This window comes from Thunnus maccoyii, chromosome 16 (assembly GCF_910596095.1).
Source record: "Thunnus maccoyii chromosome 16, fThuMac1.1, whole genome shotgun sequence".
In the NCBI taxonomy this organism is placed as follows: Eukaryota; Metazoa; Chordata; class Actinopteri; order Scombriformes; family Scombridae; genus Thunnus; species Thunnus maccoyii.
The window spans coordinates 13,969,895-14,224,382 of NC_056548.1; the positions used below are offsets into that span (position 1 = coordinate 13,969,895).

General features: G+C 39.2%; 13 protein-coding genes across 26 annotated transcripts; 7 read left to right on the plus strand and 6 right to left on the minus strand.

Moving 5' to 3' along the window:
* Nucleotides 1–15,103: 15,103 nt before the first annotated feature.
* nipal3 (NIPA like domain containing 3) lies at nucleotides 15,104–21,522 on the plus strand. The gene is made up of 11 exons (XM_042387968.1): nucleotides 15,104–15,325; nucleotides 15,681–15,749; nucleotides 16,239–16,410; nucleotides 16,624–16,683; nucleotides 17,194–17,339; nucleotides 18,191–18,287; nucleotides 18,478–18,613; nucleotides 19,061–19,149; nucleotides 19,369–19,432; nucleotides 19,545–19,639; nucleotides 19,922–21,522. The coding sequence occupies exons 1-11, from the start codon at nucleotides 15,290–15,292 to the stop codon at nucleotides 20,107–20,109; spliced, it is 1,152 nt and encodes a 383-aa protein (XP_042243902.1). The 5' UTR covers nucleotides 15,104–15,289; the 3' UTR covers nucleotides 20,110–21,522.
* Nucleotides 21,523–22,847: 1,325 nt separating this feature from the next.
* rcan3 (regulator of calcineurin 3) lies at nucleotides 22,848–65,606 on the plus strand. Of its 2 annotated transcripts, XM_042387969.1 has the most exons (5): nucleotides 22,848–22,982; nucleotides 26,559–26,829; nucleotides 55,787–55,960; nucleotides 57,407–57,578; nucleotides 61,955–65,606. In XM_042387969.1, the coding sequence occupies exons 2-5, from the start codon at nucleotides 26,623–26,625 to the stop codon at nucleotides 62,107–62,109; spliced, it is 708 nt and encodes a 235-aa protein (XP_042243903.1). In that variant the 5' UTR covers nucleotides 22,848–22,982; nucleotides 26,559–26,622; the 3' UTR covers nucleotides 62,110–65,606. The 2 variants fall into 2 exon arrangements, with proteins under 2 accessions (XP_042243903.1, XP_042243904.1); XM_042387970.1 differs by lacking the exons at nucleotides 22,848–22,982; nucleotides 26,559–26,829 and adding an exon at nucleotides 40,564–40,832.
* A 4,275-nt stretch (nucleotides 65,607–69,881) lies between these two features.
* LOC121881529 (non-compact myelin associated protein) lies at nucleotides 69,882–84,350 on the plus strand. Its single transcript, XM_042389368.1, has 4 exons — nucleotides 69,882–70,161; nucleotides 79,886–79,992; nucleotides 80,720–80,804; nucleotides 82,382–84,350. Exons 2-4 carry the CDS (start codon nucleotides 79,899–79,901, stop codon nucleotides 82,653–82,655), a joined length of 453 nt encoding a protein of 150 aa, XP_042245302.1. The 5' UTR covers nucleotides 69,882–70,161; nucleotides 79,886–79,898; the 3' UTR covers nucleotides 82,656–84,350.
* A 477-nt stretch (nucleotides 84,351–84,827) lies between these two features.
* tmem234 (transmembrane protein 234) lies at nucleotides 84,828–87,841 on the plus strand. Of its 2 annotated transcripts, none has more exons than XM_042389369.1 (5): nucleotides 84,828–85,030; nucleotides 85,450–85,601; nucleotides 85,722–85,788; nucleotides 86,434–86,526; nucleotides 86,819–87,841. In XM_042389369.1, the coding sequence occupies exons 1-5, from the start codon at nucleotides 85,018–85,020 to the stop codon at nucleotides 86,920–86,922; spliced, it is 429 nt and encodes a 142-aa protein (XP_042245303.1). In that variant the 5' UTR covers nucleotides 84,828–85,017; the 3' UTR covers nucleotides 86,923–87,841. The 2 variants fall into 2 exon arrangements, with proteins under 2 accessions (XP_042245303.1, XP_042245304.1); XM_042389370.1 differs by lacking the exon at nucleotides 84,828–85,030 and adding an exon at nucleotides 85,052–85,363.
* An 85-nt stretch (nucleotides 87,842–87,926) lies between these two features.
* Nucleotides 87,927–93,301, minus strand: dcdc2b (doublecortin domain containing 2B). Its single transcript, XM_042389367.1, has 14 exons — nucleotides 93,212–93,301; nucleotides 92,687–92,981; nucleotides 92,503–92,554; nucleotides 90,917–90,987; nucleotides 90,699–90,830; nucleotides 90,464–90,598; nucleotides 90,298–90,337; nucleotides 90,046–90,111; nucleotides 89,765–89,936; nucleotides 89,550–89,659; nucleotides 89,338–89,406; nucleotides 88,608–88,712; nucleotides 88,400–88,498; nucleotides 87,927–88,309 (listed from the first exon to the last, which is right to left on the minus strand). Exons 2-14 carry the CDS (start codon nucleotides 92,968–92,970, stop codon nucleotides 88,202–88,204), a joined length of 1,443 nt encoding a protein of 480 aa, XP_042245301.1. The 5' UTR covers nucleotides 92,971–92,981; nucleotides 93,212–93,301; the 3' UTR covers nucleotides 87,927–88,201.
* Nucleotides 93,302–94,056: 755 nt separating this feature from the next.
* Nucleotides 94,057–97,482, minus strand: iqcc (IQ motif containing C). The gene is made up of 5 exons (XM_042389185.1): nucleotides 97,374–97,482; nucleotides 96,989–97,132; nucleotides 96,576–96,906; nucleotides 95,641–95,762; nucleotides 94,057–94,318 (listed from the first exon to the last, which is right to left on the minus strand). Exons 1-5 carry the CDS (start codon nucleotides 97,413–97,415, stop codon nucleotides 94,283–94,285), a joined length of 675 nt encoding a protein of 224 aa, XP_042245119.1. The 5' UTR covers nucleotides 97,416–97,482; the 3' UTR covers nucleotides 94,057–94,282.
* A 38-nt stretch (nucleotides 97,483–97,520) lies between these two features.
* On the plus strand, nucleotides 97,521–140,331 carry fancm (FA complementation group M). Its single transcript, XM_042389182.1, has 24 exons — nucleotides 97,521–98,467; nucleotides 98,556–98,728; nucleotides 99,602–99,679; nucleotides 99,776–99,934; nucleotides 121,817–121,948; nucleotides 122,256–122,388; nucleotides 122,605–122,697; nucleotides 122,844–122,948; nucleotides 123,445–123,623; nucleotides 124,483–124,689; nucleotides 124,858–125,098; nucleotides 125,236–125,384; nucleotides 126,129–126,293; nucleotides 134,097–135,999; nucleotides 136,138–136,226; nucleotides 136,585–136,653; nucleotides 136,834–136,953; nucleotides 137,188–137,350; nucleotides 137,504–137,610; nucleotides 137,778–138,277; nucleotides 138,363–138,456; nucleotides 138,658–139,012; nucleotides 139,192–139,486; nucleotides 139,649–140,331. Exons 1-24 carry the CDS (start codon nucleotides 97,759–97,761, stop codon nucleotides 139,773–139,775), a joined length of 6,345 nt encoding a protein of 2,114 aa, XP_042245116.1. The 5' UTR covers nucleotides 97,521–97,758; the 3' UTR covers nucleotides 139,776–140,331.
* Nucleotides 102,841–115,022, minus strand: soul3 (heme-binding protein soul3). The gene is made up of 5 exons (XM_042389184.1): nucleotides 114,339–115,022; nucleotides 107,374–107,468; nucleotides 104,808–104,949; nucleotides 104,492–104,675; nucleotides 102,841–104,365 (listed from the first exon to the last, which is right to left on the minus strand). Exons 1-5 carry the CDS (start codon nucleotides 114,592–114,594, stop codon nucleotides 104,194–104,196), a joined length of 849 nt encoding a protein of 282 aa, XP_042245118.1. The 5' UTR covers nucleotides 114,595–115,022; the 3' UTR covers nucleotides 102,841–104,193.
* A 348-nt stretch (nucleotides 140,332–140,679) lies between the features above and the next one.
* Nucleotides 140,680–149,260, minus strand: LOC121881415 (mitochondrial basic amino acids transporter). The gene is made up of 4 exons (XM_042389183.1): nucleotides 148,741–149,260; nucleotides 146,668–146,711; nucleotides 145,213–145,296; nucleotides 140,680–143,876 (listed from the first exon to the last, which is right to left on the minus strand). Exons 1-4 carry the CDS (start codon nucleotides 148,772–148,774, stop codon nucleotides 143,106–143,108), a joined length of 933 nt encoding a protein of 310 aa, XP_042245117.1. The 5' UTR covers nucleotides 148,775–149,260; the 3' UTR covers nucleotides 140,680–143,105.
* A 7,736-nt stretch (nucleotides 149,261–156,996) lies between these two features.
* Nucleotides 156,997–163,988, plus strand: slc25a47b (solute carrier family 25 member 47b). 9 transcript variants are annotated; one of them, XM_042387939.1, is made up of 9 exons: nucleotides 157,053–157,262; nucleotides 157,482–157,540; nucleotides 158,687–158,731; nucleotides 158,845–158,887; nucleotides 161,989–162,032; nucleotides 162,139–162,210; nucleotides 162,364–162,546; nucleotides 162,946–163,213; nucleotides 163,351–163,988. In XM_042387939.1, exons 6-9 carry the CDS (start codon nucleotides 162,160–162,162, stop codon nucleotides 163,626–163,628), a joined length of 780 nt encoding a protein of 259 aa, XP_042243873.1. In that variant the 5' UTR covers nucleotides 157,053–157,262; nucleotides 157,482–157,540; nucleotides 158,687–158,731; nucleotides 158,845–158,887; nucleotides 161,989–162,032; nucleotides 162,139–162,159; the 3' UTR covers nucleotides 163,629–163,988. The 9 variants fall into 9 exon arrangements, 8 of the variants coding, with proteins under 8 accessions (XP_042243869.1, XP_042243873.1, XP_042243870.1 ...); XM_042387936.1 differs by having other exon boundaries at nucleotides 158,687–158,887; XM_042387938.1 differs by lacking the exon at nucleotides 158,845–158,887 and having other exon boundaries at nucleotides 158,687–158,781.
* A 105-nt stretch (nucleotides 163,989–164,093) lies between these two features.
* Nucleotides 164,094–170,679, minus strand: LOC121880601 (tryptophan--tRNA ligase, cytoplasmic). Its single transcript, XM_042387933.1, has 11 exons — nucleotides 170,589–170,679; nucleotides 170,123–170,222; nucleotides 168,883–169,099; nucleotides 168,695–168,803; nucleotides 168,311–168,430; nucleotides 167,573–167,755; nucleotides 167,293–167,393; nucleotides 166,894–167,006; nucleotides 166,631–166,804; nucleotides 166,326–166,466; nucleotides 164,094–166,110 (listed from the first exon to the last, which is right to left on the minus strand). The coding sequence occupies exons 2-11, from the start codon at nucleotides 170,213–170,215 to the stop codon at nucleotides 165,952–165,954; spliced, it is 1,410 nt and encodes a 469-aa protein (XP_042243867.1). The 5' UTR covers nucleotides 170,216–170,222; nucleotides 170,589–170,679; the 3' UTR covers nucleotides 164,094–165,951.
* A 110-nt stretch (nucleotides 170,680–170,789) lies between these two features.
* On the plus strand, nucleotides 170,790–192,204 carry wdr25 (WD repeat domain 25). 4 transcript variants are annotated; one of them, XM_042387929.1, is made up of 7 exons: nucleotides 170,790–170,996; nucleotides 172,218–172,969; nucleotides 178,198–178,345; nucleotides 186,735–186,865; nucleotides 188,395–188,565; nucleotides 189,233–189,373; nucleotides 191,877–192,204. In XM_042387929.1, the coding sequence occupies exons 2-7, from the start codon at nucleotides 172,232–172,234 to the stop codon at nucleotides 192,096–192,098; spliced, it is 1,551 nt and encodes a 516-aa protein (XP_042243863.1). In that variant the 5' UTR covers nucleotides 170,790–170,996; nucleotides 172,218–172,231; the 3' UTR covers nucleotides 192,099–192,204. The 4 variants fall into 4 exon arrangements, with proteins under 4 accessions (XP_042243863.1, XP_042243866.1, XP_042243865.1 ...); XM_042387931.1 differs by lacking the exon at nucleotides 170,790–170,996 and adding an exon at nucleotides 174,367–174,514 and having other exon boundaries at nucleotides 172,882–172,969; XM_042387930.1 differs by lacking the exons at nucleotides 170,790–170,996; nucleotides 172,218–172,969 and adding an exon at nucleotides 176,572–176,692.
* Nucleotides 192,205–196,219: 4,015 nt separating this feature from the next.
* On the minus strand, nucleotides 196,220–221,670 carry LOC121880986 (brain-enriched guanylate kinase-associated protein). The gene is made up of 6 exons (XM_042388641.1): nucleotides 221,600–221,670; nucleotides 219,659–219,820; nucleotides 216,774–216,840; nucleotides 204,414–204,521; nucleotides 202,083–202,166; nucleotides 196,220–198,643 (listed from the first exon to the last, which is right to left on the minus strand). The coding sequence occupies exons 1-6, from the start codon at nucleotides 221,668–221,670 to the stop codon at nucleotides 197,096–197,098; spliced, it is 2,040 nt and encodes a 679-aa protein (XP_042244575.1). The 3' UTR covers nucleotides 196,220–197,095.
* Nucleotides 221,671–254,488: the final 32,818 nt, after the last annotated feature.

A 254,488-nucleotide genomic window follows, 5' to 3' on the forward strand; every position in this document is an offset into this window, starting at 1 on the left:
GAGGATATGCTTGTCACCAAGCAAGCATATGGAGAAGCAATGGGGGGAACGGCAGAGTTTCGGAGCTCTGCAGCCACTTCAAAGTTTAAGCACTTTGACATTTACATGTTGGCTATTGCAGGTTAGGACACTACATGCCTGAGGCAGGGGAAAGCTGCAGAGGAGAAAATGGTGGTGTCATTGCTCAATGCGAATGCATTTCTCTGAGCTCTGCTTGGGGGCAAATGTGTTGACAACGTGGCTAAAAGGGGATTTTATAGTCAAAATAAAGGGCCTGGTTTCCTGCAACTTGATGCAATGAGGACAAAGTTGTAAAACACAAATAGTGCTCTGTGCATGAAATGTTAAAAAAATGCTTTCCCTCCATAAGAGGATTACATGAAAGAAAAATGGCCACAAACTGTTTATGTTGGTTAAGGTTAAAGATGACATTGTGATATATGCCTGACAATTCAGGTACAATGAAGTCAATGAAGTTTTCATTTTAAAGGGTCTATATATAAGAATCAGAATTACTTCTCATTAGTGACACCGGTGGCTGTTAAATGCGCTGCAGTCAGCATCCCGTTGCTTGTGCTCCTGCATGTGCTCACACTCTGCCAGCGTGAGTTAGCAGCAATGCAAGACTATTGCAGGTGATGTCTTTTTCTTCACTTATACTTCTCATGATAACATAAAAGATCTCTAATGTTGTGTTTTGCACCATGCTTCAGCAAAACGTCTCTCACTTCCAGTCAGTCAGCTAGTGCTAATGGGAGAGAGGACTTCCTGTGATTTCTCGTAAAATAAAAGCTGTTTTATTTCTGATGAATGAAAAGCTTTAAAATGCTGAATTACAACTATAACGTACTTTTTGCATCATGTCCTGCCTCCTGCACCCCTTGCCTAAACCAAGCAGAGTATTTCCAGTAGGTGTGAACACATCTGACATGGACAATCTCTTGCTGTGTGTTACATGTGTGAAAGGGCAACTCTGGAAAACATCCGGACCTGATTCTCTAGAGATTGTTGGGAGCTCTTTTGTGAAAACAGCTACATCGAGGATCCTGCTGCGCTGTGACCACTGGCTAGTTGTGATGCACGCTTCAGGATTTTTTAATACCCACACCCACCCAACCAACCCATTATGAGAGCCAATCTGCATCACCCAACCCGCAAAAATATGCGTTAATCAACCGCCCGAACCCGACCCGCAAACTGCCAACTTTGTTTACCAACTGTGTTTCCTAGTAGGGTGGCGGGCCTGTGGCCGGGGAGAAACACGCTGCGGTTTTGTTGTGAAATGTGTGGTGGTCGATGGAGGCAGCGAGCTGTCTCAATCCCCCCAAAAAACAAAGGTACTTTAGCCAGAAACGGTGATAGCTGGAATGGTTAGGCGGCTAGCCACCAGCCAACCTAACAGAGCTGGAGAGCTAATATCTGTAGGGTGTTTCTAGTCAGATAAGTTAGCACAGTTTTTTGTTTTGATGGCTGCCGGTCATTTGTTGACATTAGCGGGAGAGAGGTAGGGCACTCAGCATCACTCAGCACACAAACATCACATCTGTTGGATTTTCACAGAAAAAATTGCCCAAGTCCTTCACATAGAAATCAGTCCACAGGTTGATATACGCAACTGAGAAAGTCGGGGAAGGTTTCATTTTTTAAGTTACGTAACAACCCGTTCACTCATTGGCAATAAAAACAATTAATACATGTAAATTGCTTCACAATTCTTACATATATTACCTTTAAGGTAAAAGTTTTCTGATTTAGCTTTGGCCAAAGTCTTTTCCAAGAACTTTTATTTTCCTAACCGTGAGCAATATATGAATTACCTAAATCTAAATCTAAATCAAATTTTAACCAAAGTACTTTGTCTGACTTAAGTAAACTAACTTATACATATGTGCACATATGTGAAAATGTATTGTCAGTTTGCACAAAGTTTTAGGAAAAAACCCTTTGTCCTGGAAGAATTTATGATGCTTTTGATCTTCTGTCTGAAAGACATTTTAGCTTCTGAGATATTATTTGAATCCTCAACAAGGATACTGTGAAGTTCAACAGAGTGACTCAGGTAGAATCTTGGTCTTTTTTCTTAAAATCAGCACTCAGAGGGTATTTCGCAAGCTGTTTATTTTCATTAATTCTTCATTACTTCTGCATAAGTATCTGCTGTCCTTTCAAAGTGTGGTATTCTTTTTTTCCACAGTAAGACAGGCATGTAGGCCTATTCCGAGCATACTGTTTGCTTAAGATAGTGGAAAGTCTGTTGGTATTTGTAGTCTGTGTCATGTCTGTTTAGAGCCATTCCTCACTCATTTCTGTCTCACACTACGCTCTTGTTTTTGGGGCATGAATACATTTGAAAGAGTCAGTAAGATAACAGCAACTGCGGAATGACAAGTGCATGCTATACCGTTGGCACACACACACTCGCACACACAAATCTACAAATAAGCACACATCCGTACTTTCTCTCTCTCTCTCTTACTTATAAACATGCTGTCTCCAAGCACACACACACACACACACACACACACAAAGGTTAGAGATATAGACAGGTGATAATGTTGTCTGTCACACCAGCCACATTTCTGCTTCATCTCTCATTTCTCTATACTCTGCCATATCAGAAAACAGATAAATTAATGATGTAATGCCACTTGGGGAACGTCTGCCAAAAAACTCAGGGAGTGTTGAGATTTAAAGAAACACTATCTCTGATAGAATATTGATACAGCGACTAAATCTGGCACCATTGGCTATTTGAGAAAAGATCACACATAAATGGAAATTGTAGAGCAATGTGGGTGTGTTTTTTTTTAATGAAGAATGCAGCAGGTCCAGCACCATGATTTGGAGCTAAAACGTTTAATGCCAGACGTAAGATGATATAAACACACACACACTGCACACTTTTGAACCAAACTAGGAAGGGAGGCATACTGTGGTGAAAATCTGGTTTTGGTAAAGTCACACAATCAAGATAAAAAGGTCAAATAAAAATGCATTTGATAGGTTGTCACACATACACAGCCACTTTATAGTGTTAAGAGCACTAATTGCAGTTCCACCCAAACAGAGAGCAGGTATTGGGCTCATCTCCATATTAGGTTTCATTCTGGATCCCTGAGGCCAGAGGTAGATACAACCTTACTTCATAGTTTGTTGGGAGACACTCTTATCTGCAGCAACTAACGACCGCTTAGAAATGTGCATAATTGCACTCTGACTGGGGTTGATGCAACATTCCCAGGTGTGTGCAAGTAATAGCGTGCTTCACATAAGCCACATTCATAATCTTAAATTTATAACTTGACAAAGTAAAACATCTGCTGTATAAAGCAACTGTGTACAAAATTTAGAGCAACCCACTGGGCTTTTAATTAAAGGTTTAAAAGGCTATAGCAGGGGTTTTGCAAGTTTTAGTGCTTGACAGTTTGACATTTTTGGAAATAAGCTTATTGGCTTTCCTGTCGAGATGAGAAATTGAGAATGAGAAATACCACTGTCTCGTTTGTATGATAAATATGAAGCTACAGCCAGCTTAGCTTAGCTTAGCACAAAGAATGGAAATAGGGGGAAACTGCTAGCCTGGCTCTGTCCAAGGGTGACATATCTCATTTGTTTAATTCCTACAAAAACAAGAGTAAAAAACAACAAAAGTTGGGTTTTAGAGGAATTAGTCCGGCACACGACACTTTTTAATCGCACTAAAATAAATAGATATTATGTTCTAAAGTGAGCTTTAGAGGTGTTGATATGGCATATGCTAGATTTTGTTACCTTTGGACAGAGCTAGGCTAGCTGTTTCCCCCTGTTTCCAGTCTTTTCTGCTAAGCTAAGCTAACTTAGCTGCTGGCTGCAGCTTCATATTTACTGTACAGACAAACAAGCAGTATTGACCTTCTCACTTAACACGAATAAGTCTTACATAAATTCCCCCAAATTACGGCACTTTTTCTAGCCAATGTAGGCTACAAGATTGTCGCTATAGGCACTGACTGGATATTTTTCTTGTTTTAAACAACATATGGAAGTTTGTTGTTATAAGTTACCAACTTTTCATGTTATAATGAGAAAAGTTTGTTTTAATGAGATACATTCAATAAAGGTATGTTATTATTGGACATAATATCATATATATATATATATATATATATATATATACACACACACACACATATAGATAGATATAAGAAAAGTTTCTTGGTAAAATGGAATAATTTAGTATCTTGTAATAACAAGAAAAGTATGTCATTATAACATGAAACTATCTTGTTATAACGTTAAAAGGATCTCATAATAACATGAAAAGGATTGTGTAAAAAAGGAGAAAATGTTTCTCATTATAACAGGAAACTGAGCACATTCTTTTTGTAGTGGTGGCAGTAAAATGCTGTCATACCAAAGCATACCATAGTTTGAACATTGATGGATTACCTATCTCAAGCAAGTTTTAATTTTCCACAAGTTGAACATTTCAGAAAACATCTTCTTTGCCCAAGTATTCTTAACCATCACATGTCATATCAGTGGTAATTTTAATGTAAAATGAATATCTGTCAGGTAATTTGATCTGTCCCCTGGAGAAGAGTAGAGCCTCATATTTTGGTTAAAATTTACTGCATGCAGTAATACTACATGTACGTGGTGTGGGCTCACAGCAGATACAGTGCAGCTCATATTCTTCATGACAAGACATGATATCGTCGGCTGTCGCAACAATCTGCTCTTTATCTGCAAGAGAATGGGACATTGTTGCAATTACAAGACAAAATGTTACTTAATTCTTTGCATGACTTAAATGCGGGAGCATGATTTTTTGGGTGTGTGTCTGTATATGTGTTTTTCTGCATAGGGTATCAGGGTATATACAGGCATGGATGTTCACCTGAGTCTGAGGGTGCAGGTCAAAGTCAAGTGGAAACTGAAGAAGATGAGGGCAGTAGTGAGAATATGTTTCTGGGAAACGACACTCAACCAGGCATGTGTGCAGGTTTGATCAATTATCACTCTTCAATGAGGCAGGAACTGTTTCTTTACACATCCTTTACTTCCCCTCATGACGATAAACATCTCTCTCCCTCTTCCACCTTCCCATCACTCCTTTCCTTTCCTTCCCTCCCTCCTCCGCCTTTTCCTCATCCACCCCATCCCTCTCTGTCCCTCTTCCTCTATGGATGAGTGGTGATATTCCCGTGGGATAGTGGAGGAGGAGAGCTTTCCAGGGCCTGTTGCTTCATCATCTCAAATAAAACAGGGAACATGTCCAGACCACCTCACTGTGTCACTGTTGAAACCCTCAGACAGAAACCGATTTCTACAGGCATGCCCTTCTTGTGCACACATTCCCTCCTTCTATAGTGCTCCTACACTTGTTCACTGTCTTTCCTCTTGCATCATTCGCTTTAATCTTCTTTTTATGACACTTTTATAGGTTTATTTTTGTGTTTGTCTGCTTATTCTCAAGTCTGGTAATATTTGCGTTACAGAATCAACTTTTTAAACTTTTTCATCATTTTTTATTATCTTAAAACACAAACAGTATCAAAAAAATGTAATATCAGAATAAAGTTTATATTGACTTTCACCTAGCAAAGTCCTACCTGGATTAGAAGGAAGAAAAAAAATTTTCCATATTCACCTGTGATACTTCCCCGTAATCTATTTCTCTTTCTCTCCCTCCCTTTTCCTTTCTTCGTCTCGCGCCCAGTTTCAGTCTACATGTCTCAGCTCGTCGGAGAATTAGAGGAACCACACACTCCTTTTCTCCTCAAGGCTCCGGAACAATCACAGTATGCCCTGCTCAAGGGCTGCAGCAGGGTGCGTCCCATCGCAAGTCGAAGAACAAGGAAGATTGATGTGCAATCCTTTTGAGGTTTGATCCTCAGCCAGAGTCAATTACCATAGAAATGAGTTGATTAGTTTTTCTCTGTAATAAACTGCTTGCCCGTCTGTTATTTAACCTGTTGCCTCCTTCTTCAGTCAAAAGTTCACATCACTTATGTCTATAATAGCATTTTTCTACTTTTCAAAAATTATTATATTTAAAGTATTCTTAATTTCTAAATGTTACTGAATAGTTAAGATAAAACTAGAAAGTTGAAACACTGACTAATACCGTTGATTGGCTTGTATTAAAGCAGAAATATATAATGTACTTAACTTTCTAATTTTGTAATTTATTTAATTTAAACATATATGTATATTAGTATCAAACTCAAGATTAATTCTTTGTAAAACTGCTTTCCTTCTGCTTGACATCTCATTAAAAAACTGGGCAAGTCGAAATAATATGATGAAACTTCATCTGATTTAAAGCAGCATTGATTGATGGAACATTTTATTTATTCCCTCAGACTGCAGGGCAATTATTACTGCAGAATTACCTCTCCTAAATTCTCAAGAAGTCTCAAGTTTTCAAAGAGGGAAATGACCGTTGTTATTGTTGTGGGCAAAGCATTGAATAGTGAGAGAGGTCTGTTTGCCAAGAATAAGAAGAGTGAATAAGGGTGAAACACCCATTGAAACTGTTTCACGTTCTGGTGATTTTGTGCAAGACTTTAAGCCACAAGAAAAAATAATTTGCAGGAGCAGCAGCCACCAGCAGGCAGCATCATCTTCTGACTACCTGGATTGAAAGTTTTTGATTTGGTCACAATTAAGATGATATTTAAATATGATAAGCCATGTAAACAACATTTCCTGATTACCTTAAATCAAGTCAAAGAGGAAAAATACGGCTTGAGGTAGAATATATAGAGAAAAATTACGCAATGTAAACTTCAGGTGCAGAAATGTAGATATGAGCACATCCCATCTTACATTTAGGCCAGTGACAGTTCAAAAGTGACAGTTCAGAATCTAAACATTAGATTAAAACTCCCAAGACTTTATCAGACTGAAAAAGAAAATGTTTCCACCTTAACAGGTCTTTATCTGGCAAACGTTGCCCTTTTCAGTCTAACACAGTTGAAAACTTTAATCCAGTGATCAGATAATCTGTGTTTTTTTTCCATAATGTAAAGTTCAGTCATCAATGCTGTAAATGGGAAAACTGTATGCAGGGAATATTTCCATTAAATATTGTTTTAATTAGATTGATGGTTGGGTTGCATCCATCCATATACTGTAAACATAATCTTTGAAAGTCATATCCGGCAGACATGCACCTGTTCCACCTATTGTATGACTTAAGTCGCTCTTGAAAGAGAATTCACCTGCCAGTTCAACAAGGGGGGGCGGAGGGGTGAGGGAAGGACAGAATGAATAGACATAGTTGGGAGAGACACTCATGCCTTCAAGACAAATCCTGCTTGTCACCCGTTTAAAGGAAAACGCAAATCAAGGCAGAAGTGTGAACGGAAGACTGGAGGAGATGTGAGGAGGAGGAGATGAGGAGGGTGGAGGAGACAGAAAGGGGGGAGAGCAAGGAGGAGGAGGAGGAGGAGAGGGAGGGAGTTGACGTCTCCTGCAACAAGTTTAACCTGAATCCAAAGCTAACAAGATGCCATGATTGCAGGGTGCTGAAAATATGAAGGAACAACCAAAGACAACAGGAAAAAAAAAGAAAATTAAACACAGCCTTTTGTTCACTCTGGTCCCCTCTCTCTACTCAGGTTTCAGAGAGACGAGAGCGATCTCTGTCTCTTACTCTTTTTCTCTGTCACTGTCTCTGACACAAACACTCACACACACACACACAGACACACACAAACAGAAAAGCCATCACTCCCCCCAAAAAATGTTTTTAGCCCGGAAAGAGATGTGGTAGACAGGATAAAGTTGTGTGCAGTCAACTGTGACTCAGGTCATGCTGCACTGCCAGACAGCCAGAAAACATGCAGGTAGCATCAATATCAGTGAGCAACCCCACACACACACACAAACCCTACACACACACACACACACAATAAAATCATGCACATGCAGTGCTTGCTTAAAGTCAAACACACAGCCAAATTCACACATTACTCACTCATGAGTAAATACAGTACACACACCTCAACCAAACACAGGTGGAGAAACATGTCATACGCGGTGCACCACGAGGGCTTCCTGGTGGGAAAGGTGAAAGATGTATTTATTTGTGTAGATGTAGCAAAGTCACTGTGTAAAAATACTGAAAAAAATACTCCATTACAAGTAAAAATCCAAAAGTAAAAGTAAGCACAATGACCCATTTAAGAGTGTTATAATATCATATTATTGGATTATTATTAATGATGCATTAATGTAGCATTATAGTGCAGTGATATAATGTTGTTTCTCTGGCAAATATCTGCAGTAATAATGCCAAACATGCCAGAAAAAAAACCTAAAACAAAGAGTACACTCTGACACAGGATGCTTAATCACATATACCGAGAGTACAAAGTGTCCTATTGAGAAATCGTCACCTCACCTTGTATACATGGACACTCGGGATATGTCACCGTGACACTCACAGGGGTGTAACTTATACAGCACGTCGGGGTCAATAGTTGAGACAAAGTGTTATCTTACTCTTGTCTTAACTGCGGGTGAGAGAAAAGGAAAAGCCGCAAACCATGTGCTGTGTTGAATATGGGTTCTCACAATATTGTCTTCATGTTATTCTGTGATTCAGCGTTTGTGTCAAATTAATCAGTCACCCTGTTTGACTCTCCAACACAATTGCAGTAACCAAAAGTTACTGTAAGATGAAGCAGAAATTCAGCAAAATGGTGGTGGAATTTTACCTTTTTGATTGTAAATGTTTCATGAATTATGAAGAAACAATGACTACAAAATACAGACTGTGAGGTGAAATGGCACTTAAATGTTACTCAGTATTATCTTATCTCAGTGCACGGACATCAGAACTGCATTGTAATAATGCATCATGATGACACTCTGTCACTACTGAAGCCCTGAGTCACAATAATGTTTCATGACACAAGTATGCTGTGAATTATCTGGAATTCTGACTTGATTAATAATAATAATGATTAGTATAATTATTTTGGGTGGGTCTCTACAATCTATTTGAGCAATATTGCAGCTCATTTTTCGACAAATATCTATTGAAGCTATTATTAGCAGCTGGCAAGAAAGCTGTAACATGAAAACGGTTATAGACCGATCCTCCAACAAAGACTTACTAGATAGATATTGTGACTAATGTTCAAAGTATGGAGAGAATGACCTTCTCGCTGAATCTACAGGTAAAGAAATTCTTGCAATACTGGGAAAATGTATTGTGTTTGTGACCTCATGAAATGATTACTGAGCCATTACTGTATGAACTGACATGTATTTCTATCTTTATAATGCTTGCATGAATGCATAGGTGACCAACTGTACATTCCACTATGTTTTGTTTTATTTCTATTCTGTGTTCTACGCTTATTTACAAAAATGTATAAAAAGTATAAAAGTAATAATAATAATATCCTAGCAGGAATACTTACATAAGTTATTTATGAACTAACTGAAAAATGAAAAGCGCAAATGATTTTAAACAACTTTGTCATGCCAGATGCTTTGTAATTTATTACATTTCAAGATGTAATTGTTAATATAATTTTTTTTATCTGTTATCTCGAGATCACAAGTTTATTATAACATTATCCTGGAATAACAGTCGATGAATTATGTGTCACAAATGAGAAATCAATTTCCAAAATGCTGAAATTAACTGTGGGGGATTATTGCTGATTTTTTTCTGAAAATAATATTATCTTAAATTTTAAATGGAAGCATGACACAATAAATAAAATGTTAATCAATACTTACATTTACTATTCCTCAAACAATTTTAGTTTTGGCTCATATTGGAATGAGTCTTTTTTTTTTTTTTTAAATACCTTGTAACAGCTTTATAATCACACTGGTCATATAATACTTCAATTATAATTCAAAGAAGCATATATGATCTGTATTGATGTCATAATTATTCCTGAATTACACTCTGAAACGCTCCCTGATTTAAGTCTTCAAATGGAGTCATGGCAGAAACTGAAAAAATTATTTAAAGCCTCTGTAACCTCTCTGTCTGTGTTCACGCAAAAGAAATCCCTAATAACAGAGATTAGTGCTCTGTAATTGTCCTCTCACACGTAATAGCCAGGTATGACACACAGAACAATAAAGCGCCAGCTGAGCTCAGGGATGCATAAGACCACTAGGAGAAAAGATGGACACAGTTTTGTTGCCAATTTATCTTAATTTGATGTTATGGCGCTTGCTTCCTGCAGAAATAAGTCTGTACATTCAAGAGAGGGTTTAGGTTTAGGGTAATTCAGTTGACCTAAAGGGGCAATTGCTGTGAAGTTTCACAAAGCTGGAAATGGATTTAATAGGCTGAGGGTTAGTATGAAAGAGGATTAGTTATAAGAATCTTTTAAACATCCAGAATTAAATTACAGTGCACTCTGGCTCTAAATGTGACATCAGGAACTGTATTTGAGAGATGCGCCATCAATTAATTCCCTTTTTTACTGGTAAGAACAATCTGAGTCATAAAAAATGTGATTCCTCTAGTGAAATTTTAAAACAATTCAATCAGTTTCTAGGCCTTCAGCCCAATAGAGGATCCAGATACTGTTGTAGGAATACCTTTTCTGTCTCATTATTAGATATATATCTTCACTTCATTCTCAGTCGATATCTCGGTCTATCTTATTATTCTTTTGTCTCTCATATTTCCTCATCCTGATTGGCTGATTGATGAAAACACGCACAATTTCACCGAAACCAGTGTTCTGGATGGATGCCCAAAAATCACAATAGTAAGTTGATTTGTTAACATAATCATGATTACACTCACAGTCACTCGCATGTATAATCAGAATTAAATATCCAATCCAGCATTCTTTATAGTGTTGTCATTGTCACTTAGGACTCATTGCTAGACGTGATCCCGACAAGCCTGGACACGCAGAGGATTTAGGAAAAGCCTGCTCTTCCACCACCACTTCATAACGTGTTAACATTCCTTCACAAGTTGGAGTATCACCTCGTGAAGAAATGACTTCCTGTTGCATGGTGCCATATAGCAGTGAATACATCCCCTTCATTCCCTGTTCCTATCTAACGTACACGCATTCTTCAGTCATTACAAATGGATGCTGGTCTGTTTGGTTTTTAAAACAGGCCTGACAGTTATTAAATACACATCGCCATGCTTGTCGCTAACGTTCGCACATTCCTCTAGAGATGGTAGACGGCGCCCACGCATCACAAGAAACTGGCACGAGAGAAAGCCACCAAGAATATTTTGTTGATAGTGAACATAAAGTAATTATAAAATACACTGTCTTTTAGGGTGTGGGGAGTAATATTCCTTTTCTGGGTAAACAAAAATAGTTAAAGCTGAGAAATTTAAATTATAGGATGTATTAGCAACTGTAAAACACTCCTTGTCTTTTGTAAATTACAAGACACAAACACCAAAACACAAATTTCAAATTCTTGCCAGAGTTGTTAAAGTTTGACAAACTCAAAAGATGTCAGTTGAACTTTGTGTTGACTTCTTTGTAACCTGAAACAAACAAAAAAAAAAAGCCTATGACTCAGTTTTTCCTCTGACCTCCATCCTGCAAGAGATGCAGAGGGAAGGGACTGGATAATCAACTGAAATGATTAGGTGACTTAATGATTAGTCGATCAAAAAACAGAAAATTAGTCAGCTGCAATTTTGATGGCTGAGTAATCAAGAATGGCAAAATTCACTGATCCTCTGATCCATCCTCTCAAGTGTGAATATTTTCTGGGAGGGGGTTACAGTCTCCTATGATAGTAAACTGAATATCTTTGGGAGGATTGGGCATTTTCCTCTGTTTTCCAAATGATTTATCTTGAACATAATAAACAGATGATCTGATACTGAAAATAATTGTTAAGTATTGCCTCATGGATGCTATTTTTTTTTAAAATTAAATTCTGCTTTAAGAATACACACACAGCAAGGTGCAGACCCGTGTGAGCTTCAATGCAAGTCCATCAAGATGGAAACACGTCTTCATCCAGGCGAGATAGCTGAAAACATTATGTGAATAAAGCATGGTATACGGGAGAAGAATGTGAGACATGTTTTAATTTTGACAGCTCTTGTCATTGTTGTCGTTGTTGGATTCGCTTCTTCCACTTATCAGCATGTTAACCCATTCATTCTTCGTCTGGGCCTTCGAAGCTGTTTCACAGGGACACACATGGACACACACACAAACACACACAAGTGGCAGTGAACAGGTCCGTCCACTATGCAGGATGATCCAATGACCCGAGGAAAGGACACACCTTTGTCTTGCAAAAAAACCTGTAAACATCTTACTTTTAGTATTGTGCAGCATGAATCAAGTGCTTTGTTGGAACATTGATGATAACTGCTGCAACAGGTGCTTTGTTGAAAATTTGCATATTTAAAGACATGAAAGCACATTAAATGTAATTTCTTGATGTTGGTGATGATGGTTATCTGTCAATTGTATGAAGAAAACTGGGTTTGTTATTTAAAGTAATTAACAATTGCATTGCATTACATCCTCACCAAGTTTTATTGATAATTATGGTTGCATCAGTTAACTGGGAAATGCTTTTCTAATATATTTTTTTTAATTATTATCTATTTCTTTATGCTGCAAGTGTGTTGCTGTTTTCATTATACTGTATTAAGAGATTTTTAAATTTAATTTGTTCATTTGCTTATCAACATTTTGAGATTTTTTTTTTTTTAAAGATCATCATAGTTTATCTATTACATTTTATCACATTTGTCATTTTTCAAATTTACTGATCAGTGTTTTTGGTAATCACATCACAAGTAAAACGAAACCAAACTAAATTAAAATGAATCAACTAAATTAACCAAATTAAAGCTAAACTACACACAAAAAAAATCTAAGCAAAAAACTTTATTACAAAACATTTCTAAATGTCTGTGTTAAATATGTATCTTTATGCAAGATCTTAATGCTATAATTTGTCTGCTTTCGATTATCATATTCTTGACACTTTGACTGTGAGGTTAATCGAAAGGTGTATTCACCCTGAATAACATGATTCTCACCTCATATGAGGTAATGCGGTGGAAAAAGTTATTTACCTGAATACCTCCACACACCTGTTAACACCCTAGGGAAGAAGCACCTGTTCACTGGCTGTGTTTATTCCCGCTCCCCTCAGTCTGTGAGTTGTAATCAGTGTCTGTGTGATGAATATCTACAGCCCATAACGCCCATCTCATTCCAGCAAGTCATGAAGGACATTATGTTGTAACAGGCGTGGCAGGCAAGAGAGGCTTTGTAGTTTGGAGGAAGATGATGATTTAATCTGCAAAAGTAATTTGACTATTATAAAATTGCACCAGTCTCTATTTTAGCCTCATGAATTACAGATATGTTCACCATATCATGCAAGACCTAGCTACAATCCACCTGAAGAACATGCACAAGTTGTGTTGATAACTCTTTTTAGGCTAAAAGGTGAAAGGAAACAACAGTGCAACTGAGCTGTCACTGGATGTCATGATTATCTCGCAGGTTTTGTTGGATACTGAGGAAGAAGAACACATCCATGACCAATCAAACAGTATTAAGTTGTATCGTTTGATAAAAATCTACAGCAGAAAGTGTCAGCTCACACCTCAGAGCAAATAATTGCCTCTCACTGCATGCAAGTCAGAAAAAAAGGGGGACAGTTTGCCGATAATACATACTTAATGTCCTGTATTACTTTCACATGAAGCATGCATTCACTTATTCATGTAGTCAGATTATTGCAGGCACAGAGCAAAATTAAATGCCGATCGAAATGACTACAGATCATTTGCATAGGAATGTCTTGGCTTTGATTTGAGCACAACATGACAGGCTGATGGCATTCTTCCAGCTGTGGTGTTTCACTCCCTCTGCTGGTTAGCAAATGAGATGTAAGGAGGGAATGTTATTGCAGATTTCATGTTAAATGTTAAAGAGGTAATTTTGTTGCCTGATATCAAGCTCAAAGTGTCAAGTTAGGTTTGGACCAGAGTAATACATATAAAATAGTATACTATTTTTGTTAGTTTGCAATTTCAACTTAGTTTAAGTCACATCTTCCACATTAAAAATCCGAGATACATGGAAAACTTTCTGAAACCAATGTCCACAAGTATTACCACAGCGACTGCACTTTGCCATATTTCTTGCCAGTATCGCGTGTGGAAGCACTGACTCATCAGTTGTTCACATGATTTACATCTGCTTTTGAAACTTGAAAAAAAAAACACTTATGCTTTCTTTTAAAAGAGTAGCTCACACCCTTCTTTGACCTTCCTTTGTTTTTTTCCACTACTCCTATTATAGAAACACTGTTGCTGACGTACTGCTCTAATGACACAAATAGAAAAGAGAACATATCATCAGTGTTAGTCAATATTACAATATGATGATGAGATTGTCATTATCACTCTTTTTTTTAGGGAGGGGACAGGAGGGGCTGCCTTCATTCAGTCATTTTTTTAAAAAGATTTGTTTATGTAAATGAACAGTGTTGCCTAATTCACACACATGCAGTCTGGTTGTAATGAATGTGTAGAAAGCTTAGAAAATAATTAGGATTGGATATTAGCGGAGTGTCTGAAGGATGATGAACCACTGCCCTTTAAGTGCGATACAAGAATTTAGCATTTGAGTATCAATTAAATTGATCAATATCAGTTGTATATGCTTTTGAGGCAATTCTGGCTCAATGGCACAGCCTACTGTCCTCAAGTGGTACTGCAGCGCTGCAGGCTAAACAGACTGTACACAGCTGCAAATAAGAAACACAAAACGTACTTGTATTTATGTATGTATCTATTTGTATTTATTGTCAATTTAGCCTTGCTGATTTGAATCTACTTCGTAATCAATATTCATACAAGAAACAGTACGTATATTGTATTTTTCTGAGTAAAGCTTTTTAAAAAATAGTAATAAAAATAATATTGAATGATAGGAAAACATATAAATTGAGGAATAAGCTCGGACATCAATGTGCAGATTCCATCGTATCAGATAAACAATCCTCTTTTGTCGTCTGTGATATTAAATTTGTAAATAAAACCTCGCAGTTGTCCAGAGTCACGTGACTCAAGCGTAACTGTCGTACGTCATGCTGTATACTAAAACAAGTGAATTCAATCCGGAAGTAAGATGCTGCTCGTCTCGGAGATGTTGTCTACCGCATCGTAACGTCAGACAAACCCAACAAAAATTAACGGTAGATAGTTTATATCGAACCAGAGGCAAGGCGACAACATGAAATATCTTGTATGTGAATGTTTGGCTGCTGCGGATAATTAGTGAAGGACAACAGGATGCTAAACAACCGAGCTGACGGAGGCTCCTACACGGTGAGACACAGCAGTTAGCTCACTTTGTAGTCGTCCTTTCAGTGTATTCTGTCGTTACAACTGTAAAAACATTTTTAAGGACGTTTTTGTTATCCGTATTTTATGTCTCTCCACGTCGAAAAAGTGTATTTTATATCAAAATATATTAGTATACTTCAGACTCCTACTTGAATGTCAGTAAGGAAACATAACTTCATGATAACTTCACATCTTTGAGTTGCCACAGAGTAATGCCAATGAAAACACTCAACTGAAATCATGTTTTTGTTAAGTGTACTACAGTTAAGTTATGCAAGTTATATGAATGAGTTTATTCAATGTAACTGAATCGACTGAATATTTCTTTCCTCTTTAGGACAATCTCATTGGGACTTTGCTTGCTATTTTTGGAAATGTACTTGTCAGCATCGCCTTAAGTATTCAGGTACAGAGCTTCTTCTTCTATTGAAGAAACCTCGATGTTTACTTACTCTAGTGTCTGTTATTGTATCTGTACTGCACATACTGTATTGTATGCATAATAAGGTAGTTAAAATTGCAAGTACAGTCATCATGTCTCCTATATGGTATCGTTTTGCCTTTTTATTACTGTGCGTCTTATGTCACTACTCTGTCAGTATACATCATCTTCAATAGGGCTACACTTTAATTACTATATACTTTATTAGCTTTCATAGAAGTTTTTATGTATTAAATATTCTATCACATTATCATGATACATTCATTTTCCCCCTATTGCCCATCCCTGCTATACTGTTTATTTATAATTTCCCAACAGTAAAACCATTTTGCCTTGTTTGGTTTAAGACAACTTTATGTGTTTGCTTTCCTTAGGCTATGCATAGCATGCAGTTAGTTTTCTGTTTACCTTCTGTCAATCAATGTGTTTTACCAGCATGCCTCTCACTTACAGAAATACAGCCATGTGACGTTAGCAGGGACAAAAGACCCGCGTGCCTTCTACCGCACAAAGACCTGGTGGTGCGGTTTTTTACTGACCTGTCTTGGGGAATCAGCCAACTTTGTCTCTTATGCCTTCGCACCCCTCGCTCTTGTAGCACCTCTTAATGCTGTGTCTGTCCTGAGTGAGTGTTTGTTTCACATTCCCTGATATATTGTCAGTGATGTATGGGCATAAATATTCAGTATAATCTCTCATAAATCGTTTACAAAAAGAAGCAGGTTCACTCTGAAATGGCCTTGAAAATATGTATTAACAGTATCAAACTTGTACATCAAATAAATGAAAAGGAAAGTTTGTATTAACATTTTGCATTATGCTTTTCTTTGTTTTTCAGCGAGCTCAATTTTGGGCCTTATTTTTCTGCGTGAGAAATCTAAGACAAAGGACTTAGCAAGTAAGTTCAACATTAGTAAAAACTAAGTAAAAGCTGAATCGGGTGCAACTCAAATCAGGGACAGCGAATTTCAGAAAGAAAAAACTGTTGCTAGTGCAAACTGTTCACACTATTGAAGGCCTTAAATCAATCAGTAAGTTTTGCATATGTGTTTGCCTGAAGATGTGGTTGCAGTGGCACTGTCACTGACACTCACAAGGAAATGATATTGAATTGGTGCCATTGTATGCAAATTCCTAATCAGCCTCATGGCACTTGGCAGACTGCATTCTGCCTCTTTAGCTGTTATACAGTGACCTGAATTATAGTCAAAAGGTTTACCCATGCGCACACCTTATTTTGTTGGAAGCTAATGCTATAAGATTTTACAAAGGTACAATTTCTTGTGTAATAAAAAAAAAATACTGTTTGCCAAGTTTCACTGATGACTGTAAGTCCTTCTACTTCATCATGTTTTATTTCCTTCTTCACAGAAACTGAATACATGTCATTTGTTGTGTGTTATTTCAGAGCACTATGGGCTGTCCTTCCTGGGTTGTATCCTCACCGTAGGAGGAACATACCTCTTTGTAGCGTTTGGACCAAACTCTCATGAAAAACTAAAAGCAGAAAACATTGTGTCGCATATTGTAGGATGGCCTGTTCTCTTGTATCTGGTAAGATATATTCATTTAATTAATACGCTTAGAAACTCAAGGCTCTAGACACATTCAAATCTACTGTGCTTCCACTCCACACTGAGATATAAAACTTCTGGATTTAGGTGTAGCAGCCAAACGTATGACATTGCTAAATAGTATATTAGAAAGTTACAGCATTTTTAGAAACTGTATTTTACGTATGTGGGCCTGTAAAATGCAGTTTCTACTCGCCTATTGCACCCATCATTCATGTTATGCCAATACAACATCTTTAAAAACCTTGCAGTACTGGTTTGGCAGTTCTCATGTTCTGTTTTTGTTGAGACTGTCAAAGGTGTTAAATCATTGCTCATTTTTGAGGCTTTAGTTTGTAGTGTTGAAAAGAAAATATGCTGTGTCTTTGAGTCAGAGTTGGATTTGGTCTATTTGCGAGTGTTGCTCGGCATAATGTGTCTGTTCAACTTGCAGAATTGCAGTTTGTACACACCAGAAATTCAGGCAGTGGCTCCCGTGATTTACAATTACAGTGACATCTGCACTAGTGAGTCATACAGTATTATTGTTAAATACCAATTACTAGTGTCATGTGTTATCTTTAAACATTGTCTGACAGTCGCTTTTTTTTAATGAATTTTTAAGGCACGTACAGTTATAAGAGGCCATATTGTCACTCCCTGAATTTCTGGTGTATCAGTCACAAATCATCATTTAATGTGGCAAGGATTAAATATCTCAATAATCATGAAAACATACAAACACTGGACAACTGCAAGATTAATCTGGCTTTTATTGAATCTGCTGTGTTTCCCGTTTTGTGTGTTTGATACTAATTTGGTGTTTATTGTTGTTGTTATCCTTATCAACAGCTCCTGGAGATTATCATGTTCTGCCTGCTTTTATACTTCTACAAGCAGCATAGTGCTAACTACCTCGCTATTATTCTGCTGCTGGTTGCTCTACTGGGTGAGTCTCCAGCATTAAAAGCCAATCAATTTCATACCATCTATAAAGTCACCATAATTAATTTGACCACATGATTCAATATAGTTATTTCGATGTTTTGAACGTTCAGGAGGCACCAAAGCTGGTGTGAAACCATTTTTATTTCACTGTTTGTTCTTTGTTTAACTGTACTTTTGTGTTTTGTGCGCAGGCTCTGTCACAGTCATTACAGTGAAGGCGGTGTCCGGCATGTTGGTTCTCACCATCGAGGGCACCATGCAGCTCAACTACCCGATCTTCAGTGTCATGTTTGTGTGCATGGTGGCTTCAGTCGTCTTCCAAGCCAGGTGAGTGACAGGAACGCCAAAGACAAAGTATTTATTGCAGTTGGCGGCAAAAAGTCATGATGACAACAGCTAAAGATACATACACCTTCTTGAAAGAGCTTTTGTATATGAACTACTGTAACACTGGCTTGTTTTTAATCATGAGTCTATGGTGCAAGCTACAGATGGACAAAATGAGTCATGGTCCAAGCCAGGTGAGTGACAGGAACACCAAAGACAAAGTATTTATTGCAGTTGGCGGCAAAAAGTCATGATGACAACAGCTAAAGATACATACACCTTCTTGAAAGAGCTTTTGTATATGAACTACTGTAACACTGGCTTGTTTTTAATCATGAGTCTATGGTGCAAGCTACAGATGGACAAAATGAGTCACCAACAATGAGTGGTATTTCAGTTTTCTTGAGAAGCATTTGTTCACCATTTTGTGTGTTACTGTCTTCTTAGATTTCTCTCCCAAGCTTGTAAGCTGTTCGACTCCTCTCTGATCGCCAGTGTCAACTACGGCTTCTCCACCATCTTTGCTGTGACTGCTGGTGAGTTATTGGGATTCTTTGCTGCATTCTCTTATGTGTGTTTTGACAGGTAGTTTTCAATCTGACCTGAGTTAACAGGTGTGTTCAATTCATTGCCCAACACAAAAGAAAAGCAGCAGTGTTACGGAGCCTGAGGAGCAGCACTCTTGCACTGATTTTACACACCTTTACAGTCACAACATGGAAGTCATCCAAGGTTTCTTTTCTTCTGGTTTTCAGGAGCTGTGTTTTACTTAGAGTTTAAAAATGAAGACATTCTTCACATCAGCATGTTTCTGCTGGGGTGAGTGATCATTAACCAGTCCAGTATTTATAACACTATAGCCCAACTCTAAGCTACACAGAAAACAGACATCTGATGAAGGCTGTAACTGATTACTTTGTGCCGTGTACAGAGCTGCAGTCTGTTTCCTGGGGGTTTTCCTCATCACCAAAAACAGGAAGAGGACCAAGACGTTTGAGCCTTATGTCACTATGAACATGACTGATGGTTGGTATTAACTGTACATGAATAGAAAATACTTTTATTTAGATTTAAAGCTACACTGGGCACATTTCTTTTTCCGTAGAAATACTGTACACATGTCTTTTAACTCATTACTCTTCACACTTTTGAGCGTTTTACCAAACCTGCCAAGTGTACCTTTTAAACACTAAATACAGAAAACTGAACATTGAGATTTTAACTGAGACTTTAACTCTGCAGTTGCTTATTTGAAGTCATGCAGTAAGTGCGTATAGAAGTTAAACTACCTGTCTTTTCTGTGATCAGGTCTCCCAACTATTCATGACAAGGGCATGGTAGTTCAGCCAGACTTCGCCGGTTCTTTCTCGTACGGCACTCTGGTCAACAACGATGGAGTGGCTCCTGCTAATCTACCCGTCAACCTGGGACAACCGGCAGTCAGCTCCCGATCCATTGATGCATCTCACGGGCCACCTGACCTGAAGAAAGATTAGAACCAACCATTTATATTCTTTATATTTTTTTCCCCTCACTCCATTTCACTATAAACACAATTCAAGGACCTTAAAAGGCAAATATGGGTATCTTCAGTTTTCTTTTCACATGAACACCAGTATATGAAGATTTCCTGACCTTCCACAACCCTCCAGCCTAGTTGGAGGTGTCCATTGGGTGCTTTAATGTTCTTTTTACTCTTGCACTCCTCTACATGCTTTCTTTTTTACATTTCTAAACCAAAATGTGACCTTTTTAGAAGCTTTCCTATTTTCAGAAGATGTCAGCTGTATTCATTCCAAAAAAAATCAACAGAACTAACGTGAAGCTGCTGGATGTGATGTCAGTACAGGACATGTGGATTCACAAACATGGCTGCAGAAATATGACTGCAGATACAGTGTTGTGCCTTGAAGCTTACTACCCCGTGTTAGCTTTGAGGTGTGAGGACTGACCTCTGTGTGACTGTTAAGCAATTTTGTTCCCATTTAGCCATAAATGGGAACATACAGTGATGCGTTCTTCCATTTTTTAAAGAGGATAGTGAAGTTACTCCTCAATTTCAGGTCATTACCAACATTATTATATGAATATATATAATGTAGCTGCAGACTTCTTCAGAAGACTTGCCAATGAACATTTTAACTTTGCAGCTGTTTTAAACATCTGTCTCTAACTGTCTTCTGTGAGCAGTTTTCACTCCACTGTACTCTGCCTCGCTGGTGGGATTGTATTAATACTTTTTTTCCGATGTGACCAAACAATGGCTGTAGTTTTAATTTATTGTAATTTATTTATTAATTTTTAAGTTTGCTTTTAATGTGCCTTGAAAAGTAGCTTTACACTGGATAAATTACCGTAAATGCTGTACATAAACCAGGTAGGCGAGGGAAGCATCACTGCAGCAGTTCAGTTATCAAAAGGCAACTGATCTGTCAGTGCATCTCTGAATCAAAACAAAACTCTGAAATGCTTTGAAAAGAAAGGTAGTAACGGTTTTGACTACTCAAAAGACATTTGCATTTTGAAATTACTGATATACTGTACAACTTGTTAAAAGTATAAGTGGAAAAAGTCTACAAGTCTAAATTTGCCTTAAAGAACTTAAAAATAGTTAATTCTGGTTTTCCTTTAACTTAATGCCTTGGAGTTTCTGATGACAATATATCGAGAAATAAAACTGAAGATATTAAGTTGATGTTGATAAATTACCATGAATTATTTGTAATGTAACCTTTTCATTTTTAGAAGCTGAAAGATAATACAGCAGTAAGTGAAATGTCTTTTAAGTGTTCTATGATAAATACTCCATAATGAATAAAAGGCTGTATAAATCGGATACACTCCACCTCTACATACAGTATGTGGCAATGCATTTTTACAGTGTTAATAAAGCAGAGAGCCTCAGCACAGTATGTAGTACGTGGTTATTTTGGTGGTATGGCCTAAGGTTGTTGACTGAAGTGTGTTATGTGAAGAAGCTCAACATTTGCATCCCTATGTGAACTAACTGAAAGACAGCCTGAAAGCCTTTGAAACACTGTTTAAGCTTTAAACTTTTCTCCTTGTAAATTATATGTTGATAATTACTTCTCTTAAGTCATTTTTAAAGAAAAGATATCCTAATTTTCCAGGTTCCAGCTTCTTAAATCTGAGTATTTTCTGGTTTCTTCAGTCTTCTAACGTAGTAAACGTTAGGCTTTGTGAAACAGTGATCAACCTTTTTCACTATTTTCTGACTTTTTTAGACCAAACAACTAATTGATGAATCAATAATAAATATGATTGCAGCACTAGCTTCATGTGTTTAAATGGTTAGATTATGTTCATACCTGGAACTTGTGATAAGCATTTGTTGATCACAAAATTTTCTCAGCTTCACTGGTTTTTAAAAACTTGACATACATCTAATACTATAGTCACTGAATAAAATGAGGCAAAAACTGATGATGAAACCACATTTTGTCCTAAATTCACACTGATGTTACTCACCATGCTTTTCGTTAGAAATGCAAATGATAAATGTGCCAACATATAGGCTACCACAGTGCAGTCATGAACTGTGTTGTTGGATCATTCTGCAAAAACGAAACCTACTTCACAAACTGCACACCACAGCTCTCCATACAAGTTCAGTGATGGTAATGATGAGGATGATTTTAGATATAATCCAAAATAACAACTATTAAACAACAATTTCATTTATTTAGCTGTGTGTGTGGAGTCCTATAATCCAGTGTGCACTCTGGTGTGTAAAAAAATACTACTAAAACCAACAACCTGCCTCTTTTTGAAACCCTTTAGCCTCATGTTTGCAACAAGTCATGGTGATGCTCAAGTTGAGGAACTAAATTTAACTTTAAACATTCAAAATTCAAGTATTTTGTCCTGTAAATGTGTGAGCAACAGGTGGATCCAGAAGGATGAACTGTAATCTATCTGCAAACATTAAAAGGTCGGTAGAGATGTAACTACCTCATAACGTTTACACAACAGATGAGGTTATTGATTGATCCACCGGCGGAGTGACACGGCTCAAACAAACTGAAGCGCAGTTCGCAGCAGGGCGCGCGCAGTGTACCACTTCGCCGTTTGATCGCCACCAATCTTGACGTGCAGCATCCTCCCCTTTGCTGCAACCTGATTGGTCGCTGTGAGGCTACGCCGGCCCCTCATTGGTCTCACCTGCGGCTCCCTGACGCTGGAGTAGGCTGCATCAGATAATATTTAGTAATCCAGCAACAACAAACACCGACGCGTCTGACAGCAGCCCCTGAAATATCACAGCAGCTGCTACAAAGTCGGCTGAAAATTTTGCTTTTAGTCCTCTTGAAAATGAGTTGTCTCTGCCGCTTTCACTGACGGTAGTGAGGTGAGTTATACAGACACTGAACAGCATTTGAAACCGAGTAGAGAAATTACAACATGAACTTAATTTCTAGGGTTTTCTAGTCGTGTGAACGCTACCATGACTATGTGGGAACTTTCGTATGGATTTTCTTTCATTATAGGCTGAAAATAGTATTTGGTTTGGCAGACAAAAAAGTGCCTTCACGAAAGAGAATCTATTACTGTTATTATATACGCTTGTGCCGCATTTTTGCACGAGCCCTCTGCGTAACATACCGGGGTTTCCTTTGGGATTACACGCAACATACATGCTTTGATGTCACGACCCTCTCCGGCCATTTATACTGAGGGCGTGTGACGTAATTGGTGCCACTGCCCTCGTGTGCTCCAGTGCCACGTCATTTTACGGGTATAAAATTACTGCAGGTTATAGTTTTTGATCTATAATCAACATCCACTCTGTATTTATTCTGAGTATTTGAGACCTGGTTGATTTTCAGACGTTATTGTGATAAAAAATAGAGATGATAAGCTTCATTTGGTTATATGTGCCGCTAGATGTCACTCTATCCTCAGTACAGTGTTGGAGAGGTTGGTGTTACAGAAAAAATGACAATGAAAGTTTTATGTATTTGTGTCATAATTGGCTTCATCATAACATTTTCTTCAAATTATTTAAGTAACTCAAGTTATTTTTGTTTTCCGCTGTGTTGCTTTTAAAATTGTATTCTTATGACTAAACTTAGTGATTTGTTTCACAAATAATTTTGAAGGTGAAAGTTCATCAGGAGACTATTAAGTCAGTATAGATATTAAATAGGCCTATCTCATGGCACTAGGGCTGCAAATAACTAATAATTTTCATTATTGATTAATCTGCCAATTACCCTTTAGATTAATTGATTTAAAAAAAAAGCCAAAGTGATGTCTTCAAATGTTTGTCTATGTTTATTTTGAACATGTAACAAATAAGTAAAAGAAAGAAAAGAACAAATCAAAAATAAGAAATAAAATGAACAGTAAATATATAGGGGAGAGCAGGGTAACATGAGCCACTTTTTACATTTGATGATTTTACTGCAATATGAAAGTGTATTTGTTTCAAATAATAGTAACTATATATACCTCCGGTTGTTGTGTACCCATGGAAGTTAAGACAAGTTATCTAATAAGATAAGTCCTATGGCACAACTTACCCCAAGGTGGCGGTAAAATGAGCATGGGGATGGGGTAAATTGAGCGCTCTATGGGTAAGTAGTGTTACCATTAAATACTGATATAAAAAATACACAAAATCAAACTAATTTGAGATAATTTTGAACTTTATTAATGCCATCAATTTAACAAAGGCAAAAACTCATACTTTTCAGTAAAATTATATATTTGTGTCCTGTTGTTCAACATGTTACCTAAACACTTTCAGTAAAGATTAAACTGTGATCTTTGTGTGTTACTGTAGCTACAGAAAGAATGTGTGTGTAAATGTGCTTTTGTGTATACAGACAGGTGACAAATTAAAGGAAAAACTGGTCCAGGTCTGAATGCTTGACCCCTACAGTGAGGGGATCTGGTGGCTCTGTTATGCTTTGGGGGGCATTTTCTGGCATGGTTTGGGTCCACTTGTCCCCTTAAAGGGAAGGGTCGCTGTGAATCAATACAAAGTTGTTCTGAGTGATCACCTTTATCCTATGATCAAAGATTTCTACCTTGATGGGAGTTGTTTCCTCCAGGATGACTGTAGTGGAAATTTAAGATGAATTCACAGAGAGTAAGTTGTCTTTCAGAGTTTTATTGCAATATCCAGAATCCATATTTGCAAATCCAGATCTCCCAGTTTGCTAGGCTGAAGAGATACTGAATGAAGTTCAGTGTTGGTACTTGCATATACATACATACACATGCATCACAATCATCCCATATCCATCACCCTAACAGTTATTTTTAATTAATTCACCATATCTCTTGGGAGTTTCTTTCGGTCTCTGCTGAGAATGAAGAGTTGAAGGCCAAATCATTATCTGCTTTTCCTCCCTGGACATTCCCTCTAAAGTTACAATGACCGAGTCCCACACTTCACCTTTGATAGTATCTGTTAGGAACATGTAACATGTGTATTGATGCTGTTCTGGTGGCCCAACACCTTACTAAGACACTTTATGTTGGCTTTTCCTTTAATTTACCACCCATCTGTATGTACAGCATGTTTGTGTGTGGCTTAAACTTAACATCAGTCAACAATTAGGTATTTATTCATCAACATTGTAATTCTTGTGACAGTGATCAAACATTAATATGAACAGGGTCTCTAGTCTCTAGAATATCAGAAAATAATTTATGGGGGTAAATTGAGCCATTGACTCAACTTGCCCCAATGTCACTGGCACGTTTTACCCCACTACATTCATTTTGACAAAACTGTTTCACACAGTGGCTCAGATTCACAGTTATGCTAAGTTTATGACCTTGTTTTGTAGCTTACACTGACTTAAATCAACATGTAATAATGTCCAAAACTTATCTTTTTTAATTAAGATACAAGACTGATAACTTTAGTGACATGATGAATTCACTTGGCATGACAAAAATCTTTTTTTTTTGCTCTGTTTTGCTGACCACTCTCTCCATGTGCTTGAGTCCAAGATGGATTGAGTAATGTGATTATACTTTCTTAATTTGTGTTCACATGATTCATTTTGGTTATGGTTATCTAGATAAAGGGGGTGGCTCATTATACCCACTGGCTCTATTTACCCCGTTCTCCCCTACTGCAAACTCTCAATAAACAAATTCTCAGAAACAACATAAATAAATATTACATGTCTGAAAGGGAGTAGGAAGAAGTATACACTGATCTATACAACTCACAACTAACTACCCCAATGCTATTATGCACAACCCAAATATTCACCCAGTGTCAGTCAGATATAAAAACCCAAGCCAAAAGATATTCAGTTTACTCTTTGTCATATATAATAATAAACATTTGAGATGCTGGAATCTGAGAACGTAACCTTTTTTCACAATTTTTGCTTGAAAAACGCCTGAAACGATTAATCAGTTATCAGTTATTTTTCTGTTTATCAACTAATTGTTTCAGCTGCGAGGCATCCGTGCAAGATTGCAAGATGGTTCTCTAGAGACTCTGTACTGGGAGCAGCTGGTATATTTTCTCTTCATCACCAACGAATGCTTAGATATAATTGAAGCATTAACAGACAGACTGAAATTGTGATATTTCAAGCAAGAAAACTGACCTAAAAGAAGGATCTAAACATGGAACTTTTGGCTTTTTTCCTCTCTGTTTTATAATTTTTTTGTTGTTGTTTGTTACCACATCTTTGCTCCTATTGACATTTGTTCATTATCGTGTGCTTTTACTGTCACTCTCTCCTTCATCTTCATTCTTTCCTCTCTCCCTGTCTCTCTTTTATCTCTCCTGCACCTTGCGTAGTATCATCCCTTGATGAACACTTTACTGCGACCCTGAAATCTTCACGCACCGGTGTCTCACTATCACCTCATTTTCTCCACAAACATCCAGCGAGTATATTCACCTTATCTCCCAATGTCCAATCTCTTCACCTTCCCTTCTCCCCAGTCGGATCTTTCCCAGCCTCTGTGGTCCCACACCCACCTGTCTGCGGCCTCCTAAAAGGCTCAAGATGCTGCGAGAGAGCTCCAAGGCTTGGAGCAACGGCTCAGAGGCCTACAGCAGCGATCCCGAGGAGGACGAGGAGGAGGAGGACATGGTTTTTGGGGAGAACGATCAGGACGGCATGGCGGAGGAGATGATGGATCTGAGCGACCTCCCCACGGCGCTCTTCGCGTGCAGCGTCCATGAAGCCGTGTTCGAAGAGGACGCGCACAGGGTGAGATTGAGCAAACTCACTTTCTGGGTCGTATTTTGGTTGTATGTGTGTGTGCGTGAGTCTGTGTATGTTTGAGTCATCTTTGCTGAATGTGTCAGCGCATCCGAGACTTAAAGCCCAGCAACATGTGCATGATGTCATCCACAGCTTTTGCTCCTGCCTGTCAAAGTCCAGTCACCATCTCAAGCTGTGCTGCTGATTGCTCAACCGCAAAGGCACACACTCTCTCTCTCTCTCTCTCTCTCTCTCACACACACACACACACACACACACACACACACACACACACACACCTGATGCCAGCTTTTTATTTGCCAGGGAACATCAATGCAGAGCAGAGGATTACAATATGGCTTGCACAGAATCGTTAGCCTTAATCCATGTGCCTGTGCATGTCATTCAATCATCACCCCATGCAGTGTCTCATACATGCCCACTTGTGCTTCTAGATGTGTCCACAGGCCTCCATACTAAAGCATCAAACACAATCACACTCGTGCACACACATTTATATGCCAGCGAGGCCTCTCTAGGACGCGTCGAGTCTGTCCGTCGCAGCTTTATCAGGCTCCTCGGAGAGAATACTTGGATCACTGGATCCTGTTTGCTTGAGAAGGATACAAAGATAATACTTTAAATTTTCAACAATCCAAAAAATGCTGTCCCTCTATTCCTAGTAGTTGCAGCTGGCATGCTTCACATCTCCTCTACTGTCTTTGTGTCTTGTTTAATCTGTCAAGTCTATGCATCTCTCTCTTCTGTATCTTAAAGCTATCCATCTCATCTTCCTTTAACAGTTTTCTGTCCTCTTTCTGATCACCACATACACACTCGCATGTTAACTTTCTTCTCCTTTCTCGATTCTTTTAGTATTCCCCTTCTGTCTCTCTCTCCTAAGTGTTCTTTATTTATCCTCTCTGTGTATATAAATGCAAAGCAGAGAGGCTAAATCTGGCGCATACACAAAATCCCTTTAAATGAATCACTCTTGCTTTGTGAGTTTGCTGTTTGTACACCCATAGCTCCTAGCAGTGGAGTCCTCCCCCTTCCCTTCCCTTCCTTTCCCTTCCCTTCCCTCCCTTTTCATTTTGCCTCCTCACTTCATTACAATTCACACTCTGGCTTTTAAGTGGAAATGCCACCCACGCACCCTTCAGTCAGAGCATGTCAATAGATTGTTCTCCATATGGTTCAATTAAATGAGCCATGCTAAAAATAGAACTTTTGACATTTATTTAAACTTTCAAAATGAGGACAGGAAAGGGATGAGGTATGAAATAAAAAAAAAAAAAAACAGGTTGCTTGTGATATTTTCAAAGCACGAACAGGAACTTTATTAGGTTGTTTTTGGCTTGTAGCAGTGCTGTTTGATTCTGCACACACCCGTACACACACAGAGTCTTGAGCTTTTTCTAAAATTGCAAAATTTCAGCTGATAAAAACTTGACATCTCTAAACTCTACATCATCAGTGAAGAACAGGGACATGGCAACCTACATTTTTGTGTCTTTGGGCTCTTGGCTCTCTCCCAACACCGACATTACCTTCTGTTTCTGTTCTCAAAGGCTCGCATGCAGGAGGATGTGCTGTTTCAGTAATCACGCTGTGCTCCGAGAGAGAGAGAGAGAGAGAGAGAGAGAGAGAGAGAGAGAGAGAGACCCCATATATATAAGACACTCTTAGCAGGCTGTAAAAGCCTTTTCCTTTCTTCTGCATTAGTGAAAAGAAAGTAGAACCTAGTGGCACACTTTCTCTTTTATGTGCAGTATTTTGTTCTCCTGACCAGCTTTTAGGAAAAATGGAGAGACGCCTTAGAACTGCTTACTGTTTCGTTAGGAAGTTCAGCTCAGGCGTTGCCAGATCAGCCCACCACTTCGCTGAAACAGTTGGGTTAATTATTCATTTTATTAATTAAAAATAAATTCTTGTGATTATAACAGTGCTGCACCCTTACACTTAATGGTTTTAATGATCTGTCGGATCAGTTGTTCAAACAGGCATTATTTTTGATGTTGTTCTCCATGTTTCCATTTAAATTAAATCTAGTAGCCCATTTTGTATTTTATGCTAAATGTCTCAAAAAGGTCAAAAGTTTGGATGCATTTTGAGCATCTTGAAGACTATTTTGTTGACTATTTTTCAAAGTATATTGAAAGATTTTAGATGAATTAATGTGTGTTTTCCTACCTTCTGGACCACCTTTGTTAAATATGAAAATCAGAACATGAAACTTGCTTGAGAAAGATAAATATTCACAATAGAAAGCACGTCAGCAAGTCTTTCCTGTTACTTTCTTTGGAAAAACGTCACACCAAATACATCCTTCGTTTTATTCTTCCCGAAAAAAATGTATTGTTTGTACATATGATTAAATTTTCCTAGTTTTTCAGTCGAACACCTTTCTCCAGCTTGATAAAGGTTAATGGACTGTGTAAACACCAGGGACAATGATTGGAAGTACAGGACTTTATCGGTCTATAATACAATGTTGTCTCTAAACCAAAATAAACCAAAAGAACCTTCACCCACCCCACAATTGTTACCCAAATTCAATTGTACTGAGTCTGCACTGAGTCATATCAGATTTGACTTGTAAAGTGCTGAGTCGCATACAGCCCTGATTAGCTTCCTTAGACTGATTTTCATTGTGGTCTGAGGAATGTTCATCTCATTCTGTTGTGAATACGATTAACAGTGTTGCATAGACCGAACACAGCTGCAGCCAGTGTGGTTTCTAATTTCAACATGATTCATTATCTGTAGCACCCTCGGAAAACAAGTGTGCACAAAGAGTGAGGGAGGTAGAGACAGAGGTGTGTGTGTGGGCAAAGTAACGAGGCAAAGTGGTTTCTGTGCTTGTCAAGAGAAAGGTCAGAGAAGCCATTATAAGTGGTCCCTCATAGGGCCCAGTGTATATCAGGCCTAATCAGCACTGAGCAAAGCTTTCATCACTGCTCCTGCTGCTGTCAGACTGAGCCCTCCTCAATCCATAACCAGCGCAATCAAGCAAGCGCCAGCTGCAAGCTTAACTCAACACCAAACAAAATGTTTTTATCTGACACGTAATGAAAACTAAACAAGATGTTTTTAAGTTAGTGGTCTGCATTGCTGCAGGGTAATACTAAATGATTAATTTCAGCTAAACCTGCACTAGTCAATATTTTTATAAATGGACAATGGGTCACATTGTCAAGTTCAATGTTAAAGATGAAGAATTATTACCTGACTCTGCAGTCTTTTTAAGCTATATTGGGCATCTTTGAAGGTCATTGTTTTGGTTTTACAGCCTCCAACGGTACTGTTTGGGCTCACATCACTTTCATTTCAATAAGGAGAGATCAACGACGATGTGAAGCATCTTCATAAAGTGTTATGAAGATAGCAGATAGCACAAGGCCCCCCTGGAGTCTAGACGCTGGTGGTGTTGGAGTGGAGCCAGCAGGTGGTTGATGGAAACCCTTACACCTGTCTTCCTGGATATCATGGAGGTCATGGGGGTGATGCAGAGGAGTTGGGTTGAGTAATAGTAGGTCTGAAAGACGGAATTGCAGAGTTGGCAGAGCAGCCCACTGTTTTTGCTACATGCCCAGCACCAAACGACAGAGAGACAAACATAGCAGCTAACAGGTGAACATAGTGGAGCATTTAGAAGCTCAAGAGCCAGATATTTGCTTCAGGAGTTGGTGGAGAGCTGAAGGAAACATCACTCAGAGTGAATGCTAATGTCGCCCCGTGTCTTCTGGATGTATAAATAGGCAACTGTTTGCTAACATTTTTGCCATATCAAGTATAATATTTGTATAAGGTGATAATATGTCAATAATGTGTTCACAGCTTGTTCTGCTGCCAAGTGGCCAAAAAAAGTATTAAGAAAGGAAAAGGCTATTACAGCCTGCTAAGACTGGCTTACCCAAATTACAAAAAACATATTCTCACTTAGCTCTAGTGGTATGTGTGCAGATAGTTTTGGTTTAACGTCACCCGTTTCTGAGATTTCTGCCTCTACATCAATAGAGGTGAATGTCATTTGTTTGTGCTCACAGCATTGAAAACTGACATTTATAAAAATTCACCAGTAGGGCTGTGTATCTTGACATTTCTCTGATAGTGGTGACAATACAATATCTGAGTTTTGAGAGATAACTAAGCACAAAAAGCATAACTATTGTATCTGCGTGGCTAGGTACTACTAGAAGTAAGAGGGAAAATATGTTCCTCTATAATTTGGGCGAACCGACCATTTAATGATGTGCACATTGCTTTCCCAGTCCCAAAAATACCAGCAGCAATGGATAACTTTCTCTATCTTTACTACAGAAGTGCTACAAGGATTTTTCAAACAGTTCCACTTAGTGATGCATTAGCAGTGTAGCAGCGATAGAGTACTGTAAGTACGTGAAAAGTTGAGCTGCTCAGATGGACCCACTTCAGTCTAATGTGTTTGATAGTGTGACTCATATATACATATATATGTGTATACGTATATATGTATATATGAACAATGAGCAATGAAACACATCAGGGACTAAAGATAGCGTGATAGAGGATGTGAAAAGTGAGATGTAAAGTGAGTGCCAGTGTGTGTGTGTCTGTTATCTGCACACGCAATGCATGTACATAGTGTGCATGCAAGCGCGTGGTAGTGATATGTTTGCATTTGTCAGACTACAGTCTATTTTTGGGCGTCGGTCTCGGGGGTGGGGGGGGGGTGAACGTGAGGGAGAGGGTGCTTGGCAGGCTGAAGGTCAGACATGATGCAGTGCAGAGTGAGTGAGTGCCGCTGGCCCCTGCTCCTGCTGCGGCCTGAATATTATTCTAGTACACTGACTGGGGTTGTCTCACCGACCTGGTGTGCTTGTTTTGCATCTATTTATCAAACAGAAGCAAGCAGAAAGCAATTCCATTGCTGAGCAGACAACAATGGAAAGCACAATTTGGCCAAATTGAGCTGTTGTGGCACTCAAAGTATTTTGCACATTTGACAAGACAGTGTTTTCTTATCCAATAACAATTTTCCACTTTTCTCTGTTAAACTGCATCACTCCTTGCATTTTGATGAGTATCTCAAGCTGAAGACAACTATTAAAGTTTTCAGTAAAATCTGAGCCTCTACTGAGGCCACAGATATAATCAGGCAAGCTAATGCTGGATTGTAATTAACACTGTATGTGCAACAAAATCTACTTTTCACACAGTCATTTCTACATAACATTACTGATCTTTTATGGACATTAAATCATTTTCTGCAGAAGTTGAACACATAAAGGTCTTTTTGCCTGGGTAGAACTTAAAACAGGGAAGGGATAAAGTGACAGAACATATTAAAGGCCCTGTTAGCCCATGGTAAACCCACACAAGTGATTTTAATAATTTTGGTCGATTACATAGGGCGGGATAGATTGGTGTGATCAGACTGGATTTTACTTGGCGAAATGTACTCGTGTGGTGTGTCGAAAAGCAAACAGGACAGGAAATGGCATGAGTGTGGTCGTAAGCATAAACTGCAGGAGTTAGCATGGCTAGCTGGCTGATACGTTAACAGCTGTTATTAACCTCTGTCACTGTCCTTTCACTCACTTGTACTCACTTTTTTTCCATTTTATATCATTGCTGGAATGCTAGTGACAAAACAAGCAACTTTAAGACATCACATTGGGCAAGGAACTTGTGATGGGCATTTTTAACTATTTTCTGCCATTTTGTTAGCTTTAATAACATTTAACTTTAACAATTAACTTTTTTTATTCACACCGTCTTTGCTCTTTTTTATATTCTGCAAAGTGACTGATCCCTGAGTCGGGTTGCACTTTTGAGTCCAGAAATCATATCTTTACTCTGATATTAGATTAGAAAATACCTCTTGAACACACGAATGTGTTTCAATTTAATGGCAATTTGGGAAAAATGCCTCCCACAGCTTAGTTTATTATGTCATGTTGTACTTTCTAAACCCCTAATCTATAAACCTCTATCCACAAACATCTATTTAAAGACATCATAATATCTCCACCATGATGAAAATCATTTCACAGCAGCAGTTTTTTTTTTATTAACTTCACACAGTACCACTCCCACACCTTCAGATGAAGAGCTTCAGGGAAACACTTTTTTTTTTTTTTGGCTCTTTGATGAGTGATTATGATTTGGTTTCGTGCATGGTTGCCTCGATAAAAGCAACAGCTCATCTTGTCCACCACAACCACCACTCGCCTACTACACGGGCTGAATATGAAACTATAAGATTTAGGATGCTCCGTAAGCCGCTGTGTCATTTGTTCTTAGTGGTGCTTCTGCGATTCTATTTAAATCAAGATTATTTTCTGGTTCAATCAGTCTAAAAAAAGAAACACTCTGTGGGCGCATTCAAGAATAGCAGTTCAGAATACAACAACAGAGTATGATTTCTTATTTAACTGATGCCAAGTATAAACAGACTCCTATGAATTGAGGCATAACTGCAATAATACAGTCCATAAAAATAAGGAGCTAAAATAAACCCGCAGGCAACAAGAAGTTTAGTTAAGCTGTGAGAATTTATGAGAACCAGTCAGTTTTTGGATCTTTCTTTCTGTCTATATTCTAGTTGTATTTTAAAAATGGAAATTTCTTCTTCACGGAAAGTCTGCTGGACTGTGTTGTACATCTTAAACTTTTTAATAGAGACGTTGTACTTCACTATCCTACTACCAGTTTGGCTCATACTGCCCTTATTTCCTTTTCTTTTACCTTTCTGTTTACTTGCAGAACTTTGTTGATGTCTAAATGTTGTGTGGCACCCGAGTCTGCAAAGCTGGCTCCCCTGTGATGCTGCTTCTTGGAGTTATTTATTAGGAGGAAGGTGGGGAGACCAGCATTCAAATCAATTTCTGCCGGCTGTCATTTACAGAAAAGGACTATTGACAGTCTCCCGGCAGTCGTTTTTTTTGTTACTTTGCTGGAAAAACAATCATGAATGTAACTCTCCCCAATTCAATTTGCTTTATATTGGTTCGTGTTTATTTCTGTTTTTCTTTAGATCTTTCATTTGTTAATTTCTCCCTAGAGTGCTTTTCTGCCCTCTTTAAGTTAAAGGTGCAGTGTGTAGAATTTAGCGGCATCTAGCAGAACAGACTTGGCAGAAATGGAATATAATATTTATAAGTATGTTTTAATTAATGTAATCACCTGAAAATAAGCATTGTTGTATTTTTGTTACCTTAGAATAAGCTCTTTATATCTACATAAGGAGCGGGTCCTCTTCCATGGAGGCTGCCAGGTTTCTACAGAAGCCCAGAGTGGAAAAACCAAACCCGGCTCTAGAGAGAGCATTTTTCATGAGTTTCACAGCCACCATTGGTTCTCTCCCACATGCTTGGAAGGGGAGGGTGAGGTTGCAGTTTGTTGCAATCTGCAACCTCACCACTAGATGCCACTAAATCCTGTACACTGCCACACTGCACCTTTAAAGTCTGTCTCTGTTTGCATCTCACTCTCTCTCCCTCTCACTGTCTCCATCATGTTGCTTATTGACAGTCCATATCCACAATAGCGACGTCTAGGGGGCCCTCGTGGTTGTCTGTGCCTGTGATTTTTACAGTTTGAGCATCTTTTGCTTTAGTGGCTGCTCGGTTGTCTGAAACAGATCTGGAAGCTATATCAATACCCTTCTTCTCTTTTTCATTTTAGTTTACTTATAGGCCAGCCTCACCCTTTAATGTTTGCAATCTCATCACACCAGTTTGCCACTTGTGCTCATCTTTAGTTGCCATGTTGATCCCATGGCTTTAAATTAGATCTGTTTGAAGTGAAAGAATATAGAGCTCTTCCTATCCTCTGGTGAAAAGTCTATCATTTCTTTCTCCCTCTTTGTTTGCCTGCCTTAGAAAATGGCACCCACTTCTCAGAGCGCTGTGTTGTCTTCAAAGCTTTGTGTTAGATCTGAAACCGCCTTGGGTCCTTTCCTTCCCTGACCGTTTTTTTTTTTTTTTTTCTTTCTTTCTTTCTTTTTTGTTGTGTCTGGTATTCCAGCAGCAGTGATGCCTGCATGCGGGTTAAAGAGTCTGCCTAACCCATCCAAATGTTTGACCTGATTTCAAAGCAAAGCAATCAGTAGAGCCATCGGCACGTGTCGCTCTGTGCTTCCTCCTCCGTCCCCCTCCTATCCCCTCTGTCTCTGTCCCGCTCACACAGCTATGGCAGCTCAATCTCTCCTGCTCCTAAGCTGCTGGACGGGGTTAAAACACTGAACAGCTGCTGGTGGCCCACCAGATGTGGGCTGTGAACCAGAAACATACTATACTTTCAGCCTACATGTTCGGACAGTATCTGTGACACCGTTTCCTAAAGCCTTTCATACTGTACATAAAGCAGCGTTTTTGTTTTATCGCAGGTATTTGTATTTATTTGTTTACTATTTTACATATTCACATTATTGAAAGGTGTTCTCAAAGCAGTTTCTGTTAAGGTAAAGTTTCCTACACAGGATAGGATGCAACTAAGTTACTTTCATTATTGATTAATTTGACACTTTTATGATTGATCAAATAATCGCCTAGTCTATAAACTCGACTATCAACTTGACGTCCCTAAATAACAAAGAAATAAAACAGATAAAAGTACAAAATTCTCACATTTGAGAAGCTGTAACCAGAAAATGTTTTTCCTTAAAAAATGAATTGAACAATTGATTGATTATCAATTCAATCAATTATCATAATTGTTTATAATTTTTCTGTTTTCTTGGTGTCAGTACAGACCTTATTAAACAGATTATTGATAAGATGTGACTTATCTACATACTGTTTCTCAGTGACTGTCAACAACAAACTTTTACAAACATTGTAGACTAATTTGCATATAAACTACTATGGTACATTATCCCATTTATATTAGCCAATACGTTTAGTTTAGTTATCAAAATTAATAACTGAAGAGAAAATATTTGGATCAGTGCATCCCTGTTCCAAAACTGATAAATTTCCATTTTAAAAAATGAATGAAAAAGCACTGAATTGCTCTTTTTGCACAAATGATTGTACACGTTTCCCGTGAGAACATCGTTTTTGTTAATTAGGAGAAAAGAGTTGGAGTCAGAGTTGGCCCGTGGGAGTTCTCTATCACTAATAATTAAAGCTGGATTGCCAGAAGCCATGTAAATCCATATCTATCAACATTTTTAACATCCAAATGACTAAATACTGCAGCAGCCACATTCCCTCCCGTACATTTCATCCAGTCAGAATTCAAACCACCAGATAAAACAAGTTTGGAGCTTTGAAGGAGTTTCAATCGAGGCTACTCGTGTTTGTCATTTACAGCCGATGATGGTGTCCGCTCGTCCTCAGGTATTCACGCTGTCGTTTGCACCTAATGACCTCTCTGCATCTCTTTCTGTGCCGCTTTTTCTATTCTCATTCACCCTCTCACTACTTTTATTCCCTCTGTGCCATCATGCCTCTCTGTGCTTCTCTGTTCTCCCCTGCTCTGTCTCACCTACACTCTTTAGATCTGTCTCTTTGCCCTGTAGACACTCTTTTATCCTCCCATCCCTCTGTCTCCCCCTGGCTCTCTGCGCCTGTACTTGGCTGCTTGCTTTATAAATAGCTTGGCCTAGATTACAGCAGCTGCATTGGCGCTGGCACCAGAGGTTGGTTTGGCAGAGCCAAGTGAGGTAGCCTGGTGTAACAAGGGGTTGGCAATGAAGGGATTGAGAGTGTATGTGTATGTGTATGTGTATATGTGTGTGTGTGTGTGCAGGTGTATGTGTGTGCAGGTGTGTGAAGATCATGAGGATTGTGCAGCCGCAGCCTGTCTGCATGCCTGCTATGGCCGTTCTCCAGAGTCATTCCTTTCATTCTTCTGCTTTCACATAACACAGACACACACACACACACACACACACACACATATAGACAAAGCTCATATCACTTGTGTGTCTGTGAGAACTCTTGTCATATTTGTCATATTTGATGCGTTTCTTTTTTTGGTGAGTTATTGTAGTGAGTAAATGTTTAGGAATATCTCCTGTCTGTTAGTGTGTGTGTGTGTGTGTGTGTGTGTGTTTCTTTTCAAATCCACAGAAGTTATAGCACAAATACAATATATATTTGCATGCAGATTTCCTTGTTTGTGTTTACTGATGCGTTGTTTACTTGTGTGTGTATGTGTATGCGTGTCTGCATTCACATACATCTGTGTATGATGAGCATGCGTATATCATCCCACCCTGATGATCCACTGCCCTGATTTCCTCCCTCCTGCTCCTCTGCAGAGCTCCACTTCAGAATACAAATTCATGCTCGTCAGTGAGTCTGAGACATGGCGTCTCACCCTTTTGAGCCTCTCTGCCTGCTTCTCTTCTCATCTCTTACAAAATGCATCACGCACTTCAAGACTCGTACTGTTGTAACCAGATTTCTACACTTCAATTAACCGTGCGGCTTACCTGTGAATTTATGCTTCATGCATAATCATTTATTGTTACATGCACATGAAGAAACGGGAAAATAAAACACTAGTTGAGCAAAGATTTCCTAAATCTAACCACCTGTTTGTATTTTATACAAACAGTTATTATAACCATATTTTTATTTGCATGTTGTCATACATATTTACATGTTTTGGACGGACAAAAACAGAGTTTTGGAGGTGTTGTTAGGTGGATGTTGTGACCTTTAGACTGAGCTTCAAAAATGTAATTACCATAGAGATATGAGAGTAGCATCGATCTTCTCATCTTACTCTTGGCAACAAAGTGAATGTATTTTCCAAAATGTCAAAATATTCCTTTAAGAACAGATACACTTTACTGTGTACAAATCTGCTCCTGATATTAGACATTTGTAAAAAAAAAAAAAAAAAAAAAAAAAAAGATCCTCCGTTTTGAAATAATTGTCGACATTAAAGTAAAACACCTACTAATACTGTTATAAGGCAGCGACATTTGAAAGGTTATAATCATGTGTCTTCTCAGTCACAAATGCATTTTTTTTCAAATGGACAAAGCATGTGTTTATACTTTCCAACATGGAGTCTTGTTTAAGCTGTGCTGACTGTGAGATCTAACAGAGGGAATTGTGAATGAGGAGTAGAGAATTGAGAATGAGGAGGAGGAGGAGAACTGCAGAATGAGGCCAGAGAGGAAGAAAAGTGCTTCATCATCCACAGCGATCCATCCTACTTATCAGCAGTGACAAAGGGATCAGAGTGGCACATCGACGCAGTGCTTTGATAACCGAAAAAAACATTAATCCAATGGGCTGTATGTTTATGGCTTATACTATACAGCAGAGACACATGACACGAGACTAGATCGTGTTAGACTAGATCAGATTAAACTGCATGTGAGGTTTAGTTCAGTGAGGATGGTTTTGAGGACCCTGGTGCACCAACAAGCATCTCCTCTACTGAAGTTTCTTTGAGCAAGACGTTGAATCTCCACCAGCTTTTGTTGACCCTCCACTTTTGTAAACAGGGGCGAGTGAAAAGAGAATTTTCCATGACTGCATAAATAAATGATCACAACTCTTGGCGAGCTAAGACTACATTAGATCCCAGAAAACAGTGTGGATTCAAAAGAAAAGGTGACGCAGGCACGCTGCTTTATCACTTCTGATCTCGTGATTAATAAACTGCGGGGGTGATTTTCGAAACCATATCTAAACCTGTCAAGTAGCATCTTCTGTGCTGCCCGCTGTTACCACCGTGACTTGAAAGAATAAAACAGATTCACTCCCAGCAGATGAACCAGCTGACGATGCCGTCCGGGCTTATGGGCCAACACGCTACAGTGTCTGGTGTTTTAGAGGCAGATTTTTCCAGACTTGTGCGGGTGACTGACTGATGCTGTCTGGTGGAGGAATGTCACAGTCATCCTCACGTATCTCACTCATGTTCTCCGTCTGCTCAGCGTGGACAATGCCTGACACACACAGACATAAATAGCCCTCACCGCCTAGAGCCTTAATATTAATGGCTTATAGGGGACTTAGCTGTCTCAGTTGGCTTGGCAATTGTTATTATGAAACGGAGGGAGGGAGAGAGAGAGATGACCTGAGTGATGGAAAGAAGATATGGTTTGTTAGGATATTATGCAATGATATAATGTCTGTGGGGTCTTTTTTAATAATTGGTCTTGAGCTGGAGTGGAAACTCTCACTGTATCATCATAATTAAGAAAAAAAAAGGAGCTGTAGCAGCAGCAGGGCAGTCATCAGCTGCTTTTATTGTGAGTGATAGAGAGTCACGGTACAGTTAATCTCCAATCAACAAGTCAGCACTAAAAGTACGGTACAGCTCACTGAGAAGTTATTTTAAAGTTTTCATATGTTGGGTCTTAAACAGGATCAACAAAGTATCCGCAAGGCCGTTTTATAACCTCTAATGTCCAAATTAGGTGCCTATTTATTTTATATCAGTTGTACCATATCTATTAGGAGCATGTAGGGAGACAATATACACATCAGCTTGAGCACCACATACTGTAGCCATATAGTCTGTCTGTTATTATTAAGCCATTGAAGCCACAGATCATGTCAACTGAAGGCAGCTCTAACTCCAGAGCATGCTGCTGCCAGGCTCGCTTATGCAATTTTGCATTGACGGGGGGGGAAAAAAACGTGCAGTGGACGCCCACAGAAGGCAGCGTATGTTTGACGCACAGTAATTTGAGCCAATCTTCTGTATGCAAAACAATATTTTATGATCGGCTGTTCAAATATTGCTCTTATGTGACTATAATTTGAAGGATATTATCAGTGATCTAAAGCACCGAATCTTATTGTGTGCTGCTTGTTATGGTGCTGGTGCACAGGTCATATGGACACAATAACAGGAACCTGTTCGGTCAAGTGGTTCCCAGCCTTTTTTGCTTGTGACCCCTTAATACAAAGCGTAATATACGTGCTTCCCTCCTTCATTAAGTGTTAAGAGAGATTTTTCATTTGACTACGTTTTTTGAAGCCCGAAGAGATAAAACAATACAGTATTTCACAAGAAAAGCCTGAAAAATACACATAAAATTATGTAAAAGAATTTTAATTTTCTTGTTCCCTATCCCAGAAATCATCTCACAACATTTTAGATTCATCTCTTGAGGCCATGTCGGGGTCCAGACCTTCAGTTGGGAACCTCTAGTCTACTGTAATCCAATCGCTACGACCTTATAATATTCAGTTTTTGATGTGACTGTGTCAGAGAGGTGTTGGTTTAACTTAATGGTGATTTTTTGAATATTATTTCTGCAACATCGTCCAACTGTCACTACAAACTTTGCCTTGAAAATTGCCTCAACACCTCTTCAACACAAGCTGAAAAACAGTATCAGCACAGTTATTGAAAGGCTGTTACATAAGACCTCATTTGTTTCATACAGTATAAATGTTCCTGTTATTATGTCCACTCCCTGTGGTATTGTGTTCATTGTTAGCATATAAGAAAGGCATAAACAACAGGCTCTCTGCTGGAATGCAGGGGGTTAATCCGGGACAGTGATGCTGATATTACATGATGTGCCATGTATAGTTTAGCAGATTCACTGAATTTCTCGGTGAACATAAAAAACACACCAAAATATAAGAAAAAAGCGGAATAAACCGGACCGTGAGTTCTGCAGTGGCCGTGCACGGTTCGTCGAGCACTGTAGTGGCGTAAAACACGACGAACGTGAGGATGGTAATGACGTCAATGAGCCAGAGGGGAGGGGAGGACAGGAGAGAGTTTGTGCGGCTGCTGCAGCATCACTGTCAGCAGCGCGCCAGTGCAGTGAGGAGTCCAGCAGCAACTCTCTCAGCTCATACAAGCAACCACAACAGTCCGCTGGACTTTAACGTTGAGTTTGTGGAGGAAGAACTGATTGACTCTTTCTCTGCGACCACATAAGAGAGGAAGAGAAAGACTTCAACTCCATTTTGGTTTTTATTTCCCAACCACGAAAGGGAATGCCATCGATAAATATGAAACTGGAGATGGTGACCATCATCGCCTGCGAAGTAGACACCGAGGTGTTTACGTCAGACAAAATGCAGGTACGATTTTTTTTTTTTTTTTTTTAGCACGAAACGCACGTTGCAACTAATCAGTATGGTTTTGCCCTTGCGGTGTGGTTGTGCAGCAGTTTGCTCGGGACCGACTGCATACTGCCCTGTAGAAGTGCATGCATGTCTTGGTGACGTTGAATGCAGCCCTGTCTCAGACGAGGATTTTTGTCAATGGGAGCCGCATCTCGCCAAGACGCACGTCCCGCGCAGCGCGCACGGCGCAGTGATTGACGCTGGATGAATTGCAGAAATGGGGTAGACAAGGCAAGAATGGGACACACAGAAAACGGTCTCTTCATGCACCAATTGTTCTATCGTTTTGTTTCAAGTTTTTGTTTTTTTGTTTTTTGTTTTTTTACAGCGCGAGTTGTTGGGAGATGATGCGCAAGTTGAATGGGAGGGTGTGATGAATTTTGATTGTCCATGCAAGGCACACGCAGGGGAAGAAGTGAGGCAGTTTTAGACGCAGTGGCGGACAGACCCCTCTTACTCCCCCTCTGTATCTCTGCTCTCTCCTCATCCCATCAGCATTGCAGGTGCACTAGGTTAGATGAGATTCCCTTACAAAAAGGTGCTACAGCATATCGAGGAAGCATTTTGGAGAAATATTATAAAAACATCACATTATGCTAAAATACTGTATTATAAATAATCCTATCATAAGTCTGTATGGGTGGTATTGATGACACAGGAACTACAAATACAGTTAGTGTACGTAATGTGAGTTTATTTCTGTAGTTTTAAATTAAAAAATGACTCGATGTACATGTAGGTCATAAGCTTAGTACTGACCTAAACACACCCTATATAGGAATACAGATTTGTCTCAAGGGCAGGCACAGGAAGCCTATTTGATATGCTGCATGTCAGTCACAGAGCAGTAAAGCAGTTGCACTTAAATGTGTTCAAAGTGAGCCTCCGAACCCCAACTTTGGCACTGCAACATGCCAGTTTTGGTGCTTAAAAGGCCACACAGATGGTCTGCCAAAGCTCGGCTCACCCAATAAACCCCTTAGAAATTCCATGTCAGGATATATTCCTTCACCTGCTGGCTGCTCGTCTGCTCGTCTGATTGGACTCATCACCAAAGAAACGCGAAGAGACGCAGGAAGAGAGAGAGAGAGAGAGAGAATAAAACCGAGGTACAGTGTCGCTCAGCAGTCTGACACAAGTTAGAGCACCTCACCTTTGACCAGGATCAGCGTGTTTACAGACATCACATATACGCATAGTTCATCATGAGCAGCCAGTGTAGGTTCGGGAATATTTTTTTCTGGTGAGGAAACACAAAGAAACAATCATATATCTTCCTCTGTGCCAGTTACTCTTCCACACCAATGTGCTCTGGTGCAGTGAAGGCTGTATTCAGCTGTTTCTTGCAACTAACAGCAGCATTTGCAGGTTTTAAGCACTCAGTAACCCCATATTCATCCCCCACAGCACCTTGATCAGCTATATTTTATATTTTTATGTCCATCATGAACCTTACACTAGTCACCCCAAGAGATATTTATGTATATGTATGAAACATAAACTGTTTCTGTGAAGGCATGTTTTGCACGTAAGAACGGCATGTGCTTGTAATCTGATGTCACCGAAAAAATGCACACACAAACAATGCATGTCGAGCCACCCTGTGGTCAGTGTTTCCCCAGTGAGCCGGGCAGCTGCTGTGCTATGTTTGCTTCCAACTCTCATTACACTTTCTAACCACTGCAAGGTGAAAGATACCAGTGTGTCACTCTGCAGTAGTGCTGTTACTATGGTGTTGTGGTTACATCTTTAAGATTTCCAAGGGACTCTGGGGTGAAAGAAAAATACACTGTGAAACCTCAGAGGTTTTGATTGTGCAGTGTTTCTGCTGAATACAACTCTTAATACTCCTGATCATGACATAAAGGGAATGTCTCTTCATTTACAACCCGGTAGTTGCGTGTTGCAATAGGAGACTTGGATCACACGTCATTTATTTCATTGTTTTGTTAGTTCTGTTAATGAAACCTGCTTAGCGCTCTTTGATCAACCATCCTCCTCAGACAGGCTTGACACAGCCACAGACAGGACAGTCTGATCAGAGCGCAGTCTTCACTAAAGCCTCCTGTCAAGCAGCTCTTATCAGCCAACCTTTCCCATAACTCGCCTAAAGAAAAGGGGGTCTGCCGCACAATTAAAAGAGCAGACAGAGGGCTGACTTTCGAATGGCACAAAGAACACCGCTAATCCCGGTTTCTGGCACACAGAGAATGATGGAGAGCGCTGGGGGAGAGGGCAGATTAAAGCTAGGGCACGTGGGGAACAGCCTCTGATTGAGCTCACCTCCCTGTCAGCCTGCTCTTGTTTTTGTTATCAGTCGACAAGATCTGAGCCTGTCTAAGGCCCCTGTTTTTATTAATATCCCTGAATCTTCTCTGAAGATGAGAAGCAATAATCAGACTCCTGTTTTTGTTGCAAAGCACTTTGGGTGAACTAATATGTGGATTGCTGCTATTTATAGACACTTCAGGGAGAGATTAGGCAATGGCAGTGGTGTTTGAATGGGCGGCGTGAAGAAAATAAGTGAATGGTAGGCTTTTAATTAAAGGAGAAGGTTTGTGAATGGGCGGTGGTGTTTTGGGTGCCATTGTTTTGACACAGTTGAAATGGCTTGAAACTGGAAAGCCCACGCCTTGGCTCAAACCCTGCTGGCTACATCATTAATGAGCCAAACAGAGAGACTGTAGACAGGATGGTTTATTATAATAATAATAATAATAATAATAACGGCAGAGCTGGTAGTGCTGTACAGTAGGCTCTCACTCCAAAGTGCTGTGTATGGATTTTGGGAAAGAAACAAAAGGACTATTGTCGGGAGGTTTAGCGAGGCCAGAGCTGTGGGTCGACAGCAGACGCTGTAGTATGTGCATGTTCGTCACAACACTATCATTACCTGGAAAATCTACCGGCATCAGCAGATGATAGCACAGGACACATGGTGAAGGTCATAGCATGTTGGCAGGCAGGCTGTGAATGTATTACTGAACACAGAGTGTGACGTAAGCTTTTACAGTTACCTCGCATGCATGATCTGATGCTGGCATTTACATGTAATTATTTATTTCGTCGCTTGTTAGTTCGATGGTTGCCCATTTATTTGCTCTTTTATATACGTATAAATAATTAATCAGCCTGTCAACCTGCTCTTTCTCTTCATAAGTGCCTCTCTGGCTTCAGCCCGTCACAGAATGAAATGTGCTTATTTTAATTAGGACAGATTTAACACATCAAGGCTTTTTTTTGGGAGGAAACAGCGTTTGGACATTATGGCCTGTTCTCACGTTATCATAGAGAGACTTATTAAAATTAAAATGAGCACTACAGAGACAGCATCGCAAGGCACAAAGGACAGCTATTTTCAACTTAAGCCTGCTCTCCCACACACAGAAGACTGTAGTAACACTGACACAGTCACACACTCCAACCACAACAGTGAGTCAGCGGACTCACAGACCTACAGACAAACACCTCTGTCAGCAAATACACACACACACACACACACACACACACACACACAGAACTCCTCGCCGAGGACGCCTGGAGAAGTTTCCATCAGCCTGGGTCACTTTCCGTCTGTCCTCCTGTTCGTTTGTCATTTGTGTCATGTCTGTTCTCGGGCTTTATCGTCACAGAAATTATGCTGTTTAGGAGGAAGGAGGAGAGATTTGATGACTAATCTGCTATTTGTAGTTCAGCAAAACTAGAGTGAATTTTCTGACGTCCGTGATGTTTTCATTCTCTCCCACTGTCTTTTTTGACACACTGACTATCTTATATAACATGATGTCATTCCTTTTGATTTGTGATGTTTATTTTGAGCATCTTAGCAACAAAGCAAGGTGCAAAACTACATGTAATTGCATTATTTTATGTGATTTGTTATCAGATGTGGAACATCTCACTCTTTTCTGGGCCCACTTAATCACTGGCAGTGTAGGATGATTTAGTGTGACGGTTGTTTTTTTGTTTTTTTTTAGGGTTGCAACTAACAATTATTTTTATTGATTAATACTCAGATTGTTTTCTCGGTTCATTGATTGGTCAATAAGATGTCAGAAAATAGTGAAAACCGGCCTTCACATGTTCCCAGAGCCCAAGTTGAAATCACTTGTCACTAGTCAGGTAGCTAACATAGAAAACTAAGAAAGCCAGCAAATATTCCCACATGAGAAGTTGCAACTAGTGATTTTCTATCTAATCTATCACCAAAATTATTGCTGATTGATTTTCTGATTATCAACTATTCAATTAATCAACTAATCATTTAGCTCTTATTTTCTGCTTACAGTAAATATCAAGTCTGCGTATCATCCTAGGCAAGTTCTCGGTTAATTCATCACCAATGTCAATTGTCATTGATTGTAATTAACAAACAGTTGCTATTCAATTCGAGCATTCTTTGCCCCCTTTTCTGAATTGCTATTATTCAGAGAAAGGACACTGCCAGACTTCTCAGACCATGCTCATCAATCTGAATGTTAATATGATCTAGGAGCAGCATTTAAAACACTGCTGATGCACTCTGACCAGCCGTTGAGGTGAAGTAAAGAGGCAGAGGAGCAAGAGCAGGATGGATGTAGACGGTTACAGTATCATGTTCTGAGCTGGTAGGAAACCAGACCTGCATCTTGGCAGGGTTGAGCGATCCTGGGCCAGAGCAGTGGGCTCAGGTGTGCCTGCCTCCCCCAGTCTGGGCACTAGGCAGGTGGAGATGGGCAGCTCACATTGGCCTGAAACCCAAGAGAAGCACAAGGGCTCAGGTGTCAGCTAAAGGTTAGCGCCGCGTCCGTTAGGGTGACGTAGAACAAAGGACAGTCTCCTGGATGGGGTGTCTGGTTACCATGTGGCCAAGACGACATGGCTATAAGTGATAAGATTAGAAGCAAAGAAAAAGGTCTCGCAATGGAATGTAGAGGCCCACTATTTAGTCGCCAAGGAAGACAACACGATGATTGACCTTTTGTTATTAAAATTACCAAATGAGTGTTGTTTTTGTGTCAGAATTTCCAATCGAATTTCCAGTCTGACACAAACGCTTCTAGAAAGACTTCCAAAAATAGTAACACCAAAACCCATTACCGTAAGAGAATAGGGCTTCAGAGCATTGTAGTCTATATATATACAGCACACAGCAAGCTAAAGATGAACTCCAGCGGTGTTTACTTTTCTGAGGACATATAATAGTGTTGAAACTATACGTGGATTGACAAAAGTTTGATCGACTACAATTTTGTTAATTGTCAAAGTCATTTATAAGGCAGAAATGTCAAACATTTGCTGGCTCCACACTCTTGAATGTGAGGGTTTGCAGATTTTTCTCAGTTTTATCTTTCTTTGCTCCTGTAATGCTTAATCATCACTAGGGCCGTGAGCTGCATCACCACCAAAGTGATGCACTGATGCCACCAGAGAGATGGGGAAAGAGGGAGAAATAGAAAATGCAAGAGAGAGCGGTAGGAAGAGCTCATCTGTCCATATGCTGTGGTGGCGTAAGGTAGGAGCTGTTGGTGCAGCATCTCTTAGTCGCCTTATGTAATGTTGTGTTTCTCTTTGGATTACCGTCGCCTCTAAAGTGTGTGGGTCTGCAAAGGAGACTGTGTGGACACACTTGCATGATAAAAGTGTGTGATGTAAGAAAACTGTGTGCATGTGTATGTGTGTGTTCAAGCGAGGCTAAGTGCCGCTGACGAGGAAAAGCTCCTGCCTCAATAAAAACCATAACGACCAGATTGGTGGTAATAGGATTAATGTGTCCCCGCATGCCGTAAACTGATTTCAATCTCCCTGCAATGGACAGACTGTCCCCAAGGGAACGACAGTGTAGCGCCGCAGCGTCGGCCCCTGTCGATACCGCTCCCTGCTCGAGGTATTGATCCCGCTGTAATAACACTTGCCCCATTCACATGCTTCCCCAGTGCTTCTGCAGCCATCACAATGCAGACAAAGCTATTATTCATGAGTTGTTTTTGTTGTTTTGTAATGCGGAGGATGTGCTGTTATGCTAATATTAATGGCTGCTTTGACAGGAGCCGTGTTTTCCTGTGTGTCGTGAATATTGGGTCAGTGCACACACACACACACAACCCCTGGTTTATCCCCTGATATCAAGTCTGTGTTTTTCCTGTGACCACATATTACATCATTACATGTAGTCAGCAAGCTAACTGACGATTACAGTCTTCCCTAGGGCCAAACCATTGACCACTAACTAACACACTAAGTGTACAGCCAACAGTGCAGTTGACATCCCTGGGAAGACTATGTATGTATGTCAAAGGCATCTTTGAAAAAGATAAAGTAAGGTAAAGGATGATATTTAAAGGACAATCCTCTGTAATGATCTTATTGTTAACAAATTCCTTGAAAAGACCAAAAACAACAATGGATTGGTCTGTGAAGAGCTCCAGTGTTATCCAAAAACTGTTGAAAACACATCAATGAGCCACACTGGGTGACATGTTCCTTCATTATAATGAAGACAGGCACTTGTTTATTTTCAGTCAGTCCCACACACACCATCTTGCTGCAGTAAATTCTCACCAGAGCACCAAATGTTTATTAATCCGCAGCTGAAGATAGTCCCCCCAAAAATGTAGTATTTACTCCTGTTTGACTAACATTTGCTAACAATCACAGAGCCCAGGTTTTAGGAAAGTACTGAGTTGTTGTGTTTTTTTAATGGAACTACATATTTGTAGCTTGTTTTTAAAGATTTATATTTTTATTAAGAGTGGCACAGACAGGGTAGGACAGTTGGACAGTACTGTAGTAAGAGACGGACTAACATGTTGTTAGTTTTGGTCTTTTAATGCAATTTGCTGACAAAGGAAGTCAAACACTCGTGTTTTCCCAAATCCTTTCAAGATGAAGGTGTTTTAAAGCAATACACAATTAGGCACTCAGTAACAATAACTCAGTTGGATGTGGGTCTGTGCTGTAGAACAAGGCTGAAAACATGACAAACGTAATGGAAACATCTTCATATTTTGAGTGTTTTTTCGCTTTAGACAGTGTCCGTAGTGGAGTTTGGCTCTGCCCTGTTTTAAACATCATATTTTCATCTCACAAACGATAGTTGTAGCTGCACACAGATATAACTGCAATGGAAAGTTGGCTCTGTTTTATGGAACAGTCATGGAAAAAAATGTGGAATGTGATAAGCAAAAATGTGCTGGAACAGACAGGCATGCAGGTATGAGATTTTTCATCCAGCTCCGTCTGTTATCTTTACAATCTGCCTCTCCCGTTCGACCTCATTAGACTGGTTCCAGTTTGGCCCCTTCAGGGAGGACGGTAATTAAAAATGATGGTTCACACACTTAAGATATGAATTTTCTTAATTATTCCAACGTGATCTATCTATTTTTAGTAGTTAGCACTGTCCTTGACTCATCCCGAGGCTCCGTGGCCTAGTTTGTTGGTTTTCACCCAAATCCCATTCAAGCACAGGGGTCTGGATTAGACTGTGCTAAACCCACGCACGTGTCGCAGAGAAAGATGAGTGATTTGCCAAAGGGGAAAAAAAAAAAACACTGAATAACCCTTCTTTACGTCCCAATTAGGTTCTTGTAATCTTTTCATTTTGATCCGAAATGCAAAATGGTGTAATTCAACATAAAATTGAACTAGTTTATGGATTACAGTAGTGGACTTTGGTATGGGAGAGCCAGTCTTATTTAAATACTGTACCAGCTTAAATGAAAAACCAGATGAAAATAGGACACTCTGACTCAGTGAATTTAAATGCTATAACTGCAGATTTCTACAAAGGAAATACATGGTTGTAAGGACTTAATCAGGGCTGCAATCATTTTCAATATTGATTAATCTGCTGATTTCCTGATAAATTGATTAGTCATTTTGTCCATAAAATGTCAGAAAGAGCACATGTTGACTTCTTTAAATTGAAAGGAAATGTGGAAATTGTGGCTTACAAAATGACTAATATCATGAATCACTTATCAAAATAGTTGCAGATTAATTTGCCGTTGATGTATTAATGGACATATTTTTTTCAGTTCAGCATTTCTCACTTCCTATTATGCAGTAATCTATATTAGATCTCTACATGCTGCTCTATCTCTGTTAAACTGAATCCCAGCAGTGTAATGGTAAGCATTTTTAAATGAAAATTGGGGCGATTTTTGTACTTATCTCTGTGTGTTTAGTGCATGTTTTAGGAAAATGGCCATCCAAAGGGATGATGGGAAGGGGTGATGTGTCGCAGCCAGTGTGACTCCTCGCCAATGTGACTTCTCACCAATGACAGAGAACAAACAGCTGAATATGTGAACCTTATTTAACTTCTTCAAGCGCACGACGAGCTGACAGTGACAACAATGAAAGTCGACAGCATGCAGGAGCTTTTTTTTTTTGAACATCACAGTTTGCTGAGGATACGTTCATAATCTAGTATTTGCGCAGACGTTTCGCTGCCATCGTAGTCGGAGTCTGTTTCTGTGCGTGCAAATGGATGTTTATCCATCTTCGTGTTTACCGTGCTAACAGAACAGGATGGACCTGCAGCTCTGTTAATTTTCAGTGATCCCTACACATTGAAGAAACATAATCCTGCCTTTACATAAGGAAAACACTTAAGTCACACTTGTCTGTCACAGGGTTACACCTAATTCCGCCACTTGACCTATTCATTACCTGGAGGGTATGATACATGGACATATATTTTCATTGCTCAGCTTTATTACCCCTCCTGTCCCCAGGTGCCTCTGCACTCTCCTGTCAATCACCGCTGTTTATTGTTGTGCCACCAGACTTCGCCCCAGACGAAACCTCGTTGACATCACCCAATAAACCCGCGCCTCATCCCTAAGCTGACTGATCTTTTGTTCAGATGATTGTGTGTTAGGACCACTAGCTGGCTCTGCGCTGTGCTGCTGAATGTGAGTCATGCCCACAGTCATGTCCTGTTGCCACCGTGATGACAGCCTTTCCATTACCGTCAGGAACATAACTGCCTCATTACCCAAGAGGCAATCTGCTGAAGGATGGCCCCGCAGACACCAGTGGAGTGGCTGCGGTTCACTAGCAAACGTTACATCGCTCCACATTGGATTTTTTTTTTTTTATTGTGCTTTCAGTCTCTTTGTTGGGCCTCTTGTATGTATCTTGTTTTCTTTGTCCACCTGTCCTTCCTGTTTCCCCCCTGGACATACGGGCTTTGCTACGACAGTAACCTGAAGGAATGTTAGCACTCGAAATCTGATTTATTTCACTTCCTTCTATATATATATGTATATAAACATTATAGAAAGGATTCATACTACATAATAAAAAAACTGGGCGAAAATTTGACATTGAAAATACAATTTGAAGTGCAAAACTGTAAAAGAAACTATCAAGAGGACTTTGTTTACTGTAAACTGGGGATCAGTTTTTGTTTTATCACATTTGTTCCTTAAAAAGAAACAGAAGAAAATCTGTAAAGTCTGAAAATGTTAACCTAAATTGTAGCATATTTCCATACAACATGACCTTATTTCCTTCTGTATTACTTTTTAAACTTTTCCTTCATGCTTTTACCATCTTCCTGGATTTCTTGGTCAGTTGTGCTACAGCAGAGCTGAAGGTAAAGAGACATTCTGTGACAGGAAAGGAAGGGAATTCAACCTGTTGAAGTACACCCTGTCTGTTACGTAAAGGTGACATGGAGAAACATGTGGTCAACAATGACAGCACTTGCTGTTTCAATCAAGGCATGTCATTGGCTATTTGAGAACTGTGACTTAACACCTCCTCCTTCACACAAACACACATCATCTAGATTTCTAGATTAACAAAACCTGTGAGTAAAACACAGACTTTTACTTCATGTGAGAGGGAAACATGACAGCGATGTTAGGAGAAACACATTAGCTTTCCAAATTTTTGTTATTTCCTTATTTGTTCTTCGAGGAAATATGGGTTTTCTCTAGTTCTCTGTAACCTAGCCAGTAAGATAACTCTTCGCTTCTTCAATAGATGTTGTCATCTGCCTCATTGAGAATGAAAAACAAGAACACGCTGTTCTCACCCTGCGCTCACCTGTTGTCTTACAGCTCTCACTCACTGCAAATACAGTAGCAGGTGCTGCATCAAGCTGCGTACACGTGTGTTTTGTGCGGTTAAAACCAGCCCATCTGTGCCGGCAGACGAACAGTCGTCTTTTAGTTGTGCTTAGATACTAATGGTACCACTTGTCACATTATTTTACCATGCCAACATGCCCTCTTTGCGTGCATATGTGTGTGTGTACTGTATGCGTGTTGGGTACCTACAGAAATAACAGCTAACTAATTGTGGAAACACAGCGAAGAATCCTGAACACATTGTCTACATCACACACATGCTTACTCACTTGCTAAGTCTCTCTTTCTCTCACACACACACACACACACACACACACAGGCGCATATAGAGAACAAAGGGAATGGGTCACTGCAGGGAACATTGCGATGGCAGATGAGTAGGCCACTTTTCAGCCGTGCGTAACTCAACACCCCTCTCCTCTTCCTCGTTCCCCCTCCTCTTCCTCCTCTCATTCCCTCAGGATGTCCGCTCATAGAGACCACATAAATTAGTGATCAGCACGCTCACTTATTATACACCAATCCGCCGTGGGTGTATCATAGTCCGCGTGCAGGGTTAAAAACAAACAGCGCATGCTATTATGGAACATGATCTTGGAGCTTTCCCACATTTCTCTTCATGCCAAAACATCAATTTAGGTTAAGGAAGTACCCGCTGTGTATGTGTGTGTATGTTTGTGTATGTTTGTGTGTGTGTGTTTATGTGAAAGACTACCTTATCAGTTATCACACATGGAGTTTCATGACATGTGAGTCATAGTGGCTGGCTAAGGCTCATGGAAAATTCACGGTTTGAATAAGGGCTTAAGTGGGCTGTGCAGACAGGGCAAACAAGTGCCTTGTTGTTGTTCTCAAGCTAATTACAATCAAACCCAAATCAAGAGAGTTTGCAAACAAACAATAGCTGATTACTGTAAAATGCGGTCAAATTAAATGTAGTAGTTTGACAGTAATGGTGTTACATAACCCTCTGATGTCTGCTAGAACACATCATTTTATTTCAGAAATTATTAAGAAATATACACAGACAGTTTTGGCAGTTTCATATTATGCTTCCACACAGAAGCTGCATTTCTTAGCTTTCCAAAATTTCTTAAAAGGCAGCTGTTTCCCGTGAAAAAGTACTGATGTATGCAGCTCTACTATAGGCTACCTGCCGGCACCAAACGGCAGACATCAGTTGCCAACTAGCCAGTGAACGTAGTGAGTATTAAGCAGCTTCCCAGCCAGAAATTTCTCTCAGGGCTAAAAGCAGAGTGAGTATTGGACTAGCATTCATCGGGTGGGATCTGTTGGATGTGTACAAACTGTTTGCTAACATGTTCACCATATCGACTTTATAAGGTGATAAGATGTTGATGCCGTGCTTACAGCTTGTTGTGATGCCTCCCAGTTGCCAAAAAATCCACATTTAAACAACAACACTGTTTTAGAAAGAACAAAAATAAGAAAATATGCCTTGTTGGGTCACATAAAAACTAGCTTTGCCCATGTGAAAGCCATTTATAAACAATTTTGCTGCAGGATGTGTCCTGGTTTCATGGGCATGAAACACTAGGAAACCTGATAAAAACAAACCCATAAAAAAAAGGACTGTAATTAAAGGGCTCCTCCGTGATTTTCTATTTTATTTCCATTAATTTTGGAACTTACAAGAGACAGATGTTAAAAAGAATGATCAAAAACTATGTTAATACCTATGAGGCTGAGATATTCAGATTTTTATTCCCTATAAGGAGGAGTGAACCCTTGATTCACTATTTTGATACATTGCTTCTTCTGCTGTTTATACACAATTAAAGGAAGGAAGGTATTTGGTTATCTACTATTATGCAGTTGGTTCTGTAGTCTGTGGCTTGAGAGAATCAATTTTAAATGAGCACACTTAACACTTGGCTGCCCTCATCGTGGTGACTCACCCTCTTCCCTCTCCTCTGGCTTTTTTGGGACTGTTGCGTTCTAATTGCTAAGTTAGTTGGTAATTCTCCCCAAACGCAGAAAGATATTCACACATTCCTGAGTCGACCTCTTTTTCCTTGCCTCTCCTTTTAGAATGCACCTTGTATGGCGAACTAGAAACCTGACTAAAAATGGTATCACTGAGCCTGGATGTGAAGTCAGCTCTCAAGTTTAGCCAGCAACCCCCGAGGCGTTTAGCGAGAGAAGACCAGATGCACGCACACGGGGGAGAAGAAGGGGAAGTAAAACAAGAAGGGAATGGGAGGATTATGAGTAAAACTGTTAATCTGCTTATTTTAAAAAATGCAAATTATCCTAGCACAGTGTACACCACACTGCAGCATAACTGTGGTTCACAGCTTGCTGAATCATTAACAGCTCTGCATGTGTCAGACGGAGTGATGGTGTGATTTCTCCGCAGAGATGCAGAGAACAAGCTGTATTTTAGAGCATATTCACTGTCTCATAATAACAACTGGGGGATTCATCAAGGCCTGCAGAATAGTGATAGTTAGATTCATTATTATAAAATGTCGAGTGTTATCTGTGTGGATTTTATTTCTTTGTCAATTGTGAAATAATTTGTAATTTTTAGGTGTTAAAAAGTGCAGATGATGCTCAGTATAATAATATACATCTAGATTCTAACATATTGACTTTTTATACATTTAGTGCTCGCTGCGCAGTAGTACTTATCTTTTCATGTCCTGAAATTACATAAAGGGAAGCAGAATGAAATGATTAGTCATTTAATCTAGGAATTTGTCCAGAAAAATCAAACTATTTTGATTATCTATTCATCTTTAAAGTCATACTCTAAGCAAAAACACCACAAATAGGTGATTATTCCTGCTACTCCAATGTGATGATTTTCTGCTTTTTATTGTCATTATAGTAAATTGGATATTTTTTGGGGGGGAGGGGCTTTGGGAGGTGACTGTTGGTATTTTGTGGATCAAACTATTAATGCTTAATGGAGAATAACTGGCAGATTATTGAGAGATAATGACAATAATTGTTTATTTCAGCCAGCAGCTTCCTTCCACATTCACCTTCACATTACGATAAGATATTCACCTTAGTCCATGTGAGAAGCACACCCAAAGCTTTGCAGTGTATTGCTTTGTGATGTACGGTATTCAATTCTGTCACAGATGTCAAATGATAAAGATATTTTGAATCTCAACATGTCAAAAAGATAAGACTATGAAGTATATGTGCTACAGTTTGCAGGGATTCACCAGGACGCAGGACTAACAGGACACACACTGTAGGCAGAACTACGGTATTCATCTCTGTGTGCTGAGTTTACAGATAGCTGGTGTCTCCCATCAGTAAGCTGTCACTAATGTGCAGAGGCAGATCTCACAGCCAACATGCAGCCTGTGTTCCTTCAGGTAACAGGCACCCCTTCCATCCTGGTGAGAGGTGCTGTGTCAGCTCAACAAGGGAAGCGCTGTGGGAGTATTTCAGTCTTCTGTCTCCCACTGCCTGGAAGTGAAAAGAATATATTTAGACAACTGCCATGCAGTCATACAACCACAGGCTGATGCCATAGTCATACTGATATCGATGCCGCCGCCTGCACACATATGGACTCTCGTAATTGGACGTCGCACATTTGGCCTCAAACGTTTTCTTTTGGTTCAGTGAAGTTCTTAAAAGGGCATGTTGACAGTTCAATCATTGTGCGTCACCTTGTCAATGAGCCCTGCACCCTTGGGAAGGGCCTGCAAAACTCAAAGCAGTCTGAATCAAGTCGTCCCATTCATGACAATCTCCTCTCATCAGAATGGCACATTCAGTCCGCCATCCATCTTGATTCTTGGAAAGAAGACTCTTGTTTCATCGTCACGGATGATGGTCGGCTAGGTGACAAAGAATAGTGCTACTGATTACTCAGAAACCAACTCTCCCAGCGGCCTTTTTCCTTTTTCCTTTAGCCCTCCTACTGAGCTGCTTGATTGAGTTCACAGCTGAGGAGGCCAATTTGGTGCCCATGGAGAGGACTGAGTAAAAAACATAGGGGGTGCAGGAACATATTATATGAGTAAAGACAAAGTGCGGTGAACGAGGAGGAGGGGGAAGTAATCAGAGAAAGGAGAGAATTATATATATAAAAAATAATAACAGGGACATGGAGCGAGAACAGAAGAGTGAGAGACAGGCAGCATCAGAGAAGATTGCAGGATAATGACAGGAAGGTGGAAATCTAATTTCCCAATTAACTCAATAGCAAATGAAATGGGGGCAGCGCAGTTAGAGTCACGTCTGCTCCTCAGACAGAGGTGTTGCTGAATAACTCAAACCCTGGAAATGTCTCTTCTCTTCAATAAATAGTGGAAAATAATGCTTAGATGGCATAGTTTGTGTCGGACGTTTACACAAATTATTCTTTGAGAACAATTAATACAATTTCACAATTACTGTACATGATAAATAAACAAATAGAAGATGGCGTTGACTGAGCTGCTCCAGGGGACGTTTTATTGGAAGGTAACCAGTCCTCTGTGTAGCCACTGCTGAAACAATTAGTTGGTTAAATGATTAGATGATAAACAGACAATTAATCAATAACAATGAATAGTTTAGATAATTTATCAAGGAAAAAAAGCCAATTTTGCTGGTTCCAGCTTCTTAAATGTGGGGATTTGCTGCTTTTTTCTATTTTATATCATTGTGAATAAACATCTTGGGGGTGAGACATTTGAAGATGTCACCTTTGTGCTTTGTAGATATATATCTAGAATGTCAACGCACACGTCAAGAAAGTGCTGAACAACAACTTGAAATGCACCTCATCACATTTGCACACATTGTATTTATATATGTATATACTGTATATGTTTTTTTTTTCCTCTACAGGAGAGGTTTGAGGCATTGTTTAGGATCTACGATGAACAGACGACTTTCCAGATGTTCAAAAGCTTCCGGAGAATCCGGATCAACTTCAGCACCCCAGAAGCTGCTGCCCGCGCTCGCATCGAGCTGCATGAGTCCGAGTTCAACGGAAAGAAGCTCAAGCTCTACTTTGCCCAAGTAAGTGTCAGTTAAGGTTCTTTGATATGGACTATGTAAGGAGGAACATTGTTTATTTACATGGAAAGTTATGCCATAGTGCGCCATTCAGTCTAACGTACACTCACACACAAATACACTTGCAGAACAGTGACAGAAAACTCTTTTATAGTGATGCTGTCTACGCCACACCTGACCGCCTCCTCAACCCACCAACCCTCCTGTCAAAACCCATCAGTCATGTGATTGAACTCATGAAAACAGTAGCTGTGTGTTTATGTGCGTGTGTACGTTGCCTGCGGGGAAGAAAGGAACAGAAAAAGTAAAGTCTTTCCAGTGCAAACGCTGATAAATAAGAAGAGTTTATATCTTCAGCACCGTGATGCATTTATTATGAAAATATGTACAGTACCAGTCAAAAGTTTGGACACACTTTCCCATTCTCTTGAATGAAAAACTGTGTCCTAACTTTGACTGGTACTGTATATTATTTCACTTCCACAAGAATAAGAGAGTGAGTGTGGATTTTGTCGTTTGGGGATGAAAAGGAGTCCAGTAATTTCAATTAAAAGTTTGATTGAAGTTTGACTTCCAGTTGTTTACATATTAAAAATGTGTAGGAGGTCCTAACTACCCACTGAAATGTAGTCATCAAAATGATGTCATAACAAATGGTATATATAACCGAGATTAAAGAAAAATATAGCCATTTTTATATTAGCCTAAATGTCATTTGGCCTGCAAATCATAAAATTCAGCTCCTTGGGAGATCATGAGTCAAATTCTAATTGATGCTTTTATCACAAATATAACACCAGTCATGACCCCTGCTGTACCTCTCAGTACTTTGATATAAGAGGATTAAGGATTTTACAGCTCAGACAGATGCCACATGTAGGTATTGTAATTGTGGCAATTGGCAGCTATCAAAATGCCAAAATCCCCTCATGGGACAGAGCATGCAATTTGAGACTAAAAGACTGAAGCTGTGACTGCAAAACTAATGTGCTTAAGAATCCGAATCACATGTAATAAAGTGAAAGAGAAACTTTGGCAAGTATATCAGCATGAATAATTCTCTGAGAGGAATCTAACAGTCTCACCCTCTTTCTATCTCTTTCATCTCTTCTTTAAAGTGCTACAATAATAATAATACATTTTATTTATAGAGCACTTTTCAGGGTACTCAAAGACACTTTTACAGTTAAAATAATCATAGAAAAACGACATACTAAAAGCATATATCATACACTAAAAACATATAGTATAGAAAACACACTAAAAATTTAACACACATCACTAATAACAAAATTAAAAGCAGATCTGAAAAGGTGAGTTTTGATTGGCGATTTAAACATAGACAGATCAGTGTAAGGGAGGGGGGCAGCTATGATGCCCCAAGGTCCGGTGCTTGGTCCTGAGTGATGGAGACAGGAGGTTATCATTTTGTCATCTTCCCTCCGACAGGTCCAGAACGGCGACGAGAACATCGACAAGTCATACCTGGCCCCTCCTCAGCCCGTCAAACAGTTTCTGATTTCACCGCCTGCCTCACCACCTGTGGGCTGGAGCCAGAGCGAAGATGCTACACCTGTCATCAACTACGACTTGCTGTGTGCAGTAGCCAAGCTTGGACCTGGTCAGTACTCAATTACAGGTTCAACAAGCTTGTACATTACACTCATACATGCACACAATGAGCACACTGTGGAAACAGTGTATAATGAAGATATAAAAAAATCTAATTATAAAGTCTCTATTTGAGCCGTTCGTCCTCATACAAACAGGAAGTCATTTCACGCTCCTCAGTGGGATGTTATTGAAAAGGTTATGTGTCTAGGAAGCAATTAGGACAAAGGAATTGGGGTGGACATTGTTGAATCACCACTGTTTTATTCTTGACTTTTCCTGCAGGCTTTTGTCTGTGAGGCAGGAACAGATCTAATTTGCTTGATCACAGATGCATTGTTATATAAGACTGCTATGATGTACCTTTTTATAATGTCATTATGAATTGACTGACATTTTAAAATCTTTCTGTGTGAAATGGTTGCCTACATTGAATTTCCTGCTGCAGTGACACTGTGCCCGTGGGCATGGTCAGGCAGCAAAAAAAAAAAGAAGAAGAAGAAAAATCATCCTAAAATCCATAAATCAAATACACATTGCTGGCCACTATCTGTCAATATCAAGGGTGCTTAACTATCCACACACATTTGAAAATAATATTGCTATAATTTTAGCTCCATATATAACCTCTACTTGCTGCATTCCGACATCTCTAAGGAAATACGCATCAATGCCAATATGTGTCTCGGGTTTTTTGTGTTTTTTTTATGAATTCGCAAAATGTAAATTGACTGTTTGCTAAACCCCTCCCTGAAAGGCAATTGTACAATCGTATCTAAGCAACTGTAACTAGGCACGGCAAGCCTGTCAATCTTTTGATTTCTGAAAATGCTGAAGCTTATGTCAATGTGGTCGGAGCAATCCTCCAAATTTAGAGAGTTTGGAGTCTTTTTGTTTTGGCCTTTCCAAAACCAAAAACCACAAAAGAAAAGGTGTAAGGAATGGATTAAACTGTGTGCTTGTGTTACATGTCATGGACACAGATTTTAACCTCAGTCTTCAAGCCTAGCACAACGTCATGTACGTAGCCATCAAAGGGAATATTTAATACCCCTTTTACAAGATTGTCATTTTAAAATATGTCTGAAATGTGAAAAAGTCAGCTGGAGATGCATTTTCAACCAACCCATGGAGCTAATGTTAGCATAATTAGAGCTAGCTATTCTATAAAGCTGTATAGCTGATGAAATCTGCCAGTGACAGTTGTCATTTTAGCTGATAAAATTGCCAGTCGTGGGCTAGAAATGAGAAGTCTGCTTTTGTCTACCTCTGTCTGAAATCAAGGAACTGTTAGGAACTTACTTAGAATTTCGCAGAGTAATCAACAGTAACGAAGGATCCTAGTGATAACTTTTATATGTATTCATAATTGTATTACTAATTCACCTCCTGATCTCATCTAATTGCAACTGTAATAATGTATGGTTTATCCTACTTATTTGTTCATCACGTGGAAATTAAGTAAAACCAGCAGCTTGGCTAAGCTGTACTTAGGCTACTTACATGGCATTTGCATTAATCCAGCCTGTCCCAGTGAACGCTGATAAACCTCCATACGTTCGCTGTCTTAACAAGCATTTAGCAACTGTTGGCAGTTACTAAACATCAGTTACGTGACATCACACAAGAAGGCACTTGACTACTTGCAAATACTGCACGTGTGGGTATTGGGACAGACTCTCAATTCCTATGAAGAAGGCAATGAAATAGTAAATTCAAATAAACACAACACCATAAACTGATATAATCATTAATATAGTTCAATCAGAGGAGATAAGTGAATGAAGTAAAGATAATTGTCTATTGTGCAGATGATATTGATAATCAGTCTTGTCAAAAGTCTTTGGCGCTTAGACTCTACGGGGAGATTTATGTAATCGAGGGACATCAGTCCTGAGCAGCAGCAAGATAAATCCCCCCATGGAGTCCAAACACTGGTGGTAGTGATGGCTGATGACTTCCGCTGAGACTGATAAAGGCTGATGAGGTTGATGAACTGATGAATCTGCGAAAGACTGGAGGTGACGGGGAATGTGGTGGGCTGCGTATAACGGCTGCATGAAAGCACTACGGCAGAGAGAGGGAGACAAACCTATTTAAAAAGACAGCCACACCATGATAAGCCGACAACGGATGTGTGTCGCCGTGCTATTGGATAGATGTGACCAGCTGATGTGAACAGGTGATAGCTCAGTCGACAGCAAAGGAAATTATGAGTGTGTGAGAGATGCAACGATGCATGAGGGTATGAGAAATAAAACTACAGGCTTACACATGCAAAGAGAGTCTTCCTGACTGAACTTTTAGCCATAGCTCCATTTCAGTTTCACTATACCAAAAATAGTCCTTTTTGCAGTTCCCATCCTATCACAATTTCAGCAAGTACATGAAACGTGTAGGCAGCTCAGCACAGCACAGTTAGATTCGGAGGGGTTTTAAAATCTTTCTCAGCAGCCTCCTTCCTCCCCTGGCAGCTTTTCAGCTCAGAAATAATGTCGCCACTGTCTGCCTTGTCGACAAGATTTCAGATTGCAGCAACCTTTTTATAAAATGTCATCTAACACACACATGAAAAGGTGCGCCGTGTCCACAACGTCTTTCCATGTTTGTGTACTGTATGTGCATGTGAATGTGGGTATGCTCATGCTGATGAAGTGGAAAACATAACTTCTGTATTTATTTGTACTGTTTTTATCTTTTTTTAGAATCAACAAAAACATGATTACACTTTCCACATACTCACAAATACACACACACACACACACACACACGTTGTCCAGCCCTAAGGACCACTTTTGACACATTCTACTGTTACCATAGCAACACGAGGCATCAGGAAACGGCTCTGTCCTTTGACTCACATCCTGGCATCTAAAATCAGATTAGCGCTCGGCTGCAGCACGGCGCGCTGACTCCCTCTGTCAACTCCCTGCGGTAACAGCAGGACTCTTATTCTCTGTCCATCTTTCTGTTTGGCACCACAGTGAAAAGCTACCAGACCAATTTCGTCCTGTCTGCCAGCTGTCTGATCTCATCTCCATGGAAACTGTGATACAATCTAGCGAGTTTACGTATGTTTTCAATCTGAGTCAGCTGAGTTTGGCATCTGGACAAATGGCAGGACTATTCCAAGGAAAGTCTTTTGTTTTCGCTTTGTCCTTCCTTCCACCTCAGTGCTGAACTGATCTCAAACAAGTCAACAGTAGATTGTTTTGTGCTGTAAAAATACCCTTAACATATAATACATTGCAATAGTAAATAATAAATCGTGTAGTCATATTATTTGACGTTCAGATCCTTTACTTCTGTAAAACTAGCAATACCACAGTGTAAAAATACTCCACTACTAGAAATGTCCTGCCTTGAAATTTTGTACTTAAACTACAGAAGTATTACCAGAAAATGATCACATTATTTATTTAAATTACATTATTATTATGTATATTATTCAGAATGATTATTATTACTAAAGCCTTATCTTGTAAGCAGCATTTAAATGTTGGAACTGGTTGAGGTGGAGCTAATTTTAACTATTTTATATGTTGGATGTATAATAAATCATATTTTATGAGCATATCATAGGTTTTGTATGTAAAATCTTTATCTGCACAGTATGTAGTGAGTGTAACTGTCAAATATGGAGTAAAAATACATTTGTTATCGTCAAAAAATCTCATGTTAAATTCAAAACTAACAGTGTGTTGTACTGTAATACTTTTCCAACTTCCCTACCCTGTGTGATGCATTTAGCCCTGAGCCCATTTGCACCTGTTGAGGAGATAAAGATTTTTAAAACGGGTCGTATACACATAGTTAAAAAATGTTTTCATAGGCAAAGTAAGATCCTTGAAACAGCTGGGCACTGTAGAGTTTAGTAGACGTCACTCAAACAGCAGTCAATTTTGCATTTGCTGGGGGCAGTTTCTCAGCTGCTAGTGAGTATTTAATATCATTTAATTAAGAATCAAGACAGTGTATGTGGGATCAACTGAAAATAAACTAGTGCCAGTGGAATTTTTTTTTCATTTATCTATCTATCTATATCAAGATTTTCTACATTAGGGATACTTAGTTTGATTTGACTCACAGTCATTTTCACAGCAGATGTTTTGACAAGTCTTCCTTTGTCTTTCGTAACACCTGTACTTTTCCTGTTATGACTTGTCAAAATGTCTGCTGTCAAACAGGCCTATTGTCGTTTTTCATTGTTTTATGAAGGTTTTGTTGGCAATAATGAAAAATATAGATTGTCCCCAGTGTTAAGCTTGAAGTACATTACTTGGATACATTAAATATGTTAAATAATTTCTTTCAAATAGGGATATTAAGTGTGGAAAATGTCTTTTAATAATGTGACTCCTTTTTTTTCCTCCCCTTTCCCCCCAGGTGAAAAGTACGAGCTCCACGCAGGCACAGAGTCCACCCCCAGCGTGGTCGTCCACGTGTGTGAGAGCGAGACAGAAGAGGACGAGGCGGCGCGGCCAAAGCAGCAGATCGTCCAGACCAGACGTCCCGACGGACCCCCCAAAGTCTTCAACTAGAGAGGCCTCCCACCCCCACACCCCTACCCCCCGACACCGGCGCGGCCCCTGACCGCCCTTTAACCCGCAACACACCTGCCCTCTCTCTCTTGTCTCTGCACTCACAGAGAGCGTCGATGCCCCTCATTTCAGTTCAACTACAAGCAAAAACAAACCAACAAACATTGCTCGAGACGGTGTTTGTGGGGAGCGTGGCGATGGAATGAGGCGGCCTGAAGGGGATGGATGAGAATCACACACACACTCATCACATTCTGCGGACAGCGTAGGGAGCGGCGGGCAACGCTTGCCTCCACCCCACCAACCCCACTTGTTTTTCCAGCAAGAGGGGTCAAAATACCTGTCCCAACGCAGGCACCTGTCACTTATCACACACACACTCAGCTCTCATTGCTAGTCCTGCTCAGTAGCTTGCTAGTCAGTTAGCTTGTTAGCCATACCTCTCCCTCTGTCAATCATGTGTACACTAATCTTTGGTTGAGGACATGCGATACCTCAAAATAGACATTTTCTTCTTTTTTTTCTTTTTTTTTTACAATGAATTATGTTTTCAGGTTATATATATATAAATATATATATAAATATGTTTTTTTTTCATCCATTTTCATATCTGCTGGTTTGTCGCTTCAGCTTGCATCAAGATTGAGTGTGTGATGTTCCCGCTCTTGTCTGCATGTATATACTGTATTACAAAAAATACGTACAGAAACACAAATACTAACAAGATATATCAAGAAAAAGGAACCTATTTAACATCACACACAGCACGAAGCGCCATATGTGACTAACAAAGTTGTGGTGGTTGACTTTCTTTCTTCTTTTTTTTTTTTGTCTTTTGCTCGTTTTCGCTTTCTGTCTTTTTTTATTTGGAGAGGTGTTGTTTTTTGCTAAACTACTAGATGTGTATTCTTAATATGTATTTGATACCCCAACACTTTTTGCATGCTTAGTTACTTCTGTAGATGAGGAGCTGAGGTGTTTTTTTTTTTTTTGGTTTTTTTTTATTGTTGTTTGTGACGACAGGGAAATGGTGTGACGCTTTTGACGCAAGTGCATATCCCCACGCAGAGTTTAAAGTGACGTCTTAGGGAGAGAGAGAAAAAAAAGCGGAATGGTTCGGTCTTCAATTTGATGGCAAATTTGACGCTTTTGTCGGGATTTGATGGATCAGAGACAGTTCATCCCCCCTCATTTTCTTCAAGGGGTTTGGGATGGGTTTTTTTTTTTTTCTGATTCTAATTGTTGTAATTAACATCTCTAATGTCTTGGTTATGTTGTTTAATCAAACTCACTTTCTATGTGTCAGGTTTTCCTCTGAAACCTACTACTTGCTTGTTTTGCACTGAGTATCTCTTGATATCTCCAAGCAATTTCGGGGCTCTCGACCGTCTCCTGCGCACCAGAGTACTGCGCTGCTTCTCGCTGTACATAGCTGAGCGGTAGATTTGTGGAAATAGTCCTTTTAGATTTTGTAGTTTACCTGAAAGCATTTTGCTGAGAAAAGGGAAAATTAGGTAGTCTCATGAGATATCAACCAAAGCATTCAGTCACCTCATATTATCAACATAAAATGGTTTTTCTTACTCAAAGATGGTATATTGTCAAACTGAGCAGAAAGAAATCATATTTTCCCAACACAACTGCAGTTCTTTATATTGTTTTTTTTTTGATTTTGTACTAACAGACATAGTTTTTTGCAGTATCTTGTTCAGTATAAACCCGAACAAATATACATAAGTAATCATAAGCTCCTTACATTTATGGTTATTTCTCCCCACGGTCCTTTATCAGATCAGTACGTTTCACCTTCCCATTTATTTAATACTTCAGTGCTTTTGAAGCAACATGAACAAATGTTCCTAACAGGGCTTTAGTCAACGGTGAGTCTAAACCTTATTTGTTATTAGGCAGCATGAAATCTAAAAAGACTTTTTTTGCTATATAACAATGTTAGTAAGCAGAAGACAAGTCCGTCTGCATGTGAGCACTTTATCGTCAGTGTTTTGTTTCCTTCACATAAAATAGTCTTTCTCAAGACAAAGTAGGAAGCACATTGCATTTCTTCTGTTTCTTTCTTGTGTTTTTTTTTTTCTTCTTCTTCTTCTTTTATCTGAAGCTGAACACCTGGTTAGCCTTTTCACCAGCATATTGCAGTGAGTGAAACACTCCACTTCCTTTTTGCTAGTGTGAACCTTGGGAAATTTTCAGGCCTTTTTGGATCTGTGGGAGTGTGCTACTGTAAAAGGTGTAGACATGCAGTACAGGTTTAAAATGGGGAAGGATGACACAGCAGAACAAAATCTATGTCTTTGTTTTCGTGTTTGTCCACAAGAAACATTCATCTTATCTCCCAGACAAGTTAAAACAGGTCTTTGAAATGCGCCATGTTGGCAGATGTTGCAGTTGGCAGTTTTATTGGCACTACAGTAGGGCTGTCACAGTTATCTAAGCAGACAGCAGATTGGTGGAACTACTGAGGTGATTTATGATAAAGAGGAAGCAGGAGGAAGACACTCGTGAAGACTTTTTTACTCTCTGTGGTCATGGTGTTTAAAACTGAGTGCATTTTGGTCACAGTTGAAATGAAAATGTATATTTATGTACATATGCCAAGTGTTTTTTTTTTTTGTTTGTTTTTTTTTTGTTGTTGTTGCTGAGGCCAGTCCCAGTGTGCGGTTTGTTATGGCTTCTCTTGGCAATGTTGTAATTGAGAAAAAAAAAAAAAAAAACAACAAAAATGTGTAACAATAAGTTCTGAAGATGCTCGATCAAAACCAACTGTCATTGTGTTGTGTTCAACATGGACTCTGTTTGAATGTTTTATTTCTGGGGAACGTCTACTAAAAAGGTCAATAATACCGTTTGTCACTGTTGTACTGTTTTTGTTGAAATATGAATATTGTGTCTTGTATTGTAGGAATCCAGAAAACAAAGTAGCAAAACAAGCAATAATTTACAGTTCTATAATACCGGTTTGTGTATTTTCATGTTCTGTACTTATTTCTCAGAGATGGTCTCTGTCTCTTACAGTATCCGCTTCTCTTTGTGTAGTATAATAGTCATTTGTTTCACATAGAGAAATACATAAAGACTTATTCTTAAAGCCATGTTTAGTGTTGTTTATTTTAAGGGTTACTTTCACTTTTAAAATGAACACACTTGGGATGCAAATACAAATACCTGCGCATTTGAGTTAATGAAAGTTTCATTAATTAAGGTAGGCTATATAACTATCTACTAGATTTATAACAACATAATGGTCAGATATATTCACAACTCACTTTTAGCCCCAGCTCAAGTTTGAGCCACCTTCACATCACAGATCTAAGCATCTGTTTTTCCTGAAAGACAAATTCCCGACAGTCTTCAGAAACACAAAATGTTGTTCAACAACACCCGAATGTATTTCCCGAATCATCAAAGACTCTTTTGTCCAAATGGATTAAATAGTATTCCATCAGCTGCATAATAAAAAAAAAAGATTTTTAAGCTCTTTAGCAAGTTGTGGCTTTATTTCCTAATCTAAACAGTGACTGAAGTGATATATTTCTTTCCTTGCTTGCTCAGTTTTTACCATGTAAACCAATAAATTTATTTTTATTTATTTTATTTATTTTAATTAAGATATGAATCTCATTGTCCTCAATTTTATACTGTATTTTCATTCAAAACAAAATTTCCAATATATTTCTTGTGTTGTACAAATTGAGCAAGGAGATGTGGCCGCCTACAATCTTTTTTGAATTCCGAAATAAAGTCGCAACTTAAAAAATGCAAGAAAATACTTTTTTATTTTGCAGTGGACAGAATATGTTTTTAACCATATGAACAGAAGAGTTATGGATGAAAATAACGAAGACTGTGGTAAGTGTTATCAATTTTCTTTTAATCCTTTCATAGCTATGCTAGCGGTGTGAGTGTCTAGTCTAGTCAGTCGGTCCACCACTTTGGTCCAGATGGAAATATCTCAACAACTATTGGATTAGATTGTTATAATATTTGGTACACATATTCATGAAATGTAATCATTTTTCATCAGGTGACCAAATACCTGCAAAACTAAAGACATTCCCATCAGCCTCAGCTGTACTTTGTGTTTAGTGCTAATTAGCAAATGTTGCAATGCTAACATGTTAAACCAAGATGGTGAACATGACAAACATACCTGCTAAACAGCATGTTATCATTTTGAGCATTTTATCATGCTGTGGTTAGCATTTAGCTCAAAGAACTACCTGCGAGTACAGCTTTATAGAAAGATTGCCAATGAGATTTATTTTTCAGAAATAGATATTTAGCTCTCATGTAACATGTAATGATAATACATCAGAGACTTAAAATGGAGCCTACTATCATTCACACACACCAACACAATGTACAGTATTCCAACATCTTGATCATAAACTCATCCCTCCTAAATTCTCCACTTCTTTGCTGTCTTTATTTCAAAAGAGTTCAGCCTAGCTTCGTGCTAGTAACTCAGTAGGTTTCAATTCCCGTTGGACTGGTATTGATTTGTGTTTCACACAAGGCCATACAGTGAAAAGCCTTTATCGCCACAGTGACATGTATTTAAATCTTGCTCTATAGAATACAGCAGTGGTGCTGTCACTTTCACTTTGCACCTCATATTTTCCCCCAGGGACCCGGTCAGAGTTTCAATGGTAAATACATGACAGCAAGGTCAAGTTAATGATTGTTTTAGTGAGCAACACTAGATGTGAAATTTATAACATGAAAGGCAGGTGAATGTGTGGCAATACAGCCATGACCTACAGTTCAGACAGCACCTTATTGAATTTCACAGCTGCAGTTTCTTCCTGTCAGCCACAAAGAAAAGACCGATGACTGCTTGTGAATTCAGTAACAATAGATTTCTCTCGTCCATTTCTTCATGACAAACTGCACTTCATTATTGTGTTAAACAACAAAGCCAATACAGTGGCACGCTGTCATCCCTGATTTGACAAAAAGATGTTTCGCAAGCACATAGTTTGCTCACAAAGGAGGAATATGTCTATCTACATGAAAAAAGATATCTTTGGTTATATAAACCTAAAATATCTTATTGGTTTGTTCGTCCTAACCTCTCCATGTTTCACATTAAGAAGCAGGTGATCCAGGATTGTAAAGGTTGCCTGTGTCATTGCTGATGTACCTAATGGTTAGAGATAAAAACAGTGGACAGTGGAGAGATTTAGCAACAGCTGTGAGTTGAGGCATACTGTGTCTTCCTCTCCATGACACAAAAAGCCCTCTCTTCACGGCACGGGGAACGGGGAATTCCTCCTCACAATGACCCTTACTGTTGAACGTGACGATGCTTGTGCACCTAAGGAGAACAGATCAGGTTAACTCGTGCCTCAGGTGGGTGTTAATGGAGCCAGTACCTCCAGATTCCTTCAAAGGGACTCTCCAGAATTACACAGCACAGCGTGTTGCACAAGTGATGCATTAGTCATGAGCCGACAAGGATACTGTATATAGTTTTTTGTAAAGTGGCTCCTTAAAAGTTAAGTAAAACATAGTGGTGTAAATGTAATCAACAGATACTGGATAATGGGTTTGCTTTGACTTATATTTAAACATTTTTACCTTTTACATTAATGTCCCCTGATGCAATAAAGTACGGTGAATGTAAAGGTCAGCTGCTGTAAGACCAGCAGTTTTTCATCTCAAGAATATGCTTTATACTGTCAGGAAATGTCCAAATACACCTGTTTAGATCATATAATCAGGTTGTAATTGAGAGAAATGTGATTCTTGGCAAGGTATGTGTATTGTGTATCTAAGAAATTATGACAAGATAAGAATATTAATTTATGGTAGTCATGCTAGATATTTTTGGTTTTAAGTGAAATGTCTCGCCAACTAGCTAGTCTGTAGGTTTTAGTAAAATGTCTCACCTCTGTCTTTTCATCTAGCACCATCATCATCAAAAATATTTTTTTTTAACCTAATACCTGCTACAACATTCCCACCATGCCCAACTTGTGTTTAGTTCAAATTAGCAAATGTTAGCATGCTAAGATGTTAAACTGAACGTGGGAAACATTATACCTAATTATGTTAAAGTGGCTATAATTGATATTTTTTATATTAACAGAGGTGTTGCTCTGAGTGATGAACCTACAGAGAATTATCACACGGAACTCTGCAGTTCCTCTTGACTTTACAGAGCTTTACAGCAAGTTTCAACGCATTGTTTAGCTGTCCACTGCAACTTTACTGTTTTGGTTCAGTCTCACTGCTCTCATAGTGTTGTTTTCAGAGAAAAAAACTCTACTAACAGACACAGTTAGTTACTAGCTGGTGAACATAACAGGGCATTTGCCTCAGGAGTTGATATTGGAATTACATTCAGCAGGTGGTAAGGAAGATGACTCCAAATGAATGATAATGTTGCTCCGTAACTGCTGGATGTGTAAAGAAACAACTGTTTGCTGAGAGTTCAACATATCAACTTATAAAGGTGATGATGTCTGTCAGTGTTGTGTTTCACAACTTGTTTCTGCTGCCCCCAAGTGGCCAAAAAAATCAGTTAATGCAGCTTTAACATTATTATTGTGAGTATTTAGTATAAAGGACCATGTTACTAGCTAAGTACAGCTACACACGCACAGAGTGTTTACACCATCTGTACTGATCTGAAACCAACACAATGACGGGATGCCATTTCGAAAGATGTTTTTCCTCTCAGTGAAATCTGACCTCCAGCTTTTATCCGTGTTCTTATGTAATGGTCTTCCACAGCTGAACATAGGGACATGTGGACACTAGCGCTGTGCACGTAAGCAGGCCATAAACAGCGCTCTCAGCCCATTGGGTGAAGCAGAACAATGTGTGTCTGCCCAAATGAAGTTTAGTTACACTTTCTCACAAAAGCACAACACTGACTGGCTTCATAGTTGTGGGCACCACCTAGCCCCTGAGGGTAACATGAGGCTCGATCCTGACGACTTGTTGGCACTGTTTGGGGAAAGAATATTGATGCGGATGTGTTACCGGAGCTTGCATGCTACAATACGACCAGGACAAATAGAACAATTAAGAATATGACTTGCAAACTGATGCCTGTAAAAACATGTTTCCTATTCAGTAGACGACTTTCACACAAATGTTTCCAAATGTTTAAATGTTGCCAAATGTTCAAATACCTCCTCCAGGTGATGGAAGTCACAAACACAAAAGAAAAGAAAGGTTATTACACACTGTATTTTGTTTCTGCAAACACTCCCAGTACCCTTTGGACAAGTTTTGTAATTCACATAGTTAATTTTCAACTACATACATAAGATGTGTTCATGCAATGTTGAATGGATTTGCGATAACATTGAAACCACATTCTATGTCTACACACTCTCACACAACAGGCACACAATAGATTTTTTTTTTCATTGAACACGATACAACTAGATGCACACTGGTGTTATTTTAAAATCGTGACTTATTTTAATCTTTTCTGACAATACGCACTGAGCCAAACTCTATGTAGTTCATACGAGACATCCCACAGATGCAGCCGGTGTGATTTTGATAGGTAGTCATGATGGAAGCAGAGCAGAGCAGGCAAACTATGGAGAGGAGCCTCGCTTTTTGATCTGTGGCCGCGTCACGCCTAGGGGCCAAGCGGAAGGACCTGAAAAACCAGCTGCCTGAGATTATTACTCTCAGAGAGGAGCACCAAGTGAGCAAGCGTGGAGCCTCCTCCTCCTCCTCCACACTCTCCTCCTCCTCCTCTTGACATAAACACTCTGGTTCCCACACACAGACGCATCTCTGCGCGTTTTGTGTTCTTTGTTTGTGTCTGTCCCGTCTGTTTGCGCCTGTGGGACTGGCACTTTTAGCAGCAGCTGTGACGTATTCGTCTCTTGGAGTAGCACACTCTTCCACTCCCTCCTGCCTCCTTCCCCAGACCTGGTGTGACTGTCACCCCCTCCACCGGTGGACTATGCCCACCTCAGTCAGCTGAGGGAGGGGGCTCTGCTCAGGTTGCTGCTCAGGCTCCCATCTGGAGAAAGCTTGGGCTGAAATCAAAGTGGAGGCGGATAGGTAAGTCCCAAGGCTAATCACTGCTTTTGGCTCCTTTTTCTTGATAGCTTTTGTTTCCATCTAAACTTTGTCTCTTGTTTTTAAGAGCTATGTCTCAGTGAGTTGGTCAGTCTATTCTGTGTGCACTGTGATTGTAATTGTGCTGTGTGTGTGTGTGTGTGTGTGTGTGTGTGTGTGTGTGTGTGTGTGTGTGTGTGTGTGTGCCAGGTATTCCTCATGTTGTAGAGACATAAATCTGTTTACACGGTCATGTTGTGGGGACTTGCCCCCTCCCTTATGAGGACAAAAAGAAAGTCCCTTTAACGTAAATCATTAATTTTGGGGTGAACACTTGGTTTAAAGTTAAGGTTAGTTTAGGGTTATGTTAAGGTTAGGGTAAGGTTAGGGTTAGGTATGTGGTGGTTATAGTTAAGGTTAGGATAAGTCTCCAGGAAATGAATGTAAGTCAATGTTATGTCACCCTGAAGTGATGGAAACACAACTGTGTGTGTGTATGTGTGTGTGTGTGTGTGTGTGTGTGTGTGTGTGTGTGTGTGTGTCGTGAGAACGGGGGTTCTCCCAGACGACATGGCGAGACACAGCAGGTGAGTGTCAGGTGAAAGGGAATAGCTCACATTCCAAAGAGCTCTCAGATTTAGAAAATCTACCGTTGCCGCTGAACCAATAGAATGACACAGATTTGCGTCCGAGTTGGGAAGATTAAATGTCATTTCCAAATACTATCTGGCCATGTATCTCTTATTGATAAGTGACTGTTTGATGGAACGGCTGTACTTATCCTTCCATCAGTTGCCACTACGTTGTAGGAAAATATGACTGCTGTTTGTATGGCACTGCAGCTCTAATTCAGAGCTCACCAGAGACATGTAGTGTATGATGATAATGTATCCACTCATGAGGAAATTGTTGCTTTGTTTGGGCTGATATTAAACAAATATGCTCTAGTTTAAGGCATTTGTAGTTTCTTGACCAAGGGAGTAGTCTTTATAGTTCTAAAAATAGAAAAGTTATTTGTTCGTAGTGTCTTTCCCTCATTAAATCAGGCGACATTCACTCCTGTAAAGGTTAATGACTATGTTTGCATACCAACTACACCTACTGTAACTGGCTTGAGTGAACATTTGAGTTGAGGCTGTTGCTTTGGCTTAGTTCAAAAGTGTGCAAAGGACCAGCTCATACATGTTGTATATTAAGTCAAGTTTTTATAGTTATAATTTAAGTGGGTAAGATGTGAAATATAGAATATTATCTTATGGCTGGCACTAAAGATTATAAGTGCATCGCTATTATATTTCTGTTGTTATCATATTTACTCTGGTGCTATTTGAAAATCTGCTTTATTATTCAGCCTTTGAATATGCTCTTAATTTGCACCTCTTACTTGAAATTACGCAGTATTTCAGGATGCATAAAGTGTAAGGCAATAAGAGGGGGGAACTCCAGAAAAAAGGACACAGTTTTTAGAATTAGTCTTATTATTTGATTATAATGTTCAAGAGAAACCAGAATATTCTGACTGGTCTAATTGAAACTTCAATGTAGATCATTTGAGCAGGTTTCTTTCATGATAACAAATAAATTTAGAGAATAATCAGCTTCCATCAGGACTATAAAACCTTGCATGCATCTCTCTGCTTCAGCATTGTGCCCTCATGCCAAAGGCAGACAATAGTTATCAGTAGCTGACTCACATAGATGCACTTGACAGATTTTTAACTATAGATTTAACTTTATCACTTCTGATCACAGTAAGTGAACCCAGAAAACCTGTAACGGAACGTCAGAGATCGAAACGCTTTAAACATGATAAACAAAGCAAGTGAACACTAGACACTGTTTGTTTTTCAGTATGAAGTCTCAGACAAGAGTAACTTTTTATGTATGTCCAACTATCTCGGCTCAAGTTCAAGTATTCAAGTCTTAAGAATCATAAACTGATTTAATACATAAGGCACAAATAGTAATCAGTTTATTTCAGTCTTTTGTACTAGAGCAGACACTCATGAGTGTGTTCCAAACTCAGCCACAGTGGTGGTTTAGACAATGAATGGCTCAATTAAAGCCTTTTTTTAAAAAGCCAAGACTAGAAAAATGGCTCGTTTGTGCCATCACATCACAGCTCTTTTATTTTTGTTGCCTTTCTATAAATATCAATTTGTCAGGCTTTTCATAACTCTGCAAAAAATACATTGACAGCTAAGAAGATGCTGTGCAAATCTCCCCTCAGTGACAAAGTGGTTTTCTTCTTCTGTCTTAAACCTTTTGAAATCATACTTTTTCTTACCCAGTTTGCTATTTGGATGACAGTTGCCCATCCTGATTTGTAGATATTTCAGGGTCAATGCAGCCATGAAGATGTCACAAACTCTCACACTCCGAGCTGAAACACAATCTTGATATATCGCCTCTTTACGACATATATCTTTTTAAATTTATATGTTTTTAAATCTCTGATGTCATCTCATCATTTACATCAGTTACAGGTCGCTGTACGCCGAGCCAAAGATCTGTCTGTGTTGTTACACATGCCTTGGTGACTTATTGAGGTTCATATAAGTCATAGTTAAATCCCTCTTCGGTGTGACATCTGGAAAACAAATGGTATGGTAAAATTTATATCTGACTGGATGCAGATGACCTCTCTGCTGTGACTTCAGACTGCATGGCTGCTCTTCCAGGGAAAGCTGAAGCAATAACTCCACCTGTGTCTTATTAACCTGGGAACTGCTTCAAATTGACTGCTCAAATATTGACTCCGACCATCATTTGATGAAGATTATACTTTGAATGTGTTTGTGAACGTAGGTGCAGGATATGTGTGTCTGCGTGTGGATGAATATGCGTGGAGGAGAAAAGGTCGTGCCAGTCAACAGCCTCGTCTGGTTTTTCCTCATATAAAAAAAGAGGAAACTAAATTGTTCCTGTTCTGCATTGAGGGAACACTCTCTGAACAGGCAAATAAATTATTTGTTTACTTAGGGTGGAAGAAAGGATATTGAATCTGCAGTTGGAGCTGCAATTTGTGGAACAACAAACAAACTATTATTATAGAAAGGAGAAACTGGCCAATGAGGAAGCAGATACAGATGTCAGAATGAAGTGATCCGATTAGTTTTAGTTCCAAATTCCTTTGTCTTCAAAATACGAATCTAAATTAAAAAAAGATGTATATAAATGGTTTCCCATTACTTTAAACTGAGTGAAATGATTTGTGCTTTGTGCGTCAGCGGACATTTCGAACTGAAATGATAGTGACTAACTGTTTATGAAATCTGATTACTGTGAATCATTCATAACTGCACATGGCTGTCCTGTAGGGAAAACAAATTTTACTTTAAGGTATTTTACAGTTAACCTTGTGAATGAGATAATCTATCATGCTGACATGCTGTCTTGCATGTATCATACACAAAATGAATGATTTCATGCACCAATTGCTTTTCCAAGATGTGGCACTAGGGAGTAAATGTGCTGATTGATAGAAATCCTTGAAACTTAACAGATAAAAAGTGTAAAATATCCCTCAAGTCTGCATATTGACGATTGTGTAACAAACTTGGTCGAGTTTCATGCTAAAGTTGGCTTTTACCAGTATTTTTCTCACATATGCGAGATGTATTTTCTGTCCTCCATCAAGAAACTGGCCGACACACTGGCAGTCACATTTGAATTTGCCTGCCAGATTTCCCTCCTCTCACTGGGACGATAAAAAATGTGACCATATAATTTAAAAAAGGCATTTCAAATCTGCATCTCAGTCCATTGTTGACTAACTAAAGATTGATTTTGCTACTGTATTTGGTTAGTATGTGAGCTTTAGCTATTGACTCTAACGCTATGCTGTTAGGCTGAAGAAATCACAAAGCATCTGCTTCTTTATCATAGATAACCCACACAGCCTGTCTTTCTTTAAAATAATATATGTGATTTGATGCTATGATATAACACTTGACACATGTGACACGTCCAGTTTCTCCATGTTGTATTATCTCAGAGGTTAATGCATCCAAACAAGAGTTTCTTTTGGCTGGTCGTTCGAACTTGAACTTCAGACTGAATGATAAGCGTGAAAATGATTGGCATCCTGAAGCAATTCTGTTTATCAGTTTCATCTTTCACATGGTTTCCGCTGACGTTAATGTGGAGAGATGTGTTTAGCTCTCTGCCTCTGTAGCACCAGATGAATGGATACCCACCTTTTGCATGCTTAAAAGGAACACGTTTTAGCCTAGGTTCATGTGTAATAGTTTTGGCAATGGGCACTACTTACGGCAATTACAGTATGTGGTATTTAGACAGCCCCAAGTGCAAATTGTTTGTGTTCCTGAGAGTCCAATTGAAGTAATGAACTAGCTGTAAGATGGTGATCAGTACAAGGGTTAGTTGCATATTAAAGAGTATGACGTGTGTTGAATGTAGGTGTTCCCTCAGTTGAAGGTTCTCCACATCCTTTCCCACACCAAAGCTACACGTAAAACTAACCTGCAATCAATCTGATGTATTACCCACTTCTGTCGACACACCCTATTCTGTGAAAGTCAACACACCTATCCAATACTGATGAAACACCAGGCATGTGCCAGGTCAGTCAGCAACATTGGAAAATTCCTGTACATACCAATGAGAAGGATATGATTTGCCAACTGGAGTGACTTAGTGAACAAATTCCTTCAATATTTTGATTGGCAATTCTTCTTAGTTACACCTATTTTGTGCTACCACTACAGTTTGATGTTGACAGGCACAGTTTTTTTTATTAATAATCTAGTTTTTCTTACTCCAACCATGACCTCACCTATTCTTGACAAAAGGTGAAATGCGTAATCCGTGTCAGAATCACGTTGCGCCAGCCAAGACACTTTTTGTTGAGAGATAGCAGTGATGCCATCTGTAGAGGCACCGCCATCGCTATAACTACAAGGCCACACAAAAGGAAACCATTCAGTGAATTGTTACACTCAAACTAAAGATCAAATCAGTTGGATTGATCCACTTAAAACCACGTTATCATCCTTTGATGTACAAAGTTGGAAGATAAATCGTCTCAGTTTCCAGACAGCACAATTTGTTGAAGTGAATTTTCTCTATGAAAGTGTCATTTTGATTAACCAAAGTGACACCAAGATGCTTTTTTTATTGTTTTTTTCCTTTTGCAAACCTTCTGCCATGTAGTGAAGAAAACTTTCTCATAGAGACAGGACATTTTTCTTGTAATCACACACAGTATACCTTCTAGTTAGAAGAAGAAAGCATCTCGGCAAAAAATTAACTACACCTCTCTTCATGAGACGTGACCCTGTCAATGTGTCAAGATGATCAAGTTTTAAACTGATTTTCATTGTTTTTGCAGCTGCTAAGAGTATAAAATCCTGTTTAAAATATCTTTAAAATGATTTACAATAAGGAAAACTTCTGAAATGAATTTCTTCTTATTACACCATATTGACAGTCTGACAATAGACAGTAAATAAATTTGTGTAATGAACTTTTTTCCATTTAAAAAAAAGAGTCAAATGTAAGGAGAAAATTTGTGAGTTTTCATCTAATATGTGAATTCAATGTCAAATGACACCAGCTTGAAACAAATCATGGTATGGCAGAGCAAAAATTAGTGAACATAGTGTATCTTATGCACTTAAATGTAATCCCATCAGTACAAAATCCATCTTAACAATTAAATAAGGTGATATTTATATCTATTTGTTTCTTCTTTTTCAGTCATATGCGTAGATAAGCGTCACTCTTGACGGCATACTGTTGGTCACAGAACTTTGCCAACATCAACAGCATGCTGTATTCTCCACCGTGTTACCAAAGCAATGGTGTTACTAACCTTATGCAGCATATGATCAGTTAGTCACTTATCAGAAGCTGTCACCTTTGCAAACAGCAAACATGATATATGTCATTACTAATCTCTATGGGTAATGGTATGTCAACAATGGGAGAGTTGGTTGTGCAATATTTGCCGTTGAGCAGGAAGCTGGATAAGACGTACAGTACACAGTATCGAATACCAGCTTCGAGTCTCTTTTGTCAGCCTATAGTTGAAATTCTGATCCGGTTTTTCATCACATGTGAGAAAAGTCAAAATCCTTGTTTGTAGAAGGTTTTCTATAAATCATGAGCACAATATAGGAAATGCAGTGCTGCACTCTTTCCAGGATATGCTCCGCTTGTCAATGAAATGTAAACTTTTACCCTCCATTAGTGGTTAAAGATATGTACACTATCCATATTGCTCAGACACAATATCCAGATATCATTCAAAAAGGGGCATAGAAGAGAAATCTAATCTCATAACCTCTGTGAAATTTTATGAATGTAAACTTTGGAAAACTTTGGAGTCTTTTTATAACTAGTTAAGATAAAACCTTAATTAAGAAACAAAGTGCAGTAGTGGCAGCTGCTGTATCTGCGGCAGAAAATAATTAGGTGTGTGTCTGACAGAGAGAAGAGAAAGTGTTTCAGTGTATCTTTCAGCACCCAGGTCTGTTTTCATCTATTATAAGAGGCTCATTGTAGTTGATGCACATACCTGAAATTTATCACGGATATTACATTTAATTGTGAACTCACCCAGTAAGGACCAAACCGAGCTACTCTATAATTTATTTTCTCTTCATACAAGGGGTTTCCTGCTATCTTCAGTTAGGGTGACAGCAGTCTGATGTCTGTCAACAGCCTCTCATTAATTTAATCTGTAGTTTATATAATTATTCATGCTCAGCGGTACCTTCACAGGCAGTGATGCTATGGAATCAAAGGTTTTGCATATTTTCTTGTGAATTTGAATACAATCAATAGTGCCATCAATCTAACCTAGAGAAGAAAGACAGCGAGGGATGGACCAGCACAGGGGTTGCTCTTCCGTGTGCTGCAGTTTTTGAGCTTTTTATAGCTGATGCAAATTTTGTCCCCTTGAAGCACCTGCTCTGATTTTGCTACTGTGCTTTCACTCCCAGCAGACTCAGAGTTAGTCACTGAGGCTGTGAAACAAAGCGAAGTGAGAATTGAGAAGTGACAAAAAGTACAAAAAGCAGAAGTCAGTAAGATTTACAAAACTGCCTACAAAAAGAAAGAGACTTTGTATTAAGGTGACAAGTCAAGTGATATGATTTAAGATCTGATGGCACATTATACTTTTCTAATTAACGATTGCATGCCTGAGTCACAATTGAATGAGACAGTGACCTCATTATTTACTCATTGTTTTACATTGCACTATGTGAAAAGAGGATAAGGAACTCCCATGATGACGCGCGTCCAGTTCCAGAGAGATTGAATTTATAAAACAAAGACCCTGTGAACACTTCTGCAGTAAATCTCCATGTAATCATAATGTATTGTTTTCTTTATGGAACTTTAAAACAAAGCGATGACAAAATGAAGTTTTCTATCTCTGAGCATGCGAAGGCGTATTATCGTGACACTGGGGAAGTATTAGTTACAGGGACAGCCCTGACCTACAGCTGTGTGTGGATTGTTTCCTGAACAGTATCAGGGATCCTCCTAAATGACAGATGATCTCCGCATGACACATAACAATTACAACACAGTAGATTAGATCAATATCAAGATTAAGATTTGCCAATATCAATAAAAAACATATTAAAGCTGCCCTGATGGTCTGCCTGAGGCAAAATAACAGCTGAGAACATACATTGTTGATGATGTGTGATTGCATGAATCGTGAGAGAGAAGACAAATCTTATCAATACATCTATTTATCACAGCAAGTTCAGGGTGATAAAGTTCCATTATAGGCATAAACAAAGCAGAAAAACTGAATTTAAGATACATTTAAAGGAGGATGTTCTTACTAATTTCACCTGCAATTTTTGTCTGGAGACCAAAATATAGCACAGAAGGACTGTTGTGAAATACAGAGAAAATGTTTCTGATGGAGTTACAAGTGACTTTAGAGGAGGAAATCTTTCAAAAGTGAGCTTACCATCAACAAACCCCATAAAAAAGACCAAAACCAAAAACACATTACTGTGTCTCTCAGTACTCTCCACCTTCCCTATCCTGTCTGTAGGATTCAACCTCAATTCAGTCCATTCATTCCCACTGAAGACATGAATCTTTAAAAAACAGTCAAAAATACACAGTTTCATTTTAAAAAGAGGTTAAAATGTTTTCTAAAATAGCTGGGCACTGTAGTTTTTAGCAGACAGTACTCAAACAGGAGTAAATAGTGCATTTGTCGGGGACTATTTTCAGATGTGGAATAATACACTTTTGACATGCTAGTGGGTATTTACAGCAGATGGACAGTGTACGAGACTGATATAAAATAAACTACAGTGCCCATGTTAATCGTAATGAAGAAACACGTCATCCAGTGCAACAGAGAAGCCAAGTCACATGTTCATTATAGTTTTTGAGCAACAATGGAGGTCTATGGCACAGAGGAATAAGCTATATTAGACTTTGGATGCACAAACAATACTTGTTGGTAGGATCAATTCATTGTTGGTTTTGGTCTTTTCATGGGATTTGTTGACAACAAGATTAATATAGAAAATTACCAGACTTTTCTTTTAACCTACACCATCTCCAAGGACACAATTTCTCCCTTTCAACAACCCAAAAACAGTCAAAAACAGTCTTATTGTTTAAATCCTGTTGGACATTTAAAATATGGAACATAATTTCCTCAAACTTCCAACAAACCTTGAAAAATAAGGATTTGATAGGTTGCATATATGTGTACACATATGCGTAGGAAGTGTGGTGAATTATCCGATGTTGAAGAACGGCCATTTAATCTACGCTCTGCAGCTCTGTACTGTAAATGCACTTATTGTAAGTCATTTTGGGGAAAAGGATCTGATCAAGGGTTTAATGAATGTAATGTAACTGTCAAACCTGTTTGAACACTGTTTCCACTCCTGTTATGGTTGGCATCATTCTGTCAAATAGTAACACCTCTGAAACCACAAATGTTTTCATAAAGCTGCAGCAGACATGACAATGATGTTGTGTCATCCTAAAACCAGAGAGCAAACACAAAGCTGTTCAATCACGTCTTTGCAATACATTACAGGTCATAAATGTGTAGGAGAGATGGTTTTTCATTGCACGGCAGTGAGTGATGTTTCTGCTTTGATAAGAAAAAGAAAGTGTTCAGTGTGAGCCATAAAATATCTTAATAACAGCTGTAGTCTGGATTACTGGCACGTCAGTCCTCTGGTTGTGAAGTTTACATTGTTCAGTACTTAATATGTAATGCTCTAGTGAAGATCTTCATTCCTGTGGTTTATATAAAACATGAATTCATTTCCACTTCTATTACTGCTATTCCACCTACTGTTTATACAAGTACTGTATATCACACAGATATTTTAATCATCAAATCTGTTTTCCCATATTTTTTGTCTCCTCAGTTATTTGTTGTATGACTGTGGCAGAAACTGTTTGTTGTTTTTTTGTTATTTATTTATTTATTACTATTTTAAAATATTTCTTTACATAAATGATGTTTTTTTGGTTAATTTTGGTTTCAGAGAGTAAAAGAAAAGACGTTAATTCTGCCGTTGGAGTTTTGTATGCTGTTCAAAATATATATACACAAATGTATCTGTATAGATTCAGTCATTGTCAACATTCATTATTCATACAGTGCTTTGGCAATACTATATTTTGTTATGGTCATGCCAGTAAAGCTATTTGAATTGAATTGAATTGAGTAAAACAATTGCCTTCTTTGTCTGTGCAGGTTATTGCTGAAGATGCAAGCTTCAACTGTCTCACCTGTGAGCAACACTACAACACCTTCAAACACAACCACTGTCACCAAGTCCAAAGAACAAATACTCATCCAGAGTAAGGACATCACAAGTCACCTCTATGTGTGTGTGTGTATGTGTGTTTGTGTGTGTGGTAGGACTTAAGTCACTTTCAGGGACACACACCAGACTTAAGTTGATTGGGGATGTCTTGTGCAATTGGATACAAAAGCCTTGTCCCCAATTGGTAAAACGCAGATTTTTGGGTCAGTGGTTAAGGGTTAGGGTTAGACAAGCAGGGGTTATGGTTAGGGTTAGGGTAAGTCTCCAGAAAATGAATATAAGTCCAAGTAAATACCCCTGTAGTGACTTAAGTAAACCTGTGTGTGTGTGGGAATGTGCATGTGTGAACGTCCACATTGTTTTCATGTCTGTGTTTTGTCAATTAAACACACCCTTGTGAATGAGTTGTTTGTTGTAGACACTATCAGATCTCAGTGCCACCCATGGTGGAGATTCAGAAACAATATTATATGATAAGCCAAACTGCATAAATAACAATCTATTGCATCATGGAGTAGAATCTGGATGGTTTGTGCGGGAGTGGCACCCGTGCATTTAATAGAAAATCTTTGACATGTTCTGTTTGCCTGTGTTGCTAAACTACTAGACGGGAGCTTCTCACTGGAGGATACACAAAATAAGTGGCACCACGTGGAGCAGGGGGAATGTGTAAAATGTAAAATGCAAATTTTAAAAGGGACACAAGACTGAAAACAACCTTTCAACATGTTAATCATTCCCTCTTTCTGTGTCTCTCTCAGGTTCTGGGGCGATGATCGCTGTCATCGTCATAGGTATTATCATCATTCTCGCCATTCTACTGATTATCCTGAAGACATACAACAGGTAAGGCCACATTCCTCTTAGACAGAACAATACCTGCATATTGAATGTCAGGAGTCATGAAAGAAACAATGATGCTATTTTTATCAACTTCAAGACAAGGCAATTTTATCTGGTGTACATTTCATTACAGGTAAACTCAGTGTGCTTTACATTGAAGTGCCTTAAGTGAGAAGTACAAGAAATACAAGAACAAACAACACTGACAACCATCCCACAGACAGGCAGACACACACACACACACACACACACACACACACACACAATCATACGCCTCAAAAACAGACAGACAACAAACAGAAAACAGAAACATTTTCAGTTTACTTTTGAATCTGGACACAGTTCTGACAGATTTCAGGCTATTATATCCAGAGAACAGGACCAAAGTAGCTAAAAGCACCTTCACCAGATCTGGATTGTATTCAAGGTACAGTTAGGAAACCATCACTTGATGGCCTGAGAGGTCTGACTGGATTGTAGTCAGTGAGCAGGTCAGAGATATACTGGGGAGCCAAACCATTAAGTGCTTTAAGGGGGACCAGACATGTGCTGCTGCTCTTCATCTTTTTATTATTGCATCTGTGTAATAATGTAGACTAAGCAAACATTCATCCACATCTTCATATTTTATGTTACTCTTTGACAGTGAATCCCTTTTTTGGCTTGTGATCCTTTAAAGTGACACAGTGTCTACTGGGAACCCCTTGTCACAGGTCACATGTATCTATGAGTTGCAAGCAGTTCAACCAAAGACTGATAATCCTTTCTCAGATTGTTTAATTTGAATACTTTTCAGAGGCATTAGGAGGTAAAATGTTACACAATTTAAAAGAAAAAAACAAATGTTTCTTTTTTATGTTATATGGCCCTTATGACTCAGTCTGCAGTGGTGGAAGAAGTATTTAGATGTTTTACTTCAGTAAAAGTAGCAATATCTCCATGTAAAAATAATCTTCTGCAAGTAAAATTCCTGGATTTAAACGTCTTTATACAGTAAATAAAATTAAATACCTATTATTAGCAAAACACTTAAAGTATTAAAAGTAAAAGTACACTTTAGGCAGCAGAATAACATCTGTCTGTGTGTCATTATATAATGGGATTATCATTATGGATGCATAACTATGTAAGCAGCATATTAATTTAGTAGCTGTCCTGGTGTGAGCTAATTGTAACTATTTTCTAAGCTGTACTCATGACTTCATTTCAGTGGGACATACAGCAAGACAAAAACCTCTGACTTAGTATATTAGCAAAGTGTAGGCCATAATATTAACAGTTTTGACAGAAAATCCCAGTCTTATCTTTTGGATTTTTTTATATTTCACATATGAGTGATGTATCTGATGTTTGTTACCTTTAATTCGGTAATTAAATCATTATCTTTGTCATTTACAAACAAAGTAATACTACAAGTGATGACAAGGCAATATCTATCATAGTTGTACACAAGTGACTTTTCAATTGCTGAATAACATTATTCAGCATTAACATTGAATGCCAAACATGTCCAACACAATACAACATTGTAAGTGACTGATGTGAGAGTTGTCTTAACATCATTGTCTCTTTGTGGTCAGGCGGACACATGTATCCCGAGTCCTGGGAGCCAACGGGGGCTCCAAACCTCGCCCGAAGATGTCACAATCCACAGTTCAGAGCAGCATGCCACTGAGCAACATGGGAGTCAACTCTGTGACGGGCAGCATCACCAACTCAAACCCAGAGAACGGCTTCCAGCCTCCCGGAGTGGAACTGAACAGCATGGAGGGAAACCAAATAGAGCAGTTCAGCACCACCAGTGGATCCACTGTGGTCACCATGCATGACCCTCCATCATTAGGAAACACATAGCAACAAGACTGCGGTTTAGTCTCACAACAGGCATTGACTGATATGTTGTCTTCATCCGTGACCACATGCTGCGCGCTGACTGAATCCTGTGGAAACTCAATCCGTGACGTTAGTGTTGTCACCGTCAATCTCCACCCACTGAGCCACTGCCACTGACGACATGGATAACAAGACAAAAATATACATTATGAACAAAACTGGACCATAAACAGACACAATGGACTGCATGAAGGATGGGACTAAAACTGAAGCTTTCTTGTGAAGAATTGTTTTTGGCTACAGTCAGTGTTCAGAGTATAGATGCCATAAGTTCCTGTACTCCTGCAGATGTTCCATCATGACTATTACAATGAAGAAAATGTGTAGTAAAGACTGTAAAGGCTTGACATTGTTGGTCTTACGTGTGTACATTTCTGTATTAAAGAGGACCATATAGGTTCATGAGTAGAATTAGTATAAACGTTAGAAGAGACAAAGACAGTATGAAGTATGATAGTGGTTACCAGTATGATTTATTTGTTAATATTGCTTTAATCTAGTTTACCTTGCATCATACTATCTTTGTCTTCTGCACATACATCCGCTCAGATTATTTTTTGATTAAAAAATATCTATAAAATGTCTTATTTTTACCCTGTAGAGTTAAGAGACCACAGAGATATTTGGTGAAATATCTTGTTGTCAGCCTAATGCGCTGATCCTTTTTTAGTTTGACACCAAAAGATTTTGCACTTTATTTTCGTTGCTTTCTGTATTTGTATTGTTTGTGGTTCTTTAAATGAAATGAGATTAAAATAAAAATTTAAAGTTTCTAAATGTTCCTGGCCTGATTGTTAGAATTTAGTGTTATTTACACAGAGAAAAAAGCATGGTATGAAAATTGGGAAGGAAATTTGAAATAATGACAAAAAGAAAGAAGAAGAAAAGAAAAGAAGAAAAGTTGTGAGGTGTAGGGGGACACCTAAGCTCAAATGTGTCTATCTGTTCTAACAAATGCTAATTCATAGGACTGCTGTCAAATTAAACCTGGAGTGTCATGTAATTGAAATCACACAACTCCACACATGTGATGCCATAGACTAGGGTGGGGAAATTTTCCAACAGGAAGTACTTGCTGTGAAGTCCAGTCAAAGGTCAGTGACAAAGGATTTAGAGTAATTTAATGACAAGTATATAAATCTGACATAAATGAGGCAATGTTGCCAATTGTCATCAGATTGTGTTCATGATACATTCATGCCTCAAAATATGGTATTTTTCAAATTTCAGTCAATATTTCATTGTCCCACTTCAGAAAATGTGGTCTGAAATATGGGACAGCGTGGTTTTACTAATGTGGGACAGTCATATAAGCTCTGTAATTGGTGAAATATGCATTTAGGCACATTAAATGTGCAATACTAATAGTTATGCAGGGGTCTTAGTCTTGTAATGCTTATTTTTAGTTATTTTAGGCAGATTACAAATTATATTATTACTAATATTCATATATAATACATAATACTATTTGTAACAGCAAATATATTGTAATTAATTAATTGATGAAACATGGGTATGCACTTTGGCCATGAGTATTATTGATCAGCCTCCCAGTGAGTGTCCCAGATTTCAGCCTGAACTGTCCCACATTAGGAAAGCCACATAATCTGGGACAATTTGGAACAAAGAAAACTTTCATATTTATATTTACCATTTCTTCTCTCTTTTCTGATACGATTAGAAAACACCGTGGGGATTTCAGAATGGTATTGGGTGCGGATATAATGTAACTAGCTTAATATCAGAATCAGTTTTATTAGCTAAGTATGCAAGCAAACAAAGAATGAGTGTTGGCGTTTGCTCTCACAAACGCAACATAGAATAATAAAAACAGAACAAAAGTAAGGTGGTAATAATAATAATGATGATGAGATAAACAAAGTAATATTATAATTAAATAAAATGTCGAAATATATTGCTGAAGTGTCAGTTGCAAAAATTGCCCCACTTTACTCTAATCATAGACTGTATATAAAGACTGTCTTTATATACTGTCTCTGACTAATTCACCCTATGTTGTATAATCCTAAATTGCAGGCAGGTTATTGCGCCCCCAGCTGCCACCTTCTGGCTTTACAACGTTGAAATATCTCAAAGCTGCATTCACGACAAGAAACGTTGCAAAACGCTCACGAATGAGATTGTCGACATAAAATCGGTGCCTGTCTGGATTTCCATTTATCACTTTGTAGTCCTTAAATAACTGGAGATATATAGACAAATCCGAAGCCTTTCATAAATCAGTACGTGTATATTTAAGTTCACCGACAGCTGAAGAACAGTCTTGAATGCGACTTTACAGCGAATTGTTTACATTATTACGATGGTGACCGTTGGTGAGTGGCTAACAAGCTAATTTATCCTCTGGAATCGTGTATTTGCTCCAAAAAAGAAAGATTGCATTAGTAGTTTGAGTTTCAATAAATATTTATAAGAATCCACTTTCTCTATAGCATTAATAAAACAAAACTAACCCAGATCTAGCTGTCATCTTAGAGCCCATGCTAAGGAAGTAAGCTAAACATTCACACCGTTCCAGCTAGCACAGGTGCTATCTAAGCTACACCTTGGCTTGACTATCACTAATCAATAGTAGTTGATGGAAGTCGATATGTGACTTTCTGACACCTATTTTATACTGCCAATATGGCCAGGTCTTCCTTGTAAAAGTACGTCAAAAATGTATCTCAAGAGATTTCTGGTTAAATAAATTAATAATAATAAGGTGGTATAAGGTGAGTGTCCTTTGTCGCAGTGGAGCTGTTGAGTCTGCTGCTGGTGGCAGTGCTGTGGGGCTGCACCAACCCTTTCCTGAAGAAAGGCACAGAGGGGATAGAAAATGTGTCACAGACCAGCAGGGTCTCGCAGCTACTGGCTGAGGTCAAGTTTCTTTTCCTCAATCTCAAGGTAAACTCAGAGATCAGGGTTTTGATTTTGGTTTTTTGCCATTGTGCAAGTTTGTAATGATTACTTTATCAAAATAAATTGGTGTAATAACACCTTTTTCCTTTTTATCTTGGTGCCCAGTACCTCATCCCGTTTCTGCTGAACCAGAGTGGCTCTCTGGTCTACTATTACACCCTTTCCACCACAGGTGAGCTGCCTCAAGTTTAACATCATCACTGTCTGACTGCAGCCTCTGTTATAATGAAAAATGTAGGGAAGAATGGGTTCATTTTTGACTCTGGTCAATATACCTTTTTCACAGAAGACATTTTCAAAAGCCCAGGTGAGGCTAATGATATCAATTATGGCTCAGTTTCACCAAGTGTCCCTAAATCATCCTAGTACGCCAGCATGCAGCATGGGCCCTAGAGCCCTAAATATCACCTAAATATCCTGCACCTGTTTATTTATTATATTTAAATGGTATTTTTAAAGAAAAAGAAACCAGGAAGTGTTTTTTAGAATCTCATAGAAACTAATAAACATGCTTATGAATAAGAGATCCAAACTTAAGGACCACACCGTATTTATGCATTCATGTTTTTTAATTTGTCATAGTAGGTAAAGGCATCACAGGTGTTACTAATAACATTAACAATGGCTCTGTTTTGATTAAATGTCCCAGTAAGCCGTCGCAGTCAGCCAGCACATACAATACAAGGACCCTGAAACTGAAGCAGCTAAATGCAACGCATTATTTATGCGTCTTCTACTTTGACATGTCAATCTAATAATTAGAGCATTTGATAAGAAAATATTATACCCAGATCTTCCTCCTTTTCTTCTTATCCAGAGTTATCTCTTGCTGTTCCTGTGGCCAACTCTCTCACCTTCCTTTGCACTCTGCTCACTGGCAAGTTACTGGGCGAAGAGTTTGGAGGCAAACGTAAGTGACTCATGTTATGTCGGTGATATGGATACTACTATATTGGCAAGCTTTTCAGCTCGAGTCCAGTCACACAGCTGCTTACGTTGATTCACACAGGGACACATCTAGGAAACTAAGATGCTCCAACACTTAGGAGCAAACACTAGACTACTGGAACACATTCAGACATGTTTGAACAAGAATTGCTCAATATTACTTCTCTACGCCTCTGTGCTCTGTCTTTTAAGATATGCCTCTTTAAAAACTTTAATTTCCCTTCATATCCTCCCTCACATCTTTCTTTTTTCAGAGGCTCTTGCAGGGATGTTCCTCACCATGGTTGGCATCACTTTGTGTGTGATAAGCTCCATTGAGGACTCTGGGAAGCAGGATATGACTCAGTCCGTGCACTAATGGTGACCTGTCTCGATCAGAAGATCAAGGATATACCTTCCTGTGAGCAGATAACACAGAAGTACAGAGTGGCAAAGCAGAGCTGGCGCCGGACTTGAGGGGGCAATTTGGATTCAGGCAGCAACTACTTAGAGCAACGGTTTCTGGTGGGAGAATTGTGCCTAAATGAACTCAGCGTGAGCTTTAAAAGACCTGCCTAGAAACTCTCACACCAAGTTGAAGGGGAAGTGGGTTCAAGTAGGGTTCACCCCAGAGCGAGACCAGATTTATGGAGTTTGCATAGAAGTCGGTGGTTGTTAACTTCTACTTTTTAGCACTCTGCTGCCCCACCATGTGACTAGCATCTGCATAAACACTATAGAGACCACATACAAATAAGGCTGGCGTTTGAAACGAACCAATTAGGTGTCACCTCCTGGTTTAACAGGGGCATTTTACTGCGACTGCCTTTTGTCAGCTTCGATGTGTGGGAAAGAGCAGGACACAGGAGAGGACATATTTCTATTTAGCTTGAGGGTAAAGTTGTTTTTCATTCACTTATTTTTCTTCTCCTCTTTATTCTTCCCCTGCTGCATCATATACATGATGTATTACTGAGGTAGATGCAACGTAGTTCCTTTTTTTTTTTTTTTACGAAGATTAATAAGGACTTAGTTGCTTTAACAGCCAGTGACCTTGCTGTATGTTCTGTAAATATGTCTGGACAAGTTGTAGAGTAATCAGAAATACATCCCATACATAGTAATATATATTTTTATTATCACAGTATTTAATTGACACAAGACTTTGCATTGTCGTGATCTCTTATTGTGATTTCACATCACAAATGTCTGCAAACCGAGATACATCGGAAATGTCCCAAAATATTGTTTCTTGTGTACATCTTGTATGTGGAATAAATTGCATCATTGAACATCTACACATTATCTGCATCAGAATTATCCTTGCATCAAACACTACCTTAGGTTCATCATTGTCTTTGTTCAGACTGTGTTGATTTAACTGTGTGATCATTTTCAAAGTGAATTGTAATACATAGAAATAGAGCACGTGATATCGTGTGGATCTTCTGTTGTGTTCTTATTTGAGCGTGGTCACATTTTTGACTCTAACAATTGCTAAAAAAAAAAAACAACAACAACATAAATTCAATGTTGTTACTTGGCTCATAACCACAGTTAAAATACAATCAATCTAACATTCATTTAGCCGCATAGGTCACATCAAAACAGTAAGTTATCTGCTGTGCTTGTGGCTGTAGTTCAGCTGTTGGTGGTTATTATGATGTGAGCTCTTTGAAGCTTCTGTGCTCATCAATCACTGCTCCTTCCTGATGATGATGATGGTTCTGTTCTAGTTTTATTGATGGGGAGTCCCGAGGGCTCTCCTGCAAAAATATTAAAAGTGTAAAAGCAGAAATAATCAAGCACACATTTTCTTGGACCTACTTATGGTGCTGCCAAACGAGACAACTTGCCTTTTCTCTTTGAAATTCCTTGTTCCTTCCTCGAATTCCTCGGTGAGAGTTGGACGACAGAGGCCTCGACTTTGATGACGTCTGCTTCAGCTCAGGCTCCTTTTGAGTCAAGTGACACATCGATCACTGATTATGTTTTTCGTGTCCGTGTACTCATTCTAAGCTGTTACACATTGCAAGCAGTTGCTAAGTGAGTGGGTGTGTGTACCGATATTTCAGCAGCAGACTCCTCAGCTCTCGCAGTATTTTCTGTCATATCCTGAGCATCCGTTAACGTCGTCTGTTCCACATCGTCATGTTCAGATGATGACGCCTTTTAAAAGGACAAAAAAAAAAGAAGTTATTTTCTGAACCCATTTAATGCAGAAAAAGTTGACTGAACACTTTTTATAGGATTGGATGATTAAATGCAACCACCCACTCACACTTACTCTACCTGCTTTCCGTTGTGTTTGTGTGGGTGTTCTCGTGCTTTATAATTTGTGCATGTCTCTTGAGAAAAACAGATAGGGTTTTATGTGGGTTTTTTTTTCCACACACTCGTGCTTGTGACAGTGAATAAATAACTGTACTTTGCACACAAATGAAAGAATAACGTGGATATTAGTGTGTCAGACAGGAATTTATACAATAGATTGTTTTTTCTGGACTGGTTGCTGTTTTTGCTTTTCCATTTTCAGACAAAAATATGTCACATAATCTGGCAAGGGCACCATAATCCATAAACATAATCATATAAACATATTTCTTATCCAGACCATTATGGATCCATTTTCCTGAATCGATCATTTTCTAAATTATACCTTCAATGTCTGTCCCTTATGCTTGTACCTGTTAGGGAAGCTGATAGCAAATAAATGTGAAAGATAGCAATTTTTCCCGATTTCTTCATTTACATAATAAGCAATATATTAACATAGAGTTTGTGTTCGGCCTACCTGCTGTGTGCTGTGCAGAAGATCATTTGTGTTGATTTGTTCCTCATCCTCCACTATTTCTGCCACTCTCTTTAGATGGAAAGTGAGAGACAGATTTAGATTCGCCCATGTATTAAGCATATCTTCTAAGTAATGAAAAAATGCCTCCTTCTGTGATATTTTATCATGTATTTATAAGCCTGAAAGGACATTGAGATGACTGTAAAGCTAACCTGGTCGACAGGAAGCTCTGTAGCTGTGTTCTCATCTTCCTGCACCTCCTCGGCTCCTCTGACCTCCTCTCTCCTCTTCCGTGCTCCCCCTTTAAACACGCTGCGCTGGACTGTAATACAAACGTTCATTGTGAATGTGAAAAATGTCAATTTAAAACTCAATATATTAAGTTAGATTCTGAAAAAAACAAAACAGAATGATGGGAGATCTTAACCAGATCCGTTGCTGAGTGGTGGTCTCGGCTGCCCTCGGTTTTTGCGGATCTTGACCGGCCTGGCGAAGAACATGGATGTCTCATCGGCTCCTTCTCTCCGGCTCCTCTGCTGTGTGGCTTGTGGAGCCGCAGCTTCGTCTCCTGTCGACTTCACCCTCCGCCCGTCTGACATCTGACATTCATAGGATACAACTGAATTAAAGTCACTTCATGTATGGTGAATTACATAAAGATAAAACTGCTTTCTGCACTTTTTGTCTCACTGTTTTCGTTTTTTTTACCTCTGGGGACTCGAGGAGAGCTGAGTCACTGTACTGGTCTTCTGGACCGCTTTCTGCTTTCCTGTTCTGAGAGAAAAACAGAAGATGTCCATTACCTGTTTTTGTTTTTTAAGTTAGTTATCTTTTTACAGCTGACATTTTGCAAATGAACTGCAGGCTGCAGAGTAACAATGCTGAGAAAGTATTTTTATGGCATGAAGGCAAGGTGAGTAAATTGCATTATAAACTGAATTTAGCAAATGGATTAGTTACCTGAGCCCTCCTCAACATCCTTCTCTTTCCTGGGTAATACCTACAAAATCAAGAAAACAATCATTAATTCAATCATTATTTTATTTTAGAATGCTGAAAGGTCAGCCCAGATGCACATAAACACACACACACACACACACACATGCAGGACCTTGCATAACAATACCTCTCTGTGGCTTTTGAAACCATCAGCTCCACATATGGAAGTTTCTTGAACCTTTCAGTACCCACGGCAACGTAGCAGTGGCCGGTCTCTAGCTCCCCAGCAGAAGACACAGTCACTCCTTCCAAAGAGCACAACCTGATAAAGCGCAGGGGGTTAGAGCCACATTTACTGGATTTTATCTCTCTTTTTGTATTCATTGAGTATGTGAGAGTGTGTTTCTGTCAGTGTCACTGACCTGCGCACAGCTCCGGTCCGTAAACTGACTTTTTCTGTGACCAGACTCAGGATCTGCTCCAGGTCCTGCTGCATGCTCCGAGGGATGATGAATCGGAATGGCGCACACAGGAAATCTCCATTACGGAAAACGCTGAAACATTACAGGGAGTGATGCTCAGATGCTTTGTATGTACACTTTGGATGATTGTGCGTTTGCATGTACACTGTCCTACTCACTGTATAATGCAAGGTACAGGTATAAACTTCTTCCATCTGGCTGAGACATTTGGCCTCTGGATGATTTTTGCCTGCAGGGGGACATTCAGAAAATAAGATGCATCATGCAGCAGAACATCATAATGTTGTCATTTCCTCACCGATATTGAAAATTCCCTCCTCGGATTTACGTCATCCGTGTTCTACCCATCGGATACATTGCACGTCCATCACAGCGAAATCAGTGATCCAAAACATATAATGACTGAGTGAATATTCTGCTCATGTCAGCTCAAGAGCCGCAGCCATGGAAACCAGCGTCACTCCAAGACTTTTTCGATGGCACATTCACATGACGCGTCTGATCCGAGGGCTCCTGTCAAATTTGCTACCCATGTCGTCCCATATCAATGAAATCTGGAGCCAATATCTGCGTCTGCCTTTGATAAACGTAGCTGGACTAAATCAATCAGCTCAAGCAGACACTGATAATCTTCCCTTATTGTTTTTACTTTGAAGTAGCAGACGTTTAATGCATTTACAGTGTCTCTGAGGGAAAGAAAAGAGGCGTGGGGTGGTGAATGTGGGCATTAGGCCTGCCCAGACATGCACATAGCCCTGATAACACTGTGTGGAAGCCTAACTCTTTGTTTCACCGGCAGGATAAAACACATTCACATGCGGACACACTTCCTGTATTGCTCCACAGCAACCACAACACAGGCATGTAAGACTTTAAAACCAAACACACAGGCTAAAAAAAAAAAAAAGAAAACATTTCTTTCCAAATGGCGGACTTCCAAGGCACACACAATTACTCTCCACTCTTTTATGTTTTTCAGAAAAGTAGCTCTGATGGCTTAAGACAGCAGAAAGCACACTCTGGGTCTGAAAAACCAAGCAGTGTGACCCTTGCCAGCTGGTTGGAATACAAAGCGAGCACTTGTCAATATGAGTGGCTCTATGTGTGTATTTTTGTGTGTGCGGCTTTGAAATTGATTTTGTGTGATCATGCAAAAAGAGGCTCTCTTTGCATAATGCCTCCCTTTCATTTTACAATAAAAAAAAAGGTCAAATTCTAACAACTAAAGAGAAAAGAGCTCAGATTCATTCAGAGGATTTTTCGTGAAATCATAACCTCTGATGCACTCTGGGAATTTTCTGATCTCTGACGATAACCAGCTTTAATTACTGAATCTAATGTCACTTGAGAGCCCTGAAAGGGCGCCCTGCAAGCACTGACTGACTGTTTGATGGACAGCACAATGATTAGCTCATTAATTCCGGTAATTTACATGACAACCAGTGGCATCAATGGGACCGACAGCGCAAAAAGAGTGCTTATTGAAATAATCTAACTAATGCTAACATAACAATGTGTTGTCAAATTTATAGGCAAATCTGATCTCCTCTGTAATGGAAAATCCTGCACTGAACCACACACGGACTCATTTTCATATTTGACTTGGCAGGAGTTCAACTTGATATGAGCACAGTATGGCCTGGTGGTGCATTCCTCCTGGTTAGACTGGGATTAATGAGTGATGGACTGTTACCGCTGGCCTTAAAAGAAGCTGCCCACATGAGAAAATACTGGAACAGCCTACCTGAGTTTCTTCACGGGCAGCGGGCTGCTTTTTCATTCCTGCGTTCAGGTAACTATACATGAGAAGAACACATATGATGAAGAAAAGCCTGCAAGACGCCTGCTGTATCATTCAAACACATCCTGAATTCATTTTAGAGCTAGAAAAGCAATGTATTATAGTAGATAATAGATTTTGTACTCACTCCAGTTTCTTGAACCTCTCAAAGCCAGCAGCAACATACTGGGCTCCTGTCTGAAGGTCTTGAAGCTCTGTGACCCTGTGGCCCTGTTTGGGGGTGTACAGAGTCCTGACGGCAAGTGGAGCACCGATGTTCTGGGTCACGTCATTTAGAAAGGCCTCCATAGTGGCCACTTGTCGCTGGTTGACTATGAACCTCCGTCCGCTGTAGAAGGGGTCTCCATTCCTGTACACCACCACGCTCTTCACCGGAGGCAGAAGAGTTGCGGCTGCAGTGCCGGCAGCCATCTCTGGGCCAGCTGTTACACACACACACACACAAATGTAGAGTGCTTTTGAGCCCAAACACACACACACACACACACATACACCACATAATTCTCTCTCTATACACAAAAACAGACATGTAGTGCTACTAACTAAACCTTGAGTTGCATCTACTGACCACCTTCATACACTCATACTACATTCTTTGAGTCACACTTGTTCAACATGATCTTCCATACAGACACACTAATCAGTCACTCACAACGTCCAGTGGAGGATGAAGCAGGGAAAACCGCAGAATTGAAGGCAAAGGTGAAAAATCAGTCCTTTCTGTTGTTGTGGTCTGTCTGGACTCCCACTCACACACGTTCCGCTCACTCTATCCCCCCCTAACACACACACACACACACACACACTACTCCACTGACGGCAGTGAGTATTTCCTGGTTGCTATGGCAGCATGGCCAGCAATGACTGGCTTTGTGGGCCAAACCATCGGCAGCAACCACAACAAAAGAGACAGACAGAGGAGGGGAGAATGGGTGGGTCGCTGCGTTGCAAGCTGAATCAATAAGATAACAGCTACACCTTGTTGTCTGTATTTTCCTGAAATGTGCCAAAATAACAGTGAATAATAGCAATATAAAGCAAGTTCAAGTACCTGAAGCTCACAGAAGCATTACTGAAAATTCTCAAGTGACCCTTTTTATATATAACATTTTTAAATATATACATATGTTTTTTAGAGTTGGAGAGTGCAGCTTTTACTCTCTTTACTGTTTTTTACCCTCTAAATGCGTCTTCCCATGCGTGCTCTTCAATGACATTAATAGCAAAAGACAACAGCAGCTTAATAGGAGACTGTCATGTGAATATCTGTAGGATGAACTTCTCATGTGATCAGTGAGAGCTCATTCATTATGATCCAAATGGGAAATTTGAGCTTCTGAGAAGACAAAACACAAACTTGTTTATAGCTGAGCACCCTCCCTTGAATTCCTTTCAATAGACCTTCATCCATCATAATAGTAGCTACCTCAACCTCTCACAGTTTATGCTATTCTGAGGAAAATATGAGTGCAGTGGCAACAACAGCAGAAGAAAGACTTTATAGAAAAATAAAATTTATTCATTTTTTACATTAACAAATAACACACAGTGTACATGTTTATTAACTCTTCATATTCTGTCAAACACATTATAAATACTACTCTAAAGCAATTTATTTTCCGTGCAGTTGTATGTCCTCATATCTTAAATGGATTCCATTACAGAGAGTTCAGTTGACTGACCGCAGTCAGGCCGTCGGTCCTGGTTCAGATAACATCTGCTGTCAGGATGCACTCAGCCTGTCCTTCAGTGACAAGTACTGCAGGGGAGAGGAAGGAAAGGAAAAAAAACAATCATTAAAAGTTTATTTTCTGCAGCAAAGTTTTACCCTGTACTGAAACAGTTGGGTGAGCACACTCCCAGTGCATGACAACAAGTCTATGAGAGGTTTTGGATTATATAGTTGAAATTATTAAATATGTTAACATACATATGTATCAGTGGTAGGGCTGAAGAGTTTGAAAAAAATATCAAATTGAAATTATTTTGACTGATACTGCAATTGAGACATGATTTGCGATTTTAGAGGGAATTATTATTTTTACATTGTTATTCTCATTTTCATTGAAAAAGATTAAATGATTCTGGTGTGATTTTTGCAGGGATCTGTATAAAACAATAAAGAATAATTCTGGTCTGAACTGTGATGGATGTTTAGAAAGGCAATTTGGTTTCTAATTTTGCTGTTCGCCATTGTTTTCTCTTCTAAATAACTCTGCTTCACCTGGAGGTTTGTTTAAAACCTGTATGATCGGTTGACTACTCGTGTTCCTTGTTCTGTTGCTCTCCTTTTGGCAATGTCTGCACATTCTTAGGTCTCAGCCATTAACTTGGTGAGTACTGTAGAATATTTTTCAGGCTGCAACTAACGATTATCGTCATGTCGATTAATCTGTTCTTATTTTCTCCATTAGTCATTTGGTGTAAGAAATGTCAGAAAATGGTGAGAAATGGTGATCACTGTTTCAAAAAGCCCACAGAGATGCCCTAAAATGTCTTTTTATGTCTTGACCAGCAGTCCTGACCCAAACGTATTCGGTTTATTGTCATAGAAAACCAAAGAAGACCCAGATTGACACAAACTACAACTGCTCTTGAAAACTGTATGCTGGGGTACACGAGTGGATTCTGCTTATCTCTAGCCTGGGTTTAGTGGAGGTTTATATTAAGTGTTCTCTGTCCACATTACTCCACATTTTGGCACCTTTACACCTTTTGGAAATGCATGGTGCTTTGTGGAAGCAGTGACGTGGAATTCATGAAAACATTGATTGTGTTAAAAAATAAATTAAAGGAATTAAATCAGTACACAGTCTGAGCACAAACAGGCTGAACCATAAAGGCAGCTTTAGTATCCATGATTGTAAGTGTAAGCTGACTTGTCGACTGTAGTCAGTAAAATAGCTACTTACTTTGTTACTGGGTGCAGGTGTTATTTCTTGTAGAAATGCTGCGTCTTGTGCCTTCTGTACTGACTTTGTCACTAAATAAATTTTCCTTGCAGCAGAAGCTATTTTCTTACCGCAGGAGACTGCCTCTAAATGTAGGGAAACACTACATCTCTCCCGTCCTCTGCCTTACCTTTTTCCTGCTGTCAATGGCCTGTTGGAGCCAGAGCAGCTCCATGGTCAGGGTGTTTCTATGGAGACGCAGGGCCTCTGGGGTACGTGGCACCTCCTGGGCCAAGCAGTACTGCTGGGGACCTGAAAGAGGGATGGCAAATTCAAAATGACTGCAACCAGACATATTAAACGTGTTTCACAAAGAAAGTATATCTGCATTATTCTTGTAGGTGAATATTGATTGTCAAAATCTTATTTCGTTTTTTTTTCTTTAATGAGTTAAAAGCCTTCCCATGTGATGAAATTGCATGCAATGCTGTTTCACCTGAGTTGATCCTTTTCTTGAAGCTATTTAAAAGTATTGACACAGGTCACTGACTAATCTTATGTCAACCAATTTGCAGATTTTTTAGTCATTTTCATAAAATCAAGACCGGAATATTCTTTAAAAAACAAAATGTCTTTTTAAGATAGATACTGTTTGCAACACTTAAACGAGATAGTGCTGAAAAAAAAAGATAAGTGCTGAGAGCAAGTATCAATTATGGGTTAGAAAGAAATGAATCCTTTAACAATTTTGAGACTCAATGAATTTACCAAGGAAAACCAAACCAAACACCTACTGTTTCCAGGTTCTCAAATATGAGGATTTTCTGCTTTTCTTTGTTTCATACCATTATAAATTACATATCGTGAGATTTTAGACTGTTGGTTGGACAAAGAAATGCATCGTGATGGGCTTTTTCCTCACCATTTCTGAAATTTCATGGCTGTAATCTATTGTGAAGACATTTGTAAGTTTCAGCCCTAAAGCAAGATGCAATTTTGTAACTAATGAATAATGAGAGATGGAGACACATACATAAAAAGTTGTCTTATTTCAAAATCTTTAAATGGCCAAGCATATACAAAAAAATAATCTGGGGACACGACCACTAAGTGCAAAAATCTCACCTTTGTGAGAGTGACTGTAGTTCATGTCCAGCTCTAAACTGCTCCAGATGGTGGTGGAGTCTCCTGTGCTCTCCATCAACCCAACAGTGTTTACTTTCTGTCCCTCTCTATTCTCTTTACAACAGTCTATGGAAAGGGAGGTTGGGCTTTTGGTTTGTGAGTCATCTCTCTCAGCTTCAGTCTTCTGTGGAAGGTGATGAAGATGCTCCTCTCTCTCCTCAGATACGGGAGCTGCTGCCGCCGCTGCTGGGCTCTGGGAACTGGCACTGCCATCTAGTCCTGGATCTGAGCGTTCACTGGCGCAGCTGCTGGGTCGTAGAAATGGGCCATCCTGGTGATGCATGAGCAACAGCATGAGAAAAATACTGAGAGGCTGATTAAATCACACTTTCATTGCAGTTACAGAAACTTACAGTGTCTGTGAAGTGGGGAATGGAGATGACTGTTTCTCTCCACTTTAAGTGGGCCAAGCCTCCATCAATCTCGTTCACGATATCTTCAAAGTCTTCTCGTGCACGATAGACTTCTTTTCTCACCAGATATCCACGTGCATATGCCTATAGCGAGCAGAGGAGAGTTACAGTAACTATAGTAACGGTGGCTAGTCCACTACTGCAGCTTTGCCTTGACTTTAGTCACGTCAATGCTAAAAACAATAGCCACTATTGGCAACCGTTTTTCAGAGTTAGCAGCTGAACACACAGCTAAAACAGCTAAATATCAATTGACGGCAAATCACTACAGGCATAAATACGCAGGTTACATGAAGAAAACTAATTCATTAGCTAATGTTATTACCTGAAAATAGGTGAGTATCTTCTCCCATTTGCTCCTGTCCATTGCTATGGTAACGCTACTCCGGAGAGCGGGAGATGAACTCGAACTTTTGATTTGGTTCCGGTGTCACACTTAAAAAGTAAAAGCTCCTTGTTAAATTTGACCACATAAGTAGGCTAGTTCAGTGTTAAGCTTGCTATATCGTCATAAACACAATATGCGGAGATTTTAACAATTGAAACTGTATCCAAATGACCGAAATAACTCTGGAGTAATACTGTCGTTATCTTGTGGTGTTATATTCTGGAAATACGTAGCGGAAGTGCTCCGGTGTTTATATATTTTCAATTTGCAATGCAGCTGCTCGTCACATGGCAGTTTTCCTCTAAGTTTCTCGCCATAACTAATGAAAATGAGTAGTGGTTCAAATCAGAGGACTTTGTTTCAGACCTGGGGTGCGTCTGTGTCTCAAAACAAAGTTGTCCCGCCGAAGAATGATGCCAAGAAAGCCGCTGGACGGCCCAAGACAACCCCAAGCAACACTGTGAATGTAGCTGCATCACGTCCTCCTCGGAATCCTCTATGGGAAGAAATTGCTCAAGGGTCCACATACACGTCAGAGAGGCCAGTGAGGATAGAGGACCCTAAACCTGCGTTTGAAGATGAAGACGACGATGATGATGTGATGGTGGTCGCTGTCTATGAAGCTGAAAAGAGCCTGCAACTTGATAATCCAAACTTTTTTCGAGATGACAACCCTGTAGGAACAGAGAGCACTGCCCTCTCTCCCATCCCATCAGGTGGGCAGACATATCCAGATTTTCCTGGCTTTGACAGCTCCTCAGCAAAGGTATGGATCTACCCCACCAACTATCCCATCAGGGAGTACCAGCTGAAGATATCAGAGGTTGCCCTGTTTCAGAACACACTGGTGTGTCTTCCCACTGGCCTTGGAAAGACCTTTATAGCCTCTGTGATTATGTACAACTTCTACCGCTGGTATCCATCGGGGAAGATTGTTTTCATGGCTCCCACTAAACCCCTGGTGGCACAGCAGATTGAAGCCTGTTATAAAGTGATGGGGATCCCTCAGGCACATATGGCTGAGCTGACAGGTGTGTTTCAGTTCACCTTAACAACAAGAAAGCATTGTATTTTACTCATTTATCTGTTATTAACAAGAGTTCATCTCCTTATCTGCAGGCAGCACAGCAGCAAAGCAGAGGCAGGAGGTGTGGAGGTCCAAACGCGTCTTCTTCCTCACCCCGCAGGTCATGGTGAACGACCTGTCCAGAGACACCTGCCCAGCTCAGCAGGTCAAGTGTGTGGTGATTGATGAAGCCCACAAAGCGCTGGGCAACCATGCCTACTGTCAGGTAGACAAACCTTCCAATGATGATCACAGCACTGAGTTAATTTTTTACATCACTGACTGGACTGACCAGATTTACAGGTTATATTTTATTTGCATAATTCAACTCCAATACTCACCTTTCTAAAAAAGTGACTTTAAAGTGATCCTCTGCCCAAAATCTATCCTTTGAATATGAAATACTCCATTATGGGATTGAAAGGTGACAGTAAAAAGTCCTTCACAGAGTATGAAAGCTGTGGTCAAACTCAAGGCAGCAAGTATGTAACACCTGATTTAAGTTTACTTCACTGGTCTTACTGGTTGGAAATCGAGACCCTGTTGAAGGCGCTGCAGTTTAGGGCTGCAACTAACGATTGTTTTCACTATCGATTAATCTGTAGATTATTTTCTAAATTTTTCGATTAGTTGTTTGGTTTTCCAGAAAATGGTAAAAAAAAAAAAAAAAAAAGTCAATCACTGTTTCCCAAGGCCCAATGAAACATCCTCAAATGTCTTGTTTTGTCCCGACCAACAGTCCACAACCCAAAGACATTCAGTTTAGTGTCATAGATGACTAAAGAAGCCAGAAAATATTCACATTTGAGAAGCTGGAATTAGAGAATATGGACATTTTCTTCTAAAAAAAATGACTCAAAATGATTGATTGATTACCAAAATAGTTGCTGATTAATTCAATAGTTGGCAACTAATCAATTAATCGACTTATTGCAGCTCTACAAAACAAAAGTTATTCTTAAAAGTTCGATCATGTTGCAATCAGTGTATTTTATTTCCTAGCAGTTGCTTCATCCTTAGGTGGGCAGTCAACACCTTTGGCAGCTTACGTGTTTGGATGATCAAATAAAGTGTACTTGCTCTTCTCAATGTTATTCAGGTGATCAGACAGCTCGGCAGTCAGACTCTACAATTCCGCATCCTGGCTCTTAGTGCTACTCCAGGGGGAGATACAAAGGTGAGAACAATATATTTTTGTTTCCATCCGACATAAACTCTCCGTTGAACTTTTCTCAGATTTGATTCCTTCTCCTCCCTTGGTCTGTCTCTGCAGTCGGTGCAGTCGGTGATCTCTAATTTGCTCATCTCCCACATTGAGCTGCGTTCAGAAGAAAGCCTGGACATCCGGGCCCATTCCCACCAGCGCAGTGTCGAGAAAGTGGTGGTTCCCCTGGGAGAGGCCCTGGCTGTTCAACAGGCTCGCTACCTGCAGGTAGGCTCCCACAGTGACGCACCATATTTAACTAAACCTTTCTGTACAGCTTTTATTTTTTTCCCCACAACATATATAAAACAGTCATTTGCTCATAATACGACCATGATATCATATTACACATGAATTTTTGAGTAGGTCTTTATTGTCCAGGATGTTTTTACATCCATTTTCATCAGTAGTAAATGCACAAACACTTTCAGACTTGGACAACATCCGCTCATTGGTCTTGTTTGGTTTGGTTCCATCAAGCTGATGATTTGTTTTTTGGTGCTTTGCTACCACCTTGTGGTCAGTGTTTGCTACTTCTGTTGTAACTGTGATCCTTCTCTCAGCATCACGTCTTTCCTCTTAATGGGTCAGTTAATATTAAACAGATTGATTTGTCTTGAAAGCAACATCCTGTTACGCTCTGAGGTCTGGCTTTCAGTGTTTAAATGGTTCTGGATCATTAACGGACCTTACAGGCTCCCCTCCTTGTCGCAGGTTGGTTCACTGTCTGTGTGTACTGTACTGTAAACGTGCAGCTTCACCTCATCTGTCTGAACTGGCTGAACAGCTGGAATGTGACACCTGTATTTGAAAGTTTAGACCTGTTGTGTATCAGCTCAGTTACATCCTTCTTTTGGATTATTTTTGGATTGTTTGTCATAATAGTTTTTTTTGCTTTTATTTTAATTGCTTTGACTTTCATTTTCACCTTCTCTGCATACCTCTGAACCAGAAGGAGTCCGCAACCTGCTTGTTAACCTCCTGTTTTCACTGCTCTTCCTTAATTTGACAAGGCATTACACAAAGTAGAGACAACACTGTGCTCGGGTGTAAAATGAGCATTGCTGCAGTCATTCAGGCAGAATTTAATGATTGTTGGGAAAATCAGAAAAATGAACCAGTCATGCAGAGGTTTTTTTTTAGGTTCAGTTGTGTGTTTTGCTTACAGTTTTTGGCCCAGTTTATCACATGCAGTGAACTGACAGAGAGAGAGGAACATTTGTCCATATAACCACTGAAGTAGGCCTCTTTCCTTCAGTCTTAGTGCTGTGATTTTCATTGAGCATGCATTGAGGTTATATTGAGGCCACAGTGCTGAGATATCTTCATTCAGTTTACACCCCTGTGTTGTGTTGTGATGGAAACTGTTGGTGTAATTTCAGGCTTAAGCTTTAATGGTGTTCCCTATGAATTTTAACTAATTCTTCAGGAGGAATTATTATTTATGAAAACAAATGTGCTTAAATGTATGACTAGAACAAAACTAATCTGTACATGGAGACAAACAGATGTCACATTGGCCCTATATTAATATTTTTCACATTTATTAGAATAGTATTTTTTTATCATGTTTATCTTTGCGTCAGCTGCAAACTAAGTCTGAAAGAATCAAATTCTTCATGTTACCTCCCATCAGCTTGTTGTAGCATCTCTATCATTATTATCCAATATGCTGTTCTCTGATACACACCGCTGTGTGTGTGTGTGTGTGTGTGTCTGTGTCCACTTTGTGAGAGCACAACGTGTTACTAGGCTGCACCAGTTCTTATGAAATAGGCTATGCTATATGTTTCAGAACAAAGTAAGGTGTGGCCCCTTTTGTTTGCTACATTTGATCCCATAAAAAGGACAGGATACCCTTTAGGGATTATTCCATATTACGTGTACAGTACCTGTTGTTTTGCACAAACACATATGTAGTCTGAAACACAGCCTACTAAGAATGTGTTGCTTCTGTTTTAATGTTGAGTATGAAGGTGAAATGTTTTAACTCATACAAAACTGTTAAATAGCTGTAATACTAGCTATATATGAATTGTTAACTATATTCCACATATCAAAATTGGAGGGATTTTATTAATAATTTAAGCAGTTTTTCTCATCTGTTGGTTTTCCAACAGATGAGAATATGACTTTAAAAAAGAAGAAGAAGAAGTGCCTTTACAGAAGCACTTTTCTGCAGTAATACTTTGTATCTGTTATGATTGTGTAGACACTGAAGCAAAACTGACATGGAGATGTGGACAATGATCCTGTAACTACTTTAACTGTAGCTACACTAATGTAAAAATGTCTGCTGCTGTCACACCACTGCATAAACCCAACAAAACACAGCATCACTGTAGATTTCAAAAGACAGGAGACAAGCACATGTTTATTGAACAAAGAAAAACCACAGTAGCTCTTGCTGTTGCACTTGAATTTTCACAGTACAGCACACGTTTGCAAAACTAAAGTAAGCAAAAAGAAAGGAGAATAAATGTATCCTCGAACTTGATGTTCCCATATAACCAGACTCTTAAAGGGAAAACCAACCCACATGTATCATGGCTTTGCAAGTGTTTACACACTACAGTTGTCATATCAACCATACAATCATTTAACGCAAAATAAATTCTTTGGATTTGGATGTCTTGAACCAGACATTAAGACTGGGCAACCTCCCTAACCCAAAACTAATTTTCTTGAATGTCAAATTCTTGATATTATCTTTGTGTGGATAATATAAGATGAAACAATTTTTTTCTAGTATGTGTTGAATTTCACTTGTATTTTTACACTCATTAGATAGGCCTCAACAGCAGCCTGTGTAAGTGTTTGATAGGATGCCCCTGTCCTGGTAGAAGCCAACACAGTGATGATTTGACTAGTTCAATTCTAGTTTTTGTGGATGAATCTTGAATTTTATTTGTGTGACACCCAGGCAGTAAATGTATCTTCCTTTAAAACAAAGCAGAAACATTAGACATTACTGGTGTAGCTGGTGCGACGCTTATCACTCCGTTTTTGTTGCATTGCATTAAGTTTTATTTTAAAACATAGTGAAGAGATATTTCTGTCACTTTGACTTCATAGTCTGTCCTTACATTGGTGATAGAACATTAAAAACGGTAAATCAGTATAGATTTTGTCTATTTAAAAAAAAAAAAAAAGATTATCACAGTAGAGATATTCTTTGTGCTCCATTTCTTTTTGTAGTTGCATTGTCTCTAGCCAGCAGCAGTGGAATTTGCAATACAGTAGTGAATGCATACTCACTAACATTGACACGGAGTAGCAAGTAGAAAGAGCATGAGAAAGAGGTACATAGGTAAACTATTCCTGCGCGTGAACGAGATTTGAGGAAACATGAGGAATGCGTTGACTTGCATCGTTTTCTTGAGCGAAAAGGATGTATAGCATTAAGTACTTTGATTGTCAAGCAGCAGGAAAATCAGTGAGTTTTGCAGCGTTTGGTTTGTAGAAGTGTGATGTTTGTTTTCACCCTCTCCTTGTAGCCGTATATTCATGCACAAACCACACATGGACATGTTGTCTTTAGATGTGTTTGTTTGCTAAATCTGTGTCACCTATTATGTTGAGTCTATATCTGGTTGAAGCCACCAGATGTTCCAGGTATAAATGTTGTTTATCGGGTTGTGTTGCAGGCTGCAGATCCCCTCCCCTCCCCTCTACATGCGCACCTCACCGCACCGGTAACTGATTCAAGCACACCATTAGATTTGGTTAGGCTATTGACCCAGTAATTGTAAAACCGGCTTGTTGATTATTGGTTATCTGGTAAATATTGCACTTATTGTTAGATAAAAGTAACTGTTTATGCGGTGTGACTGCATCACATAAAACTGTAACCTGTAGTGAGTTATACTGTCAAGAGATGAAGAAATAGCAGATCGACAGCGACAAATCACCCCAGCAAGCTAGAGAATGACAGATGTTCACTGACCTATACCCCACATGACAAGACACTGTAGCTGTGCGACAAACACAAAAGGGAGCACAATAAGGCTGCAAGTCCACTGGGAACCTGTTTCTGCTGTGACAGGTTGTTGCATGTTTCTGACAGCACTCCATGGTCACTGAGTTCACAGAGCGCTAAGAGTTAAAACTATTTGACAAGAGGGCACTGTGTTTAGGAAAGGTTTTTAGCCACCTCATAGTCAGAGCAGGAGATGAATGCTATGCTTCACTGCATACGCATCTGGGTTGTGTCCGAGAGACAATGGCAGTAGTATAGTTTAGTTCTTATGGGTGAAATGAGAATCTATTCAAATGAGCATGTAAGAAAATTCTCTGAGGCTGGAACAAGGGCTGATTTTTGAAAGCCCCGACTGATCTGGAGTGTGCTGGGCTGGTGTTTGTTTCAGGTAGAGGTGGTGACTAAAGAGGATGTTGCACCTGAGGCTGTAGCTGAGCTGGGGCAGTGTTAAGGGAGTCTTATGAGGCTCAAGGGTCACAGATAGGATGCTACTTAATCCTTTCATCCTTCAGCGCTGCTCTAGGAACCAGATCTCATTTTGACGGTTGCTGTGAGCGGGGTTGGTGTAGCCGGCCACGATGAACGAGTTGTTGACGCACACACCAGGAGAGTCTAGCAGCTCAGCCATGGCATTAATCTGATTAATGATGGTCACTTCGTTGGTGGGACCGGTAAAGGCCCTGGAAGACAGAAGGAGGGATGTATGAGGAATCAAATGTCCATGTCAGTGCCAAGCAGGAAAAGCACTTTTATTCTAATGATAGCTGATTAACACAATAGTCACTTTTATTTGGTTCTCCTCTTACCTTGTGTATACAATAGTGGCAGGCCAGATCTCTAAGACGATTTCATTGTCGGTAGGTGTTGGAGGCTGGGCCTGGTGGTGAGCGGGAAGGTAGTATGCCACGGTGACATCATTGGAGATCACAGAATGGTTCTCATCTGTGCGCACCACTGTCACGATGGGCAGCGTCATGCCCAAGTAGTCACCTAAACGTGAAGAAAACAGCAAAATGATTGACGAAACGGCATCTTTTCATTTACTGTGTTTGGAGAGGATTATCAGTTATAAGGCCAGATCTCGATTGTTTATGTAAAACGGTTCCTTGCTTGTTGACTCACCGAAGGAGTTCTGCTCGCAGATGTATCTCATTATCCTCATAAAACCGTAGCAGATGCTCTGTTCATAAGTGTCCTCACGCATCGTTATACAAGCCCAGTGGCCCTTTTCATAGTGGCGTTTCTCATACAGCAGCTCCCCACACTGTTGACGAGAGACAACTTAAATACATATTTGAATAAACTGTGAAAGTCAATCAAGTCTTCTTATGAAGCTGATTTCTGTAGAATTTTCTGTTATGACTGGAGCACAGCACTGCCAGCCAACGTTCTGACTAATGGGAAACTATTTTCTGACTAAAAATGTGTGGAAAAATACATCCCACACAACCTCCGCTGCTGCAAATATAATCATTCAAGATATACAGTGTTTTTGGCCTTGCGTGTACTCAGGATGTGACATTCCTTATGAAGAGAGCGAGAGTCTACCCACGTATTTGCAAAGCTCTGTTTAGACAGAACTGTGACATTTTTATAAGGATATGTGGTGTAGTGTGATTACAATCAGTACATCTTTGTGATTTCCTGTTTAAAGCAGCTACATCAGTAAGTTTTACAGTTTGTCAGTAAATATTTCTACAATTAAATTCCCAATAAAATAGACCCCAAGTCATATCAGTTCTGTCCAGTTGATATCTTTGAACTTTTCTGATAAATACTCGATAGTCGATGATGAAAAATAATACTTAGTTGCAGCCTTAAAATATATATTTCATTGTGCTTTCTTTTTACAAGGCACTTAAACCTGCTCTAAGAATAGGGTGCCATGGTTGCCCTTTGTTTAACCAGAGTCTCCCGCCAAGTTTTAATGAACTAATTAACTCAAGTTAAACCAATTAGCCCTTCTTTATTTATATGGTCCCCTAAGGAGTTTAAACAGCTTATTGTATTCGGTGACACAATCCTTTTGAAAATAAATAGCTGACCCATAATCACACAGAAGATCTGTATGGGATCATAGACTGATGATTTAATGTCTAGTAAGAGAACTGATTTGTTTGACTTATTTTAAGTGCAATTCAAGGCTTTGCAAAGTTTTTTTTTTTTTTTAGAGCTGTGATCTGCACCTCAGTACTGTAAAATCTATTTGTTGTTGGTTAGAACAAGAGGGTTCAAGTAGGTTTGTACCCCAAGCATCATAATCTGCAATGTCACACTGTATGTTCATGTAGGGGCAACATCTGACCTAAAATGAACCAATAATCAGCTCAATCAAATTCAACTGGAACAGCAGAGAAAGAGCTCTGGAATAGTTTGTTCCTCCAGGAAAATCTTTAATCTCATAATGATGTTATTCTCGTATCCTGAATTATTCATTTATGCCAAAGTTGTTTTCATGAGCTACTCCAGTTCAGACATTTTGCTATTAATGTGAGCATTTTGCCTGTAGCAGTTGAATGTCCAACTGGTCATACTGCGTGCAAAGATTGTGTTGTCATGCAAAGTCCTAATTTGCAGGTTTAGTTCCTGGTGCACATACACTTTACTATATTAAACTAGGTCACTGCCAACTAATTTGGTAGCTTTTCTAGGGCCCTATGAAATCCGTTTTAATTTTTTCCAGATTCTGTTTTTTACAATTTAAGCACATATTGTCATCAGAGTGTCAACAAGAAAGTATTAAAACATTAATCATTGTATGAAATTAATATATATCTATGAATTTGTAATGATGCAACACAACGTTGCACTATTTTTAATCATAGAAAGTGCACTTCAAAACACAGTACACTCAGACATTAGCATGAAGAAGTGAAACAGATATGGCCTAAAGTAATCCTTCACATTTTTGTGAGTGATTGCACTGTGTGCCATAAAAGCAAAAAGCAGTTTAAGATTTTAAGATTCGTGGCAAACTAAGCTTAACTGTTAGGCTACATACAAAAAGCTTTTGTTTTAGCTTCTTCATAACAATTTGCTACGGACAAAGCAGTTGAAAATGTCCCTTTTCTACATGTTTCTGCTTGTTGAACAGATGTTTTGATAAATGACTCTTATTGGCTTTTTACTCAGAGCTTTTATTGCTGTTTTAGAAACAAGCGTAGTTGTAGTTGGCTCGAATAAAACTTTATCTTTCACTTCACGTGGTTCACTGCATCCACCGTGGCCTTTCTGCTCTGCTGTCCGATGTGTGTGTGTGTGTGTGTGTGTGTGTGTGTGTGTGGAGGGGGTGAGCCTTGCCCTCGTTGAAACTCAAACACAGACAGCAGAGGACAGAAGCAGCACGCCTGTAGATGACACCAAAACGTGGTAGAGACTGTTTTTACTTTTTTTTTCTGTTCATTTGGCTTAGGTGCTGTCAAAGAATGCTTGGGTGCTGGGCTTAAGTCTTATAATGGTGAGGAAACCCCTGATTTTTATAAATTGTATCCACACTTTGGCACATTCCCCAATATTCCGTGTTTTACAGTTGATTCCATTTTTCTTATTGAATTCCACGATTCTGTCTGTGTTTTCCGCAACGCAGAAATCATAAGGCACTTTTCCCTTTTCATGCAGAAAAGTGTGGTGGTGCTGAGGATATAAAGACAATTTGTCATGGTCAGTGTTGTAAAAGTAAGATGGATACCTTCTCTTTGCGTAAAAGGAGGGTGAAAGGGATTGGTTCTCTGTTACTGCGTCCTTGGTTGTTGCTGGTTAGCTGTTGAATGGGTCCTGACATTTCTGTCAACAGACAAACAAACAAACAATACTTGGTCAGTTTAAAACATGGTCGGAAAATATTGTTGACACAAATAAAAACACTTTTATAAGAGCATACAAATATTCTGTTGTTCACATGTGTTAACTGAAGTCATGTTTGTGATGGACACAACCAGCCTGAATCAAATAACAACTACTGTTTGCATATTCATCAAAGAATGAAAGCAGATGTTTCTATCCATTAAAAAAAAATGCAATTACATCTTTCTTTCACAGCACCTATGCTATACAACTCTACGCCTTTCGCATGATATCTACACTTGCAATCTCCTGGCTCTAATCTGTATAATATCCACACTTCCAGCAATCTGCTGGCAGGCGATGTTGGTAGTTTGTGTGTGAAGAGGCTGCCAGATGGGCAGAGTGCTGTGCCAGGATGTCGCAGAGAGTAATGTTTATTAGAGCTGATGGAGAGAACACTGACTAAAGCTGCCCAAGGCCAGGTATAGACTGGTATTAACAGAGACAGACTACAGTGGCCAGTGCTTTTGAAATACTGGAGCATATTTCACCTACCTATTAACCAACACTTGAATGAAAATTTGCAGTCTTTTATGTATCAACAAGTTAGTTTAATCTTGTCTACACTTGTGATTTCCAGGAACAAGGTTCTGGTCCATTTGTAATGTGTGAAATACTTTGATACAACACTTATGAAACAAAAGGATTTCAAAAATAGGCTTCGGTTGAATGTATTGTGGACTCTATTGAATATACTTCAAGTGGACCACAGAGGAAACTCATACACAAACACGTCACTGATGCAAACAATAACAACATCAACACCACGCAGACTCTTTTATGATGATGCCCATGTTGTCAGATTAAATAATGGCATTGTGCTCCACTGTTGAACAGTCAAACAAGGCGCTCAAGGTGAACCCATTTCAATCAAATTTTGTCAGTCAATACCATGGAGGACAACTAGGTCAGAGGGATCTGGGGTATTTAGGTGATCAATCATTTGTCAATGAACAACGCTGTGGGTTGGTGTGTGTGTGTGTGTGTGTGTGTGTGTGTGTCAGTACATGTCAGCAGTACAACACTCATTTAACATAATAAAATGAGGGCTACACTGTAAGTCACTGATAGGAGGCATGTACATGATAAGCATGTACTTTTGACAGGAAAATATTACCTGCCAGTTTGCATGTGAGTATCTTAAATGAGACAGAAGACAGGAAACAAACAAAAAAGCCGCACATACAGGCACATACTGCTCCTACACACAAGCAAACTAATCTGTTTCTATGGCTGCACCTCCAGAGTCGCTTGGTGTTATTGCAGAACAGTAAACAGACACACTTCCTTTTGTAGCTGGGATTTCCAATCAATACAGAGCTGGAGTCACGTCACGTCACGCTTTTTTTTTTTTTTAGCAAATTCTTTGAAAAACTGACACATAATTTGTCGGTATTCTGTCCATAAATAGTTTTCAAAAACTACACTTCCAATGAGGTTACTCTGCAACAGTAGCACCACTTTCCCAACATGACTTTAATACATATTCTCAATACATTATTAGATGTATATTACACAAAATGTGTTAATTTTTTTGGGTAAAACTTTACTTCAAGTCCCCTGTTTTGCATTCATAAGCAGTGTATAAGCAGTTAAATGGCTTACAGCAATTATAACTTCTATAAAACTTTGTTTTTCTATATTTTTATTCATTATCTGTTTATATACCTGCCTCCACTTACTCATTTTTTGGCACTGAATCAATGGAAAGAAAGAAACTTCTTTGTTAAGATAAGTTTTCAAATTTTATCAGCAGCATTAGAAGCAGATTTAGAGTATGTGAAGAATACACTGTCGACCTGTCTCATCTTCTCAGAAAGATCAATTTAAAACATTTCTGCAAAAATACATAGTGGTGCAATATTCAAGTGCCCAAATGAACACTGAAACCGGTTTTGCTTGCTGTAATCATTCCTCATGTTCGTACTGGCCCTTTAGAGAGCCCTTCTTAATGTACTTACAACATAAGTGACGGGGGACAGAATCCACACTCCTCCTTCTGTGCAAAAATGTATTTGTTTGTATCTGTTCTGCTTTGTGAACCTATCCTTTAAGCAGTAAGTTTTGATTCCATTTTATTTTTTAATTTTATTTTGTAAAATTGCACAGAAGTTGGACAGGTGTGTAGAATAAGTACTGTCTATAATCACCCCTGTACCAACCATATATATATGTGACTGGGGTGATTAGCTCAATACAATAATTTAAATGTTTTGAATTTTTCAAGCCTGAAGCCTGTTGTGGTTTTACAGTAGATGTCTGTTGGCTGACTTAATTATGTTAAACCCAAAATAACCTTGCTTTAGTGCTTCAGGGGCGATGTGGGCTATGTGTATACCTGCATGTCATCATAGACTTTGCCAACCACTGCAGGGAATCTTTGATGTGTTGACTAGCTTGTAATATTAACTGTTGCGCTACAGTGGCACTATTAATAAACACACTATTAATAAAGAAGTAAGTTCACTGATGGGAACGGATCACATTGACCTGTTTATACTTGTTCTGAATCAGTTTCAAACTCACAAAATGAAGAAATGTCAGCCATATCACAAAAGATTAGAAGGATCAACATGTAATTAAGTAGGGTTTGTGTTATTTGGCATGAGAATACTGCTGCTTTATTTGTCTGTTGTTTCTTGGGTGTGTTAAGGTACTTATTGTTTTCAACATTTATGAAGGGAGACTAAGACAATTTTGTTCATTAACTGCTCCATTGGTGTTCATTGATGTGAAGTTGGAACCACACTGTGTAATGGCCTTTGAGACCGTTCTTGGCCTTAATCTTTGGAACAATAAATTCCATCTTGTTTACAAGCCAGAGGGCCTTATTGCATCCACAGATTGTATCTGCTCCTCTGACCTCATTTTAAATTGCAATGAGCCATTGTGTGTATCATTTGCAAATATTAATATTGCTTTGTTTCCAGCAAAGAGCTTTACTGAGAGGGCATAAACATACACAAAGGTGGGTCTTAGGTGATCTTGATTTGTGTTTACGGCCACCTAGTTTGCTAAGGGCTGCAACACTTGTTGCCACGGATACTGATGAAATGATATAGGTGGTATTTTTCACAATGGGGAACTATGAAGACAATTAACAGGTAGCTACAGTGGAATTAAACTTGACATGGACGATTCTGCATCAGTTTGCAAATGTTAACACCTAATGAAGTCAATGAGAACATTTTTCTGGAGTCGTGTTAATGGCTGCCTGATAAATGTAGGTTCTTTTTAACTCTGTGCTATCTTGTGACACTATCTGTCTCTTTAGCCGCTAAATACTCCCACGTGCAGCAGCTACGTGCTAATTGTGTTTGTTTGCTGTTTGGTGCTGAGCAGTTAGCACAGTGGCTTCTTAAAACTTTTACTCTAAAAAGAAACAGCTCCCTGCTGCAGTTGAAAACAACACTATGAGAGAAGTGAGAGGGAACCAAACAGTAAAGTTGCAGCTGGACAGATAAACAATGAGCTGAAACTTGCTATGAAGCCCCAAAAAGGCGAGGGGAACTGCAGCTGTCAGGTGTTGGTTCAACATCATGACAGAGCTTCTTAAATCATTTGATACTTGTTATAAAAATACTGGTTATAGCTTTGTTCATGTAAGCTAATCAAATCACTCGAAATTCTCTGTATTTAGCAGCTTCTCATGAGGTACAGCAACCTGCATGACAGGCAGAGCACCCACCCCCCTTGTCTACCCGACTCCATCCCAATTAGAGCAAATGAGTTTACTGAGGCCTTGGCTTGTGTCCTTAGCTACAGTATTGTAGTGCAGGACTTAGCGGGCACAAGTACCAGTACAGACAAGGTAGCTAATCCCCCCTGAGTCAGAAAGCCCCAGCAAGTGATTTCGTGCTAAGTCCTCAATTAGTGCTAAGGGCAGAGGGAGGAGGACGTGCCAAACTGTGTTACTGGATTCTCAGTGGGCACACACAGACACGTTGTCAGTTAGACAGCAACCTGGGTGTCAGGACTTCCCAAAGAGATATGAGAGAATAACAAGCATGTTTCATCTACACACAATTATTGTTTGACTTTCCCGTCATAATTCCTATCTTCTTGTGAGAAATGAGAGAGTTTTCTTGTTGTTTAGGACTCTAAAAAGACACTTGCCCTTGACAGTTTGAGGGAAAAATCACATATGACATATCAACTGGTGTCATGGTCACACGCAGACAGTGCTTCATTTCAAGCAGACACAAGCCAAAAAGGTTAGGACCGCCCGGCGCACACTAACAAATGATTACCATACATTAACTAATAAAGAAGGCTTTGACATTTACTTTGTATGTTTTTGGCCCAAGGCGATAAAACTAAATATCGGAAGTGTGTTTTGAAAATAACATTTTCCTGTTGTGAAGCAAGAATTAAAAGTTTAGCGTATCTCAATTGGTCCATTGTTCTGGTCTGTATATCCAACATGTGTGAACAGCAGTGACGTAGCAGGTTTCAGAGTTCAAAACTGCTGTTGTTGTCGTCTCCAGCTGAGTGCCATATCTGGAAATGTATAAGAAGACTTTTAAAGTCTTAAAGAAGTATATTGGAGAACAATTTTCTAGAGAAAAATGCTTAAACGTATTAGACTTTGGAGATGAATTAATGGAAAAATCAGTAAATTAAAACTGACTGTCTTCCCACTCTTTGTTTATGTGTATTTCACAACAAACATTTTCAATAATAAAGTGGTAGTACCTATCAAAAATCAAATTTAAATACAATGTTACCACTTCAGATTAAATACAAAGATTGCAAGGGGAAAATAAGACAGTAAAGACCAATTTAGAAAGTGTGTGTTTGCACTTTTCCTTCTGTAAGAGGGCTGCATGAGGAACAGCCAGGCCAGACCCAGACGCTGGATTGGTCATGCATACATGTACATACAGACACATGGACGTATGAACACACACACCACCAACTCTGCCACTGGGGTGAGGCTAAATATCTGATATCTGTTTTGTTCTGTTTTCTCTGAATCTGAATGAGCAGATCAAGCAAGGAATAAGATTGCTCCACCGTTCTCTCTCTCTCTTTTTTTTTTTTTTTTGCAATTTTGCCCACTGCAGTATTAAAATGTGGGGAGGTTTTAAGGTTAGAAATCCAATCAACTGAAAACTATAATATTAAAGCATTATTCTGCCTGTGAAGCTGCAGTTTTAAGCTAAACGAGGTAGAAATAAACACCAGTGATTGTAAATGGAGCCCTTCAACATGAGAAGCTGATGTCAGAGTCACAATCTTTTAGTCAGCTTTACCTTATAAATTCTAGGTCAGCTGTAAAACCAGTGGTTTAATTGTACAGTACAAAGCTCAAAAAGTAGCTCAAAAACATAAAACCATTCACACAGTCCAGTTTCGGTGTTATTTCATCTTGCTTGTTTACCCACGTAACCCTCATGAGCTCCTATAGAATCAGGATGTATTGTCAAATCATAAGGTAAAGGAAAACCTATTGTGTTAATTCACAAAGGACTGAAAGTGTTAGTGGCCTGTATTTATCACAGCATAATTATCATTATCCTCGGCATTTCCCTATCAACACAAAGCAGCCCCTCATCTCATCGGATGCAGCTGAGAACACAGTGTGTTTACCGTGTTGATGTGCTTTTTAGATTATTTAATCTTGAACTTCAAATAATCAAATCATTCAATTACGAATTACAGAGATTCCATATTCCAGTAAATATGAGAGTAATACAAACAATGTTTTATTGCCTCTCATGAAGTAAGAGGCAATATTTCTGACAAATTGCCAGCAGAGTGGCCTCACATGCTCAATATTTTGTTTTCTTTTGTTTGACAACAACCAGATACTTCGACATTTGTACTATTCTATTTATGATTCACATTATTACCGCAATAGTATTAGACCATACTCTCACTTTAATGCTACTATCACATTGTTATAATTGTATTGCACTGTCTTACTAGAATATTTACGCTAGCAAGAGGAAACAGGTGTTTGTTATATACTTGAAGACAACAACACAATCAGACATGATTTCTGTGGAGTGGATCTGAGCGAAAGCTGCACCGTATTTAAAAAAAAAATGCTAGTTTACATGTAAATTCAAGGCTTATTCCAAACACCTCACTGCAATTGTGATCTCATGCTTTCTGGTAAACAGTGTTAAGTGTGACGGACTTTCCCAGTTGTTTTCACTCACAGGACCAAAGAAACTTATCGGAGCATATCTTGGTTGCAGTGTTGTGGAACAACTTACAGTTAAAATGCAATTAAAATAATGCTGATACTAAACTATTTCTCATATTTCTGGGGCCCATCAGAAATCCCCTATAGGGACCTTAAAGACCCCATGACTACAATAGAAAACACAAGTGTGCGTGTACTAACTTGTTATGTAACAGTTTGGCCCTTTAAAATTACAACTTGTCTGCATAGTAGGAGTTTCGCTTATTTGTCTGTCTGCTGCCAAGTTTGGTTTTGCATTGAATGTATTGACTTTTATAAATAGCTACGCCAGTTTTGAACTGGAAGTACAGGGTTGCCTGTCTGGCAGAGGGATGTGTTGTCTTGGCTGAAACTGGTTTATGTGCCTCGCTGTAAACTAGGTCAATGTACATGGTGGGATGTCTTGAGGAAGTTGAGCACAAGTATCCTAATTAAAGTAAAACGTGTCAGTTGTTACCTGTTTGTACACCTCGTGTGAAAGTTTATATGTCAAAAAGAGAGCTGGGGCAAAACAGGGGAGGGGTGAGGGCTACAACCTCGTAAATATGTAAGCTATGTAAACAAAATATGTTGAGTGCGTCGGTTGTTTTTCTCGATTTTTTTTTTTTTTTTTTTACCTTGAGGAACTTCCACTTGGTGTCCCCTCGCTGCGTCCTGCCAATAATGCAGCAGTCGGTCGTCGTCTTCCTCCATGGTCTCACCCTCCTCTTCGAGACTGCCGTTGCCCGAGTCTGACAGCTGGTCCTCGGAGAAAGACTCCAGGTCCTCCAGTGTGATCATCCCATGTTGGTCGGGCCCGCCGCCGTTACCACCACCACCACCACCACCACCGCCGCCGCCGCCGCCATTCATTTGGCAGCCACCTCGGTCCATTTCTGTTCGTTAGATTAACAACTACCTATGAGAAATATCTCAAAGGCTTGTTTGCAGTTTAAAAATAACTAAAATAACTTATGAATCGTCGCGGATATGACGCTTTGTCTAAGTGCGGTGCGTTGCTAGTCCAGATTAGGACAGCCGTTACTTTTTGGTCAACAAACCAGGCGCAGCGCAGCTTTCCCCGACGTATTTAGCCATATTTATATTCGCAATGTTATATCTGAGTTAAACGAGCCATATTCCTTCGCTGGGTGTACTTTTTGTACGCCAAAAGCCCCCCAAGAAAGTAGTCGTCTCCTTCGACCGTGCAGAGCAGCGTGACGGTTCCCTCGTCGTGGCCCGAGGCGAATACGATGTTTATAGGAGATGAGGGCGGACCACGTGACGCTGCGGCCTCTCACAAACCCCCCCTTCTTCCTCCTCCTCCTCCTCCTCCTGCTTCTGGCCCAGACCATAAATACCCGGGACCTCCACCCTTCATTTACCCTCCACCCTCTACGGGGCACAGACGTTTCATCCAGAAGTAACCCCAGATTGGGCAAAATCATGATGGTAACAATAAGTAAAGGTGCCCTCTGCAAGTGTATGACGTCGTTACTACTGTCATTTATTTACCTTTTGTTTGTGAAGATTGGGGAGTAAAAAAAACAAAAACATTACATTTCAATTTAACTTTATTATCCAAAACAGGACATTCATTTCACCATCAAGTAATCTGTTTATGTTTTTTAAGACTGATTAATTTCCTAGACTTTATACTATATAATAATCATAATAATAATACATTTAATTTGTACCACACTTTTCATTCATCATGAAACTCAAAGCATATAAAAAATATTAAAACAGAGAAAAGCAGCACATCAACACGTTTGAGAAGCTGGATCAAGATGATATTTGGCGTTTGTTGTGTGATAAATAGAGCTGCAGAGACTGTTTGTTGCCAACTATTAAATTAATCTCCAACTGTTTTGATACTTGATTAATATTTTTTTTTTTGTAAGAAAAAATGTCCAAATACTCTGATTTCAGCTTCTCAAATGTGAATATTTCCTGGTGTTTGTAGTCTTCTATGACAGTAAACTGAATTTATTTTGTGGACAAAACAAGACATTTTAGGACATCAAACAGTGATTGACATTTTCTGCCATTTTATAGACCAAACAACTAATTGATTAATCGAGAGAATAATCAACATATTAATCGACAATGAAAATAATCGTTAGTTGCAGCCCTAGTGATAAATAACAAATAATTTTCAATTTTTGAACAAATTATCTATTGGAAAGTCATTTTCTGTCAATCAACTAATTGTTTTAACACTAGAAACTATATTCCTGATCGATTATTCATATCTTGTTGTATTTTATTCAAATGTTCTAAATTTCATTTTATTCTATTTTTTCTTTATTTTGCTTTTTGTTGTGTTTTTTTAATGGTTGTTCTTATGCATTTCTGTGTATTTTATGTAAAGCAATTGTCTCTGTGTTTGAAAGGTGCTATAAAAATAAACTTGCCTTGCCTTGTTCACTGTTGTATATTAGCATTTTGAAGTGGGTCTATTCATTCATTTTGTGATGTTTTACACTATTAACATCAAAAATTGTCTGCACAATTATTACTTCCAACACCTGTCAGTGTCTACCTACGGAGTAATAAAACGCTGCAGTTACATTGAAACATTTAGCTTATTAATGTGTTTCACACTGGTTGCAATACTGACACCTGGTTTGCATGTACATGTGATTATTTACATCTAGACCCTTTAAGATATTGATGAATGCTTTGACAACAGGACACCTCAGTGGTAGAGGGCAGCAGGGAGCGAGTCAAGAGTGTGTGCGTGCGTGCGTGTGTGTGTGTGTGTGTGTGTCTGCGTGACATGTCTTTGTAACTGTGTTATGAGAGGGATTAACAGACCCACTACACAGTAAGCTAAAAAAAAAGAATAATCATGCATTTTAAATAATTATCTCTAGTCTACAATTGCTTTTGCACATCTCTCTCTTCATGTTTTATCATTTTTTAATATTTTTGTCTTTTAATGTGGATGATGGTAAACAAAACAAAAAAAATTCCCAGCCCAGTATAATAAACAAAACTGAACTTGTGCGCTGTGGGATAGACAAGGCAGGATTTCCTCTGATCTGTGTCACTGCGACAGCCAACCACCATGTTGCACCCTTCAACACGCACGTAGAGAGGACATTATATAATCCTCTACAGTCCGTGGGGGAGCCTCCATGTAAATACACACATACACTGAGGCGCACACACACTCTACGGGGAGAAAGACTTAATAGGCCCCCTGCCTCAGGACCTACACCATTGCTGGATTTGACTTTTCCATTATGTGTATTCTCTAGAAATTTTTGATTTACAACAGAATAGGTCTGGGCAATATATCGATATTATATCAATATCATAATATTAGACTAGATATCTAGTAAAATGATGTAATTTTCTGAATTTAACAGACTGTTCTAGTTGTTCTATTGTTTGACTTTACCTATTTAGTCATTTTATCCACATTACTGATGATTATTTATCAAAAATCTCATTGTGAAAGCACCAATAGTCATCCCTGCAATATTGTCAGAATGTTGATATAGAGGTATTTGGTCAAAAATATTGTGATAATTAATTTTGTGCATATCGCCCAGCCCTATAACAGAACCTCTGCGGCAACAGTGATAAAGCACATTGGAATTTCCACTCTTCATTTGAGTAGAGTAACCTGCTTACAAGTGTCAGTGATGGCAAGACAAGCTTTGACACACACACACACACACACACACACACACACACACACACACACACAAACACACACACACACCAGTAAGTCCATCACATTGTTGACAAGCAGGAGTGAGAGTTCAGCTTAGTGTAGGTTTTGTTATTAATAGCTGCCTACAGACCAGCTTTTTCTCTGATTTCCCCACGTCACTTAGCTCCATGCCCCTCAACCAATCAGCTGTTGGCTCCCACTGAGCGTGCTCTGTGAGGCTGCCGTTGACTATGTTGTCATTTGGCGCACGTCCTCTCCTCTCCTCTCCTCTCCTCTCCTCTCCTCTCCTCTCCTCTTCTCTCCTCTCCTCTTTTAATAACCATACTGCCTTAAGGAATAATCCAAGTCTTACCATGATGTGCCTTAAATTATAGGCACTACATTAAGCATATTTAACGAGAATATGTCATCATTTTAATTATGATACATTACTAATGGTTCTGCAAAAATGTCAGCGTCTATCCCTGTGGAATTGTTTGTATTAGTGTTGTAGAAAGTGATTTTTCCATCTGCCTTTTACTCCCACCACCACCTCCTCCTTCCTTCTGCCATTGCCTGAAACTTAAATCTGCAGTCTGGGAACTTTTGTCTCCCCCTTCTGGCAGTGAGAGTAATAACACAAACACTGTCGATGTGTACTACTACTATGATATCATCGCTGCAGACCCCTGACGATTTTTACGTGAGCCGGTCCTTACCCTGGTGACGCAACACGGAGAGATTTCTGTCTCTGTCTTCTCACTCACTTTATAAAATATTTGTTAACATTTACATTAAATTAATGTTATTTGTTACATGATTATGCTTGTCGTAGCACTCAGACACATACATTCAAATCGGTAAAGACACTATATAGGACTCTAATAGTTTGCAAAGTTGATCTTTAACTGAAAACTAATATCAACCCAAACACTTGCAATTTTGAAAATGGCACAGAATAACAGTAATCGCAAAAGCCAAAGGTGTTTTCTTTCCACGTCATGCTTTTAAGCCTATAAGTACTAGTACAACAAACAAACTAGTAAACAAAGTGTTAGCACTAACTGCCATGTTAGGTGAAGAATAAATTCATCTCATGATAACGTGATAAAAGTCTTCGACACATGCAAATCAGAGTCTAAAAATCTGCAGTTGCTCTTGAACTGAAGTTAAAGCAGAGCACCAGTTTTCATTTCACTTCACATTCCAACCAGACAAAAACATCGACCTCACTAATCTGGTTCTGTGTAATCTCATAATCTGGACCTGACTGCTGCGTACGCATTCCCTCATTGAGCTCCCACCTGTCAATTAACTAGAGAGATGTTGCCTTGTGGCCAGCTTGTGGCCCTTTCGCTCAATGCTGTCTGCTTCTCTGACACGCACGCGAGCTCACAGACGTGTGTGTGTGCGCATATACACCTACTGCAAAATACTTCATATTACCATATCAATCATTTGCTTGTTCTGAAGCCTCTCCGTGTCATTTTTGTGAAAGTACAAGCTCATTTCTGCTAACTCACAAAGAGACTGACAAGATAAACGTTTAACGCTCACTTTAAATAAGTTGAGAAAACAAAATAGTTCGATAAAAATGTCAAACCTACGTTTCTTCTCTTGGATTGTTGCCACTAGTAGAGCAAACAACTAAACTTGACCTGTGGTATTGTTAACTGTTGGTTAGATTAATTAGGTGAGGTTCATTTTAAATGGCCCATAGGTGTGATTCAGAGCAAAAACAGTCCTGCGTTAAAACAAGACGATGTTAGGCTGAAGCCCCCCGCGACCCTGAAAAAGATAAGCAGGTATAGATAATGGATGACTATAAACTTGTGCAGTTGGCATGGTAACATGCTAACTATGTCGGCTTTTACTTCAAACCTTCAAACCGAAACTCGGTAATTACTTTTGGGCGTATCCTGTCGTTAACTGAAGTTGTTGGACATGAACATTTTGGTGATGGTGCTACTGTAGATGAAATCTCCAAAATAATTAAGAGTCATTTCCTGGAGACCGTGACTGTTTGCAAATTTCCTGGCAATCTAGTCACATCTGGACCAAAACGTTGGATTAATGGAACAATGAACCAACTTGAATCCAAACTGCTAGTTAATCTGAAATGGAAGTGATTCAAGATATCTGAGAAATAGGATGAGCATGTAAATTTTGACATTAAACCTTCATTAAACCTAAAAGTGTTCATTATGATGATCCAAAATCATCATAATTTTCAGCAGCTTCTTTAAATTCTGCTCATTAGGTCATTTATCACTCTGATCAGTGATGAAGAGGTTGTGGAATATGTTGGCTTTTAGCAGCAGAAAATACAGTACAATGTTTGTTAATGTGAACTTAGATAATGGGGTTGTTTTTGTAACATGGCAGCGTGAGGTTCATGTGCTCGTTACGCAGCTCAAGGCTGTTGACAGATATCATTCTTTCCCTCCTGACCTATCCATCTCAAACATAATGAGGGTAACCACTATTAACTGTGAAAGAAATTCAGCTGCTATCATAAACAGCTCATTTGAATGCATATAGATGTGTTTTTTAGCTGCTGGCCAGACAAAGTAACACATTGTAAGGCATCACTTTAGGTTCTAGTGAGTTGTTATGACCATTATTTTCAACACTTCATAGATGTAATGATTGATCAATTACAAAATTGTAGTTTATTTACAACTTTTGCTCGATTGCTGCCTTTTAAAACAATATAAATTAAATATACTATAAACTACAGGGTAAAATAAAGAATGAAAATACAATAAAAAAACAATGGCACCTATAAAGAAGTACACATGAACAGTACATGCTCTATATGTATACACACACACACAATATTGTACATTTCCTATTGTGTATTTATGCATGCACATTATTCATCACAGCACTTGTATCTTCTGATATCTATCTAGATATTTTTACTATTAGTTTGTTTGTAATACATGATTTTTCAGCTGCCACAATAACAGATAAATAAATTGTAGAAAATGATTTTGAAAAAAGTTTTTTCTGTCGCATATTCTAAAAACCAAAATAAAAAATGTCCAATATTTTTGGATAATGATAATGCATCATTTCAGTAAAGAAGAGTTTGCTAAAAGTTATTCAGACATGTTTTTCCTCAATTTCTCCATAAATCTGTTTTGGAAATCACCTGTGAAGTGATCTGTTTTCAGGTTTGAACCATATCATATGTGATGAAGCACAATCCTGACCAGATGGACTGGCTTCCTTGTACTCGCGTGTAAGAACGTTTAAAGATAGGTGATATAGCTGTTGATGTTTTCTGAAAGGTCAGGGGAATTAAGGGTTGTTATTTAACCCTTTGCTTTTGTCTTCATAAGCTCTATAAATGATGCTCGCATTTCCAGCAGCCTGAGCTTTAGAAGAAATGGGCCGATTCTGTTCAATTTAATTACTGTCACGTGTTGTTCCAGTAAAACCATTAGTGTAAGGGTTGTTATATGATATAAAATATGAGTCATGACTCTTGGCTTCAAGGTGATTCGTGGGTAGATGGAATAGTGGCTGTGAGAGACTATTTACTCAAATAAAAAAATAATATGTGTTAAAGTATTTTTTTTAAAAATATATCTATATATATATATGTAAATATATAATATCTAAAATCTTTTAAAATATGTGTGTATGTTAAAGTATACTTTGCTCTCTGTTCTGTTTTACTAAATTATTATTATGTGTTTTGTGTGTATTTTATATATTGTGTATACACTATTTTAAAATATATGTGTACATGTTAAACTATACTATAAATGTAGTAGTGCCTATATTATTATTTAACTAAATAAAAAGTAGATACAACTATCAATGTGAAAATCATGAGATTTGTGTGAATGTAGGCTAATGTCATGCAGCCTACTTTTCACATTATAGTACAATTAAGCTTTTTTTTCACTCCATGACACAATACCATTTGCAAAGCAAAACAACAAAATTGCTTGTCATCGGTTATAAAATCTCATTTTTTTTTATTATCAATTGATTCCAAAGGGCAGCCCACTTCCTCTTTCAGAGCAGCCTTTTTTTATTCTGGTCTGTTTCTAGAGCAGCAGTTCCACAAAGCTGAAATTGAAATTGAAATGTCCCATTATCTGCGGTCGTGAGGATGAATAGATATTGTTAAAATTGTCTGTTTGACAAATTGCTTCCATCTCTCCTCCCATTATGAGGAAATGAGGATGGGAAGAAGGAAAAAAATAACGTTATTATGTGTCTCTTGTTGCACAGGGCTGTGCAAGCCTAACACCTGTGTATCTGAAAGTGGTCACAGAGTGCATGTATATATATGTGTGTGTGTGTGTGTGTGTGTGTGTGTGTGGCTTTGTGTCAGCAGGGGCTAGCTAGTCAGTCGAATGCATTACCCCTTAACACAGGAAATGGCCTATTATTTATGACCTATATTTCTCTTTGTTATCTTCCTGCCAGGTGCTTGACAAGTTCATGTCTCGTCTGGTCCAGAACCGGGTGATGGCACAGAAAGACCTGCGGACTCTCACCAAATACCAGCTCATCCTCGCCCGGGATCAGTTTCGCAAGAACCCCCCGCCATACCTCAAGGCACGAACTCTGCAGGAATCATTGTGTGCTACTGTGTGATATACTGTACTCTATTTTTATATGATCACCCTCCAGATTCACTGGCGCGCCTTAGATGTGCCCAACGCTGTAGAAGATAATCAATCACACAAGATATCTAGACTGTTTTAAAAAACAACCCATCTTTTCTCTTTTTAGAGAACTGTTTGGTAGTTTAATAGATATTGATGGATTTTCTTGCTGGGTTTAGATATCATGGCTACCTTGTAATCAATTTCTTACCAGTTGTCTCACAATGGTCTTATGGACTCACATGCCCTCTCTACAGGGTCCACAGCAGGGAATGCTGGAGGGCGACTTTGCCCTTTGCATCAGCCTGTACCACGGCTACGAGCTGCTGATGCAGATGGGGCTCAGATCGCTCTTCTTTTACATCCAGGGAATCATGGACGGATCTAAAGGTCAGTCACCCCACCTCCGGGTTTTTAGGCTATTTATCCGTACAAACAGCTGGGCTGAAGCAGAGGATTTTTCTTCCTCATATATCTCATCTCATCAAACCCTTTCACGTTCTTAATCCTTTGTACACTTGCTGTATGCACACAAAACAATGTACTTTATATGATTTGTAAAACACATGTTTGATGTGAACGCTCTTCCTCCTTTGTGTGGTTCAGAGATGACCAGAGCCAGGAACGAGCTGCAGAGGACTCCCACCTTCATAGACCTTTACCAAGAGATGGAGGCAATGTTTGTGAAACCATCTGCTGGTACCTGAGCACTTCTTCATATCATATCTGGATACCATTTCTCTGCAACTCAGAGAAAAAATGCCTGCCCAGTTGTTTCCAAATATAGCAGATAACACATTCCCAGCCTCTGTTGAAATAACCTCCTCTATGATTGACACTCCTAGGTCCAGATGAGCCGTTCATTTACAGTCACCCCAAACTGGAGAAACTGGAGGAGGTGGTTCTGCAGCACTTCAGACTGTGGGCTGAGAGCTCAGCAGACAATAACGGTGATTTACTTATTATAGCGGTGCTATGCTGTGACTCATACATTCAGTGAGTTCAAGCTGAAATCTATAATTCTCCTGATGCTCCAACTGCTTTAAAGAGACATCATCTAGCAGGGTGTTAACAGTTGTTTATCCTTGTTGCTATGGAGTTTTATCTTATGTAAGGCTACTCTAAGGTTCCTGGTAATTTAATAGTGACACCGTGTTCAAACAGTGTTTCAAATCCATCCTCCTGAAAGCAAAAGTATCCAAAATAAAGCAGTTGCAGCATAATTGGTCCTGTGCCCGTAGCTAATAATCTCAAGGTAGAATTTGATGAGGGTATTTTTATACTTAGGATATAAGATTTAGAGAGGATCACAGAACAAAGCATTCCAGCATCTGAATCAAACAGACATACTGTGTGTTTAAGCGCCGTGAGAAATCGGCTCATGGTTACTGAAGGAATATTTAATGTGTTGTTTTTGTCTCTTCTCTCTCTCTAATTCATTTCCAGGTTCGCATCCTCAGGAAGTAAGCACGCGTGTGATGATCTTTTCATCATTCCGCGAGAGCGTGCAAGAGATCGCAGCCATGTTGAACCGCCACGCTCCGCTGATCAGAGTCATGACCTTTATGGGGCAAGCATCAGCAGGGAAGGGAGTCAAAGGTTTTACCCAAAAAGAACAGCTGGAGGTAGAGACTATGTGCCTTTTTTAAGACATCTTTACAATAATGTGGCTTGTATTGAAAGAGATATCAAAACATATTACCTAAATTTATATTTTGACATTTTGGACAAAGTGAGTATCAACTATACCACAATATTGCCAAGCAATAAACTTAGAGTGGAGAGTATCTGATTAATTCCTGCTTCAATGAAATACATAATTTATGTGAAGAAAGTTGAGGACAAAGTCTCAAAAGCCCAGAAAAACAGTAAGAGTTGGAAATAACAGCGCTGTCAGTGATAGGATGATGTAAAAAACAAAACAAAAACACAAGACATATTTGTTTTAGCAAAACTGTCACAATCCTTTTATAGCGTGAAAGATTTGTATTTAAAACTTTCTTGTTTTCTCCTTTTTGGGGCTACGTTCAATGTTCAAGTTGTCAGGTCTCATTTAAACCTCATGTAGTGATACTATAGAAGTGTGCTGTGTAAAACAAACAAAACAAATGTCTGTGATGGATGCTTCATTGATTTTATTGCTGGTTGCCTAGCATTGTAATTTCTCTCTGCAGACTGTCCTTGCCATTTCCTCTAAATAAATAATGCACGTATGGTAGAGTACATGTAAATGTACATTTTGTCCTATGGGTAGCTGTACACACATCATTTACTATAAATATACCAGACTTAAATCTGCTCCAAAGGGGCATTTACTTAGAACATGTACACAAAAACTTCCACCTGTATTGAGCAGAGTATGTACATACTGCTACATCAACTGGATATATGTCTGGCCAGACACATGGATGACAACATAGGATGGACAGATTCAAATGCTTCTGCTATTTATAGCTTTGTGTCTGCGGTTCTCTTTCGTTTTAGGTGGTGCACAAGTTCCGACAGGGAGGCTTCAACACGTTGGTGTCGACCTGTGTCGGGGAGGAGGGGCTGGATATCGGAGAAGTGGACCTCATCGTTTGCTTCGATGCACAGAAGAATCCCATCCGTCTAGTGCAGCGAATGGGACGTACTGGGCGTAAACGGCAGGGACGCATCGTCATCATCCTGGCTGAGGGACGTGAGGAGAGGGTGAGTGTTTTCTACAGTGGCTTGCATCTAAAAAAAAACCATGAAGACGAATTGACCTTCAGCTGAAAAGTTTGACGCACTATACATTACTCAAGCTTAGTGTTGGTTAGCCACAAACATCTCTACAAAACTACCTAAAGCACAAATTTAACTCTTTTTTTCTCTCAGACTTACAACCAGAGCCAGAGCAACAAGCGCAGTGTGTACAAGTCAATCATCGGCAACAAAAATGGGTTCCACATGTACCCCAACAGTCCCCGCATGCTGCCCGAGGGGGTGAACCCCACCCTGCATAAGATGCACATTACCTGTGGCCAGTTTGACCACCAGGAGAGCAGCAGGCGGTCTGTCAGGGGTAGACGGTCACACTCTGAGGGACGAGCCTCCCTCATCCACCCTCAAAATCAGAGTAAGGGAGCATTACAGCATTAGATTTTTTTGTTGGTGTTGTTATTCTGCAGAGGTTTAAGAGGACAAAAATCTAGTTTCCTTAATTGGAAAAAACTGGACATGGGTTTCTGAGTTTGTGTGTGTATATTCCTGTAGTTCGGCAGGGCGGTGCAACGTGCAATGGTTTTCTGAGCAGCACAGAGTATTCCCTGTGGGCGTCCAGCATGAGGCTGGAGGAAGATGAAGCTCATCCAACCTTGAAGCAGTCACACTTCGTGTCCCTGCCCAGTGATCTGCCACCTCAGGTTTCTTTCTTTCTTTCTTTTTTTTAATTGTCCCTTTTTTCTGTTCCTTTCTTTTTTCATGTTGAGGTTTAGGAAATATGAGAAGGTGATGTACAATAAATGAGGATGAAGCTGTTGTCAGTCCATTTAGAGGCTAACATACACACCCATGCCATGACCACCACATATAGTGTATGTTTTTATTAGATCCTACAATAATGAAATAACACATTAAAAATGAAATATACTTTTTGCTACATACAAAACATACAAAATATGAAGGGATGTTTGGCCTGGATTTGATTTTAAATCTTGGAAATCACTGCACTGATTGGCTGACTCCTGCCACTCAAGCAACATGCTGTGAAATGTACCTCTCTTTAAGATGTAATATCTTCTAATGAAATAGATGTTTTCAGATTGCTATTAAGAAACAGATTATCAGCAGAGAAACCACAAACCATAACAACGTGAAGAAAAAACTGACTGTTAATTTGGATATTTTGAATGGATGTCTGTGGATTTTAAGGTTTAATGGTTCTGCATCTTCATGCATTTCTGCTTGAGCTGCAGTTTTCAACAGTGCAAGGTGGCAGCCGCTTAATTTGCAGTGATTTCAGATGGCTAAATTTTAAACCCAAGGTTGGAACATTATGTATAAAAAAGACATACAAGAACCCTTCAAGGACTTGTGTGTCCTTTGTTACTGGCTTGAATATAATATTACTATTTTATATTTTTATGACATCATTTCATGTTACGAAGGAGGAAGTTTCCAAAAGCGGACCGCAATCCAGAGAGCTGTCACTGTGGGAATGGAGACACTGGCAGCACAAAGCACTTCCAACCCATGTTGTTGATCATTCCCTCCGCTGCCAACACTTCATTAAGGTGATGGGACTGATAGACGGCATGAGAGAGGAAAATGAGGTGAGAACAAGTCCTGCTTTGTTCACAAGTGAACTTGTATGTGTTTATAGCTCACTAAATCAATCACATTACCATCTAACTGATCACTGATTCAAAGTACTCACCAATTAATCAGAGTCTTGGTTTTCCAACGTCTTGCATAAATCTTGCTTTGTTTCACAAAAAAAAAAAAATCAGAAAGTAGTGATGTTTACGTCAGGGAAAACCTAACTTTCTAAACCAGGCTGAAAGGAGTCAGCTGAGTTGCATGTGAACATACGATTGTGATCTGTGTTGAGTCACCACATTCATCGTTTAGACCTGGAAGGCAAATTCCTGGCGTGATAAACAAGCTCAAATGGCGTAATTGTGGTTTAGGCAAAAATAAAACAACAAAAATAACATTGATAATGCTCTTCGTTTTTTCTTCTTTTTCTCAAATTAGATTTAAGAAAACAGCTTCCCTTTGGAAAAAAAATCTGAAGACGTAACTGAAAAAGTTATTTTTGTTTACTGTATAAATGATCATTTTTCATGCTCCTGTATCCAAATTTATGATCAACATTTGCTTTTTTTACTCATGTGTGACAAAATATTTTTATAGAGAGGCTTTTTTCTCTCCCATTAAAATAAAAAAGCTGCTGAAAGAGCAAAATCTTTCAGCTTTATTTTCATATATATATATTTTCTATATCAATCTGTCTTTGCTGTCTGCTGACCTGGTAGCCGTTCGGGTCGTAGTCTTCGCTGCTGGTTGATAGCAATCTTGTTTTTCTGGTTGTTTGAATGGATCAGTTATATCAGCAAGGTCATCGGATCCACTAGAACTTAGTCACACAACAGTTGTATTGAAGCAACAGAATCTCTCCGGCAGGGAAGACTTTCAAATGGATATCATGTTTTATATACTCAAGAACTGCACCGTATTGTTACGATGCGGCGAGATAAGCGATGTCAGACGGGTAATTTAACCACAAGACTCTTTTTGACCTCGTGTCCATTCTGCCAATCTCTTATCGCCTCCAAATATCTCACACAGTATCGATGAGTGGATATGTTTCAGACCTCCTCGTCTCACCATCTGCTACTTCGCAAGATTGTGCCATCGATAAGACCCCTGAATTTGTCCAAATCCTCGAATTTGGGTCAGAGATTATGGTAAAACTGACTATTGGCTGAACACAAAGTGGGTTTTATTATGGTTTTTTTTGTTGTTTGTTTTCTCCACCGTGGGTCTTTACTGTACTAGGGGAAGAGAGAATTAGCCCACCTGTAAAAACAAAACAGGATTAGAGGTCGAGATGGCAGCTCACATCCCTCAAAAAAGAGGAATTAATGTCAAAACATTTGATTGTACGTAAATGTGGCAGAGATACTGTAAAAGCTTACAACAGTATTATTTAGTCTCCCAAAGTATAAACCGTACACTTGAACATACAAAGTACAATTAAGTAGTGCAGTCTTTTTTTTATGGCAGAGGGATTCTGTGAATATTATCGTCTCTCTGCAGTTGTTTAGGTACATACTGCTCAGTACGTAGGTCACACACTTTGTCTTTGCTGTGTGGCTGGGTTTGCTCTGTGAATCATGCATCTTAACAGATAGTTTTACTGTAGAGCATTCAATTTTCATTTTCAGCTTTGTTTGATATACTGTAAATTATATAAATGACTTAATGCTTCACTTGAAAGCACTCGGAGAGGACACACCTCAACTAAGGCTGCATCTATTAAATCAGTTTTTGGGGTTTTTTTTAATAGTAGTTAAGGTATAGAAGTGTTTAATCTGGATCCACATCATGTTACCCAGAGATAAACTTTGGAGATATGCTTCAGGTTTTTTCATACAAATGATTCAAAGGGGTTTCGCATGTTTTCCATATCTCACAATGATAAGAAATAATCTTTAAAAACCTGGACTTGTATCTGCACCAAAAACAAATCACTTCTTTTAATCCATAGCCTAACTTTCCACAAAAGTAAATTAAAATCTGCTTTTTCCAGAGAAAGGCATTCATTCTTTTTATGATTAAATAAGCCAGTCTGTTGTTTTTTTTGCATATTTCTTTTTTTTTCCCCCAACCCACAACAATGTTTTTCACAAATCTGTCTTCCTATGCTGTGTATTGAGGTTTTTCCTCTGATATATCAAATCCACAATCCTCCTAAACAATTTTACTCATCTTCAAACGTGCTTTGATAAACATAAATTCTGTTTAGCAATGATGAATTTAATTTATTCAAGCCCATGCACAGTAGAAATTCGCGTTCTTCGCAAACAGAAGTGTTCACATTGACACACCAGCGGCCTCCCCCCCCCAGCACCTGCTCCACACTCATCTTACTCTGTGAGGGAGAGCGTTAGCCGAGGCTTACTTGCTTGGCCTGAATTTGCAGAGGCCTTCTGACCTTTTTGCTCCAGAAAAAAGAAAAAAAATAAAGCAACTAAATGAAAGTTCAGCCTTTATTTTTCTTGTAAATCTTCCTCACACACATCCCACCTCGCCTTAATAGCCTAGCACTGCAGAAGCATTATCCTCATTTGAAGCCATTTTCTGTCTGGGTGAGTTCAAAAGCATGCTGTGTTTTTGCCTCTTTCTCCTTATGATGAAGAGACACAGGGCGGGCAAGCAGGCAGGCAAGCAGGCCTCCTCTCCCATCATTATGTAACCATTCTCTGAACTGTTACATAAAGCCAGGAAGTTGGAAGTAGGTCAGGTTGTGATGGCCTAGATGTATCCCGCACTGAGCAGGGAAGAGAGTGGGAGATCAAAAAACAGATGCAAAAAGTAAAAATAAATAAAAAAACAAATTAAAACAAAAAACACTTTTCTACATTTCATGTAGAATAGTTTAAATTTGATGGTGTTTGAGTTGTTTAAAGTCTGCAATATACTGCGAGATAGTGCCGATATTTACATGGCTTTAAGTTTAGCTACAATGTTTGCGTTAATCTAAACAAAGACAAAGAAATAAATGTAATAGAAGAAACTTTAAGCCTCTATATTATATCATTATACTATATATTGATTTTGGGAATAAAATTGCACTGCAACACAGTGAAGTGTTATGAAGTTTTATGTCTCACATTTCATTCTTGCTTATTGTTGACATTTGAACGTGTTAAAGCTCGACAGTGTTGCAGGTCTAGTATATGTATATATAGTATATATGGCTGACGTACTTGTCCTTCGCCTTTGGATCATTCTTTTCTCTTTTATTTAACCAGATTAATTTATTCTTGAGTAGAGCTGCAACAATTAGCCGATGAGTTGATTGAAGAAATTAATCTGCAACTATTTTCATATTCTATTAGTCTTTTTTGTAACTTTTCAAGGAAAACTGCCTCTGAGATTTTATAGACCAAACAATTAATTGAGAAAATAATCTGCACATTAATCCACAATGGAAACAATCGTTAATTGCAGTCCTATTCTTGAGTTGTCATATAAGGGCCAATAAGTTGAAATTCACCTGCAAATCCATGTGGTTTGCAGCCAAACTTGTAGCAACTGTTGCTAACATTTTCTCTCATAAGTATAGTTTGCAGGATTTGAAGAAGGTTTTACACCATTTGAATCAGAACAGCCGGTGTTGTCGGTCGATCAGTGTTTAGCAATTTGAGGATAGTTGCATGTTTGAAAACAAAGTCATGCAGACTGATTAATACGGATGATGCATTCTTTGTGTGTGTTCATGAGCATCAAATTTGTATGATTATTGTAGTGCAGTGAGATAATCAACAGAGTGGAGTTTCCACTTTGCTGCTTCCTCCTCATGTGGTCTGAACAACACAAACCCTTTGACCGTTCCAGCGTCTGCAGCGCTCTGTCCTCGTCATCAAGTTTATTTCGGTCTGCGGCATCTCTAGATCCAAAGACTTAATCTGATCATTAATTAATTGCATGCCAGGGGTTAAGGTTAATCCTGTGTGAATCGAGTTCTATTCATTATTTTTCAGGACGAGAGGGTGTCAAAACTCACTCGAAGCAAGATATTAAAACATTTCTTCAAAGGAGGAACATAATGGATTCCCCCGATGTCTGACTAGTGTGACTAAAGCCTTGAAGGCCTAAAAGCCTCTGTTCCATTTTTTTCATCAGGATTGTGATGTTGAAGGACACGCTGTGGCCTTGGTCTCTGCGCAAAATGGTTCGCTAAGAGCAAAGCTTGTGTCTGAGGGATGCAGGAGTATTAAGGATTTGTATAAGATGGATTACCCTTTTAAAAAAATGTGATTTATTTCTCAGATTTGGGGTAATACTTTCACAATATCTCACAATACTAACTTCAGTGGCACCCAGGTAAAAACTCCTCTCTCTTTTTTTTGTTTAAAAAAACAATAAAATGATAATTAATTGGACATATTCCGTCTTTAAAGGCACAATCCATGATACGTAATAACATAACATAATCACTCCAAAACTGACTGACAGGTGTTTTATTACACAAACTAATACTAGATAACAACTAAATCTATGTTGTTAATGTTGTTTTATGCTGTTAAAACTTTGTTTCCTTGAGTAATGATTGGAAACACATGTGTAAACAGGACTACAGTACATTTTTTTAATAATAATCATCTAAGGAAAACACAATATCTTAATTTTTTTATTTTGAATTCAAACTACAAATTCATGAAAATGTATTTTTTATTTTCATATTTTTGTGAAATATGCCAGTAATTTACATGGTCAGAAAATACAGATTTGGATTGTGGATTATTAATTAAAAGTTGAATTTTTAAACAAATGTAGTTTAGTGGCATCTAGCAGAACAGACTTGGCAGAAATGGAATATGATATTCATGAGTATGTTTTAATTTGTGTATAATCACCTGAAAATAAGAATTGCTGTGTTTTCGTTACCTTAGAATGAGTCCTTTACATCTACATGGGGAGCGGGTCCTCTTCCACGGACGCCTCCATGTTGCATCGCCATGTTTCTACAGTAGCCCAGAACAGACAAACCAAACACTGGCTCTAGAGAGGGCGAGTTTTGTGTCCACTGTAGGTTCTCCTACATGCTTGGAAGGGAAAGGGAGGGGTATTCAGTTGGTTGCAATCTGCAACCTCATTCATAGATACCACTAAATCCTACACAATGGTCCTTTAATAATGTGCCTTCCACCTCCAAAGTATATTTAAAAATGTCTTCTTCTTTATAATTTAAAGGTTTAAAGACACTTAAATTAAAGATAATGTTTCTTTTATTTGACAAACAGCTATTTGACATACACACTAAACAGCAACATGCACTCATCCTCCATGATAAGAACATTGCTGCATCAATATGGTGTCAGAAGCGTTGCAGAATAGCACCATTACAAGTAGCTAAACAGCAAGTTTTCTCTTTTCAAAATATAATAGCTGTTAAGTAGATATATTTTTCCATCTGGTTTTGTTGGAACAATTTCAAGTAACAACGTTAAAACAGCTCCGGCAGTTGAAAAAAGTTCCTGTTGTTGTTGTTTTTTTGAACAGGGAAGAAAGCGTTGATAATTATTGGACTGTATTCAGTGACAGTTCAGAAATATTTTTCAGTGGAAATTCTCACCTATTAAAAGTATTCCGCCCTCACTGAGAAGTGATGAAGTGTTAATTACAGCTCTTGTGCTTTAGCAGTACAGAGTGTGACGCCAACAAGCTGTTTAGTGTTTGCCTCCAGGTTTGTTTGTCTAACTAAAGGATAAAGCGAGGTGTCCAACATGTGAAGAGATATATTTTCAGGTGTTGTTAATTATCATTTTATTAGCTTTTCTCAGTGAACAATGTCATCACTGAAGTCATAGTTATTTAAGACAATGAACTTGTAATCCTACGTGCTTTGGAATGAATCTAGCACACACAGATATACAACTTTTATATCTGTGTACTAAAGGCCAAACATTTCAAAAGCGATCGTTGCATAAGTAAGTTGGCAAACAAACTTACCAGGGCCACAATAGCGTGCTGATGATAGACGCAAGTCAACAATAAAAACCGCTGAATGACACACTACTCTTCATACTGGCACAAGGTCTCAAAGTTGAAACCTGCTGAGCAAGAATCGAAATAATTCAGTACATTCAATTCACTCCTCATGAAGAGGTTAGGAACGACACTATGAATATTACAGAACTAGCTCAGCTGCAAAATTAATCAGACGTAAATAAAGATTTTATTTATTTAGGTCACTCTTAGCAGAGAAAAAAGTTTGAGATTTGTAGAAAAATCAATACAATTAATGTATTTGAAAAATCATACATTTTTGAGAAAAAAACATAAGGTATTTTGTTTGTTATATTCCCTTTTTTCCAGAAAACCAGATTAATTAAAATTATGTAGTTAAAAAAATCATACAAGTCAGTTGAAAGACTAAAACTCTAAAAGGGTTAGAGGTAGCGGTGCAGATTGTGAACAGTAATTCATTCCACAGCTTGGATGACATGACAGCCAAGCCAAGGTCACTCTTACCCGCTAATATAGACTTAGTACCAGCAAGAAAAGCTTTTTCAACTGCCCTTAACGTGCAGCCTTGTATGTAGGGGCTTAGTAGGTCGAAAATATGGCTTGGAGTCAATCCATTTAACGACTTATAAGTGATCGATAGATTTTGAACTGTATTCTGAAGCAATGGGAAGCCGATGAAAGCCGTAGTTCCAGTTAAAAGCCTTGCAGCTGCATTTTGGACCAACTGAAGACAATTTAGTGTTTTTTTTTTCATTGGGTGCTAAATATAGAGAGTTAAATAATCAAGGCAGGATGAAATTAAGGCATGACTAACTTTCAGCAGGCCAGCGGCAAACAGAAATGGTTTGATTTTAGAAATCCTTACATATTTGAGTGAATGGGATTGGTATTGAAAGCATGTCTAATAAAAAGAAAAACTGCACTCGTACAATCCTGTAGTACTCTTCTTTAGTGACCCGTCAGCATAACAACAAAGCAGCATCCCACCAACCCCGTATGTGTGGCCTGTCTAAGTGCCATGCATGAAACTTGGGTGTCTGTCTTGGTTTTGTAACAGAATAAAGGGTGAAACAGGCAGTTTTTCATGTGAATCATCACAAATTTCCTAACCCAAACAAACAACTTAAATGAATACGTTGACACAAAGTCCCCTCTCATCAGGTTTTATTTTCTTTCTAGGGAAAAACAGTATTTTTCCTTTCCGCATCTCAGTTCAGTCCTGCTCTTTCAGCCTCCATTAAACACCGTCTTTTCATACTCCTCTCTCCGTATGATGAGCCTCTTCATCCTGCTGGTCACAGGTTCGATGGCACCCTGCCGGCCCAAGCAGGACACCACTCTCGATGAATCACTTCCAGGTCATATGGTTTGCACAGACGACAGGTGTTTGATGAATAGGATGTGTGTGTGTGTGTGTGTGTTTGTGTGGAAGATAGAGACAGAAGGAAATTGAGAGATATTTTAATATTGGGCAGATTTATTAAGCAAGAGAAAAATAGTGGCATAGTCCTTTTTAAAATTCTTGCGCAAGGGAACAGTGTCTAATTACAAGATGTTCCCACGTCAGTCTTGCTTGACGTTCTGGAAAAACAAATAAATGGGACGTTACATCAGAATTTTGTACGTGCTCAGTGTGTGGCTTCAATGTGACGTCTCTTCACAGGGTATTTCCTGATTAGATTACTGTATGAACATGAACTGACAAGCTGTTAGGCTGGGCAATTGGCTGCCCATTGGCTGCCCTTTTACGTGTGTCGTAAAAGGTTTGGAAAGTCCAGAGGCTGATGACAGCTCCCTGACCTTGCCTTCTCCCACAGAGGAATCTTCTCTTACACAAAACTCTTCTTTTTGTTTTTGTGTATGCATCTTTTCAGGGGGAATGTCGTTACGAACAGGAGCTTCTTCCTTACCTCGATGCCGACGGCCACGTGAAGAGCGGACAGATAGATAAGAAGAAGAAGAAGACACAGAAAGGCACAAAAACTTGTGCCAAAACTTCCAGCAACAAACCCAAACCATCTCACTTGTCTTTCTCTGATCTGGAATACATTGATGAGGAAGATACACAAGGAATGGGTTTAATTTCTACATCAGTCTTGATAAAACAGAAGTCTCCTGTTGAACATGAGAGCAATAAACCTCACGATGACATCAGAGATCACGCAATTTGTCCACTTCAGTCAAACAATGACTGTCAAGGCACCGAGGTGGATGATGAATGTGTCATCGTTAATGAGGACGTCACAAAAGCAGAGCATACAGTGACAGAGGCGGTAAATTTAGACAATATTTCACAGCTGATCACAAAAATCGATGACTGTGAGCCTGATCTAGAAGAAGATGTTGAACTTCAGGCCATGTTCTATCTTCCGAAATGGGATTTAGCACCTCTCTCCTCTGCCAAACTCCTCCCAGGAAGAGATGAGAGTCTGAAGACCATCCTTACCAATGTGGCAGAGCTCCTGTCCCGATCTCCACCGCTGCTCGCTGTAGATTTAGACGCTGCCATGGCCTCCCCATCACCTCCTCCCTCTCCTCAGCGGGTGCAGGGGCCTCATCAGCCGTTCCAGGTCAGGTTCACCCTGGATGTGGACGACGACGACGACGATGAAGCGATGATGAGTGACGCTGACAATGCTGATGAGCCTTCAGTGGAGAAAGAGGACAATAAGATCTATAACAATTGGCAGCCTGTCAGGAGGGGCAGCACAGCAGCCGACAGTCCGACCTGGGATGAGGTTTTTGATGACGAAGAAGGAAATGAGAATCATGACGGCATGGAGGTCGATGACGAAATGTGCAATGACGTCAAGGGGGAACGGGCTGGTGAAGAAGCAGAAAAGAGTGAAGAAATAACAAGTAAGAACGGTGGCAAAAGTGAGGAAACAGAGCATTATTGGGAGGATGTGAGGGATGATGTGAGGGATGAGAGCATGGATCTGTTTGAGGATGATGAAGCCTTCCTGCAGATGACCATCCCAGAAATCCCCACTCCTGAAGACGCCGTCACGCCCAGGACATCTCCCAGCGCTGAGGATATTGCTAAAAGCACAAAAAAGATGTCAAACACTTCAGACACACGAACCCTGACAAACCCATGTAGCACTACAGACTCAGCTGACATGCATGTAACTCGGGACACAATCACCCATAACACTACCGAAACAGAACATAACACACACACAGCAGCAGTAAGTAAAAATGCAACAGACAAGGCAATTACAAGTCTCTGTAAATCTCCTACAATGCAACAAAATCAGTCATTTGACAATTCGCATGACTACTTTTCTGTCAACTTTGACCTCGGATATTCACTGGAGGACTCTGAGGAGGAGGAGGAGGAAGAAGTAGAGGTTGTTCCTGCCCCATGTATGCCAACCTCCCCGCAGCCTAAAAAGCAGGCTGATTCCACAGTGTCTTTGCCGGGCGTCTCTAACTCCTCCACTCCTTATAACAGCGTCCATAAACCTGTACGTTCCAGTGAGCCCAAGTTATCTACACCCCAAAGGCTGTCGGAGCACAGGAAGAGAGAAATGTCCTCTCTTCTGATCTCACCTTTGGTGTCTAAAGGTGGGGCGCTACCATCTCCAATCACATCACCAGCAGCCAGACGGATGCTCATATCAGGTCCAGCCGGGCCTCGCACCCCGTCTTCGCTCTCCATCTTGAAACGGAGACGACCGGAAGGCTGCACCACCGAAGCAGAGACGGGGCCAGGCGTGGAAAACGGCTCACGCCAGGAATTTGTGTGTGTGCCTGACTTTTCTCTTCATCCAGGTTTGTTTACTCTTCAAAAGGTACTTTTCTTTAGAGGCTCATGTTTTAAGTTGGTACATTCCATTTCTCTCTGCTCCAACTTACATTTATATGTCAAGATCTCTGCCTGTTTCTGTTTGTTTCACCTTTTTTTCTCAGCGGAGTGCAACACTGACAGTGAGGATGAGGTCGTGGTTCGTAAAAGAAGACATCAGAACAAGGTCAACCCCTTGTTTTCGCCAGAAGTGGTGAGAAACGCCTGCTTTATTCATTTTCCGCTCTTTCATAATGTCAATGAAATGCTCACATAAAGGCTCATTCTTTTGGTATACATTAGAAATAAGTAGATGTCATCTGTCTGTTATGGTACAATACACCAGCTAAGCAGGTGGTATCAGATTCAGACAGGTTCAGTCTGCCTCTGTCCATCATTTCCAAGGTACCTGCAGTTGCCATGACAACCACTTTGACCATGACAACCACCACCATATACTGATAACAGAGTAATTCATATAATACTCATTGACAAACTGTTCACAGATATAGTGTAAAAATAGAGAATGCACATGTATGTATGCAAAATGTAACATGTTTTGTCTCCGTTAGTCAAAGATCTCCAGTGACGTGGATTCCCCGGTGGTAGCAAAAAGGAAACGTGCAGCTGCACTTGATATTGTAAGATTTTCTTTATTAGTGTGCAGAATGCCACAGGGTACAACCTATTCAACACAGCTGATATGATTTAAACACTTTCACTCCACACATTACTTATACTAATTTCTACATTATATGCAGCAACATAAACCGTGAAGAGAGTATACAGTATTTAAATAATTTTTTTCCCTGATTCTCCAGTCCGATGAGATGGAGGGCGAAGCTGTTTCCGATGATGATTTCCAGAATGAGTCTGTGTTCATACGCAGAACCACAGCACACGCACCTGAGAGGCAGCGAGTCCAACAGGGCAAAACCAAGGTCTGTGTGGCAACAGATGCTTTGAATCTGTGAATTATATCATTTATTTCTTATGTTAACCTTTAAAAACACACAAAAAGTAACAACTGCTGTTTGTCTTTTTCAAAAAAAAAAAAAAAATCATCACACATTTCAGACTTGACATTACATAAAAATGTCAAGTCTCAATAAATGTCAATATCCGACACCCTCAGCATTCGTCAGCCTTGATATTTCCCATTGTCCCTTTGTCAGCACAACATATGTCGAAAAGGTCGTCAGTTCCTGGATGAGGAAGCAGAGCTGTCAGAGGACGAGCGGGAAGAGGTGTCAACTGATGAAGAAGATGGAGAAGAAATGAACCATTCTCTAGAAGGCTTTGTGGTCGACAACACACACTCCTCCCAGGGACTTGATGGTAGGGCACCACGGTTATTCCAAAAAATGTTATTTTACAGTATCGTCAGTGGATTTGATTTCTAATTTCCTGGACCAAGTCTTTCAGTTTTAGGAGATCGATGGAATCGACAGTCACTCTTTGGCTTTTCCTGTGTGTTCTCCTTTATATCAGACTCAGAGATGCACAGGGTTTACCTGAAGTCAGTAAGAAGCCCTGCACTCCATGGCAAGTTCAAAATGTCCTACAGAAACCATCACAACATGGACATATTTTCCCAGGTATATTTTATCCTCAGTTTTACATTTCAGTTAAAAATAAAAGGCTGTTGTATGTATTTACAGATGGTGCAAATAGCAAACATGAGTTTTAAAGACACATCATTAAAGTAACCTTTGGTATAAACATAACCTTAAGCTCCGTTCTTAAACTTGACCTTTGGTCTCAGGTGCCTGAGATGGATGAAACATATGCAGAGGACAGCTTTGTGGTGGGCAATGAGGTGGACGAGCTGGAGAGCAGTGAAGAAGAGGCGGAAGAAGAAGTCGTTGAACTTATGCCAGAGGATTCATATGTGGACGGGAAGAGACAGTACGCCACCAGACGTCGTGTCTTCTTGCACAAAGCCAGAGCAAAGACTGGAGCCGGAGCAGGTGCTAAGACCAGGGCTGAATCTCCACCAGAGCAGAGGGCCGGGGTGAAAACCAAGCGCACCCGAGTCATACGCCTAGAGGATTCCAGTGAGGAGGAGACAGAGGAAGTTGGTAAAGAGAGAAGTCTTGTAACAGGAAAGGATATTACTGTTGCCCTGCAGCCAAAGCTGGTACAGCATGACTCAGATCTCAGCAAGCAGAAAGCCTCCTCCTCCTCTTCAACCATAGCATCTAAGGTCTCACTGCTGAGCAGGGGACAGAGGGGCTCAGTGAGTGAAGATCTGCAAAATGAGAGGTAATTTAAATCCTCATATAGTCGCACACATGCACAAACCTAAACATTCATGAAGTACTCGAGCATTGTTTTTGCTCTCCTGCAGGTGTCGCCAGAGGTTAGAAAATCAACATCTGCTCTCTGACCAGTTAGACTTTGTGGAGTCAGACTCGCTGTTATCCTCCAAGAAACAGCTTCAGGTAAAAAAAACCCAAAGATGACACATATACACACCTGCTGGGTGAATAAAGTGCATGTGTGAAAATCATAGGCACACAACATGCTGACACGTGATCACTAAAACTTAAATCTAATAAAGGCAAAATGCCAAAAAAAGAAACACAAACAAATGATTAAAACTTGAAATAATCCACATTAGAGTTTTGTTTTATACTGTCCAGGAAACCCCAGCCACCTCAACAGCGCATCAGCCTCCGAGGTCCATCAGACAGGATTTGTCAGTCAGCGAGGCTCCTTCTCCGCCTGGGTCCGTCCGTATTCTGGTGGACAGTCGCTGCATCAGCAGTGGAGTGGAGCTGATGACCAGCCTGCGTCAGCACCACGCAGCCACCGTCCACGTCTGCTCACTGGACGGCAGCTACTTCATCGTCAGCAACCGCATGGCAGTGGAGCGGCACAGCCAATCAGATCTGGCCGCAACACAGAACCGGAAGCGATTGGCCGAGAGAGTGAACAGCTTGCAGGGATTGTTTGAGCGCATTTGTTTGATTGTGGAAAAGGACCGAACCAAGCCAGGTCAGTCAGCTCTTAGGTTTGATGACTTAATACTAAGCAATATTTTTTAAATATGAACTGTGAATTTTTAAACAGGTTTATATTGTTTGTCTAATTACAAGTATAAGATTCATTATGTAACACAAAGTTAGTTATAATGACCTTTTGTTAACTACTGTACTGTACTGTCTCTGCCCCAGGTGAGGCCTCACGTCCGTTCCAGCGAACACGTTACTACGACAGCACATTGGCATCGCTGGTGCAAACCGGCGTGCGGTTGCTGTGGAGCAATGGTGCCGAGGAGAGTGCCGGCTTGCTGGCAGACCTGGCACGGCTGGAGCAGCGTAAAGGTCAGGGCATCGCTGTGCCCCTGGAGGTGAAAGGGCAGCACAGGCAGCAGGCCCTGCAGATGTACTTGAGCCTGCCCTCAGTCAACTATGCTCACGCTCTCAACATGAGCCACAACTTCAGGTCCATCACCCAACTCATAAACAGGTAGATGAAGTGTGTGTTTATACAGTATATTTGAGGAAAAAAAAAAAACAGGAACAGACAAGAATGTGATGCTTTGCTGGAGTAAGGTGATTTCAGACACTGACATAAAGGTTTTCCCCTCTTTTATAACTCGCTCTTCACCTTTCCATCTTCCTCCTACAGCCCCATTGAAGCCATACAGAAAGGAGGCTGCATGAGTCAACCCAGAGCGGAGGAGATCTACCGCTTCCTGCGCTACTCCTGCGACTCCTTCCTCATGAACACATCAAAAGCATGGAAAACCTGCTAGTAGCGTGGGAGAGAGCCACGACCTGAAAGCCATTTCCTCCATTCATCCTCCATATTCCTTTCTGTCTCCACCGATTTCTCTTTTCTTAGTGATGTATCTTCTGTTTCTTTTCTCTGCCCTTCTTGTTTCCTTACTTCTTTTTCAGTCTCACCAGGGACCAGGAGACACCTTTATCTTCTGCTTTATTTGAATGAAAAAGGAGCCTCAGGATATCGGCTCAAACTTCTTGCACAACAAGTTGAAGGGGAATGCCACTCAACTCAATTTTTGTTATAATATACTACTATTTTGATGTAAGACGTGAGTGAGTGAGTGGTGTTTCCAAACATCTTGTCTCGTTTCATGGTATTAGACTCATGTGCTGGCATTATTAGTGTCAAGACAGTGTGGAGGCAATACTGTGGTCCTAAGAACTCAATCAATATTTGATTGATACTTGAATAACTTGTTTTTGTTAAATTATGTATACATTTGTTTACAGCCCTCTCACTGTAACTTATTACTCTGAAATGACTAAATATGTCATCAAGTTTCTTTAATAAACAGTCTATTTTTTTGTAAATTATTGTTTCACAAAGTTCACAAAAATCTATGACCCTATTACAACCACTAGAGGTCAGTCTTTCATCTCTAATATGGTCAAAAGCACTTGCTATCATTTAACTGCTTTCTGATCTTCCACTTAAATAAAAGTAAACTTCAACATCCACAAATTAAATGCTAGTATTCAGATACTTTGCATGAACATGAATCAGTTACTGGATTAATTGAGTTCTCTTGGATCAGTTGACTGACTGAAACTTACTCAATCTATTAATTACTTAAACCATTTTATGATCAATTTCTAAAACTCATATATCTAACATATTGTGGTGGCAGCTATACCAAGAACTGTCAGAGTGCATGAGAAAAAATGTGGCTTTTATTTCACCATTCTTTCAGGACTACATAGTGTGCATGCTGCTTTGGTGCAAGATGTACATGAACAAGTACAGAACACAAAAGACAACATTAGATATTTAGAGCAACTCTTTTACAAAGATATTAGCAATCGTGTGTCACCCACCAGTACAGTCAGACATACCTCATCAAATTTACAATAGAAAATACAGAACAAATCTTGGGACAGAAATAATAGATTGTAATTTAATAATTCCAAAGCCTAGAGAGATTTCACACATTGAACACCAAATTCACAGTATATACACACATCGCTATGTCTTTCGACAACCCCAAGTAGTCTTAGACCCTCATTTCTGACCCTTTAGTCCCAGTCTAACCTGTCACCTGTTGCAGGAAAAGTAAGAGCAGCAGCAGTTTACAACTGCAGATGTAGACATGAGAATGTGCGCCATCTACACGCAGGAAAAGTAATGGCTTCTGCAATTATAACACTTGTCACTTGCAGGTAATTAAAGTTATAGATTTTGTTTTTATTTCAGCTGCTGTTTATGATTTACATTTTTAACTTGTGAGAGGTAAAAAGTTTTAACTTCAACAAATGTTAACAGGGTAGAGTTCAGAGTTCACTTCGCTCTGAGTGACATATTTTGCCTTCTGTCCTGTCCTGGTTAACATGAAGGGGGAAGCAGGGGGCTCCTAACCATTTTTGTTTGCAAAAAAAAAGAAAGAAAAAAAATATAAAGGCTTTGGATTTACAAGCTTAAAGACAGCAATACAAAAACAAAAATAGCAAAAGAGGTTGGTTCTATCTTTGGTGGTGAGTATTTCAAGTTGGCGTTAGCTGAAATCTGGTGTTTATTGCCAGAATAGTTAATGTCTGAAAAGGTTATGGTTTTATAAACATTTAGAAACAGAAATAAATGATAAATTCATTTGAAACATCTTCTTAGTTTTATTTCAGTTTGAGTATTTAATATCCACTTGGAGGTTAGTGACACAGTGATATATAATTGTAATTTTGCTAACAGGTAGTACAAATGTACATTATTAAAAACACACAAACAGCAGCTGTAACAAGGACAAACAAAATCTGCAGCTACAAATGTAAAAATTGCAGCAACAGTTACTTTCTCTGCCTGTAGGTGGCGCAGGTTAGTGTGTACGGAGCTCATCTGACAATGAAAACTCCCTCTTGTGGAACATTGTGCTTCACATCTAATTAGAGGGAGAGAAGGTTGAAAAATATAGTTTGGATTTTCAAAAGCCTTCTTTAACAAAGCCATCAGTTTGCTTGACACTGTAACAGATTCTTGCATCTATTGTAACTGTAGTGAAAAATCTGATTGCCAAAAATGTAATTTTTACAGTAATGTGCTTAATATTATACCATAAGGTGCTTTCTTTGGACACTGCATGATGTCCAGAACAAAAAGATTAATAAATGCTTTAAATTTGGTTTTAGACAATGATTATGTCAAATAAAAAACATTTCAAAAGACATCAAGCCCACAATTATACATAATTATGTTATATCTGGATGAAATCTCTGCATTTATCTACACCATGTGTCTATCACACTACAATGGGAAATTCAATGTCCAAGCCAGTAATATTTTCTCTTTGAATTTCAGAATTTAAAAGCAGATTATTTAAGTAGACAAAGAAATAAAAATACACCTCATTTGATTAAAACCTCAGACACCTCATAACATTTGGATGACATTCCTATGACTTCTCACAGGAAAGTTCAACTACAAACACAATTGTAACATTAGAGAAAGAAAAAATATCTACATAAATGTACAGTACATGTGTCAGGCTTTCTTTGTATTTGTAACCATTATGATAAAATGCTGAAATACTGTGTTCACACTATATGGAGGTAAATGGAAAGGGGAAAACTTCTTCACACCATGGAGAAGATACAATGGATTGGTCAGCTGCTTAAACCTAATAAATCTAAACTTAAAATGACATTAATACTGAGTGAAGTTTAAGCATGTCTTGATAGTAGAGACCAGTTTTAACATGAATTCCAGGCATACCTCATTATGACCTGAACACAGCATTCATTTCTTTGACTCTAAATACATTTTTGGGACATCTGTAACCGTTACTGTACATTACAGCAACTCTTGTAACCGTCAAGTTTCCTAAATTCAACATTTTTAAAAAATGTGTACAAAACCAAGCTTTTAAAAAGAGACCATATTTACAAATGCTGCTTTTATCTTATAATATATTACTTAAATACTAAGTGTGGTCACTTGGCTGAAGCTCCAAGGGCGGATGCATACCTAGGATCAGTTCACCTTTGTCATTATGGACACCAGTTAACAGATCACAGACCTGCATGAAGCTGCAAATTCAATCTATACTGGATAGATTTGCTGAGGACTGTAGTAATTATCTCAGCTGCGTAGTGGCTTACATGCTGGTCGGCTGTGCCTGTGGCTGCAGTGGCTGCAGCGCGACGGCCTGTGGCTCCGAGTCCTGAATGTTACACTCTTCTCCTTCGCGCATGTACAATAAGAATAAAGTCACGGTGGCGAATGTGGTAGCATTCACTGGGAACGCGCGGAGCAGAGTGGATGTGAGTCCACGTGTGAACACCCTCCAGCCCTCCTTCTTTAAGCTCTGTCTCACACAGTCCATGATGCCGTTGTACTGGTTGACACCGCCGACCCCATCCGCCTGAAGACGGGACTTGATCACGTCTACAGGATAGGTGGAGAGCCAGGAAGTGATCCCAGACATTCCGCCGGCGAACAACAGCTTTGGGATCATGTACGGGTCTTCCGGCTCACAGCCAAGATAACGTGTAAATGTGTCATAAGCGAGAAAGTACACGCCGAACCCTGGCGTTTCACGGATCAGGGTGGTCACCATGCCGCGATTGATACCACGGATTCCCTCCTTCTTGTAGATTCTTACCAGACAGTCCAGGGAGTTCTTGTACATCTTCTTCTTTGACTTCTTTTCTCCAGTCCCCTGCAACTGCATGCGTGTCTTGGCCAGCTCCATTGGGCAGCATATGACGCACTGGATGGCTCCGGCAGAGGCTCCAGCCAGGAACTGGTTGAGTGGTGTGTCGCAGCCAAGCTTCCGCATGGCGTTGCCCTGCACACCAAAAACTATGGCGTTGATGAAGGTCAGACCCATCATTGGAGAGCCGATGCCTTTGTACAGACCGAAAATCTACAGACACAAGGGCAGATTACTGGGATTATTTGAGTTGAGTCAACACATCAAAAAATTTAATTTGCCAAAATTTTTTGACATGTCCAGAATAAAAACATTAATAAATGCACAAATTTTGGTTTTAGACAATGATTAAAATGTTTCATTATTTGACACAAAGACATCAAACCCACAATTACACATAATTTGTATCTTGATGAAAACACCTGCCTTTATCTAGACCACATTTCTGTTTCTGTCACACTGCAATGGGAAATGTTCAGTGCAGCTGTGCAACAACAGTGCAAAATGAACAATAAAACCCCCCCAAACTGTCTAGTCATGTCATGGACAATCTAAATGGACCACTAGGGTTTAATAGATTTTAATTTCTGACTTAAACACATGGATACACTTCTGGTTTGGACTGTTAAACACGTCGTAACACTATCTTTGAACAATACATTCTGTTTGCAACTTGCTTCATTTTACCGTACGTGAACAGAAACGGATGACATTTTTAACAAAGTCTGCTGTTAATACTTTAAGTACCAAAAGTTCTGGACTGACTGTCCTACCAGACAGACGTCACCATCCCTACAGCCATGCCACTAGCATGGGTAAAAAAATGTGGGAATGTAACATTCCGACTTGTTTGACAGTCATCCAAGAACACCTCTAGAGAAAGTCAAACGCCATAAATCAAACACTTCATGTCAGTTATGTCAGAGTGAAAGCCTCGAGGCTATGACCGTGGCATTGCCTGATTACTTAAAAATTATATAACCTTTCAAATACCACTAAAACAAAGTACAGTCACATATTCTCTAGCCTGCTGATCTCCTTTAACCCTTACAACTGACATGTGCCAATACTGATTTTTCTTATATAAATCAATTATCACTGATTTTTTTCCAAGTAAACTGTCCAGTTATGTAGAGAAAACATCTAAAATTTCAGTATGTGGTAGGAATACAGTTTCTGTATGAAACAAGCATGGGAAAATCATGGTGACCAAGCATGCTCGGCTTAGCTCAAATGCCATGATGTCCAAAGCTTAATTTAGCCTACACCGGAATAAGGCCCTCGTTGACCCCGGGTAACAGTCACACCTCTCCTTAACACCCCATGTTAGGAACATGCTGGCTGGTGCATGTGTTCAGAGATGGGACTGTAACTGGACACTTTAATTAGCGCATGGACCATTCTGACTCAACAGTAAGTAATATGGTGTAGTAAGCAGCACATGGTGAAAGCTCTGTTACAGCCATGACATGTTTGAATGCGACCCAAGAATTATTTGATTTAAAGCAGTAAAAACATTACTAGACATTCACAACACAGACAAGCTTACCGACTCCTGGCGTATGATGGACCGGAAGCAGTGGAACGTCCCACGGTACAAAGGTTTGTCCACATTTTGAACTTGAAGTCGCACCTGTGGACGACAGCCATCATGTTACAGTCACATGCAAAAGTGACATGGCCAAAGAGGACCACAACAGCTACAAACCACATATTTCAATACATGTTTACATGGAAACAAGCAGGCAACTGTGCTTTGAAATGGTTTCTTTCAGGGTACAAAAAAAAAATTATGCTTAGGGATTGCAACATGTGGGAGAAAAAAAATTAACCGAGAATGTTTTTACAAAAAACAAAATGTCTTCGGTGTTTTATATTTCTAAAGCTCAAAACAGGACATAGGGTGAGAGAAAGAAAGACCTTGACCATACTTACTAGGTCACATTTCCGTGGAGAGGTTGTTTATTTCTCTCTCTCATCTACAACACAGTGACACTGTTGCTGTTAAAGACAGCCTCCCCGAGCCCCCAAGCAGACACCAGCTCGGGGAGAAATGACATTGAAAGCAAAGTATAAAAGAGCTACAACCAAATTATTGACCAGTCATGTATACCTGCAAAGTGAATGCTCCAACTTCAATGTGTTTCAATTTCAATGGTATGCTATATTTAAAACTTCATTGTCTTTCCATTAACAAATCAAGTGAATGATTTATGACAGCAAACTGAATACATTTGCAATGTTTAAGAAATGTCATAGGTTAATAGCCTCACATTAAAACATTGAAAATTCATGTTAATTCACACAAAAAAAACATACAATAGCAAAAAAAATGTTAGTCTCAATATTTTGTTTGACTTTAACAAGTAGCTTAAAGCCAAAGGATTACTACATAGACGGTTTACACACATCAAATGCCAATAACACTTGCTGTGACTTAGCAGTTAGTCAAAAATAATGAGTTTGTATGATTAGTGACATCCACAGATATCCAGCAAAATTCTGGAAACTGAAGCCAATTTCCATACAGAGCCTGTGATAATTGATTTCAATGAAATCTGAAAAGTAGTGAGTGCACCTCATTGTTCTGAACTTCAATGTAAACTGATAAAAGTTAACCTGGAGCAATATTACTAACTTGTTTGGTGGTGGACAACAATATAAAGAAGCTTAAGTTACATCTTTTACAACCTGTTAAAAGGCATTGTGTATATTTTTGAAGATGTGTGTAGAAATTGTTTAGAAATTTAAAAAAAAAAACAACACATTTATAACAGTAAACATGATATGATTTTAATGGTTTGACAAATATCTTAATTATAGAGTAATGTGAGGACTCACCCCTCTTGCTCAATTATCTGACTGTTGTACCCTTAAGTTATCTGGATTCAAATTCAGGCTGCCAACAGAGTGGTGTGACGCACAACATTTTTACAGCAAAGTCCTGAATCGTGTCATTGCCTAACATGAGTAAATAGTGGGGAGAAAGGAAGAAGACACCCACCTTCACGGTATCAAACGGATGTCCAACCAAAACACCAGCAGCACCTGAAAGATAGGAAGCAGGATTTCAAATTATTTTTCATTATCTCATCATTATCCTCTAGACCTGATAAAAGTGATATAGCAACACACTCCTAAACCTATGGTGTACAATTTGGTATCAGGGGAGAAAAAGGTATATGATCAAATGGCTCATCTCGCAACAGCAAACAGCCCACCCATCACGAGACTGCACTGCACCCAATGACGAAAGCCTAACAGTGGCCTGCCCTTGACTTATGCCAATAATCTGAAAAAAACATTATACAAACAGTAACATCTGACCATGTAATATTAGGACCTATTAGCCAAGAGGCATTCAATCATGAGGCGGTAATTCATATGAAAATGTTGCACATTTACACATTTATATAGTTTGTTTATGGGAAACTTTTAAACTTGCATTTAATTTCAGTGTTTCTGGAAATTTGAGAGGCACTCAGATAACTGCTGATTTTCACCGATTTTGTGCTTGTTTGTATGTGTGTTAAGTGAGATGTGTCTGTTTGTTTTCAACTGATTTACTGAGGTGAATATGCTTGAGATGCTTTTGCCTTAAAACTGCAGTTTTTTTAATATAGTCAATGATTTTTGTACTAATTTTCTGGTATTTTTTTAAATTTTAGGCCAGTGTCTCCATGTGTCCTATTTATTGCGTTTTTTCTTATTGTGATGTCATTGTTGCAACAATTCCCTTTATCAGAGACAAATTACTTCTGTGGGAGTCAATAAAAGTGACCTTGAAATTTCAGTACGGAGTACTTGCAGGTTTTTGATTTATACTACAACTCGTGCATTTGCACTGATGATACTAACAGGTAGCACTTTGGATAAAAGCATCCATTAAACGCCATGTAATGATTAACCTGACACCTCGTTTGTGTGTCATTACTGATATGAAAATGTTGAATGCAAACAGTAAAAATACAAAAAGCCATTTAAATTATTCAGAGGGTGGTGAAGCGCTATTGGATAGATGTTCATAGAAGGGAATATGATTTATAACCAGACTTTTTTTAAATACCTCTCTTGTTTTCGCTGATTTGTAACTATGGAAAAAGCTTTGGCATGCAGGAATCAGTGAATGAATAACAGTCTATAACCATGCCTATAGTGACACAAACCAGGCTCCATTCCTGATAGCGTAGCTGATATAGTAACAAACTGCTGTAATATCATTATCCTAAACCACTAACACCCATCCCACTTGAATGCAGCTGAATTACAATTAATATTCAACCTAATAAGTTAAAGTGTAGGATGTCTCAGTCTCTCAATAGTCAGAAAAGACAACACAACTCTTACTACGGCTCTCTGGTGCACGACTTTGTCATCACATCAGGGCCTTTGCTCTGTGGTGAGTCGAGCTGGGCTCCTTGATTGTGCTAAACTTTGGGAAGACCTTGGCCTTGAGTAAAGACAAAACAGCTGACAAGATTCCCAAAGGATTTAAAAAAAAACTGACTTTGAGCTGACATTATGTAAACAGGAAGGCAACTTCCTGGTAGCCCTTTTTTTCTCCAGAGACTGAGGCTACTCCCTAAAGTGGAATGAAGATTATTTCACAATGTAGGAATGAGGGAGATTGTCAGATAATAAAAAAAGAGGAGAAAGATGATAGTGTATCCTGATTTGACAATGTAACAAAACTTAAAACACTGAAATACAATACCGTCAGGTTTTGTGTGAATGTGTGAGAGTTTTTAAAGAAAACACTTTCATGAGTGACAACATGAAAAAATTAAAATGCCACAGGTAAGGAATGTAACGTCACAAACTAACGTTATATCCGGGATTTTCACAAACTTAACGTTTAAAAAACTGCTTAAACCAAGGTTTTTAAAATCAAATCTTTCCCCTTATCGGTTTGTAATGATTCTCAGAAGTGACAGATGAAAACACAAATCACTAACTTTGCTGCTTGGTGCTGTCCACGCGTTGGAAAGCCGGCTAAAGCTAATGCTAGTCGCTAGCTGAAACTTGTTAACCTGGCTAACGTGGCTAAGCTAACATCAAACTGGCTATAACTACTTACCTCCTACGCATCCTGCAGCGAAATCCAATGCCATTCCCTCACAAAGCTAACTCTTGAAATGTGTGGCCGACAAAAAACCGTAATTCTCAAGCCCTTTCTGGGTACTTTATTATAAATGGTGTCTGTCTCAACTTCGTTATTTTTTAAAAAAAACCCGACTTGGTGTTGAGCCAAGCTGGTTAGCACTTTCTGCAATATCCTCCTTTTAGGTTTCAGTCGTTGCTGATGCTGAGGTAAAACGGAAGATAATCAGGTTACTGAGATCCCGCTGAAGCTGTGACTGGTTTATTTTCTGCTGATGTGTCCTCACTCCTACTACTGGATGAGCGCTTTCTGCCAAACCTTTCTATTTCTGTGCCACAGCAGCAGGCGGAGGAGGAGGCGGGGGTTCAAAGTAGAAAAGAAAGGAGCGTGTTCGGACTTTTTTTAAGGGGGGGGCCCAATCAGATTACTTGGAGGTAGACAACTCCCCTAGCGGCTCCTTTCCGCCCCTCGTACCCATTGGCTGCAGCCGCAGAGAGGAGTTTGAAATTGTGGCTGCTGCTCTTACCCACCGTCAAAATCAACAGTGTTATCATGGGGTCGCGTCTAGATGGCGACCCCTACATTCTAGGGTTACCATAGACGTGTGACTGGTTGGCTTGCCTCTGCTTGTGGTGACTGGTGTGATTTCTGCCTCATTTTTCTATTTTGTCATTAAGCATTTTAACCTTTCAGAAGTTCACACAAGCATTTTTTTTTTCATATACAATAATTTCCCCTCACACTTTTCAGATTATAAGCAAGTTATGTATAAATGGTCCATGTGCCATGCCTGCTGCTATCTGTACACACTGTTAATGTTTTGTCTTCTGCTAGTAGGCAGGCTCCTGTGAGTGCAAACAGTTCTATAGCGTGAGCTGACAGATGGTTTTAGTAAACATGCAGCTTCAGTTATGTCATGGTCACTCACGACTGCATAACCAACTTCATGAGCGTTTGTTATTTTTAAGTTAAATATGCATTGACCGTTTATTCATGTCATATAGTTCCCTTTCTGGTCAATGGTCTGAGTAGAAGGTTTGTTTGGGTCTGGCAATCCTAAAGTAGGTGTGAATGTGAGGGCCTGCTTCGGTCGAATGAATGCTGTCTTGAGTCTGGGGTCCAAGTCACTTGGTCAGTCGGTTTGAGGCCATGGTCATGTATTATGGCTACCTTCCAGTCAGGCATTACAGAGTTAAGAATTAATTAAAGAGTAACAGATCCACTGTCTGCAGAAGCCTGTGATGCCTAAAAAGGACATCAATTGACTAATTGAAATTATTTTTTGGTTATGGAATTTTTAGGATAGCCTCCACTCTTTTAGGATTTGATCTCATGCCCAAGAACTGTCACTGTTGGTGATACAAACTGCAATTTAGATAGGCTAGCCTTGTGACCTTGTTCTGCTAAATATTTCAGCAGTGCCACAGTGTCACTTGTTTGCTTCCTGGGTAGGTGAACAGATTACTAGGTCATCTACATACTGTGTCAAAACACTACCTGCAGGTAAACTCAGACCCTCCAGTTGTACTTTTTTGGGTGGAAAAAATAGGGTTTCTGACAGGTGAGTCAGAAGATGGCACAAACTATTGAACACTGGTGTGGTTCCCTCAACGGCTTCTGGTTTCAGTGGGTATTTTTGTTGACATAGTCGGTAGGTGCTTTCAGGTGTCACTAGGAGGGGTGCCAATGATGCTGGGGGTGCTGCTGATAATAGTTCTGAAGCAATTTTGAAATGTTTGTCATTTGAATGTGTTTGTTAGTTTCCTCATTGTGTGAATGTTTGGTGTTGGGGGTGCATTCACCAGAAATGTTGGCCTCCTCTACCTCATCATAGTACTGGTCCCCCTGCAGATGGGTCACAGTCACCTGCCTGGGAGGTTGTCTGCTCCTGCCTCTGTAGATTGTGTCCGCTTTTGTTTGTTTTGACAGAGTTTCTTTGGCTGAATCTGTAGGATATGAAGGAGGTGGTGATGAGGATGAACTGGCTGAAGACTCTCCAATCGCTATCAGGTCTAGGTCCACAACTGATCTCGAACCCATCACACAGGCGTGGATGTGTGTCTGGTTGGCTTGCCTCTGGTTGTGGTAACTGGTCTGATTTGTGCCTCGTTTTTCTATTTTCTGTCACTAAGCATTTTAACCTTTCAGAAGTTCACACAAGCATTTTTCATATTATATAATAATTTCCCTCACACTTTTTAGATGAAGATTTGACACAATGGATAATATAACAAGATTTTAAAATACAACACACTGTTAAAGATTATAGTTTCCAACTTGTTTGGCTTTTGACATCTTACAAAAAGCAATGTGTAGTCAGGGTCACAGTTCAGATGTCTATGAGTTGTTAACAGCTCCACCAAATAGTGATTTCTCTTGCTGCTAGTACTTATGTACTTTTATTTAAGTAAGATTTTTTATGCAGGACTTTTACTTGTAATGGAGTATTTTTACATTGCTGTATTGGTACTTTTACTTTAGTAAATGATCTGAGTACTTCTTAAACCACTGCCAACTGGCATACTTAAAAAGGGCCAAAGGGAATCCACGTGCAGTATATTGTACCAGGACATGGCATCATGAGCGCCTGTGCAAACAGCCCTTCAGCAAATATCTGGGAGTTATAATAATCAATTTTGTGTGAGAAGAGCCGAAGTAACTGTGGTAATTTTTGAGTGCAAATTTTGCCGTAGCCTTGGTTTTAAAGCATACCTATGTGTATACTTTATGAGGAAACAAAATATTAAAGTCCCCCTACACTCAAAAATGTGTTTTTCTGATTGTCACCTGACTGTGATGTTTGAGCTTCACTATACAGAATGATGTAGACTATGTGCAGAGTTCAACACTAGAAAGCTGATTTCACATTTATCTGCTGGAAAGTTTTTCTGTGTCACCAAAAATCTAAGTGTAATGCATGTACTTACAAGCAGGATTTGTGATATCACAACTAGTTTGGAGGCCAATCCTGGTCCTCAATGCAACTTACACAAGTGTGATGTGAAAACTTGAATATGCTGACAATAGACTTTTCAGTGAAGTATAGGAGACATCTTGTGTCCAACTTTTAATTAACAATACTAGTGCAGTGCCTGTTCAAAACATGCCTGTTCAGAACAGGCCAGTTGCTTATTATTTCTTGAGAACCACATATATATGTATCAACCGACACATGTATCAATTAAAACAATAAGGATTTAATAGATTAAATGGTTTTAATGCAGAGACTTCAGCAGTGAGACTAAACTGAGGTTGAATCATAGAAGCAATTTACGGCCTTCCATTGGTTGATTCTGCTGCCAATCAAACGTGTCTCTGCTCCTATTGGCTAGTTTTATTACTCCTGTGTATGCTCATTCTTCTCTCTCGGGCAGTTTAACTGAGCGGGGCACGTGCCTTTGTCCTGCTCAGCGAGTCAGAGCCTAGAAGCCCCACTATGATGTGACAGTGTTTATATCAAACAGCACCTGCTGCACTCAGACACAGAGCTGAGCAGCTCCCTGTTCGCTTGTTTATTAAAAGGTTATTAAACGTTACACATGTCCAAATTGCGCAAAAAGAGTGGCTGTCTCAGTAAATCACCTGTTGAGTATTTGATGGTTGTTTATTTCTGCTTTAGAACATAACCACCGTGAAACAATCAGAAAACAACATTGTATTTCTGTTGTTCAAGGGCTTTCTCTCTCTCAGAGAAAGCTTTCCAGCCTGTGTCTCTGTCACTCGCCCTCTCTCTTTTCTTGTCTTTTTTTAAAATGAGTTGGGAAACCAACAACAAAGCCTAACTTTTAACATTATTAAACGGAGAGAGATGTCGTCCCCTTGACACTCTCATGACATACCGACACACAGACACACAGACATACAGACAGAGATTCCTTCCTTTTAGTAAATAGACAAGAATGGATCAAGCAGCAGCTTCTTCACATTAAAAGGGGTGTAGGTGTAAGGAATGTGTATGGAACTGTATCTGGACCAGTGGTTCTCAAACTGTGAGACGGGCTCCCCCTGTGGGTGCTAGAGGTATTGCAGGGGGAGCAGGCATGAAAATAAAAGATGTAGAGTGGAAGTAAAGTTTAAAGCTGCACTAATCACTATTTTTATATAAACAATAGCTAAATGACAGCGTAATGTTGGCTCAGAGTTACAGACTCACCGAGAGTTATTACCTAACTCTGCAGTTCTGCATTAGCTCTACAGGGATTTAACATTTTTAGCTCATTGTTTTGGTTTTTGAGCATGGAACTCTGCTCTCATCAACCCCTTTACCAGCAGCAGGAAGCTGGTTTTAGTGGAAAAACTTCACTTTACTTCGCTCTTGGAAGCTGCTCCTTAGGAGATTTCCGCTGGCTCTGGTGACAAGCCATGAAACATGTAATTACTAATAACCAGTGCTTATGACTGTGAGAAGTTTGCACGTGTTGTTATTTCTTCATATGTTAACCATCCATGTTTAACTCAGATACCTCATATCATGACAATATAAAAATAACAGAAAATCACAAAAATGAATGCTGATACTGCTCAGTGTTTGATTGTATTTATTTATTGGGACATTGTACAGTTTTTAACATAAAAGATGCACTGCACTGGAGTTAGCTCAAAGCTAATTTACATCCGCAGTCCCCCACAATCAAAACTTACAACAGCACAACAACAAACAGTATGAAGCAAAAAACAAACAGAACACACCATACAAAATACAAAGCTACACACAACAGCACATCACATACACCCACAATGTCAATAAGAAATTAAACCTGCAAGCAGCGATAAATGGGCCCTCGTGCCTCCACGCACATCGGGCCACGGAGCAATCGAAGGGCTTCTGTCACGGGCATGTAGATGTTGTCAGACCCGGGCTGTTTTCAGACAGTGCAAGAAGGAGATAAACATCACTTCCTTTGTTCACTATTTTGCCTGCTGCTGAGGCTGCTTCGCTGAAATTTCGTAGGGGGCGCTATTCAGCCATCACTGATGGAATATTGTCATGTAGACGTGTTCAGGCCGGGAGGAGTTTGGTGCAGAGTGGAGCATTTACGATAAAGTTATAGCAAAAAACCAAACAGAGTGGTACCGCCTGTCAGCCAAGGGATTTCCTATTTGTGTAGCTGAACACAGCAGCTCCTCGACGGACTGTTTCACCCTGATGGTACCGGTGTTTCTTCCACAGGTTTCACTTCACTCAGCTGGCCGACAGACCTGCTGCATCTTCCCACTTTAACCTGAATAACAAACTGGGGCTCGGTGGTCCGGCTGGATCCAAACAGAGAGCCGGGGCTAGCTGAGAGGCTAGCGGAGGCTAACTGGTTGTGCTTCTTTTCGGTCATGCTGCAGCTAACGCTCTGCTAGCCTTACAAGCGTCGCCACTTCCTGTATCCGTTGTTTCAACTTTAAATCCCTCTAGTGATTCATATAGTCTTATGGTTGTAATTTGTAGTTGCACAGTGTGCAAATAAATTATTTCTCCACACATATCTATTTTTAGGGGCAAATGCAGGTGAAATACTCGCACTGTAGAGCCCAGTTCAATAAAACTTTGACCAGATCATGTGGGTTAAAAGTGTTTACTTTTCTAAAAATAGACGATGAAAAATAGGAAATTAATTTGTTTTACACATAAACTCATCAAGACTTTTCAATGTACTAATTGAAATTCAAGTGACCGTGCTCAAAACTTGCACAATTTTGATGACACAGGCGTCAGCCTTATATGACAAACATCATCTGATTCACATTAAATTTTCGAGTTGTGCTCTACAGTTGATAAACAGCGAGATGATGTTGACTTAATGGGTGTTTTGTGTGCTCTACAGTTGATATACAGCGACATGATGTTGACTTAATGGGTGTTTTGTGTGCTCTACAGTTGATATACAGCGACATGATGTTGACTTAATGGGTATTTTCTAGAATTATACAGTGGACTCTGGAAATGATATCTAACTAGAACTAGAACTCCCAGAACCATGGAGACAAGCTTTGTGATTCATCAGCTTCCAGAAAGTCCCAGAGAACGCCATTTTATTGACGTGATTGGTGCTACTGGTGGCTCGTTTACTGTGATTGGGCGTCGTAATGGCCTGATGACGTGTCATCATGCACGCCGCGGCCCGACGTATGCGGAGGCGCGAGGGCCCGTTCAACGCTGCTTGCAGCTTTAATTTAATTTGGCCTTGAACGTATTAATTGAACTGGCTGAATATGCAAATAACCGACTGTCTGCTAACATATTCACCATAACAACTTGATAACAGAGTGATTATATGCTAATATTGTGTTTTTGACTTGGTCCATTGTTCACAATTAATGCAGTTTTAATGAATCTGTTTCATGTGGGATAAAACGTCCTGAATTGCTGGATATCCACAGAATTAGAGACAGATATTCCAAAACCTACATGAAATGCATAGCTAGATACCACTGGGGATAAGTAGCAACATATGTATTTTGTAATTTGGTTTAATTAACCTTTTAAATTGGTTTACATGGAGAATGGGGTTACATGTCTTCTACTTCTAAAGGGGGTATGACAGATCTAAATTTATGTAGGCAATTTTCAGTTGTTTTACCAAGCATAGTAGTTCAACATCCACCTACTTCATAAAGTGCATATAGTGAAATTGAACACACATCTAAGAATTTAATTGACTGCTCAACAATTCTAACTTGCCTGCCTCCCCAGGAATTTGTAATAACAGATAATTACCTCTTTTCTTCTGTTTTTTAAAAAGGGGCTTCATTTTGGTCTCCATTACAGTGGTTGAGCAGATCACCATTAAGTGAGAGACCTGCCAGACCTGATTCACTGATGTGTGAAGACTTTCCTCATGAATGTCCCAATATCACCTTTTGAGAAAGTAAAAATATAATATCAAATGTCCCCTCTTTGGTTCAACTTTCTGCTTCCTGCCATCTCCAACTTCTCACCAGAAATGTTGCATTGGTTTTCTTTTCTGTTCTTCTTTGCTCTCTTTTCTTCCAAACAAAGAATAGCTGATTGTAGAAGCCTTGACACTGCCATCTACATTCGTCTTTGCAATGTCTGCTTGTCCACAAGATGCGAGACAGCAAGGCTTGACCTCCAATAAATTGCTACCCTCCTTCCATATCAGATATCTCTAAATACTCTAGCCAAGCAACACTCCTCCTCTGATGGACTCAGGGCTGGGCAGGATCTGCTGATCACCTCTTTAACCAACAACTGCCTAGTTAATTGAATTTAGCTCCACACATCCATCATTGCAGTGCTGTGGATATTCAGGTGTTGTGGTAGAAAAACAAGCATTCAGAGGGGGACTCAATAGAGGTGTAAAAACAAGCTGATGGAGCTGGAAGACAGGAGGAATAAGCAAGGTAAAGTGAATGAGATGGATGACCTGAGCTGCAGAAGCCCCAAGGATGATGCCACGATGTGATTGGTATACATGTTGTGTGACAGCTTTGATCAAGATGCTCTCCGGCTAATCTACTGCCTCTCTGTCTCTCTGTCTCTCACTTTATGGCTCTGACGATACAAATAAACCAAGTAGATGGAGGGATGGTGGAAAACACAGAGGACAGAGGGAGAGGAAACATTCAACAACAGGATATGATGTTTGTTCATAAGCTCACTTATGGGCAGCCACCAGCACAATTCCAGCAGCTCTGCAGCTCACATGCAATACCCATTACATTCTATAGTGCAAAATGTAAAAAATAATTAAAAAGAAAAAAAAAAGAGTGTAACGTTACAGGCACATTAGCGTAGCCGTGCTTTGTGCTACATGCTAATGTTGGCATGCTATCATGCTCACAATGACAACATGAACATGCTGATGTTTAGCAGGTAATGGTTACCATTTTTGCCATGTTAGCTTAATGTGTTAGCATTCTGACATTTGCTGATAAGCACAGAACACAAAGGACAAAAGCTGAAATGTTGAACAAATTGAAATTTGTTGAGATATTCCAATCTAGATCAAAGATTAGACAATAATCAAAAAAACATCTGGTCAGCGTTAATCTTTGTACTTGTGTGGCAATGCAGTTTTAAAACAGACTGAATCGAAGTCTGCATTGCATTATCTCATAACAATAATGTAGCTTTGACAAAAAATAATATAATAATAATAATTACACAATAAGCAAGTTTCAAGTTTATTTGCATAGGTGGAAATTATGGGGGTGGGGTGGAGGGGTTGTAACACCCCAATAACCAAAACCGGCCCATACAACCCTCCCAAATATCATATCATAATGATGAATGAAAAATATGAACTGTTATAAAATATGATAAAGTGGTTGGTTTTCTCGATTAAATGTAATTAGCAAGCAAAGAATACCATTTTTTTCAACCTCTCTCCACCCCTATATTGTGAGACTTGGTTGCGCCCAACCCATCCTCCCGCCTCTTCTCAAGCGGCAGCAGAGAGCAATAGCAAGATGAGCGCAAAAGACCGACAACTTAAAACTATTGGTTGGTCAACAACAAAAAGAGAAAAATCTCTTCCCGACAGTAGGTACGCTACTGCTATGGCTCTACCACTCATGAGTCAAATAATTGAATGAAAGTCTTATTTTCAGCTGTGTCATTGTGTTAGCTGAACTGTAAGCTAGCTAGGCTAACGTTAGCCATTATATAATCAGACTACTTTTACTTGAGTTACTAACTATTTGCTATTATCTTGCTGATATGAGGTATAACTTTTATTTCTAAGTTGTATCTTATATTTCATCAGATTCAAGAAAGTGAATGTAGCAGCAGGGCAGGAGAGCGAAAGGAGGCACAGATGTCCAGGTAATCAGGTCAGAGAGTCAAAATGCTGTGGCAAGCAATACTATAATACTATAAGCTACACTCAAAATATAGTTGATTTGCAGTAAAAGGACTAAAACATACAAAACCCTTGGTGTGGTTCTTTAATACCTTTACAACATGGACTTTACTGTAATTAATTGTAGTATTTTCCCAGGCAAATATTTAAAAGATAAGGCTCAAGTTTTTAACAAATTTTACTCAACCATGAGAAAAAGCATATCAGCTGTTATTTTCAGCTGCAAGATTAATCTATATTTTGCTAGTGAGTATTTACAACAAACAGGATGGTGAATGTGAGAGAAAAACTACAATTTAGTGGCTTATTGATGTGATTTCAAAAGTTTTTGGACAATGGTGGAGGTCTATGGCACAGAGGATATACAGGCTTTGGATACACACACACACAATAGTCTACTTGTCAGTTTTGGTCTCTTCATGGTATTTGTTGACAAAAAGAAAAATTACAGAATATTACCAGCCTTCTCTTTTAAACTATATATTTACAACCATTTACATTTCTGAAAGGTATATAGTATTATATTTATAATTATTTTGTCTGTTGGAGGAAACTTGGCCAAGTATGGTTTGAAAGATGTAGATTCTGTCTGTTGGGGGCATGCTTTTGTGAAAAAATATATTACTTTAATACATATATGCATTGATTTCAGTGTTTGGTTCCCTCATTTGAATATTGGTTCCATGCTTTGATGTGTTTTGTTCTCTGATTGAACCTTCACCATCATGATGTTGATCATGTCACACATTTCTACATTCTGTAAGCTCTTAACTTGAGCAACATGTGCAGATTCTCACTCATTTGGTATCTGATTACTCAGCTAGCCAAACCCTCTTGCCAAACTTGTTGACTGAGTGTTACTGTTACTGATTGATTATTATCTGTCTCTCTGTGGAAAACTGACATCTCTTAAAAATGGACATCGACTTTGTTGTTAAACTAGTACAACAAATGAGACCATCATCCTCTTTCTCTGAAAAAGAGCCACACTGCTATCAAGCAGAAATAAGTCACTGTCAAATGTAAAGGTGCACTGTTCAATTTAATGTTACATTTGAGTATAATATGGTCTTTCTGTGAGCTGATTGTACACTGAATATGTCTTTCAGAAAATGATGCTGAGGCAGTTTATGCTGATGAAGCAGCAGGATCAAGTCAGACACATGAAGACCTGGCTGCTGACAGGAAGAAATTTTGTGGAGGAGTGAGTCAAATTGACTGTTATTTCACTCCTACACTGATAGGAAACTGACATTTTATATTACAGGGAAGGATCGGGGGAGATAAAACATCTCCTTGTGGCTGAAGTGGCGAGTAAGATATAGTGAATCTTCAAACTGTAGTGTGATATGTGAACCTGCATATAACACTAGTCTACTATCACCTTTATTATCTTACTGTTGAGACTTACTGAGTGTTGTTGAACATGACTCTGAAGTTCCTCCTGGAGGAACCAGAGAGTGAAGCCAAAACTGAAGCTGCCAGCACTGAGGTTGGAAGACTGCTGATTGACTCAGCAGTACCCTGTCTCTCTCAGTATGGACCTGTCTCTACACCTCTTCTGCTCGAGGTTTGCACTGTAGCAGGATGGTACGTGGTCATAGCCATCTTTGAGAAATTTGACCATCACTCCAAGACTTTTCACCTGATGGATTATGATGAAAGCTCTTTCTCTGCCAGAGAGGGTGTTATCTCTGCCATCCAGGACATGGACTGTGAAGTGCAGACTGCTGCATCACCCTCAGCTCAGCACCTCAGAGGGGTTATAAGAGGGACCCATGGAGGAGAGGGAGGCTTCTCTGACATAGACAGACACACAGACATACAGACACACAGACATATAGACACAGACATACAGGCATACAGACACATACATACACACATACAGACACACAGACATACAGACAGATTCCTTCCTTTAGTAGATAGATTCTGGATTATTTAATGGAGAGAAAGGAGTAGATGTAATTTGAAGAAATAGTATAGAAATAGTATTTTTATGTCATAAAACTAACTAGAGGGTAAATAATCTAATGAAGGTGGAATTACTAAAGCTCCAGTCTTACTGTGTATCAACTGTTTTGAGAATTAAAAATATCTTCTTGAATATGAACCACACAGTAAATGAAATGATAGGTTCTGTTTTATAACCGAAATGAGTTTTAATATGTTACTTATTTCAGTTATCTGCTTGTATTTTTCTGACTTTTAAACCTAATTAACATGGTTATTTTTGCACACAGGAAATCTGGGCCAGGTAGAGTTTTCCAGATTATAAAAACTGTGCACAAATACACAGAGTGGGATGAATGGGGTGTTAATGAGTGCCTCCTAGCAGGTTAATCTGTCTATGAGTGAAGTGTGTTAGTGTGATTATAGTGAAGTGTAATTGTGGCCAAATGTCAACAGTGTACTGTGTATTTTTTGTGCATTTAGGTATGTCAAGTACAGTTTTAATTCTATTATTCATCTATGATGTGGTTATAAATATAATATCAAACAAGCTTGTATTTTAGATTATAATATGATGCACTTGTAAAATGATTTGAAAAAATGATAGTATATGCAGTAATTTTAAACACAGAAAGTTCTTCTTGATGACAAAATAAACAATCATTGTGGGTGTACCAGGAAAAAAAGGAGAAAAGGAGAAGGAGAGGAACAAGTGGGCCTGATTCTTAAAGCATTTTGACAACTTTGCATATTTGTTAATGACCTATTTTCCTTATAACCCTCGGGGAAGGCCCATTAGATTATTTGGGACACAAATAAATGGAAATACCAAATGTTAATTTGCCTGACGTCACTGAAGCAGTGTAATACAAAACCAAAGCCTCGTGCTTATGTTTCAGGTTACGTTGATGTGTATAACACAGTGAGCTTGGGAACTCTGTACTGTAGGAGCTCATTTACACCACATGTTTAACAACATGTTTAATTTAAACTGGTTAAAAAGATGTTTGAACAATCCTACCAGTTTATCTGGAACATTCCATCTCACATTTTTAACAAAATGGGTGATTTAAGCTTTCTGTTATCTTGCACGTTTTTTTGTAAACTACCTGTTAAACTGTCAAAGTTTCATCAATAAGCTCTGTTAGCTTGAAAGATCTGCCATGTTCACAGTTTTTCTCCACATAAAGCCTTACTCTGGAACAATGCAGATATCACAGTTCAAAATAAGTCAATATTTCCTCCCAGTTGGCATGAAAAAGGTATTGATAACATTGTTTTGTGATCTGATGATTCAGGTTCTTTACTTACATATGAACAATGTCTCCACTAATTTGAATTTCCCATTCATTTAATTCAGTTCAGTTTAATTCAGTCATTAAAGCTGTTCCTTGTGCTCCAATGCATCTTGCCAAATCCCATCTTAGCTCTGGGGAAACATTAACTGTACACACTAAACCGCTCTGAGGAGGTGTTCAACTAACTGATAGGAAGTGTAGCAGTAATTTTACACGTGAAATTCTTCACAACCAAAATAAAATTGTTCCAAAAGGTAAATTCTATTGGGCTTTGATCACTGATAACATAAATTGGAGGAAAAAATGGCTTTTACTTTATAATAAGGTAAAAGAAAGGCATTTTGAAATTCTACATGGTATCTATCCTGTTAATTCCTTTATTGCAAAATATGTGGACATTGCAAATCTGTGCTTTTTGTATTGCTCATCTTTTCTTTCACTGTGATGTCAAACAGACTTTTTGGCAAGAACTTGCTACCCTTGTTTTCAGCTTCATTGATGAGCCATGGCTAAATTTTATATCCATAAATGCAAATTTTCTAAATCCCCACCTCATTTGCTGCCTTTCCTTGCAGAAATTCCTGCTTTGTTTAAGCCATATGAGGAACCACAAAAGTGCCATCCTACTGTCTCGACACTCAGAACTCATTTATTTAAACATGTAATCTTTATTTTTTTATTTATTGTGTTCAGTTCTCTTTTTCTTTTGTGATTTTTTATGTCCCTAATGGATTTGTTTGACTGTTTTGTTTTGTGTATTATTTGTGTGTGTTCTGTCTTTCAATATTTGGCTAATAAAGTTGTGAAAGAAAAAAAAACTAATTTACATTAACTCTTAGCCTCTGGACAAAAGTTTTGTTGACATTTCTAGAAACACACATGAGGTTGTTTAAGGTCTTAACAGGTGGTGAGTCACACTGAGTTGGATGCTAGCAGCCTACCAACTGAACATAAGAAGAATGGATTTTATTGCTGGATCTGCAGGAGGTTATGATTACATTTTTTTTTAAAGTTCAGCTAATGTCAGTGGCAGGTGCATTTCATTTACTTTTTTATTTATTTTCACGGCAATTCTTATGGTATATTAGTGTTGTTGACTAAATGTCTGTTTTGGGAACCACGGTTGTGTTTGTCATGTGATGTGATGCTTGTGTTTTCAGGGGCATTTGGTGTGATAGTTGGGTACCCTTTTGACACTGTAAAGGTACAGTTTAATACACACACACACACACTGTCATTACATGTGCTTGAGGAGATGAAAATTGGACATTCAGCTCAGCAACGCTTTCTTTTTTGTCAACACATCATAGGTGAACATTCAATCCCACAACATGTACAGAGGAATATGGCATTGCATCCATTCAACATACAAGACTGAGGGGGTGAGTGTCTCAAACTGTCACATAAGGTCAGTGACGCCTGATTTCCTCACATCTGAAGCATAGTTCATCTACAGCTGCCTCCCTGTGGAACAATATAATATTACTGTTCTTGAGCCTGCTTTCTTTAAACCTTTAAACCTCTCTGTACTGTAGGTCTGTGGTTTCTACAAGGGAATGACAATGCCTGTCATAGCTGTATCCCTCAGTTTTTCTGTGGTGTTTGGGACCTACAGGAACGTCCTTCAGCGTCTGTGTAAACTACGGCATGGGAGTCCTGATGCCCGGCCCGCTAAGTGTGACATCTTCCTCTCAGGCCTGACTGGAGGAGTTGCACAGGTATTTAATCATTGAACTTTGCCTTTATACTATAACGAGAACAATTCAAATGTTTTTGGGAATTCCACTTACACAAAGGGTATTTTGCATACTTGTATTTGCTGTTGAATTGTCTGTATTTGTCTTGTAGTATGTCTCATGTTAAACAAACACATTAGTCTTTTACATGTCTCTCCTTAGCTTTAGTTGTTTGGTGTGTTCTTGATGAGCAAGTTAGAAATTAGCCTCAAGTCATTCAAAGGTGCAATTAGTGTCCAGTGTCAGTTATTCTTGTTTGTTTTTGTTTTTATCCTCAAATAATGTGTGACACCCTCTTGAAATGCATTGTTTTGCCAATGTGCAGATGTTCCAAGTTTTATAATTGTCAAGTACTTTCATACCGTTATTTCTTTTTCTCAGGTTTTACTGATGTCCCCAGCTGACATGGTGAAGGTGCGTCTGCAGTGTCAGAGAGTTGCCAATTCATCATTCTCAGCCAAAGCCCTCAAACCAAAGTATCACGGCCCTGTGCACTGTCTGCGTACTATTGCATATGAAGAAGGAGTACTGGGCCTCTACAAAGGAGCCCAGGCATTGGCTCTAAGAGATGGACCATTCTTTGCCACATTCCTTACTACTTATAACATCATCTGTGAACTGCTGTCGACCCCGGGACAGACCCAGCCAGGTAAATCCAAACTCTGCTTACCAGTAAATTATAGGAGAACATCCATCTGAAAACACGTATATGCAAAATGGAAACCAATAGTCATGTTTTCAGTTTTTATGATTTGAAACTTATACAAATGTCTCCCCTTCATACAGAGTGGAAAGTGGTGCTTCTAGCGGGGGGCTTGTCAGGGATGTGTGGCTGGTGTATTTCCACGCCCATGGACCTGATCAAAACTCGTCTTCAGATGGACTGGATTGGTGAGCGAAGGTACCAAGGCTTTTTCCACTGCATTACAGACAGTGTACGCTCAGAGGGGCCCGGTGTCTTCTTTAAGGGCCTGAGTCTCAACTGCATGCGAGCCATCCCTGTCAACATGGCAGTCTTCTCGGTGTATGAAATAACGATGCACCTGCTGAAACACTCAGCTTAACTCTACCTGCAGCTTGGATCACGCCACAATCAGAGAATGCATCATGGAACTTTCAAGGCTGTGCTAAATATTTTTTATTTTAATATTTGTGTATGGTGTAAATATGTTTTATATAATATTCTCTGAGGTGTGGAGTTGTATAAAACTGATGCTGACATGTCTGAATGCTGTAGTGGTTTTCAGATACCTGCTTTCAAGTGATTTTAGACTTAAGCAAGAAATCATTTCTTAGCAGCTCAATTTTTAGGGAATTGTCCTTCCAGTAAAACATCACATTCTTCTAACCACATTATATCAATACTAAACAATCTGAAATAGACCAGGTTTATTGCATATTCTGGTTTTAATACATGATGTAAATATATATAATGTAAAACATGCCGAAGTGTAACATTGCAATGGATAAATTCTGTTTGTGATAATCTATTATAATTAATTAATTTTAGTTTTTTCGCAGAGAACAACTGGGCTAGATGTAATATATTTTAAATAGCTTGTTAATCACTTTTCCATTTCCCTCTGAATGTTTATACTGTGAGCAAGTTAATATCATACTCCCTTTACTGAGAATCCATCCGATACAGACAGCAGATAAAAATATGCTCTTTTCATGGGGCCATCTGTACCCAGTATTATTTCTTTAAAATCTACCTCTTTAAAAACAGCTTTATCTTTATTATTGCCTTTGAGTTGTATTTGCAACATCTCGCACCCATCTCCATGTTACTGACATTAACGCTATCCTGCTCTCTCAGACACGGGGCTGCATTATCATTTAAGGACCAATCATATCGTTTTAGCTTAAATTACAGGTGTATTCTTATATATATTGTAAGAACTGTACCATTTACAACATCTGAAGACAATGATGTGTGAGTGACAGCTGGTCCCAATACTGCACAGTGAATTCTGGAATTCTGATCAAAAATTGTGCCTTTAAATCCTCTAGACACCCACAGTCCACCTACACAGGTGCTTTCACTTACTGTGCCTGATTAGCACTGGACTCTCCCCTACTCTATAGTCATGTTTAATATGTTGGGGCAGGACAATTTATGCTTTTATTATTCTTATTGATTCAAGGAGTTGGTGACATCATGTAATTCCCAACACAGCTCCACCCAACGTCCACTTGACCAAAGATCTAATCAGAGTAATTGAAAACGCCTGTGTCAGTGTGCAGAGCCTTTAATGGAACATAATATGATGAAATATTTAATGTAAATAAACATGTAAAAATTCCTCAATGGTCAAAAAATTCACAACAGACATTTTGACTTGTTATAGAAGGAAAAGCACAAGCTATGTTCTATTCAAGTCCCAATAAGCCCTGACAGTGTATAAACCAGGACCTTGAAACTGAAGCAGCAAATTGGAATTCAGCCATATTTAATACAATTATTTACAGCTGTGCTTTTGCTCCTGTGGCATGGCAAAATGTCTGTGGCACAGTTATTATATCACTAAATATCAATCTTGATATGTTGGTGTCAGATATTATGGAAAAAATTGGTACTTTTGCTGTGTGACCATAGAAACATTAAAAAAGATGTACACACATTAATGTGACACTTACTTTAATTAAAATGTATTCTATTAATAGAATAAAATAAAATGATTGAATTTTCAAATAAAACGTGCTTTTAAAAATGTTTTCTTTTTGCAGTTTACTTTTTAGTCTGGGAATAAGTTGAATGAAATGTCTTCTTCCCTTAGAGAAAGAGTTACCTTAGTTCAGATCATTTTTGCTGATAGCAATTACATTTGCTTTAGTTCCCTTGAGTCAGACACTGACAGCCTACTACCTGATGTGAGCAAATTCTTAAAAAGAGATGAACGTCTCATTATTTCTCATATATCACAGCTGCTTTTGATAATCACAGTTATGGTTCAGAAGGCTTTTTTCCCCAAGTAAAACTAAGTTTTACTTAGACTTCTTAACCAACATTTTGCAAAGATGTCTAGTTGTGTTGTTGTTGAGCAGATTTTTCACTTTAATTGTCAGTGCTGCAAACACAAACACTTGATGAAGAGAAACGTGCACATTTAGTGCGGCATGAAGCTAACAAATAGCATGACAATTAGCATGAGGGCTTGTGCAATGCAATGCCATGCTTAATTTGACACAGAGGCACAAATCATCAATACAGTAATTTACATAGACATTTTTCTCCAGTCCTGATGCCACCTGTATTGTGTCTGTCTTCCCCTGACAAATTCAAATGACAATGATTTTAAAAGGAAAAAAAGCTGGATTGATTATTTTTTCTTGTTTTGAGTTTAACAGCACGATGAACCTAGACATCTCAGACGCTTGAGCGGGCTAGAAGTTAAAATTTAAAGGTCTGGGTGTCATGAACTGCTTGACTGTCTCTTCTGTGACTTGTTTGCGTCGCTCTTGATGTGCGGCAATCATCGGCTGCAGGGTCTCGATCAAAATCTTCTTCAGTTCCCCTGTTAGAAGAGCTCCACTCGCGTAGTCCTACCGAGAGAGGAGATTGGAGGAGTGGACGGGAGGAGTGCGCAGAAAGGAAATTGTAGAGGAGGTTGATGGTGCAGAGAAGAATGATAACAAGAAAGGAAAGCAGAATGTCATAGAGAGAATGAGGAAAACAAAACAGACGGAAGGGTGTGATTAGCAAAAGCTTAAAAGTTTGGAAGATATAATTTGCTTTCTGTGTTGTCTGAACCACTTACCTGTCTGATCTTCTCCAGCTGTTCATCGTCCTCCAGGAAGAAGGTCAAGTACATGAAGGAGACGTCTACATCTGGGTTACCACCATATTTTCTGTGCTCTTCCACTGTGTCTTTTCCTCCCGAAAATGCATGTTTGTTTACCTGTGAGTAATTGTAGATCAGATCAGACAGGGACAATTGTAAAATAAATACAGTAAATTTGACTAGTAGCTACGGATGAGATCTTATTTCGTTTTTTGCCCCCTTTCATTCATTCATGCACAAATAACAAAGATAAACTTCAACTAATCCTGTCCTGGCAGCACCTTATTTTTTATCTGCTTGGGTGTATCGGTGAGAAAGATAGAGGAGTTGGCATCGCTAGCGCTCATCTTGGTCTGCGCCCCCTGCAGGGCGGGGAAGAAAGTGGAGTGCAGCAGGGCTGGCTTGGGATAGCCGATCCTCGGGGCTACATCACGGGTCATCCTGAAGTAGGGGTCCTGGATGAGTGAGGGGACAGACACAGACGTTTGTAGGTAACGGTGCTAATATGTGGTGTTGTTATGTATAACTGTGATGCTGTTCTGACCTGGTCTATGGCACAGGGGATGAGACACTGTATATCCTTTCTGCCTTTGAAGATCTGTGGGAAAGAGTTGCTGAAGGACGGGGCTGCCTGGATGGCTGGGAAGCTGATCTTTCCTGGATAGATAACAAATAAACTAATGAGAAACACAGTACTGATACTCAGCCATTTGTTTATGTTTTACAAAGTTATGTATTAAAAAGTGAATTTATTGATTAGCAACAAAATAATTATTACTGTATTATTAGAAACTCTAAATTGGGAAGCATGGGGCAAAAGACTGGATAGACTTAATTTCAGGTTTGTTCCTCTTTCCAAAGTATTATGAGCAGAGCTCCACGATAGCTCAAACAAGACTACATCTCTTTTTTTAAACCATTGACTATTTTTCAGTTGTCTTACCAATGCAGTCACTATCTGTAAAGCCAAAGATGCCTTTGACCTGGTTGAACGTCACATGCTTCTGAATCTTTACCACATTCCTGTAGAACTCAGGGGATGCGCTGGGAGCAGAAGAAAAAAAAACATTGAGAAAAAACAAACAATTCTGACTAAAATAAGAAATTATAAGATGACTCAAATTAGGTGGATCTTTCCTTGTTATCTATGCCTCCTCCTAGGAAGCTTCTGCAGTAAGGTCTGCCAGATAGGAATATAAAGATATTTTTCTGTCATGTTTTACCCCATGTAGTCGAGGTCAGAGAAAATGAAGGTCTTGTTGACATCAAAGCCACAAGCAATGATGTCCTTGGCGTTTTCCACAGCAAAGCGGTGGCATTCTTCTAGCGTTAGATCCTTCCACAGGTACTTCTCATCATCAGTCAGCTGGATCACCAGCGGGATGTCAAACACATCCTGCAGCCATCTGCAACAAGGAAGTAAGTTTCAGTTGTAACTTGGAACCAGTATAAAATCTTCAAACACATAGATCATAATATGGAATGGTTTCTTGCTGGGGACTGCCCATTGGTCCGAAGGCCCATTATTCTGATGGCCTGTTATCCTGAAAACAAACACCCATTGCTCCGAAAATACACACTGGAGTTGTTGGACTGCCGGAACCTGTGTGGACGCACTGCCATTATTAATGTACTAAAAAGCAAGCATTTTGTAAATGGTATCTTTGCATGTCAAAATACAGAAAGATATTAAGGGCAATAAAACTCCAGGGAGCGCGTGTATTTTCAGAGCAATGGGCCTTTAGAGCAGTGGGCTTTTGTTTTTGGGATAACGGGCCGTCGGACTAATTATTACTATTGGGTTTTTGGAATAATGGGCTGTCACACCAATGGCATGACATCCTCTTGCTGATACAACACTTATTTTTTCTCTATTCTTTGACCAAAATGTAATTGGTTGTTGAATACGACATCGGGCAAACGTGCTTTTATCTTGACAGCTTTGTGAAAGAAGAACTCACTTGGTGAAGATGAAGGGGATGAGGTGGCCAACGTGCATGGCCTCTGAGGACGGACCTCTGCCAGTGTAAAGGTAGAAGGACTTGTGCTTCTCATACGCATCCAGAACTTGATGCATATCTCTGCCAAAAACAGCAATAAGAGGAAAGTGATTTATTGATGTGTCAATTATCTTCGATGAACTCTCTCACCACCATCTGTTTTACGGAAATATGAATGATGGTCACTAGATTAAAAGTTCAGAGTGAATATTTTCCCCGTAAGTTTGAGAATTATTGAGTCACAACAGATGATGAAACACCCATTCACTACAGCTTAGAAACAAGGAACATGAAATTATGACAAAGTCAAACTGATTAAATATTTTCAGTTCCTAAAATACTGACCTGTGTGAGAAGAAGATTCCTCTGCGAAGAAAGCGGTGCGGTTTCTGTCCGCAGACTTTTTCTATTCTGTCCACCAGCTCCTTTTCAATTTTACTGCTGCCAAACCTCACTAAGGAAAGACACCAGAATGTGAATTATTCTGCTTAAATTAACCTTAAATTACCCCGTGAAGCTTATTTTAATCTTACCAATAAGTTTGTCGTAGTCTACTCCCTTTGCATTGGTGGTGGAAACGTTCCATGGGTCAACTGTGTCGTCATCATCAGCACCATCTGCTGCTGGCCCGTTGTTAGGGACAACAGAGTTTTCTGAGGGCGGACATCCTGCTTTGTAATCCTGACCTGTCGTCTGTTTGTAGTCCACTTTCAACTTTAGCAACAACTGGACAGCAGCGTCAATTTCAGCCTAGGGAATACAAACAGCATTATATTTAATTTAAAAGGGTCAGTACACACAAAAAAAACATTCTTTTCCTTTTACCCCAGTGGTGTCTAACCACATAGGTAGTTTCAGTTTTAGTTATCCAGGTTTTGAGATATCTGCCTCTAACTTTCCCCACCCTAATAATAAATAATAAATAATAAATCACAATGCATTTAATTCGTACTGCACTTTTCATTTGCAATGAATCTCAAGTGCTTCAGTCTTAAAAACATATAACATAAAAAAATAACAAGCCTTCCTGAATAAAAAAGTTTTTAAGCCTGTTTTAAAGAGTCTGGGAGAGATGGAAGAGATGTTTAGGAAGGCTGTTCCACAAACGTGGTGTAACAGAGCAGAGGACTCGATCCCCCATTGTGCCGGAGCTTAGAACTGGGGATCCGGAGGAGCAAGCTGCTGGCAGATCTGAGGGTGTGGGTGGAGGTTTGTGGTGTGATGAGTTCCTGTAGGTAGGGAGGCGCATGTCCATTGATGATTTGTATGTGAGTAGCAGGACTTTGTTGTCAACCCTGAAGGACACAGGGAGCCAATGCAATGAAAGCAGAGGTGGTGTTATGTGCTAATAACAGAGTATAATTTTGTTTATTGTGTTCATAGCATTAAAAAAATCACTGTACCTTTAAAAATTCAACACAAACATGTCTTTATGGGAAACAATGTTTGTGTTATTTGGGATAATCCACAGATGGAAGACAAAAATCTCGGTGAAATAGCTGATAGCATGTTCTGTTGATTATTTAGAGTAAAGCGACCCTTTATTTAAAGAGGTGTTAATGTTTATTTAAAAAACAAATTTCAATGCTGTGAACATTACAAATGAAATTCAATGTATCCAAATTGTACCCACAGAAATCTCAGATATCTCAAAACCTGGGCAAATCAAATCAAAACTGCTTGAATGACAAACTCATAGTAGCAGTAAGTGAAAAAAGAGAAATTTACTATTAATCTTCTATTATTTAGGCTAATTGGTTTACAAGCACTTACCTTCTCAGCTTTAGCTGTTTTTAAGGACCTCACTGTGTTTCCCTGTTCTGTCAATCTCTCATAGAGCTCCATTGGACTCTGACAGTCTGTCATCTTCACACTGCTCCAAAACATTTGAAGAATTGACTGATTGATTTTATGGATTATCAGAATCAGACACAAAAATAAAAAATCCAAGGGATAACATTGTTAAAGTGAAATACTGTCTACCATGGGATCAATAGTATGTTTTTATTATATAGATTTATTTATTGTAGCGTTAGTGTATCTCTATCCACAGCAGTTGAGAGGACTCCCATATGTGAACAAATAGAGCTAACTAGCTATTCTGTAGCTAAGCGTCTGACATTATTTACTAACCAAATTTAATTTACAATGGCCGATTTCACAAATTATAAAACAGTCGAAATTACAATAAACTCGTAATACGCTGATGTTGAATAATTAGAGTGACAAGACAGCTTACCGGACGATATTCTCCTCAGAACTGACAGCTCACTCATTCAGTAACTTGCATCAGCCTGCTACTGCTGTGAGTGTGAGTTGGTGTTTGGGTCAAATTCTTCCCAGGCAAACTGTCTTGCTCCAACGTTCCGCTATGGATTCATCAGTGCAACAATGCCACTTGGAAGCTTGTTATTTTAAGATAATTTTGATACAAAAATGTTTTTTTCCCTGTATTTTTTTAAGGTTAATTTCACATGAAACCTAGCAACTTAAATTAAATATACATACATATAATTGGATAGATGTCGGAAGAGAGGGACAGACATTTGGTTCCTACCGGCTGTTTTTACAATTTGCGGGATGTTGGACAGCACACATACGTCTTGACTGTTTTGGCGTTTCAGACATCGGATACAATTGCTTACAGGTACACAGTATTTTACTGGACATCTTCGTGTGTAAGCTAGCAGTGTCAAAGTCATTATTTGAGTCAGAAATGCGAAGAACTAACACTAGCTAACGTTAATATTGCGATGTAAACGTTACGAGAATAACGTTTCCCTAACGTGCAAACTTCGGTATAACGTTAGTTAGTCTATAATAGGAATTAAGTAGGAACAATATAACTTTCATAGCTACAATGACTTTGCTCTGTCCAAGGTAGTGAGTTAATTTGGTAGTAGAAGGTAATTATAAGTTAGCTAACATTACTCTGTGTTTTGGCAATGTTCACTGATAACAGAAACAGCCTAAAATATTGTCCCCTTTCCCCTTTTTTAAATTGTTTTCTTTAAGTGCAAGCAGCCCTCTAGTTTTTTCTTCTTGTTTCTATTCAGTTGATGCCATAGACTGTAAATAAAGATACTTATCTTTATATACAGTCAATGGTTGATGGACATTAGACATGGCAGCTCATCAATGAGGATAACCTAAGTTAAAACAACAATTTTAAATTTGTTGTTAAATTTCCAAGTCATGCTATTTTCATGTAGAAACCGCTGTTGTAACAAAACTCTGAAATGTGACATGTTAGTGGTAGTGATGGCTTAATGGATAGGTTCACAATTTTTCAATTCTGTCTTAAAACAACAGTCAGGTGCCCATATGAACACTGAAAGAGGAGGTTTTCCTTGCTGTAGTCATTCCTCCTGTTCATACTGGCTGTTTAAAGATCTCCTTTAAATGTGCTTACATTGTAAGTGATGGGGGCCAAAATTCACAGTGTGTCCACACAGTTATTTTGTGCAAAAATGCATTTAAAAGTTTATCTGAAGCTTATATGAGGCTTCAGCAGTTCAAGTTAGTCATATCAAGTGGATATTTGCCACATTTACAGTCTTTTTAACATCAAATTCCCTCTTTGTGTGTATATTAACGAAAAGAGTGCACTAAAAAGACTCATCACTTACATTATAAGTGCATCATGAAAGGATCTTCTAATGGTCAGTATGAATAGGAGGAATGATTATGACAAGCAAAGCCTGTTTCAAAAAGCCTGTTGTTTTAAGACAGACTTGAAAAATTGTGAACCTGTCCTTTACATCCTACTTTTAGATATAGAAATATCCAGGCAACCACTAGATGTCACTCTTGGGCCTGTAATGAATTAACTACACTGACATCTCACCTGTCACCTCTTTCCAAACAGGGTGTCATGTGAGGATGTCTTCACTAGTGGCCTATGAGGATTCTGAGTCTGAGGATGATTCTTTGGATCAAAAGGAGGGAGGAGGATCAGCTTCTGTCCATACTGGGTCTTGCAAACAGGCAAAAGACAACCAAGAAGTCAGGGGATGTAATTTTTTTGAGGTAACACCCAGCCCTCACAACTACACAGCTGACCCTGACAGGACAATGTTGAAATATCATGAAAACGTCCCAGAAAGAAACAGTTCATCACTACTGCCGCAGAGCTGCTTTGACAGGGAAATGAAATATTGTAGTAGTGGTGCAGCTCAAGATAAACATTTTAGAGAAACTGCCGCTCCTCTGTGTTTACCTGGTACTCAGGGGAAGCTCTCAGAACTGCAGACTCCTCCTCACATGGCACAAAGCTTCGGCGATGGGTCGAACACAACAAAAAGACCTCACACTGTCCCATCTGGTGTCAGACCATACATTCCGAAGAGACAGAGACTTGTCACTTCAGTAGAAAAAGCGGGCACAAAGTATCCAACAGAGCAAGTCCCAGGGAGTCAGACCAGGGACAGCCAAATTCTCTTAGACGTGTCGACGAAAGTGAAGCCATATCTTGCTCACAAGCCTGGAGCTGCAGGGATACCGAGGAGGCTTCTAATGAGTCTGGGAGGCCACCAGGGCCCGGTAAACACAGTGCAATGGTGTCCAGTACCTCATCTCAGTCATCTGCTGCTGTCTGCCTCCATGGACAAGACTTTCAAGGTAACGATAGCAACAATAAGGCTAGACTAGACATGGGCCTTCTTCTTCAAATGTGGCTTAACTAATTCAGGTTAACATGCTGCTATCAGACTAAAATAATCCTGTTATTTCTCATCCAGCTAATTTGGTTCTTTGAAGGCAGTTAGAGGTTTGATTTGTTAATCCTGGATGAAGTCATCTCGAATAATAAAGGCAAAAATGATTAGAGAGTTGAAAGAATGATCAGTATTCATGTGATTGGCTGACTGCTGATCATATGATTGCTGTTAAAAGTGGTAGGTGTGTTGGGAACTCTCCCAGCATGCACTGGGGGAATAGATTCATTGACATAAGTCTCATTTTAAGTGTGTTCCTGCATTGTTACTACTGTTCTACATTGTGTTTCTACTGTTTCCACACTTTCATCGCTGATAAACAATTAGATGTTAGCAGTGAATGTGGTAAGACTGTGAATGTTGCTATGACAATTTAGTTGTAGCCTATATTTTATCATGTAAAAGTATAGGTAACTCTTAATTATAACAAGTAAATTGTGATAATTACACCAATAGATCATAATGATTTATCATTAAAACCTGCGTGTTTTCATCTAAAATCATAATTATGTCAACATTCTTTCATGATAAATCTGAGAAAGTGAGACATTTGTATCAGAAAATCAGTTCATACATGCTGTTCACCCTAAAACATCTCGGCCATGATCCAGCTGATGTTAGCAGGTTTGGGCTTAAGGACTTGTTGCTATGACAACAGTTCCAGATGGCTTTTAAGACAGCTTCTAAGAACCAAAAAATCCAGACTCATGTTCAAATCATCAACAGTCCAATCTGGATCACTCTTATCCACATACAAAGAACGGAGCCCTGATGTGCTTAGCCTCGGAGGCTTTGAAAAACAATAAAGGAGAGATTCATTGCCTCTGCAGTGCAACATTTCCAATAATGAAGGCTTGTTTTATTGACTTATTTTATTTAAATTGATGATTGCAATTAAAGTAACCATTGAAATTTTTCATTCTGCTTTTTCTCATGTGATTAAAATTTGTCAGACTTGGTTATGGGTCACTTATGGACTGCTCCATATACATTTTGGTCTGGCAAAAAATCCATTTATCAGAACAGTGTCAGGCAGGTGCCAAGTGCATTGGAGAGGTCTAAGGGGAAAATCACTTACCTGACATTTAGTGTAATTGGCACAGTGACACAGGCAGAGAGATCATATCTGCCCTGCTGCCTCACTTTATAAATGTACCACAAACCACTTTCTTTAGAATCATATCTGTCACTGTCAGTTGAATTTGTGTCAGGACCCATGGGACTTCCTATCTCTTTCTCTCTCTCTCTCGGTCTCTCTCTGATTCCCCCACACCCTCCTTCCTTTTCTTTATTTCACACCAGGAAAACAATTACCTTGCGAGGCAGCTGGATTACATCCATCTTGTCAGACTTCAAGTTATGCGCTTGTGTCCGAACCACCGGTAGTTCGGACTAATCAGCGCGTTATGAGGATTCTCGCATGATCTTGCGAATCCAGCTGCCCCGCAAGGTAAGACGGTGATAGATGGTGATAGACAGATGGTTCATCCAATCACCCGCTAAGTATTTTTTTCAAAGTGCCTGCCCTTTTCCAAACAGTGTCCAAGGATGACTTCTCAGATGGTTCTGTGATCCATCTGATGCGTCAGGTTAGGAAAACAATCCCTCATTTCCCGCCTGTAAAGGTCAAGCAATGCAGGTGACTGCCAGCGACGGAATATTTCTGTCCCAGTACGAAATCACGCACCTCACCAATATCCTGTGAGAACTCTGAATAATTAATAATTTAAATATGCATGAGATCATTTGCATAATCATACAAGTGCAGCAATATGGCAGCCACCTCTTCTGGCACCTGGAAGTGCTGTTTGGAGCAGATGGTGGAGACGAGGAGGAGAGGGGACGAGAAGGTTTGGTTGTTTGTATGCAAGGATTTCTCTTCCTCTCCCTCTCAGGCTACGTAACCAGATGTTTTCTGTGAGACGAATTGTTAGAGGAGCATATGAAATACTCTTAATTGTCTATGCACAAGTCTCCTGAGCCATTTTGCTCATTTTTAGTAGGGGGATTTCAACAGGTTGTGTTTTCCTCTCCAAATGTTCATAATGAACTCAGAGATCTTCAGCTTCCACATAGTAATTTCAGTTATAACTTGTCAAAATCTGACATGAAAATAGTGCTAACAATATTACAATTTTCTACTGCAGACAATTTTCTAATTATCTTGGCCAAGATTTATTATGATTGTGATGTAATCTTGATAAATATTCAATAGTAATGGCGAATTTTAGCTTAAAGTAATCAAGTAATAAGCGGGTGGCAGAAAATAGGAGATGTTTCCCTTCATAGTCATAGCAGTTCAGAAGACAGTTATTTATTGCAATAATAAAAACCAGTGGCCATCGGGCACTTTTTGATATATTTTATGTAATAGCCACTAAAAGTATTTCCAATTGTATGGCAAATTTTCAATAAATTGCACAATTTAACGCCTCTGGTCAACAGTTTATCCACTGTTGTAGGTCAGTAATTGAAATACAGTATAGTTAAATGTAGGTAACCATAGCAACAATACTTCACACAGCTTCACACTGGGTTACCAATTAACTTTTAGTAGTAAAACCTAATGATGGATCAAACTGACTACAAACATAAAAAAATGCAGAGTGTAAGTATGCAGAGTGGCATCATCATCGATTCAATAAATCTGACGATTATTTCTTCAATTAACACAGTTAACAGTCCAAAAACTCAAAGATATTTAGTTTACTATCACACAAGACAAAGAAAAACGTTGGTTTCTCACAATTGTGAACAAGCTGGAACAAGGGAATGTTTCACATTTTTGGCTGATAAGTAACTTGAATGACTTATCAATTATTACTATTGATTATTACTATGTGGTTAAGGTCTAAAAAAATCAAACACTATTTTGATGTTAACACGGTTTAAGTACAGTTTAAGTTTTTCTTTGGTAAGCAGCAATGGTATAAGTACTTTAATACATTCTGAGGTGTGTTGGTGTAGAAAACAGGCTCGTATGTGAAAATCCCTTTTTGCCTCACAATGGGGCGTTTAAATTGTATGTCTTTATTGATTATGTCTTTCAGCACTCTTTCACTTTGACTGCAGCTTGTGTTTGGCTTAAGAAAGACAGGGGACACAGTCTATGAAGTCTCCTCATGAAGATTTTCCTCCTTGTACTTGCGTTTCTTCACCAACACCCTTCAGGCTTCCCGCTTCTCTTCCTCCATTCTGTCTGCCAGTTTCCTCAGAAGCAGAGTCGGACTATTATTATTCCAGCCTGTTTGGCAGCTGTTGTCGCCATGGCTACAGCAGGTGTAAGGCAGCAGTTTTAAGTTGATAACACGAATACCAATTTAGTTTTAATTACCTAGAGTCATTTAGAAAGCAGATTACCCAATGAGTCATCAGCATGTCTGTTAAGTGGCCGGTGAAATTAAAGGGGATGCAAATAAACAAATGCTCGTTTTCACCCATGCTCAGGTCTCACATTGTATGGGATTATTGCAATTATGTATGCACTGAATGGTGTATTTATGGAGCATTTCATTAACACTGTCATTCATAGGAAACAGCCTGGAGACAGGGCTTAAGCAGCATGCCACTTTGTCGGACTTGCCATGAAGAACTGTGTTTGGCTGAATATATTGGAGCTTTTGTGACTGTACGTCCTACCATCAACAGATTTCCATGTTACCTTGAGGTGGCAGTGTTTCCCTAAGCCAAAGATCACACAGAGAGGGAGTCTATCCTGTTGCACAATGCATTGAAATATTCCAAATGAATGCATCGCTCTTATATTTAGTGTTTTTTTTTTTTTTTTTGCAATTTAAAATAACTCTCTCTGTCTCTCTCTGCCAGTTACTTTTTTCACACCCCGGAGGCATTTCTGGCATTCTGTTTGTTAAACTACCGCCTGCTGGATTGATATGTCACTCTCTCTCTCGTCCATCTCTCCCCCCCCCCCCCCCGTCTATCTCCTGTGGGAGCTCTGGTACACTACTTCTCAGTGTGTTTCATATGCTGACTGGAGGAGTCATATTTAATAATGAAACACAGAGAGAGGCAGAGAAGGATCTGCAGTGCCCCACAGATCTTCAAAGTTCCTCTGTGGCCCTGGTGATGCTGGGAGAGGAAAAAAAAAACAAAAAACAGAAAAAAACCTTCTCATCATTAGTGTAATACCTCACCTCAGTGGGCACCAGACAAGACCACCCACTGTATTTCAGGCCCGGCTTCAGGGAGACGCTTTTGTCTTTCTGACAGAAAATCATACTCCTATGAACAGGAAATCTGATGAAAAGCGTGTCACAATATTGACCAACCTTCTTGCAAAGTGATCTTTTTGAAGTGCAAAATTACCACAGAAATGACTAATGACAAAACCACCTAATTCTCAGATTAGCACTTCATTCATAGATAGAATAGTCACGGTGGTCACAACAAACAGCCGGGTGCTTTTTTCTTCAGTCTGTGATCACAGGAGCCCTTGACAATATAAAACCATTAAGCCATAACACCTCACTGAGAACTGATTTATAGGCACACTCAAAAGTAATTAGTGCGATTAATTAATTAGAAAGGTTGTTTTTTGCTTTTAAATCCTCCAAATAAGCCTGATTAGTACTTATCATGGCATTTTTTTCCCGCAGCACTTTGCTCAGTCATTTCATGTTGTTTCATTACAGTAGAATTTAGCCAAGGAAGACTTTGATTGTATCTTTTTCAGCTTTGAGAGAAAGACAGAGAGAGAAACAGAAAAGAGGGAAAGGGACTAGTTGTCATTCACGCAGGAAAACATTTTAGAGCTGGAGGACAACGTTGCGTGCGTCAGCTCTAAGGACCTGGCAGAAAAAATTTCAGATCAGTGGCCGCCAAATACTTGGTTCTCAGTAAACTGCCTTGAAACCTCGTCCAAAGCATGCAGGTCCTTTTTCTCATGCTTGTGTGAAACCTGCAAAGACTGAGCACAAATTATTTGTATGTGCTCTTCTGGATATGAAAATTGCTGAAAACCATTAAGCAACATCATTTCCTTTCAATTCAAGTCATTCTGTAGCACAAACTTTCTTTAAAAACTTTTTGGCTTTTGCACAGTATGTAAAAATGTCTTTGTTACTGCAGTCTAGTTGTGTTTGTGACTTTGGCTTTATGTGATGTGTCTGGCAGGTGTGGGATGGAGCAGAGAGCGGACAATGCCTGAGGGTTTACACCTGCCATTCAGGAGCTGTGCGAGATGCCTGTTGGACCCCCTGCGGGCGATGCCTCCTCACTGGCTCATTTGACAACACTGCTGTGATCACAGACGTAGAGACAGGTGAGCAGCGACACTTTATTTCTGAAGGTCTGATGAACACAGTGTCACACAGCAAACCGCTGTGTTTACTCTTTGAAGTACGTCACCTCTGCTGAACTCAATATTAGCTGTAATATTTGATACATCCAGTGTTTCCTCCCTCTGTTGAGGTACTAAACCAGTATAACCGTGGTGGACCTATTTTCCTCAAATATTGAAAAAGTTACAGTCAAACAGCATTAAATTTACTTAATTGAAATTCAGTTTGAAGTGCTTTTCATCAGACATTTTTCTCTAAGCTATTGTTGTGGGAAAACAAAACTTTTTGGCCCTTTCAGTTCTTTCAATTTTAGCATTTTTCAAACTTGAATTTAAAGTTAGCATAGTAATATAAGTGTGGAGTGACTTTAAATTGCCTTGAGCCCCAAAACCTGTTAGACCCATTGCAAAGCTGCTTCTCTCTCCTTTTCATTCTCCTCTCTCTATAGTTGCGACCATTTCAAAGGGCTTCAAAATCCGCATTTGTAGAGCAAATGCATCATGACCAGTTTAACTATCCAATTCCAACGACTCCTCCAAATGCAGAAATGCTGCTGCCTTTTTCCCCAAAACTTCAATGAAACAACCGGCATTTCCTTAAAGCCTGTTGCATCCCAAGATCCATTGCGGCCCAGTTAAGTTGTGCATTCAGTCCACGTCAGCTTATGATGTCTGACATTTCTACGTTTAGTTTGCAGCAACATCATTTCTTTATCATAATGTATATAAAGGATTATAACAGTGAACATATCACAAAATATTAAAGCTGCCAACAACAACTAACAGAGCAGTTTAATTATAATGTCATCATAAAATATGTAAATGTGTAATTATTATTTACATTAATTACTCCTTGCAGTGACCTTTTTGTTGCTGTGCTGCATTGTTTTCTACAGACCTGAGAATCTGCAGTGACACTGCAGTGAATTATCTCAAGACAGTCTCATATAGAGAGCGGGTCGATCCTCTAAATTAAGTTGTATGAAGGCTCATGTTCACCTCAATGGAGACGCCTCTCCTTCTCCATCTCTCTGTATCTCTCTTACACATACAAACACAGGTGTACAGTACACAATTACAAAGAAAACAACCATTCTTCATGTCTAAAAATCTTTATTTGAAGGCATTTTTTGTCTATCAACAGTAAAAATCCACTTTGAGACTAATCCACTGGCTCATTGTGTTTGTCGGCCCTTTTGTGTGCTCGTACAATGCATTTTCAAGGTGACATTTACAGGAGATCAATAATTTGGTTTGCTTTGGAAATGCTGTGCTTTCTGGCTAAGTGTACATTTAACAAGCATGGCAGAAGGGATGAGAACAACTCAACTCAACTGCACACAATCAACTGCATGTAAAAGCACACACTCTATTACAGGAAAACCACTTATGTTATGTTAGTTCAGCAGCTAACATAACATTCGCTCATTTCCTTTATCTGTAACAATTCATGAATTCCTAGAAAGCCAAATTTAAAAACATTGATAATAATCTATAGAAAAAAATCTGTTTGAATTGAACAGATTGAACAGGACGTATCACCTTAAACTCCCTGTATTTGTCCCTTCTGTTCATTAACCAGCATTTACCAGAACACATTGCAGCGCTTATATGTACAAGAAAAGACCACAGAGAAGCTTATCAGAATGAGTTAACATACAATAGACATCGTTTTGAAGCCCCCGTGGCATCTACATCTCTAGGGTCAACACATTGCTGTGGTGACGTGCTGCCGTTTGCATTTCCCCTCTCAGCATGTCTGTCAATACTGCCAATAAAGCCTACGGATAATAGCTTGGCCAGCCCATTAAACACACAGGCAGCTCCAGGAAGGGGATCAATAATGGATACATCACAGCAGGAGCAGCCACCATGACCTTACACTGGAACTTCACAAACCACAACTATAAACAAACAAATGTTTATTTTGGTCTTATACTTTGGCTGCCACCAGTGCCCTGCTGAGCGATATAGGATGCCCAAGTGGGTTCAGACTGTCAGTTTTGAAGTAATGTCAGATTTCCAGAGAGCTCCGACAATGCAACAGCCTTTCCCTTTTTGTTCATATTTCATTATTCTTATTTATATTCATACTATGTTTATTTTCTGTTTGAATATAAATTCCAATAAACTATGTTTGGTGGTTGTTGGCAGATGTGTGCTTGCATGCATTCCTATGGCAGTACAAGATTGAGGAAATTCAATTTAGTTGCATATTAATATGGGAGTTGGGAATTCCAGTTCCTGTTTCTGCACAACTGTAGTGCATACAGCTAAGATCCAGGTACTGACACTTAATAACCAATCACACCCAAGCAGTAAGAATACTACACAGGCCAAGCTGCATGCATAATTTGCCTCGTAATGATTTCAATACAGACTAACATAATTATGATTTCTCATCACAGTGTAGTAAGCTTATCTCCCATTCTTCCAGGGGATTTATACTTCAGACACATGTGACACACCAAGGTTTGGGCATAATTATGACAGTGATATTTGAAAAATTAATGAAGCTCCTGATGTTAATGCAGTCTATGTGTTAACTCCTCCAGCTCTACCAGGAGTGATGGGATACTGAGGGAGCAGAGTATGGAGTGTTTGGCTCGTCAGACCGCAATCAGGATAAATGTGATCTTTACACTCTTCAATTTAATGCAGAGCCTCTCAACTACAACGAGGAGGGCAGCTGGGCCTATTCTGTTCAATTGGGCTCTCTTTGGAGAGGTGTGTGGGCCCTTTAATGAGCCCAGTGAGAGTCTTGCGCTTTCTTCGTAGGACACCTGACCCCGTTTTTAACCTTAGCATACCCAACCAGATGCTGCACCAATAGGTATGTTTACAGAGAAATGGAATTATAGAGGAGCCCATGCATCCAAAATGGTGTGTGGGCCCATTTTCCCCGGCCATCTTTGCAGTTGTTCCTGTGTCCAATTTAATTTGTCGAATCTTATATAAACTCCCAGTGGGCCACGGACAGGCTGTCACAGCTGAATGGCAATAGTAAAGGGGGGAGAAGGATATAGGGTGGGAGAGCAGGTTAAGAGGCATAATGCAGAAAGAGAAAGGCAGAAGAGAGGAAGAATGCAAGAGAAAGAAATCAAAAGAGGCAGAATAAATCCAGTGGAAGAGAAACGGAAAGAGCAGGAGTTGGGGAGTGGAATAAATGAATTTCATCTGGAGGGCATTAGTGTGAAGTGGCAGCTGTTGTCCAGCGCTTTCACGGCTGTCCTTGGAAAAGCTGATTGGCGGAGGTTGGCATAGGAAAATAGGCCCATATACCCACAGGCAGCCGCAGGTTGATGTGTCAGGTTGTGCATGTGCATGCAGGACTTGAGTCATCTGTCCAGATCCCTTCAGGCACTGCCAGAATCCTCCTTGCTGTCCAAAAACCAATAATACACAAATATAGCGCCAGCACTGGAGTGGGCTTATAGAGTGCCTTTCGCCTGACTTTGGCTCCGCGAAATCATGCTTGATGAATGTTACTAAAGGCTTCAACAGTAGTTAGGTTGTACGACGGAGTTTCACATTATTGCAGTGAGATGCATCATTTTTTTCTTACTAAGAATGGGCTTCAAGCTACATGTTCCAGTAGTGCAAGGGCAAAATAATGAGTCACATTGCTGGGTTGAGTTTTAGGGTCATCCCACCAAAAACTGCTGGTTTAAAAAAAATAATTTGGGTGTTATATATTGGAGTAAACCAGGCTATCCATGTAACCCACACTGTCAGAAAGTCTTCTTTTTTACAGCAAAATCCACATGCAGTTGTGCAGAATTTTAAGCACTTGTACCAGATTGTTACCACTCACACAGTGGGCTTCCAGCTCAAAAATTTTGACTGGGACATGTGTTTGCTGCAATTATTTCAAGTACATTATTCCTAACAAACTTTTACTCATCATTGTTTTTACATGTTTAATAGTTACTCGGCCAATATGATGTAATTTTGACTAAACAGAAATGTACGTAGTTATGATTTCAGAAACTTAGGGCTTCAACTAATGATTATTTTCATTATCGATAAATGGGATTATTTTCTCAATGAACTGTTTAATCATTTGGTCCATAAAGTGCCAAAAAATTGTGAAAAATTACAATTTCCCAGAGTCAAAGGTGACATCTTAAAATGTCTTGTTCTGTCCCACCAGTGGTGCTAAACCTAAAGATATTCAGTTTACTATCATGTATGACAAAGAAATGCATTAAATCATCACAAACAACTAATTTTTGGTATTTTTACATTAAAAAATGACTAAAACGATTATAAAATTATCAAAATACTTGCTGCTTAATTTTCTGTCTATCAACTAATCAATGAATCAACTGATGGTTGATACTCTACAAAAATAAATGGTAATTATCTTAACAGTATGAGCTGTGAGCATGAAAAGACATAATTATTTTCTCAGTTACAGTTTATGTAAATGACAGAAAAACGTCTCTAGGGGTATCTGGTCAATCAAATCTACACCTGGTACTTTATATAATCATAGGTCGGAATTTATGAAATGATCCAAGAGTTTTAATCTTATATATGTAAATTTCACTCAAAGTTTCAAATAACATTACCAACATGCTTTGTCTTTATAAACACTGCAACACTGAAGTATTTTCTTCAATATCTTCCATTTTACCTCCTTAACACCTCATTTGCATATTCAGCGAGGTAACCAGTACAGCGTGGCTGTATAATCACAGCAGCCTTAAGCAATGCACACCAGAAGACAATGTATGCAGCAGCACACAACGAAGCATTTACTCCAAATGCCACCGGCAAGCATATTTGCATTTTGACCTACTTTGAAGGCTTTGTTTTACAAGAGTAACCTGCTAGGTTGACACAGGTTTTCCCCGTTAAGTTACAAAAAAGATCCACTTTTCAAAAAGCAACTAATGACTTAAACTCAGATCATTCTATATTGAATCATTGGTAGATTGATAGGATGTACTGTATGTGTATACTTACTGTTTCTGTGATGATATGATCCAACATGAAGCAGGATGTGTTCCCAGAGGTCTTTACGTCTGGTGTTTTGCAGCTTTATTACTTCAAAGTACTAAAGTATTTTCATCCCCCCCTAGGATTTATGTTTTAATGTCTCAGTGAATATCTATAGTATTAAGTATATTAATGCAATACTAGTGTCATCAACAACCCTTGATTGGATAACTGTCACCTGCTTGTGCTTTTAGGTTTTGTTTTTTTTGTCGTGCTTGGTTGTCAGTGGAGGGGTGCTAATTAAGCGCATGATCACTGAAGCACATTCAAGCCCAATTATCAAGGTTAAGGAGCCATTACAATACATTAACACCTCTTAAATGTAGCTAAATTTGCCTTTTTCAAAGAGGTTAGCCAGTGTTTGTGCATGCATGCTGTGACAATTGCCTCGCAACTGTTCCTACTTTGGAGTTAGATTTCAGTTGAGCTGGAAGGTTTATTTTTGACCTTGGAAACAGCAGCTTGACAAAAAAAACAACTTACATATTTACTTTGCTTCCTTACTGTCACATTGTAAATCTGCAGTATCTTTGCTGTCGTGATCAATAGCTATACAGGAGCACAGTAAGCACACTGTACAGTGTATAAGGTAGCACATAAACTTTTCATTAAGATTGAAATAATAAATCAAGATTCAGTCATTTTAAGTCTCCTCACCTTCTCATTTATCTGGACTCAGTACATACTTAATGTCACGTATCTTTAAAAGATCAAACTAGTTACAAATGTGGCTTATTAAGCCTATTTTCTATATTTTTTTGGATAAGGCTTGTCAAAACCAAGTAATGTGTTTCTAACCTTTGCTTATGTGCAGTGACAGCACCCTGCTTTGGTGGTGCCGGTAATGAGGCAGAATATCCATTTCATCCCAGCCTCCTACTGCTCTAAGGGGCTCATCCCTGCCATCCCAATCATCCCTAATGTCCTCTGCTCTGCAGTCATCCAGTGTGTGTCAGCTCTGCACACAGATCACATTTCTTTCAGGACTACAAAGTAAACTATCGGGAGGGAGGGACAGATCACCGCAGTCTTCCCTTATCTCCCCTCTCGAGCAAGCTAATTAATCTTGCTTAATCAAAACATGACGAGGCCCTATTTATTACGAGGAGAATGTTGATTTCTCATCGTCTTGCCAAACATGAGTTTAAAATCTAGATGACAGATCTTCTCCGTATCACCACGAGGGTAAGCCAATTAAGCAGGAAGTGTGAGCGCAACGAAATTGGCTGTTAAAAACTTTGGATCAATGCAATCGAGTTTGGGAGCAAGCTAGTCCGCCATTAAGTGAAAGCAGGTCCATTTCTGCTGCAGTTTATTAGCTGTGACTCATTCCCCCTTTTCTAAAAAGGCTTGGTGGGAATGTTCTGGTACAAGTGTGTAATGAAGTGCGTTTTTTGTTGTGGGCTAACTGCCTAAGACTGTTTTGGATGGGGTCTTTGTTGTTTGTTTGATGGATTTAATGAGGTGCCGTTGAACCCTGAGGTGTACTGCTTTGCATAGCCTTTGACTGAGCTGCTGGCTCATAGTCTGGCTTGGTTGCTTATGTAGCCGTCTTCATTGTTTCCCAGGAAACTAATTTTTGGTCGCACCATGTCAGGCTTAATTATATTTAAGCCCCTCGGTGTTTTTGTTTTGTTTTTAAGTATGACACTTTTTAATTGATTTAGATAAAGCCGCCTCTAGCCAAAACAGTGTTTTATATTCTGTTTTTTCTTCTCTACATCACTACGTCTTTGTCAGTTTAGATTATCTTTGTGTCCTGAGCGAGGTATAAATCAAGTAGCTTCTCAAAGACTGACGCATGCAGACAGGCTCTTGCAAACCCCACACAATAAACAACAAAAGCCATGCAATCTTAGAGATGTTTGGTCAGTCCCTCAATGGATCGCACGCTCATCATCACCATCATTAAAGTGAGTTAGAGACATACAGTTCAGTTGTTGAACTGCTCTGGGGCATCCAATGATATAAAAGTCTTGATTTTTATCGCAAGAAACTCTCCACGGTCCCTGTGTGAGATTATATGAAGCTTTTTTTTTTTAATGACAGAAAGACACATGATCAAAAACACTCGATGCGTTCAGCCTGTAAACAAGCTCAGACCCTCCGTCTGACCTAAGAGATCACAGAAAGCTTCTCTTCCTTTTAGTTCATTCCTTCATGGATTTCAGAAGCTACACTGATTCAGGAGCACTAACTTTGGCAGCAACTTACAGCTAGATTCACTGTATCCTTTATTAGCAAGCTCGTTTGTGAATCACTGTTTATCAACAAAGGCGACAGCACAATTTAATTACACCCAGTGTTTACTGCACAGAAATCTAATGGGCCCTTCACGAGGAGGATTGGATCCTCACAGTGTGCCCAATTAATAAACCAAAGAGAAATTTCAGCACAGTTTGCATCTCAGGAGAAATGTAGTTGAAATTTATTGTTTAGTTTAGTCTTGACAGCTGAGAAAGACAAAATGTCTAATCAAGCTTTTTGTGCAGCACAGACTGCGACAATTTGGTCTGAACTTTTTTCTCCCGTAAACGGTGAATAAAATGTGCAGAAGAACACACTCACAAGATGTAGGTGCCCTGTTGGTTTGTTTCTGGAGAATTTTTTTTTTTACATCATTTTAACATGAAAAAAAACCAACAAAAAAGCTTATAAAGAGTCTCGCATGCAGAGTCTATTTGTTTGTTCAGAGAGATGTGAGAACAGAAAACAAGCCTGAGGACAGAGTTGATCTGAAAATGAGTTCTCTACAGCTGAGTGGGCAACACACTCTTTACGTTTTACTACAGAGGATAAATAATCACTCAGTGACACAGTATTGTTTCACGAAGTAGATGATTAAATGAAGATTACATTACACTATTAAAGATACAACACTTATTCTTTGAAAAAAATTGGGGTCCTTTTTGTTTTATAAAATATATGGAGACTGCACTGTGGTCATAGATAGAGGTTATACTCTGCAGTTGACTGAATTTTCCGAACTCTTTTTGTGTTGGACTTATTTGCCCTTGATGCCATCATACTGGGTGTGAATATATTTTGCTTCCTTATTGTTGGATGTTATTTGAAAATATTGCTGATAAAAAGAAATATATTTTATGTCATATTCTGATTGAAAGTAACAGCATTCAGTATATAAGTTCAAGATGTTGCAAGTTGCTCTTTCCATAAGAATCTTAGCTTTTGACTTAACCATATAATAAAATATTAGACCAATCTCTCCGGATTTCCATCACAGTTCAACTCAGTGCTTCATAATTCAAGACTCCACTGACAAAAGTTGTAAAGATCTATAATTAAAGAAAGAAGCATTTCTTATTCTTTTCTGTGTGTTTGTGTGTGTGTGTGTCTCTCTCTGCAGGGCAGCAGGTAGTGAAATTGGACAACCAGTTCAAGGTGATGTGTGTGGCCCTGCATCCCAGCAACCCAGAGATATTCCTGACTGGAGGTTATGGTTCAGTGGTTAAGGCCTGGGACTCTCGCACCTGCAAGGTCAAACATATTACAGTACATCTATCATTTTTATCGACTCTGGTTCACCGACTGTTGTTTGACCTTTATAAATGTAAGGCAGGAAGGCTTAGAACAAATGCTCTTCACCCTCAGCTCCCTCCCACACACTCACAGTTAAACACGAACACAAACAAATTAGTCTACATTTGGCCGTGCACAATGACCCATACTATATTTCACTAAAATTATTACATCCATAGGAGTAACACTGCAGATTATCTCACTAATTGTTCAAAGAAAAATTTAATTTCATTCGGGACTCATAAATTGTTCCTGTGAAACTGCAACCTAATATTGCTATTAAGCTTAATGGACTGTTTAATATGATAATCCTATTCACTTTCTCAGAATCCGAATGCTCTCATGTAATTTTTCCCCCTCAGCAAACTGGATCGTTTCTCCCCGCAGGGTTTTAGATTTCAATATAACAGGGATTGCTTCTGCCAGTAGGTGTCAATGCGAGCAGGTGTCAATGCGAGGAGAGCGCGTCAACCACTCCTCAGCAAAGAGGTTGTTAATACAGCAGCATCCAGGCTGCCTGTCACTCTGAGCCCCGGGCTGTGTGTTGCTTGCTCCGGGATGAAATTACCCCACTAGATAAAAAGGACCACTAGACCATCTCACCCACCCACAGGCTCAACATTAAACAGTTAGTGTGAAGTCTTGCCAAACAAACTCATGAGATTGCTCCACAATGTTATGTTAAAACTGTTTGATAATCAGAGTCCAAAATGGGTTTATTGCCAAGTAGGTTTTCAAATACAAGGAATTTGCAAAAACAGGCAAATACTGCAAAATATAAGAAACATAACTTAAAAATTAACAATAGATGATATGAAAAAGTGTTATAAGATTAGGTACGATATGTCTGTATTTAAAAATAATGGAGCTGTGCATTTTTGTGCGTAAGAGCAAGAGTTCAAAGTTACAGAGGAAAAAGTTCAGTTAAGTTCGTATAAGTCAACAATTTTTTCATGGCAGATGAACGTTTAAGTTAACTAGAGTACTAAAGTTTACCTTAAACTAGAAGCCTTAAACATCTGATTTGGATGCTTTTTTGGCGTTAAATTTCAAAATATAAGTTATATAAGCTGTTGTTTGGACACTGCTTCAATGTGATACAGCACCTTGAGTTCTTGCAACATTGCAACAAATGTAGAAGCATGTTGATCAAAAACACTATATTAAGAGTGCATAAAAGGCAAATGTCTGAGTCTTTGTAGGAAAGGTCACTGACACAATGTACTTGTCTGCTTGTCATCCTGCCTTGAAGGTAGGATGACAAGAAGAAATGTGCTATAAAAGCATCATGAATAGCTTTAATATGAATTCCAAGTCAGTTAAATTGTACAAAATGTGGTATATATTTACTTTTGATTTTACTGAACACTTGACATGCAGATTACATGGCATATTAACTACCTCAGAGCAGCCTGCATGTTTTTTTTTGTTTTTTTTTCAATGAATTTTAAGGGGCTTCCTGCTGATTTGTGCACGTGTGTTTTCAGGTGGTGAAAGTGTACAAAGCAGGAATCCAGCAGACCTTGGACATTCTGTTTCTGAGAGGTGGTGTGGACTTCATAACAAGCTCAGACTGTGTGAGCAGAGACTCTGCGGACCGCACTCTCATTGCCTGGGACTACCAGACCACAGCCAAGGTCTCCAACCAGATCTACCATGTAAGGAAATCTGTGTATAAATGAGAAAAAAAGGCCCTTGAATGAATATAGAGCTGACTTGCACATAATTCTGAAATTGCCAGCTAAAAGGCTTTAAAGCAGTGGGAATTTTAACAGCAAATCTCATTTCCTATTTAAGGTACATTCCTGAGAATGTGTGAACCTCCTGATGTGAAACAAGTTGGTAATGAGGCATGTGGACCTGGCATATTTTGACAGTTACAAGGGTTTGGAGGGGGTGTGCACTGCACCTATTTAAAAAACCTTTGTGCTTTCAGATTTTTTGCACTGAATAGATTCTCATTCTTGAATCAGTGTCTCTGCAGTTGAAGCATTAATTGTACAGAAGAATACTGTGTACAGCAGTTACTTTAAGTCTCTGTACTACTCTCACAATATTGTTAATATAATCTAATAGAAACTGTATTGTTGCCTCAGAAATGGACATAGGGTTGGATCAACAGCTTTCTGAAACCGTGGATTGATTGCGTCATATTATGAAGTGTGTCTGTTTCCTTGTGCGCCTGTCGGACCTCTTGACATAACGCTTTTTCAGAATAGACTAGTTGACATTCAGCTGCCTTTATGGTTAGTAACAGCAAGAAAAGGTCAAATGCTGAAGTAATTTCCCGTCTGGATTTTTCCCTCCACATCATTTGACCACCAGGAGCGGTACACATGTCCCAGCCTGGCTCTTCATCCGCTGGAGGAGTCCTTCATTGCCCAGACAAATGGGAACTACGTTGCGGTGTTCTCCTCCCAGCAGCCCTATAGGATGAACAAGAGACGGCGATATGAAGGACACAAGGTCAGTAACGACTGTGGCCTCGGGGGCAGGGATGTGGGAGGTGGGGGGTTACACAGGCCTGATCAATAAGAAAAGCACTGGAGTCGGATGTACGCACACACACAAAACCTCATTCAAACAAAGCTGTGCAAAAACAGAATCATAAACCTATACACACTCATTGTAACCTACACAACACATAGTTGCTATGTAAGATCCATAGCCTGCGGCGTCTACTCTACAGCACCCTCCCCCAAAACAAACACACTAAGTACAATACAATATTTCCACTGAGCCTATATGCTGTAGATTATAAATATCACTCAAAACATGTTGAGTTGATACTGTGGATTGTTGATTTAAAAAAATGCAAAAAATGGATAGGAAACAAATTGATATCTCACACTCCAGTTTTTTTTTTCTTGTTGATGGCCCCGAGGTGCAAAACACAACATCAACAAAAAATAATTCCTGAAAACATCACATTTCTGAGCCTTTTTTTATGTTTTCTATATGATATAGTACTTTGAAGCAAAGACTTCTAACAGTGTTATCAACCAATCAGGGCATCACACAACCTTTACTGTCAGTACAAAAAAACAGCCTGAAAGCAAGTGTGTGTCATCTTTTGATGACAACAAGCTGTTATATTTAAAAATACCAACAAATATTTAAAAGGATAGGTTCAGATTTGTTCAAGTCTGTCTTAATGCAGTACTCACATGCTCGTCCCTTCGCAGCGTGACGTTGATGTAAGAGATGCAGGACAAAATCTACAGTCCCAGTTCTATATATAAAACTCATTCTAAATTCCACCAGAAGTTAAGATGAGACTTCAGTAGTCTGAATCCAAGAGGGTATCTTCAGAAGTTCGTCCTTTTGTATGGACTTCCATCTTACACATACTATATACACACTAAATAATGTATGGGCACAATGTGAATATTGTATCAATAAAGACTTAAAAAAATAGAAAAATAATCACAATAGTTTTAATTGAAATAGTAAGTGTCTTTAAGTGTCATCCTGCTCCAAGAAAAATACAGAATATATATATAAAAGACACTCAAACTGGGGCAGAATGATGAAGATTTAATTTGTATGTTTTACCTCTATGTAACCAGGGAAGGGGTGTTTCATATGGATAAAATCTTCCATCATGTTACATGTAATTTTATATCATGTTATTAGTATATATACTGATATAGTATATTTCCTTGAAATTCACTTGAGAAAAAAGTTTATATATAAAATAACTAGATCAGAATGTCTGTTTTTAGTTCATCCAGTGAGTTAAATGATAAAAATCAAGCCTAATGCAACCAGAGATATTAAAGAAGGATCACCTCCACCAGGGTATCTACAGGTCTTGGAAAGTCATAAAAAAGCATTTATTTCAATTCCCTCAAAAAAGGCCTTAGAAATTTAAAAACATTTTAAATTTCATTTTCAAAGGTCTTGAGTATTTTTTCTAGCATGATATAGACAGTAACATTAGTCATAACTGTTTTTTTGGTATGTGGTTGCGGGCTGTTTGACGTCCTACATCTATAAACTACAAGTTAGACTGGTGTGACAGGGGATTGTGCACATAGGAGGCTGTTAAATCCCACTTATCTGTGTCCGGGTCATTTTAACTGATTAATTATAGTACTTAAAGAAATATTATTATATACAGCTGAGAAGCACTGTCAAAAAACGTGATATAAATGTCAGTAAATTCATATGATTTATAGGTAATTGTAGGCCTTATTATCCATTATTTTTTGACTAGTATGACTGTGAAAAGGGTATTTAATTGCACTCTATCCAGTATTAAAAATGTCACTGCAGAAACCCTGTTCTATTGTGTCGTGGTATTTTTCCAGAAGATGCCCCCCGATCCACAGTCACATACTTACACACATTTAAGGCTGCAACCAGTGATTATTTTCATTCAGATTCAAATTATTTTCTTGATTAATTGCTTTGTCTATAAAATGTCAGAAAATAGTGAAAAATGCCCATTTCAATTTCTCAAAGCTCATAGTAATGTATTTTAATGTCTTGTTTTGTCTGATCAGCTGTCCAAATTTCAAAGATATTCAATTTGCAGTCATGTTTGATACAGAAAAGCTTCAAATCCTCACAGTCGAGATGCTGCAAACAGCATTTTTTGGCATTTTTGCTTAAAAATGACTAAAACAACTAATTGATTATTAAAACAGTTGCAGATTAGCTTTCTGTTGATGGACTAATTGACTAATTGTTACAGCTCTACTCAAATTCACACGTTGAAGACGCTCAGTGCAACCACAGCCTTGTTACAGCTGCTCCACCTAGTACTGTGTTTTATTGCCTTGCTCAAGGGCACCTCAGTGGTAGTATTAAGAGAGAGGCTACACTATCTCTTTTCCCTGCTGCTTGTGCTCCTGGATCACAATACAGTTATTATGCTGACATTTTATTATACTGATGCAAATGTTAAATTGGCTCTTGATGGAAAATTAACGCATCGTGACTAAGAGGTGTTTTCTTGTTGCAGGTGGAGGGATACGCGGTGCAGTGCGAGTTCTCTCAGGATGGAACTATTCTGGCCTCCGGGAGCTCCACCGGCTCCGCTCACTTCTATGACTACCAAAACGCTCGTATGCTGCACACTCTCCGTGCCCACAGCCAGCCCTGCCTGTGTGTATCTCAGCATCCTGTCCTGCCTGCAACTGCGGCCACTTGCGACTGGGCTGGCGAGATCAAGGTCTGGCACTGAGAACTCACAAAGTAAAAACGGACTTAAAAAGTTATAAGAAGTAGCAGGTTGGCCAAGAGAATGAAATGGAAGACTGTATTAAACTGAAAACTCATGGGTACATCCATTTTCAAGACTTTATCTCCCATATTCTCTTAGCGTAAGATGATAAGAATTTGGCAAAAAAATGCCTGGGCGGTCAAAGGAGGCAAATGAGGAGAGGAGAGAGGAGTCCAGGTTGACATTTCAGCATGAAGCATTTATTTTACGTCGCGCTGTGTACAACAGATCTACCCAACACATTCCAGCATCACCTACACACACAGACTGACTGCCCTCATGTAAGAGTGTCTGCTCAAATAATTGGCTGGCACATACCGTGTACAGGGTTACTTCAACATATAATGTAAATATGTGCATAAAGCCATTACCAAAAATACAGTATATACAATCTTAATAAATCTTTACACAACCAGATATAAATCTAATAAATATCTTGCATAAATAAATATATTTGAACAGTACAACTCCCCCAACCCACTTCCTGCTTGTTGTTACCCTCCTGGAACTGTTAATAGCTGTGCAAACCCCCGGGGAATTCTGGGAGAAGGAGAACAGGCAGAGGTAAGTTTTGTTCATGACACAGACAGATATCAGTTTTACTGTTAAGATTAGCTTGGCATAAATCTTCCATTATACTCCTCAATTAAGAAATACTTTGTTACTATTGATTCATGAATCAATGCATGTTATTTGCTTGTTCGCAGGTGAACAACGAGGTGGAACAGCCCAGCGTCCCCACTGTGAAACACCAGACTCATTACGATACCCAAACAATCAATCAATAAATACATTTGTTAAAATACCACATGTGTTTTATTTAACCTGTGTTCTAATATATGCAAATCTGTGCTTCAATTAACCATTCTCGTCTAGTAATAATATTTACTACTAACTAGAGATCTAGTAACGGCAACCCTATTTAAACAACCACATACATTTTCATTCCCACTGATAATTACATATCGGCACAAGAACAACGGTCACTATCGTGTAAATCTTAACTGTAAAAATGTTATTCAGGTTTGGCCCATCCTGCATTGTTTTAACATCCTGTAATCTCCTGTGGGTTAGATGAAGTCAAGCTAAATTACTCTGCATTAGATCAAAGGAAGTTTCTTCACAGTTAACATTTCAAAGTGAACTATTGTTATGAGTTTCATCCAAAGTGGAAGGTGGAGGGAAAGTAGTCTAATATCTTGTACGCCACACACATACACGCGACCTCAATGCCTTTATAGTCAACTTTCCGCTCCAGATACGTTAAGGAACTTCATCATCACAATTTTCTTGAAGATTTTGTCAAAACAAAAAGAAAGAAATGTCTTTGGGCATTTTCTAATCAGTCGTGTTTTTCATTCCACGTTCTGCATACACATCACTTTTCCTCTGTTCCTTTTTGTTCTTGCTGGCTCTGATATGACATTTCTTTTCACACTGAAAACTTAAGAGCCTCACAGAGAGACAAGCGTAGACCTAAAAAAAATGTGCAGACATCTGTCAAAGCATTGCCAGGTGCTTCTTAAAATCCAGCCAGTCAACAACAGAGCAGTCGGTGAAGTGCAGACAGATGCTTATGATCTTTATTCAGTCTCTTGTAGAACACTCCTTAAAATACACTTAACTGTTTGGCACTGATCCAGCCCCTGCGGATGTTTATACTACAGTTAATAACAGTTAAATTAAGAATGTTATTCTCTTAATCGACCACTAAGCAATTTGTGAAGTGAATACACACTTCCCATTGTTGAAGTGTTTAAACTCATTGGTGAAAACTGCTATTTGTTGCAGTTCATATGTGTTTTGTGCTGTTTGTAGTCGGCTCGCAAGTCAAGAATGGAAGATCATTACTATCAAACAAATCAGAGAGGATGAAACAATTCTCAGAAGTGATTAAGGAATAAACTTGAGACCAGCAACAGCAGAAAACAAGGGTAAACTTTTCAGGAAATATCTCTTTGAAGATGGCCTTCTTTGACAGGTAAGTAAACAAAGTGTTCATTTTTAACTGTTTGGCTGTTTAGGAGCATGAGGAAGAACATTTGGTGAAATGGGAAAATACCTCTGACAACTCCAATCCACACATCAATGAGTATGGCAGTTTAGGAAAAATCATCTCCCTGTCACCTGATTAAAAAAACCTTAAAATCAATAAAACCTATCAAAACTTAATTAAGCCAAAGGGAGTCTTTACAAAGCCGAAAACGCATAGAGGCTACAATCAGTCGAGGAAGTGGTGATGGTGTTTTAAAAACACGTCCCAGTCCCAGTTGTAATTGCAAAAAATAGTAATAGTAAATCTGTACAGAATAACATCAGTATTTACTTTTTTAAAGAACTTAGGGACTAAAAATCTCAGAAATAAAATATGTTAAAAAAAAATACCCCTGGAAGTCTGTGATGTATTTCCCAACACCCATCTTTATTAAGTAAATAAACATACAGCAAAAATATATAACCATGCATCAGACAGACAAACGTTGACATTTAGACAGCTGGCCTGTTGTTCCTGGAACAGGGCTGGAGGTAGGACAGGACAGAACCGCTTCAGCCTCATCATTCGGGGGTCAAAACACTCAATAAATATAATCAACTGAAAGTGGATAAAAAAATAGCGTAATAACAGTAGTGTATGTAGCATCTATATCAATTTTTATACATTATGTCCTCAACAAAAACACCTTATATCCTTTCAAAGATCATATCTTTTCTACCCTTAAGATTCATATACACCATACCAAATAAGCATATGATTGGAGACTTATCACAGGTTTGATGCAGTTTCACCTTAATAAACATGACATGGTTAAAAAGAGGAGGAGATGCGGTTTTAAAATCTTTAAAACAGCCTTAAGCCAATTCCCAGATCTGCAGGAATGGGAGAGGTAGAAGCATGGCCTTCTGGAAAAAAAAATCCATCCATAACTACTTGAGGGCAAAGAAGAGTTCCCTTTATTTAGCTTATCCCTGTCGCCATTCCTCTCAGATCTATAGAGCTACACAGGCAGGAAAAATCCTTGAATTTCTATCCTGCCAAAGGGTGCACAAAAATTGGAGCATTTTAACTTTGACAACCTTACTGCAGAGTTTGTTTAACTTAAGGCGGGGTCTGATTTAGCTTGTTTGATTCACCAACAGGACAGCATGTCTTTGCCACTTTCTATGTACTTATATATACACGCTTTGTCTATTTCACTGCTAAAAAAGCCTAATTGAGCATGCTGGTTTAAAAAAACATTGACTGTACATTTTTGTCTTTAATCAGTCATTTTGTTATCTTTTTAGTAAGTTTTAAGCGCATACATTTCAGAACTGCCAGCTTGCCTGGAGAATTTTGCCAATTTATCTTTTCTAAAAAGCACTAGAAGAAGCATCGATTTTGTCTTGGTTTGTAACAGTCATATAACTTGTGCCAACAGTTTGCGTCAGGGTAGAAATTTGGTTGGGGGGCGCCTGGGCAGCCTAATAGTTAGGGTGCATACTACATTACTGCAACATTCAACTAGGGACCTTTGTACATGTCATACCCCATCTCCACATGTTTCCTGTCTTTCTTGGCTGGCAAATAAAGCCAAAAACGCCAAAAAGACTCTTTAAAAACAAAAAAAAAAGCAAGAAAAAACTTGGCCAATAGTTATACTCTGTGTGCCGTTTTTTTAGACAGGGATTAAGCCTCATCTTTCATTAAAACAAATCATCAATGGACATATCCACTAAAAAGTTTCTTTCTACTTTAAAAAGTTTTATTCTACTTTAAGAACAGACTTAATCCTTCTCCAAGAAACCGGCCCTGTGTGTTACTTCAAACAGGAAAAACACAGTAACAGTAGTGTTTATGTAGAGTAACAATACAGCAGATATACAGTATGTACACAGTTGTTAGATGCTGTAAAGGAGACCATTCTGTCCACTGAACAGAATTAAGGCAATTTCACAAGTGTCCTGGTATGAGGGCGACTACTGTGCAGTACAGCCTCAGATTTCATGATCTCATTTTGATACAAAAATATTATATATTATATATAATTCCATCTCAGTAATGTTAAAAATCTTGCAGCTCATATCTGAATCCTCACGGTATTATTATATATTATTAGTGTTTAATTTAAACATTTCATGACTAAAGCCTACAATTTGTAAAAATCATCACATCTGGTATATATTTTTTAGGCTATTTTGATACTATTATTTCAGTAAACCAATTCAGTGATATTTAAGTTTCTAATTAAAAATGTTGAAAACTCGCTATGAATATTACATGGAAATGTAAATAAAATACATTTTTTAAATATCTGTTATGCATCAAAATGTTAATAAAACATCCCATTTTAGTAACTGGTGCTTACAGATAATGTCCCTATGAGAAACAAATTTGCTGGAAATGTGTTTTTCCATCTGATTTGTATGCATTGTACAGCAAGCATTTTGTTTAGGGGAAAATAGAAAATGGATAAATCTTTTTTTTACTGCTTGCATTCATCAGGGTCCACAATACATAATGAATAACCTTCCCTCTCCCAAACATGAGTAATTAAGTCATCCCATTATACACGCTTTAGTCCATTATCTATACTGTATATATTAGAACAGGAATGAATGGTCTTTTGCTGGTTTTACTAACAGTACTTAACACCAAAGACAGCACAGTAAGTTCATGGTCTGTGTTGTGTTTCTTGGTTTCATCCCAGTGGCTCTAATTATCATCATTATCATTTGAATGAAAGCATACTGAATAGCTGGTCTCAGGTAGCTACACCGTATCATGACGTACAATAGAAAAAAGTGTTGCAGACTGCATGAAACGTGCCTTGGCTAAGATACATAAAACAACAACATCTTAATACCCTTATCACACCAAGTATGTGTTTGCTGCAGGGAACGTTTGAGACATACAGTACAGTACAGTAAATTAGGAATCATCATCGTCATGCATAAAATGAAACGCTCTTTTTCTCCGCTCAGTTCAGCAGTGTACCGTATAGTTGTGCCTTGGTCAAACTGTCCTTCCTCGTCAGCCCTGTGCTGCCAAATTTTTGGTATCTTGGGGAGGTCTTCTTTGGGAGTGCGGGGCCGACACTGAGAGCAGAACTGGAACTTGGGCGAGGCCGCACGCTCGGCCTGGGGCTGGGGTAGTGCTGAAGACTTGAGGCTTCTAGGGAGCTTTGGTGTAAGGACTCAGCCGAGCTGTCTGCACTCAGATTGACGTAGTCCTTCTTGGCACTGCTTGCTGCCGTCGCTCCCCCACTGCTCTCCTTCTCTTTAGAGCTCCCTGAGAGGAACAGACTGCACTCAGAGTCCTGACTGTCCTCCTTGGCTCTGTACAACACAGAGGTTTTCTCCTGTTTGCGATGCTCCACTGGTGGATGACTGGGACTGCGGCTGGGCGAAGGGGGACCCACAGCGAAACACTGGTCCAGCACCCGGCTGTGGAAGACGTCGTCTCCTTCTTGGAAGCTGCTGTAGATAGACCCCTTGGCCTTACCAGAGGGGCCCATGGCAAAGTGGCGCTCCGAGAAACTGTACGGAGAGACCCGTCCTGTGACGTTACGATAGGAAGATGAGAACGTGTTGATGTCTTCCACACTGAGCTGTCTCCAGCGGTTGCTCAAGTCGTCCTCAGTGACCTGGATGTCACTTCTGCTGTCCAGAGCTCCGCCGTGTGCCTGGCCTAACCCAGTTGTGGACCCCATGCTGTGAGAGGAGGCCAGGCGAGGGGTGCTGGAGTGGTATGGTTCACTGAAGCATGAAGCCGTCCGTGTGTATGCTGGTGAGTTGCCCTTTTGCGGGCTCCTGGGTGTCACCATGTGCTGGATGCTGTGGGACTTGGGGAAGCTTGGGCTGTCTTTATCATAAGAGGACATGCTTTTACGTTCATAGTCCCCACTGCCACCATCTTGCCAGTTCATATAGAGACCCTGATGGGAAGAGGATAAGGTGCTGCTGGCAGTGGGCCCACACCCACCACTAACTCCACCCTTCTCATCCGATGCAAGGCTGAAGCTAGAGTAGGAACTGGAGGCAGGGAGGCTGCCAGTACCAAAGTCATCATGGTGGTGGAAGGAGGATGGGGGCTCATGGTGGGAGAAACTTCCAGAGTGGTAGGCCTCCTCGTCTGGGTTGCTGTCAGTGGAGTTTTGGGCATGGAGCTGAAGCAGCCCGGTGCCATGAAGGTCAATGCTCTGCCTGCGTTCTGTGTCTTGCCAGCGTTCGGGGCAGTAGAGGGCTGTGTCGCTGCAATATAAGTCAGAGGTCTTATATGCGATGCGGCGGTTCAGGTGATCAGTGCTTCCTGTTCCCGTTAGAAAGTCTCCATCCTGTGGCAGCGGGCTGGGTGAGCGTGTCACAGGGCAACTGCTTCCTGGTTCGGGCTTTTCCAGGACCTTGGCAATTATGGATGTGGGCACAGCGTCAGAGTAATTGGAATGGCACATTGCCATGGTGGCTCCACTGCCCCGATTATGTTTCTCCATGTGGGAACTGATGCGTTCCTGGAAATCCAGCGGCAGCTGACACACAGAGAGACAAAAGAAAGCTTGATTAAGATTGGATATTAAAACAAAAATCTAAACAGATGTATATTGGGACAGCTGCTGTTTTTCAGATTAAGCTGAATACAATGAAGAATGAAAAAATGTAGAATTCCTTAAAAGTCTTCTCTTAATTATTTCTAAAACCAACTTCAATCTTTTTCTCAAACATATTCTGTTTTTTTTGTGTGTTTCTGCACCAAAAGTGTTTTTTGTGCTGCTCCTCAAGGACTTTAATCTATAGCTCTGGTTTAGAAAGTAATTCATTCTTGCAAAGCACACACAGTCCAGACCAGTACATGTATCTCAGGGGAATTGCACAACTTGGCCTCTCTAATGAACTCGTCAGAAAATTGCTGAACACAACATTTATTTATTTATTTATTTGTCTGCTTTGTTCCCAACACAGTCATATGTTCCTTTTTCTATTTTTCTTGTTAAACTAAGATTTATCATTACGTAAAGATGAACAAACATACAGTAGATATTGATATTAATAATTCAGTTTATTGCTCACATGTCTATATTTTACTTATATTTCTTGGACATAACACAAACAAGCATTCTCTGCCCTGCTCTCCTGTCTGTTTCTCAGTCTCTCTCTTTTCCTCTCTTGCTGTCTCTCTCACTCACACGGACAGACATATAATCTGTTTGATTGGCTCATGTTTGAGAAAACTGTTCCCATCAATTACAGACTGGTTCTTTGTGCCTATTAAAGCTGGTCAGGGTCAGTAGAAACTGTTCCTACCACACTGAGCTCTCTCTCTTCTTCTCCACTTCTTTATCCTTTCATCTTTCTCCTCTTGCTCCACTGCCTTCTCAACCAAAAAGCCTTCATTCCCTCTCTCTCTTTCTCTCTCTCTCTGTCTTTTTCTCAATGTCTCTTTCTTCTGTCTACCATCAAACACACATCAGTTCCACAGGGAACGGCTTAGATTCAAATTAAACCAGTGCTCTGGGTCTCCAGCTGGGAATAGAAAAAAAGATAAAATACTGACTTAGCTTTGTTAAGAAATAGAAGCTCGCCTCGGCATAAAATAACCTGCATCTTTTAAGTCAGGGCTATTTTTAGCAGCCACTGCCTCTCCCAGAGGGAATAGAGATGGAAAGTAGGTGAGGCTGTAGGGGGAACACAAGATAATATACAGTGTGTGTTCCAAGTAAGCTAGCTCAGCATTAGCTGCTATCTGAGGCAAATCTTAATTAACAGTGACACAGTTCTGTAGTTTTAATCCACGTGATGGCATACAAATCGACAGGTCTTGTTCCATTTGTTGAAATAAGTGGTTTTAATGGCTTACGATGGGGCTGACACTCATTTTTTTAGGCCTTCTAGCAATCCTCTGCCTCACTTTGTAAGTTATCAGTTCAGAATATTTGCCAATCATTAAACTCAACATTTAGAAGAGCTTTTTACTTGTTTTCACACATTTTATAACTTTTTTTGAATTTAAAGTGATACTATTTAACTTTTAAAAGAAGAAAAAACATTCTTCCTCTTATAAACTAATGTTAGCAAACTTAAGAAAAATATTGTATGATGGACATCACTGAGTCAGTTTGCTGACTTCATGACTATTCTCTTCTTGTGCTAGCATTACGCTACGATTTCAACGTTTACCATCATCCCACAATCGTCATTTGTGGCCACAGTGGCTGCTGTTTAACAGAAGTTACACTTTAAGCTAGTTCAGTCTACCTCTATTCCTAGGCCTCATATCCATCACTGTATTTATTTGGATAAAATCTGACTAAAGAGAAAATCAGAAAATATCTTTTAAGAGTCACATTCATAGTTGTGCTATTTATTTAATCATTGATGATAAATAATGAACAGTTAATTATTTAAATGGTCAAATGTGTCTGTACACGGTTGGAGCGTATAACTTTTGTTTTTTGTTTTTTTTGTGAATCAAGTGTCGTCTCAGGGTTTCATTCATTCATTATGCACAGCGATACAGACAGATGGCTCTTCAGACAGCAGACCTTCATCAGTCTGACTGAAGAGGCAACCTAGTGTCACATCAAAATGTTTAATAGCTATGTTAGTCCACAGCGCAAAACATATTAATTTCACAATAATGGCTCTAAAATTGTAAGATGCCTATGATTTTTTTGGTCTCTTCTTTTCTGTTGGTCTGTGTCCACATCATGTGACTCAAGTTTCTGTCTGCAAAAGCAAACAAAATAATGGCTGACATTCATTTTATTCTCAGTGGAAAATGCTATATTTAAAGACGGTTTCCGAATTAATTGGTTTCAGCGTCCATAGCAGTGTCCATAGCAACCACCACAGCAATGATCGAAAATCTGAAAAAATCTTCATAATAACTGACAAACTAAATCATATATATTCACTGAATGAAAATTATGAAAATTAATGCATATTTCTCACTAGAAATGTAGTCAAAATACATTTTAATGCTGAAACTATCTGAAAATATTGCATTTTTCACTGAGAATAAAAGGAATGGCAGCCATTTTTTGTTTTTTTTTGCAAACAGAAACTTCACAGTCATGTGATGTGGAAACAGACCAATAAAATAGAATAGACCAAAAAAAAAAGGCATCTTACAATTTTAGAGCCATGTGAAACTGCTATGTTTTGCACTGTGGACCAACGTAGCCATTAAACATTTTGATGTGAGACTGGGCTGGAAGAGGCCATGAGCACTGACTCTCTTATAGTGAAAACCACTCACCGAGGCTTCTAATGGGACACAACAGCAGAAACCTCTCTCCATCACAGGAATGATATATGCATAATTTCCACCACATTAGCAAACTAATTATAAACAGCACAAGTTCTATGATGAATATGAGTGAGTTTTAGCCCTCAAGCTCAGTAACACTGATGCATGGAGAATTTTTATATTGTTCCTTTAAAAAAAAGGGAAGGGGTGAGAAAATGTTTGTTTTCCCCAAAGTAAGTTAACGTACAGGCACTGATATTTACATCTAGCCCTGGTTCTTTATTAATTAATTCATTTTTTGGCCTAAAAAGTAGTCACATATAAGCAGATCAAGTCTAAATATATTAGAAACACCCTGTGAAATACCTTCCATGAAACATCTACGCTTTTAATTGTAGAATGTAAACCCTCCTGAGGTTGATGAAATCCCCAAATTCCAAGAGAAAATACAGCAGACATGACCTGAGTGTCCTTAATGATAGCTGCAGCAATGATCAAACCGCTTAATCTTCATCTATTTCAGCGATTATGGAGGAAGTAAAACACTAATAACTCTATCTAAACTTACAGTATTAAAAAAAAAAAGTAACATCTTTTCAATTAAAGTATTTTCCACTTAAATTGTTTTAAATTGATTTAAAGTCAGCAAACGTTTTTTTGTTGCAGCACACATTTGAATTGACTCATTGATGCAGTTGTAGCAGCAGTGTTGAGGAGCTCACCTCAGACATCTTGTGTGCTCTGTAGTGAGACTTAGAGCACTGCAGCAGCTGGGCTGCCAGGTTGCAGTCTTTCCTGTACAGATCCTGTAAAAGACAGAAAGATTATCCATCATTAAATTCATGCTTTGAAATCTCGTTCATTTTTGCAGCCTGATGGTTCCTGCAAGCCTCTGACCAGTAGGTGTTGTGAGTTCAAACACCCTCTGGGAAAAATCTGTAATGCTTTAGATTACAGCCTTCTATTGTGGTTTAATTATTTTGTAATTATGGGGGACTTGGGGCGGAAATAATAGCAGGATACAGTGATGTAATGTTACCGTGGAACAATAGCAACAATATGTCTAAAAATAAAAGATATCAATTTACTATTTATGGAGCAATTATAAATTAATTATGGGTCATTGGGAAACAAAACAAGAAGCCGGGCATTACTGTGGCAACCATCTTTTAATTATGAGAAATTTCTAAATTAATGTATATCATGAAAAGTATAATGAATAAATATTCTGCTGGAAAAGTGGGTTAAATAGCCTACTGGATAACACAATTCATTGATTTAGTGGCCCGTCAAATAGAACGGAACAAATTCATCAATTAAAACTGGTAGAGTTTAATTAGTATTTTTCACCTGGGCTATATTTTTTCACTAGGATGACATCAGGGGTTTGCAGGATCTTAATAACTCTACTGAACTTTGTCATTGGTAATATATCTTCTATCTGCCTGGTACAGTTTGTGAGTTGTCTGAAACAGTAAGGTCACTTATCTGCACCTTCCAGCCAAGGAAACCAGTGCAGTATTATTTATCTCTTTCTCTGTGCTTTCTCTCTTTAATGGATGGTTTTTAGATTTTTACTTAAATCTCAGACCAGAGTGAGGGCTACTGGCGCAGCAGATGCTCAGTTTTTCCGTGTTGTTTTTTCCGTGTGTCTGTGCATTCATGTGTTTATGTGGGCGGGAAGCTGGGTTTTTGCTGTCTTTCTTTTCTTCTCCCCCCTCTGTGAAATCCGTCCACTTATAAAGGTCAGTGGTTGCTGCTCTGTAGCCTCCCTGTGCCTCTATAACGCCACAGCCCTGACAATACTACCCATAACATCAAAGCTTTCTCTTTGACAGTTCTGACTCCCACACCAGTTAACAGTGACTGCTTTTTGAATCGTTTTATTTCTTCTCATTTTGTCGCCAGGGGACATTCGGGCGCTCCCTGTAGTTTTTGTGGACGGTTCAAAAAGATCTCTGAGACCTCGGTGATGTCTTAGTTAACATGAGTTGTGTGGTGGGGAATGTCAGCCTGCAGCTTTTTGGTTCTAGCTGGTGGCGAGCCAGCATTTGTGAGGTCTCACGATGAGGTCATGTCATGCTGTATACATTTTAAATGAGGGCAAAATCTCAAGAGATGCAATGTGGCTTTTCTGTCTCATCCTCTGAATATGTGAATAGATGTAATACATTTTATTCAATATTGTGTATTTGTTTTTCCTGTCAGATCTAAGGCATGTTATTTTCTTTATCCCATGTTATAAGCAGTAAATTCAAAGCTTGAATGTCTGCCTTGCTGCTGGCTCTGATGGGACAAATTCTCCTCCCACTCAAAATGAACCTTGACACCAATCAGCCTGGCCGAATCCGGAGGGATTCAAAATACTCTATAGCTCAGGAGTGCTAAAAAACTGCCATAGACCAAAGAGTGAAAATCTAACCTGACCTGGAGCCCCTTGTAGATATACCAGTAAAATCACTTCAAAGAAAGAGAGGCACCAAATTGCCACATGCTCCTGTGCTCAGATCCACGCAGCCTCAGCTCCAACTTCTGGCAGCCCTGAGGATACCCATTGATTTCAGTATAATCACTATAAAACACCCAGTGGCTTAGAGTTAATTCCTCTATCTGCTGTGGCTCCTTGAAGCACAAATATCCCGGATGTTGCAGAAATGCAGTAGATATGAGACTTTTAGCAAGAGTGGGTCTACAGAAGAGGCTGCCAAAGTGACAGAAAAAGTGAGAAAGTGTTTCCATAAGGAGAAAACAGCTTTTTCTGAAGAGTATTCGTTTCGGTCTCCCAAGACAGCCATTGAATCTGTGCTAACAAAGTTGGATTACTGACCAGGCAAGGAAGGAAACCGCCCCAGATCTCTGTGGCCCTGAATACCCCACGCTACTGTTTAATTTGTGGGTCTAGAAATAAAAAATAATTTGAGCATGTCCTCAAATCACAGAAAATGTTCAGATACTGTCAAATGAGTTGCAATAGCCTTGCTTTAGGTACATGAACAGTGCTGCTGGGATGTCAGTGGGAGCTCATAGTACAGAATGTGGCCCTGATTACTCACGTTGTCCTCTCTGAGTTTATTGATGGTGATCTTCGCCTCCATTAGGTGGTTGTTGAGGACGATGATCTCCCGGCTAAGGGCTCTCTTTTCCTCTTCATGGTGCTGGGACTGCAGTGCAGGACAATGAATCGACAAGGGAGAAGAGGAGACATGGTGGAGGTAGACAGAATAGATAATAAGAAAAAAGGACAGGGGGTACAGGGTGAGAGGAAAGAGTTGAGATAAAAAGAGAAAGATGAGTGAGCCAAAGTTGGGGGAGCAACAGAGGAAAAATAAGATGATAGAAGAGGGGAAGAAAAATGAGAGGAAGAGAGCCGTAAGTCACTATCAGTCTGAAAACCCTGTGCCAGCAGCAGGTCTTAATTAAAAGAAGATTACACTTGCCAGAACTCATATCATATCAATTACTCTGGGAGGAAGAAAAAGAAAAATAGATGGGGAGAGAAAGAGGAAAGAGAAAAATAAAGAGGGAGAGACAGAGAAAGACAAATGAAACGCTCGTTCCATTTTCAGTTATTACTGTTAAAGTAATGCAAAATGACTGCTGGAGTGACACTAGGCTAGGCAGTGACAGCCCCACTGACAGTGGAGCCTAATGATGGTGATGGTGCTGCTGGTTGAATGGTGGCTCTGTCTGCCCAGCTCTTTTATCTTGACAGCTATTGGCCAGATTGTCCTGCAATTTGGCACAGCGGTCATGGTGCCCTAAGGATGTTCCCTAATGATTTTACTTGACCCTGGCCAAAACAAGAAACATCAAAATCGAACCGAGCATATAGGAGTGTAATTTTCAGAGCAGATTCCTGCTCTCTAATTGAGCAGTAGAGGAACCCTTTCCACTTTGAACACATTATGAGTTTCACTACAGTGTGCTGGTGGTCTAAGATGGGAGACTCTTGACGGACAACCACGACTTGCAAGGAGAGATCACATGACCAACATGGTTAGCTGAGCTAGCACTTCTGCTTGCGAGCTAATCTTCTAGATTGTTTACTACTGACTGAACACTGCGTGAGCCGATATGTTATGTCAAGTCTTGAGTTTGTTGGTCGTTCTGATCCCATCTTCATATTGTGAGGTGTAATTACCATTGCAGCCTCTAGGGGCCAGTAGGGGGTCTTATTGGAAGAACTGAAATTGTGTTTTTCTCATACTCTCTCTCTGTCACACACAAACAAACACACACACACACTGGTAATTGTGAAACCTGCCACACAGCACCAGCTAACAAATGATGCTGCTCTGAGCACTCGCTTAGCCTCCCACCCCTCTCTCTTCTAATCTCTCAATGGCAGTGATTGTTTTGAAATACAGGGGTGCAGAGCCAATCTAATAGGTGGCAATTAATGTCAGTTTAAGCAATAGGCCAGCATTGATATTCAAATCCAATCCTGTTAGGGTCTTATTAATCAGTTGTCAAGACATGTAGCTCTTGCACTCTTTCTTCAGCTCATTACTCTGGATTTCTATTCATATTTTTTTGATTCTGACTGTGCGGATGACTACATTAGCGCATTTTAAACCTCAAATCTGTTATTGCTCCCTGTTTGGTCTTTGTTAACGTGATTATTTATTGAATGAAAGACATTTTCTTTCTCAGCAGTTGATATGTGTGTAACGTATAATTGCATCTACTGCTGTTTCTGTCCAATATTCACTCTCCTTTTAGCTCTGTTTTGCTCTCCACTAACTCTAGAGGGAAACATCTTGCTCTTTAGCTGCTACTGTAAATGCTCCACTATATTCACCAGCTAGCCGCTAACTTTGTCTCTGTGCCATTTGGTGCTGGACAGGTAGCGTACATTTGGTCTGTCAGAGCTTTCTCGCTGAAAACAGCTGCCTGCTGTGTCTGAGAACAACATTGATTAGAGTGGTGGCAGTGAATCGAAACAGGAAAAAGTTGCGGGCCATAAGACAAAAACAATAAGCTAAAAGATGCTAAATAGATTCATAGAACTGAGGGGAATTGCAGTCGGCTGATAATTTTCTGTGGTTTTGTCACTTGAGTGACACCTTTCACATCAGACTCAGTGATTTAAGAGGTTTTGAATATAAAAATATTTACTTGTGCAGCTTTAATATTAGCAAAAAGCACAATACTGTCCGTTTCCTTCATTATTTCAGTCTAAAAGTATCCAACAGGTTTAGCTCTAATTCATGATTCTTCTTTCTGCCAAAATTTCTCTTGTGATAAATATGTTTCAAACCAAGAGTGATGTGTGATGTACTGCCAACTAGAATGACCCTGTATGTGGTAAAAAGCTGTGAAAACAGTGTTGTACAGTTTCAAAAATAATCCGGCACTTTGAAGGCAGAAGTACTCACTTTTTCCTCACGATAGCTGCTGACTGATAACGTTCATATACCCACTAATCTCTTGATCTTCTAACACACTGATGCTCCACTTGGACATGATTAGAAGTAAAATTGGAAACAGAGTGTACCTATAGATTAAAAATGTACAGGGAGCAATCTTAATAGGCTTGGTATGATGAACATGATCTTGTACTGTATTTTGGAGAAAGGGAGGAAGTGTGATTTTAATTATAGCGTTATGGCCAGCGGAGGAATGACAGCTGTGCACACTGATTTTTTGCTATCTCCTCCAGTCACACTGTGTTGGATACACAGGCTGTCACCAAGGCGTTCTTATCAGTTGGTGCTACACATATAAAGAGAGCAGCATCAAGGAAAATTAATATGCAAATTATATCTTAAGGAGATTGACCCAGTGGAGGAGGAGGGATATTGTTTCTCATCAAATGGCAACTAAGAAACTTGCTCCCTTCTTGTTTTTGCCTTTTGACAACTGATATATGCAAGTTTCTTCAAAGCAAAAAGGTTACCGTGACCTGTGAAGACACATTAAAATCAGCTAACAAAGGGTCCTCTCCTCTGTTATGCAGGTATGGTTGTAATGGGGAGAAAAAAAAAACTTGTAGAGCTTGTTTCAATTATTGATCAGGAGGATTTATTGAATTGAGTGCACAGTGTAAAAAATGTGAAATGTGTGCCAGCGTTTTCCAAGACACCCCAATTTGTTTCACGTATTCTGCTGGAGATTCTGCCTCTTCACTGGACAACAAATGAAGCCTAAATCTCATGAGACGCAATTACTGAAGACTGCGGTTCACTGAGGGAAGCAGAAAACTACACTCCAGTTACAACAAATTAGATTTTCTAACCTCATTAAAGAGGATTTTCAAATCAAGACACCAAAGATAACCACTATTCTGCACGAAGCAGATTCTAAACCTTGTGAATAACAGTTTTCAGAAACCAGGAGAATATTTCTAAAATCGACAATGGAGGCAAGAGAGATTCTCTGGAAGACCCAAACCGATTACTGTCCAGATCAACTTCTGGTGTGAAACCAATATTCACAGCTGGAAGTAAGCCTCAGTTTGTGCCTCATATGGGTGAGATATATTTGATTGATTGTTCTACAGTACCTTTCAGGCAGCCATTGGATTCAGTTCATGCCAGTGCATTATGAATATAAACTGGAAGAGATTGAACCTCGCTGGATATAGCTAATCCATCACATTCAACATTTACTCCACTTAATTAAGTTATTTATTTTGAGTAAAAGTTTTCTTCGACAAGCACTTATGCCTTGCAGAAGCCAAAAAGCATCACATTTACAAGCTATGCTGTGGGGACTAATTTCAGGCGTGAATTAAGTAGCATTTTGGTGCTTTAGTGAGTGTGGCATTGTCTCAATAAACTGCAGTCCCCATGTCCATTGTAATGAAGGAACATGTCGCCCAGTGTGGCTTCTTTATGTGTTTTTAATGCATTTTGGGCAACAGTGGAGCTCTACGGCACAGAGGAATAAGCCACAGTATGTCAGGCTTTGAATACACAAGCAATACTTGTCAGTAGGTTCAATTCATTGTTGGTTTTGGTCTTTTCCTATCACTAGACTTTAAAACATTACTGTATCTGTTCACAACAAACACAAATAATAGCTAACATAACTGATCAAGAGTGTATTAAAAGTTATGAAATAACCTCAGATGATTTTTATCCCTGCATTGTCATAGCATATACTGAAATCTAATGAATGAAATAAATAAAATGTAATGTAAGAATCCAGTCTTTGGTAAATACACAGTAAACTATGCCATTTGTCATCAACAGAATCTTTAAATAAATCATTAAATTAGTTTGAATAGTTTTGCACAACTTCACCGGCCAGGCTGCTTTTCTGCACTAGAAAGACAGAATCAGGAGTGAATAATTACGTGTATCGCATCACTATGATGACGCTGCTCTCTCATGTAAATTTGCACTTTTCATTTAAGAGTTATAATAAATGCCTGTAGTGTTAATGGCACTAATTATTGTACTGCAGACAGGCCTCGATGCTGCTCACTAAAGAGCAGAGAGCAACACATACAGCGATGTACATGCGCACATTCACACGGACACAACAGCTCACACATGTCCCATATTCACCAGGCTATTATTCATCTAACACCTCTCACACTGGTGAACACAGATAAGAAAGACATTATTTGCTATTTGGTCATTTGTTTGAGTATATAACTTCAAAAACAACAATACATGATCTCGGCCTCAGGTTTCTATGACTACTCTGTTCGCCGACCACACTGAATCAAACCTGTTTATTACCTGAAACTTTCATATTACATTAACTTCTCTTCTATTCTGCCTACAGCACTAGCATATGTTTAATTTTTAAATGGTAAGATGTCCTTATTAAATAGATATCAGCTGCACAAACAATTACTGATGATATTGCCACGCATGATAAACTATGCAGCTAAAATGCATTGATCCTGAATCAAATCATATTGATCATATTAATGTTTTTTTATAGAGGTTTGGCCAAGAAAGAACCGTTCAGAGACCCCAGAGATTAGACCGAGCCTCTGTGCTTCATAAATACACATAAATAATTCTGATTGGTTCTGACAGGCGATAGATTAATAGATCTGGATACAAATATACTGTATACCAAGAACAAATATTTACTATACAGCCACTTGGGAGATGATGCAACTAGCGGTCATTTTTCATTATTGATTATTCTACTGATTAAACTTTCAATTGAGCAACTACTTATTTAGGCTGTAAATATGAAAAATAATGACAAAATGCCCATAACATGTCATTCAGAGTCCCCCCCCCCCCCCCCCCCGACCAACTAATCAAATAACCAAGCCTCAGTTCACAATAAAAAAAAGAAATTGAGAATCTGTCACTGGACTAAACTGCCAACTTTCCAGTTTACACCTCAGATTTAAGATCCCACCCAGTGAAGGGCAAATGGGATTTGTTGGACATCCAACAGAGCAGGAGGCCACGTGTCAGCATACGGAGTGATTGCAGGGACATATGTGTGTGTTTTAATACTTTATGCTATTATTTTATTGCTTCTTAGTGTTGCCTCTGGATCTCCAAAAGGACCTGTAATGTTTAATTTTATCTTCCAGTTTTTGATTACACATAACTCTGGACCATTTTTCATTAATGTTTATAAGTGATTCACAGCACAGCGGTGCTTTGTGGTGACACTTCCTAAGTGGACATTATTCTTATTAGGAGGGCAGTCATTGAGTAAGACCTTGATTTCCTGCCAGTTCCAGGACAGCATTTAGTTAGCTGACTCTTATGAGTATTAAGAAAAATAATTATTTTCAGCACCACAGACAGCTCCTTATACTGTATATAAATAACTCCTGCAATATAGACTATTATAGTATTACTCTGCATGTAGTTGTATTTCTAGTTTAAATTATGACTAGTGAATTACAGTGTGTGTTCTTTAGGAGCATCTTTAAAGTTTGATATGTTCAAAAGAACAGTCTGTATCGTGTATGTTTGGGTACAACAGACAAAAATCTTACCTGACTAACAATTGCATGCAAATATTTATTTTCTACTCACATTAGCACTGTCTCAGAAGAGGCTGAAAGATTAATTTGAACTCTTACTAAACAGTCTCACAGGCACCAAGCTATAACTAGTTCAACGCTGGCACTGCTATATCTAATTTTCAGCAAGGTGATTTTCTTTTAGGTAAAGACAGACAGTTCGTCTGTTTATCTAACTGCAGATCAAAACGTAGACAGTTCCCTCTTGATCCACATTGAGTACGACTACTCTAGTGTCATCTCAACGTGTATCTGTCAGTTCTTCCAGGTGTTGATCTTTTACGTTGCTCTTTGTAAAATAGTTTTATTTTTTGTTGCTTTTCAGTTGACCTTGCTAGTTCTTCTCAGAACTTTTAATTATGTGTCTGATTTGATTGGAGCTGCCTTTATCACCGCCTGCCTGCCTAGGCTGTCTTCTACAAAGGAACATATTTCCCCCTTGAAATGCCATTGCATGACATGACATCAAAAGAAATGGCAATCCCAATGAGGCCTGCCTCTAAAAAAAAAATAAAAAAAATCCCATACTGTCTCTTGCCATGAAGACCGATTAGCTACACTGAAGCTCTCTGCTAGACAGACAATCCCTTTGAAAAGCCAACAGTTTTCAAAATCATTTTCACATGACTAGAATACACTGAAGAGTGTGTACTGTATGTGCCTGTGTGAGAGGAGTGATCCATGATAGGAAGACATTTTGAGCTCTCCGTGTATTCATGGCATGACAAAGCAAGAAGGATTACATTGGAACTTCACAAATAATAGGCTGTAAATGCTCCAAGACCGATAACTGTCCCCTAAATGTACTGTATTTCACATGTTGGTTAATTTGTCACAATTTTCACACCTCACTGGTCCACCACCATGCACAAGGTTAAAGGAAAATCCAACCAGCAAATCTTCATTATCTAGCACAAATCAAAACATAACTATTCACATTACTAACTTTAAAGGGTCAGTTCATCCAAATTACAAAAACATTTTCTCACTTGCTTCTAATTTATATCTGTCTCCAAGATTTTTTATTATCCCATTGCCTCCAACTCAATACAATGAAAGCTCAGAGATATATTAAACCTGGGCAAATCCAACCAAAACTGTCTGCATGGCTTTACAAGAGGTAAGCAAGACTGGATTAAAACTAGGCAGCTGTCCAGGGGTCCCGAAAACCCCAGGTTCACTGTATATCAAATTATTTTGGTAATTTGATAAACCATTATCACTACAGTACAATGTCAACTACTGCATTCCCGCGTAATCTTCTGGCCCTGGTTTGTAGAGGGTCCAGAGTCAAAATCTAGTTTTAAGGCTTTAATTATTTTAGTTTATATTGTGCTGACTTTGTGCATATTCCTAAACAAAGTTGTACGTTGTTGTAATCAGATTACCACAAAATAACTGACACACAGAAAACCTTGAGGCTGGGTAGTATTATTCCAGTGTAGGAGCACGGGTTAGTTTCTGGGCAAATAATGAAGCTGCCATGTGAAGCCAGCTGTGTGCACTTGCACTGTACTCAATGGATGATTGAAGGCGACTGGTTATAAACACAATGAACCAGGTGCAGTAAATGGGGATTGAAGGTGGGGTGTCAATAGGGGCCCAACCCCAAACTTTTGCCCTCAGGCCCTTTAAAAAGGTAATCCGGCCTTGAAGGTAATATGGGCGAACCAACCCTTTAAATACTAATTGACGCATGATGTGAGATTGTGTCAACTGCTGTTTACAAGGTCAGGAATTAAGTTTGAAACTCAGCTTTTAAGCTAACATGAATGAGAAGTATTTAATATGATGATGGATGATGATCATGTGGTATGATCAAAACCTCCAGAACTGCTACTAATTGGACCTTGAGGTGAGACTGCTTTGTCAACAACCCTTTAACACTTTTACCTTTCCTGAATTTGAATGGACAAGGAAGTGAAATGCACCATGAGAATCAGTTGACTGCAAAAAGGCCTCTTTAGCTCAACGGGGGTCAATATTCTCACAACTGGCTGCTGGTTCACTAATAATTTCACACAGTCTTCTTCCATTAGAGTGTGTGCTGGGCAGACTAGCCCCATGGATCAAACTTCTGATGAGATTACGATCCACTTTAATCAAGATACTGTAAGTCATAAGGCTGGACCTCGCTGTAGTGCCAACTCATCTCGTGCACTGATTTTGCCCGATAAGTCCCAAAGTGGAGGCTGTGAGGGTAAAATGCTCAGGGAACCTCTCAACCTGATGTGATTGGACAGCTGCTGCTGAGGTGACCAGAACAGCAGTTAGCTATAATAGTTTTCTAACAGGGTTAAATGGCAGGTAAGACCAATTACTTTAGACATTGATTGCACTCCCTGTCTTTGATCATGTAATTGCTTTGAGAGAGATGAGAGTGGTTCTGCTGCTAAACAGGTGTGTTCAGATCGATTATAGTAGATTTCTCATTTCTTAGACAAAAGACAGAAAGAGCAAAGACAGTAAACGTCATCATCAGCGTTAAATCATCTGCTACTATGTGACCATAGTTTAACATTATGTCATTTATTATGATCACTGTATTTGAGGATCTGAAGCTTGTGTGTTTATTGATATTTTGTCTCTCTGCCTTTTGGCTTTAAACTCCAGTCTGGCACTTTTCCAGTAATATTCTCTTTCAACAGAGGCCAAGGCCTCTCAGCATGGCTCCAAACACTTAATGCATTCATTGATTTATATCTGAGCATGTGGGTGCAGATTACATTACATTACATCCATTAGCCAGACACTTTTGTCTAGAACAACTTACAATAAGATTTGGGATATGATTGCCCACATGCTTTAATGTGTATGCCTACTCAGTACATAGTTGCAAAGTGGGCAATTACGTTGAGTGTTCATTTTTTGTGTATACAATGTTAGGTGACTGGCAGTTGGACCACTCCTAAGGCTTACGTGGCAACCCGGTATCACACCAAAGTGTGTAATACACCTGCCGGTCCACAAGAGGATACCCTGTCAGTGTCACGTTTTGCCTTGCCTAGGTGTGAAAAGTATACATGTATGAAGATGCAGTACCAGCAGTGGGCAACGGTTTCATGGTGTGACAACACTATGGTTAAGGTCTGGTTAGGTTTAGGCACAAAAAACATTTGGTTAGGGTTGGGGAAAGATCATGGTTTGGGTTAAAATGATCACTTGAAACGTGGTGTGGGTTACAGTCACTACTTCCTTAAAGTTATGCATTGTTCATCATCATGGCAACAGTAAACACCACGACAACTGGAGTTACGTTTTTTAAAAAGCCCCGACACTCGTGGTTGGAGATGGCAGGCTAACAGCGGTCTCCTGCAGTAAGGTCCAATAGATCCACTTTTTGCAGGTTAGGATATGGATATTCACTTTATATAGATATAATCTGAACTGCACCACTTCACAGGCTCTTTGAAACATGCTTTGAAAGGCGTTATTTTATTCAGCATTCTGCAAAGAACTGCCCCTACTCTGCCTCTGATTGGCTCTGACCCTGATATTTTTACCCTAACCCCAACAAATCTAACCAATGAAGGCAATGAGTGTGGGTTAGAGTCGTGGGGGGAAAAAAAAGCCTTTGACAGTAGTACATGTGTGTACTTTTCATGCCTAGGTGAGGCAAAATGTGACACTGACATGGTAGTGTGTTTCGGCTTTGGCATGATACCGGGCAGTGCATGGACATGAGGCCTTCCTGGTTGAGTAATCAGTACAAAAAATGAGCACTGTGTTTGAAAATGCAACCCTGAACCCAGAAATTACATTCACACAGGACTTTGATGCTGGAGATTGAGGTTTGTGTCCTGAGTATCCCGTGTGGTTAGTCTTTGGCAACAAAAGTGACTGTTGACTTATTCAATACTCAACCAAGACCATGATCTTTCCCTAACCTTATTCAAGTGCTGTGAGCACCTAAACATAACTATAAAAAAGACATTTGTCATGCAGATATTGCAGAAGCAGTTATTGTAGGAAAACAAATGAAATACTTTGTATGAACATTTTGTGACTTTGTAAATGCATTCATTAAAAATGTTTCCTCGGGTTTGCAAAACATCTGGCCTGTATAATTTAAAAGTCTGTACAAGTAAAAAAGTGTGTAGAGACGGCAACTTCAATTCCCATGGAGCATTTCAGTAAGAAACATTCAATCACCAAGCGTAAATTCTGGTGGATGTGCTGCTAATGGCGAGCTAAAGCTAAATATTGTAAACACCTGATAATACTGTACAATTGGGAGTTTAAATTTGTTCACTCTTAGACTGTTGGTCAATTCTGAATGAATTCAGCAACTATGGTGCAGTGTTTTGTTCCCAAGTGCAACAATTCTGAAATGGCTACAGCTCTGATTTTCACCTCTGATTGGCTTCCTCTTCATGCATGTAGCCATTTGTCCCAAACAAACTGAAAACACAATTTCTGAGAAACAAAGTTGAATAATTAAAAACAGATGGATATAACTTAGAATATTGTTACACTACCCAGGAGACTGCATGTTTCTATAGTTTCTAAAGTACAATAGAGAAAAATATTTCTGCAACTGGCAACTCTTTTGCATTTACTGCCATTTCTTTTCCAAGAATTCCTTTTCAAGCTACTTTTCAAAACCTACTTTTACCCTTTTTTGACTCCATTTTAACACTTCTTTTTTTCTATTGGATTTAACTGAAAAGATGTTCAGAGTACAAAGTGTAGAGCCGATGCAATAGTTACTGCCAAGACAACAACTTTTCCTTGGCTGTCTTTGTTCAACAACTGGGAAAAAGTAGAAAAGAGTTTCATACAAAAGCCAAGTGATGGTTTCCTAGTAACTACAGGACTTCATATTCTCGAATAAATGGTTCCAGGTTGAGCTTCGGGTCATAAGCTATTCAGCTCTGCGTATGTGTCTATGTGAACAAGTATGTGGTCGAGTTCACAAATCCCTGCCACATTCATACATCTTTTATGAGAGTCTTGCTGAGAACTCTATGCTACTTACAGACACGATTAGGATTCTGCACTCCTTGTTAATATCAATACAAACAACCTCAGCGGTCAGGAAATAAAAGCTGAGAGAGAGAAGCTGAAAATGTAGTTGCACAGTGGTGATGCCCAACCTAAAGATTGGAGAAGCTGGAAGGATGCCCACTTAAATCTATACTTACATCCTTTACATATATAAAAATAGAAATACCAGGAAAAGAATAATACCCGCTTATTTATCAGCAAATTGTACACAAAGTGTGAAAGTAAAAAAAAACATTATGCAGAATTATATGACTGGATTATAATTATTGATGCTTTAATGTGTAAGTAGCATTTTAATGGTGTAGCTGGTAGAGGTGGAAATAATTTTAACTGCTTCATGTATTGTCTTTATCTGCAAAGTAACTATAACTTTCAGATGAATGCAGTAGAAGGAAAAGTACAATATGTCCCTCTAAAATGTAGTGGAGTACAGGTATAAAATAGCAAAAATGCAAATACTTAAGTACAGCTACTTCAAAATTGTACATTACTTGAGTAAATATACTTAGTTATTTCCCACCATTTTTTCTACTGTATAAGTACATCACTACTGAGAAAGATACTTAAATCAATTACAGCATATTTACAGCTGCCTATATTTACTTCACATTTTAATCTAATACTATTCAATGTTCTAGTGGGGTAATAGGGTACTATTACCCCACTAGAACACTGCACTCCCAGAATGCAGGCTTACTTGTGGTTCCTAGAGTAGAATGGGAGGCAGAGCCTTCAGCTATCAGGTGCCTCTCCTGTGGAACCATCTTCCAGTTTTTGTCTGGGGGGCAGACACCCTCTCTACATTTAAGAGTAGGTTTAAAACTTTCCTTTTTGATAAAGCTTATAGTTAGGGCCAGCCCAGGTTCACCTTGGACCAGCCCCTAGTTATGCTGTTAAAGGTCTAGACTGCCTGGGGACTTCCCATGATGCACCAAGCTCCTCTCTCCCCTTCCCCCTCTCCATCTGTATGCATTCATGTACCAATAATGCATGTTACTAACGTGGCTTCTTCCCTGGAGTTTTTGTGCTTTAAAGCTTCCATGGGTCATGGTTAAGGACCCCGTGATGCCGTGGTCCTGCTTGACGCCTAAGCCTGCTATTATTATTATTAGTCATATTTGTAATATTATTGTTGTTATTGTTATGATTATTGTTCTGGGTCTCTCTCCCCTCTCCCCCTCCCTCTTTCAACCTCTCTCAACCCAACTGGTCAAGGCAGATGGCCGCCCACCTGGAGCCCGGTTCTGCTCGAGGTTTCTAGAGTCTAGACCTGCTCTATGTGAAAAGTGCCCTGAGATAACTTCTGCTGTGATTTTGCATCTTCTCATTACAAATCAAGATATGATTTTAGCTGCATTTGTGCTACATTTTCGTTTGAAACTGATGTGATAGTTTCAGCCATGTGAAGTTAAAAGTGCAGAGTGAAAACACTTCAGCATGAATCTCGTACCGTCCTGTGCATCTTGTCCTCCAAATCCTGGTTGATCCTCTGAAGAGCCGCATAGCTACTCTGGATCCTGAAAGAATAGAAAACAATTGCGTGCTGTTAAAAAAATCACAACATATGACATGACTAAAGAGTGTTTTACTGTTCATAAACCTCAATAAATGGCAGTAATCTCCACATAAATTCAGACAGAGAAATAAATAAATTAAACCATCAGGACCCTGACGGAGGCTCTCAGAGGGGATTTGTGGGATATTTTAAGTACTGAGTCAGATTTGAAGATCACTCAGGATATAAATCTGCTGAGCTAATACACTGTAAAAAGGGTTGATGATATGTTTAGGCACCGCAGCAGGAGTTACTGAGAAAAAAAATATTATGTGATCATAAAAAAAGTTTAAGCCCTTAAATATTTTATGAAAGGAAATCAGTAAACATGCATAAGCAGAGCTGTAGCGATGACTCATTTTAAATGTGTCCTTTTCCTTCCTTTCTTGAAATTCCCCCTCTTGTTTTTGAGTTATATTTTCATCATCACTTCCTTCTCTCATCACTATTGTTCTTTGGTATACTTTCGGTGCATTAGTAAGCTTTGTGCTTCACTGTGCAGAATGATGTATGTGCAGAGTTTGACATTGGAAGGCTGTTCACATTCATCTGCTGAAAGCGGAAAGTTTCTCTGTGCTCACTGAAAATCTGATTTGAAGGGGTGTGGGCCTACGAGCATGATTTGTGAATTCACAGATAGTTTTGTCCAGTATTCAACTTACACAAGTGTGATGTGGAAACCTGAAGCCTCCAGTGCACAAACACTAAGATTGGACAATACAGTGAAGTAGGAAAATCTTTAAGATAATTAAACTTTTTTTTTTTTTATGGCAAAACCATATCAGACACAAATTATTATTCAAAGTGAAGTATTTTCATATACATCTTAAAACATGTCTGGAAGGGATGTTTAATGGAACAGGACCCAGACTTTCTGCTTGTTAACCTTCTGATGTTTTATCATGTCACCTCTCAGTTCAGAATCATTTTTCACATTAGCTCTGGGCCCTAAGAGAGTGCTGATAAACCAGCATTCATGGCTCCATTAACCAGACAGATATATGAAGAGTGTGGGAAGTGGAGACAAAGAGCAAAGACAAATCATGAAATAAAGACCTGAAAGAGATTTGAGGAGTGTAAATGAGAATGAAGGAGTGGCACCAGAGGAGAGTGGTTCACAGATTGATGGAGAGCAAACAACTGCGGTCAAATCTGCTATTATGAGTGGCTGCACTTAATGCTGTACCTCATTTGTGAGGAGCATAAAGAGGAGGGACTGTTGTTTCTTATATGAACCTGAACCTTCAGGCAGCGCTTCCTGTCTTCAACAAGCTTTACAAATCAAACAGATGGTTAAAATTAGGCTAATGGCGGCGGCTGGGCTCTGCCAATCATAAGAAAAAAGATGGGATTTGTGCACAGCCTGAGAGGATCAGACTCAAGGCGAAAAAGTCCCCTGAGCACACGCAAATGCCTCGTGCATGCTGTCCAAGTTTCCAAATTTCTGGCCAGAGATGAGTTTCAAGAAAGAGTTTCAAGTTTATTTGACTAGCATATTTATCACATTTTTTAATATCATTGCCACAGAGAACACTCTGTTCTGCCTGACCAGAGGGTTTGCACTATTTGTAGATAATCTCATTGCTCTGAGGTTATCATCACGCTGCTGAATTAAAACTCATAGCTAGAAGGCTAGTAGCTTCAGCTGTTACAAGGCTACAGCTTCTTGAAATAATAAATTAAGAGTTATTCCAAAGTTCTCAAAGATAGTGCCAAAACAATGTTGTTTTTAAGGAGCATATTGCCTAAAAGCATGAAGGAATACATTGCTGGCATGAGGCCATGATATAAGTGATTCACTTCATCCCATGCTGGTTGTGGTTTTGTTCTTGCTTACAGTAAAGTAAACAAGCAAAGGCTTGCATGCATTTTGTCAGACTTGTGAAATAACTGAAAGAACGATATTTTCACACACATCATTTTGTGACAGGTGTGTTGCATGGGAGCCGAATTTGAATAAAAGTGAATCCTGCTCACTTCTGGTATTTCTTACTGCTGTTTCAGTCTAAATTACCTTCATCAAGTATATAAAAAAGCATCACAAAAATTTCATATATACCTTTATGCTAAATAAATCATCAAATACCGTAGCACCATGGAAATAAGGTAAATTGGTGCATGCAACATCTTGAGGAAACAGAAATATCCATATGTTAATAAGGCATATTTTCATAGCCACGAAAGCTATGTAGGGGGAAAAATATCAATATTCATCATCTTTCTTCAGCATATATAAAAGGGTCACTTCAAAAACATCTGCATAACATCCATTCCTATATGGATGAATGTTGTGCGTATGTTACATGAAATGATAACAACACTGCAGTCCTTTTGACAAGACTAATCAGACCAGCCTGTCAAATAGTGTCTGAAAAATTGGGTGCATCCGCCAGTTTTTTGTAATCTTCTAAAACCGACAATCCAACAACCATGCCCATTTTCTCATTCCCATTTTCTCACCTTCGCACATTGCGATTGGCCGGGTGTGCGAAGTTGAGAAAATAAGCGGGACTCTAATTTCTCTCTCTCTATAATTTTTCACACTTTTGTTACATTTTGTGTGTACAAAAAAGTGCACAACTACCTTTTAGGAAGAGACTGCTATCCCTATAATCATGTTTGCCTTCAAACGTTGCTCAAATTAGTTTCTTTCCTCTTCATCTTGCCTGACTTTGGTGGGTGTTCAAGCAGTAGGTTTCTTCCTGGTGGCTGGATTATACAGTTGATACTCTAGACAGCACATGCATACACACAAAGACGACCAGCACACATACACACACCTGCGTAGTTTCTCTGTGAACTTCTCCAGTTCCTCCTGGGCCCGACGCAGCTCCGTCTCCAGGTACTGCCGAGTAGAGTCGAACTCTGTTTCCACCATCTCTAGTTTGTGGGTGGTGTAGGACAGGCGCTTGCGAAGGTCATCCTTGTGGTCATGGAAAGAGCTGAACGGGCAGCAGAGAGAGTTTAGAGAACAGGATTTGAAAAGACAACTCTGACTGTACTTGCTTCGCTGTCACAGTTTGTCAGATTCATAGAGCCAAGTAGAGTTGGAGAGAGAAAGCAGAGAGACAAGCAGACAAGGCAATAGAGTAAAAGTAGAGTGTGTATGTATTTGTGTGAGAGGGAGGAAGGGATGAAGTGTAGCTAGAGTGTAATTAAGTTTGGAGTGAGAGAGTTCCCAGGCAGGAGAAAGGCAGTGAGGCTGATGGGGAGGAGGAGATGGATGGAGGAGGAATACTAATCATTTCCCATTCACAGGGAGGGAGCAGGGCTGGGAAAGGCGCTCCCATTGGTGTAATTGTGAATTCCATTACACTGCCCCCCTATCGAATCTCTAAAAGAATAGGAAAGGATTTTTGCCCCCAGACACAGACCATGGGTGATTCATGGAAGAAGTGGTGAAAATATAAAATGGAAAGAGACAGAAAGAGAGTAAGAAGGAGCATGAGGGAGAGAGAGAGTGAGTGAAAGGCCAGAATAGCATTGTTTCAACACCACCATCACCATCAACAACATACTGGACAGGGAGTAATATTTGGTTTGTGTGGTTTGATACAGGTTGAGCACAAGGGATGAAAACACGCCGACAGGATTGACAGAGGGAAAGGATGTGGTAATGAAAGGCTACAGATGGGGAGCAGGGGCAGTGTTTGCTCTGGCGGATTTAACATTTTGCCAGACTGATGGATACTTGGCTCACGGAGGGGTTTCGATGGCTCAGCGCCGCCAACCAGCAGGCGCAATAAGAGCACCTCCAAGTTCACCGCAGCCTACAGCCTCAATTAGGAAGCTGGCACTAAAGGAGGAGGAAATGATGTCCACAGAAAGACTTATGGACTGTGTTGCGTCAATACACGAGCGGGGAAATGGACTACCCTCATTGTGTGGGTTTGATTGAATATCTCGGCTAATGAGTCCCTCACTCATGAGAGATTGGTGTCATTGTTCTCATCTAACTCTCAGCAAGAAAGCGAATAAGTATTTCCCAAAATGTTGAAACATTTCTTTAAGTATGGAGCTAGAGTCAGGATTTGTTAGCTAGCTTAGCAGATAGACTGGAAGCAGGAGGAAACAGCTAGAACTATTTCTGTCTAAAGTGAAGAAATACACCTGCCTGCACCTCTAAAACTCAACAAATAACACAGTGCATGTGGTTTAACACCTACAAAAACGGACAGATAGATAGATAGATGAGTCGTTTGAAGAGTTTATGCATCCAAAATGCTGAAACTTGCAGGTTCAGCCCACTCCGCTTCCCTGACATTACGACAAAACAAAATCTTTACAACCTCTTGGCTGTCTTAACAGCTGCAAGTGATGTTGTAAAATCACATGGCAAGGAGCCACAAAGCTATTGTAAGTACATGTGAAAATTGCTCTGGGCTCTTATCACTAAGTAATGCTAGTTTAATTAAGTCTGAGCACATAGCCATTGATTTTTTTAAGGGTATTACATTTTTGTTTGGCATCCAGAAGTAACAAGAGTGTTGTTGGCAGAACACAGTGCAGCTTGGATGTAAATGTCAGCTGATACATGACAGGAGATATGAGGATGAATAATGGGAATGAATGGATGCCACATTATGTTTTTAATGGCTTTTTAATGGTCATGACCTCCCAATGAGAATCCATTTCCATTAGTCAGAATGAATGAAATGGATTCCCCAATAATGAGGCTGATGTTTAGAATTTAAAACACTCCTCAGACTGACTCATCTTACCTTCTTTTTTGATGTTTGCAACCATTTCTCTGGGTTTTGAGGGCAGTTTTGCCAATATATATCTTTTTCATATTTTTCTCTCTGCCTCGGCTCTCATGTGTGTATAGTTGTTGCCTCTGCTGCTGCTGCTGCTGCTGCTGCTGGTCGGCTGAATGTTGAAGCCAAGTTTGAACTCTAACCACAAACCAACAGTCAAAGCTCTAAGTCTTGCCTGGGGAGGCAGATAGGAGTTGGCTATCTGTGATGACCCTGGCAAGAGAGCAGAGAAAAACAGCTTTGAAGTCCCAAAGATTTAGCATCACATTTAGTTCTGTTGACTCTGGAGAAAAACAGAGATTTCTGTGTGCATTCAGAAAACAAGCAAGTTTGATACGATGTAGCAGAGCTGCGGGATCAATTAAATAAGTTTGGTAAACAAACTTAAATAGTATGCAATACTTTGAATTATTGCTCCTCCAGCTGAACTTTGCACTTCCCATTGAATGATCTTATATTTAATTTCCTTTTAATTTTACAAGCCAAAATAAAACCACAACTTGAATTAATGAAATACAAAAAAAGAAGAAATCTACAGCAATAAAAGTAGAGAGCTTCATCACCTCAGCTTGCTTTTTCATCGTTAATTTCTCTCTCTGGTTGGGAACAATTGAATGGAGCCACCGCAAACTGCGGGACCCTATGGAATAGTGAGTTATTGACCAGCTGACTACAGAGGTTATTCCTCAATAAATCAGTCTTATGATGAATGCGTCTGTGTTTCCATTTCCATCCTTCGTTGTTGCTCTGCGGTGCCTCGGCTTGAACTCTGGTCTCCTGCACTGTGAGAACTTAATAACCTGCCACTGGCAAACATAAAAAGCTGAAATAAACCTTTTTCCAGTTGTGCGTCACTCTTTATGCAGCTACATTTGATGAGTCTTGTTGATATCAAAAATATGATGTTACAAATAATAAACTGTGAAATAATTGCTGGTAGAAATGGAAGATTTAGTAAGAGACAAACAATTTACCTCAACAAATATCTCCACTAACAATCACTGACTGTAAGCTGGAGAGCAAACATTTCATTTAATCCATATATTTGCCTTTTGAAAAGCACTATGTCTTGTCCTTAAAAGCCAAGTATGCATAAATGCATAAACACAAACGGGGGTTTCCAGCAGCATAACTTTTATCGGTCCCCGCAGAGTGGCAGTGTAGCAGGGTAGCAGTTCAACAACAAACTGGAATAAATATTTTGTGGCCTGCTGCCATTTCTAATGGCACCACTGCTTATTATTTTTAATCTTCCTTTGACGCTGGCTCAGGAAACAATGGCAGGTTCTGGAAACACTGGTAATACGGTTGCTATTGTGGTTTTCTTATCTGTAAGTCACAGAGGGAGAGAGAGAGAGAGAAAGAGGACAGAAGTTGTTGCTGAATTGGTAAAGAAGTGTGGTTGTATATAGACTCCATCCTCACACACACACACAGACACACACACCTCCCTGCAGTGTATATGAAGTACTGTACTCTGCATGTATCATCACGGGGGGAGGGGGATAAACAGCAGATCTTGGTGCCTCAGGTGTTGTTTGGCAAGGTAAACACTATCCACATGAAGGAACAAGTCTGAGTCCTCAGAGAACCTCATGATACTCTACACTGCCAGAAACTCTAAACATTAAAAGATATGTAAATTAAGTGCACTTTCCTCTCTACAGCTTTGCCTCACAACTATTAAGACAAGTCTATAGTGTGGATGGAAACGCAAGTAAACCCTATTTACCTGAAATACTATCCCCAAGTGTTACAACTTGTCACAATGATCAGACAATGCACACAACAGAGAGTAGAACAAATGGTTGTAAAGCTGCAGACTGTAACCTACTTCATGTAGACAGTTTCCACCTCCCACTCTGCCTGTATACTTTCTCTCCTCCACGAGAATACCTCTTATAGATAGTGACTCCAGTTTAATTCAGAAAAAAAAATCCTTAATGCAGTTTCACACCCACTAAAGGTCACTACCAGCTAGAATCCATCTTGTATCTACAACAGGGATCCCTTACGGTGCCTGCGGGTTGATTTACAAGTAATGAGCCACAGGAGGTGAGCGAGGTTACTGTGTGCCAGTTATACTATTCACAGTGACCAAATGAGGGCATTAAACATTAATGCTCATAGTACCATCCCTTCTGAAGTCTGCTAGTAAGGTCAACAGCTCACAGAGACAAAAGCACCGGATCAACTGTAAACAGTAAACCTTCATATTCCAGCTTAGAGGATAAATCCAGTTTATTACAATTTAGGTGTTATTTTTGTTGTTTTGACCATATTTCTATCGGTTATGATGGCGTCATACTAAACCAAGAAACTGCTGAGATCTGAGAACACCAAAACATCAATCTAAACCACTTTCAACAAATCCTCAAATATGCAGAATACATAATTTGCCATTGCCTTCCAAAATGACCCATATAGTATGAACATTTTCTGATCTGGCACATCCATTGTTTGTCTGTGCCTTCCAAAACAGTTACACAAATTATTCATGTGACTGTTTTCTGATCTGCCGCCACTATGGTAAAAGCCTGGGCTTTTGACTTTCAGGGTGCATTATTACATATCACTTACTTATCACCTCAAGTTTTGGACCTTTGACCATATTTAACATAGACATCCAACATCATAATACAAAAAGTATCTTATGTCCCTTTTAAGGTTAAGGAAACTATGACCATGGACTTATTATTACTAATAGTAATGATGGCCAAAATTAGAAAAATAAGCTGTCTATAAACAAGAATGATCCTTTAACAGCATCTCAGCTACACACCACTACAACACCAAAAGTGACCAAACATATGCAGAAGAGGTGATAATTAGCAACATTATTTTAAAAATTCAAAGGTTTTCCCCTTGGTATGCTCCGCCACAGCGGTAGAAGCTTTACTTGAGAGCCACGTGTTGTGTATTTCCTCTGATGCAAGACTCCAGAAATACAAGTCTCTTGTGCATGCTTCACTACCAGCGGCCAGGAAAACAGCTCTGTGGATTAAATCACCAGAGCAAGGATGATGACTAGTCAACACAATTTGCTGCCTGAAGACAAGAACTGCAACCAAGGAGCGATCTCCACACTGTTTATCTCTCCTTTAATTTCTATCTACATATCAAAAGAGACAACCTTAAGTGGGCAAGAGAAAGAACTCATTGGCCTTGAAAATAATAAAAGTTATAGAGCATTCTAACTTCTTACAATGAACGCCTGTAGCATCAGTCTTGGATCAAATTATCTAAAAATGTCATTGATAATATTTACATTGATTAACAAGATTGTGAGACCTGGCCAAGTTCGTGCAGGTCATGTTAAACACACTTCAGGGCCAGAAAGCTAATCTGTTTGAATTCACAGTTGGGTTTTCTCAATGTAATGCTGTTTCCCAACAAAAAAAGCTCCTGGGGATAAATTAACTGATAATGAATAGTTTCCCTGCTGCGCTATGACTCATCAAACTCCCTCCAGCTCCCCCATGTATCCTTGGCCCTTAAACAGCATGTCAACAAAGTTTTATTCATGCAAGTGGAACTGTGCGTGCGTGTAATGAGCTTCAGAGGAAACAGCAAGCGTTCAATCAATTTTGAGAATTTGTAGGCAGATTTCACACTATTCCCGATCAGATCAAATCACATCAGGGGGCCACAGCAGGAGCCACCGCAGGGAATCTTTCCCACATCATGCTGTGGTGTGTGTGTGTGTGTGTTGTGCAGCTCAGGCAGCTGGGGAGCACTGTGGCGATTTTGTGTGTTTGTGGTTAGGACTTCAGGAATGATACAGGCTGATTCACAAATAAAATAAATGTCCGATTAGTCTGTTCATTTCTGTAGTCCCCAAATAAGAACCGATACCATCTCACCACAGAGTGTCTTTAAGCTAAGCCATGACCATTTGGCCTTGATGGAGATCTTCATGGGGCAGACAGAGCTAAACGATAGAAGCTTAAGGCGATGTACTACACCTCTAAATGGGGAGTAAATTGCAGCTCCATCTGTATTTTCCTCCTGCCAAACCACACTCACTACATTATGGTACTGGCAGCTCAAACCTCCTCATAGTCCAATTTAAACCTGTTTGTTGTGCTGCATTATTTGCAATATATATTTACATTTACTGGATGGCCATCTGTCACAGTACAGGAAGGTGGATCTGGATCTGACTGGTCCATCATGAGACAGACACATTATTTTAGCAATTAACAGTACACAGACATATACTTGCACTTAAAGGAGAATTTTGTTGATTTTACATGTCAAAGTAATTTTTGTGTCTAAATCTATTATGGTTCTAGAGCAAACTTTGAAAAGCTTGAAAAAAATACTCTGAAAAAGTGGCATTTTTATATATCACATTTAATGCCTGTGTTGCAAACTGCAAAGACATGGTCATTTACCTTCAGTACAGCAGAAACACTACAACTGAATTATAGGACAGCCAGGATCCAGTGGTTTTGGAGGTTGACTCACACAATTGACTAAAAGTCTGATTTTCTAAACTGTCTCTTGCAATTCACCCAACTTTATGGATGTGTAATACTGAATTGGAGCTGGAGTAGTCTTGGAGTATTCCTCCTTCCTGGCAGTAAGTAGGTTATTGTAGGTAAATAGAGAAATAGGGTTTCCACTAAAGGTTAAAGAACCTGAGAACCTGAGGTCCACAGAGGCAGAGGAGGTTGCTCCTCCTCTATTTTTGAGAGGCAAGAGGGAGATCAAAATATAAAAAAGAATATTTGGTTGAAATAAACCATTACCAATCTCAGTATTATTTATAAAATATTTTTTCTCTCTTCTTTGGAAAAAATCCATTATTGAAATTCTGGTTAAAATGCTTCAACAGCGACACCTGCAGCGCAGGAGGAGAAAGAGCAGTGTGTGCTAAGTGGTGGTGGGGTGCAGTGGGGGAGAGTGAGGTGGGGTGTGGGACAGAGGAGGACGGTTGCCTACTGTCCTCCGCAGGGCGGGCTCTCTTACATCGATTTAATGTACTTCATTTTTTTCATGCTAATCTATGATTGGCCAAGACATGTAAAATGACGCTCCAAGGGAGGACGTCCTCCCTAACCAATCAACAACCAGAATGCAATATTGACATCGCGTTGGTCCAATGATAGTTTCCAGATTTAATCTTCAATTCTCTCCACTGTAAGGCAGAGTAGCAGCAGTAGAAAACGAGCAGTAGATAGCTCCTTGCGTTAGCCCATGCAACAGTTAGCTTGTTGTGGCAGCCTGAAGGAGTCTTTATACATCCATGGAAGGACTGTTAAGGACTGTTGTTAAGCTAACGGTGAGAATGGATCTGGACTGTGAGGTGCAGCAGCAGCAGGACACCGCCAGGGAGCGGCTGGAGAGAGAAGCAACCGGAGAAACAACCAGGAGAGTTAGCTTGTTTGTCATTATTGCTAATGATATCAGACTGGTTAAGCAGCAGCCACAAAGCTCTGTTAACTAACAAACAAGATGACCAACAGCTACAAATGGACGCTATGACATGAATACTTCATCTCCATGAAAGAAAGAAGAAGACGTCAGATAACGTGAGTCAGATACAGCTTCTCTCTCTCTGTCTCTTTGATCGTTAATTTCATCTCTGAAAGTTAAATATCTCTCTTTGTGGCTGTTGTGTGAATGTCTATATTGAGTAATAATCTTAAAGTAACTAGAATAATAAGTGTTAACATGTCAGCTTTGTAGACTATATTTTATATGTTGTGCATATAGATACGAGTGTGTAAGTCATGTATTTGATACATGCGTTAATACTTTCTGATGTGAACCTACACTTTTAGATCTGTGAATGTTTTTAGTGTTCAATCTTTCTAGTATTCAGTACTGATCTGAACCTGTATCAGATTATAAGCTTTGTGGTACTTTATATATTTCCGTATATTAAGAAAATACACAGCAAACATTTGTAAATCATGTGATATGTTGTCTATTTCTGATGAGAACATAAATCTGTTGTAACAATAGAACAATACTATAAATTTGAATTTTCGCTTTGTTGGTAAAATGACACATTCTGAACCACTGCATGGCTAAAATGAGCACTTCTTTGTTTAGAAACAATATATTTATGCTACGTCTTCACCACTCAGGGGTTTTTGTTTTTGAAAGCAAATTGTTTTATTGGCATATAAAATTGCCCCCCAGCCCTCTGATTTCATCAGTGATATAGTTTGATGCTGTTTGTTGTAAGATTCCATGTTGGTTTTCCTCCTGTCCTCCCCAATTTTTTGAGTCACCAGCCGCCACTGGTGATGTCATATACTGTACTTCCATGCACCAATCAGAATTCAGCCAATTTTTAGTCAAAGTCTATTTACAGTTGTGGGGTTGTTTGCTTATGTTAGCAGACCACAAACACACAAAGCTCTGATGAAGCTGAGTTTTCAAGAGTTAAACTCTTCATAAATGATACCCGAAGATGTTTTATTTCTGAAATTTAACCTAGATTGTTGCTTATCTAATCATGAATATTCAGTTTTCATGAAATACTAAAAAAAGGGTAAAAGGTAGATTTCTTTAGAAGAAATTTGGTTGTGTATGTTTAAAGGGAAACTTCATGAATATGATGAGTTCTTAAAACTAGGTTACCTATGTAGTAGAAATGTGCAATTATGATTGAAATTGGTAACCTATGACTAGAGAAAACTGAGAAAAAGGCTGTAGATACCACATATCGCTCTTAAGGGGGTATCCTACAACAACCAAAATGCATTGCGTGCGTCCTATCCAACTGACGGTGTGTTTACGGAACGCAAGTGGTGAGTACATTTCCCAGCAAAGCGGCTGGTTAGCAGATTCAAAGTTAGTGAGCAGCATTGTATCTCTTTACTGAGGCTTATTTTCATTCACAAAATGTTTTTCTTCATCGAATCTGGATATATCATAATGGTGTGCAAGGATCATAACACAAACAGCGTGCTGGAGTTAATTATGTGGATCAATGCAAACTTACTGACACGCAAGCCAAAATGCTGAGCTTCCAGTGGGCAGTCAAAAAACCTCCCAGTCTGCCGCCTCCATTTCAGCTTGGTTTGGTAAGCAATCATGGATGAAGGGGTGAAAAACTGCAACCAAACGCTGTGTCTTTCATCATTTTGGATGAGGAGCAGGTGGGACCGGATTGTGCTCAAAGTTGGAGGCAGTCTCAAAAGTTACAGGTAACAGTCGCTGTTGTGCTGTTATATATTCAGATATAATGTAGCTCTGGTGTTTGCTTCCTCCTCCACACTCACACTATTTTAAAGTATTTAGTAGTAAGATATCTGCTTTTCCTTATCACTAGCTTAACATGGTAGGTGGAGTGTTTTGGGAGACCCACCTTTGACTGTTCTTGAGGGCATCACTTGAAGGCCTATACTTCTTCCGTGCCTCCTCCTTGTCACTGTACACGTCAAATGATGGCACTGGTCCCGGAAGAACAACAGATTTTGCGACACAGAGAACATTGGCAACGACTGCTGACTTTTTTCACACTATATCCCTACTTCAGATAGCTAGAGATAAGGTTGAAAATGGGCGAAATGGTGCTTTAACCAGGTTTCATAAAGCTTCATATTAACACTAAATCAAAGGAGGGCTTGCAAAGTGGAAAAATGAAGCTGCAACTTTAGGACTACAAGTTAAAGCTGCAACTTTGGATTCAGATCTCAGTTTTAGATCGGTGAAAAACTCACTGTACATACAGTTATTGATAAGTCAGAGTGAGATTGGCCTTCGGCTAGAATACCAACTATTCTGTGCGGCTCAAAAATTCTGTCAAAGAAGCTCAACAATGAATGTTGAAATATAAAATAAAATCTACCAGAAATGTTCTCTGGAAAGACTGCATGCTCCAGAGAAGGAGCTTTAAATTACAATTACCCTGCAATTCAACAAGCTTTTCAGTCTCATCTGAATTTTATTTTAATTTTCCTTATTTATTCTGAAGAATTAGAGGAAAATATTGAGAATGACACACAATGTAAGATTTGCAGCCTGGACAACATTGGTACAGCTAAGCTTCTTGGTTGCCCTGGATTTACTTTTACCTTTATCAGTTACATAAGAGGTACAACATTGTCCTCTGGAAAAATTTATCTTGATGTGTAAATTTCTTCAGTGTCTACGGAAGATTGAAAAAACTTCAGAGGTGGACAAAAAAATATTTGCCGGAATACCTTCTGGGCAACAACTTGAATGATATAATAGACTTTAAATTCATCAAGTCAAATGTTGTTCAAGTTACCAACACTTTCCAAAGATGTTTCCGTTCTCATCAAGAAAAACAACTCCAGCCTGCCTAAATTTAATTCCTTTTTTAGCCAAAGGCAAAGTTGTGAGATCTCTTTATATATATATATACATATATATATATATATATATATATATATATATATATGTATATATATCTTTTTTTCGACTCTAATTTTTACAATAGCAACCTCGTAGTAAAAATAATTGTAGTTTAAAAAGGCGTTAATAAACTTGATGAAGCGTTTGTGTTTTATATTGCTATATCTGCATGTATTGACAGAATGTCTCCTCTCTCTCTGCTTCCTGATATAAGTAGACAATATAACTACACAGTGCTGCAGGCCAGCAGTTCACTGTGCTCCTCACCCCTTCATAACCCTTTGAACAAGCAACAATAGTGAGACAGTGAGACACAGACAGGAAGAGAGAAACAGGAGATACTGAGGGGGAGATTCACATAGTTTATGTGTTTGTGCGTTAAAACCACAGCCTGAGTTAAGCTCTCTCAATTTCTCCATTGTTAAAATTCTCTGAAAGAGACTGAGTTCACTCCTCACTGAGGTTGCCACGACAACACAGTCGTGACATACCTGTGCTCCCAGTCTGGCAAAGTAATCGCCTCAGATTGTTTAGAATCAACAGTGTTGACAGAGAGCTACTATTTATGTCTGTTGTATAAACTTGAACATTTAGTTCCTTTTTTTATGCTTCATTTCCTATATATCCGATGACCATAATGTAGCCCACAATCTACTGTATAGTACTGTAGTTTTTTTAAGTTACTTATCTACATTATACATCTGTCTTGTACATCTGCTGCTGTGAGACTTCACATTCCCACCAGGGGGTCCATAAAATGTACCTTATCATAGCTTATTTGTAGTTGCCCCATAGTCAGCTTTATATAAAATACAGTATACAGTGATTTAAATCACTTACAGGCAGCAGAAACAAGCTCTGAACACAACACTGGCATATTATCATATTATATTACCTTTTAGTTAATGTGGCTAATGTATTAGCTATAAGTTGCCTATTTATACATCCAGCAGATACAGAGCAACATTAAGATTCATTTGAAGTTGTGTTTCTGGTCCTATATCTACTCTCTTTTTAGCTTTGTTTGAGCTCCACCAACCCCTGAGGAACATATGTGGCTCTTAAGCTGTTATAGGCATATTTGTCACTCTTTAGAGCTTTTTCAGTGAAAAACAGCTGAGGCCAAAAATGGCCAAAAATGATGCTGAAAGCAATGAGACTGAACCAGAATGGTAAGGGTGCAGGCTAGAAAGCTAAAATAATGAGCTGAAAGTTGCTACAAAGCTCTGTAGAGCTGAGGTGAACTGCAGTGTTGGGTGATAAGTCTTTGTGGGTTTGTTACTATGAGCAACAGCTTTCAAGCCACTTATGTGTTCAACGTTAATATAAAAATATTGTTAGGTACTTTAAAGGAGATGCAGCCCATATTTGTTTGCAGACATGTAGCTAATCAACATGGTGGAAGCAGTGTGTCCACAAAAATGTTATAAAATAAAGTGCATTAAATAAGAAAGTTCCAGACACTTTTCTTCTCTATTTACAAATCAAACTTTTACAAAAACTATGAACTATATCCAAACATTACGGTACTGATTGCTTCTTTCAGAGACACACGAATTAACCAACTTCTGAATCTGACTGCAGAGATTACAGTCTATAAGCTCCAGTCCCTCCCGTGGAGAACAGCATGTACAGTAGCATGGCCCAGCACTGCAGAGCATAAAGAAGTACAAAGGGCCATGACGACCAAATTTCGCCTTTGAAGAAAGAATCCTGCGCTTTTCACCTTTGAGCCTTTTCTCTTTATCATCACAGCCCAGATTGGACATTTGAAAACCCATGCATTACACAGCAGGAGGCGACCAGGGGTTGGTACGATTGTGTGCATGCAGGCTGAACACACAGCCGCGTGCATGGCCCTCCAAGGTGCACTGAAGTGTTTACTGAGGCGTAATGGGTGCAATAGGTGCACAATTTGTTCAACATGTAGCTCATAAGAGTGCTGTACACATGTGTTTGACAACAAGCCTCTTGTCTGGTGATACAGCATGGTGTGTGCTGTGCTGCAAAACAGATTATTGTTGATATAATAGGAGCAGCCCCTGAACCATGACACTGAACAAAAAGAGAGATCAGGACTGAAGCTAATGCATTAATAAGCTGCAACCACAAAGAAAAAGTCGTTCATTCATCAGAGATTAAATAGTCTGTGTGAGGACAGTGAGATCAAGTTAAAACTTTGGTGTTGAAGAGCTTCATCCTCTGTATTTTATCTGCATTAAATATGCCATACATCCTCTTCTTTGGACATAGAGCACATGTGTTTGTAAGACACTTGAGATCTCCAGCACGTGCGCTTCGGAGGCTCATGTTGCTCAGCTGACCCTATCCTGTTGGCTTTGACGGAGCGGCATAAATGCTTTGTGGCAGACAGGCGTATCTCCAATAGTCCAGGGAGCGATGAGGGTGGCGAGGTGGGAAGTCAAAGAGAGAAGGAGTCTTAAGACTTAGACATGCGATTCACTGGGTTTGAACCAGAGCATACGAACACATGTGCACACTCAAAGACAAAGCCAACCTCTTGAATACGCTCCAAGGCAGATCCCTCATCAACCACTTCCAGATGCTACAATAGTCCACCTTCACAAATGTCTTCTGCATAAATCTCACCATCTTGGAAATAATTAGACGGAAGAATGAGAGTGGGGAGGTGGTAAACTGCTCCAGGCTAACCTGAAGGGAGCGTTCGTATAGCATCTGCTTTTGGATGCTACGTGCCTAGCTTAGGGAAAGACGGGAGATGAACAAACAAAGCCTCTTAAGGTTTATTCCTCAAAGTCTGAGTGAAGCAGAGTGGGCTAGCAATGTCTCCCGGGGGCTGGTGCTGGAGGCAAAGTGTATCACGGGTAGATACAGCTGATGAAGGTAAGCTGAAACATTTGTAGAAACCTAATTAAAAGTCGCAGCAAGTCAAGTGAAGCTGGTGCAACTTTTTTTCTCTCTCAATGCCTTTTTATCGAGCTGGCTGTTTGTACAGTTTTAATCACTTTTCTGTCCTTGGTTATCCAAAACTAATCTCAGCAGCTACGAGTGTAATTTTATGCGGCCTTACGTACACAAAGAAACTTTCACTACCCTTGGACTCATGGAAACTCTTTTCACCTCTCTCGTGAAAAGATGCGAGGTTTCAAGCTGTCACCAAACTTTTTTTTTTATAACTTAACCCTCATCCTACCAACATATTTAACATACAAAGACTACTGACTGAAGAATAAACTACTGTAAGCTGTAAGAAACAACCAAAACCAACCAAAATGTTAACTTATTACTTCTCAAAACATTATTAGTTATGGAATTAATGTCACCTGAAAAAAAGATTATTATTATTATTTCAGGAAAGTTACAGTTAATTTGCATGTTGTGTGAAAAGAAAATATATACTTTTCTTTAATACAAATTGAGGCTTTTTCCCAAGTACAATCTTTCCACAAAGCCTTCAAAGTGACTGACAGAGTGCCCCTGCCCCCCTATTAGTGTGTGATACTTTAAATTAGGACCCCTGGAAAACATGAACTCAGTAAATAGTTCCATCTATTACAACCACATGGGCAGAATTGGGTGCTTTTGACTGTAGTCCCCCAGGACCCCAAAACATTGGTATTTTTTAAAAAGCACTAATTAAAACGGAAACAGAAAACAATGATATGAAGTCATTAGGAACAAATTGATTGACAAAGTCATGAAAAATTGGAATGATAGAATAAAGCACTTGTGAGATATGACAGAAAGTAGACCTCTCAGGTCTGCAGGTACCCCAGCTGGTAGGATTAAAGTTAAGGGCCACAGTGTCCCTTTTAAGTACATAATGTGCTCCTTTGGGCATCACCATTTCGGCTTTCAATTTCAGTTTGAAACTGAGATTTGTATTACACTCTTTTGGAAAGTTGAATATTTCTTCTGTCTGACTGGCAAAAGTGAGCGAGCGGTGTAAGTCACCTCATAAGGAGGATATTAATAACCTCAAAATAAAAGAATAGCAATTACGGCAATCTACAATAAGCTGAACTTTGAAGCAGAAAATTAGCACAAGAAGATGGAAAGTATGAGTTTCAGTTAAAAGAAGACAATAAAAAAATTGTTAATCTCATAAAAACTGACTTTTAGTTGGCTAATATTCTTTTTATGTGCTCTTCTTCCCCTGCGTGCCGCTTACATTGTTCATCCTGCATGTCAAGACAGTGAGTTTGTAATGTTTTGTCAGTGCATGATGATCTCAATTTAGTTGGCATCGATCTGACTCATCTTACAAATGAGGAAGAAAACAGCCTTTGGTGATAAGCTTCGGCTTATTATCTATGACAAGAATCATTTCAGAAGACTGAGGAGGAGCAGAGCATGGTGTGCTGCTGGGGGTTGGTGGAGCTGATGATTTGTTTGGACAGCCTTCAAGACTTATTAATTCTCATATTTTGGCCCATTTTAAGCATTTGGACATTAGAATAATCAAATATTTCAGTAGAGTTTTTGGTTATATCACCAGAAAACATGTTGCTGTGATGAATTATGCTTAAACTTTTCCAAATTTAGTTGTCATGAAGTATTTATTGATAAGACTAAACTGTCATTCCTAAAGCTTAACATACTGAATATAATTTTAGTGTCATCTTTGAACTAATGACACACAATAATCACAAGCTAACATAACACAAAAATGTAACACTGTGGTGCCGAAAGGGTTAGGACACATTGTTCACTTTTCTTTATTAATTAAAGCTCTTTCCTCTGTACAGGAAGTTTAAAACTCACTTCAAAGGCTTAAAAGTTTCCCTCTGGACAGCACCTTATCGGAGGTGCTGTTTGCTTTAATTATATAACAGGAAGTGTAGATCATCTCAAAAAATCAATGTTTCCTCACTCTAGCTGGAGGTTAAGACTGGAGGTGAAAGCAATTAACTTCTAGATGTTGTGATTATGTTCCGCTGACATGCAACATACGGAAGAAGAAGAAATCACATGTCTTTTCTCCACACATTTTGTCCATTTTGGACCTTTTCCAGAACTTTTGTTGTGATTTAGCGCTATATAAATAAAAATTGATTGACTGATTGATTGACATCAAGAAAAAAATACAACACAATGGATTTCCTCTTCTCTTAATCTATACAAGGTAAGGAGTTTGTTTTAATGAGAACAACTTTCTCTCTCATGATGCGCTTGTTCAGCTCATAATTGCCTCTCTGTGGTATCATCTTGCCCCAGCGAATGAATATGAGAATTAATTGAGGGCTGTGAAAACATTTGGTGCCTTGTTATTCTCACGCCAATAAAAGCCAAATGACAGCTGAATCGAGCAAAAAGCGCAGATACTTCCACTAAACCAAACAGTCTCCTGTAGCCTCACTCCCACTGCTGCAGAGATTACAGTGACAAAACGCTTCAGTTTACTCCCAGACATGCTGCACAACATGTTTTCATGTTCTCCATACTCCCGAACACACTGCACAATATGTTTTCATATTCTCCATACATACTGCACTGTTGAATGCACAGCATACTATCCACAAGCCTACCCAACCATTTTGTTGGAGCACTCAGACTGTGCAACACATGGACAGAATGGCACAACAGCTGCAGAAGAACCCTGACAACAATCATTATTGTTATGTACAAAGTGTGGCAAAGCAACTATGCATACTTATGTCAGAGCACCTAATAAAACCAGGCATGCACTTCCCCCTTGTTGCCTTACCGTTTATATGCTTTTCGCCTCATTTTCAGCAGATAAGATCACAATATTCATGTGCCTGTGCATCCCCCTCAGAGCGACATGCATTTAGAAAAAGCCTCCTCTAATTCTGACTGGAGACAGGCTGGTAGGCAGAGAGAGAGAGAAAGTGAGAGAGGGAGCTGAGAATTGAATGAAGCAGGAGGAGGTGTATGGGAAGAGGAGGGGTTATGGGAGTGATGGAGAGAAGAAAAAAGAGAGAGAGAGAGAGAGAGGTGTGGTGGTGTCACTGCCGGGAGGAGAGAGAGAGGAGGTAAAAAGTGAAAGTGGCTAACCTCGTGTCATGCTGCATCTCTCCATCAGATTCCTGGTAGCAAGAGAAGAAAAGAGGGTGAAATGATTAGATTTATTTATCAAGCAGATTTATCTGGCGCCGCTGCTGCCACTGCATGCTGTGGAGTACCTCTTATCTGGTGTTTAACGAGCTCTCAGAGTGGCTATGTCTCGGCAAACAAATATATCCATTATTTCTCGCTCTCAGCACACACACAATATATCAGTATTAAGAGCATTAAGTGAAAGACAGAGCATTAAGTGAAAGAGGGAGAAGGGGAGAGACAGAGCAAGAAATGACAGATTAACAGTGCGAAAGAAAAATGCTGCGTGCTGCAGAATTGGAGAGAAAGTGCCCAAGGGGCGGACTTCCATACTGTAGATGTTGAAAGGAGAGAAGAGAACCAGAAAAAGATGAATGATAGGAAATGGAAAGTTCTAGCATGGAAAGTAAAAAGGTAAACAACATGTATGAAAGTCAATTTGAGACATTTTGAAATATCACACAAGACGGAGGTGACACCTCACTCCGCTCGCCTGTGTTTCATCACATCTTCATACGTGTGAACCTGATTAGAGATGAATGTAAAAAAGGTCCTTGTTTGTACACATTTATTTGCTGCACATTCATTATGCATGACATGGATTTCACAAGAGCATTTACCATTTACATTTTCAATTGGGCTTAATTCTTTGGTGCAGAACCAATTACTCACTGCATCCCCTGGAAAAGGTCCAAAACAAAGAATATTTAGCTCAGTTCAAGAAGTTCAGATACTGTTTGTGTGTGTGTGGTTAGTGCTGCAGGAGGTTAGTGTGTTAGTGTGTGCCAAGTTGTCAAGCTGCACACAGTTCCAGCTAGCCTCAGGATTTATAGTCGAGGATTCAGTGAGGTATAATGAATGTCACAGCTACACAGCTTCAACATGCGGGTTGTGAGAGCGCAGCGAGCACGTGTATGCTGTGCTTCGTGGTGTTGTGTGGGTGTTACAAACAGTGCGAGTGATACAACAGGATGACTCATACAGCTACTGAATGAGACAACGCTCAGTAATCCCCTCTGTCCATCCCAGCTTCCCTCTGTGCGGGGAGGGCAAGCCTAGAGAGAGGGAGGAGGAGTGGATCGGTATTCCTGAAAGGCATCACTGAATGATAATCTTCAGCCTGAGCTACTGTGGATGTACATTCATTCAGTGAAAAACATGTTAGCCTTTATGTTGCTGTTCCTAAGTTTAAGGTATAATCTATCATCGAAATCAAGCCAGAATCTGTTTACGGTTAGTTTACATCAGTTATGGTTGTGAATGCTGCCATAAAACATGCTCATGTTCTCAATTATGATAAGCTGACAACAATGTAGATTTGTCATCATTAAAGAGCAACTTAACAGCAGCTAAAAATCTTGTTTTTGATGACCTCTAGTGGTTTAACTTCTCACCTTGCTGCAGTGTTTCTAGACGTGTACTCAGGGTGTGTCAGTACACTCTGACATCATTGGTGTCGTCAGAGGTGCAACAGGTCAGTGAAACTTTTCAGCCTGGTAAGTTGCTCTTTAAAGAGAAACCCCACAATAGTATTTTTGTGCTAAACAAATAACATAGATTCTTGTAGGCATGTTATGTTAATACAGATTTTTTTATACAGTTGTATAAAAACTCCTTTTTCTGCTCAAAACTAGCTTGTATGTGTCTGCTTAGATTTGACAGTAAAGTTAAGCTGAAATCATGGTTTTTGATCTAATTTATAGCCAGTATCTTTCAGCAATAGCCACTCAGAGTATTTGCAGTCTGCATTGCCTTCCTGTGTCACACTTATGAACGCACTTCTGATCTACTACTCCTCTCGTACTGAGGCTCCAAGCTAGCATAAGCTGCTGGAAGGCATCGCTGTGGCTTACTTACTGGCTAGCAAGCTCCCAATACTTAGTCGAATGCAAGAACTCTGTTACTTCCAGTACATAAACACATTGGATGTGCACTATCATGAGGATGCAGGTGAAGGGCTGGGCAGAGTGCAGCGGAGCAGGGAGAGGGAGTGGAGGGAGGAGTTGTTTGTTTTTGGGTCTCATGCTAACAATTGATTTCCAGAACTTGGATATTGTAGCTTTAATATGGATTGGCTAATGCTCATTTCAGTGCATGGCCTTTGTGCTTTTGACACACTGGTAACAACTGAATGAGTTAGTATACTCTGCCAACTTGCCATTTTATTGTACTATAGATATACCTTTATTTAGTGCATGTGTAAAATTCATTGTATGCAATATGTAACAGAGGAACTATGTATCTCCGCCTTCTCCTAAAGCTTTTCAACACATTAACTGCAAAGGACATTTTCCGTCTTCTTTTTCTTCCTGCCTTTAAAGAATTACCCTCCTTGTCTGTCCAATGTCCAACTCTCAAGTAACCAACTGTGTGAAAAGCTGCCATACAGCAGTTTTTTCTCTTGATACTGAATATATGCCTTTCAATGCATACACCCACTCATCGGCTCAACAGTTGCTAGGGAGCTGACATTCGGTGAATAATTTCTAATCAGTAAGCTGCATCCCAAATATCTCCTGTTCCCTCGCTGTTGGACATCGGTCAAGGTCCACTCATTTAGCAAGCGAGTGTTAGTACAACAGTGCAGCAGGGTGTGAGAGGCCAGAGTACTGAGTGGCATTTCTAAGCCTGAGGCTCAAACTGACAAAAAATGGAGGAAAGTGTTTAAATTATTAATGTATTAGCTACCTCCACACAGGCAGCCAAGCAAGATAGGGAAATTTGTTTGAAACCTAAGTCATCTTTCTCTCTTTTACTCTAGGCTCTGAGTGAATAAGCAGTAAATAAGGGTGGATATGTTTTTAATATTGCATGCCATGGGGACCAATACTTCCTCTTTGCTATCTCTCTGTTGGATGCTTGGAGGGCAGAAAGATGCTAATGCATTTAAATGAGAAGTAATATAGACCTTTACTGTAGCACCCCTTTGAGAACATCCCGGCTATGAAAATGCACATAGTGAGAAGAGATTCATTCAAACTGTAGGTCATGCTTTGATTTGGAGTGTCTGAAAAGATTGAGAAAGAGCGCAGATATGTTCTGCATATGCAATACATTCCTGTGCATGCTCAGTACAAAATAGTACAGATTCCCCATTCACATCACATTAACGAATAATCATTTTTGCACATTTTGTATAGTATGGCAAGTAGGTGATGTGTCAGATACAATTAAACAAAACACCAAACATAAATTCTAATAACTCAGGGAAGAGTAATATTCAGCTAACAAGGAGGAATGTGATGCAATAAGCTCTATCAAAGCTTTGAATAAAGGTTGAGTGAAATCATCAGTGGCTTGTGTAGTCTTATTCATTTCGTCCCTCATTTCTGGCAATCTACTTGTACTGCATGAACAAGAAACATCAACTGTATATCAACTGCAGACAATGTATGTTCCTCTTGAATAACAATATACTCACAATAACTCATGATGCAGTAACTGCGCATGATGTAATAACTGCATAAAATGTAATAAAATCTCATCTATATCATCACATGTGCATCACATGTGGTAAAGGCTGAAAGTCACCTCAACAATAAGATCCCACAGCTCTAGGCAGTACAGTCTGCAAAAATGTCCAAATATACATATTTAGACTGACCTGTACTATACTAAGCTGATTCTAGTGACTATCATTGAGTCATGATCAAACTTCTAACAAATACTTTTCACAGTATGGACAATTGTGCATGTTCAGGTGCATACATCTGTGTTTACAATATAGTAATTAAACCGACAGTATAAGCTCACTACTACCTACCAGAACGCACCCTGGTACACTCTCACATAAACATTTTTCAGACTTTATGTTCTTATAAAAAATTCCTCACTATCAGGTCAAAAACAGCATCAGACAGCCTCATGTATATGGCAGATGGTAGTTGACACCCTTCCCTGGCCAACAGAGGGGTTGAGAGAAAGACGCCGTGATACACATTAGGACTTAACATTGATTAAATTAGGAAGGAAAAAGAGCCAGCTTAGTCCAGCACCAGTGTCACTAAGAAATATTCACTGGAATGACTTTCTACTGTAAAAACTGTTGACTGGGTGTTTTGCAGCCCAGTTTTTCTAGTAATTATTTTCCAGCTGGTGAATTCCACAATTCATAATTTATATCCAATACCAACATTCAGGGCCAGTGCTCGGAGTAGCATGGTATTTATGTAGCCTAAATGGATAGGGTCACAATTTTTAAGTCTGTCTTAAAACAACATTCAGGTGCCCTTATGGACATTGCAAAAGGTTTTTCTCACTGTTAATCATTCCTCCTATTCATACTGACCGTTAGAAGATCCCCTCCAAATGTGCTTACAATTGATGTGATGGGGGACAAAATCCACAGTCCTTGTTTTGAGTTAAAATGTATTTAAATGTTCATCTGAAGGTAATATATGAGGCTTCAACAGTCTGACCTACTCAGATAAAGTGGATATCTTCCACAGTTACAGTCTTTTTAGTTAAAAAAATCCCCTCTTTGTGTCTCGATGGATAGTGTTTTCCTGTTCAGCTGCAGTGGAAGGATCGAACAACAACAAAAAACAAGGAATTTTGAAACGTGTTTATGTTCATTTGGGCACCTGAATATTGTTTTAGGCAAGACTTGAAAAACTGTGAACCTATCCTTTAAACATATCTTAACTTTAACCAAGTGTTTACCATAACCTTAGTAATACCATAGTTGCCAAGCACAGATATTGTAAAAAAGAAGAATTTTGAAAATGGTGGCACTGCCTTAAAACATGTTGTCAAGGGTTTTTCTGGATTGACCAATATCAGCATTCAGGTCTGGTGATTATGTTTTGTGGACTATACAGAGTAATTAAGACACTGTCTCTTTTAAGAGACGTTGATGTCAAACTTTTTAAATGTAATTTTAATCACTTTGAGAACCACAAATGATCTAAATAACTATATGCATGACTAGATACTAGTAAAGGTAAGCAGGAAAATATATTTTTTGTAATTTCTGTGAACTGAACCATTAACTGTACTTGTGTACTCACAGTGATATTAACAGGTCTGGGTAGTGATGTAGACCTGTAGGACATTCTGGGAAATCCTTCGGGCCAGCTGAAGACAGGGCAGGGGTTACTTCGTCCACTGGAAGCCAATTGAGAAGAAGGGTGCTCATAACTGGTAAGTACCACTTTCTTCTCCTTCTCCCTCTCTCTTTCTGTTATTCTGTCTTTCTCCCAGGGCCTTTCTCTCCCTTTCTCCTTTTCCTTCCCTTTCTCACCTCCTCTGTCTCTCTCCCAAGGGCTCTCTTTTCTCTTCTCCCTCTCCTTACCTTTCACTGGCCCTAAGCCTCCATTTCTCTCCCACAGAATCCTGCTTTCTTTCTCCTTCCCTCTCTCCATACCCTTCTCCGGTCCTTTCTCACTCCTCTCTTTCCCCAGGGTACCATTAGCTACCAGTTCATCAAGTCGCCTCACTCTGTCAATGTCTGTCTCTAGATAAAGTCTCCCAGTGGAGGGCTGCGCCTGGATCTTTGTACATAGCTCCAGGTCGTGCTCTGAGTATGAGTGACTTTCCCCTTTAACTTTCCTCAACTCATCCCCCGGCTCCAAGATCTTACAGCTGGGTAATGTCTTGCTCCACTGGTGGATGGAGCTGGTAATGTCCTTTGAATCATACTCCTTGATAGTCTGGAGGTTTGAGCTGGTCGGGCTGTACCACATGTTTGTTGCTGATGTAGATGGCGACGTGACTGTTGGTGTTGAATGTAGAGCGGTTGTTAGGGGTGGGTGAGAAGGGGTTGATGGTGGCGGTGGCGGAGGAGACTGGTGGCGATGTCGGAGGGTGGATTGTTGTTGAGGAGGACCATTAGAACTATTAGATTTCAGCACCCTGCAGGTCACCTCATTCAGAAACTGTGAGAACTTGCGCCTCTCCTCTTTCTTGTTGTCTTGCTGATGTGATGAAGTGGTAGCGGAATTCTTGCTCATGCAAGACGAGGAAACACTTTGGGTTCCTGCATCTTTTTTTAGTACTGTGGAGGTTCTCTCCGGAGCACAATCTGCTTTGCTTTCAGCTTTAGCAGCAGGGCGTGAGAAGATAAGATTTTGGTAAATGATTTCAGGCTCAGCCTGGTCAGTGGTGCAAGCCTTTCCATCTGATTCCCCTGATGCCTCTGTACTATCTTGCTTAACAGGTGTCCGTAGCAGGCAAGTGGCCCCTGAACTCCAGCTATTGGTGTCCCAGCTGCCATCATCATCATCACTAGAGCTGTCATTGCCGCTTTGTGGGCTGGGGCTGGTACTCCGCTCGCTAAGGCATGGGTTGGAGTTGTCCAGGCTGCCCGGTGACCGTCTCTTCAACCGGGAGATTGATCCCAGCAAATTGGGTAAAGAGCCCTGGAAGCTGGGCAGAGATCCTTGGAGACTCGGTAATGATCCTTGGAGGGAGGTAACAGACCCCTGTAGGCTCGAAAGAGAACCTTTGGGGCTTGGACCAGAGTTGTGTAGACTTGAAAAAGAGCCTTTGAGTAAAGGAGATGATTGGCGGCGCATTGGAGGGTCGTCTTCGTGGTCACTGTATGGTCCAGAGAAAACAGGGCATGATGCAGTGGAAGAGCAGGAGCCACGATCCTGCCGAGTTGAGGCTGTTCTGGATCTTGGTTGGCGCCGCAAAGTAGCCATATCAATTGCCTTCTTTCCTCTACTTCGCACAGTCTTTGATGATCCTTTTTGTACAGACTCAAGCCTGAGACCATCATTTGAAATGGACACACACAAGTGAACCATGTCAGGCTGAGTGGAACAGATTTCCAATGGTTTTCTGTCCTCTGGCTTTGCCCAATCTCGGTTGTCTGCCCTAGTTGTCCAGGCCACCAACAGTGTACCCAAGCTGTTGCAGTGTGACACACTTTCACTGCTCCAGCTCAGTGCACAATGAGAACCCAGAGAGGTTTGAGTCTGGTAGTCACTTGAATGCCAACCAACCTACTTTCATTAACATTCATACGCTGACACTGCCAATTGTATTTTTTCCTTTTTTAAAATAGCATTATAGATCAACAGCTGCATCACCAGCATTTTGTCAGTGGGCATCATCTGTAATGAATTGCGTATCGACATGGATTGTGTTGGAAAACAGCTGGATATCCAGGTCAGAGATATTGACCAAAGCTACCACGTGAAATCTGCTTTGCTGTTGGCAGCAGGCAAGCAAAGTGGCCATAAATCAATGAGTAACACATGGTATTTTTAGTGGTTTGTTGTTGTTTTGTTATGCTATGATGTGGAGATGAACGTACAAGACTATGTTCATTAACTTGAACTTGTCCCTCAAGACATCCAGTATGCAGTAGGCATGTTTAATATCATTAATTTGTCACAACTAAAATCTATTTCGTCTTAAGACAGAACATTGCTATGGAGGCGGTGTGGTGCAGAGGCATCTGTTGCCTCTTGCTCAGATGAAAAGGAGCCTCCCCAGCAGATGTTACCTTGTCCAGACACCTGGTCTTTAAAGATGTAACTCCTATCAGAGGCATCAGCTCTCCAGCTGAAAAGATCATACGAGTTGGTAGTACTTCAAAGTACGACAATCTTTTTTCCATTAACAAATCACTCCCTAAGGGTCTCGCCCAACCTCCTAGTTTGAGAGTCTTATAACAACCAAACAAGTACATTCTAAAATTTATATTTATTCTGTAAAAACAGAAAAACAACATAATGACATGTCTTGTGCTGAGCCTAAAAACTCAAGAAGAAAATGGAAAATAACAGAAGAAAACCAAAGATAGGAAGAGAAAATTATGAACAAAACAGACAGAAACCCTCAATTTGTGGCCTCTATGACTCTGCTCTACATACAAAATGTGACCACATGTAGGCTGAGCCAGTCTTACATAAGAGCAACTAATTGCATTGTTGGTGCAAAGGTGAAACCTTGCATCTATTAATAGACTCATAATGGAAAGGTCAGCATTACTAACCTATGAAGTACATGCTAAAGGCTGAAAAATGGACCAATTGTTAAATTTGTACTCATGTGATTTCAAGTCCTCAAACTCATGAAAGTATTACACACACACAAGAAAATAATAGATGAGGCAGAGCCGGAAATTTCAATTGGGCAAAATAACAGTTTGCTCCACCAAATCAGTTGTATAAAATTGAATGATAATCCGGCCTGTGGTTGTTGAGACGTCTTACTCAGTGGACCAAAGTTTTGAAGTGATGATGGACAGGATTTTTATAGCTTAATATCATGGCTGTTGAGAAAGAAGAACATTATTTATAACATCGGTTCATTCTCTGCTCTCCGTGTGTTCATTTCATTTGTCCCTGGGTACGATTTCCTACAAACTGTGCAGGACTGACTACAACACAAAGGAGGGTAATCAACCAAAGCAGGAAGAGGACTGTCTCACTACGAGTGAACAGTGTGAAGCTACTCTAAATAGCAGATGGCAGAACTACTGAAAAAACACCACTCTCAGCAGCTGTACTCTCTCTAATAAATGTAAAAAGGGGCATTTCGAGGAGGAAACAGAGCCCAGGAAGACCACAGTAAACCTTGGAAGGCATTAACTTGTTTGAAAAAACTTTCTTTCTTTCTATTAGACAACTGAGTTGTCTGTTGCTAAGCAGTTACAAGTCCAAATCCGTTACTGTGATGTTGTTAAACAATTCCTCTGAGGGGCTCTTGGCATCTCCAAGTAATCAAATTTAAAATTCAATCGTAGCAGCTATAATTACAATTTGCTTAAAAGCCAAGAGGTAGCCGTCCGTCACCAATATGCAGAGCAGCTTCTCGGTGATATGTCTTGTCCCTACTAATCTTGATTGCACCCAGCACAAACTAACTTCTACAGCAGGTTTGTGGCTGAGGCAGTGTTATTTTGAACACTGCCTTTGAACATCCCCTGAGTGTTGCATGAACACAAATTAAAAGTGAAGAGAAAAGGTTGCGTTATAAACAAGGTGATCCTCATTGATTCTCTGGATGGCAATGTCAGTCTGTGCACCACTTTGGTCCAGACTGAAATATCGTAACAACTGTTGATTGGATTGAAATTTAGTACAGATATTCATTGAATATTCATTGAATATTCATTGAATCCTACCGACTTTGGTGATCCCATGACTTTACTTCTAGTGCCATCAACAGCTTAACATTTTTGTTTTTTAGTGAAAGTCTTGACAACTGTTGGATGGGCTGCCATGTAATTTGCTACAGATATTCGAAGTCTGTAGAAGATCAGTTCTGATAATGTTGGTGATCTCTGACTTTTTAACCTCGCACCATCATCAGGCCAATATTTCAATTTGTCCAATACTTGGTTTATGCCCAAATACCTGCAATTTCCATCAGCCTCAGCTGCACTTTCTGTTCAGTGCTAATTATTCAATTCAATTAGAAATACTTTATTCATCCCTCAAGGAGCAATTTGAGGCAAGGAAGTTTGAAAACAAGTACATATATTCAATTAATTTACACATGAAAACAATCTAAAAAAAATCAGCAAATGTTAGCATGCTAACAGACAAAACTAAGATGGTGAACACAGCAAACATTACCTGTTAAACATCAGACAGTATGTTAGTGTCACTGTGATTTAGTTCAAAGCACGCTATGCCTAAGTTCAGCCTCATAGAGCTGCTAGCATGGCTTTAGGCAAACGTTTTCAGGATTTGGCATCCTTTAATCACACTGACACTGAAATGAGGAAACATTCTTTGGTAACTCTACACCACCCTGTATCTAGCAGGAAATATATAATAGAGTTAGTGAGTAACCATGGCATCATTTTGAGGGTTTTGAGCAACAAAGGTTTGGTATTTCTGTTCCTCCACTGTGTCCTGACATTCAATGTTTGCTTCTGAACAGAGGCTGGTTATCAAAAATCAAATCAGATTCAACAGGATAATAATAATTTAATCAGATGCAGCAACACAAGCATCCCCCAGCTCTTTGAATAATACACACTGGTTTTGCTAATAAGATCTTTGCAGACTCATCATATCCTCTGAGTGCATCCCGATTCCCCAAAGCTTCCACAACTGAAACAAAAAGATCAGATGCCTCATTTCATCCCTTCAAGCGTCTGCCTGATGAACTCTTCAGAGATACGCTTTGACATCTTGCTAACGCTTTAGATTCACAAATGGGGAAATGCTGCTTAGTATTGTGTATGTGCTGTATATTTCTGGCTTGTTAATTACAATACCATAAATCAAACCTATTGACATGTAAGACATACTGCCTTCAGGGTAATAAACAGGCAGTTCTATTGTTAAGCATAAAAATGACATAGTGTATATGTATATGTACATATGTGGTCAAGAAGTGTTTTTCTATCCTCAGGAACTGTTTAATACGCACACAGCAGTTCATTTTTCATCTACAATAAAGAGATAGCTATCTGCTGTAGTGTTATGTGTACACGGGCCCACAGTAATCTGCATCAGGATCCACTGTGAGCATTCCTCTGGCAAACATACTTATGCCTATAACACTTGGTAGTCTGACTACTCAGCTCAGCATGAAACGTTTCCCCCCCAAATTGCTGCTAAAGAAAAAGAGCCAACTGTGAGTGTAGCAACATTCAACTTAAAAGTAATTTTAGCCACTTCCGTTCAGCACCCACATGTTGTTAAATGGCAGAACCCAATTCCCCCTGGTGTCAACATTGATGTTGTCATGGAAACAATGATTGTGATCCGGAACCATCTTTTTTTCTGTCCAGCTATGTGCCAAAGAGATCTGTATAGCTTTCCCCTCTAAATGCCAAAGCAATAAAACAGACACCTATAGGAAATGTCAGCTGCGCTGTCTGACCATGGATATTGAGTTTGACAGCCATGGCAAGCAATATTTGTCATTTCCATGTCAAGGGGAGCCCTGTGGTGGTGCATCTTTTTCATTTATGGGAGAGAAAGACAGTAAGTAACAGAAAATTGAAATAAATGGCACTGCTGTACACTGAAAGCTTTGGATATGAGATTACTGGTCCGATTAACATAATTGAAATTTACCAAACAATTGCACACACTTGTATATGCACATGCACATGTCCCCCATGAGATGCAAGACCATACACATGCACACTCACATGCTTGTACTCTGAATGTGCACATGCAAACTCTGAATACCTCCTTCATTTCCCAGTGCAATTACAATTGTCCATTGTTTATGTATGCAACAGTGCTCTCCAGTGGTCACTTTTGGTAAAACAGAATCATTACATCCCATTTCTCAGCTTCTGTTTTCATACTGAAGTGTCTCTCTGCTCATTCACCTGTGCACCACTGCTTGTTGACACAGATACAGTCAGTTGGGTGCAAAACAACCTTTTGATGATACACTTGTGCCTCAGTTTGACAGAATCAAAAACAATATATACGTGTTCATACTGATATGAAATTAAACTGGTTAGAAAATGTTGAAAAAGATACAGCTCAGGTTATTTTTTCTTAGGGAAATAAAGTCCTTCAAGGTCAGTAAGAAGCTTAATGTTTTCTTCCAGAACTTTGTGGCCATGTCTTGTTTTATGCTGTTGTATGGCAACAATAAGAACAGGATTAACATGTTTAGTCTTTAAAAGGCTGGTTCTATAATTAGTTTGACTCCCGATTTTGGAGAAAAAAACCAGGAGGAGACTTTAAACCATACTTAGGTTTGAAGGTTACTACCTGTTTGATGTTTTTATTGGTCTTAAACACTCCACATATTTACCCACAGCTATAACCTAAGAATGACATGTGATGTTAGTTTGTTGTCTGAGATACAATTTTTTGTTATTTTCTTTTAAAATAATTTTGAGTTTTCATTTATATGTATTGTTGTTATTGTTATTGATCTTGTTTTTAGGTGCATCACTTACACTTGGCCTTTCATTACAGTAATCGATCAATGTTTTTCTTCTGCTGCAGCAGTGTATCTGTCATATGCTGTGGTGTGACCTGCTTGACCTGTGTTTCTTTTGTCTTTTGTTTGTGCATGGACAACCAAATACAAGCTGCACTGAGATGATACGCCCAATTCAAAAGCATTGGTCACCTTAAAACAGACATTTTTAGGTACAATTATAGGCTGATCACCTGCAGGTGTGTATATGTGTATGCAGTGATATTGTTGAAAGCGTCACAGTGAAGGCTTAAAATATGTAAATATGAAGGCATATGTGTGTGTGTGCATACGCGAATGTTAATTTATTAAAAGGTACTGTAGGAGGATAAATGTGCTGCAAAACAGCACAGGAAGCTCCTCTTTCTTTTTCTCTTTATTCATCTTGTCTCACTCCTATGTGTTCATTATCTTTCCATTTCGTCATCTTAATCAGTGGTGAATAATATGTATATTAGATAATACAATAAATGTTCAATGCTAGTTTGCAAGACCAATTGTACTTTTATGTGAAAGTGTACTCAAAAAAGGGAATAACACTTCTTGTAATAATCTGCAGAGAAAAGAAATGATCAAGCCAAGAAACAGAGACACAAGCACACACAAAGAGACTAAGTAATGCAACCTGCAGAAGATGGAGATCTAAATGTGAAAAATGAAGAAAAAAGAGCAGTCATCAGTGTTTAGTGCTGTCTTGTACGGCGGGTAATGCTTATTTTATATGTCTGAGCAGGATTCATGAATATCAATAAGGAAATCACACACAGCATATTCACATGAGAGAAATGAGAATGGCAGAGATGGAAATGATAACACTGTGACGAGAATCTAAAGAAGACAGATTGTTTCTTTTGCACAGCAACAGTGTTCAGCTTGAATGCATGTGGGAGTGCTGAGATTAAGGATGTTTTCATTAGTTTGCACCAACTATCAAGTGCACCCAGACCTCATTTATAAAAATGTCTACGACACAAATTCTCTGCGGAATGAAAGGAAAGGTTTTATTAAAGACTTTCACCTTGATACAACATAAGCCTTTGGGTTTTAAGAGTCTATATTGTCAGTTGAAGAGTATAAATGGTATTATAGTTCAGTATTTGAATATGTGGAGGATTTTGAAAATTGACGAACAGAAAGTCGTCTTGGGCAAGTAATGCTGAGCAATTTCAATGCAGAGATATTTCCAGTATTAAAATTCAAAACAGGTGTCCAATGCTCAGACTCTCTTGTGTTCAAAGATGACAAGATTGACTCAATTATGAACTTCTTGCACACACTTTAGACATTTTATCCTTTAATCTCACATTTTAAAATGTCAGTTTGACGCCAAAATCCATTTTGTAAATGAGGCCCAAGGGCATCTGATATCTTCTGGCACAACTACAGAATGATGTACACACAGGGGGAAGGAAATGCCGCAGTGTGTTTATCACTAATTAACTATTAAATTACGATAAGCACCTCTAAGGGTCTTAGTTTTATAATCATTATCTGCACTAAAGAGACAAAACGGATAAATGAAAGTAGAGCTTCTGCTGATGTGAAACTGCACTGCTACTCACTGCTTGTTATTATCTTGGAATTCCACTATAAATAAGAAATTGTTTTGCACAGCCCACACAACACATATAATTCAGTTTTTTACTGATTTTCATTCATCTGGTCTGAGCCAGCGCCATCGACTCTCCTTGTCTCCTACACTGGTTGGTATAATACAAGCTAGAAAAGAATGTCCCCATAAATTCAATAATGTTCCCTTTAACTTCAAACAGTGTCTTAAAGAGCAGGTTATTTGATTTGCAGTGTTACATAATGGGCTTTTACACAGGTTTATAATTCAAACACTGGAGGCTTCAAGTTTCCACATCACACTTGTGCAAGTTGAATACTGGCTCACAATTGGCTCCAAATTAGTTTCAAACAGAACAGACATCCCTACAACCTGGTAATAAAAGTACCCCGAATTTCTAGCCGCTATGTAGATTGAATAAAGTAAGACACAGTGCCAATGCAACATACATTAATATTAAGGACAACTTATTTACCACTAATGATAAATAATGTATGTTTTGTCAGTAGTATGCTTATCGACTCTGGCACCACAAAGAAATTGTGTCTAAAACCTGACCACTTAAACCAATTAAATCTAAAGTAAACAAAAGAGGAGTTGTTCATAAGAATCAAATAAAAATGAGCACCACCACTGTAATAGTACAACAAAATATGATTAATTAAATGTAGACTCTTAAACGTTAGATCTCTGTCATCCAAAGTCGTATTAATAAACAATCTAATCTCAGATAATCTATATATTTTGTTTTATTGAAACCTGGTTGTGTCATGAAGCATATGTTAGCCTAAATGAATCCACTCCCCCCAGTCATATTAATACTCACATGGAGTTGCATGGGGTGGAGTTACAGCTATTTTCAACTCAAGCCTAATGATCAACCCCAGACCTAAATTTAATCATAACTCATTCGAAAGCCTTGTTCTTAGTCTCTCACACCCAACCTAGAAAACTTTATGCCCAGTTCTATTTGTTATAGTGTACTGTCCTCTTGGCCCGTATGCTGAACTTTTATCTGAATTCTCAGAGATTTTATCAAACTTAGTCCTCAGTACAGATAAAGTAATTATAGTAGGTGACTTTAATATTCATGTGGATGTTGATAACGATAGCCTTAGCACTGCATTCAGCTCAGTATTAGTCTCAATTGGCTTCTCTCAGAACATAAGTAAAACCACTCACTCTCTTAACCACACCCTTGACCTTGTTCTGACATATAGAAATTGAAACATTTAATAGTTTTTCACAAAATCCTATTTTATCAGACCATTACTTAATAACTTTTGAATTCCTATTACTTGACTACATGCCATTAGACAAAGATGTCTTCACTAGATGTCTATCTGATAGTGCTGTAGCTAAATTTAAGGAAGCAGTTCCATCAACACTAAATTCAATGCCATGTCTCAATACGACAGAGGACTCTTATGCTAACTTTAGTTCCTGCCAAATTGCTAATCTTGTTGATGGTGCTGTCATTGCGAATGACACTTGACTCAATCACCCCTTTAAAAAAGAAGATAATAAAACAAAAGAGGTTAGCTCCATGGTATAACTCCCAACTCCGCAAATTAAAGCAAACATTGCGAAAATTTTAAAGGATATGGTGTTTCACCAAACTGGAAGAATCTTGCTTAGTCTGGTAAGGTAGTCTTAAAACATATAGGACAAGCACCGGGATTTAGACTGTTTTTCTCCAATCAACCTTCCTACTAATTTCAACGATTTCTTGATCTAAACCACCAACCTGTTGCTTTGACTCCATTCCAAGTAGGCTGCTTAAGGAAGTCTTACCCTTAGTTAGCATCTCTTTACTAGATATGATCAATCTGTCTTTAGTAACAGGCTATGAACCACAGTCCTTTAAAGTAGCTGTAATTAAACCTCTTCTTAAAAAGCTTACTCTTCATTTAGTTGTTTTAGCCAACTATAGACCTATATCTAATCTTCCTTTTTCCTCTTAAGATCCTTGAGAGAGCAGCCGTCAATCAGTTGTGTGACTTTCTACAAAACAATAGTTTATTTTAGGATTTTCAATCAGGATTTAGAGTGCATCATACCACAGAGACCGCACTGGTGAAAGTCACAAATGACCTCCTAATTGCAGCGGACAAAGGACTTCTCTCTGTACTTGTCTTGTTAGATTTTAGTGTCGCATTTGACACCATTGACCATTACATCCTATTAGAGAGACTGGGACATTTAATTGGCATTAAAGGTACTGCATTAAACTGGTTTAAATCCTACTCATCAGATAGATTTAAGTTTGTACATGTTAATGATGAATCCTCCATGCACGCAAAAGTTAGACATGGAGTTCCGCAAGGTGCTTCGACCAATACTATTCACCTTATATATGCTTCCTTTCGGTAATATTATTAGAAAACACTCCACAGACTCAATGATATATCAGTCAACTAAACTCCAAGCACCTGCAGTTTTCTGCTACTAAACTCTGACCAAACTGAAGTTATCGTGCTTGGCCCTAAACACCTTAGAAACACATTATCTAATGATATAAGCTACTCTGGATGGCATTACCCTAGCCTCCAGCACCACCGTAAGGAATCTGTGAGTTATCTTTGATCAGGATATGTCCTTTAACTCCCGCATGAAACAAATTTCAAGGACTGCCTTTCTAATACTTACATAATATTATAAAAATCAGGTAAATTCTGTCTCAAAAGACACAGAAGAACTAGTTCATGCATTTTTTACTTCCAGGCTGGATTATTGCAATGCCTTATTATCAGGCTGCCCTAACAAGTCTCTAAAGACTCTCCCACTGGTCCAGAATGTACTTTGAAAACTGGAAACAGACTCCTTTCTTATGGAACCATCTTCCAGTTTCAGTCCAGGAGACAGACACCCAGCCAGGTTTGCCTTCGACCAGCCCCTTGTTATGCTGCTATTGGCCTCGACTGCCGGAGGAATTCCCATGATGCACTGAGCTCCTTTACCCTCTTCCCCCTCTTCATCTGTACGCATTCATGTACCATTAATGCATGTCACTACTTGGCTTCTTCCTCTGAGTTTTTGTGCTTTCTTGTCTCACAGGTTCCTATGGATCATGGTCATGGACCACTTAGTTAGGATCGCAGGCTTCCATGGACCATGGCTGCAGGGACCCCTTGCTGCTGTGGTCCTGCTTGATGCCCATGCCTGCTATTATTATTATTATTAGTCATATTTCTATTATTATTATTGTTGTTATTGTTATTACTGTCGTTATTGTGCTTCTCTGTGTGTCTCTCTCCCCTCTCCCACTCCCTCTTTCTCTCTCAACCCAACCAGTCAAGACAGATGGCCGCCAAGCTAGAGCCCAGTTCTGCTTGAGGTTTCTTCCTGTTAAAGGGGAGTTTTTCCTTGCCCCTGTCGCCAAGTGCTTGCTCATGGGGGCATGTTGGCTCTCTGTAAAATAAAGAGTACAGTCTAGACCTGCTCAATGTGAAAAGTGCCCTGAGATAACTTCTGTCATGATTTGGTGCTATACAAATAAAAGTGAATTGAATTGAATTAAATCTGCACTGTATATCACATTGATAACACAAGTGTGTGCTGTTGCAAATCAAACGTGGTGAAGTGGCAATGATGTCATTTTTAAAGAGTAAATAAAACACAAAGAGAAGCCTCTGTGTATCCACTCATGTTTCCACTAATATTCCTTGTAATTGATTTAAAACAATGCTATCATTACTCACCATGACAGTGGATCAAACTGTCACTCATTGTCTCTCTGGAGGGCCCATAAATGAATAAATACCTTAGTTGACATTGTTGTGTGGTTGTAAATAACAGTGGTAGGAAGATGCTGGATACTTTTTAAACACTGTACAGAGTTAGAGAAGGAGAGGCGACTGAAACATGAATCAAAATATTCCTTAACTGCTAGATTGTTCTTGTAATTGCACAGGGTAATCTGGTAATCATTTGCATATTATTATTACTATAAAATGAACATTGGTATTCTTACTTCATATTTTCTTTGAAAAAATCATGGAGTGCAGTCATTTGATCACTTTAATCACCTCAGTGCTGGAATGATCGGCTGTTCATCTTTTGCTGTGGAAACCACAGAGGATTTTTCCCAGTAGTGACCTTCAGCTCCATGGTGGTGCAACCTGCAAAGATCAGGTCATTAATATCCAGATTTTACCTCAAACTTATATATTGTATTTTTGTTGTTGTTGGAAGCCATATTGCTTTACCAGTGAACATGTTACTATCTACAGCAGTGAGTTTTTATTGCAATCTTTTATAGAAAAAGAGAAGAAGTAGGTGGACATGATGAGTAGGTGAGCATTCAAGGGAGTGCAGATAAAGAGAGAGATAGAGGGGTTTAGTGGCTTTATGGTTTTATTGATGTATGTTTGCTCAAATAAAGTTGGGGTATCAATGCAATTCTCTGTTACCATGGTTACGGCAGAGCCTCTCTGTGCATATAGAGTATGAGGACTGGTGTGCAGCCACAGAGGGACCAATTATATCTTTCTGAATGAGGTATACTCTGCATCCTCTGTGCATAGAAGCATGGAGCTAAATGAAGTTTATACAATGTAATTGTGCAGATTATAAGAACATGTCTGGAATGAGAATGATAAGGAGAATATGTGGAGGATAATAATGCGAGAGGAAAGATTTCAGTCAATCTTTGAACAGTGTGTTAGCTGTGTGTATTATCTATAAAGTGTGTCTGGTGTGGTTTTATATGAGAGCAAATAATTCAAAAAGTTCAGTTATTCTGAATGATTGAAATTGAGATAAAATCTCTAAATACAACAGAATGTCAACCACATTACTTATGGAAACTGAAATATACTTTTGACTCCCATTCTCTTGTTTTTCAGTCTTTGCTGTTAAAGCATGAGGTGACAACTAATTATATATCTATTTTTCTGCATGCTATCTGTCATTTTGAACATTTAGATAACATTGCAGAAAAGTATTTTTCAATTCATTCTTTACAGGCTCTAACAATGTAGGTAAGTTTAGCTTTTTAACCCGATTGACCTACATGTGCTCTATCGGTTTCTGGGTTA

Coding starts and splice junctions, on each gene's coding strand:
- nipal3 (XM_042387968.1), top strand. CDS start 15,290: ATGCTAAACAACCGAGCTGACGGAGGCTCCTACACG. Junction 18,288..18,477: donor GCTGCTGGTTGCTCTACTGG/GTGAGTCTCCAG, acceptor TTTTGTGCGCAG/GCTCTGTCACAGTCATTACA. Junction 18,614..19,060: donor TCAGTCGTCTTCCAAGCCAG/GTGAGTGACAGG, acceptor CTGTCTTCTTAG/ATTTCTCTCCCAAGCTTGTA.
- rcan3 (XM_042387969.1), top strand. CDS start 26,623: ATGCTGCGAGAGAGCTCCAAGGCTTGGAGCAACGGCTCAGAGGCCTAC. Junction 55,961..57,406: donor TCAAGCTCTACTTTGCCCAA/GTAAGTGTCAGT, acceptor TCCCTCCGACAG/GTCCAGAACGGCGACGAGAA. Junction 57,579..61,954: donor AGTAGCCAAGCTTGGACCTG/GTCAGTACTCAA, acceptor CTTTCCCCCCAG/GTGAAAAGTACGAGCTCCAC.
- LOC121881529 (XM_042389368.1), top strand. CDS start 79,899: ATGCAAGCTTCAACTGTCTCACCTGTGAGCAACACTACAACACCTTCA. Junction 79,993..80,719: donor AGAACAAATACTCATCCAGA/GTAAGGACATCA, acceptor TGTCTCTCTCAG/GTTCTGGGGCGATGATCGCT. Junction 80,805..82,381: donor ATCCTGAAGACATACAACAG/GTAAGGCCACAT, acceptor CTTTGTGGTCAG/GCGGACACATGTATCCCGAG.
- tmem234 (XM_042389369.1), top strand. Junction 85,602..85,721: donor TTCTTTTCCTCAATCTCAAG/GTAAACTCAGAG, acceptor CTTGGTGCCCAG/TACCTCATCCCGTTTCTGCT. Junction 86,527..86,818: donor CGAAGAGTTTGGAGGCAAAC/GTAAGTGACTCA, acceptor TTCTTTTTTCAG/AGGCTCTTGCAGGGATGTTC.
- dcdc2b (XM_042389367.1), bottom strand. CDS start 92,970: ATGGCTGCCGGCACTGCAGCCGCAACTCTTCTGCCTCCGGTGAAGAGC. Junction 92,555..92,686: donor GAGAGGTTCAAGAAACTGGA/GTGAGTACAAAA, acceptor TCTCATGTATAG/TTACCTGAACGCAGGAATGA. Junction 90,831..90,916: donor CCTGTACCTTGCATTATACA/GTGAGTAGGACA, acceptor GTAATGTTTCAG/CGTTTTCCGTAATGGAGATT.
- iqcc (XM_042389185.1), bottom strand. CDS start 97,415: ATGGACAGGAGCAAATGGGAGAAGATACTCACCTATTTTCAG. Junction 97,133..97,373: donor AGATACTCACCTATTTTCAG/GTAATAACATTA, acceptor TGCTCGCTATAG/GCATATGCACGTGGATATCT. Junction 95,763..96,575: donor CTACAGTCACTCTCACAAAG/GTGAGATTTTTG, acceptor TCCCTCTTTCAG/GTCCCCAGCAGTACTGCTTG.
- fancm (XM_042389182.1), top strand. CDS start 97,759: ATGAAAATGAGTAGTGGTTCAAATCAGAGGACTTTGTTTCAGACCTGG. Junction 98,468..98,555: donor ACATATGGCTGAGCTGACAG/GTGTGTTTCAGT, acceptor CCTTATCTGCAG/GCAGCACAGCAGCAAAGCAG. Junction 139,487..139,648: donor ATCACCCAACTCATAAACAG/GTAGATGAAGTG, acceptor TTCCTCCTACAG/CCCCATTGAAGCCATACAGA.
- soul3 (XM_042389184.1), bottom strand. CDS start 114,594: ATGGACCGAGGTGGCTGCCAAATGAATGGCGGCGGCGGCGGCGGTGGT. Junction 104,950..107,373: donor TCCTTTTACGCAAAGAGAAG/GTATCCATCTTA, acceptor TCTCGTCAACAG/TGTGGGGAGCTGCTGTATGA. Junction 104,676..104,807: donor CTGCGAGCAGAACTCCTTCG/GTGAGTCAACAA, acceptor CTTCACGTTTAG/GTGACTACTTGGGCATGACG.
- LOC121881415 (XM_042389183.1), bottom strand. CDS start 148,774: ATGGCATTGGATTTCGCTGCAGGATGCGTAGGAG. Junction 145,297..146,667: donor ATCCGTTTGATACCGTGAAG/GTGGGTGTCTTC, acceptor TGTCGTCCACAG/GTGCGACTTCAAGTTCAAAA. Junction 143,877..145,212: donor CCATCATACGCCAGGAGTCG/GTAAGCTTGTCT, acceptor TTGTGTCTGTAG/ATTTTCGGTCTGTACAAAGG.
- slc25a47b (XM_042387934.1), top strand. CDS start 161,755: ATGCTAGCAGCCTACCAACTGAACATAAGAAGAATGGATTTTATTGCT. Junction 162,547..162,945: donor TGACTGGAGGAGTTGCACAG/GTATTTAATCAT, acceptor TCTTTTTCTCAG/GTTTTACTGATGTCCCCAGC. Junction 163,214..163,350: donor CCCGGGACAGACCCAGCCAG/GTAAATCCAAAC, acceptor CCCTTCATACAG/AGTGGAAAGTGGTGCTTCTA.
- LOC121880601 (XM_042387933.1), bottom strand. CDS start 170,215: ATGACAGACTGTCAGAGTCCAATGGAGCTCTATGAGAGATTGACAGAA. Junction 168,804..168,882: donor AGACTACGACAAACTTATTG/GTAAGATTAAAA, acceptor GTCTTTCCTTAG/TGAGGTTTGGCAGCAGTAAA. Junction 167,007..167,292: donor TACAGATAGTGACTGCATTG/GTAAGACAACTG, acceptor TTATCTATCCAG/GAAAGATCAGCTTCCCAGCC.
- wdr25 (XM_042387929.1), top strand. CDS start 172,232: ATGTCTTCACTAGTGGCCTATGAGGATTCTGAGTCTGAGGATGATTCT. Junction 186,866..188,394: donor GGGACTCTCGCACCTGCAAG/GTCAAACATATT, acceptor GTGTGTTTTCAG/GTGGTGAAAGTGTACAAAGC. Junction 189,374..191,876: donor GGCGATATGAAGGACACAAG/GTCAGTAACGAC, acceptor TTCTTGTTGCAG/GTGGAGGGATACGCGGTGCA.
- LOC121880986 (XM_042388641.1), bottom strand. CDS start 221,670: ATGAAAAAGATATATATTGGCAAAACTGCCCTCAAAACCCAGAGAAAT. Junction 204,522..216,773: donor AGGACAAGATGCACAGGACG/GTACGAGATTCA, acceptor CCTGCACTGCAG/TCCCAGCACCATGAAGAGGA. Junction 198,644..202,082: donor GAGCACACAAGATGTCTGAG/GTGAGCTCCTCA, acceptor TCTGTGTGTCAG/CTGCCGCTGGATTTCCAGGA.